Raw genomic sequence first — 288,358 nt, forward strand, 5'->3', positions numbered from 1 at the left:
CAGCACACATCAGGTTTTCCCTCACTCTTCGTGAGGTTTAGCACACCTGAGAAGCTTCAGAGAGGATGCGGGCCTATTGCAAGACAATGAAGTAAAATCAAGGATTGAAATCATGGAATTAAAGGCAAGAGAGCCATAAAGAGAGATATATCATTAATCAAGTCATGCACCTGAAACAAATAAGAGTTTTCCATATGTGTTGGCAGTATACATGTAAGGAGAGAAATGGGAAATCAGATTTACAAACAATAAGGTTTGGGGGATAGCACTGCGGCGTGCTAGGTTAAGCCACCTTTGGGGAATCTGCGTCCCACACGGGAGTGCCAATTTTAAGTCCCAAGCCTATTCCAGTCCCGATCCAGCTCGCTGTTAGTACTATTGTAGTGAATGATGACTCACGGACACGGGTTCGTGTTGCCCATCTGGATGGCTCAGATGGAGCCCTGTGTCCTGGCTTCAGTTTGATACAACCCTGGCTGTTGCTGCCATTTTGAGAGTGAATGAAGGAATGAACCATTTCTCCCTCTATTTCTACCTCTCTCACATTCCCTCTCTTTTCTCTCTGTCATTCAGACTTCCAAATAAACAAATTTAAAAAAAAACAAATATTATATTTAGGTCAAGCCAGGTTGATTCTCAGAAAGCTCGCAGGTATAACAGGACCGATTGAAAATAGAACTTTAAATGGAAGGCTATTCTTCATGTTGCTTATTTGATTATGGATAAGTTTAAATTTCTATTAAGAATGGATTGATGCTTATTTTATCAAAAATAAAGCAGACTGAAGAACAAAAAAGGTGAGCAATCACAGGACATTCATTTTTCTTGGATTTTGTTCACTTGGGGTTTTTAGTTCTAGGTCAACTATAAAATTTGTACTTCAATATTCTTTTGCTCTGGCCAAACTGAAGCTTGACTCCTGAAATTACAAAGGTAATTTAGTCAGACGCAGAGTAATCACCAAGTTAGCATTTGGTGGGAACATTAGGACCAACAACTCAGTCCCCAGGGAAAATCATCCTCAGTTATTTATGGACCTAAGTGCAGGTGCTGTTTTATCTCCTCGGAAAAGCAGCCGGTTCAGCAATTCAGCATCTCTTGCTACCACAGCAGGACGTTGATTAGTTTGATACTGAAAAGGAAAACGCCATCTACGGAATAATCAACTCTATTTCCTTAGTGGTGGGCAGGAAGTATCTGCATCTCGCCCAGCTTCTGAGGCTAGCAAAGGACCAAGCCAGAACTGGTTCTTTGCACTTGCCCTCTTGTCTCACTGTTCTCCCCACTGTGAGTATCAGACAGAACTCTGGGTAAAGCGAAGCGACTAGTTGCCACTGGGAGTGTCTGTTACAGTGCTTGGAAGTGAAGGCCGGTTTGGAGCAGACACTTTAGGGCCAGGCAGTAGCGCCCGAATTTCCTCTTCTACTAACCACCTCTCTCTCTTTCTTTCTTTCTTTCTTTCTTTCTTTCTTTCTTTCTTTCTTTCTTTCTTTCTTTCTTTCTTTCTTTCTAAAAAAGATTTCTTTCATTTTTATTGCAAAATCAGATACACAGAGAGGAGAGACAGAGAGGAAGATCTTCCGTCCAATGATTCACTCCCCAAGTGACCACAACAGCCAGTGCTGTGTCGATCCTAAGCCAGGAGCCAGGAACTTCCTCTAGGTCTCCCACACAGGTGCACAGTCCCAAGGTTTTGGGCCGTCCTCGACTGCTTTCCCAGGCCACAAGCAGGGAGCTGGATGGGAAGTGGAGCTGCTGGGACTAGAACCAGCGCCCATACGGGATCCTGGTGCATTCAAGGCAAGGACTTGAGTCACTAGGCCACCCTTTTCTTAAGGGACATATCTAGTTTACCTTTTTACCCCTCTCAGATCATTTTTGGGGTGGGGATTTACTACATAAAAGCATAAATCTGACCATATCATATTTTAAACTCAGCCATAGGTTTTTGGCTTACTTGGGGATTAAAATTAAAAACAATTAGCATGTTTCAAAAGGTCTGCATGGGGTGGGTGTTGTGACACAGCAAGTTAAGTCGTTACCTGGAATGACAGCAACCCACGTGAGAACTAGTTTAAGTTCCAGTTGCTTCTCTTCCAAACGAACTCAGTGTGCGTGTGCTTGGACAATCAGCAGAGAATGGTCCAGAGCTTGGCCTGCCACGTGTGGATGATCTGAACGGAACTTCAAGCTCCTGACTTCAGTCTGGCCCAGTTCTAATCATTGCAGGTGTTCAGAGAGTAAAACAGTGGATGTGAGATCTCTCTTTCTCTCTCACACTCTTCTCCTTGTAATTCAGCCTTTCAAATAAATTAATTAATAAAAAAATTTGAACATTTATTTTCATTTGAAAGGCATAGTTACATCTTCCATCTGCTGCTATATTACCTCAATTGACCACAACGGCTGAAACTGGCCAGGTCCAAGGCAAGAAGTTTTTTCTGGGGCATACATGGGATACCAGCACTGCAAACAAAGGTTTAACTTGCTATACCACTACACCATATCTTTGCCCGCTACTTTTCTTTGTCTCCTTCCCTCCCCGCTCCCTCCCTGTCCCTCCCCGCTCACTTCCCCTCTCTTCCCCACCCCTCCCCTCCCCTCCCCTCCCTTCTCCTCTCCTCTCCTCTCCTCTCCTCTCCTCTCCTCTCCTCTCCTCTCCTCTCCTCTCCTCTCCTCTTCTTTCCTTTCCTTTCCTATTTTCTCCTCTCCTTTCCTTGCCAAGCCCTGCATGATCCAATTGCTGAGACCCCTTGCAACTTTGCCCCACTTGGATTTTTCTGCTCTGGCCAGGCACTTTCTCAAGGAGCGATTTAACCATCGAACCAATCAATTCTTATCCTCTAAATCTTGGTCTGTTCAAGGAGAATCTTTTATTGGCAAGTTTACATTCTGTTGATCAGCCTTCAGAAATACTCTAGATTTTCTCTCCATGACACTTGGCAAAATTGTTATGACAGAGTTGTTTGGAATGTATAACCTCCATTAGACACAGCATCTGCTTCAACACCACTGTCACTGCAAAGCTCAACATCACACCTAAATAATCATCATAGGCAATGTCCACTATTGGATAAGCACAGGATTCTATTAAATCCTTCCATCTCTTACTAGGACCTAGTAGGGTAGAATTTTGCTAGTGTCCAAACATCCTCTTCAATGGAAGAACTCACTTGCTCAGATCCCATTTCTACTGGCTCCCTATTAGGTCATGTCCTGATAAGATGGAGGAAAGTCATTTAAATGTATTTGTACTCTCCTTTAGCTTATAGAATATGTATAAGGAATGAAAACAATATTACTGTGTAATCATTTCACTGAGGAATTGACCTGATGTTTTTGGTGTTGTTGACATTTTCCTTTTGGCAAAAATGTTGAGTATGAGAACATCTACATGTTGGGAGACTTTTTTGTGCAACTTATGAAGTTTCTTACATCAACTCACACAATTTTGATTTCAACCAAAAAGATAGGAGCAAAAGCTATCCATATTTATTTTGGTTAAAAAAAAAAAAGATGACCTAATTTAAGTGGGATTCTGAGGTATGAGAGCCACTTATTCTTCTTGGAGGATCTAATTGCCAAAGGTCTATGGCCCAGTTTATGCTGAATGACAGCTGGCATCTCCCTGGCCTCTCAGCTGGGGATCCTGGCTTTTTTCTGTGTGGGTCTCTCTTTCTGGCTGCCTGGGCTTCTTCATACACATGTGGTCCAGTTCTAGATATGTATGTTGCAAAAGGCTGAAAGGAAAATCTGCTTGTTTCTGAAAGCATTGGTCTAGTCTGGAAGGTGACAATATGATACTTGTGGTGTGTTTAATCATTCAGTGTGGTCACAAAGTCTGCTAGATCCAAAGGAATGGATATTCTGCACATCCTGGGCTGATTTATGAAAGTATTTATTTAGCTAGATAATCTAGGATCAGTACTTGCTTGCCTTCTAACCTTTAAAGAGGAAGCCAGGGGCAGGCATTTGATCATGCCATTAATTTGCTGCTTGGGAGTCCTGCATCCTAATTTCAGCTTCCTGCTTGTGTTCTGGGACACAGCACTGCTGGGTCAAGTATTTGCATCGTAGCCATCACGTGGTAGAGCTGGATTAAATTCCTGGGTTCCCTAGCCTGGCGGATATTTGTACCAGCAGAAGAAACACTCTCTTTATGTCTTTTCCAATAAAATGAAAATAAAGACGGGAATTATAAGTATAATTGCTAGCACTGCTCTTGTATTACACCTTATGTTTCATTCTTCTCACTGAGGGTTTTAAACAGTCTTTTCAAGTAGTTGGAAAAGGAAAGTTGTCATCAATATAAAAATAGATCCCAATCATAAGTAGTCCATCATTCCTTTACCTCTACATTAATAAAAATTAAATTAAAAGTCAAAACAAAATTATTCTATGTTTTTTCTCTCTTCCAACGTTTTGCCCCAAGTAATACGCATTTAATTTTTAGACTTCTAGAGAAACATGGCAAATAAAAATTTCATCTAATCTGTAGGATTTACCAAATCTGTAGTAAGACTGAAGCTCTGACTTTGAAAGTCACTTATGGCAGTATTTAAATATCGGAAGTAGAATGCAAAGAACAAAAGTTATTCCTGTTGAAAGAAAACAAAACTGAGGAGTCTCGGTCGGATAGCACAGAAGGCTCCTGGAGTAGGTCAGGTTTTGATTAAACCTTTGCCACGACTGAGTTTCGAGGCCAGGACCAGGGCACAGATCATTGTGAATGGAACTGGAAGAGGAGGAAGGTGTCACTTAAGGGCTGCCACAAAGAGAAGCCATACGGAAATGCTACCTCCAGTGTCATGAAACAATTTCAGAGGACAATGAAGCAAGGAGAGGCACAGCAGTGGAATGCCATGTTCATTTGGCCTGATTCAGCTCTGACTTCCCTGGTCAAAGAAAGAGACAGAGGGCTCAAGAAGTGGAGTACTAAAGCTTAGGTTTGGTAACACTGGCTAGTTGTGACTCTTGGTAAGGGGTTTCAGTTTTATGCCCACCGAGTGCCATGCCTGTACAATGTGCATAACAATGTCTGCCTCTGATGTTAGTTGCAAGGATTAAATGAGAGAATGAGTATGGAATGCTTACTGTAGGACAAGCCATATAGAAAACATAAACATCAGACTGCAGTGGGAGCCCTGGGGAAGGGCTCCTTTGGCGTAGAAGGAAACAGACTCATAGGACAACCAGCAAGAACAACTCAGGGTCAAGTGCACACCTTCCAGATGCCACATCCATGGCCTGAACTCTTTAAAATAAAATGACATTTGAATACTTTGAGCTGAGTTTCTGATATCATTTGGGCCTTTTAAATTTTCCCTTCTTGTTTTCCCTGTTTCTTCACTGTTCTCCCTCACTTCCTTCATCTTCTAACTTAAGACACTTTTTATAAAAATGTATTTATCCATTTAAAAGGCAGATTTATCAGGGAGTGGGCTTGGGGGAAGACAGAGAAAGAGAGAGAGAGAGAGAGAGAGAGAGACAGAGACAGAGAGAGAGAGAGATCTTTCATCCTCTAATTCACTCCCTCAAATGGCTGCAGTGGTCAGTTTGCAGGCAGGAGCAAATCATCCAAGTCTCCCACACAGATGGCAGGAGCCCAAATAATCCGGCCATTTTCAGATATTTTTTCCCAGGAACATTAGGAGGGAGCTGTATGGGAAGTGAAGCATCTGGTACTCAAACGGATGCCCATATGGGATGCCAGCATTGCAGGCAGCAGCTTCACACACCATGCCACAATGCCAGCCCCACCTGCTTCTCAAACTTCAGCTGAATCTGTGTATTTCTACAGCATATACGAACATTGTGTCTTCAACAAAAGAGAATTTCAAAAACATCGATGAACACTAGTCCTGTACTAGACTTTCAAAATTTGCAGTTCGTGAATTCAAGATGGTGTTTTTACACCTTACAGTATTATATCTTGGGGGGAAAAAGCCCTCTAGTATTGCAGCACAATGCAGACAGTTGGAAACATAGCTTAACTCCTTCAGGCTTTTCCTAAGACAAGTCTGAAGCCATGGCATAGTTAGGCAGAGTCACCTCACCCTTTTGGACTCAAGTTGTTTCTCCACTGGAAATCTTTTGTTCTGCACCTGTGAATCTCCTTATTCTTTTATTTCTCTGCCAAGTTAGGATTTATGAAGGGCACAGTGTCCCACAGCCTATCAAAGATTTAGATGTATTTATTATACTTTCTTGCGCCACCCTCATCAGCCTTTCTATTTGCAGCATTCTGTTGGAGCACTTCCACTGTTGGGCTTCAGGAAGGTTCTCATACAAGCAGCTCCTGCAATATTTCAGCAAACACAAATCAGATTGTCAACAACACCTAAATTACTTCTTTTCAGTGCTGAATCACTGACATGTTCCAGGGGCTTGTTTATAATAGATTTTAGGCTCCATACTTCAAAAAGAAAAGATTTATTTCAGTATACTACTTCTCTTATTCCTAGCAAAAAAAACCCTACTCTTCAGATATTTGCTCTTAGTCAAGTTGTCCCTTGGCAGTTCTGCTTTCAAGAAAGACTGTGACAAATGTTGATTTACAATAATGTGCAGACAGATAATAAATTCTAAGAAGCAAAATAGCAAAGCACAAATCAATTAACTATTGTGAAAGATTTTTTTTCTCTTCAGGCAAAATATTAGATTTTACTCTCCTATATGGCTCAAAAATCACCCAAACTCATAACAGCTGCCCACTATATCCATCCGCTTGGTCAGCAACCATTAAACAGATTATATACACATCCAGTTCTTTATATCATTGTAGGAATCCAAATACAACTGTTTAATCACAATACGATTTCTGTGAATGTTTTTGTAGGAGCACAGGAACAACTGTGGGCAACCTATTGCACCAAAGAAATAAGTATTTCTGGCTCAGAAACCGAATGAGCCACCTTGTCCAGATGCCTTATTTTAAAAATTGCAAGATAACTGGCTTAGTGAAAGCTACCTAGCCAGTGTATGGGACTTACTCCACGACCCATGTGCCATCCACTGAACTATTGTTAATGCCCGTGGTGTGTCTACACTGAATGTAAAACCGTCTTTCTCTGAGTTAACCACTGTTGCCACCAGCAGCTGGAGTATAGCAGGCTTCTGGTGTGCCTAGTTGGCTCTTCTTTCTTCCTCTGCTGACCAGCTCTTTCTGCTTTTCTTTTAACTGGTGGACAATAGCCCTCTGCATTTACAAATTAATGATTTTGTTCCATGGAGAGACTAGGATTTCTTCAACTCCAGACCCACAAGAAAACAATCAGAATGATCCATCTTGGGTAGAAGATCCACTGAAGAGCCAAGGTAATGACGTCATCCAAATAACAGGAGCACTGCTTCTGGTCAATGAAGGTGAGTTTCAGAAAACAGCAAATGCTCAGTGCGCTAAGTGACTTTGTGAGTCACATGGCAGCCTATCCACGTCTTCCCATCCTCTTTTACTATATAAAAACCTACCTTTCCCAGACTCTCAAGTGTGAATTGATATGTTTCACCCATTTTACCAACTTTCACAATGTCAACTGAGTATTTCTAAATCCCAGTAGTGAGCTGAACTTGAATTCAAGTTTGTACTTTACTGAATAAATTAACCTCCCAATGTGTATTTTAAAAAGCTGAACAATCTATCTAGGAAGCCTCATGCACAATAATGATACACATGCTAACTAACTTGCATGTATATATTCTCAGAAAAGATACCCAAAGCCAATACTGACTGTGTATCAGGTGGTGCAAGCGATCCTTTAACCACACCTTCTGCCTTCTACAAAATCAGCCCTAAGTTTTTTGCCTTTATACCATGCACTGGAGCTCACCCTCATATTCAGATACTTTAAATATTTGGAATTATAAACACTAGCATATCAATATCCACAAATTAATTATATTGCTTGCTCATTTACCGGGAGCAGGGGTGGTGAACAGCACAATGACTTGTTTTCATAGCCTTCACAACAGGAAAAAAGTCATTTATTTCAACATTTAATGATCCATAATAATTGAACTTTCTAATGTTTTATATGAGTAAACCTTTCACCACCAAGAAGGTGCATGTGGGGCTACGCTGCTCCGGGGTATCAGTGCTCTTGCCAGAGGTGCCTGCTCTGACTTTCTGCATCAAGCCAAGTGGCTTTTCCAAGAGAAGAGCAATTTGGAGAGAAACTCATCTCGTTTATTGTAAAACATGAAAATGCAATTATGTAATTTGCAATTAAAATGAGGCTTTCAGTCTTCAAATTTAAATTGCTGAATCCCTTAAGTTGGTGCTTACCCGTTGCCTTATATACTTTGTGTTTGCTGTGATTATATCTCCTCTTTCCTGTGATGGCAGAGACCATGCGTTCGACTTTTGAAAGCTTCCACAGCTATTTTTATGATACCTTATGCATAGTAACATCTATTGCCCATTGACTTAAGCTGGGCGCAAAGCACTTACATTTTAATTGCATTTTTTAGATCAAATTGAACCCCCCCCCCCACTGAACAGTGAAGGGCATAAATATAATCTATTTCCCATTCTTTATTTTGTAGAGAGTCTATTTTGAATTTTGAATGATCTTTAGAAACTGCTCAACTTCCAGCTTTCTACTAAAGCTGAAACATATTAAGTAAAACAGCAAACAAAATGATGTCTTTCCTAAAGTAGAAGCTGCAGTGAGCAGTCTCAGATTCTCTTGCCAGGCTTACCTGAATTTATCTCTTCCTCTGAAATGTATTTCCTTAATCAAAATAATCTTCTAAGAAGATAAGTGGAAGCTCTCACTGTGAGATACTAATCCAAGATTTCTTCTGGGTAAAGCTGTTAAGATAAACCCTTGGTAGAAACGACATTGCTGAAACTCTATTTTGCCTGCTCCAGAAATCCTCCCCTTGGGGCTTTAGTTGTTACAGAGCAACTGAAACCAGGCCAAGAGTCAAAACAGTCAAGACAGTGGCTTTGCTATTGAGTCTTGCACATTGAGGATGTTACTACTGATGCATTGATCTGCCACTTTCTTTTCTTTTGTCTTAGCAGAGGGAAGAATGCCAGGAAGATCTGCTGCTGTTTGGCTAAGCGGTGATGGGAAGGAAGCGATGTCTGACTACTAACGTATCATTTCTGTGAATGTACCCTTGACACTTCAGGGAGATGTCAGGTCAGATAGCTGCCAACTACTTGGACAATTCTCCTGCCTAGGTCATCAGTTGAGATCTCTGACGTTTGCTGCTGCTCCTCATTCGCTTGCCATACTTTCCCCAAATAGCTATGTTTCCTGGTTCATGCTTTCTGTATAAAATCTTTTACTTTGTAAATTTCTACTAATGAATCCGGCCTTCCAGGACCAATAAACATTCCTTGTTTGCCACGGCATTTTCACTAATAGAGAGAATTGCAAGAAGGTCCCTCTGCCCCCCACCCCTACATGCATTCTTATACCAGTTAGGGAGAGTTCCATGTGTATAAATACTATTGCAAATGACATAATAGTATTGACATGCATTTATATCCAGGCCTAATCTCCCCAGGCAAAGTGTAAACTAGTACTGGAAGGGAACCAGGTCTTTGGTGATTTTGTTTTCCTTTTGACATTTTAGAGAGAGTCTGATTATATACCTGGAAATGTTAATTATAATATTATGCACATACTTCACTAAGACTAAGGCAAATTAAAACACCTTGAAGCCATGCATGCATGCATATAAGTGCAGGTTCTTTAAAAATTCCTCTTTGTTATAGGGCACCTGTACAAGTACTGCATCAGTGACAGGCATCAAATTTAGGATTTTTTTTCCAGGATTTTGGTGATAATAACATTTTTAATATAGTGGAAAGATCAAGAAGGGATTTATTTTAAGAAAATTAAAGTATTTCTTTGCAGCATCCTCTGGTGCTCTAAGGAACAGATATCCTTAGAATTCTTGCTCCCATGTCATTCAAATGTACATCATCACTGCTGCTTCCATAAATAGAAAATTCAAAATAGAATGTCCTACACAGAAGAAACGCTTGCTCTGGAAATTTCTTATATAAAGGAAATCCAAAATGTTTATGGATAACGTGTATGATGAAAATATGCATGGATTTCAAAATATTTGGGCTAAAATAAACCCTTAATTCCATGTTTCCTTGAATTTTTTAAAGTAACCTCATATATGGTAAATATTCAAACTATTTTAAAAAGCTCTTAGGATAGAAAAAGCAAAGTGCAATCTAAAATAAACAATCTGACAGCTTAATTTATTTGCCATCACAAGATTGGAGATTTTTTTAAGATTTTTATTTTTACTTTATTGGAAAGTCAGATATACAGAGAGGAGGAGAGACAGAGAGAAAGATCCTCCATCCGATGACTCACTCCCCAAGTGAGTGCAACGACCGTTGCTACGCCGATCCGAAGCCAGGAGCCAGGAACCTCTTCCCAGTCTCCCACATAGGTGCAGGGTCCCAAGGCTTTGGGCCGTCCTCGACTGCTTTCCCAGGCCACAAGCAGGGAGCTGGATGGGAAGTGGAGCTGCCAGGATTAGAACCAGCGTCCATATGGGATCCTGGCACATTTAAGGCAAGGACTTTTGCCGCTAGGCCACAAGATTGGAGATTTAAGCAAATGGGAGAAAAGGGGAACACTGCTTCCTTTTTTATGTCCTTAAATGTATTTCCAATTTATAGGTTTAATTGAACCATTTGAACATTCTATTCTACAGGTGATTCTGGAGTTAAGGTCAAGGAGACGGGCATAGAAGAAAAGGTTAGTCAAGCGATTGAGTCAGCTGAGGGTCCCCGATCTCACTCCACCTGCCTGCTCAGTGGATAGAACTGAAGGAATCGTCCCATTCAATCATTCCTCCTTTCATTTATTTGATGATCATTGCTGGGTATTTATCGAGAGTGACGCTGGTAAAAACTGGGTACATATTACTGAACTCATCATGTTCCCTTGTAGAACTATTCTGTGTTGTGCAGCCAATCAAGCAGTGAAGAAGCCAATGAGCAATGCTAATTGAAAACACGGAGTGTTTCTCTGAGGATATTTATGCTTAAGGCAGCTTGAGGATTCTAATCAAGGTAGTAAGAGAAAATTTTGTAAAGTCAGCATCTGACTTAACGGCTGGTGATCACTGGCAGCAAGAGGGGAGAGGTGTGAGGCCTAAAGCCTCAGACAAGCTCAGCAGATCTGGGAAACGGAAAGACAGCAGTTTTAGGTGCAGGCATTCATGATCTGAGGTCATGATGTGCAGAGGTGCAAGAAGAAAAAAAAATGATTATGTTAGTCTATCATCGTACCTGGCCCAGATGGTCTTTAACATAAGTTTATTGTCTTGCTGAAAACAGTAAGAAGGGAATGGAGGATGCAGAGAGATGTTTTGGAGGCTGCCACATGAATCAAGGCCCAGGGGAAGAAGGGAAGGAGAGGGGAGCCTGGGCATGAGGGTAGTGGAGCTGGAAGGAGCTGCATGGACTAGAGATACATGTGGAAGGTGGAAGGTGGAAGGAATGAGTCAATGATAAGCTCCCTGTGCCTAGTGCCAATGAAGGATGCCTATGCTTCTGGTTGGATAATGATCTCATTCTCTCTCTCTCCACTCTCTCTCTTTCACTCTCTGTTTCCCTCTCTCTCTTTTTACCAAGGCACAGAAAATCAAGCTAGGAAAGAGCAGAAGACTTTTAGTGAGAGTAAACAGCAACATAAAACATAAACGTCTCTTGAAAAATAGGATAAACATTACACAGTCAGAATACATGCAATACACACACTCTGCTCTTTTATGCCTGCAATTTCTCTCTCTCTCTCTCTCTCTCTCTCTCTCTCACACACACACACACACACACACACACACACACACACACCCTGCAGAAACACAACAGATTCTGAACATTAGGAAAACATTTCTTCAGCTTGGGGTAGTTACTGAGTACAGCTATATTCTTGACAGTGTAGGCTTGAAAAGTTTCAATTCATGGTGTCTGCTATGGTTGAATGCTCCCCCAGAATTTATGCATTGAAATCCCAACCCTTAAAATGATGGTATTGAGATGTGGCAAGAAATTAGTTCATGAGGATGGAGCCATCATAAATGGAATCGGTGCTCTTAATAAATAGGTCCAAAAAAGCTTGCACTCCTTTCCACTATGTGAGAAAATAGTAAGAAGATGCCATCTACAAACTAGATGTAGTTCCTCACAACATGGAATTAGCTACAGTTATAGTGCTGTAGGCAATTTGTAAAAGATAACACTATAACTTGATGAAAGAAGGGCAGGATAGACTGTGTCTGAAATCATGAGTGCATGGATTGCTGGTGCTAGAGACCAAGGTCAAACTGTGGGCAATGGTCCGCAAGTGAGCAAAAGTCCAAGAACAAGGTTAAGCCCGTGGACGAGGGTCCAAGGTTCATCAAAGGTCCAAGGCCATGGTAACATATTCTTTAATTTATCCTTGAGATACTCACTGACTTCTGTACTTGGGTCACACTCTCGCTTCCTGAGCATCAAGTACTGGTTACTTAGCATCAACATGGGATCTAGTTATCAACATATGTGCCATATCAACTCCTGGAATTTAATTTCCCAAGCAGTTCAATTTGATTCAGATTGAGGCAGCCAGCATTCTAGGTTGAACTCCTTCCTCAGAGAAGGAGGCTTGCCTCTGTCCACTCATCTTCAGTCTTTATCTTATGTTCATCTCATCCTTTAGTTTCCCAACCTCACATAGCCCCACTCCCCACCCAGCCCTATTCGTGGCACACTGGTGATGGTGGCTAGTATCTTGCTCTTGCCCATTATTTGTTTCAGAATTGTGATAAACAAATTTCTGTTGATGTATTTTATTATAGCAATCCAAACACAGATGTCTCAGTAACTTTCATATGTGTACAGGTACACACACACTGCAAAAAAACACAGCATATTTCATTTCAATTGAAATTATTTGTCAATGTGTTAGACGCCACTTGAATATTTATTTGAAAAAGATGCTAGTCCTTAATAGAAGAGGCTTATGGTGGCACCCAAAACAGAGGGAACTTAAAGTCCTGTTTAAAAATCCCACTTCTGTAAAAGAAGAACTATTTTTCTTGAATTTTTCCTTTCTGTGAGCATTAACATGATCATTCATATCTGTTCATGCTCCAGAACATATTTCCTTAAAACAGTGAAGTATCAAGGGCAATAAGGGAAAAATGAAAAAGTTTTGCAAACATTCTAAGAAATGTACATTACATATAGCAGGAGGCCAAAGGAAGATGAGAATCATGTGAAAAGGAAGGAGGAGTGAAAAAGAAATTGAAGTGAGAAATTAACATAAAACTGTAATACAGAAGCAATAACACATTGATTTCAAATATAAATAGCTGTAAACATTTGCAGAACTTCAAGCAGGCTTATCTTATCTATCTATTTATCTATGTATCTATCTACTCAATTCGATCTTGGCCACATTTTTTATTTCCAAACTGTTGCCAGCAGCTCTCCTATGGATTTTCAAGCTATGTAAGAAAACAGTTGGGTGAATTCCATTTAACAATCTCAGTACTTATGCTGAACTTTTCTTCAGACAGAGAAGTTAAATGTGTGCAGATACTCCGATGGCTCATGATCAGTTCTTTGAGGATGGAGCCTAAACTCCTCCTCTGTGTTGTTTTTAGATACAGATGGTTTCAGAGTGGTCTGCTTATTGGAGAAACGGAGTGAATGGAAAATTTCACTAAGCGGGGCGTATTTCTGATGACTAAGATTAATACATTAGGTCTACTCTTAACTAAGTCAATAATGGATTGTTTTCAGATAAGCACAATAAAATGGGTTCTATGTAACTTAAAGCTGGAATAGCAGGCATAAATTAACTAATTGAATTTATTACCGACCTAGTCCAAAGAAACCAAGAATAAAAACTCCCAGCAGATCCCCAAATTAACCAACAGGGATAGCATGACTTTCATCAACAGATCACATTAAGGTCAGTAATAATTGTAGGAAATGACTAACCCATTCATAGTTTCTGTGGAACAGTAAATAGTACGGAATCTGAATTACATATTGCAGGTTATCTTTCACATTTTCTTTTCTACCACAATCCATGTGAGAAATAGAGCACTCACTATGTGAGAGTAAGTCACACCATAAAGTACGCTGTAAAGCTACAGTAGCTATGCTGGAAAGCACCTTGTGAAAGTGCCACAGCCCTGAAGGATGAAGAAATTTTAAAATCATTGTAAACAATTTTTTTTTCTGTAAAAAATTTGTTAATAAAAAAGGGGGCACTGTTTTAAGAGGGGTATTACAGGATGGGAGTTGAATTTCCAAGCTTCAGAGAAATTGAACTCAAATGGTATTTAACCTGGGACTGAGATCATCCCATAACATGTTCTGTTTTACCTTTTTCCATTGAGCACCTGTATCTGTAGGATCATGCATTCTCTATACATTTAACACTGAAAAAGCATGGCCCATCCCTCAGGAAACTAGTAACTATTGTTTCTTTAAAACCAACTTAACCTAGACAATGTAAGATATCTATTAACAAGAGAAGTGGAGGAAGAAGCTAACTTCTTGGGCTTGATGAAGAAGAGAGACCAGAGGGGAGGCAGGAATGCTCTGCATAGAATTATTGCCACAGAAAATATTAGTGCTGTGGAAATATATTCCTAGGCTACTTCCAAGTTGTGGAAAGAAACCCATTCTCCTGACTGTAAAATAAAGAACAGAGGAAAAGACTTAAAATCCTTGTATTGTGGCTAATGCATCTCTTATATTGTTAATAAAAGCTTGTTCCACATCTCCATGCCTCAACGTTTCAAGTTTGTGAAAGAAGAGGGTGTCTTGTCTACGTCTCCTATGGAACTGAGAAAGACAAGCGAGACAGCACATAAGCTCTGTCAGGTCAAATTTTTAAATGCTTATTTATTATAATATTTTGTTCTGATTCATCTACAAAATTTACTGCTCATTTTTTTGTATTTTGAAGATATACTTTTATAATTTTTTTTCACAACTCAGCAGCAGAGCAAATGTTGCATAAACTCCAACGGAGAGATGAAGTTTCCTCTGACAGGTGCCTGACTCTGCTACTTAATCATGTTCTACCAAACCAACAAAAAATTCAGAGCAGGCAATATCTCTCCATTCATCTTCAGGATCTGCGCTCAGCTCCCATCCCGAATCCATTTGAGATCTTTCCTGAACTCACAAAATATAGACCAGAAAACAAAATTGCACTGCCTTAAAGAGGCTCACAGGTTTTCTTAGGGAAGTCACTTCTCTTCCATCATCTTAGGACTGGAAGAACGTTCAGAAATTAACTAGGCCAGTGGTTCCCAACCTTTCTGTGCAAACCCCTTTTCATCACATGATGTCTTACCCTAAACTCTGATATGTAAGTGGATCTGGAAGTGGCTCTGCTTAGCTGAAACAGGGAAGGAAGAAGCCTACTCATTCAACCTAATCTTTTGAAAGCATCGCCACAGCTTTATGACCACAAATCTCTGTGGAATGCAGTTGGAAAATAACTCACATTCTCTCTCATTGAATAGACAAGGGACATTAAATCACCTTAGTGGTACAAGGAACTGAGTCTGTCTAGAGCTTTTCTATTCCTCTAGTCTTTTCTTCTTCATTATCTTCCAGCCTCTTATTTCCCTGAGCTCAATTAGTGGGACTTCTGATAGTATACTTCCTTGGGGAGAATTGGAGCTTAGGAGAAGATGGAGTTTATGGATAAACTAGAGAAGAAATATGTAATGTGTGCTTTGGAAATAAGATTCAGACACTCAAAGGTAAAACATATTAGGTAGAAAAAGTGTATCAAATGAAAGTAGCAGAAATTCAGGGCAATAGTTCTAAAAGTTTTGATAGGGCATACTCGAAATTATTGAGGGCACAAAAAGACTTGTTTCTCAATGTTTGAACACAGAATAAACAGAACTAAGAAGTTTTAGAAATATTTCTTAATGCATTCATTTAAAAGTCATGTCAAAAGACGATATTGTTATTTATATCAACATAAAATGATGCATTCTAAGAAAAAAGCCGACTTTTCTAAATAAAAGAAAATAAGAAGAATAGCATTGCTTTTTCGATTTGAGGATCTCTTTGATGCGTATGGAATACATAGCTGGATTTTTATATCTGCTTATGTTGCATTATCATGTTGTGTTGCCTCTGGGAAATTCCACAATAGACTTGTAGAGCATGAGAGGGCAAAATTAAACAATCTTTCAATAATACTATGTCTATAATCCTTGTCTCATGGCTAGTCTTCTGAAAGATTCTGAAAGACCCACAATAATCCTGGGCTACACCTCGAGAATTATTGGTGTAGAAGAATAGATACAACATCATGAACATCAACACAAACCATCTATATAGATGACAAAGATAGGGCCTCTGCGTCCATGTTTCCTGCTGTGAAATCCCTTCCTGGAAGCTGATAGAAACAATAAATTGAAGCCTGCAACAAAACCCAAGGTGAGTGGTTGGTGCTGGGAAGGGAAATATCACAGTTGACTCATTTATAATCTACATGCAAAACCCAGGAGAAGACAGCTAGAATGTGAAGGGAAGCCAGCAGTGCCAAGATCGGCAAGGCTTCCAGAGGTGCAACATACGATGGCTAAACACAGGTCCATAAGACAACTGGTCTACTTATGAAAAACTGAAAATTCCATTAGGGTCTTGGTGATTTAGCATAATGTGCTATTTACTCTAAGACTCTAAGACTATTATCTTTCCTTACACAAATGAGGCTCATACACAGCCCACCCACTTTCAGCCTTCTCTTAATGTTCTGTGTACAAGCCACATTGAAATGCTCATATACCTAAGAAGCCGTTGAACTTGACTGGACAATAAGATGCTGGACTCTATGTTTGGTATATGCTTGCAATGGGGGAATCTCAACTGAACTTGAGCTGCGGTTATGCAACAAGGTGGAGGACTCCACCATGGTGGGAGGGTTTGGGGAGGGGTGGGAGAACCCAAGTATCTATGTAACTGTGTCACATAATACAATGTAATTAATGAAGTTAAATAATAAAAAAAAAAAAGAAGAAAAAAAAAAAGAGGGAGGGAGCCACTCAGACCACTATCATTTGGTTCAGAGCAAGTCCTGAATCCAGCTTTTCTTAGAGCCTCAAGATTTGTTGGACTTGATACATATTTGGGTTTGGATTTATAATGATCCTTACTGCTACTCTGGGGCTTGGTGGATAGAGAAGTGTTCTATCTAGAATGTGGCAAGGAATGCATAGAAGAGTTGTCAAAATGATCCCTTCCGATATCTTTGTGGCCCATGCCACAAGTTGTGTAACTGGAGAGTAACCTGATCTAATAAACTACTCTATTCCAAAAGGAAAAAAACAAAAAACAAAAAAAGAAATGCTCAGAGCTCTGTAAATTATGTGCCATTAGCAGAAATTGAGAGATGACTGTAGGGGCACGGTTTATAAACAATCCAACTCAAGAAAGTTTGGCTTATCCTTCAGGTTTGCCGGGTTTGGCCTTAGACAATGCTCTGCTTTGTGGAAGGATGTTTTTGAAAGGCTCATTTGGTTCAAGACAACAATCATAATACATTTTAAGTCTGAGGAAGCCGACTTGTTTTTTTTTTTTTACCCCTGAGCAAGTGACCAACAGAATGATAAAAAGAATAATGCTGTATTAGAAATTCAACTCATGTAAACATAGCTAAGAAAAAATCAATCTTACAAAGCAAAGTCTATTTGTCAACATTGCCTTTTCAATGTACTGCACATAATACATTTCAAAGGACTACAAATAATACACTTTAAGAGGAAAATTGATATCAGTAGTAAAAGGTAATCAGTGAAGGAAACAAGTAGGAGTGAAGACCTGCATAGATAATAACTTCAGATGTGATTGTTTTTCTCACTTCTCTGTATAAAACCCACTTCAAATCATTAGAAAGATGAACACTTTCAAAGTGAAAGAGTATGAGAGATGCATCTCAGATTAACTTTGAGATTTCAATGCTCCCATATTTATGTTTCTGATTCGATTGTTATTGTGATAGACATAACATAAACATTTGCAAAATCTAATAGCAACACTGACAGTAGAATTATACAATTGCCAGCAAATACAGTGTCCCAACCAGAAGAAGTGACATGTGCCAGAGTACTGCTGGCATTGAGAGATCACTGTAATATGGAAAAAGAGTGAGGAAAGTAGGAAATAAATTGGTAGGTGAATGTTTCTTTAAGAAATACTTGTCTGTAAGATTTATATTACCCTTCTCATTTTTTTTCTAAACTAAACATACATAGTGTAATTTTTACTGCAAACAAAAAGTATGCACATTTTTAATAGGAGGAACTAGTTCGCCATGCAACTTGCCCATCAGGGAGCATAAGAAGGAGTGACCAGATATAGAGTTAAAATTACCTCAGTGGAAGCTGACGCAACCCAGAGGTGAGAATTTGCTATGTTCTTCTGTCATTGGTGCCCATTGACCAATTCCAGAGCACCATGCCCCTCCAGGGTTTGAGAAATTGGATCAGAGGGACTTTTCTAAATGGCATTGAAACAACTGAGAAAATGTGCATAAAAATATGTTAAGCTTGATGACTTCAAGGAAGCAGAGAACTTGTGGTCCAAGTCCTGGCTCAATTGCTTCAGCAATGTAGCCTTAGGGAAGCACGCCTATGAGATGTGTGGTAACAATGATAACACACTCTGTAGCATGACTGTAACTCATGGGAATGAAGATCCATCTGGTATTTTCTGGGCATCACTTCAGCAGTATAAGAGTTTTCACAGTTCTAATTGTGTTTTTGATGATGCTAGCATAGTTGATCAGGCTGCAAAGGGTCATGGATCAGGGGGAAGTGGGTAAGACCATTTTTTACACATTTTCTTTGTCTTCTTCCTGTGTCTTGGGGAAAGAAGGATACAATGGGAGAGACCATGCCCAGCCTTTCAACTGCCTCAATATCCAGTGTCATCCCAGGGTCTCCGTTTGTGGAGCATGTTCTGCTCAAGCAGTTTTTAAGAGGCTGTTGGTATCACTGCTCCAAGGATGAGGAAATCCTTCCAAAGTCAATTGGTTGACATAGACCACCTCAGAATCTCAATTTGCCCAGAAGTTTGCTGTCTAGCTTCACTTGGTTTGTTGATCAATTTGTTCTGCCCTCTTTCCTAGGCAAACCAATGTGTGCTGAGGCCCAGCCCAACCCGGCCCACCACAGGATGTGCCCTCATGTACACCAGGAGGAGCTGCAACTCAGTTAGAGCAACTCCCAAAAACTTACTGGACTGGCCTTCAGCTCTGGTTCCTGTGCCTGCCACAATATGCCTTGAACTAGTCCTTTCTGTCCCACATCCCATTCAAATGTCATATACATCATTGGGCACTGAAGCCTAACTCAACCCAACCAACTCCACCCGCCAGCTTACACTCATGCCAGCGGGTGCCACCACCTCTCCAGCCAGGCCCAGTCCCAGTCCTGGTTTTGATGATCACAAGTGATCCATTAGCTCGGAGCTGAATTGAAAGTGGAGCAGCTGGGACTCAAACTAGTCCTCACATGAGGTTCCAGTGCCAAAGGAGGAGGCCTAGCATGCTATGCCACATCAACCCCAGGGCACAGGTTTCTAGTAGAGGTTTTTCAAAGCCTTAACCAAGGAGCTGGCATCATGGTACAGCAAAATAAGCCTTTGCTAACGATGTAAATGCCAACATCTTATAGAATGCTGATCCCAGTCCTGGCTGTTTCACTTCCAAGCCAGCTTCCTACTAATGCTATTTAAGACAGTGGATGATGGTCCAGTTTCCTAGGTCCCTGCTACTTCTGTGTTTGGAATTCTTGGTTCCTAATTTCAGCCTTGACCATACCAGTGACTGCAGCTTTTACATACTGAATCAGTGAAAGAAAGCCCTTTCTCTCTGTCTCTCCCTCTCTCTGTCACTCTACTTATCTACAAATAAATAAATATTTGAAAAGATAGAATCCTTAACCAAGAGTTGTGTTAGGAAAGAAAGTGTATGTTCTTGATAAATATAAAATAAATAGAAGCTCAAATTTAAGATTCTCTACCACACACAAAGGTTTTTCACAAAGCTTCTAGAAAAGTGTGAGTTCTGTAAGCTTTCTCAGAGAATGAATGAAAGTTCTTTGTCTACAGTCATGCAGGCATCACTGGGTCTTAGCATCAAATGTCTTTCTTTCTTTCTTTCTTTGCTCTTTTTGTACATGTCTAACTTCCCTCTGGCTCCAGAGGACTTTTTTGCTTTGTTTATATTTAAATCACCACCCATCTCTTGTTTTTCAATCATTACCTAAGAAAGTTTCTCCTTTTATCCATGAAGGACCTTCAAAATGGGTTTAAAAAAAAGTAGAACTTGGGCCCGGCGGCGTGGCCTAGCAGTTAAAGTCCTCGCCTTGAACGTGCCAGGATCCCATATGGGCACTGGTTCTAAACCAGGCAGCTCCACTTCCCATCCAGCTCCCTGCTTGTGGCCTGGGAAAGGCAGTCGAGGACGGCCCAATGCATTGGGACACTGCACCCGCGTGGGAGACCTGGAAGAGGTTCCTGGTTCCCGGCTTCGGATCGGCGTGTACTGGCCGTTGTGGTTCACTTGGGGAGTGAATCATTGGATGGAAAAATCTTTCTCTCTGTCTCTCCTCCTCTATGTATATCTGACTTTGTAATAAAATAAATAAATCTTTAAAAAAAAGTAGAACTTAAAAACAAGTTTATTTTGGTATCACAAAATTTCAAAATAGATGTAGAGTTTGCTGTTACTACACATTGTCCATGAACTTTTTGAAAACCTTTGCAGTTGCTCAGGTTTTTGCTTTCTGACTGTAGGAAATACTCGGGCCCTACTGGTTCTAGTAGGAACACAAAATTTACCTTCCTTTCGGTTGTACACATGACCATAGATTTAATATTCCACATGCACGAAAATCTGCTCTATGGTGTGCAAATGCTTCTTGAATCTTTCCCCCAGAAAGTTCTTGGCATGGTTGAAGAATCTAAATGATCTAAAGGAAGAAATTTTGTCATTTTTTTTCCCTAGCAAAGTGCCTCTGTGAGAAACAGTTGCTTCTGATTTGATTTGTTTTACACATCCATCCTACGGATCCAAGAGTAGCAGAGGAGCTGCTAGAAGAGTTCATTGAAATTCTTTTTTTCCCTTGTACTTGCCTCCATCTGGGCATTGTTTATGAAATCAGACTGAAATTTTTAAAGCACTGTAAGATTGGATTTGCTTTTAACCCACCATTGAGTTGTACAGAAATAAAAACACAAATGGTGATGAGGCAGCCTTCAAGGAGGCAGTATTTCATTGCTGCAGGTGTAGACTCTGTGAGGTCTACAGACACTAGCTCTGAAACTCCAGGCACCAACAACTCCAAGACTTCAAAGTAACTATTTTCTGTAATTTCATATTCTTAATGAATAAAAACTATAAAAAAATGAAAAATCTTGAAAAGATTAGCCATTACTCCAGGAACAGAAATAAAAAAAACCCACTATGCATCTACTACTACCACCCTTTATGTTTATTTCATAGGCTGGAGAGCAGACTGTATTTGCATGTTTTTAAAAAACTTTAGTCTACCCCACAAATATCTTTCAGTATTCTAGAGAGTCTTTACAACAGTTTCATGTAATAGTTGCAGCTTTTTTATTTTTCCAACTTCAGCAGTAGGATTCTCTTTTATGACAGTATTTCCCTGATTGACAGGGAATTCTGAGTTCTCCCTTCTTCACCTGACACACTAACCGGAGAAGAATTATTGCTTATTCAGCCTGTGTCTTTGATGAGACCTTAGAATTGAAGGTTTAAAAAAAGCTGAGTGCCATAATCTATTTCATTTTTGTGTCTGCTGCCTGGAATGTCTTCCTAATATCTCAAGAAGACAGTCCCCACATGGGCTCACCTGCACCTGCGTGATGGTCACAGTGGCCTGGCCTTTGTGCAAGTGGAAAAAATAATAAGTGCAGTCCAGCCTCATAATTCATAACAAAAACTGAAAATTGTGTGTGGGGGAAGCATCTTGATTGTCTTTCAACTATTGCCTAAATTTGGATCAAGATGCTGACAGTAAATCCCTTCATTAATATTTCTGCACAGTGAATTTCTCCTTTGAGTGGCAGGCTAAATAACAGGAAACCTGGCAAGGTGTCCTACCCAGTATCCAGCCAGTCCAGCTTAAATCACCCTTCATCGGGCTCAGCAGCGTGGCCTGGTGGCTAAGGTCCTTGCCTTGATCCCATATGGTCGCTGGTTCTAATCCCAGCGGCTCCACTTCCTCTCTTTCTCTCCTCCTCTCAGTATATCTGACTTTGTAATAAAAATAAAATAAATCTTAAAAAAAAATCACCCTTCATCATCCATACAGGTTTTTCAGTCTGAACATTTTCCTTTGTAGCAGATGCCGATTCCTCACAGCTCTAGCAAGGTCCCCATCAATTGTAACAGCAATCAAAGAAAATTCAGATATATTGTTAGTAAGAGTTGGTTCTGTTAGTACCTCTGGCAAGTGAGTAACACAGTCTGTAGTCATTATCCCAAGAATTTGCCCTGGATTGAGCCTAGGTGGGACTATTTTCCAATTCTTAATACAATCAAGAATTCCAAGCCTAAAATCACATTTCAAAAAATTTCTTTCCTAGCATCATAAGCCAAAATTAATTTTATATGACTAAAAAGCGTGAAAATAAAATGGTAGTCATTTTAAAAAATCTAAAAGAAAATGTAAACAAATGTACAGCTAGTATTTGGATAGAGAAAGATTTTTCAAGCTTTCTATAAGGGCAAACATTGCAAAAGATTTGACTACATAAATAATCTTCTGTATATTCGTATTCTAAATAAAACTGAAGCTCATTAAAAAGTTGATAAAATACTTGCAATCATTATGACACTGCTAATCACATGTCTAAAAAGGTTGATTTATTTGAAAGACAGCCTGGCAGAGATGTTGTGGGGAGGAGAGAGACAGCTGTTCCAATTCCTTCCATAAATGCTGTGAACAGCTAATACTGGCCCAGGCTGAGAACACGAGTCAGGAACTCCATCTAGGACTCCCCTATGGGTGAAAGGAACCACAACACTTGACCATGGTCTGCTGCCTCCCAGGGCACCCACGAACAGACTCCTGGATGGGAAAAAGAGGCAGGGCTGTATCCTAGATACACCAGTATAGGATGTGGTGACTGCCCCACTATGATACATCTACCTGTTAGTGAGGAATACAATAGTCAATACAATAAAAAAATGATAATGGAGTAGTTAAATATGTAAACATCTTAAACTAAACATTTATGAGAGAATAAAACAAATCTCACCAACATGGGAAGTAGGTGCATTTCTAGTTTTCCTGAAGATAAAATAGATGTGATTCCTTGTGTCTCCATTAAATACAACTGACATTCCTGAACATTGCACTCAAACATACAGAAGAAGTCTATGAAAAAATGGACAGAAGGAAGCAGGTTGACTAAAGACCTGAAGATAAAAAGGACAATACGGTGAATTCCCTGGGTTTGCTCTCTGCTTCAGAAATACTGAACCTTGGACCAGAAGAAACTGGCACAAGTAGTGACAGTAGGTAGAGACAAATGAAGCCCAAACAAAAGTACCCAAAGGACCTGGAAAAGAGCAGCCCAGCAAGTCAGAGAAGTTTTACTAACAAACACTGGAGTCTAGCCATGCATCATACCACAAAGAGCTAACAATGCCTAGACTTCCATTCTGATCCAGCAATTACCCTGTGGTGCTTCCACTGTCTGCTGGGTGGTTCAGAGGTCACCCAATAACAGGGCTTCCATCATGTCCAGTGCTGTTGAGGGACATCCTCCCTCTGTGATGTTAGTGAAGTTTATGTGGGAAGCAGTGATGGGATCGTCCCACTCCCCACAGCCAGCGAAGCAGGGAAGTAACAGGGAAGGCCATCTGGAAGCTGGAGCTACTTTCACATTCAAGAGAAGCCCAGTAGAGAATTCAGAGTTGTACCCAAATCTGACAGTCATAAGGCAATCTCACTGCTTTCACAACCAGAGAGAAGCCGAACAACCTGCAGCTAGAATGTTTTATATGAATCTAGACAATTATACCTAGCACTCAAATTGCCCACATTTCAGTTAAAACTTATTTCTCATACAAGAACTAAGATCTCAAAAAATGAGAAAAGACAGGCCATGGGAGCACTTGGATGACAGAAATGCTATCATTCTCTGACGAACGTTTTAAAGCACCAATCAAGGCAGATGTTGGGCCAGCAGTTAGGAGGGATCTTGGGTTGTCTGCATTACATGGTGGAGTGCCTGGTTTGAGTTCCAGCTCTGTTTCCAAACTAGTTTCCTACTAATTTACACCCTTGGAAGGCAGCAGATGGTGTCTTCCTTGTTTGGGTCCCTATAATATGCAAACTAGATAGTTCATTGGTATCTATATTGTTTCCTACATGGGGACCTGAATGAAGTTTCTGGCTCCTGGCTTGGATGTAGCCCAAGCCCATATATTGCATGCGTTTTAGGAATCAGCTAGAGGACAAAAAGTCTATGTGCTTCTGTTATTTTGCTCTTTATCTTTAAAATGAAATAAAAATAAAGATCAATGATATAAATTTAAAATAATGTCAAAATCATACAATAACTATGAAAACACTTGAAATAAAAAAATGGAAATCCTTTCAATGAAGTAGACTAACAGCAGAGAAAAAGGAAGTGTAAAACAGATAAAAAATGCCATAACCAGAACAAAAATCTTGACAGCAGAATGTAGGGAACAAGGGAAGGAATCAGTGAACTGAGTCATATAACAATAAAAAAGACTCCATATTAACAGTTGGGAAAAAATGGACTAAGATAACAAGAGAATCTTCAAGACCCATGAACAAGAGCTCTCACCTTAATGTCATCGGAATCTCTGAAATGAGGAGGAGGGCAGACTCAGTCGGTCTCAGATATAACAACTTTTGCATGATAGTAACAGCCTCTATGACAAAGCCATCTCTTAAGCTGGTTCAGCTATTTCAAGATGCTTCTTTCTCATATGTTTTAAGATGAGACTTGAACAGTAAGGGAGTAGAATGAGGTCTTCATTTAGGAGGCTGGGAATTGTATTATTTAAATTCCCTGTTAAGTACCCTAGTGAGGAAGTCGAAACATAATGCCACAGTAAAGAGCCGATTGGGGTGGCAGGGAGGTGTGTGGGGAGAATTCCAGATGGCAAGCAAGTCTTAAGAACTTGCTAATGCTGACACTGTGTTCCTGCACAAAATGAGGAGCTGGACATACCCGTGTCTGGCACAGAAAACAGCCCAAGCGGGGATCCAGGAGATGACGCTGACCTCTTCATATTTGATATGCACAAAAATATTGAGTCTCGCTTTGAATTTCAATAAGGCACTAAGCTAAGCATCTGAGCCAATCATATACAAGTTCAAGGTAGCAAACAGACAGTAAACTACTTAGGTTTTTTTCACTACATGTGACACCATACACTTCATGGATCCAAAACATGATCATTTGCTTTAATTCTTTCATATGCACTGGCAAGAGCTCAGGTGTCCTTCCAGTTACTGGAACTATATTGTATCTTTAGCAAAGGTCCTATGTTAACGTGGTTATAAAAACATTATTCTAAGACAACCCTACAGTGTTTCTTCCCAATTCTTTTATAAGTCCACTGTGTGAATTACGTTCCTGTGCAGTTTTAACAACGTAACCATCTGGCAGCTAGTGAGGAGGCACACCTTTGACATTGCAAGATGATGCATCAGTGGTTAAAAATAAAAAGGGGCTCATGTTTGTTGTGATAGAGCAGCATGAAACCCAAGGGTATTAAGTAATTGCTATTCACAACAGGCCTCTCAACCCGAAGCCTACCTTGCCACTGAGGATTATTTTGAGATGAAATATTCAGCAGGTTGCTTGTTTTGACAAAAGCGAAAACAACAAGTGGGCATTAAGCGATCATAAACGCTTGTATTTTATCTGCAATAGGTGTATTAAGAAATGAGGGGTGTGTGTGTGTGTGTGTATTCACGTGATTTTGTTTTTTTCTTGAAATTTTTCAGTGACTGCAGAATAAAGTCAAACTTTTGTCTTGGACATGAGACCTTGTTCAGTCCAGACCTGATTTTTTTTTTTAACTTAATTTGTTCACTTCGCTGCCAGCAGTGGTAAGTATTATCTATGAAGAAACACTGAGCCTAACCCAAGCACTCCAATCCTTCTCTTTCTTGTCTCCCTTTCTCTGTTCATGTGGTTTCTGGTACCTACAAAACATGCTAATTGCAGGGGACCTGAAGATTTCTACTTTGACATTCAAATTTCCCCAAACTCTCAAAATTCACTGAGGAATTCCTTTTTCAAATTCCATGTTCCTGTGGTGCTTACCCATTTTAGGGATCTTGTATATATTATGATTGCCTACACATTTGACTCTTTGTAAGTGATTTATTTATTTTTATTGAAGAGGCAGATTTACAAACAGGAGAGAGCCAAGCAGCCACAATGGCCAGAACTGAGCCAATCTGAAGCCAGGAGCCAGTAGTTCTCTCTGGGTCTCCTGTGCAGGTGCAGGATCCTAAGGCTTTGGGCCATCCTCTACTACTTTCACAGGTCATAAGCATTTTTGAATGTTTACAACAGAGGGAAAATGCTGCAGAACACTGTAAAGTCAGGTGATGGAACAGATTAAAATAGGGGTACAGCTTGGGGTAACAACTCAGTAATGTCAGGAAGCCTCTTTTAGTGTAAGACTAGAGACGGTGGTTATGGAACAAGAACTCAGGGATGGGGTGCCCCTTTTTGGAGGGTAGGATCAATTGCCTCCAAGATGTAGCTAGGGTCATTGAAAAGAAGCAGATTTTGTTGGTGACCCCACCGGAGGGACAAACCGAGGGAGGAATGTCCAGGCTTGCCCTGTCTCTTGTTCTTCAATATCATTTTGGAAGCCAGCTTGTGCAGAGCATGAGAAGTGCAATCTGTAGGTTTAGCGCAGCCAGCAGAGGACCACTGAATGAAACTGAAGTCGAAACACCCAGGACAGAACAATGATGAAAAGAGGTCAAAACAATTTCTCTGCCCTAATAAATAGTATGAACATTTCATTCTTTTTCAGCTCTGTGTTCCTAAGTGCTTATGCATAGTGATGGCATATAACGGATGGCCAATGTACATTCGGATTTGCTTGAATTAATGAAAAGAAACAAACTGTATGCAATCATCTTTATGGTCTCATAGTCCCCTCTGTAACTTTGACATGCTGGCATAGGAGGTAAATCTGCCTCCCTTGGTGTTGGGATCCCACGAATGCTGGTTCTTGTCCTGGAAGCTGCACTTCTGGTTCAGCCTTCTGGTGGTAACCTGAGAACAATAGAAGATGTCCCGAATGTTTGGACTCATTGGGATGAAACTCTCTTGGACTTTCAGGCCCACCAGCAGGCCCTGAGGTCACCAAGGGTGAGAGGACAGTAAGAAACACCGCAGACAAGCTGGTGAGGAATGTCCGTTTATTCAATACAGATCTCAGGGTAATAAAGGTTACTGAAGGAAAGGGCAGGAGGGCGTATTCCAGCAGGCGCCCCGCCCGCCAAAGACACTGTCCTTGGCTACTTGACATTTCTATCTCCCTTGACCATCCAGTCACGTCCCATGTGTATTCCCCTTGATCCTCCAGCCGTATTGGAGGTCACACTCCATGTGTAGGCCTGGGAGTTGCGCCTCAGGCCATGGGCAGGGAGGTTCTGAGCCCTGCCTACCAGGTAGCAGGGCAGGGGCTTGGGCAAATGTCCACAGAACTCCTGGCTCCTGACTTCAGCATGGCCCAGCCATGGCTGTTGAGTCTATTTGGGGAATGATCAGTGCATGTAACATCTTTGTGTGTGTGGTTATCGCCTCCTCTCTCACTGTATCTCTGATTTTTGAGTAAATACATGAATTTTTAAATAAACCATCTGATATACTGCTTCAAAAGAAAACACTTGAGAGTGTGGCTTTACTGACCTGTACCTGGGTGTTTGAGTTCTGGTTAAATACTCCATGTTTTATGGTGCTTTGCCTCAGGTTTCAGGAATCTGCCTCATCTCCAGGCTTTACCTCCCTGAGGCTTATTAATTTCACTGTATTCCAAGGAGTGTGAGTTGTTAAGTTTTAGTTTTCATATTGTTGTGTTTTCCTGAGCGTAGCCCCTCTTGACAACCTTTCCTGTACATGGTGCACTCAAGATTCTTAGAGTACAGCTTTGGGCCTACTTTCTTCAGCCCAGGCATGGGTGAGGTATTGGAACAGAACTGAAGCTGTATGGAGCAGGCATTTCCAAGGTTCTGCTGAACTTGTAGGAAAAATTCCTTAAGTGTTGTGAGTAGCATTTATATTGCCAGCTGTTTCTTTCTTTCCTATGAGAAAGCACCAAGGTCTTTTCCTGGGCCATGATTAATGTCAAAATTAGTTCAGAATCATGCGCAAGGAGCATTTATGAACACCATATACAAAATGATTCCATTGGGCACATGTTTCAACATTATGATGCAGTGCTTGGAATGGTACTGAGCAGATGGTGAGGAATTAAAACTGACAGATCAGTGAAGACTGTGAGGTTGCACTGGGTGGCCCTGGTTCCATCATTCACTGAATATGCGACCTTGGGCAAATACCCATACATCTCTGACTTAGTCTTTGAATGCATAAAATGGGGCTAAAAACAGTGGAAACATTCAAGGCTATTTAAAGTAGCAGGTAGAGTAAGACATATAGAAAAATATGAACAATGCCTTGAATACAGTATTCATCATCATTGTTGTTCTTACTAATAAATACTTGAGAGAATACTGAAGATTGAGGATTGAGGTACCATTACTTTTATATGTACCCAGCACATATCAGAGTGTCCAGGTCATAGTAATACCTGTAATTATACGCATACCTATACCTATACTTAAATTCTTAGTATTTTGATAGAGTGGGGAGAGAGACAGAGAGAGAGAATTTTTCATTTTTTGTTCTACAACTGACCAGGGAAGGGAGGGTCAAACACAAGAGGCAGGAACCCAGTTCAGGTCTCAATGCATGACAGGGACACAAGTAGTTGAGCTATCATCACTGCCTCCAAGTGTCTGTTTTAGCAGAAGCTAAAGCTGGAGTCAGGACCAAGGGGGTGAGTTTCAAAGGCAGTCACTCCTACATGGGAAGCTAGTGTCTTAACTGACAGTCCAAATGCCGAATCCTTCACTTTTTTTTTTAAAGATTTGTTTATTTTTATTGCAAAGTCAGATATACAGAGAGAAGGAGAGTCAGAGAGGAAGATCTTCCATCCGATGATTCACTGCCCAAGTGACCACAACGACTGGTACTACGCCTTCCCAAAGCCGGGAGCCAGGAGCCTCTTTCAGGTCTCCCACACGGGTGCAGGGTCCCAAAGCTATGGGTGGTCCTCAACTGCTTTCCCAGGCCACAAGCAGGGAGCTGGATGGGAAGTGGGGCCGCTGGGATTAGAACCGGCGACCATATGGGATCCTGGCATGTTCAAGGCGAGTACTTTAGCCACTAGGCCACAGTTCCAGGCCCCAATCCTCCACTTTTCATGAAGGGGCTGGAGTGTGGTAAGGCTGCCACACAATGTCAGCATTCCCTAGGAGTTCGGGCACTTGTCCTGCATGCTTCCTTCTGACACAGCTCCCTAATAATGGTCTGGGAAAAGTGGCTAAAGATGGACCAAGTCCTGGAGCCCCTGCAACCCATGAAAAAGAACCACAGGTGCTTCTGACCCCTGGCCTCATTCTGGCTCATTGCTGCCCAGATGGGGAGTGCACCGTTAGATGAACAATCTCTCGTTGCCTCTCATTCTTTCTAATTCTGATTTTCAAATAAATAAATGAAGCTTTCCATCAAATGTCAAATGTGCCTTAACTTCATGTTTGCACTCAGCATGTTGGTTTCTAGGCTGTTTCCTGGTTTTTTTTGTTGTTGTTGTTGTTTCTTTGTTTGTTTTACTGTCCATCCTTATTTGTGTTTCAGAGCGATTGGAGTTGCAGGGTGGAGGGTGTAGGACATAAAGAAGCAGGTGAGAAAGGCAAAATCAAAATGAATGGAGAGGCCACAGTCAAGAAGCAATGGCTAAGCTGTGCTGCCAACATCTAAGTGCCAGTTCGAGCACCGGCTGCTCTACTTGCAATCCAGCTCCCTTCTTATAGCCTGGGAAAGCAGCAGATGGCCCAGTTTCTTGAACCCCAGAATCCACGTAGGAGATCAGAAATTGGTTCCTGCTCCTTTCTTCAGACCAGTCAGCCCAGCCCTGGTTTTTGTGGCCTTGTGGGAGTGAATCAGCAGATGGAAGATCTCTCTCTCTCTCTCTGTCTGTCTCTCTCTTTGTGTAACTCTGCCTTTGTAATGGAAATAAATAAAAGTCTTTTAAAAGCGAAGCAAAGTAGATGGAGAGTGTGCCAAGGACAGATAAATGGAATAAATGAACAGAATATTCTCCTTGCTAATGGTTGAACACTCACAGAGAAGTAGGAATGAATAGGTGAACACAGTTAAAATTTGACTACATACGAGTCTTCCTTAAATGTGATTTTTCATTATCTTAATACTCATTTAACCTGCTACCTTATTTTGCCTAATCAAAAATATTTTTTGAATATTTTGTGCATGCTGAAGTTTGCATAAATCGAAAGTCTTTTCTTCCATTTACCAATGATATCGTACCACATATGAAACTGCAATTTCTATTGTAGATCATATACTCCTTTAAAGCAGGCACTGTAGCTTGAAAGTGAAAAGCGGCTGCTTGAGAACATCTTTCAGCGGCCAGTGCAGCATTTAATCCTCTGCCTACCGTGCCAACATCCCATATGGGAAGCAGTTTGTGTCTCTGCTCTTCCAAATCTGATGCAGCTTTCTGCCTACAGCCTGGGCAAGCAATGAAGGATGGCCCATTGCTTTGGTCCTCTGCTCCTGGCTTTAAATATCCCCAACTCTGGCTGTTGCACCCCCTGGGGGATTGAACCAGTGGATGGAAGATCTTTCTCTCTGCCTGTCTTTATTTCTGTAAATCTGCCTTTTAAATAGAAATAAAATAAATCTCTTTGAAAAAATAAAACGTCTTTCAGAGCCTAGTATCTCTCACGTATTGAAAAAATGTTTTGAATAGATAACTGAAAAATACTTAGAGCTTTCACAGAACCATGGTAGGAACTGTGTGGACATAGTGAACAAGATGAATGGCCTACAGCTAGAGACTTTAGGAATGAAAGTGCCTTGAACAGAAAAAAAATGTGATTATTAAGAAGTCAGTGATGCTATTTTCATGGGATGGGAAAATGTGTTGGGGTATTCTTCTAAACCCTCATTCTCAGAATGACTCAAGCCAACACTGTAAATAAGCACAAATCAGTATCCTTATGAAACTGTTTGTTTACATACCTATTGAAAATTTCACATATTGAAAGAACTGTGCGTTTTCAGATGCTTTCCAAATGTCAGTATTCATTGTCAATATCTTAGCTCTTGTTTAATATGTAGTTTTATTTCACTCTTGACAAATTCAGGACATTTTCCTAGAGTTGATGGCATAAAGATGGTGGACCTGTTATTCAGTGTTGTAGTGTGAAGCTGTATGGTAAACCTTTGTTTCCACCATGAAATCCCCTGGTTGGGGAGAGGCGTACAAAATGTTGAGGAGGTAGACGCATTATGGTGACTTTCAGTTCAAAGACGCAGGACTCTGTCACTTTCTTTAATACTAGCAGACACCTAATATGGTTTTTAGGTGGGCACTTTTGAAAACTAAACACTGGATACTTAACACATAAAATTTATGATATCAAGTGCAACATAACAGGGAGACTACCAGTGGCGGCAGAATACACAGTTTACAAAGGCCTCTTTTCTTCTTTTTCTTTCTTTCTTTTCTTCTTCTTTTTTTTAAATACAAAGAACTACAGGCAGTATTAGCTCTAAGTCAGTGCTGCAGAACTGCAAAGTGTTGCAGGAATTTGGAGCACAGAGATATCTTTTTATGGCCGAGTGATCCAGGAAATATCCATAGACTTAAGGGTACATGAGCTTGACCTTGAATTATGGGTAGCCATGGAAAAGGCTGCAACTCAAGGAAAGATTCCAGATAGTAAACTGCATAAAGCTACACCATTCCAGGGTTACCATATATTAGAACCAGAAAACTGACGAAGCTGTAAGCCTACAACTAAAATGAAATACGTATCCCTAAAGTCAACCAGGAAATACATAAAGAATAAAAGTGTTCCGCATTCCACAGCTGCAAAAATTAAGCTCGATGTCATCAAGGGGTATGTGTAATAAAATTCAGGTTGTTACAATTTATGCCACATTGGAAGAATGCAACTCCTTTGGAAGGAAATTCATTTTCTCATTGATGTGTATTTATAGATGTGCTTAATTCCATCCCTGATTTATTTTTATTGGTAATATTTGTACTATAGCTTAAAGCAGCTCTCTTTGTTGGGTGTCAAGTATTTAATGACATGTAAATGAACTCTAAAATGTGCTGTGGAAGCTCATTATTTAAAGTAATTACTTAGCAAAACAATGATCCTTGGGTTAGGCAAATTACTAGCACTAAATTACACATGTGAAAGTCCCAGTTTTACATTTGATTCTGGGTTCTCAAAATCACCTTCCAGTCCAGGTATTGCTTGGCTTAAAGGTGAAAACAATACACGTGGGAGACAACAGAGAATCAACATTGACAGGCATCTGACAACTCAAACCTTATCCTACCAGAGAGATTTGGAACTCAGGACGACGGTGGTGGTGGTGGTGGTGATAATGATGATGATAACAGTTTGGCCTGTTATATTTGTCCCCTTGATGGATATTTACTTAGATTTGTGAATAAAGTATATGCTATCTGGAAGAGATATCCTAAAGATTTTCATTTTTTAAAGATTTAGTTATTTTTATTTGAAAGGGACATTTATGTAGAGAAGGAAAGAGGGAAAGATTTTCTAGTTTTAATAATATTATACATGTTTGGAAGACGTAATTTGTGCACTGGTATACGTGTGTATCCTACATTGCTAACTTTTAGTAGGGTTTGAAAACAATTTCTGCCTGATTGAATTAGAAGTAGCTGAGGGAATGAAGCAGACAATTCAATAAACCTTTCCAACACTGTTAACCAAGAGGAGTTTGATGGGGTAAGGTTGGTTACTCTGAGAGTTAGAAGTGTTTGGTATAGACTGGAAATGCAAGGAAAGGTTTTACAAGAACTGAAAATAAACTGAGGGACAGAGAATCAGAAGCCGGAGATGGGGAGTAGGACACACATAAAAAGCATGTGAGAGGATGTGCAAAACGATGAGCTTCTCTGAAAAACCGAGTTCTCCGCTGCTGAATTTAAGGATCCTCATACTGAAAACCAGACTGAAGTGAGAAGTAGTCAAGCCAGTAGGACTCCATGTGAGTTCTTAAAAAAAAAAAATATTTATTTTACTTTTATTGGAAAATCAAATATACAGAAAGGAAGAGACTAAAGAAGCAGCCTGACTGGCCAGAGTTGAGCTGATCCAAAGCCAGGAGCCAGAAGCTTCTTCCCGGTCTCCTATGCAGGTACGGGGTCCCAAGACTTTGGGCCGTCCTCAACTGCCTTTCCAGGTCACAAGCAGGGAGCTGGATGGGAAGTGGGTCTGCCAGGATTAGAACTGGTGGCCATGTGAGATCCCGGTGCATGTGAGGCAAGGACTTTAGCTTCTAGGCTACTATGCCAGGCCCGCATGGAAGTTTTCATTGAGGCACTATGAGGTACTGAAGAGTTGTAATCAAAAGTTATACAAAATCAGTTTCTTGGCGTCAATCACCCAAGGACTGTTGATGATTTTTCCATGGCCAATGGCATCCAATGCAGACACCTTTTCCTTCCAAGCTGGGTAGAATAAAATTGCACCTGGCTTTTGTGACAGAGCTCTCAATTTCTCTGATAGAGCTCTTCTAGGCAGCCTGGCCCAGCTCCTCACTGACTCCTTCCTCGCTCTACTGTGTCTTTGCTGTCTTAGCAATCTGGGATATTGACAACAATGAACATCCCATTAAAAAGAGCTGAGGCCCACAAGCCTTGATACTAGATTTGGAGAACAGTAATGTCTTAAGCAAGGTATTTAATTCCACATCTATAAGACATAGGGTACCTGCTAACACATTTCACAATTTTTTTTTTAAAGATTTATTCATTTTATTACAGCCAGATATACACAGAGGAGGAGAGACAGAGAGGAAGATCTTCCGTCCGATGATCCACTCCCCAAGTGAGCCGCAACGGGCCGATGCGCGCCGATCCGAAGCCGGGAACCTGGAACCTCTTCCGGGTCTCCCACGCGGGTGCAGGGTCCCAATGCATTGGGCCGTCCTCAACTGCTTTCCCAGGCCACAAGCAGGGAGCTGGATGGGAAGTGGAGCTGCCGGGATTAGAACCGGCGCCCATATGGGATCCCGGGGCTTTCAAGGCGAGGACTTTTAGCCGCTAGGCCACGCCGCCCGGCCCACATTTCACAATTTTTTTAATGAAGGAAATGTCAGACAACTGACATTAAAGTGTTTTCTAAAGTACTATTTATAATAAATGACACACAAATCTCCCTTTCTCTTGCCCGGGGGGAGATCTCCCTGTGTCTGAAATTCAAGTAAATGTATTTTGATTTTTTAAAATGTGTGTCTTTTTACATGGAAATCATAAGTCATTGCTTTTTGAAATCATGAAAGACTTGGAAGGTAGAAGCAAAAATAGAGCAAAAAAAAAAAAAAAATCCTACAAATTGTCACTGATCCATGACTCTTGTATCCAGTGAAGCAACTTGCTTCCCTTAAAACAAATGAATGAACAAACAAAGCACTGATTTTATTGGGTGAACCAGGGATTACAAAAACAGTGAAGGAGCTAGAAAACGTTTATTAAGTTAATCTAAGTCTTAGAACTGCACTTGGGCCAGAGAAGACAGGTTGGAGTTAAGTCAGTAAAACTAAATCATGAAACAGAAAGAAATTTTAAAAAAGTATGTTTCTTGGGCCCGGCGGCGTGGCCTAGCGGCTAAAGTCCTCTCCTTGAACGCCCCAGGATCCCATATGGGCGCCGGTTCTAATCCCGGCAGCTCCACTTCCCATCCAGCTCCCTGCTTGTGGCCTGGGAGAGCAGTTGAGGACGGCCCAATGCATTGGGACCCTGCACCCTCATGGGAGACCCGGAAGAGGTTCCTGGTTCCCGGCTTCGGATCGGCGCGCACCGGCCCGTTGCGGCTCACTTGGGGAGTGAATCATCGGACGGAAGATCTTCCTCTCTGTCTCTCCTCCTCTGTGTATATCTGGCTGTAATAAAATGAATAAATCTTTTAAAAAAAGTATGTTTCTTAACATAAAAATTGTTAACAATATTTCCAAACATTTTGGCCACAAAAACTTGGCAATTTATTGTGCATCTTAGTGGTTGTATAACCTCTATAGTTTATTATATATTGTGTTGGAATTGGATTTAATTCAGGATTCAGAATGCCATTGGGAGAGCTGTTTTCATTTCAATCAATGCAGAAACACCAGAAAGGTTTGTTGTTTTTGTTTTAGGTTTGCCGAAGTTCTGCAAATTTTAGGTTGGTTTTCACACACATGATAATTTTTCTCTGTTATTTTAGAGTCCTCCCATGGGTGGGAGTCTGCTGAATATTCCATGTCCTACTCAAGCTTTGGATTTCCCAAGGCGATTCTTCCATTGCTGCGATATGGACAATTTGTTGCTGGGATTGACTTTTCCATTCTGCATCCTCGACCCGATTTTCAAAGGTTTTATTTCTTTTCACAATGAGAATGAGGGTCTCACAATTAGGTCAAAGTTTCCTTAGGGACAACACAAAATCCGATACTCTTTAGACTTGTCCTGTCAACAAAGACACTGCACACCTAGGTGGTTCTAGAGTACCTGGAATCAGCTTCGGGAGAAAGAAGTTGCATACTGCATTAAGCATTTCTACTGCAGAGTAAAGGAGGACTCCTACTGAAACTGGTAAATATACTTTGACAATAAGATGTTGGACTTTCTACCATTGTTCATACCTACAGTGTCATGATGGTCTTGTGTCTGTTGCTGAAGGACTCTACTATTGTAATATAGGGGGAAGCAGTAGGGGATGGAGGGGGAAGAAACAGAGGTTTACTTACTAAAGTTTCTTAGTTAATACAGATAGCGTGAGTAAGAGTTTATTATCATGAGAATATAAACTTAGTTCTTCATAAATATTTATTGTAAGAGTATTCGGAGAATCACATTTTTAATGGAAGAATATTTTATCCAGTTAATAAGATCTATGAAAAAATTCTTTTCCACTAACTAATCAAATCAGAAATACTTAGAAAACTCAGGATAGTTCATTTGAAATGCTTCTTTTGCTATAATGTCCAGATGTTAAAAATAGAGCAAATTTGCAACTTATATAAGACTTTTATTTCAATCATAAACTCCTTGGCAGAATTTGAAACAAAATAGCACGCATGTGACCAATTAATTCTATTACAACTATATGGGGAATATTGTAAAAAGCTTTTTTCCTTTCCTCCCCTTTATTTTAAAAGCATTCTTTTTAGATTGGAGGGAGCAAAATCAGTTTTAGTTTGTTAATGACCTTCAAGATGTAGACCCCAGAAGTAAGATTCGTCAAGAGGAGTACCTAAGGCCTCACCGAGTTCTCAAAATAGTGCCCACATATACGGTACTTGTTGAACAAATTCAGATTTATTGAAAGTAAACATTTACATTGGCTACAATGGTGGAACTATTACAAAGCTGGATAAAAGAGGCTTAAGTAGCAATAGAAAGCAAGTGCAATAAAAACTGAGTAGAGAAAATATTTGGCCTCAGTGATCTCTCTTGGCAGTATTTACACTATGTACATATTGTTAAATATTTATAATAACTCTAAGGCACCAAAGGCTAAATAGCAGGTTGCAATACTATTTTCTGCACAAAAGTAAAAAAAAATTATTGTAAAGAAGTCTGTATAGTTAAAGAAACATAGGCATATTTCAATGTTTACATAAAGGAGTGGCTACATTTTTTTTAAATCTCAAATGATACATTAAATATCTGGCGGATTGAAAAAATTATTTTTAAAACATTAAATTATGTTGACTGTGTAAATAAGCACTATTTTTTACTGCCTTGCTGGTAAGTGTGTAATGTAATCTATTCTTCAACACAGCTTTTCACACTCATGGATATGTTTTGTCTAAAAACTACTTGAAATACTTTTGACCTGCAAAAACTTATCCTAATGTTTCATAGTGTGTGCAAAACCTCTAAGAAAAAAAATATTGGGTAATAATATACATCAAACCTACATATAATCCAAGAAAAATTTATCGGGCATTAAAATGCCAACAAAACACTTAAATATTCAGGCTGTCATTCAGGGATAGCAATTAGGCTTTTGATTCTTTAATGCTTCAGAGTGAAAATTTTTACGCTCACATGAATCGACATAAAACTGACCTATTTAGATAAATAATCTTAAAATGAACCAGTTAATTTCAAATTTTTCAACCTGAAAGGCTTTCCCAAAACTTATTGTGTGTTAACTGTGTCATTCATCAGTAGTGTCTGAAATATCTACAACACAGGACTGTTAAGAAGCAACTGACAACATTCATGTCTGAAACATTAACTGTTGAATGATTTGATTACTTCTATTTATAAAATTCTGTCTATTCCTTCCACCGGAAGCCCAATCTGCCTTAATAGTCCCTTATTTGTCTCAAGGCAATGTTAGAATGAAAAAATTCAATGGGACATTAAAATATCCTAATGTTTTTTAAGATGTGTTTCAAACACTGGCACTGAATTTGTATTTGTTTAGGTAGTAGAAGGTCTAAGGTTGAATGGCCCTTATACCAAATTTCTTTCCAATGATGCTCTCCAGGTTTTTAAGAATTATGAGTGTTTCCTTACAATTTCCTCAGACCTCACATGGTCTTAAAAATGTTCCTACTATACAAAATGTTGCTAAGATTCTTTCATAGGCTTATACAGTAAAGAGAAGGAAATCTGAAGAATTTAATCTCCAAATTCTTATTTTGTTCAGATGAAAACATTTAGAGTAGTAACAACAGATTGGGTGAAGTTCTTACACTACATAGCATTTAGGAGTTATTAGGATGCTATACTCTTAAGATCAAATTTTAAATTGGGAAATCACCTTCAAAAGCAAAATTCGACTGAGATATATCAAACAACAAAAATAAAATTTATTCCAACAAATTAAATTTAAGACACTCCAAGTACCTTACCAGAAGGCTTTCGACAGCTTTAGATGTTTCGTGCATTGCTACTTTTTTCTTCTGAAATGTCCATTTTCCTCTTTCTATTTGTGCAATGCAGAGGGAAAGATTATTTGTAATAAAACGTTTACAAAATTGGTAAAGCAAGAGGAGCAACAAGAACTCCTGGAGTTGAGTTTCCCATGCTTCAAGACTGAGTGTCCATGAGTACTTTGGCCCAGTGGCTTAACATCTGGTGGCAAAGTCTATACTGTTAATGTAACTGTTACAAAACATCCAAGGACAGACTTGAAATGATTAAAATACAACATCGAGTGTTTGGCATCAGCAAATAATGATCAAATTGAATAATCAACTGTCTTTATGGTCTGACTGAATCAAGGCATGATGAAAACGCTTTGTACATCTCTAAGTTGTAAAGCCCTATGTGGATTGTGGGGGCAAAATTTTTCTGAAGGAAAACTTCTCAGTGGCATTTACCAGATTCTTTAGAAATAACAAAACGCATCTTCAGTAGCACATGAGAAGTATTAGCAATGTTTTAAAGTTCAAGTCAAAGTTTGAATGTTTGTTTGTAGAAGTTTGGGCATAAATTTTGGAAAGAAAATCTGTCATGAAATGATCATTAGAAGTTATTTTTGTTGTTTTGTTGTTAAAGATGCCAATTGCTCTTATATTGAACAGGCAGAGAAAAATCAACCACTATGCTTGCTTGGGTCGATGAATCTACTTCTATTGCTTATAAAACATTTCATTCTCTTTCAAGTTGGCAGAAGATTTTCTTATGCCAGCTCCCCACCCCTAAACTGTTTCTTTCAAGTCCTGTACGTTGATCCCCCAGTTCAGAGTCTAACACTATATTCCTTACAATCACTCAATTGTTAAATAAAACCATAAGTGATTCAAACACTAGGTTTGAAATCTCACTTGAAGGCTGTCGACAGAGTTTTTGGAGATGCCTTGGTGTTCTCAGCGGCCAAACAGGTAGAGTTTTAAGTCTCCCCGTGCCCAAATCCTGAACTTCAGGTTTATGTTGTGTACAACATATGCAAAAAAAATTGTGTTTGAAAAATAATTTTGTCACTAAAAAGATGCTTCTAAAGACTAGGTAAAATGATTTTGGATACAGGGAAAGTTTCAGTAGGAAGAAGCAAGTGGTTCCAATCTTAACACAAACGTCAAATAAATTGGTCATAAGATACTAAAGTGTCTGCACCTTGCTAGTCTAGCCCTGCATTCAGAAGTACAAGTTAGAACAGATAAATGTTTTAAATAGATACTATCCAAATGATTAATACCCCAACCACTTGAAGCTCATTCTTGCAGAAGTAAGTGGCATATCAATTATTTACAACGTAAGAAAAACAAACCATTAGGAAATCTTTCCTAAATTGCAATTGTTCAACAACGAGTATGACCTTTTCCTCCCCTTTAATGCCAGACAAAGGGAATAAACACTGAAGTTATCACATTATGCTTGTAAAGTACCATACATTTTTACTTTTTCTTCTTACGTAAATTAATGCCAGGTATGAGCCTTGCTTCAGAGTCTGAATACAGTGGCAGGCTCACCGACTCACACTTTTGTGAATGGCCTTATTCCAAAGACATCATGTAGGAAAAACAAACTATCAACTAAAAGTGAAAATTAATAAAAACTCCAGGACTCAAAGAAATAAAAATTACTTTGATGGACACATAACTTTTTTTTAGCATTTTTAAGGAAAATGCTAAGAACTGATGCTCTTCTTTATACACATGTGTAAAAATTCTTTTACTATAAAAAAGGTTCAAAATTTGTCCTCTTTCTCAACATAAAAAAATAATGAATAAATATGGATGAATACATACAAAAATGCTGGCATTTCATTGAAGGAAATCAAAGCTAAATGCTGTCTGGCTTAGTTCCTGAGGGCTTTTGTTTAAACATATGATCATTTGAATGTAGAATTCGTCTACCAGGGGCATCTCTGTTCCCCAAATCATGACTTTTAGGTAATATTTTTAAATATTTTATATTAACCAATGGCACATTTCTTTAAGCAAGTAGAACAATTCTTTGCAAATATCTTCAGTGAATGAGTGATGGCAAATCAGGCTCATATCCAGATTTATTGCTTCCTAAACATTAGGTTCTTTTCACTCACGAAGATAGATTGGTAAAGCTGTGCTCCTCTGTTGTCAAAAAAACACACATGTATGTGCAATCACCTAATAGAGCACAAATCTGTACACACCGACACTATATCCATTTCAGGGAAGCACTGCTACTTACATCTAATGGTGTTTGTGTAAGAAAAAAACAAAATAGGGGACTGGGGAATGTTGCTCTCCACTGAAATTACACTTCACTAATTCTAAAGCATGGCAGAATGGGCAGAGACAATACCAGTAACAGAGCATCTGAGAAGATGTAAACTCCATTATAAAATGTTCTCCTCCACCTAGGCATCCTAAAATGTCACTCCATAATACCAAATGTCCAATGGATGAATTTAATATAAAAATATCGCACAAAACTGCTTTTTCAATATGTTTATTGTGTAGCAACCCAAACTTCAGTTTAAGTGCTATTTGTAATTTTATTACTAGGTTCCATAACCTACAGTTGATAAACTTTAAACCATTTCAGGTATTTAATGAGATACTTAGAAATACTAAGAAAAAAAATCAGTATTCAAAGGATTAATTTTGTTTATAATAACAATAGATAATTTTATCATCTTCTTCAGTTCAAAATCCAGCTTTGAACCCGAGGAAGGCTTTCAAATCATGTGAATTAAGTGATGGTCCTTTAACCAGTAGCAGTTTGATTACCAATTACTCGGAGGATCTCTTTGTGAATGCCTCCTTCTTGCGTGTTAATATTTGCATCTCCCACTTGGCCGTCTTCATAGCTGAAATAAAAAGACAGAGTTATCATTCAAAATGACAGCAGCATTGAAAATGGTTGAAAAATAACATTCCATTCCAAAATAACAGCTTAGACAACCAAAGACGCACAAGATGGTTATTTTTTCAGTGGCATTTAATAATGTGCCACGTGATTCAACAGAGACCAGCCCATCCTTCTGCAGCATAGCTTAATCTTCCTGTTTCTTTTTGTAACTTGTCTGTTCCTGCATAAAGCATCACCTGTGTTACAGGACACACCTCAGTGTGTTGGGCACTGTACGCACTGACCATGGCAGCTGGCAGCCTGCTGTGTCCCGTGCCATAGGTTCTCAACTTCTCAATCCCACTCTTACATTAATCATTACTTTCTTTTCTGGCTGTTGTCACTTACATCCTTCTACTCCTGCCTCATTCCTGGGCCCACCTTCTAGCTATTTCTCAGCCACAGACAGTCAAGGTTGTATGGCTTATTTTATCAGAGGAGCCCTGCTCCACTGAGATGAACTGTAACTTATTCTCATTTATGTTTTTACTTCATAAAAGAATACAAGCCTGCAGGATGCAGCTCGATGGTAGAAATAAAAACTATAAAATTAAAGGACAGCAATTACTATGTTCTTTAGGAAGAAATAATTACATTTTAGATGATAATTCATTTCCTCAAATGAACTTATTTTGACTAAGAATTCTGTGAGGGTGGATTTTGAAACTTTCGTGATAAAATTCAGAGTGGAGTAGGCAATGAATTAATTTTACTATATAAAATGACTTCAAGACAGAAGCTTTAGAGAAGGGGTAATTACTTCAAAATAGATAACAAGGGGTGTGAGCGCACTGTCTCAAAGATTAATGCACACCACTGTCTTTTCCTCACCACACTTACACTTGCTGGAAATAGCACAATGCAGGACAATAAAGGAGATGCCATACAGCAGTGACGACCCAGCTTCTTACATAATCCACTGTTTGAACACCAAGTGATAATTCCATCTGTACCAAGTCCCAACTCTTGGCAAAATGACCCAGGTTTACCAATTTGGTTAATACTTATACAGGTCTGCTATTTTAGAAGTATCTAACGCATCTCAATAAAGCATTACTGGGGGAAAAACAGACTGGGCTCGATGGGATACAGACCACTTCCATTTATATTCTCAGGAGATCACGTAGTAAGAACCCTGTTAAGGATGTGGAACTATTTCACATGACATAATATGATTAAAATTGTTGAAATCTTAACAAGTGTTTGCACTCCACTGCATAAACGTACAGCTTATTGGATAAGTGACATATTTTCCTGAGACCATTGGCCACTTCTCTAGGATTCAGGTTCTGAACAAGTGAAGGGGGCTAGCAACAACACAATGAAGCAGACAGTGGGAATGAAGGGGCAGGTCTAAGGACTTTGATGCTTCTTCAGTTTGAGATTCTCCTGGAGTATACAGACAGATGAAGACAATCAAACAGTAAGGAATGATGCAGTGATGACACAGGCCCAGGGCATCATGGAAGTATCAGGGAGGAGAGGCACTAGGGAGTCAAGGGAACTTTCTGGACACAGTCCCAGTCATTGCAACCATCTGGGGAGCGAACCAGTCGATGGAAGATCTCTCTGTATCTCCCTTTCTCTGTGTAACTTTGATTTTAAACTACATAAATAAGTCTTTAAAAATAATAAAGAAAGAATGGACTCTATCCTGCAGAAAGCACAGGATGCATGCATGAATATTTAAAAGAGGAAGAGAATTAAATGAATAGTTTTGAGGGGATGGAGTGGAAAACAGAACCCAAACTTCATGGAAAAAGTAAGAAGAAAAAGGGTGAAAAAATCATAGTTTCCTGCCCAGGCTGTGAATTGTAATGTGCCTCCAGGTGAAAAATGGTGAGCAAGAGAAAACAGAAGGCCATGAGGCTGGGGACCGAGTCACCCTCACCTTCCAGGGCAATGATTCTGAAGAAGGAGTCCAGGGCTGGGAAGTTTTTTCATTTTAAACTTGGTCATTATCTTTTAGGTAGCAAACAGCTGCTGAAGATTGCTAAGATTTGGATTGTAGAGAAATTGGATTTATTATAGACTAGGAATACAGCAAAATTTCCTGATCATATCATCACTTCGAATGTCACACTGAAATTCCTGCACTGGGAGATGCTGATGATTCTATCCTCTAACTTAAAATAATAATAACAATAATAATAATAATAATATGTTGTTGTTCTCTGATAATGGGACCAATTGAATTGTGTTTATGTTTCATCAAGTCCTGATTAATATTTATGTTAATCTCACTTAACGATCATTATAGAGTTAGAATTTTACACATTTTTCTTGTATTTGTCTCTTTAGATACATTTCAAACTTTGATGTGACCTCAAATAAAAAAGCATACATAATCCAAAATATTTTCCTTTCTGTCTTTGTACATTTATTAAAAATTCACCAAGAAGCGAGTAAGCATTAAATCTTGGGTAAAATGCTGAAGAGAGACAACAGAAGGAGTTGCCTTCAGAAATCCTAAGAATACTACATATGTGAGCTACCGCTAGAAAAATAAAAATAGATCTGGACAGGAATTCTTGACTCAGGTACTTGAACATGGTCTGCCCTGCTTTCTGTAGATGGACTATTCAATTAGCTCCTTTCTCTTTTCAAATTGCCGGTCTTTGGGGAGGAAATACATAGCTTAAATTTATTTAGCAGTGAAAATATGGAAACAATTTACTTATACATATTTCTGCTCTGAATCAATGAATTCCTCATCTTCTGAGCATATAGACTGTCACTTCAAATAAGCAGGATGTTCCAGTCCACTGGTTCTGGATTTCCTTTGGTCCTGAGGCAGCTTGACCCTGAAGAGTGGGTCACCACGGTAGGGAAGCAAGAGGAAGGCCTAGATAATTTTCCTCAACCATTCTGCCAAATCATTAATTGCCTTCTCTCATTTTAGCTTAATTAGAAAAACTGCCAATAGGAAATTGCTGTTTGTAACTAAAATCACTACTCTTCTGCAGGAATGCTGTTGCTCCACATGACCAGAACAGAGTACTCGTGTGTGATTTTTACATCCCACTGCTTCAGAACACTTCTTCTGGGCCTTCTGAAAACACCTTGCTGCTTTGTGCGTGTGCGCATGCCACGGGGCATGTGGAGCAAGGTCCCTGATGGCACCAAATGTCACACAGGGAACACGTGTGAGATCTGTTTATAACATCTGGATTATATTTTGCCTAGATAAGTTAACTTTGAGTTTATTTATTCTGGAACTTTCCAACTTTTCAAATGCTTCTCTCTCTCTCTCTCTCTCTCTCTCTCTCTCTCTCTCTCTCTCTTTGGAAGCCGGCTTTTGCTGCAGAAATAAAGTCACTTCTTCGGATACCTGACTCTCAGAATGACTGCTTCAAGTCCCGACTACTCTGCTTCTGATCCAGTTTCTTGTCAAAGCACACCATGGGAGGTACCAGGGCCTGGCTTAGGCACCTGCCATCCAGTAGGGGGTTGAATTCCAGCTTTCTAGCTGTGGCCTGGCCTGGATCTGCTGGTTACAGGCATTTGGTGAATTAATCACTAGATAGAACCACTATTTTCTCTATTTCAAATACAATGAAAGTAAATTTAAAACATAGTATTAAAAATACGTATTTTTTACTTCCAGTTTCCTCTGAGATACCAGTCTGTTTCCTATATTTGTATCCTTAATGTTTCTCCTTCTGTGTTTATTTTGTTGGAAAGACTGTAATTAGGATATTAAATAACTGTTATTATCTCAATTCTGGAAATCAGACAAGTACAGAAGTTATTTTAATTTTTAATATCTTTATCTCATGTATATAAACCGGAAAAACACATTAATTCTCACTATAGTCGTCAGGCAAAGCTGCTATACAATATCAAGCATTATGTAATCTTAAAAAATTTAAAATTGAAGAAGAACAAAAGTTGAGTTTTCATGCGATCACCCACTTCATTCTCATCAATGTATTCTCCTCCTACACAGGACCCTGAGATTTCATCTCTTTGACAGCAAGAAACTCATGGTTCTAATTTGAAAGGAGTGAATGGCTTCTCCTTTTGATGTGTTTTGAATTTCATCAATTTTACTCTCATCTCTCCTTAGGGTGCACAGAAAAGAATAAAACCTCATTTGTGCTAATAGAAGAGTGGAAATTATTATCTTAAAATAATTTTTCTTTGTATTATCTGAAAAAATCTGAGTATAATAAAAGTATGCTTTTCTATTTTTTTCAAATAATTTTTCATCATTTTTTAAAAAATTTTCTGTTAAAGTGTAAAACAAAAACCTTAAATGAATACAAAGTTAGCTTTCTATTAATCAGAAATCCTTTTATGTACTAAATATCCCTTCACCCCAATATAGGTGTTTTTTACATAATCTCAAATACAACAAAAGAAGGAAATTGGCTCACTAACTATATCAGGTTGCCTGCTTCGTTCACAACGTTTGACTTTGGCAAGATGAACTGATCCACTGACAGGCTAAGGAAAGTAAATTTGGCTTACTTTTCCATCAAAATTTCAGAGTCACATATTGAAAAGTCTGTGAATGGAGATTTTTCTTTGGAAGGCCAGCTTTTTAACAGTAAATACAAGGCAAGATAGTTTCTAAAAAAGGGGGGGAGGGGTAACAGTTACTTGATGCTTCAGGAGACTAAAAATCGACCCTCTTGACAACCTAAGGTGAGGATGCGCAGCCAGCCTCCCTGAGGGCCTCCCAGATTGCATCCTCCCCCTGCCCTTAATCTGCCCTACAGGACTGATCTGCCTGGGCTCCTCGGCTGGCTTCCTCGCCTTCTGACCTCTGCTGGAGTTTTACCAGTGCGGCTTCCTCCTTTATTGCTTCCTCGTCCACTGCTCGGGACCGGAGGACACAGAAGAGCCCTCAGGCTCCTCGATACAAGTTAACACACTAGACCTGTGACTCCCTCAAGACCACACCTTTGTATAGAAATTGGGGATGATAGACATTAGTCGATTTTCATGGGCTGTTTGTTTCTTGTTGTTGATTTACTGATATAGGGTCATGTATACTGTTTTCATTTTACTGATAAAGCTCAGAGGAATTAACACAATTGGTTGATGTCATCTTAGTTATTATCACTGCAGCCAGAATTTGAGGCGTCTGACCAAAAGTGGGGTTCTTTTCATTTTACTCACTGATGAAGCTGCATGTATCAAAAGAAAGTTTTTAGGGGCTGATGTCAAGGCACCACAGGTGATTCCAGCACCCCACGTGGACACCAGTTCATGTCTGGACTGCATTACTTCCTTTTCAAAGGATTTATTTTATTATTATTTTTAAAGGGTAGAGTTACACACACACATACACAGAGATAGAGAGAGAGATCTTCGATAAACTGTTTCACTTCCCAAATAGCCACAATGGCAGGATCTAAGCTGATCTTAAACCAGGAGCCAGGAGCTTTTCCGAGTCATCCACATGGGTGCAGGGGCCCAAGGATTTGAGTCATTCTCTGCTGCTTTCCCAGACCATTAGCAGGGAGCTGGATCAGAAGTGGAGCAGCTGGGACACAGATCGGTACCCATATGGGATACCAGTGCTGTAGGCATTAGCTTATGTTATTAAAACACGAAGCTGGCCCCAGCTTCACTTCTGATCCAGTTCCCTATTAAAGGCCTGAGAAAAGCCTCAGAAGCTGGTCTGGGTATGGGTCCCTGCCTCATACATGTGAGACTTGGAAGAAGCTCTTGGCTCCTGGATTTCACTAGGTCCAGCCATTTCCATGGCAACCATTTGGGGAGTGAACCAGTGCATAGAAGAACTTGTGCTTTCTGATAAGGAAAGAAGATAGTCCAAGCAGTGGCTTAACCTACTGTGCCAAGATGCCTATCACCCACCTACTTTTACATTTTATGCACCTCTTAGGAAACAGCTGTGCCAAAGAAACCACAGTAACAGGCACTGCACTGCTAGAATGTACTGTATGGAATGTGGAGAAGATATCTCGTTATTCTATTCTTTGTTCTCAGCTCCAAAAATATTTTTAAATTCTTTTAATAAAAGTTATACACGTATTTGTATATATATGAAATATATATCTATTGATGTATACATACACACACCAACAGAGCTTTAAAGAGATAGAATAGTTTTCTAAAGAGAATATTTTTTCAATTTGAAACTTAATTGCTTTCTTCAGTTCTAAGTTATCAGTATTTAAACATGGCTAAAAAGTAAAGCTTATTTTTGGAAATACAAAGACTTACTTATTGACATACCCACTTCTATAACTGTCACATTTCAGCAAGTAATGTGATCAAGTGACAATGTGTTCCCTGCTAAGGCATCTGCGGAGAAGACAGTAATATAAACACTGGAGCATTTCACTTACACAAAAAAGAATCGTGTGCACACGTGATCGGTGTTCGGCACAACCCATATCTCTCCATGCTTATGCAGGTCAGGTGAGGTGATCACTGTAAGTGGAAGACAAAATTAGCAACAATGAAAAGCCTTTTCCAAGCAGCTGCATCCCTTCCTGGAAAGCTAAAAAACAAAACGAATAGAGAAGTGAAAATCTGAAAAACGGCTAACCTCATTAGTGATCCAGAAATGAGAATAAAGGCCATGAAAGGCCATGTAACTATTTTACTGTCAGAATAACAACTGGGATCACGGTAGTTAGTGAGTCACCCGAGTGTTATCACAAGCAAATAGATCATGACTTGAGAATTACTGTAGGCTGTCATTCAGTGTCCCCTGTAACTGCACTGAAGGCTTAAGAAACACTTGACAGTGGCTCCTGAAACTCCTAACAGCAGAAGGATAAATGGGTTTCAGCAAAAATCAGATTTTCAGGCAAGAACAAAGCGGGCATGGCTGTGCAATCACCTATACGTTTTTCTATCCTAAGTGCAGAAAGGAGGGAAAGTATCTGGACAGAAAAATTAAAGACAAAACTAAAACCAAAATCAAAACAGAACAAAAACCGATCCAGGTGTCTTCTCACTGCTTGGTTCTCTTTAAAATATTTCAATGTCTCAATAACAACGTTGGGAGATGATAGCGCGTTAGCCACGGAGGTAAGCACCAGATGTAATCTACCACTCTGAAATATCTGCAGGGTTAAAAGTTTGAAATGCCAATTTGACAATCACAGTTTAACCTTCATGATCTTTATTATATTTGTTTTCTGGCTATGCACTTCAAGAAGGAAAGAAGGAAAAATATTTTCACTATTCCCTTGTAAGCACTCTGTAAGTATATTCAGGTTCTTTCTGCAGACATGACAAATAGCACCGTGAGGTCTGTAAACCATCCCACTTACCTTCACATAAGGCGATGCACTTTAGGTTACGGCTTTGCAGAAACTGCGATTGCTGTCCTTTCTTCTGTGACTAAATTTCAAAAGAATTTAAAAATGATAATGAAAATAGTGCAGTAATTAATGAAAAATATCACATATCACTACCAAATAGTAGCTCCTGTAATAACTCCCAAAGGAAAAAAAAGTCTATCTAGACTGACATTAATATCTTTGTATCCTTTTAATACCAATTTCTTTTTGTGGTATTGACTTCTGTATACAACAATTATTGAATGGTTATCAGGTGAACTTAAAAAATGCTAAATAAGAGTTCAATATTTTCTTACTAAAAATAAAAACTCAAAATCATGACACCATTTTTACCAGAAGATTGACATCTTCAACGTAGACAGAATTAATTTGCCATGTTCTTTTCAAATACTAACTTTTATTATTCTTGAAAATCTAAGTATACAAACCAACACTATTTTACAGCATTATTTACTAAGCCACGGAGGTGTTTAGAAATACCTCACATACAAAATACCGAGTGCTTTTATTTTGTCTTTAGCTGTTAAATTAATTACACTCTCTTGTTCAAGTGTAATTACTAGTTATCATCTTGATTTCTAATTTGCCTGGAATATACTTGTCTTCTCTGAAACATGAGATTTCTAATCGTTTCTCTCTACCTGGAATTTTTCCTGAAGTGACACAGGGTTCAAAGATCGTCTCCGTCACCCCTTTAAACAGACTCCTATCTCAGTCATTGCATTTAACCTTCATCACAGTATCTGCATTCATTCTGTATCAATAAACATTCTTTTTCTCTGACTTATTTTTTTCCATAATATTTACCATCATCTTGTATTGTACCTAAAAATACACTTAATTTGCCTATATCCCTTCCATAAACTCTATGATACAATAGGATTAAAATATCTTCTGTTTTGATCCTCACTGTACCCCAGAGTCTCTGGAATTACAGTAGATAATCAGTAAATATCGGTTTGATAATTACTGTATAGATGCAATTCAGTTATACTTGGGGATGATTTTTATTCCTTTATGAGCAATGGCCGCTTAAGATAGATTGCAAAGCACTGAACAGCCTGTGCGTTTATGGAAGTCTTGCTGGCTAACGGGGTTACAGTTCACTAATCCGAGGCCGTCATCTGGATTGCTACAACACCTGTGATGCGCTGCTGCCTTTACTGCTTGAAGCTGGCTCGTCCTTGGCAGACACCTTCTGCTTCTTGTTCATCCCTGAAAACATTAGCAAAATGACAAGTGAGGGACCAGCTTGCACAGTTCAGCTGAAAGCATAATCCATTCTGCAGGACACTCCAGTTCCACTCCAGTCAGGAGTTGGATGGGATTAGGGGGCAGCTCCTCAGGGAGCAAGGTTCATGCCTTCAATACCTGGACTCGGAGCTCAGAGGGCTTTGGGAGACCTAAGTGGGTTAGGAAATGAAAATCTCTGTTTAATTTTCTTCGCAGTGAAACCAAGGATAGAAATCATTTGGCATAATATTAATGTAACTAGAAAATGATTCTTAACATTTGGCTTTATACAGCTTTCGGAACCTAATTTTCATTCTTACCATCTGGTTGGCAGATGGATAAGGGGTTAGAATAAGAACAAATGTCAGAAAATTATATTTCCACTGGAAGTTAACTGTGGAAATTGTTGATGTGTAGTTAAATCTGCGTAGAATTTACAGGCCTTCTAAGAAATTAAGCATTTTTGGCCTGTGATAATCACAAGTTTTAATGGTGCTATTGCCATTATTCCTTTTTAAAATTATTTGTTTGAAAGGCATATATATTTGTTTATACCTACAGTGCCATGATGCACTTGAACAGCAGAATGTTAGACTTATAGCTGTTACTAAAAGATTATATTATTATTATAATATGAGGCAAAATGGTGGGAGGGGCTTAAGGGAAGGAGAAAAGGGATCAAATGGGGGAAATCCCTATACCTACAGAATGGTATCATGGAAAATAATAACAAAAATTTAAAAAGTTGTTCATCTGCTATCACACCAATTGTTGAGCTATGTGCTGCTTTTTTGTCATTGCAATACATGGCTTAATAATGAGGGATAAAGCCTGTTTATTAATGTTTTTTTAAATCCTTTAAAAGTCTTGACATTGGGTCTGGCACAGTAGCCTAGTGGCTAAAGTCCTCACCTCATACGTAGTGGGATACCATGTGGGTACCGGTTTACATGCCGGCTGCTCTACTTCCCATCCAACTCCCTGCTTGTGGCCTGGGAAATCAGTAGAAGACGGCTCAAAGCCTTGGGACCCTGCACCCATGTGGGAGACCTAGAAGAGGCTCCTGGCACTTGGCTATGGCTTAGCTCAGCTCCAGTCTTTGCAGCCACTAGCCACTTGGGGAGTAAACCAGCGGACAGATCTTTCATTCTGTCTCTCCTTCTCTCTGTTAATCCAACTTTCCAATGAAAAAAAAAAATCTTAAAAAAAAAAAAAGGTATAGGCATTGCCAAAAACGTACACAGAGCTGGATGCCCATGAACAGGCCAAGGATTTCTGAAATCCTAGGCATCATATTCAGGGGTGGATACTCAGCTTTCAGTCTCTAAACCAGTTATGGAGACACCTTTCCTAGTGTTGGGGACTTCACAGTCTGTTTAGAACAAGAGCCAGCCCTTCAGGAACAGGATGAAAGCTACAAATTCTCCCCAGATCAATGCACATCCACAAAGATACAATTTTACATCTACTCACACAGCTTGTAATTCTCCTAAGTCCTTTCCCACCTAAAGCGTCTGCACAACCAGCAACATTCTGCCCTTTTTCTGCAGAAAATCACAGTGTTTGCTGCTGGGTTGTGTTTCCCTGCTCATCCATACTGAGGAGCTATTTAAACTGGCTTTTAATCGTATTTATTTAGTGTCATTTTCGTAAGATTTATACTCTAATTTTAAGTGCTGCTTCCTTCGAGCTATGTTATTTTATTTCTTATCTTGTTCATATTCCTTCTACAGTGTTAGTTTGGATGTGTGCACTCTCAAGGTCACAGTAGTGGTAGTTTGCAACCAGTATGAACTGTTACACTGTGACTTGCCTCATTCACTAAGAGACGAAGTTTAACCCTATGTATTCCATATGGAAAGCTTTATGACTGCCGTGTCATTTAACTTCTCAATCTGGGTTAGAAAATGTCGGACCAAATGCATCTGACGCTTTTAGCACACTGGAAAGATTAAGGCAAGAAATCCAGCTTCTTCGGGTTCAGCACATAGCACAGGGCACCTACAGGAGGCTGGTTGATCAGTTCAATTCCTTGGTACCTGGCCTGTGAGGCAGGTTGTCTAACACTTGGCAGTGTCGTCCTGCCACCAAGCTAGAATCATTGCATGGGCTCCTGAAAGGTAAAGGAACCATTTATCCAGGAAATATCCCGGATTCCTGACCCACACAATCTATACATATGTTCAAGTAAGGTTAGGGCAGTTGGTTATACAGCAGTAGCTACTTTAATAATCCTCAGAAAAAGTGCTCTTGGAACTTTTCATTATGTATTTTCCATTGTAATTTTTCCTGACTATAACCTATAAACCTTCTAATTAGGAAGATTATCAGCATTTGGTTGTAGTTTTTTCATTGTTATTTTCTTTTGGCAGCATACCAGTTTTACTTTTCCATCACTGTATAACCATTAGCTCTGGTACAAAGAGCATCAGCATTGGAGAACAGGTTGACTGGAAGGCCGACCTCATGCTTATCTGTTTTTAGACCTCTGAGAGTATTTTATTTTATACTGAATTTGTGATCATAGGACCACAGAAGCACAAACACACACATAAACATGAGGATTTGTGCGAAAACAATAACACATGCAGGCATGTAAATATAAACACACTTAAAAGTGTGAAGAAGGTGGACAGAATCAATCTCTCTTCCTCTCTCTTTCTCTCTAATCCATTCAAAATAAAAGTAAAGTGTGAAGAACAGTGCAGTAAACCTGGGACTCCAGCAAAACACATAAACTTTCCATTGGCTTCTCTTGAAAGTCTGTGTTAAAAAAAAACTTTTTGCAATGAACATAATCACTCTATATTTAGACGAAGAGGTTGATTGTTAGACAAATCAAAATGGTCCTTGCAAAATATTCCAAAAATGTGAAAAGTTATAAGGAACAAAGCATTGCAAGTTCTACCACCCATGGCTAATGAATCCCACTTGGCGACCACTCTTTTGATATCCTGACATGCTTTTATTTACACCAAGATGTTGTTTCCCACCTCCTTACCAAAATACAAACACAGAGTTGTCAATAAGATGGATCCTTTAGAAAGATTCCTCTAATTATCCATAAGTTCAAACTTTTCAATAGATCCAAGAATCCAAAGGTAACTTCTTACCTGACTAGATCTGAATTACCCTGATTACATAGAGTTATGTGTTCTCAGATACTGTGCACAATTCTATATTCTTAGTACTTACTTGTGGAACAATGAATGCAGACATTTTAAAATAAGTTAATTTTATTTGGCAAAATACATTTCATCTTACATGCTAAGGGAATTATTGTAAAATGTGTCTAGGCATTTGAGCTTTGTTTTTGCTTTTGACATGAAGCAAACTAATTCGATACGGAACATCTAATACATTTCAGGCACTTTACAAAAAAACTGTCTAGAGTAGCGAGCAACAACAACAAATAAATTTGATGCTGTAAATGAAATACAGGATTACCTGAGTAACCAAATGATATGCTTGACATTGGACTAAGATAGATTCCACTTCCATACATTGCACCATGGAGCTAAAATGGGAACGCGTGGGAAATGAGAGGTCAGACAGTGGTTTAAATGTTAATATTTTACAGCAGAAGATAATTAGTTTCATGTTGGAACATTAAGTCTCAGAAAAATGAAAGTGTTCCTCTTCCAAGGCCTACTTTGAAAATAGTACTAATATCCTTGCACTTAAAATTCAGAGGATGCTGATCTATGAAAAATGATAGCTGGGGCAAGAAGGATTCTTGACAAATGTTTTCCACCCTACCAGAGACAAAGAGAGTCACTTATTACAACTTACTCTAGTTGATTTTCATCTTAATGAACTTAAAATTCTAAACACAAAACTGGCCAAGACATAAATGGCTTTTTTTTTAATCTACAAGCTTATACACAGGTGTTTTTCTCAGAGTTTCTTCATATAATATGTCTCTAAATTTTTCAAGTGACAAGGAATTTTGCTAAGTAAACCTCTTTAACCAATAATATTCAGAACAACTAGACTTCTAATTAGCCTCTGTGTTCTAGGGCCCTCCCGTCTTATGTGTGTGAATTGAATACTGATGTATTGAAAAACTAAGGAGTATTTAATTTAATTCTGTCACTTGTGAAGCCTCTGTGTTGTGACATTTAGCACAAGTAGATGATTGGGCTGAGTATGTCATTTCTGGATGTCGTTACACTGTCAAGTAAAGATTCGGCTATGTGAGTGGAGTGTGCAAGCGAAGGGCATCAACGTGTACCTATTTGCCCATAGTGACTGCAAATGAGCAGCTACAGCGTTGCTTGTTAGTATTCAACCTCTGCTTTGAAAATGATCATATTTTCTTTTCTGAAAGCATTCATACTGACGTGCAGCGCCCAAGAAATGTACTTTGGACCAAACTGAATGCCTACGAATTTTTATTTGTGCTTGCAAATGTTCAGCTACTTAGGTTTGAAGTGTGGTTTTAACCACTTATTTATAAGGAACTCAACTTCCTGTTTTTCATGTGTAATAATTTCTGAGCATAGCTGCACAACAATTCTACCACATTTATTTTGTGGAGGAAAACTAGTGAGGCTTCTTGAAAAGTGCTGAATATCTTAAAGTTCACGTGCTTCTCCGCTTGCATGTAAACACGTAACACCAGGTATTCTTGGTGAGTCTCAGGACTGAAGAATAATGAGATCTTTTTAAAGCATTGAGAACATTTACCTGCAGTCGTGTGTTAGAAGCAACTACCAGACCATTCCTCAGGATTGAGTGCCAGTTTTCAATGTGTGAGCCACTGAAAAAAGTACAAGAGAAAGGAACAGGCAAGTCAGTGCAGAGCTGTCCAAGGGTGCCAAGTGGTGACGCCTTCCGCAGGCTCTGTTTCCAAACCCTGTGACAAACAGCAGACTAGCAAACACCACTGACCAATTACCCAAAGAGAGTGTTTTCTTCCCACACGTTTCTGGAAGACTGGGTAGAGCATACCCCCCCTGAACAGTAAGTTATACTCACTGAAATGCGAAGGTGCTGCCAAAGAGTTTTTTAGCAGCTCTGAAATTGGATTCTTTGGCTGGTGGACTGCTAAGGAGAAGGAATTGATGTGGAGTATGCATGAACTTGAGTTGCTGTCAAAAGAAAAGGTGTCAGATGTAACAGATGATCAGGCTGATGACAATTCCTAATTTCACTGGCTTAAGACATATATTGTATATACATATATATATATTTTCTTCTTTTTAAGACTTTTGTTACTAAATTACCTAAGTATACAATACCCATTCAATGGAGGGAACACGATGAAGTTTGCCAAGCAGTAATAGAGTTGGCTAAGATTTAAAATTGTAAACATTATCATTATACTTTTCTATCATCCATTTGTAACATTAGAAACTGACTATATTTAAGTATAGTTTTCCCCTTTTGCCATAGAAAGAAATTAAAACTGAACTTTTTGAATTACTTGTTTGACAAATCTTATTGTTTATCTTTGACCTGGGAATATGCTTCTACAGGAATATAATTTAATATTGCATTGTACCTAAGAATCTCAGAAAAACATTTTAGGTGCTCTAGGGACATGATTAAAACAAAATTTTGAATCCACTGCTTTCTTATTTTTTTAAGTTTATGATTATCATAGTCTGTCATGAGACATTTTCTTTTCAGATATTGAAAAACATAGAAATGTGTCATCATTGAATCTGACAACTGAAAAGCCCACTAATTTGTGGTCAACCTTTAGATAGGTTTCTTTCTATTACTTGTGGAATGACTAAATTTTCATATTTTTTATATTTGATTTACCTCAAAGTCCAAGGCAGCAACCTGAATTTGAATTTGACATTTTTGAAAGGCCTAGAGCTGGTACACAAATGGCAATTTCCAATTGAAGCCTTAGACTTAAACTAGATTTATTTCAATTCTTGGAGAGGCTACCCAAATATCACAGGAGTCAGTCAGTTCTTCCAAATGCTAAGTCAGCCTCCTACTTCTAAACGTATACGGGACAAAAGCAACTCACCCTGTTCACTGGTAGTTTCACAATATGTGACCTATTACTTGAAATCACCCTGAAATTAAAGTGATCCATCAGTTAAACATATAATCCAAACACATCTGACGTTTTTCTTGTGAATTGTCAAATGACTGAAACTTCTCTTTCTTGAAATTAAATTCAGTGGTAATTTCTTTTTTAATTAACCAAATGTGTATTCCAAATTTTTGACTAAGTTAAAAAGGTAGTCAGAATCTTCAGGAAGCCAAACTGTTTTTCCTGTTTACATGTTTTTTTAAACATTTTCTCACAACAGCATGCTATATAGCTTCAATCAGATCAATCTCTTAAAATCCTTTTTTTTTATTCCTGTCCAACAACAATGGTACATTCCATAATCTTTGAGTTCTCAGTCACTTCAAGGACACAAGTACAGAACCCTTCCTTGCCATGTTAAGTAGATGCCATTGCTTCCATTCTGCGAACAGGACACAGGCCTCAGAACGAACTGAGTTTCCAAACCACTTCTTCCAGTTATGGTCGAACTTTCGTTTTAGAATCCAGGCTGGAATACTGCTATTTCGCTCATCAGGCCCACAATGAAAAAGCACAAAATCTGCGGAACTAATTAGATACATTGTATGTGCTATAGAAGCAAAATACACAAAGCATATTTTAGGAAGATTTTCAGGTATAATGGACGAAATAGTGACTTTGCATCACTTGGCCTTCACTGAATTAGAAAATCCAATGAACTAAAATGCCTTCAGCACTTAATCTAGTTAATCACATCTTTCAGAACTGTGGACAAACTGCTGTGAAATGCGCTGCATGTCCCCGCTAGTGCTATGACAGCATTTTCTTTCCCTTATGATGTACGAGTTTTAATTAGAGGGAGACTCATTAAGGACTCTTGGATTGTACAATCACCAGTTATCGCAGTCTCATGGAGCTGTAGCACTGCAGGGCTTGTAAAATAGTCCTTTTCTCTTTTCTTTTTTCTTTCTTTAAGATAGGCAATGGAAAAATATGTTGTTCTCACTAGGAGGAAAACTGAAATTATGTACCATTGCAATAGGGGATGTGCAAGGGGGTCTTGTTTATCCATCTGCTTCTTGATTTCCAGATATGGTGCCTGAAAAAAAAAACAATCATCATATACTCGGATTTTTCCTAAAATTCATTTTTCTTTTTCTACAAAAGGAACATCAGATGAAGTGGTATGCCTGATCTGCACTCAACGTGTGCTTTTCATGAAAAGAGTTAATAGCAAGATTAAGTGGTGGCCAACAGGCTAACAGGAACTGTGGATGGTCATGTGGCACAATGGACTGGATTGAATATTACAGACTCGACCAAATGCTAGCTTGGCTTCCAATCTCACCAGATCCTGTCACTAAAAGTGAGCCCTCCCTCCCCACAAGCCTGTGTGCAGGTTCCCAGGTGAGATGTTGTTCAAAAAAAATGCAAGGCTGCCTAGCCACAGTACATACATTTTGCCAATCCATCTTGCTAAATCATTTTCAATAATTCTGCACTTAATCTCTTCTGTACTTATCCATTTGCACATACCTGCCTATGTCCCCTCTTATTCATCCCCCTTTTCTATTTCTGATGGCCCTTTTTGGTTCCTTTTGCCCGGTTTTAGGAACCACAGACCCTCTGTCTTAGCTGGAGTTGAACTTAGCTTGTTGCAGCATCTCTCCCTTACTGCAGCAGTTTGAAAACCTTTGGCAAGTGTCCTGGGCATGTGTGACAGTGACCATTTTCAATTTTTAACTAATAACACAGAACCTATGATAACTACCACCCACGCTCATGGCTAAAGAGGCCAATTTACATCTAAGAAAAGCAAACATCATTTATGTTAAAAAAAAAAAAAAAAGAACATCTAACGGAATTATAGAGCAAAGATCACACTCCCTGTGCCAATTTAGGACTGTGTATATGGCAGTACCTGTCAGAAAATAAGACAGTATGACCTCATTTACTTGCAGAAGTTCAAAAACTCTGATGCAATGCAACCTGACAGCATGCTCGGGGATTACACACTGGGAAAGGGTGCAGTGTTACTATTTCCACCTTATCCATGAAGACGCTGAGACAACAGGCCATAAACAACTTGTCTAAGGTCACAGGCCATAGCATTGACAAGCAACTTACATAACTTCGGCCCCTAATTTCCTAGGTTGCCTCTCGGCCATCTACATTGCTTCCCTATTAAAACAGCTTATACACGATGCAGAATAAGGGCAGCAATTTTTAGCATATGGCTGATTTCAGATTCAGGGTTTACAGTTATTTCTAAACTCAAGAATGACCTGGGTCTAGGGTATAGCATAAATATGCTACACCTGATGACAGAAATATGTTTATCTTCATGAAAGATATTGCAGTAAATGTTTTAATTTTTCCTTCCACATTAAAACTATATATATATATATACATATATATTGCTTTCATTCTTACTACAAATAAGAAATGCTTGTTTGAAAAATAATTCACATCACACAGAGAGGGTTCAGGCCCCCAAAAAAAACCAGCTAGAAGGGAGGGTGATTTTTGAGCAAACCACATCATTAAATTGAAGAATATCTTACAGACCATAGTTTGACACATTTTATTTGCTGAATAAATGAATATATATTCAATTGCATGAGTGAATAATGACCATAAGACTCAAGAACCAAAACTAGAAGTGGAAAATGTTCTTACGGAATACTCTCTTCACATAGGGAAGCTGGGGTGACTCTGGGAGAGTGGGGGGGCGGAGCCGCACAGTTTGGTGGGAAAAAAAAAATCTATCCTTTCAGTGGCAAAAGCCAGTGACTGAGGGTTCTATTGATCCTCACACTTCAAGCGTTTCTGCGGTGGTGCACATCTTGAAATCACTGAAGACAAGCTGTGCAGATCCCGTGTGCTGCTGTTGTGTATTGACGATTGTTAATTTCTCCGTATAATGATGAGGCTTAAACAGCTTTCCACAACTTGGACAGTGTAAAGCCTTCGTGATTCAACAGAATAAGAACATACTGCACTTTGGCACAGGAATGTGGTAGATTTTTGTAACAAACTTTGATCCATGCTCATCAAACTTTTTTTATCAAAGCCCACTTAACAACTCAAGGAACAAACTGATGCTTTCAGAGTTTGGTGTCTTGCAAAGTGGTTTTGAGATCTTGTGTTGTTTCTCAAACATTTAAACAAACATAGCATTGCAAAGGATATCTAATTTTTAATATAAAAATAATGTGTTTAAATTACTGTTGTTAATTAAAATTAATACTCCAAGAAGGTGGTACCAAATTTAACCACCACCTTAAAATACCTGATACACCCACCTGTGTTCAGGGTCCCTGCTCCAGTTTGAGAGTAAAATATTACTACTGCAAATATGCAGTTATCCTTCCAACTGCTGGCCTGTCAAGGTATTTGTGTAATCTAATTGAAACATCCTAATAAACTATAATGTTTTCATGATTATAATTATACCCTTGCATAACGGAAAAAATCTAGATTTCACTACATGACTAATCCTCTCAGTTTTACAATACGACTTTGTTCAAGCAAAATCGAACTGCCACAGTTCATAAGACTGACATACTTACCTGTGTCATTTCTCTGATGGATGTTATACTGTCCAGTGCTTTCATTACTCGATCATAATTCTTCTTCTATTTAATGAAAAAAATGCAAAGCAATGTTCAGTTACAGTCTTTGAAAATCTATACCACTAGAGAAACATGTTATTTCTTACATGAATTTTCTATTCAGTTCAATCTAAAAGTAATGACTGTTTAATGTACACGAAGGAAAAGACTGTAGTAAGCTCTCAATCATATAGAATTTAAAACTTGAATTAACAACAGAAGGAAACAATTCTGGTTCTTATACAAGCACATAAAATCATGTTTAGCTTGTTGGAGAAAGATCTAGAAATACATAGTTCCTGATTCAGGCCCCTACCACTAAAATGTCAGCCATAATGAATATAATGATAGAATTCTTCTAAAGTAGGAAAAAAAAAACTTTCTTTTTTTCTACTTCCAAAATTTTATTTTCTTCTTATTAGAAATTGTCACCAAAAGGGTATGACAACCAACAAATAACAACATGTACTCAACTGACAATTCATTTTTTAGCACACACAGGTGGCCCTGTTGCCACATCATGAAGAAAAAGTCTTACTAGGAAATTTGGTATACCTATGGCTATACATAATTTCTCACTAGGTTAGAAACTAAGGTCATTGGATGTGTCTTGCCTTCTTAAAGATGCGAGTCCGTTACTAGCAAGAATCCAACTCTGATGAATTTCAGATAGTTGGCGAGGGAGAAGAGGACAGGGATGGAGCGAAAATAAATAGTAAAAGGAAGATGTATCCCTCTACACAGGATTCTTAAAGTTAGAAGGTGGTAAGTCAGAATCCCCAAAAATATATAGTAAGCTTAGAATAATCCCGGGTGTGTTTAATGAGACAGAGATTAAAAGAGAAAGAAGGAAACCAATGAGGCTAAAATTGCCATCACGGTGCAAAGGAAGCTTTTTGATTGGTGTGGGATAACTACTTACCCTGGGGTTGAACGCCAACATCTGAGGATCATTTGGATCCACCACAGAAGGATATGGCTCAAAAATGACAACTTTTCTAGGAGATTCCAACGCAGACCTACACATGGATACTAGTAGATCTACCACCTTGAAATATACACATAAGGTAGTTACTATTCTTCAGCGTTTACCAAGAGCTTTGCCATGGGAAGCTACCTAGTATTATATCAACCTAGCCTACTGTTATGATGCTAATTTTCTTTCTAATACTTTACTGTTTCTAGGCTTTCATTGTTTTATGTCTAGGAAAATTAACATTCAGGTAGATGCACAGATTTTAAGTGTACTACTTGAATACTTTTTAAATAACATTATATATACACGTACAGACATAGACATGTAACAGACATGTATGTATATTCAGACACACATGCACAACCTTGGCATATACCTTTTCTTTTCAAAGCAACATTATTTCCAAGGGAATGAGAAAAATTTTTCACTAAGAAGCAAGAAAAAAGAAAAGCAAAGAAAATGCTCTGTGGTCAGATACTAGTTAGAAGCCCTCTTAAGTACAGACTATTTTTTCAGTTTTGAGTATTTGTCAAAGACTTTAACATGCAAATGTGTGCATGTTTCCTGTAGGAGCAGTATCAAACTGTCTTTTTATTTGTTTTTTCTTTAAAATTCATTGTTTCAAAAATGTTGTCCTTGGGGAAGGCACGGTGAAACAGGCGGTGGTGTTATTTCATCGTGCCTACATCCCATATTGCAGGCACTAGGCTTGAGTCCTATCTCCACCTGTGCTTCAACTTCCAACTCACTTGCCATCAAGGTGGTAGCAGATGACAGCACAAGTACTTGAGTTCCTGCAACTCACTAGTGACACAGAGACTGACTCCTCAACTCCCAGCTTAGGTCTGGTCCAGCCTCAGCTTTTATGAGCGTTTGTGGAGTGACCCAAAGGGTAGACCCCCGGCCCCCTCAGTATCTCCAGCACTCTATGTTTCACATAAATAATTAAATGCAAATAAATATTATCCTTAAAAACTTTCAAGTAAATAAATCATATGAGCTAGTTCATTAATATAACTGGAATAAGAGACATACAATATGTATTAATTAACTGTGTATTAGTTAACTGTTATACCTTTATCAAGTGCAATGCCTGCTTTACAACAGGTTATACTTTTGAAGGAATGACACTTTTGTGTTGCAAGATCGCTCTCCCCACCTATCTTTGTGAATTTTATAACTGAAAGACCAGTCATTTTTTCTCTGATTGACTTTATTCAAGTTAAGTATTTCCTGTATTTCTTTACAAAAGGTGCATTGGCTTTCTTTATCGGTTGTGGTTTTCATGTCTTCCAGTTTTTTGAACTTCTATATAGTTATGTTTGTAGTACCAGAAGATTTTTCACACTTCACACTTCATGTTAATTGTTTTTCCAGGTAAAATCTGTCAAGAGTACATAAACTCCAATCCGGTGAAATTCCTGGTTATGATTTCTAGTAGCTGAATGTTTTCTATTCATGCTCAATTTCATTCTCCCCTAGTTTGAAGGTAATTTCGTAAAAACTGTTTTTAAGTCATTTGTAGGCTTTGTACAGAGTGCAAAGAATTAGACTGAGTGTCCTCCGCACCTTGCCCCCATGTTTAGGGCTTTTGTTCGTACCACATTTATCAAATAATTACACAGTGAGTACTGAGAATGTACTGCTTCCTACAGAACATGGTGCGTTTCTTCATGATATACTCCATCCTGGCATTTTTATGTTTTACTTGTTTAAGAAAAGATTGATTTATTTACTCATTTATTTGAAAGTCAGTTCCAGGGGTGGAGGGAGGGATTGAATAAGAAAGAGAGAGAAAAAGAGAGGAGGGGGGGAAGCGAGAGAGAGCAACATCTTCCATCTTCTGGTTCACTCTGCAAAGGCTAGAGCTGGGCTGGGTCAGGAAGAAGCCAGGAGCATGAAACTCCATCCAGGTATCCCATGATGGTGTCAAAGTCTAAAGCACATCTCTGCTGCTTTCTTAGGCACATTGGCAGAGAACTGAATTGGAAGTGGAATGGCCAGGACTCAAAACTTGTGCTTACCTGGGATGCCACTACTGTAGGCAGAGCTTAACCTCTGTGCCACAATGCTGAACTGTAGAATTTACTTTTACTTTCCTAGAAACATGGAATGCTTCTCTACTTTCAAGCCATTTCTTTGTTTTTATCTTTTCTTCATATCTCGATAACAGTATTGTAAAACTGAATGCAGTCTTTATAGCATCTGCTTATTATATTTTCACCTATATTTAAAAAGTAAATTGGCTTCCATTTTATGGCATTATAACTTTACCAAGTTTTACATGATGCATGTTACAGGGTTTTAATATGTCAACTTCATGATAAAAGAAAGAAGCTATCAAAACTTTTCCTGGAAAAACAGCAGGTTGAAGGTAACCCCTGCACTGGAACAAAATATTCAAAGTAAGAAATAATGAGTAGCCTGTGACATTACCTGAGCTCCGGTTGCTATTTCATCAGCAGCTTCATTCATTACTCCCAGGGTTTGAAAAGCAAATACACAGAGTTCTCGTTCGCACACGGTAGGCTGCAAAGACAGAAGGTTGGGAAGAGGAGGTGGGGTAGATGTAATTACAGAATTTTTCCATCTCTTAATTTCCAAGTTAAACTTATGACACATAGAAATAGCAAATGAAAAGTTCTAGTTTTTTTCCAAGAAAATAAAAGCTTTCTACATTTTTTAATAAAAAGTAATTTCCTGAAGTTATATAATAATGAATAGAGAGTAATGAGTAATATAGCAGCAAATATAAAGAATTATCCATTTCACCTATTTTAGGCACTTGCATACAAAACAGCTTAGCAATAGGTGAAAAATATCCCTGAACAGGATAAGCTTGCAATTTAAAAGTAAAACTAAGGTTAAATACAAATATTGCATAAAACAAATTCTCAAAGGAAAATTCCCCATTTTCCTAAGAACACTGTGTCCAGAAAAAAATGGACATGACTCTGCTTCTTGGCTACCCAGTTCTTGAAAGATTGGTTTTGTTGCAAAGACTTTTGACTTCAATAACCTCCCGAAGTCAACAGCACTGAAATATATACTCTGCAATTACTTTGGAAGAGCGCTCATCTTTCAAGTCTAATATAGTGTCAACTCTCTGATTTATCTTATCTCCCACGTTACATTGCATTAGGTAGCTGATGAAGCCTAACACGATGCAATCCATGGAGCCTCTGCACAGCAGACAAAAGCCATTTGTTAGTGCTGCTGCTCCTATGCACGCTTCCTTCAGAGGACAACCTGGTTCCCCGCTTAGCCGACAGGGATCAACAACCTCTTTCTGAACATCTAGTTTATGATCAGAATGAGCCCAAATGTGAGGCTTGATGGCTTGAAAGCCAGACTGATCACATTTCTGACTGACTTCCCCCTAAACAGAATTCTAGGGGGAAAAAAAAGTTGATACTTATCCTTTGTTGGCCTTAAAAGCACTGTCTAGTGCCACTGTAGAAACACTAGGACTGTAGGAGGAAATTAGTTGGAGAAAGTTCTACACCCAGACTCAAACTATTGACACTGCTGTCTGTACTTTGATACACATAGAACAGACTGTTCAATTTCCACTACCGTTTCTTCTACGGGAGTATTTAGCTCATTCTTAACCTTTCATTTTTGTGTGTTATATATGTGTATTCTCATTCAACTGTTTCTTTTGTTCACTTTCTGGGACATAGAACATGAGACGGTCTGAAACAAGAGACACAGCCACTGTTCCACGTTCACAATAGCACCAGATGCCATACTGGTGTCTGAATATAATCCCAACAAGAATCCAGGCAGAACACAAGCCTTGGAAATCACAAAGCGTCCAGGAATTTATTCATGGGTCAGCTACCCGAAGTTCCCCCAGGCAGTAAACCATGACACAGAAAAGGCATTTTACTTTTTAACAATACTCTTGGCAAATTAACCATCACTGTGTGATGACTGAAATAAATCAACTTGAACGTTGAAAAATAGGATAAGGCTTACTGATGAACATGAGTAATAATTAGTTTTATTTGAACTCATTGATTTTCTGTCTTCCTATATATTTATCTATCCATCTATTTTCAGGGACCTAGAGTAACAGAAAACATCTATCAGTACAAAATTATGCTTCCAAATGGAAATAAAATGAAATAAATGTCTCACTATCCTAAGAGTTCAATTTAAAAAATCACAATACAGAAAAATTTCCAAGGGATAATGGGAGAATATGAGAGACACAAAGTAATTCTTCCATGTCTCTCTCAGCACACTTTCTCACCAAACCCAAAGTCTTCATGTATTCTCGCATTGCTTTAACAGCCATTTCAATTTTTTTTTTTAGCAATTTCACCCAAACCACCTGCTTCCCTATCTTGCATAACAAGTAATGTCTCAGACTTTGACAATTTCTGTTTCATCTCCCTCACACACTTTAAGTTATAAACCTCAGGCACATGCCATTTATCATGTGGTTTTAAACAATAAAATAATATTTGATGCTGAAATTGTGACTAGAATACTGCCTTATATTTACATATATTCTTTTGTGTATGTTTTTGGTAGAAAAAATAATGTTTTTCCATACTTAAATATATTCGGCTAAATTCTAGTAATCTGCTATCACAACAGTGTTAAGAAGCAAATCAGGTAGAAATTGCCTATACTTGAGAACTTTGATTTTGGGAAATTAAAACAAAACAAATCAAGCTTTTTTTTTTGGTCTTCCTACTGAAAAGTAGATGTAAAAGCACACATTAAATCCATAATAATCTGTGTCTTCCTTTTTTACTTTAACGTAGCAATCACAGAGAGACAGTGATGTAATCAGTTCATATACCACACATATCAAGTAATTGCTAGTAGGAGTTTCAAATAATAAGTGTTACATTTCACTCATTTTTATCACAAATTTTGAGAAATGCTGAAAATACAAGTGAGTTTAATTTTGAGATATGCTTTTAATAATGTGTTTTTGTAGGTTACTCATGTTTTCTCATCTGTTCAGATTGTATTCCTGGAAAGTTCCAGATATCATCACAAGGTGGCGCACTGAAAGAGCCTCAGATTAGTTTATCAAGATGAGCTGTCTCTGAAAACACCCACCCTATCCAACCATCAGAGAGGGAATCAGTTCCTGAACCAAACATAGATATGTTTTCACTCAACTCCCTTCCTGACAAATTCTACTATTACGGTGCTACTTACACAGAACATGCACAGAAAACAGCACATTTAGTAGCTATTGCCAGAGGAGTGTAATAATGTGGTTTATTGGACTTGCTTTAGCGCGATATATGGATGCCTAAATATAAGCAACAGCTTTATTATTTATCAATTAATTTTTTCTTTATATAAACATTAAATTCAAAAAATATCACTATTTTTTATATTATGATTCTATCACTTTGAGGAAGTTTATCTACATTATTAAGACTGTAAGGTCATGGAAAATCCATCTATTATCAACAGAACCATAATATTCACTGTAAAATATTCATTATGAACCATTTAATAGCATATGAAACTTTCATGTGTACTAAAATGAAAGTCTTTTTAATTTATTTGAATCAAAACAATTGAGATGTGAACACAAAAATGTGTTTCCAAAAACTATTTCATTCCATTAAAGGTATTTTAGAACTTAAGCATAATTTAGAAGATTTGAGTTTTCAATATCTTTAAATTACCCTTTATCAAACATACAAATGATACATTCTAGGTCTTTTTGTTCTAGCAAAATATTGATAGAAACCACAACAAAAAACTGATAAATCTATAGGTTATTCCAGTTGGAACCCATCCTGTACTGGGACTGCTTTGTAAAAGAGCACCCTGAGAGAGCCTGCGATGGTTGAAATGGTTGGGTTCCTGACACACTTGTGGACAACCCAGCCTGTGGCTTTGCGACGGCCCACACGGCTGGTGTATGCGAGTGTGGAAGTGTGAAAGTGCTATCTCCCCGTTTCTAGCTTTCAAATGAAATGAGTGAATGAATAGTTTTTGAATAGATTCCCAGGAATCACAATTGAGTCTGGCGCCATTATGAGTATATATTTTCACTCAAGTAGGGTGCAGACCTTTGTAAACATCTGAGAACCAGTGGACCAGAATCTTACACCTGGCGAAATCACTCAGGGCACGTAAACCTTTTGATACAGAGGAGAAGAAAATATCATAATCTGCTAATGTGGGAAACGTGACCATCTGCCAGTATTACACGTATATAATGACCACAAATATCAGACAGAGGTCTAACTATAAAGACATTAGTCGGTGTAGCCATTTGGTTTGTTCTAGCTAAGTACAGGAACTTCACAGTCCAAAGAAGACAACTGCACTGACCCAGGACTGGGATGTTTGAGTTGAACACAACAAACAGACATGAGCATGGAAGCTGGCACAAGTGTCATTTCTGGCACTAGTCCCTGGTTTAGCTGATGTTGTTGTTTTCCAAATCAGCACTGATGAAAACACAATCAACATTTAAAACAGTCTGGTGCCTGAATACTTGTATTGACTCCAAATCATAGGAAACCATTAAATTGTTTTTAGTTTGGGTTTCTGGTAATCATCCAAACTGTACTTCCAAGTTAAAAAATGCAGGATTTTGAACCATTCTTCTGGTGTAAACAGGAGTGACATTTAGACACAAACTTAAGCGTTAGGAATGACATTTAGAGACAGAGGTGTTTCTAAATAAGTACGTAGTTGAGTTCCATATGATGCAGAAAGTGTGATGTCTTCGCCTAGACACCTAGGTAGAGTGAGAGGATTGCAAGTTGTGATTAAAATCTTCTTTAACACTGCTGAGGAATAGGGGTTCAAGGGAGATACGTGATTTAAAAAATAATCAGGCTTGAAATAAAGAGGAAAAAGTAAGAGAAAGAATGTATGTGGAAAGACAAGAACTTAAAAGTTCATTGTCGTTAGATACATATTTTTAAACAAGTTCAATTTTACTATCTCCTGTTTAATCTCCAACTGAGTTACAACTATACTCTTCATACCTTTGGGTTTAGTACAGATGCAATGTGCCATATCAGCTGAATAAGTGGTCAGTGTATCAATTTGTTGGTCAATTGCACATAAAAATAAATTCCTATTTTCAACATTTTAGCTCAAATTTAGAGCTGAACATGTTGCTGAATAAGTTCAGGAGAGATCTAGAAAAAGTGAGTGAGCCCAACTTGGGTTTAAAAATCTATTGAAATTAATCTGTCTTTTTCCCTTTGAGCATAAAATTTCCTAGGCTTTAAGTTCTTCATCAGATTTAAGATGTCACTTCTAATATTACTGTTGAAAACACAGTAAAGTTTTGCTTTTCTTAGATGATACTCTGAATCAGAGCAACATTAAACCATGTGATAACTATCCAAAATATATTCATCCCAAAGATATTTTCTTTGATGCTCCCAAAGATTTTTTACTTCTAGAAAAAAATCAAATCTTATTGATACAGACATAGATCAAGTCAAAATTTGGAGTAAGGCACAGGAATATGAAAGAACTTAATGTGTGACAGGCAAGGAATTAAAAGATAAATTTATTTTTAAATAAACATTATTTGAAATCCATGGAAATACAGAAACTACAAAAAGCTCACAGAAATGTGTCTTGTGAAAAAATAATTTTTGTTCCACAAACCAAGATGATCTTTTCTTTCCATATTCCATCTACTTTGTGAAATCCTCTCATATCAATAGCCACTACAATCTTTAACACTTCCCACAGAAACAAATCATCAGCCATTGAAGTACAAAGCCTAACCTCCCTCCACCCTGCTGTTCATCCAAGCTCATGAGCTGGTGGCACAATGCCAAGGAAAGGTATTATTTTTACTGCTTATAGTAAACCGACACTCTACAAACTTCTGCTTTCCTCATGTGCAGAGAAACTAAGACCCACCTTTCAGAACACTAAATTTCGTAATGCAAATAAATCTCTATGAACATATGTTCACTTAAAGAAAGTGTTCATCAAGGGTTTGCTATTGATACCACTACTATTATTCTCTGAAGTGGAAGTGATATGACCAGGATTCAAGCAATGGACCAAAATCAATGGATGTGTACTGACGATGCTACAATGTAGTTCTAATGGGGCAGGCTGAGATGATCCAAAAATTATTCTTAATATAGGTAAGCATTTCCTCGTGTCAAGCAGAAATAACAAAATTGCACATTCATTAACAAAGATGATGATTTAATCAATCATGGATTTAGAATGGTGCTTTATCTTTGAGAGAATAGATGACTGATAGCATAGATTAATAATCAATTACTTTCATTATTAAATCCAGAATAAGTTATTGTTTCATGAATTTCATTTTTTGAAATAGCTGAGTAGTGTTCCATGGAGTAGATGAACCCATAGTTTTCTCATTCAGTCTTCTGTTGATGAGCATTTCGGTTGGTATATTTCATGAATCAGGGGTGTTGCAAGGCATATTAATTTTACATTTTTCCTGCATTGCTTCCTCCTCTTCTGGCATGTCCATTATCTATATGTTACATATCTGATGGTGTTTCATGAATATCTTACGCTTTGTTCATATACAGCTTAATTTGTGGCTTTCTAGGATAGATAATCTTGATTTACCTGTCTTCAAGTTCGAAATTCATTTATCCTTTTTTCTGCTTTCTTAACCTAGCCCTTAAAGTCCTTGATTGATTTTTTTTACATTTCAGTTGTATTTTTCAGCCTTGGCATTTCTCTTTGGTTCATTTTTATGAATTCTATCTGCTGATATTTTTCTTTCATTGTTTCCTTAGCCATTTGGATGTGATTTCCTGTACCTTTTTGAACTTTAAAAGGAAACTGGTGATTGAAAGTCCTTGTCTATTCATTCCAATATCTTGTGCTTTCCCCGAACCTCTTTCTGTTGACTCCTTTTAACATGAATGGATCTTGCTTTCTTATCTCTTTGCATGCTTTATAATTTTTTTTTTGCTGAAAAATGGTCTTTTTGAGCATAATAAGGTGTCACTTTGGAAATCAGCAACTGGTCCTCCTTGGTATTAACTTTCTTATTGCATATGGTAACTTATTTTGTAATTTTCTAAACTGTTTCTGTTGCAACTGTGTTCAGTGTCTTATTTGATCTCGGGTTTTCTTCAGTTAAGGGTCAGTTAATTATTGAAACTGAGGCTTTTGTGTGTCTGTTGGAGCACGCCTTCAAATTTGAGCCAGAGTTCATAGTTCTTTACCCTTAACTTCCTGCTTGTATAGAGTCTTAAGTTCAGCCAGAGCTGACCTGTAAGATATTCTGAAGTATATCTTGAGCATGCTCAGTGTCAAGGACAAGCACATGACCTTCCAGAGTCACAAGAAATGTGTGCATTTTTCGTAGTCATTTTAGGTAACTCATTCCTTGTTTCTAAGATTTTTTTTTGTTCAGTATTTTGTGCATCTCATTGTTGTCCAGACTCTCATAACAATAACTGAATTATTTGTTCTACATCTTATCACTCTCTAGTTCTTGGTGAGTGCCCAGTCATGTGGAAATAGGGAAGTGTTTTTAGCTTGTCATTCAGAGATGCAATAACAGTTCTTTGTGATTGATGGCCATTCTGCTTCCTCTAGTACCAGGAATGTAGCTTACAATTTTCAACAGTGCCATTGAAATGGGAAATGAGATTAGAATAAGTTTAAGCATACAAATTTTGTATTTCTTACAAAATTCAACCATTTCTTTTGAATAAGTGTTGCTGGAGTTGCTACAAGCTTTCAGTTAATTTCCATAACACACAAAGAGTTGATTCAGGCCATTTTTGCCAGACTATTAAAAAAGATTTTTAAAGAGAAGGGAAAACTTGGGTTCTTTACTCAGCCAGAAACAAATAAAAAAGTGCCAAGAAACGATAATACAAACATTGAGCTAATATCTGTTAAACAGGAGAAAGGTGATGGTAGGTTTCTGTGTATCAGACATTACATGCATATATTTTGCATAATGCTTCTTTATTTGATTTTCATGAAACTCTTTCGGCTTAGGTGGTTTTGCTCCTGCAGCACAAATAATAAAGATTAGGGTTTACAGAAGTAAAGCAATTTGTTCAACACCATGCAAATAATATGGACAAAAGCTGAATTCTGCCTGACTTCAAAACTTTGCATCTTGAGTGGTTATTTAAGGCACAATGCTACATTTTGTTTTAAACTCTTAAACACAATTTCATTCTGGTCTTGGAATTATATTCGTGAAAAGATAAAGAATAATTTAAAAGTCCAGAGAGTGATAATTTTGTTAACATTTTTTGTATTTCAGGAAATGTTTAAAAACTCCTTTCATAGCTATTTTATAAACATAAATGTCATGTTTGTAATACATATTTGAATTTATTTAAGCAGAATACTCATGAAACAATATCTTATTCTGGATTTAATAATGAAATTAACTGATAATTGATCTTTACTATCTGTCATCTATTCTCTCAAAGATAAAGCACCATTCTGAATCCGTGATTGATTGAATCATCGCTTTTTGTTAAATGATTGTGCAATTTTGTTATTTCTGCTTGACACGAGGAAATGCTTACTTATATTAAGAATAATTTTTGGATCATCTCAGCCTGCCCCATTAGAGCTACATCGCAGCATCATCAGTGAGCATCCATTGCTGGTAAAAATGCATAATAGTACAAACGTAGTTGAAAAGTTTAGTCCTTCCTCAAAAATTGAAAAGAGGTAATATATGCCCCAGAAGTTCCATACAATGGAATATTATTTCATCATAAAAAGGAATAAAGTAATGACAATGCTACAATGATGAACTTTGAAAACAGTCAAAGAAGCCAGAAACACAAGACCATAACTTGTATGGTCTCATCTATATCAAATGTCCTGTTGTCAGGAAATCCAAACAGACAGAAAATAGATACTAATCATCAGAGGATGAGGGGAAAGGAGAAATTGGAAGAGACTTAACAGCTATGAGACTTCATTCCAGAAAACACCCTAGAGTTAGATAGTGAACATGGATAAACAACACTGAATGTACTAAAAATCATTGAAATTTTCCACTTAAGGTAATGATGTATGGGTTATTTGAATAGTTAACAACTTAACACCACAAGAGACATGTGAAATGAAGTAATCCTTCCCAAATGAATGTATCCACATACACTGCTCCTTCCACTGGCATTCTTCCTGGATGATGTGCTGCAGGTGTCAGCAAGCTGACCATTCTGGAAATCTTTTGCCTGAGCTGCTGGGCAGCTCTCCTAACCGGCGAAGAGACTATACCGTTGTCACTATATTAAGCATCTTAGATCATGTGGCTTTGAAGAAGCACTGTGTAAGCACCTTTCTTATGTAACTCTGTAAAAGGTGTTCCTTCAAAACCCTGCAGGTTAGGGTGCTTACTGCTGATACGTTGATGAATAGAGAGATGCCAGTTCGAAATATCCAAGAATCACAGTAAGAATGGTGTTCCTAAAAGCGAACTACTTGCTGTTTCACAGGCTCTCTTAAAAGTGACACTACAGTTCATTTTGTCAAAAGTGTACCGCTTGATATGTTAAATCATTTGTTCAATTGAGACTATTCATTTTAATTTGTACTTCTTTACTAATGTGTTTCATATTTTCACCTTTTCATTCAAAAATGACACTAAGTTCTCCAAATAAGAACTACTTACCCGAAGCATGGGGCCATTTTGAAACACATGTGGCTCATCGCAAACCACACAGTATTCATTCAATACAGGGATCCGCTGCTCAGCAAACTCAATTGTCTGAAAAGAACAATAAAGGGTAAAAACCCAAGTCCAGTTCAGAAATGTTTGGGAAAACCCAGAATTAACTAAAATATTTCTAATATGCATGGATTCTCTGCTCCTACCTGCACTAGAAAGCCACGGTCCCGTATTGGAATGCATTTTGCACCATTTGGCTATAAAAATTAAGGGAAAAGAACAAATCAATGGTTCAGTTGAGAAAACATAAAAATTAGAGCCTTTTACTTTTTAGTAGCGAATACAGAAGTGATGTTTCTTAAAAAAACTACGAAATATTTAACTCATTGATTATATCAATATTTCAGAATTAATTTATTACTCTATGAACCATTCTGCCATTTTGCTTAAACTAAATATCATCCTTGACTTTCTGACCTTCTAGTGAAATTACGGCATCTTTAGATCACTACAAACTTTGTTTACTCTTTTGCTTATCATCAAAGGCTCCATGTCCTCTTCTCAGTGAATATATTTCAATTCTAATTTACAAGCACATAGTTATTCCTCCAGGGAAATTTAGACAGCTGCAAGGAATGGTAGATTGGCAAATCACAGATTATGCTTGACCACATGGAAAGACACGAAGACATTTTCTTTTATAAAATATCTGAAACTATCTTTCTTGAGTGATATTACCATAACAAAAATTCTGTGAGGTCATTGCTCAACATGGCTTTTTCCATATCCTTTATCATTGAATAGAAATAGGCTTAATTTAGGACACTCACATAAAATTACCAATCTTGTGTCATTATTGAAGACTTAATTTTGGAAACAAATCTATAAGTGCGTAAGAATAGTGTTATTTCATGAAAACATTATCTAACTTTTCATACTACTTTTCAATTTCGCCTATTTTCTGATGTGTCCAATATAAGGTCAGATGTAAATAAGCACTCCTAACTCACAGACATATGTACATGAAGAGTAAACAAAACTTTTTAATCAATCATTTTGATTATACAAAGAATCACATAAGTCTATTTCTGTATCTGAAATAAGTGACTCCAGAGATAAATTTTGTATAAGACTGCTTCTCAAAACACATCATCCAAAGCACTTAGACAGTCACCTTCTGGACTCAAATCCCCTCAACTCAGTGTTAGTGAAAGTGACTTCAGCGTAAAGCTTAGATGAAGTTCTGGGACACAATTGTAAATGCTGCTTCTCTTCATCAGTAAAATTGTTTATGTAAAATTGTTTATGTTCGAAGTTTATGTAAAATTGTTTATGTTCGAAGTTCTTCTCTCACATTTAACTAGAAGGAGGTTATTGAGTTGTAAGACGAACATGGTTCTCCATTACCCACGTGAGAAAACCAGAAATTAGGTAAGTCAACTTTAAAAATAAGTATAAATGTATGTTTGTGTGAAAGGAAAGACTTGGTTTTCCTTGCATTTTTACTGTCATTCATTACTGTGACAGCAATTGGGACAGGAATGTAAATCAACCAACCACCATTTATTGGGTTAGGATGAAAAGTAACGTTTCACTGCCAGTGTACAAAACCATATCCTCAAGTTGAAAACAGAATTAAAAATAAATAAGAAAAAACAAACAAAATCTTACTTCTTTCCAACACCAGACCTTTCTTACCCCAAAACTAAGCCAACATTTAAAAGAAAATATTTACGCACAGCAGACTGGGAAGATGAAGATGAAGATGGTGTTAAGATACCAATAAGCCCTGAGGTAAGAGAGAGCCTCCTGCTCTCTGCATTGGGTTCCTTGAAAATCTCGGTTTTGGATGACTTGGGGGCACTGGAATAAGACTTGCTGAGCAATTTGTGATTTTTCAGACCGTATAATTCTTCCATTCGGAGACTACTGGAGTAAGACCTGCTTAACAGTTTGTGGGGTTTCAAGTTGGTATTGTGCTCACATCGCGGGTCCCCAGGACAAGAAGGAGTCAATAGTTTATGTGACTTGAGAGTGAAGCAGTCCTCTTGTTTAACGGCTGTGGAGCACGGGCGGGTCAAGAGTTTGTGTGATTTAATTGTTGTCACTGCCTGCTCAGCCCTGGGGTCGCTGGACAGGGAGCGACCAAAGGTCCTGTGTGATTTGGCCGGGCACATGTCGTCAGTCTTGACTGTGCTGGAACAAGTCCTCCTCAACAGCTTATGTGTTTTGGAGATTCCATCTTGTTCAGATTTCAACTTGGATTTGCTTTTACCGCAACCAGGGGGAGGGTAACTTGGCGACCTTCGAAATTGAACAACAGTTAATCACAGGACAGATCGAGACTCTGACAGAGCCTGGAGAACAATGTCACGCTCAAGCTCAACTGAATGTCAAACTGTATCAATATAGACTAGCGTGTCAATATTGAAATCAAAGGGACGTACAGGATGACCACAAGACTTGAAACAATTTTCCTGGATGGAAAAAATACTTGCAACAATTTTTTTTTGTTCTTATGCATACCAAATCTTATACAGAACTAACTACAATAGCAACTCCATAACTTTCTTCTTCTTTTTTTTTTTTTTTTTTGAAGTCATAAAGAAAATACACAGGTGCTGAGAACATCACAGGCTTAGCGTTAAGACAATGATGGCATTATCAGATACCTACCTGCGCAAGGTGGAAAATAAATGCAGGGGGGATTTCACTTTTTTCTCTGATAACTTTTTGTTATGTAGGCAATTGGATTTTTCTTTGCTTTGTTTCCATTGCTGGGTAACAAAGGTCTGCATAATTCTGTCAATCCAAAGGCAATTCTGTTATCACAATTTCAAGGTCATTTACGTGAATAACTCTGCATTTGCTAGGCATAGCATGCACTTATCAAAGAAAAATAATTTTGCATTCATCAGTAAGAACATAGTACCAAATCATGGACAATTTTTCACATGTAGGAAAACATGTTAGCACTCAAATTGTGTCTTTGACTACTTATGTCAAAGTAAATAGTAATAATTACTAATCATTAAAATAACAAATTATGATAGTATAATGATATTGTTAATAATCCAGTGGAAGAACAGCTGACCTAATCACAGGGAATAAAAAGAACAACACTGAGATCAGCAGCTTAAGCTGTAGTGGCAAAAAAGAAAAATCTTGAATTATTTTGTCGGTACTGGAGATATAACTGAAAACAAAATTGTTTACTACCAATATAGCTTTATTTGTTAAGATTCAGGTAAAGCCAGTTTATTTCCATTTTATGAAAAGGAAAATACTAAAACTACAAGATGCATTAATTACGCCTCTGCATTTTAAACAAATAAAGTAAATCAAAATGCAAAGTCGTATCAAAAGACATGATATTGGCTCTATGTAGAAATCCATGCTCAATGCACTGAATGTTTAAAAGCAGAGCAAACTCATCATTGGATATGGTTGGTTCAAAATTTGAAGAATTCTTAGACATTATAGTTACTATCATAGGGCAGGTAATTTGGTTCATTCCTAATTTCAGTTATTTTCTGTGTTAAGAACAGTTCACCAGCGTCTAAAGACTTGCCACAGCACTGTGGCAGGCTAGGAGTGTGTCTATCTCCATCTTCTAGGTGGCTGTGGAGGAAAGGCCGTTTAACAGTGGTAGTAAGGTTGACAAGTCATTTTAAAATTAAGTATTGGATCTGCAATACAGTGCACATCCCGAGTTTCGTTAAAAATATAATACAGCACTGCCTGCTTTTCATGGTCTTCCAGTTCTTTCTGACACCAACTGCTTTGGGAACAGGAGAATAACACCAGCATTTCTTTACCACTTGCAATTGCCAGGGAGTAAAACAGGCACTTTACATCCCTCGGCCCATTGAATTCCCATGAAGTCCCTGGAAACGGAGTGTGTTCAGGATAGCTGGGATTATAGTGTCGGAGCTGCAATACATACACTAGCAAATTAGAGTGGACACAGGTATAACGCTGGCTATTCAAGGACAAATGTGACTTTTAGCAAAGGGCCAATTACTAAATTCCTCAATGTTATTTGGGGCTTACCCTAACTCCCACTGCCAGAGAGAATACCAATTAGGTTTACAATCCCAACTGCTGTTCTACTGGGTTTGAACAGCTCAGAGGAAGACATTTTTGGTCCTTTAATGTGCAGACATGGTGAGGCAGCAGGGGTGAAAAAGCAATGACTGACATCATGATTCCAAATTCACAGAGCTCAGGATCAGAGAATCTATTCTACACTTCATATCTGAAGATCTTTTTCCATCCTGGATTTCAGTAGGACTTAAGTGTTGCAGTAATATTAGGATCAAAATTTTTTCCCACCCCTAATCTGAGATCCTCCTGACACCATCCTTTGTACCCAACCAGGTCAGGATTTCCTTGCTTCCCATGAAACTTTTCTATTTCCATGCACTTCTCCCTTAGAATACCCACAAATGCTAGCCTAATCTTAATAAACAAACTGAGGAAAAACTAACAGGTTACAATGACTAACAACTTCCCCGATTTTAAATAATGTTAACATAAATGTTAGAGTGCATGGCTCAAAAATGTCCAACTGGAGTCAAATTCCAGCTCTGCTCTTCTTTCTACTAAATTCTTTCAATTTTTTTTTAATTTTAAAAATTGCCCATAACTGCCAGGTCTGGACCCAGAATTCAACCTGGATTTCCTATGTGAGTGGCAAGAACCTATGTACTTGCACCATCACTTGCCCCCTCTGTGGGTGTGCACCAGCAGGAAGCTGGAATCAGAAACAACACAGAAACTTGGATCCAGTGCCTCAATTGCTGTGTCAAACAAACCACCTTCTACTACCTCCTTTCTGTATGACCTTAGTCCGGTTCGTTAATCTCTGGGTTTTAGTTACATTCCTGTGATGGCAGTAGTATCTGTACTTGGTAACGGTTGTTGGATTTGCTAAATATAAAGTCCATGACACAAGAAGCATTCTATTAACATCTGCTGCTACCGCTGTTTTTGAATGGCTGTGCTGGTGTCAACACAGTAGGACAAAGATACAAAAACAAGTTTAATGAAAGTCTCCTCTTCACGGAAAACAAACTTTGGCAGGCACACACAGCCTAGATTCTCAACCTGCATTCCTAACTTATTGTGTGTTTCTTGGAAAATAACCTGCTTACATTTTCGTTTCTTCCCATGAGATCAGATTTTTTCTTACGTTATACAATTTTAGAGTAGAAGGGAAGTTAAGGACAACAGTTTACCCAGTTATTTATAATTAAGGAAATATAAACAGATATCAGACTTCAGTTTATCAAGAATCATAACTTCTAGTTCACAATAATGATCACACGGCTAAAACTGAGTCACAAAAGCATGTAAACTCTCAGAAATCTTAATTTTGATTGAGATATTAAAATATTCAATACTCTAGGTATTTAAACAAGTACAGACATATCTTTCCTTAGTTTATTGAAATTGAAATATTATGTACGTAGTTTTTTCTGAGCTTATGAGATGTATTCAAATGCCACTAAAGATAGAAAATCATTATTGTACATCTGTGCTTTTGTGATCATTGCCTTATTTTTATCAAACCGATCAAACATTTAAAAAATTATTATGTAACTCACAAATGTGCATTACATAGAATAACATGAAAATAAAGGACACTAAGTGAGATGAAAACTCACACAAAATCAGGAATGGGACAGGGTGAGGTGGTACTCAAGTTGAATGGCAGGTTCCATGATTGTCGCCACGATGTGTAAGATATGGGATCAATTCAGGGAAGAAAATCCAAAGTAAAATAAAAAAAATCTATAACCAGGTACCACAGGAAAATATGCCTTGTGTTGGCAGGCGAAACTAAGAAAATTTCTCCTGTCAATCATCGACAATGAATATAGCATAATATGACATCCCAAGTATACTCTGTTAGTTGAATCTGACTTTAGACACAAATCTTAACATGGTGGATGCATAGTCTAGTTTGATATTTGTATATATTTATACCTAACATTGAGATTGATAGGCATGTTTCATCCTTTTAAATATGACCCATGTGTAACATTAATTCTCTTTCAATTTAAGGACATAAAAACTTGAGACAATTCAAGGTTTCTGTAATACGTTCCTGACATTAATAGGAGGCAAAGTGACCTCAGAAAGCATTTAGTAAATGAGATAGTTTCAAAGTGTTTTCTCTCAGAATATGGCTCATTAATGGCCAACATATGTGAAAACATGAATTACAGCATCATGATTACTATGCGTGTCTTTAAGTAGAAGAATTATCTAATGATCTCTTAGATTTCAGTTAAACTTGCAGATTCACAAGGAAAAAATAATTCGTTAGGAATTTCCATTTATGGGAAATTCCTACAGCTGATCATTTGACAATTACAGGATTTATGACTTACATTCTGAGCATGGTTAATTGAGGTATGTGCCTGCATTTCACATGTCATTTCTTGAAAAATGCAGAGAGAATGAATGTTAAGTGCCCTCACCACAGAAATGATAAGGATGTGAGGGAATGCATTTTGCTGATTAGCTGGATTTAATCATCTCACAGTGTAAACACACTTCTAAACACCACCCTGACAAGTTGAACATATGTAGTGTTATCTGTCAATTAGAAAATTTAAGAATTGATTGAAATAAATGAAACCAAAGCCAACTGGCAAGAAGCAATTTCAGGCCCTTTTATGGAAGGCTGGAGCCCCTCTAGGTACTGCTGCAGAGAAAGCCTCATTGCTCTGTGTGGAAGGTGGCCAAACGTGAATGCAGGGGTCTCTTTTCTTCCAGGAAAACCGCAAGCCCTCTTAATCCACACCAAACACGGATCAACTGGCCTCAAACGACTGTGCCCCAAATCACCCCAGTGATCATCTAACTTGAAAAAGCTAAAATAAATTTTTGTGTCCAGAATTTATCAGCGTTTAAGCCCTATGATGCAATTTCTTCCCACTGTCATTGTGTCTGGATCTATCAATGTTTTCTTATGTGACTTTCAAAAATCAGTTTTTATATGAAATGGATGTAAAGATCAGAACACAACGCAAGTTAGGTTTGAACAATGGAAAAATGATCAGTAAACCTCTGGGAAATGTTTGCAATATGCAAAAGCTTCCTTCATCCCTTCCTGAAACTCAAAACCCATTATCATTCATTTCTCCCTTGAGTCTCTTAAAAATGCCAAATGTGCCAGAGCCCTAGTGACTGCATAAACACGATTCCAAAGGTGCTAATTATGAGAGATTAAAAATGTATCTGCCTTTCTTCCTGTTTCACCTTCCACCCTCCCCCAAAGGTCCATGGCTCACAGTATAGGGAAGAGTCCGCGATTTCCCACCACCACCTGAGGATTCTAGAAGCAACTCTCGCCACAGAAGAGGACCAAGAACTGCAGAGAGAAATATCTGGATCAAAGACCTCAGTGGTTGATGCTGAGAGGAAATCAGGCCTGCAAATGGTCCAGGCACTGGGTGACATTTTCTTTGCACTTGGAGGAGTGCATCCTAGAAAACTGTGTTACATGATCGTGATGAACCTGGAAGAGTGATTCTGTGATCACACTGAAGCCCAACCTTCAGGAAACATAATAAGCGAACACATTCAGATTCAAGGTGTCTTTCCAATTATTGAACTGTCTCACAGAAAGGTGAATGTGCTTACAAACATCTGCCAACATGAGCTTGACAAGACTGAGGCTAGCTGAAAGAATAAAGGATCAAAAAGCAAGCCAACATGATTGCACACTGTAGGCCCTTATGCAGGAAATAAGGAGGACCAGCCTTTCATATGTTCTCTTTAAAACTATCACTGCCTGCCGTGATAGCGTAGTGGTTAAAGTCCTTGCCTTGCACGCGCCAGGATCCCATATGGGTGCTGGTTCTAATCCCAGTGGCACTGCTTCCCATCCAGCTCCCTGCTTGTGGCCTGGGAAAGCAGTCAAGGATGGCCTAAAGCTTTGGGACCCTGCATTCGTGGGAGACCCGGAAGAGCTCCTGGCTTCTGGCTTCAGATTGGCTCAGCTCCAATCGTTGTGGCTCGCTTGGGGAGTGGACCATCGGATGGAAGATCTTTCTCTCTGTCTCTCCTCCTCTCTGTACATCTGCCTTTCCAATAAAAATAAAATCATTTAAAAAAACTGTACAGAGCACATTGTTCGAAGTGTGTGATTATATCATGCTACGCTCTTTCCAAAGGTGTGCTTCTAACCCTTGACCCCTTCACTACAATGATGGAATTCCAGAAAAATCTTCCCATCTCCTCCAATAAGTTACCTTTTTAACTAAAATACAACTAAAACAAGCAACTGTTCTCAGATCATTTACATACATACCATAGTTATGAAGAGAACAGTGATTTATAAGAGATAAATTACTGAGTCACAGAATTATTGCAAGTCAAAACTAGAAATAGAGATAATAGAAATAACTGGTAACCTCAAGACCCCAGCACGCACAATACACACACACGTCCCACTCACAGAACTCCTAAAGAGAAAAGGTCACACCAAGGCCCCAGCCCACAGCAGCACAGGAAGCCAAGACTGAAGGAAGGTCAACTCAATCAGACCTCACGGGCTAGAAAATCATGACCAGAAACACTACTGTGTTAGCCTCTCTCCTTTCTCTGCCGCCCGCATCCCAGACACAGGAGCCTCGAGTTTGGGGAGAGAGAGCACATGAGTAGCAGGACTGGAAGCCAGCATTTCCGCCTCAACAGCAACACGGCCTCTCCAGAGGCAGTGCTTTGTGAAAGCTCTCACTGAATGTGAATGAAAAATAAATGAACAAAATGAAAACTCGGTTCTCCTAAACGGAATTTATGTTTTTAGCCTTCAGCAAACTTACTTTTTCAGCTGATGTCCTAATCCAAACCGCTCTTTTGTGGAAATCTGAAAGACATCCACAGTGGGCACTGGAAAGGACAAAATAATTACAGTTAAATGTCGCTGAAACTCAACCACACGCCCTGGAAAAAAAAAGAGGGTAGCAGTGTAGACATATGTAGGTGCAGAAACTCAAGAAGACTGCACATAGAGCCCAAGATGGCATAAGTTACATTACATGCATGAAGTCATTTGTCCTTATATACTAATGCATATCACCTATGTATGTTATATATCATAATGATGACGAACAATGATCTCCAAGCTAAGCAACACCTGGAATAGACTTATGTAGGACACTCAGTGCACTATTGGCAAGTGGCGGAGACACATCTTTGTACATAAACCATTTTAAATAAAACAGTAAGGCATAGGAGACTTACATTTCAGCATCTACTCTGTTGTGTGGAGCACGTTTTTGCCAGACACACATTATTGCTTTAAATCACTAACCACAATGTTGGCAAATTTAATAGCCACATTCCCAAATGGCACGCATCACGTATTAGTCACTGTTTTCAATTTAGTGTGTAAAAACATGGACACGCACACACATAAATATCCCTGCTTCTAGGCAGCCTGCCTTCTGGTGGAGGAGATGGGTGAAACACAAGTTCCAGGCTAAATTAGGACGTTAAAGGTACTCAAAGGCACTGGGATCACAAGTAGCAAGGATGGGAGCAGGTTCCAAAATTACATAAGAACAGACAGGAAGGTCCGTGTCTCAGTCACGGGAAATACTCAAGGCAACCTTCCCAAAGAAGAAACATGATTGGGACAGTTGGGGACCAGCAGGGAGAGAAGTGAGCAGGTATTAGGAGATGAGAACAGAGAACGACCACAGAAAAGGCTGCATAGTTTCTCTCTTGGTCAGAGGGAGAAACAGCAAGATTAGTCAGAAACTAATTGAAACTGAAGTCAAGAGATGCAGTGGCTTAGGTCAGCCAACATGACCTTTTCTTGCCTCCTATTTTCTGGGACAGCTGAGGGGTTTCAGCGATAGATTTGAAGTTGAAGAGGAGATTACAGTGTGAATGCAAGAATTGGCGTGTGGTCGATCGGAGAGAGGGTTGTGATGATGTTCTCACTCCTGAAATGTTGCAGGAGGAGCATTTCTGGAGAGCTTGAGATGACCGGTCAGTTGACTGTAAATATTTCAAATTTGAGATGCTTATTTTATACTCAAACAGAAAAGTCTAAGTAGACAAATGGGTAGAGAAAGTCAAATTTTAAAGGTTCAGGTTAAAGGAATGTACTAAAATACCTATGTGAATTAGCCAGAGAACATATGTATTTAAAGGCACAAAGCTGAATGAGGCAAATTACTGTTAATGTACAAGGAGGACATTCTGTGAGATAGTAGCCTGCAACTGTCAGTGTTCAGTGAGAAAGCTGTCCAACAGGGATGGCCAGGAGGAAGGGAAGTTCCAGGTCCGAGACAGACCACGATGGAAGGCTGCTCTGAATACAAAATAACAACCTTTGTTCAAGGAAGAGGCAAACTGTTACCAAATGCTGACAGCTCAGCCAAGATACAGACTCAAACTCGGGCTCAGGGTCTCTTAGCAATACTGACATTTCTGGTGACACTGACAAGAGCAGGGTTTATGAAATGATGGGAATAAAACCTGACTAAGTGAACTCAAAGACAGAAAAAGAGGAAAGAAAATGAGGTAAGCTAATAGTGACAACTGTAGTGAAGAAATTTAACAGTTCAGAGAAGCAGGAATTTGAGATCAAGTTCTTTTTTGTTTTGCTTTCATTTTTCCTTAAGGTAAGAAAACTTGCTGACTAATTGGGTTCTTTATACAAAAAAAAAAAAAAAAAAAAAAGAAAGAAAGAAAGAAAGAAAGAAAGAAAAAAGAAAACCACACAGACACACACACACACACAAAGAGGAAGTTAAAGGTAGGAGAGGAAAGATTGCAGGAGTGGTGTTATACATAGATGGAAGAGGATGAAAACCAGGGAAACATTATACAGAGAGTGTGAACCTCAGCATCAGCTGGGATAGGCAGTTCATTAGAGCAAGGGCTGTCTTTCCAGCAGAACATTCGTGGACCATGCATGTCCCACACTGGTCAAAACAATCTTCCCCTATCGGCCTTCACTCTAGAATATAAAGAATCCATTGATAAAGGATGTGTTGTTAGTCCAGACAAAAATCAGTTCCTTGTGGAGCAATAGTCTTATCTTTACTCGGGGAGCAAAGAACAGAACAGGCATTGTGCTGGCTCCTCTTGAACCCAAGGCTCCTGAAATTTAAAAATTGGGGGGATATTTCTCACACTCTGAAAAGTCAGTGAGATGATTTTTCTAAGAAAAAGATGACACAATGAGAACATAACGTGCTTTGTCTAAGAAGACAAAAGACACGATCTTTTTACAAACACCAAAAGTGATCGGGGAGAAGACAGCTGAGACACCAAACTAATCTGGCAGGGGAGAAATAAAGGCAGGATAATCCACAGTCCACTAGGAGAGTGAAACTAAAACTACAGAGCTGGAAAGAAGAGTTAAAGTGGATGCAAGTGTTTATCCAGAGTATGCGAATTGTTTTTATAAGTCCATTTTTAAAAAGCTCAACTGAATCATGGCATGCATGACTAGGAAATGTGTTACTATTTGTCAAAATAATGTATTTCTGAGGGAAACATACATTATAAGCATTGACTCAATTAGCAGCATAAAACCTAACAAAGCATGTATTCTAGAGGATCTCACAAAAGGCTACTTTGAAAAAATGTTCCAAAATTCAAGTAAAAAAAAACCACATATTGCTACCGAAATTAAAGCAAGTAATTGTATTTAAGGTATTAAAGTGAGATGTTAATATCCAGACTAAAAGTGGAATATTTGTGAATTTTGTGATATCTGCAGTTTTTTCTGCATACAAACACTTTTATTTTTAAAAAATGGTTTTAAAAATTGATAGCTTCCAGACAACTAGTAGTAATGAGGTAGAAATTTTAAAAAGCTCATTTCAGCCAGAAATAAACTCTGTTAAGTAACCTAAACTAATATTACTAACAGAGGAAAATTCTACTAATATGTAAAACAAAAAGTCACAAATATTCTTTCATACTCAAAATAAATATAGAAATAGCTATTTTAATCAAATATAATTACAAGTTTGCCTCAAACATAATCAAATTGTCTGCAGTGTTCATGGGGATAAGGGCAAGGAAATGAGGAGGCACTCAACAACGTAGTAGAAAATATTCATGTTTTCAAGAAGTGAAAGCCACTTTCTTCATCTTTGATATAATTTTAGTTGGAAAGGGAAGGCTGCGAAAGATAGGTGTAAATTATTCTAACACTCAGCTCATCTAAATGTAGATAACAACAGACACTATTCACAGTAAAACATTTTAAAATAATGTTAGTTGCTCATCCTTTTCCACAAAACAATGGCCTTGTCCTTGAGATGAGAAACTGGATTCACAGGTCGCTAATTCTGAAAAATATGTATGTCAACATCAGGACCAAACTCTAACATGATTTTGTTCAAATCATGCTTCTCTAAGCACAATAAAATTATCCCTTAGCTATAATTTCAAAGTACCCGAGGAGGCATTGGACCACCTCCTGTCATCACTGTTCAGGCATGGATATATTGTCGAATGAGCCTTCGCCAAAAAATTGTTAGTTCACTACAGTTGTTCATAGAAGAAGGCTTCAAAAAAATTCATGGAACATGAAATTACATGATATTTTTAGTTTGATGCAATAAACTAAAATTCACATGAAATTTTTTGTAACATGTTTTTCGCAAAATTGTTGAAGATCTCTAAAACCTTCCAAAACACAGAAACTGGTGATTTGCACAAAGAGTTGTTACACAGGTCAGTCTAAATTTTGGATTTGTCAGTTACATTTTGCCAGTTCATTTCACTATAAATTTTGAGACCTTCAAAAACACATTGGAAAATACTCATTATGAAACATTTTTCTTCATCTTTTTTTATATGCTTGCAATAGCCTAAATTATAAAACTAGGATAGTAACCTAACTATTTTTTGCTGGAATCGTAATTCCTATATTTTTCACTCTAGTCATACATCACACATGACCTTAAATCATGTTTTTTTCCCTCCAGGATGAAAAGAAAAACTCTGGGGAAATTACTAGTGATACAGTAATGTTAAACTACACAAATAGGAGAAAGCCAGGAAATGGACCAGACCCTTAGGAAGATAACATCCCTGTGAGAGAAATGTCCATGTTTTGCTATAAATGGATCTGATATAGAAACAGTCTTAACGTCCACACAGGACTGGTTCTTTCGTGAGAGTATAGGAAGACAAAGGCCAACCACCACCAACACATCTTGGGATGCGGAGGCAACACGTCTATTCCAGGGCAGTCTTCTCCAGGACCAGCAGTCTAGGAATCTAGACCTTGTCTAGGCTGGATTCCCTCCTTTGCTTTCAAATGCTGACCCATTTTTCTTGAGCTCTGACTTCTGGATTTAGTTCAATTTCTTTGAGAAGCAGACCGTGAGTGAAGATTTAGATACAAAGAATGAATTGCTCTCGGGGGAACAGAATGTAGGGGTGTGAGGAGAGTGAGCAGGATAGACACAGGAAAAAGCCAAGGGTAGAAATTTAGGTAAAGTCCCAGCTTCTTCCCTAAATCCTGCAGGAAACACTCAGAGATTAAATCATACTCCTATGTTGAGGCTAAGTGGCTAAGCCACAATGCTCCTTCATCAGTCATACCCAGAGGGCAGAGGCTGGGAGTGGTGGATGATGGAGAGCACACCCAAATGCTTACCTGGCTCACCCCAGAAAAGAGAAATACCTGCCCCTCTAAGGACCATCAACAAAAATTCCAAAGGTCAGCAACTTGTGGCAAAGTGTGGGAATGGGTGCACAGAGCAGGGACAACAGGCTCTGAGACACCGACACAGTTCCCAGCCTTCCCAACTCTTACTCTTAGACTTCATCTGCTGAATCTGAAGCACAGTCAACATGGAATTCTTATTTATTTGCCTTAATATAAGCGTTTACAAACAAATTTCCCACTAATCTTTGAAAGTGTAGCATTTTAACTCTGTTTGAATATAATGAGGCAAGCAAAACCCCATCTACGGAAGTAAAATAGTTTTGCATAGCATAATTACTGGTTGTTGTTCACAACAAACATCAACATGATACTAATGAAATAAAATGAAGCCAGTTGATGATAAAAGAGGAATAATATGGAAATGATGAGGAGTGTGCCCAAACTAAAAACAAAATGGGAACATTAAATCCAAGACTCAACCCTGGGCTGAAGGTTGTGGCTCAGTAGTTCAAGTCATCTCTTGGCAAGCCCATATCCCATGTTAAAGTGCCAGTTCAAGTCCCATACACTGTTTCTAATTCAGTTTCCTGAGCACCTGCCTGGATGGACAGCAGATGATTCTTCAAGTACCTGGATCCCTGCCACACATGCTGGAAGCCAGATGGAGTTCCTGGCTTCTCCCTTGAGCCTGGTCCATCGCTGGTCAGTAAGCAAGCAGATAGAAAATCTCTCTATCCCTCCCTCTCTCTTTCCTCTTTCTCTCTGTCTCTCCCTTTCTGTGTCTCAAACACATTTTAAAGATCATAAAAAATGAAGAGGTGCTGAACAATAAGATCATCTAAACTTCAGTTTAAATGATGGTTACAATATTTGTAGAACCATGTACACATGTAAAAATGTACAGATACACTGTAAAGGAAGATCTGAAATTATATAAAAATACATATCAGTGGTAAGATTAGATAAAAGCAAGCTGCATTATCAAGTCACACAGATGAGTTTGACTGAGTAGAGACAACATGACTCAGTTATATTCCTAACCTTAGACATTAAAAAAAAAAAACAGAAATTGAAAGTTCACACAATGTTGGCTTCTTTATATTTTCACCATCATCAGGATAAAATCAAATGAGCACATTTCAAATGACCAGGCTGAGAAGTCAGCCTAAGGGTAGACTTTATGAGGAAACAACCAGGTGCACACATTTGTACAACAGAAGATAGTTCAGTTATCACTAGTCCTTCCTTTATAGATTATTCAGGGGCTTGTGACATAACACAAAGGTGTATTATTGATCCAATTCAATGCCAAAAATAAAAGTGAACACAGAAAGCAAACACCACCAACATGCAGTTTTCTCAGTATGATCACACTTTTTCTTCATGTTTCTGCAATGATATTCCCATCATCTTCCATGTGTCTCAGTCAGAATGAAAATATGTAACATCTATTTGTTGTCTAATGGCATTGACTGATCATTCAGCTCAAATACAACGCATTACTTTAATACAGAAAAGAGGTGATTAACTTTCAAGATGTGTTTCATAAAACTGAAAAGACAATACTTATGTGAAATAAAGGCAACCTGTGTTCCCTAACAGGCTCAAGTAACCTGTGCCGACATCATGAAAACACATTTGGGAACTCTGAGAGCTGTTATCTATATCCCTGCCTATTGCTGCTGGTTGGGCTCACTGACTGCATTAGTAATAGGATGCAATGGAAGATTCACTGTGTCTTTCTTGAGCAGTTCCACCACGCTGTCTCTTTGGAATCCCAATCACCATGGCATCAGAAGCATGACCACAGGAAGAACCCTGCAAGGAGGGTACTCCAGCTGGTAGCTTCAGCCGATCACACAGATGACACTTGCATCAATTGCTCACGATTTTAAAATCTTGCATTTTGGGCATCCAACCTAATGAGGCCTTATCTGAGCCCGGACACACCAACTACCTGACTGCAAGGTTATGAGAGGCTGCAAGCAAAAACCAAACAGTTCAGCCCCGAAATAATAGCATTTACATTTATGTAAAATACGTAAATATATGAAATGATAGCCATTACATTTTCAGGTGGTTTGCAATGCATTAACAAACAATAGGAACAGTATGAGAAGATGTAATTGTATGTGTGCTCATGTGCAGGCACAAAAAAAGCACCCACAACAGAAGGCAAAGGAAAACATCGTAACCTTGTTTGGAAAACACATAATAGGATCCTTTCTTGTAAACAGTTATAAATTGAGCTGCAACATTATTCAACTAACAAAAACATTATGATCTGTACTTTCAAAAAAAAAAGGACTCAACTTAGGCTAAATTCAACAGTAATCAAGGGTGAGATAAACAGGGATCTGAGAATCAGAGAAATAATATGTCTAAAGTCCATCCAAATAATGCTTGCTGATTTCCTTTCATAATCGAAGTATTCCTTTAGGTTTTATTGTGTTTGCTTCACAGATTTCTGTTAATTTTCAAAAACATACTTAACTAAATGTTACATGTTTCCAATTCCCTAAATTATACTGGTGATAATCCACAGTTCATTGAATGTAATTTTGAAATATCATGATCAAAATATGCAGTACAGTTAATTAATCTTTTTTTAAAAAAGATAAATAAAACTCACCTGGGCCATTTAAATACTGTGTAAGTGAACAGTGTAGTCTGACGATTATAGGTTCTGTTCGAATTACCTCCCAAGCCACAGCAATCTCCTCCTGTACACATTCATTTGAAAGATGAATTAGTCATTCTTTTAGAATTAAAATTTAGATTAAAAAAACTTAAAAACAGATGTCAAAAAATGCATAGCTCATCTCATGAAGGTCTATGAATTATCTCAGAGCCCACAGTTGTGTGAAGAGAAAGTTATGGTTTTATGTATGAAAAGTTAAAATGGAAACTATAGAAATACTACATAAGCACCTAAAAGCATATCTAAATAATAAAGGTGAAGGAAACAAAATATGTTTTCTCTGCCTTCTTGATCAGTCACAGCATTTGTTCAATGAGTCAGTTCAACAAAGTCAACCTACTGATAACACGATCCAGAACTACATTTCCAACTGGAATAAAAACGCATGTATCTAAAATATCTCAAACTCAACAAATTGATACTTACATCAAGAAAGCTAACATCAATATGCAGATCAATATCTACATCATCAATGGCTCCATATTCCCTGAAAGTAAAGATGGACATGAAGTTTTATCATTTTTTTAAAAAGAGAATTGCTGGGTTATTTGCTTTAGAAATTAAACCACTAATTCAGATGTCTTGCTTTCACTGATAGTTCAGAACTGAAGTCTGGACTTAGTAAATTAGCCATCATCACTCAGTAGCAGAGCTGGGACCTATGTGCATGTATGCCAGCTTTTGAGGTAAACAGTTCATGAGATTAGTATTCAGGAATCCATCAGTTTGTGTTGGAAATAAGTTTGAAGGTTGATGACCTTAACATGAATTTATCAGAGCCCTGACATATGGTCACTATTTCTGCATTCATTTTGAAGACAGGGAAATTAGGATTCGATGTTACCAAATGGAAAATACAAAGAAGCCAGCAGTAAAGCCAGGCACCGAACCCACTTCCAACTTCAACATTGTGTCAAATACAGTATCTTGTACAGAGTTAGCACTCTATAAAAAGTCTTGTTTTCAGTGCCTAAAAAGATCTATTTGAAAGAGTGATATAGGGGGTAAGAAAGATAGATTGAGCTCTTCTATCTGCTGGAACACTTCCAAGGTACAGCCAGAAGAGGTATCAGATGATGAAGGGCAGCCAGGACTCCACACAGGATTCCATCTCTGTTTAAGTGGTGGCCTAATCTTTACCACAACACTGGCCTCCTTAATACATACTTGCAACTACACACAGTAATTGTTCGTGGTTGTAGTAAAGTGTGCAATAGCAATACATATACATACTATGTAATGGTCAGACCAATGTAACTGACACGCATCACCTAGATATACATCATTTCTTTGTGTGGAGCACTTTCAAATTCCTGTTAGCTATTTTGAAAGAGACAATTAATTATTTTAAAGCATACTTACCCTACCATATCATGTAGTATAAAAGCCGCTCTTCTCCCTCTTTACCCCATACACAATTCTCTCTCCACCCCACACCTGCCCTGTTCATGCCAAACTCTGGTAACCACTGCTCTGCACTCTGGCTCTTTGAGATCAACTTCATCATCCATAGTAAGAACATGTGGGATTTGTCTTTCTGCTTCCGATTTGCTTCACTTAATGTCTTCTAGTTCTATGCACATTGTCACAGATTACTGAGTAGTGTTCTTTTTTATGCTGAGTTATAATTCATGGAAATAAAGAGGCAGCACACTAGAATAAAATAATTTAGACTCTATTTTGTGTATTTGTGTGTGTGTGTGTGAATGTAGCACTGGGCAAGGCATATTTTTTATTCCCTGTGACATTATATTTTATATGGTAATGTTTTGAAAAATTAAATAGACAAAAATAAAATCTATTTACAGAGGAATTAATTCTTTAAAATTATTCAAACATCACAATATCAGTATTTTTTGATAAAAGATAAGATGCAGTGACACATGTGGAATGACACAGAAAACAAATCACGAATAAAGACCAAACAAATGAACCACTTCATCTATGCCTCTACTTCAGAGCACAGCAAACATTTTTTGTAGCGTTCAAGCTAGAAAACATCTATGTTTTAGGCTACATACAGTCTCTGACAGATATTGTTTGCTTTTGGTAGCACTTCTTTTTTGTTGTACAACCCTTAAAAAAAGCAAGAACAATTTACATCTCCCATTCCAAATAGGCCACACAGTCCAGAGTTCATAAATTCATGACCCTGAGCAGGGGCAGATGAGCTACCCTCACAACAGATTCAAGAGCAAGTGTCAGGCACAAAGAAAAGTGCCGCTCGATGCAATGACGAGAGATGATGAATGGCATTCAAGAGAATTTCCAGACATGTGCAAAAGTCTTCAGTATAGCCATCCACATACAGGAGCTAAACCTCAGAAAGTAATAACAAATACATGCACACATTTTCTAGGTTGTGTTATATTAGAACAGAAATTGGACACAAAATGGTTATCAAATGATAAAGGAATGTTTAAGTGAACTATCTTACATTCACATAATGGGAAAAAAAACTTTACCCATTACTTTAAAAGTTTATTGAAAAAACATTTAACATACTAGGAGAAATGTCACAAAATACTAGTTACTAAAAAAAAACATGAAACGTTTTTAAAAATAAAATAGGGAGAATAAACTAAAACTGCAATGAGTATATATTAACTATAACTTACGACCATAAAATTTCATTTTTAAAGATTATATGTGTTCTAATCGCAAATACCTACTTCCATTTTTTGCATTTTTTTTGCTTTTTGATTTTATGGTGTAATTCCATAGGGTCTGGGATTTCTCTATCCCTTCCCTAATTTCGCACCCCAACTGATTTTCTCCATATTATTACAATGGTATAGAACTTCATAAGCAGCCGTAAGTCAAATACCTACTTCTTCCAGTTATAAAGACAATACAGACGACATAAAATGCACCGAAAATGTTGTATTGCCACCAACCAGAAATAATTATTTTTGTTTATATCTCCCGTGTATACATGCTTCATGATAAAGATTTTTATCCTGTTATTTCTTCTATGATCAGTATTTTCTCATATTACAGAATATTCTTCAAAACCACACATTCAAATTGTTGCATTTACATAAATGCAACTGTATAACAAGACATTTGGCTGCTCTTTAGGATTTTACACTGTCAATATTGACAAATAGACCTCTAAACAAAATCTGTACACATCTGTCTTGTCACAGAATCATTTCTTCAATCACTGGTGAAATGGTGTCACTATTTTGGGGATTCCTTGTAAGTGTAATTTGATTGCTATTTTAAAGCTTCACAACCAATTGCAATTACCCCAGTCAGGTGGTTTGAGGGATCAGTTTCTTCATCCTCACCATCAGTAGGCATTTTTTTACCCCTCCCAACTTGGCTGATTTCATTTGAAACGAAAGTTTTGACGACTTTACTAAGAATGGCAGCTTTCTGGCACGCTTAGAACCACAGAAGAGATTGGTGGTAACAAGATCAGTGAGAATCTTGTCTGAGAGGGTTTTCTACGTAAACAGTTTTTCAGACCACTGCAACAGAATTTCCCATTACGCTGGGAGAAGAACAAGCCTGCTTTGAAAACCTTTTCAAATGTGAATTTTAAAGTATTCAGTGTCTGATTTTTAAAAAATCTTGGGTAAAAGTTGCTGTAGTCTCATTTCTAACATGAATTTCTTTCCATCAAAGATGAGATAAAGAGAATTACCAGCGTTCCTCCTCTCCACAGCAGAGCATGAACACAGTTTTAAAGAGGCAGAGCCCCTGAAGGTTTGTAATTAACTGGATTCTGCAGGTGTATATCTGTAAATAGTTCCTTTTCTCATTTTTTTTTACCACACTTCAAAGAATTCACAAACGCTGCTCTATATATGCATACCCATTTCCGTTGAGATGCCCTTTTTATCTAATGCCAGTAATTTCATGTTTCCCACTGACAGATTACAAAGCATGATTACAGTTTGTCCAGATGCAGCGACCCAGTCATCAGGATTGCTTCTCTATCTAAATAACTTTCAGTAGCCCAGGCTCTCATGAATAGCAAATGCAGAACCAAGCTGTTCTGTTTGAAAGATGAATACAACATGAATTTTTGAAGCTAAACGTATTATTGTACCCTGAATGCAGTACTGAGTTTCTAATAACTAACAATAATTTGGAGCACTACCTATATTTAGTTTTGGTGAAAAGATCGCATTAAATTGAACTCAATTTTTAGTTTTAAGATGAAGGAAACAATTCAGAGATGATGTGATACAAATGTTTCTTCTAGAACTCAGGGGCTTCAATGAACTGTTCCACATGTACTAACACTTCCAATTCTGGGAGTATTTTTCTTTGTAACTCCAGATCCTGAAATCTGACCATCTGATTTTGCATATTCACTCACTGTGATCTGATTTATTTAAGAGCCTATTATGAAACACCAGCTTTCGAAAAGCACGTGCTTTTGAGAATAACCTGTGATACAAGTTGTAGCATTTCACTCTCTTATTCCTATTTCTACGACACGAATCAAGACAGCATGATTATCAAGGAGACGTGAACACACATATTCACAGAATGTTAGATCCTGGTCCTCTTTTCTCTGTATGCCTGAAGTTTATTCATTTTGCTGTCATAATCTTCATAATCTTTCATAATGCAAACTGATCAAAACCAACAGTGATCACACGGTGTGAGGTTTTTAGCCTTCCCTTACCTGTCAGAATAAATTCTATGTAGTACATACACAATACACACTCAAAGTCTACCACTGACTCTTTGGGATATAGACCTCTATTGCTGTTTCATTATTTCTGCGTTTCACATAATGGACAGGCATTTTGAGAAGAGGGGTGTTTTGTGAAGAAGTAACCATCTCTCTACGACATCTGAAACTCAGCAGCTGGCCTGTCGATCTCGGCAGGCCTACTCAATGTGTGGGGGAAACGTTTGTGACTGGGCCAAGAAATATGCAAACTCAGTTATCAGAAAAAGAATCTTGTCTAGATTTACACAAGACTGTATCCACGGTAGCTATAAATGTCTCTAAAGAGGCAACAGGGCTGAAAAGAATTTAAAAATTAGATCTGGTTGAAAAAAGAAGCCCATGTAAAAATAATAGTACTTGAAACACAGAGTAAAAACAGTTGCTAACAACTTCGCAATCAGCTTAAAAACTCTTGGTTTTGCTTGAAGAAAACACAGGCTTTGGGATGACTCTCTGGAATCTGACTGAAGCTAGCAGCTACAATACATTCCGGGGTTTCTGAAAATACCACCCCCTTGGTTTCTTTTCTCTGTGAGCCTCCTCCTGTCCTCACTCCAATTTTCAGGGACACACTGTTTTATTCCTTGGCTCAGAGGCAGAGGTTGGAAAAGAATATGCTGGAAGGGATATTGCCAAGATCCAATTCAAGATCTCATTTTGACAAAGGGCACACTTCTGTGTAGGCTAAGCTATGCTGAGATCACAAATACTCTCAAAAATTTCAGTAGCTTTAACATACAAAGGAAGATTCGTATCTTCACTTGCACTATAGGATTCATCCAGAATTAAGGATGAAGGTCACAACTTACTGTGATGACTTAAGGGAGCACCGTGGCAATTCAGGGGGACATGGCAACTCATACCCTGGCATTTAGGCTCACATTGAACAGATTAAAACATTACACGCCCACAATGTTTCTTCACTTTACAGGAAGCAGTGAAGTACAATCCTACGATACAAGAAGGAATTCTAAGCAATGCCATTAACTCATCAACAGGAAAATTTAGAAATCAAGAGAAACTATAAATTCATTCTTGCTAATGGGTAGATAGGTCCCTCAAATCACCAAAAAATTCTCAGGAGACTTCACCTCTCCAAAACAGCCATTGGAAAAGGCCCTGTTACACTTGGCCACCAACAAAAGGTGACTGAAACGCATGGCTACAACCTTGGGAGCTTCCAGCTTGCCTGAGACATTAGTCACAATCAAAAGGTTGGATTACTCATATGGCTGCCAACTTTCGAATGAAATACAGCATGAACATAAAGCAAAGGGTGTTTTGTAAGGGATGGAAGTTTTCAATTTCACAAGGAAATTCTTCACTCCATTGCTTTCCTTAAAGAGTAAGAATTTTCTGTGCTGCATTTAACCACCTTCCTCAAGCTATTAACTTCCTCTTATTTCCAGGTGACTCTGATCAACACTATCGTTGTCAATACATGAGTATGGCGGTATATTTACAATCAAAATAATGTAATGTAATATAAAATAATTTTATTTCGTGACTCGAAGTGAGACACATTCAATCTAATCACAGGTTCTGTTCCTGAGAGGCCTAGCTCATTTCCTTTATAGGAGACTGTAAACGCACACTATCATTAAAGCTTATGAATATAGTTCAAACACAGCCAGCACGGATGGCAAGGCAGAGCTGCCAATATCTAACATCATTCACTTTCTCTGTGTGTCTCAAAGAGGGTGTCGTTTTAAATCTAGGCAACCTTGGTTACTTAGTTATATCCCTCTCTTATAGAGAGATGTGGATAGCTGCCTTTCTCATTAGATGTAGCATGAAAAAAAAATGACAGCAAATTACCTATTGTGCATACTGAGGTACTTTTGTTCTTCAAACTCCATTAAGTTCCTATAAGCGCCAATTTAGTCAAAGAACAGCTAATTAGAACAGTCTGTTTTCAACAGACTTGGAACTTCATAAGCAAGATGATTCCAAGACCTTATCCCTAACTACCCCTTTTCCCATGTGATTAAGTCTCAGCATTGGAAATCAGATGGTAAATTCATTCTTACTTAAGTAAATCAAACTAGCTCTGCTGTGATTCATCTTTATAACACAAGGCCTCTGGGAGGTTCTCTCTTCTGGAAATATCCTGTCTAGCTAGAGAAAATCAAGAGCAGGAGAGAACATAACTTGCGTTAAGATTTAAATTGGATCCAAATTCTTATTCGTGAAACGGGCAAACAAGAACAACCCAAACGATTTATGACTTTAGGCATTTCATCTCACCAAAATTCAAAATACAGGATTACTAATTTTTGGTAGTTTTAAATTGTTGTTATTCTTCATGGTACAGTTTTGTATTATATGGAGTCCTCCCTCCCCATTCTCTCTTTTCAAAAGTTTCCCCCGTATTATTACAAAAGTATAGTCCTTCAGCAACAGTTCCAAGCCTAACAATCTCGATTTAAATGCATCACAGCAGTGTAGGTATAGACAACAGCACAAACTCTAGCATCGTATTGTCAAGGTATTCACTGGGAGTCCTCCTTTTATTCAGGAGTAGAAATGTATGTTGGAATTTCAAAAGTTAATAATTGTTAATACCTATAGGAATAAAAGAAAATATTAATACATTTCATATAGGTGTTTGAGGACTGCTTTTTGAAGAAACAAAAAATTTTCATACTCACATCACAATATAACTGGGGTCTAAATAATATAAATTATGTTTTAGGAAAAACTGTTTCTAGAATCAGTAAATATTTGCTAAGTTTATCTTGTAAACAAAGGATATTTCTGGGCCCGGGAAAGCAGCTTTGTGGCTAAACTCCTCATCTTGAACGCACCAGGATTCCTGTTCTAATCCCGACAGCCCTGCTTCCCATCCAGCTCCCTGCTTGTGACCTGGGAAAGCAGTCGGAGATGGCCCAAGGCCTTGGGACCCTGCACCCGTGTGGGGGACGAGAAGAGTCTCTGGGCCCCTTGCTCAGATCAGCTCAGCTTAGCTCCGGCCATTGTGGCCACTTGGGGAATGAATCAGAGGACAGAAAATCTTTTTCTTTGTTTCTCCTCCTCTTGTATATATCTGACTCCAATAAAAATAAAATAAATCTTTTTTTTTTAAAAAGTACATTTCTATTTCTAATGAAAAAACAAAACCTCAGTGTGATAGTGTTATTGTTTATTTTCTCCACAATTACTGTTAAAAATACCATCATTGTTTTGGCTATTTATGACCCTTATTGCCTTCTTTATACATTTATTCTACAAGCATTTATTAAATATCAGTAGAACCTATGCGGGCATCACAACAGACAACAGGGAAGTCAAGACAGCTACTTTTCACATTTTCACTTTTGCGAAGTTCTGCTTTACCACATACAATAATCCTAGTTACTCTCTCAACTGTAACCCAATATGTCATGTCAGCTAAAAAAAAAAAAACAGCTCCCCATCTCGCTACACAGAGTTGAGAATTAAGAGAGTAAGAACATAAATTTCGGCCTTATGCCCTTGGGATCATATGGAGAATCTACCACCAAAGACTCCTCCACTGCAATTGAAAAGGCCAGGCGAACCTGCCCCTCAGCCATCTCTGCATTTCCGTGCCCCAACATCCCCTCAGACAGCAGAACCTACCAAGGCTGAAATACCCAGGAAAAGGTGGTCCTTTGCCCCCACCATACCTCCATTTTCTTTGTAATCCCCAACCCCTAGCTATGAAAAGCCACGTGGTCACTTCATCCATGTCCAGGAAAGAGGGCACAATCTGAATTTACCTTGAATAAATTCAATCTGCCTATGAGAAAAAAAAAACATTCTACAAACTTATCACCAAACAATGCATTAGGTAACTGCATAATAAAATAATCATTCAAGGAAACACTGAGCTAATCTATGGGTTTTTTTGTTTTGTTCTGGTGGTTGTTTTATTCAGGAACTAGGTCACAGTGTGATTTGGACACCAGTGTTATATATTATTTTCTTTGTTCACAGGATATTACGTCCAGCTAGCCAAAAAATATTATAGGAATTAATTGTGACCTGAATTAACGTTGATATTCAAAGCAACACTCCAAAATAACAAATGTTTAATACAATTAAAGCAATCTTAAACCACGTGTACCTCCCCACCAAAAACAAAAGCAAGTTAGCCTATTAGTAGAAATGCAATACTATTTCTCTCAAATACTTTAAACTAAAATAATTTTAAAACCTGCTTTAAATTATTCTGGTCGAAAACCTCAATGACTTACCTAGTAAGTTTAATTTTCGCTCACCAAAGGTACTGATTTACCTGAGAGAAACTGCATGTGGCCCATATATCTCCCTTACTGCTGACAAATCTGCCTCCAGCTGCGGATGTTTGTGCAATTCCCCATCATAGTTCACCTGATGGAGAGGAGGGAAGCAGAGGTGAACTCAGGGTACAGACTCAAAAAGACCAGCACCATCTTTTGCACGGGTCACCTTGTGCACTCTGCAATGGAAATGATCGGCTTCATTACAGACCCATACAATTCCCAAGTATATTCATTCACTCAAGTTGTTATGTGCACTTATGGCTAGAATAATTGATGGTGTTGACAAATTGAAATGCCACTGTTTGATATAAGGAAAATGCATATGTTAAAAAGGGGCAGATTATCTGAAAAAAAAAAAAGATGTAGAATTACAGTAGAAACTACGGGCTTCCTTTCTTTAAGAATTCCATTAAAAACTTCCTTTGAATAATGATAAAGTGCTACACTGCTGAAAAATCACTTCCTTAGGAAAACTAACTCAATGTACAAAGTCGTTGCCAGAACAAAAGATGCTGGTTTCATTTTGTCCATATCTCTACTGCCTTTTTTATGCCTGGCTGATATAACCACAGTCGTGATTCTGAGTGAATATATTTACTTGCACTCTTTTACATAACAACTCTGGCTTTTCTTGCTCTGTTTAACATGCCTTCACATACACTATCCAAGTGGCAAAGTAGTTTTGACTGAGAAATTCACGTAAGCAAATCAGTTTACAATATACCCAAACCCTACAACTATTCAATGTCAAATTATAACATTTTCCTTGAAAAAAATTCATGTATTCTTTCAAATATATAGTCAGGCTATTCTCATATATTTCAGCATTTCTTCCTAGAATCTTTTCAACATAGTGAACAAAAATGAAGCATGACAATGGGCTATATCAAGGTTAACCATTGACGATCGTAAAGTTAACAACCAACGCTTTGGCTAGAAGTGTCATCATTTCACAATGCTGATTGAGCACAATAGGTTTAAGAAATATAAAAGTCAAAGCATAAGAAAATACTGTTTATAAAAATCTCACTGATGAATATAATAGGATTACAGTTAAAAGATTTGCAAATGTACCTTTAGTTTCTAATGATAGGATGAAAATAAGAAATGAAAAAATCTACATTGACTTCCAAGCATGCAGAATTCTGAATAGCACACAGGTTTCTTAACTCTCAGGCACAGAATTCCAATGAGGGTCTGCACAGGTATGGCTATTCTAGCCCTGAGACTGGATTTGGAAAGATTGATTTTACTTACCTGTCCTCCATAATAGAATTCCTCAGAATCATTATCACCTTCGGAATCTTCTTCCACTGTACTATTCTGCCTTGATTCCTTAAAAAAATATTAGAGTAAGACAAATTTTAACAGTCAAACTAAGTTGCCTCTTTCTGAAAATGAAGTAGAAAGTTGCCAAAATATGTAGGTCATCTTATGCATGTTACATGGATTTTATACATAAAGTATTCTGGATTCAGTAAAAACCCGAAACAACAGGCGACACAAGGGAAATGGTTCCTGTGTCCATTCAGCTCAGTTTAAGGTACATCTTTCTGTGTGACTTAATATTTGATTGATAATAAAAACATAGATCTCACCTTTTTACCATAATTAACTATGTAAAGATTGTCAACAATAAATTAAAAAAAAACTTAGATCTCATCAATTACACCTTCAGGGTTCCTCTGATAATACACTTGGCATACTCATACTGACACAATTTTTATTCAAAAAAGTAACTCAGCTTTATTAAACCAAACTGTTCTGACATTCATTGCCATGTAGGTGGCCAGGACTCTTACTAGAACCATCAGCCACTACCTTTGCAGGAACATTACCAGGAAGCTAGAATGAAAGCGAAGCAGTGACAGATCAAATCAGAACTCAGGCAGCTGGTAGTCTGTTGCACAATGCCTATCCCAGAAATTTTGTTTAGAATTCATTAGCAATTATTGCAGTTCATGTTTTAACTCCAATCGAGTTTCTTATTAACTGAGTGTGTCTGAAGTATAAGCAGTGTATGGTACTCCCTCTTACGGAGACCATTAAATTGGGGAGGACAAAGGCAGTTTGTTTGGGACACAGTTATAAAGCTGTTACTGTTTCATAATCATCTCTAGGTTTCACATTACAGAAGAAAATGAAATGTTGAAGTGGGAATCTGGGTTTCAGGAAATTTTAAATTTGGGGTTTAGTAACAGTTTTTTTCAAGCAATGATTTCTTAGTGTAAACATAGGAAGCACAAATGATAACAACATTAACTGGAAGATAAAGTTATGTCAAGTACATCCTGAGTTTTAGAAACAAAATTTTAAGGTATCAATCAAAGTTATATAATCAGATATGGTTATAGTACATTACACGAGTGTTCTTCAGTCAACTACACTATTTGATAAACGAATACAGAACATGTTAAATTCTGTGTTCATTATATTTAGATTTAAACCTTTCTACTTCTTTCTAGTATTCTAAAAGGGAACTTCTTAGGGTTAACTTTAACCCATTGACCTTGTCACACCAAAGGTCCCTTGGCCATGAGCTTGAGTTTTACTCACCATGGACAATGTAATTCCAAAACAATAATGACGGCATCAAGTATACACAGAGTGTAAAAGGATGCAACATACATACCTCCCCATTTTCCTTTTGCAATTTGGATTTTATGGATAAGCAGCAGTTAATGTCATTTGTTTTCCTTAATTCTGAAAAAAGCCATAATTAAAAATTATTTGTGTTTTCAATAGACCATATACCCAACACTTATGAGTTTCTGTATGAAAATACTTTGATTATTCCTTTTTCTTTACATAATAAGAGATATTCTCAAATGATATGATATTGTATAGTTTTAAACACTATGGTTTTTACTTATGCATAAAATGTGTTCAGAATAAAGTCCTGGTATACAGACTCCTTAGCTTTCATTATACAGTTCATAGCATCTTCATTGCTATAAATGTAGGACTCAGATATTCACTTTGTATAGCAATATCACTAAAGAAGGAAATATTTTCATAAGAGCAATTTCAACAAATGTAAAATATCATAAACGTACATTTAAGAAAATATAAAATAATCTGATATATTTTAGATTGAAAACTTACATAGAGAATCAGATTTTTGTAGATACTAAGAATAAAGAATGGTCACAGTATTAACCAAACAAAAAAAGCCCTCCATAGAATTAAGGAAAACGAACCTAGAATTTAAGTAACAAAACAAAAAAAAATGTTGTATTGCTATTACCTGTTGCTATTCTATGAAAAATTACTGGAATTGGCTCTGTAGTAACTAGCACATCTTCATCATTTGCTGAGCTTGACACATATGTATTATCTGAAAGAAGTACAAATAATTAAAAACAACAGCCTAAAAATGGCACAATTCCTTATTGGATAATAATTCAGATTACACTCACATCATATTGATTCCATGAAGCACACACTGCTATTCTGGTTAAATTCAGGAAAAAAATGATGAAGTAAATTTCAGATTTATATGTGAATTGCAAAGGTCTCTTTAAAGATTTTTACATCTGCTTGAGAAATACAGACATCGGATAGAAGCTGTCCAAATACATCCCAAATATGGCAACAAATCATTTAGAGGCAACTGACTGCCACCACTCACCAAACAGGGTCATTTTCATTTCCATACCTCCTGCAGTGAGTAAGCAAGAAAGCTAAAGAGCAAGTTGCATTAATATTCAGTATCAAGAAGTTTTTTGAAATATGTGCTGAAAATTTTATTGAAATCATACCCATCATATTGTTCTCATATGTATCTCAAAATTGATTGAAAGGGTCTGGATGTGATGGCTCTATTGAATATCCTTCTCTTGCAAGTGCTGAGACCCCATTTGGGTGCCAGTTCGTGTTGCAGCTGCCCTGCTTCCCATACAGTTTCCTGTTTATGCCCTGGGAAAGCAGTGCAGGATTACTCAAAGCCTTGGGACACTACACTCATGTGGAAGATCCAGAAAAAGTTCCTGGCTCCTGGCTTCAGACTGGCTCAGCTATGGCCATTGTAGTATTTGGGGAGTGAACCAACAGATGGAGGATCTTTTGTTCTGTCTCTCCTTCTCTCTGCAAATCTGTCTTTCCAATAAAAATATATCTTTTTTGTGAAAGAAAAAACTGGCAAAAGCCTCAGAATTGTCAGCAAATTAGCCTTATCAACATGTACAAGCTGAGTGCCAGAAGATTAAATTGTACCATGAAATCCTTAGTTTCCTTAAGAAACACTATGTGTGTCTAATGGACAAAAAGTAGCATTTTTCTAAGCTTAACACTTATTTTTTTGCTAAGTATGGATTTTCATATGGTAATATGATACCAGGGGATTATTTTACTTTGAAATTAATGACTTGGGCCTGGCGGCGTGGCCTAGCGGCTAAAGTCCTCACCTTGAAAGCCCCGGGATCCCATATGGGCGCCGGTTCTAATCCCGGCAGCTCCACTTCCCATCCAGCTCCCTGCTTGTGGCCTGGGAAAGCAGTCGAGGACGGCCCAAAGCTTTGGGACCCTGCACCCGCATGGGAGACCAGGAAGAGGTTCCTGGTCCCGGCATCGGATTGGCGCGTACCGGCCCGTTGTGGCTCACTTGGGGAGTGAATCATCGGATGGAAGATCTTCCTCTCTGTCTCTCCTCCTCTGTGTATATCCGGCTTTCCAATAATAATAAGAAAAAAAAAAAGAAATTAATGACTGTAGGGCATCTGTGAGACTGTTATTTAAAAAAACCGCTCCATTAATTTATTAATTATGGCTCTATAATGAACCCATGATTGACCTACTAAATAATTCAAAGAAATACTCACAAATAATGGGTGCAAGGATCGATGTCAGCTAAAGGCAATCAGTGTTCAGATGCTTGGATGAATATGCATTAAAAAATCTTTTTGGGCCAAGGTTTTATATTATGTCAGTACAGTCAGCCACGATTTTTAATTGATAGACATATAAAGCATTACTTTGTTTTAAAGAAAAACATCTGTACTTTTCTAAGAGTGTAAGTAATGAGAAAATGATAGGTTATACTTTGTAGAAGTGAGCTGTAAGACATTCTCAACAACCATAAGTCTTTAACAGCCAGACAGGAAGGTGGCAGGGGTGAGTATGGATTACATTTGAAACAAATAATTTTGCATTATGTAGTTTAAATCACCATCAAGGAAGATATGTTATATTCATGTTCACCAAGAGGCATAACTGATGAAGAAACACTTAGAATATAAATTCAGTTTAACTGTGGCTTTAGCCTGTTGGTGAAGACTTTGGTCATTATGTAGTTTCTCTTCTGTCAGTTACCTGATACTTTTGGTAACCATGAAAAAACTTTTCTATCAGAGCGAGATTTTACTTCCTTAAATCTTCACAAAAAGTCTTCTGGATTTGTACTTTTTTGTTACTTATCTATCTAATGCCATGTTTTCTCTTTGCACAATAGTTCTTTGAAGCAAACATGAGAAGAGAGTTTTAAAAGGGAATATTAGGGCAGAAGTAAAAGCTGACGACCATCCACAAACTTGAAAAGCCCAACAACCTGGTACTGCATTATGTTACGTCCCCAGAGTGACAGAAGAATAAAGGTTTTCCTACCGCTTCAAGAGGCAAGAATATTAAGATATCATATTTAGAAAAACAGGGAATAACACATCAAGTAACTCAATTTAAGTGATTTTCCTTCAGGAAAAGTGGTAAGATTTAGCGTCTATAACGCTGAAAATCAAAATTATGTATCACAACATATCATTTTCCAAGAGTCTCTGCTGGTTTGGTTTGTATTTTGATCAGTACTTAGCCATTATTCCGGCTTCCTGCTCCCTTATCAAAATGTTCTTAATTTTCATATTATCAATGAAGTCATATCTATGTAATAAGACAAATCACGTCACAGAGCTATACCCAACTGTAGTGGTACATGGAAAAGACTGAGGAAAGCATGCTAAGTCTAGATACTGGTTCCGTTTGTAGGAAGTTTGAGAAGAATTATTATTAATTCTTGCTTCATTTTTAAAGATTTATTTATTTATTTGAAAGAAGGAAGAGGAAGAAAAAAAAGAGAGAGAGTGATGTTTCATCTGGCATTTCACTCCCCAAATGGTTACAGCAGTTGGCGCAGGACCAGATCAAAGTCAGGAGTAAGGAAGTTCTTCCAGATGTTTGTGGTTTCAGGAGCCCAAGCACTTGGGTCATCTGCTGCTGCTCTTCCCAGACACTCTAGCTGGGAGTTGACGTGGGAGTAAGGTAGCTGGGTCTAGAATAGGCACCCGTATAGGATAACAGCACCTTATCTGCTACACCACCGTGCTGCCCCCCACCTGGGATACCCAGAACAGGCTCCAGGCTCCTGGTTTTGGATCGGCTCAGCTCTGGCCACTGTGGCTGCTTGGAGAGTGAATCATTGGATGGAAGAGCTTTCTCTGTCTCTTCTGCTCTCTATATCTGACTTTCCAAGAAAAAAAAAAATAAATCTTAAAAAAAAAATAAAAAAGCTCAATCAAAACACTAATGCTACATCTGCCCCTAAAGCAAAGAATTGAGTTATAGGCCATTTCACTTGCAAGGAATACATCCTTGAGAAATATTTTCATATCTCAGCACATTTCTTAAAGCATGAATGTCATGCTTACCATTTTGCCTATGATCCAGACTGGCATTTAGAACCAAGTGAAATCAATGCACGTAGAAACTCTTTGCAAACTCCGTTCTGTACAGTGTGCACTTAGCTTATGGCGTCCATCATTAAACCTCAGGTCTGCCCCAATATTTTACTGGAAGACACATTTCCCTCGGCCATCCTGTTTCTGGGCAGGATAACTGAACCTAATTTAATCAAGTAGATCACAGATACTTACTCTTCTTTACTTTTTAACTGTGTAACAGTGGAAAATCACACGCACACAAAATTTGCCCCAAGAAGGGATTTCAGTAAAATCAGCACAAATGAAAAGACTAATGCTCTATTTTAGATGTTCAGTGTTTGAAACTGGTAGTTCCAAGATGGGCTCCCAAAGAGCGGTGAAAATACATGAATAATATCTACAAGCCACAAGAGGGAGCTAAGTCTTTGAGCCACATGGTTTACCAAAGGCGTCTTCTACTACAGTATATCCTGTGCCTCAGGATAATTCATTTCCATATTTAGGATGAGCTCTGATGAATAGAATTGCTTCCAGCCCCTTACTAAGCTTGATCACTGTTAATACTCGCAGACATTCCACACCAAAAATGCAATATACCTTAACAAGAGAGGAATTCATTGCCATCTAACAGAAAAACAAAAGCAAAAACTTTTCTAATACGCATTTCTTGTTTTGCTTTTTCCAATGATACTTACCTAGAAAATGTTTAATATTACTAATTTTTAAAAATCTGAGTGTCCTGAATAATTAATCTACTACATCACTGGATGCTCTTTCTTAAGACATTGTGCTTGGAATTGGAATATATAGAAGCCATAGAAAAATAATTGTGAGAAGGTTTATAACTTAAGACATTTTTAAAAATATAACCTTTAAAATTATAGCGGGATTAAATGCTTGGTGAAAACTGCTATGGAGAGCATTAAAATGCCAAGGAAAAGTTTTACAATAACTCTAAACCAAAGTATGGATAATGTCTTGAGCACATGTGTGCTCAGAATGATACAAATGAAAAATAAATTATTGAAACAAGCGTTAGCTATAATTTCTTTGTTGTGAAAGCAGGTGATGTTCCAAAATTAACAGCCACTCTGGTTTACAGAATCTTTGCCTTGGTGGTAATGATAGTAAGACTTACAGGTGGGGGTTGTCACATGTACCATACAAATGACCACCCACTGGGAAGCCACTTTGACTTTGGGCTGCATTACATACAAAGTATGGCCCTCATGGGCTGTCAACAGAACTGTTCTATAGTTTGAAGACATCTCACTCCAATGTTACACTCATATATATTTTTACATCTCCACATGAAAAAAAATACCCAAAGGAGTCATAACATGGGTATCCACAATACAAAGAAAAAACATACCTGGGTAATCTTCAGATACATGAACTGAGTAAGATACACTGTTAAGACAAAAAGAGAAAAACAGAAGCTCCAATTACTGCCAAGGTACATAGACTTTCTGAAAAATCACTTCTCATTTTCCCATTTGCATATATATACATTTATGTATATATATTATGTAATATATATAGGGATAGCATATATATGTATATATATGTATGTGTGTGTATATATATGTATATATAATCCCAAAATGGATTAAAAAGTCTTTGATAACTGACCAAAGGCATCTCAATGAATATTCCTAGAAAGGTTTGGAAATCCTTCTTCCAACACTGATACGTTTTTTAGTATACATAGGTATTTTTATCTCAGCAAGGTTTAATATCCACACACTTAGGGTCATTTGCTTGGTCTGCTCATGTGCTATCAAATCATGCTTTCTTGCCAAAAAAAAAAGGACAAGACAAAAATAAACAAACACAAAACCCTGTAACTATTACAAAATATTTTCTTTCTAAGATTTATTTTTATTTCAATTGGACAGAGAGAGAAAAAGAGAGACAGGGTAGGTGAGGGAAGAAGAGAGAAATCTTTCATCCCAATAACAAAATGAAAGGTTAAAAATGACCATAGACAATCAAAAGATCCTTAGATGTCATGCAATGCAATCTATTTTCAAATTTAAATAATTTTTAAAAATTAAGAATATTTAAAATATACTATATAGAGAATAATCAATCCAAATGCAAGACCATACATATACACGCATAAAAAACTTAAATATCCAACAGATAAATTAAAGTGGAATTCTGAAAACGATTTTGGAAGAATTAACCCCAAAAAAAGACATTTAAGGAAGCATAAAGAATAAAAAGTTGAAAGAATAACCCGAAGGTAGGAAATGAAACCTGAATCCAACAATATAAATAATGACATTGAATGCTAATAGACTACACAGTGAATAAAAGAAAAAAAGAGTAAGAATGACTAAAAAGCAATATCCAATTCTGTTGAATTTCTTAAGTAAAACCACACTAACTAAAGCACCAGAGATATACTTAAAGGATGCAGGTGCAAACCACACTAATTGTGAGCATCAAGACGAAGACACAAAGAGATTATTCAGAATGGTACAGGTCACCAGGAAGGCTTGCCCATCATAACTGTGAATGTTTCTAATAGCAGAGCTTCCAGATATGTGCAGAAAGCCAGGCAGAATTACACACAGCGTTACCGTCACAACTTGAGTAACCAGCAAAACTGATTTTCCCTCCCAACCTCCCCACCTGCGAAAAGAAGAAAAAAAATTCTAAGCACAGAAGATCTGATATTTATTTTCACAAAATCTAACTGTGGGATGTTGAGGTATGTCATAAACTGAGCCGTTAGATTAACCTCAAAACCTCTGAATGGGTGGATGGAGATGGTTCTCCCCAGCTAAAACACCAGGTTTTGTTAGCTCATGTTGGACCTGTGATACAAAGTCTTTAAATTTCAGTCACCGCCTTTTAGAGTCTGAGGCTAGATTCAGGACTTTGCAATTGTGCCACAACACAACCCTCCCAGGCAAGTCCAAGATCATACCACAGAGTCCAACAGATTCCTGGCATTCTATTTGGTTCTGAGAAAGAGATTCAACAGACTTAATAATTTTGTATAAATAGATGAGTTGCAAAGAAGGAAAGTTGATTAGAAAACCAAATATTGAAATTCCATTCTCACATAAAGAGTATTTAATTGTTCAAAGTATTAATTCAGAGCACTCTTAAAAAAAAGAAAACAAAACCTAGTCTAAGTCACGCACTGGGTTAACAGCACGTAAAATTTAAGTAGAAAAAAAAAAACCAGAAGCAGTCAACTGAAGGTCAGCACAAAAGGAAACAGAGAAGATGAAGCACAATGACAATGAATGCAATAAATACAGGAACATGGAAATTTTAAAAAATACATGAATTTTTTTCTTTCTCTACATTTAGGTAACAGTTAATCACATAAAATCACAGATGATGGAAATCTCCAGTGTCTTCTACTCCATTCCCCCCCAATGCCTGCATATTGTCGTCTTCAGTGGAATACCAAAAACAGGAATGGTGCTAAGGAGAAAAGTAAATTTCTGTGTAATTCTATGTCACTTAATCACTCACGCATCGGCTCCCCATTATGCAAATCAAGATGCAATATTATTCAATCACCCAATGATTTCCCTCATGGTAGCCTTTATAGAGTCACATCTGCCTCCCTTCACCCGAACATCTTCAATCTCAGGCATTTGTTAATAAAGTCTCTGTCTCTGTAATTCTGTTATTTGGCAAATGGTATGTGAATGGAATCATGACACATAGAGTAAAACAGTGTATTGAGGCAAAATCAGTAGCATTTTGAAAAACTTAAACACAAGAGTGATCAAGTTAGAAGCTGCTGTAGCAGTCAAACATGAGCCAGTAGCAGTGGGAAGCGCACAAGGCTAAAAGAAGGCAGTGACAAATGGCAGATGACGGGCCACAGCCAAGAGACCAGCTGTGGGATTCATGGTCCTACATCAAACGCCAAGTGTAAGATCAACTCTCACTGTGCCTCACACAAGCTAAGGGGGCTAGCTAACGTAACTAGGAATTTGTTTTCCCATGATTCACTCTTACCCTTTGAAGTTTTACCATGTAAAATGAAATTTCTGATGATTGGGGTACCCCTACCGCTCTGGCAATACTATGTGACAGAAACCTGGCACAGCGGCAGAGATTTTGTTCAGTCCCAAACTGAATTAATTCTCAAAAGCCTACCATCTCCACCAATGGCAGCAAGCTCATTTTTCATGTAAACTAATGCTAAAATCCAAAATGAATCCTGAATTCATTCTTTTGTCTACTTCCAATGAGGAAGCCCGCTGTGGTTTCTGTCACACAAACGAGATTCAAATTCCAGTTTTCCCGAACACTAGCTGGGGGTGTAGCAAAAGCTACCTGACAAGGCTACATGTCAATCGCATCAATAATATGGGAAAAATCCATACTTCCACTGTAAGAACCAGCTGTGATGATTTAATGGCCTGACAGGTGCAAGGCCCCCAGGACAATGGGACACACCCAGCGGCAGGTGCTGAGTAATTTTAGACAGCTTGCAGTATGAGCAATCACAATTTACAGAAGTGAAATTTTACATGAATGAATGTTCTCTGCGGAACTCTATTTGCTAAAAACAAGCACAGTGTGTTATATTTACCAGAGATCAAAGCTAACCTGATGACTTCACTTGATTGTTTTGTCTTGTTGACATTAAGAGATATTCCCTTGCTTCTGGCCATACCTAATTTTTCAAACACAAAATAGGAACCGCAAGCCCTGCAAAATGATTCATCAGCTCTTTGGGCTACAAGGTTTTCTTGATTGAATACCAGAAGGAAAATCACCAGGACTGTAAAATCCCAATCAGTTTCACTTTGTGGCTTACAGGGATCTAAAGGAAACAATTTACTACAAACAGACATGGGTGATGAAGCTGAAGGACCTAACAGGTACTGCCAAAAAAACCGCAAGGGACAACATTTAGGTGGATTTAAGAGTAGGTTAGTATCACTGTGCATAATATATACTATAAAAATATTGTGGGAAAATGAAAGGAAGCAAAATCAATATGAGAAGAAAAAAAAAATCAGCATCAAGCTCCAATTTTCTCTTCAGGGGAAAATGCCTTCAGAATTTTAGAGTGAGTGAAGCTACAATTGCACTTAGGTGTTTTCGAGAAAAACCCACGTTAGTCTGTGTTTCAGATGCACTCTCTGTATGTTCTTAGAATCACATGCTTTAAACTAAAATCTATAAGTTATTTTTTGTTCCTCAGCAAATTTTAAACAAAATGAACATTTTTTCACCTCTTATTTTGCTGAACGAATCAAGCCCAAGACATCTTGATAGCTAGGTGAGCCTGAAGGAATGACTTGGCAGTCATTAGATGTTCAATATTTATCTAATAATCTATTTTCTTTATGTATTTGTTTACTGCTCCAATTGAAATCATACATAAGGTCATTTCTGTATTTAAACTCAATGCTCACCCCATATCATCATTTTCCTTTCTGAAATGTCTCAACCCAAGACCAAGAGCAAAGTGGTCTTGGTTCCCAAGTACAGGCATATCAGAAAATTACTCAGAAACAATGGGAGCTAAACAAAGAGGATTGTTTTCCAATAAGAATTTCAGAAGATTGTTCAGTTCTTCTGTATTGCACAAGTGGGACCTAAAATGCTGTGATGTCTGTTGTTTGTAAAATGAGATTCCTGGATCTCCAGCTCATATTCTTTCTTCCAACCACATGTAAAAGTTTGCAACAACTAAGCAGAAGCCAGTGTTATATCTCATAACAACTTGCTTCAACTTATCCTCCAAAGTCTAAAACACTTTCTTCTATAGATTGCACATCCCTGTATCTCCTATCAGACTTTTAAAATTTACAGAGAAAGTTGGGCCCAGCGTGATAGCGTAGTGGTTAAAATCCTCGCCTTGCATGCCCCGGGATCCCATGTGAGTGCCGGTTCTAATCCCGGAAGCTCCAGTTCCCATCTGGCTCCCTGCTTGTGGCCTGGGAAAGCAGTTGAGGATGGCTCAAAGCCTTGGGACCCTGTACCCGCGTGGGAGACCCAGAAGCTCCTGGCTCCTGGCTTCAGATTGGCTCAGCTCCAGCCATTGCGGCCACTTGGAGAGTGAATCACTGGACAGAAGATCTTCCTCTCTGTCTCTCCTTCTCTCTGTATATCTGACTTTCCAATAAAAATAAATAAATCTTTTTTAAAAATTTACAGAAAAAAAATCAAAATATTTTAACGAATGACAAGCAGTCCTCCACCCCAGCTGAGATGCTCAGGAGTTCACTTCTCAATTTTCTTTGCTCAGCTACAAGTCAGGAGCTGAAACCTGAGAATAGATTATTCTACCCTTCACCCTCAGATACGTATGGGCTTGCCAGAAGTACTCTGTAGCACACAGAATTTTGTTTTCCGACTCTTCAGTGCTATAGGTTGAAAAATAAACTGCCCTACTAGGCACCTCTAGACCCAACTCCGGTGTTTCTTTTTTAGAGAGATTCATTTATTTTTTTCTTGAAAGGCACGGACATAGAAAAGGAAAGCCGCACAGGGAGAGCTCATCCATCCACTGTTTCACAACCAAAATGACTGCAGACTGGACCAGTCCAGAGCCAGAGCTTCCTCCTGGTTTCCAATGTGAGTACAGCATCCCAAGGACTGGGGCCCTCCTCCAGTGTACTTTGCCAAGTATATTAGCGGGGAACTTGATTGGAAACAGAGCAGCTGGGACTCGAACAAGCACCTGTGTTGGATGGTGGTCCCACAGTCAAAGGTTAAACCTACTATACCTCGATGCTGGCCCCTCCAGCATTTCAAAACTAGAAAATGATTCAAAACACTAAATCTCACATTTGCTATTTAAAAAAAGGATTTTATTTATTTGAAAGGCAGAGTTACAGATTGAGAAAGACACACAGAGAGAGATAAAGAGAAGCAGAGAGATGTCTCCCCTCCACTGGCAATGGCCAGAACCCTGGCACAGGGAAGGAGCTAGGAGATTCTTCTGGGTTTATCATGTGGTTGCAGGGATGCAACAGGTGGGCCATTTTCCAGTGCTTTCCCAGGAGCATTAGCAGGCAGCTGGATCAGAAGTGCTATTTTGCTGTCATTCAATTCCCAAAACATCTTCATATTCATCAACACTTTCTTTAGATATTGTAGATATCTATTTCAATATTCTTCAGATTTTCTAATGAACCTAACAGGACGCCCTTTATTATAGTAAGCTATATTGAACTGAATTTTGTGGACATCGTTTTTGAAAAGATTTGAGTCCTTTCTTTTTATTTAGTCTAGCTACAGAATTGCTGATTTATTTTTATACAAAGCACACTATTGGGGAAGCATTTGGTCTATGACTTGAGATCATTTTGGATGCCTGCATCTTGTGTCAGATTGCCTGGGTTGCAGTCCCAGCTCTGGTTCTGACTCCAGATTTCTGCTAATGTACATCCTGGAAGGCATTCTGGTGGCTCGAGAGGGTGGGTCCCTGTCACTCACGTGAAACACCTGGACTATGTTCCTGGCTCAAGGCTTTGGAATAGCTCAGCCCCAAACCATCACAGATAGCAAGACAGCGTACTAATGGATGGCAGATCTCTGTTTGTCTTGATCTCCCCTGTCTCTAAATGAATAACAAAATCATTATAGATTCATAATTTCCTTGAACTTTCCTATTGATTCTATAACCTCTATTTCATTCATTTCTCTGGTCTTCACTACTTCCTTTCTTCTAGACAAGAATCACACGGACTCTGGAAGCCTCAACCAGACAAGAATTTATCTGCTTATTAAAAGTGAAACACATGGAGAAACATTTCTTATGTAGAGAATCAGATAACAGAAGCTTTTGAAAGTACAGTTCAGAATTTCAAATGAAAATTTTGAAAGATAAGTTTAGTTGATCTCTTTACTGAATAGATGTGCAGCAGTTCATGGCTCCAGATATACAGCTACCTCGCCATGTACATCTTAGGCAGAAGAAAAAGCATTTTACATTTTATCAAAGATCAGCAATCTAAATCCAATTAACATACGCTTGTAAGTCTAATTTTAGGAGAGATGAATAGAACTTGTCTTTCAATCACAAGAGCAGGTTTTGACATATGTAATATTTTAAGGGATACAACTTGACCTATTATGTATCTGCATGAAACAAGGATTGTAATGGCATTTCACTATGCTGTGTAATGTGAAATGAGAACAAAGAAGTCACACTGTTTATACATTATGTGCAGAGGGTTCAAGTGCATTCATCTATAATTCAATTTGAACCAAACCATGAAAATATTATACTTAATAATTTGTAACAACGATTATAAAATTGGAAAAAAGATCCACAAAGACTCCTTCAAAGTCTTGGAATACTGATATTTCAGGCCAAGCAAATGGGCATAAAGTAAATTACAGTATATATTCTGTTTGGGTAGCTACCCAGAAGCCAGACAAATGAATACTAGGATCTTACTGCAGCACTGCCACAGGGAGAAGCAACCATCAATTGGTCTATAGGCATGCTCTTTAGTGACTATGCAGTCTTTTGTCCTTGATGGATTTTCATTACAGCAATACATTACAGTGACACTAATGATATTGAGGCCCTAGAATATAGTTTTGTCTGGCACTTGAATCTGCGCATGTTAATCTTGTTTGGTCAGGTTTGAATTTCCAGGTGGATATCAACAGCATGCTGCCTCTGATTCCCTTTCTGTGCAATGCATGCTTGAATTGTAAATCCATGACTTGGCATTCTCAATTTTAGCACAATAAATTCACTGAATAACCTGAGAAAACTCCAACACCCATGGAAAAGTAGTACTCTATTACCACAGCTCTACATAAGTCAACAAGGACTTTTCTCAGGGTGTAGAATGCAGAGAAAAGGAGAAAGCAAAATTAATCTGTTCAAAATGCGGTGCTATTCACACACACACACACACACACACACACACACACACATTCATTCATTCATTTCCCAGGCAGGTAATATTTGCTCCAGGAATATTTACAACTTAGGTAATGGGAAATGAGACCCAAGCAGTAAATGCATTGCCAACAAACTGATCTGTTTGCAATAATTACGCAGTTCTCAGCAAATCATTCACCTCCATATTGAACTGCATCAGCATGGATTCTGCATAGGTTTAATCCTCCAGTAACAACCTCAAATGAAGCAATGGTCTTTCTATCCCTGCACCATCATTGAAGCCTTCTTTTCTCCCAATTTTTCTTTCCTTTTTTTTTTTTTTAAGAACCAGTAAGCCGGGCTTGGCGGCATGGCCTAGTGGCTAAGGTCCTCGCCTTGATCCCATATGGCCACTGGTTCTAATCCCGGCGGCTCCACTTCCTCTCTATCTCTCCTCCTCTCAGTATATCTGACTTTGTAATGAAAATAAAAATAAATCTTTAAAAAAAAAAAAAAAAGAACCAGTAAGCCATTAGGAAAACGTAAGAGGGAAAATTTTCTTCATGAAATTTCCCAACCCTCATTCTAACCTACACAAGAGATCCTTCAAAAAAAATTATAATTCCACATGTACTAGTTAAAACGGATAGTTAACCCACTCCACTCCCTGAACATGCCCCAGGTGCATCTGCAATCTCCTCATCTTTCAGATAAACTTGGAAAAAAAAAACAACACAGACTTCCAAACGGGATTTAAAAGAACAAGCTCCATAAAAAAGACAGATGGAACTCAATGTTAAAAGCTTTTCTATAATCTGTATTTAATATGATTACACCAGAGATTCTGTTACTGAATGAATTCAAAAGTATTTTCCATGATAAAACACATCCCTCAAATTACTGTTCAGAGCCTGAGGAATGTGAATAAATACAATGAGGAGGATCAGGCCACAGAGGGAAAGCTTTTAGAGAGGAGTGCAGCATTTCTGAACACAAGAGAAACTTGTGATGTCACAGATCTGAGCTCAAGTACGGGTGGAGACCTAATCAGTCAGGAACTGTACGGAACAGGATCTGTTAGAAACATGAGCAACCATACTGACTGTTAACATAAGCCTTGCATGCTATGGAGTCTCGTAACAAGGGCATTACAGTCGGGCTACAGATATTGACAAAGTGCCCTTTTAGATACAACAAATTGTGAGGCTGTGTGTCAATAATTGATGAGCCATTTTCTAAATTATTCAATAACCACTATTTCTGTCCCTGTGTGGTTTACTTGAAATCTACACTGAAATACTGCATTCCACAGCTCCATATAATCTTTGTTAAATCATTTAAGGATTTAAACTGCTTTATTCAGAATTTTTAAATATAAAAAATGTTAAAGATATCTATTTCTCAAAAAGTATAGAGATGACGAATTTGAATCTTTACCCCTTTCACTAAAAATCAAGTCGCCCATCACAGTCTGACAATCCCCGTCTGTTATGTAAAAAACAAATTTCAATTCCGTTTTAGATCAGTCCTCTATGACCATAGATCAGAAATGTAAAAAGCACTGTTTTGCAAAATCTATTCAGTTTCATTTCCTATAGTTAAAACAGATCCAATCTGCTGAGTCAAAGCTATCTGCATTTGCCATTTTACTACTTTGTTTTCAAAGCCAAGTCACTCCATGAACTAAGGAATGTCGCCAAAGCAGTGTTTTAATTAATGTTTTATGTTAATGTTGGTCTACATACTACTATTTCTATTCAGAAGTTCTTCCAAGCATTTGTAGTGAAACTGAACTAAATAGTGCTTGCCTTCACAGCTTAACGAAAAAACCCGATTTTAAAAATGACAAGTAATATGCATCAATATCTATGAATATGTACTCTCTCATGCTTTACTTTTATCAAGATTCTCCGTCTCACTTTTTGTGGTTGATTATTCCAAAATCTCATTCAATCTTTGTAAGCATCAATCTACAAAATACTATTTGTTCTGTTTCATTTCCTCTACCAGCAACTGTAAGGAACTAATGTTTTTTTATGTTCATTCACTAATCCTCTAGGAAAATCAATAATGATAAGGGAGATTATAAGGCTCTCTTATTTATCATCAGTCTCTGACCCAAAACCCCAATCTGGCCAGATGAGTTTTGAAATTCAAAACTTTTCCTATTTGAGAAGAAACAGAGTGTATATTTTACACAAAATTCTCAGTGAGAAGCTTTTGCATTAAAAAAAATGTTCTACAGGGAGATATTCATTATAAGCAATCCTCTGTCAATTCCCATTAGCTTGCTACTGAATATTTTTCAGATAAATTTTCAAAATAATTTTGTTTCATTTTTCAAAACTTTTTGGATTCAGAAATACCAAATAAAAAGTGTCTGATCTATATACTGAAAGTTTAGTATCCAAAAGAATTTTTCATTAGGCTAACTTTTGTTATTAGGCAAATGCTAAACTAAGTGTAGTAAGAAAATCTGCAAATTTTAGTAGGAATCCTATATGGTGATTTTCTGTAATGACTATCTGGGAAGACAAGAAGGAAGGAAGGAAAGAAGAAAAGTCAGCCAGACTTCCCAGAGTCACACAAGCCAGATAAAGCACATGCTGTGAATTTACTTGACTCAAATTTAATAGAACAATATATTCTTTTGAAGAGAAGAGCAAATAAAAAAGTTAACTGACAAAAAGAAATCCAAGAGAGAGAGACTGGTTTTGATTTGTCTCTGGAAGCCAAACGGTAAGAGGAAACAGGAAAGAAACAAAATTCTTGATTCCAGAGTTTTCAGTTGGAAAACTCTGAGTTTTCAGTTGGAATCAAGTCATATATATTCCAGTGCGTCACCTCTGGCTTTACTGATGAAGAAGGTTTTAAGACATTCATTCAATTCCATGTGGAATCAGTGGCAGTCTGGTTTTCTGGTGGTTTCCCTCTAAGTTACTTGGCCTTTTGTGATTTTTTTTTTTTTTTTTTTTGCATCAAGCTTATACACAGCCAAACATGTCTGATCAATCTATCAGGGTTTTCACTCTATCTGATCTGATTTCTCTTGCTCTATATAGTTCTGGAAATCGATTCAATGGAGTAAAAAGTTACTGCCTTATGTGAGCCCAACTCCAGTGGTACCACTCCCTCCATATATTACATTAGAATGTCTATGTTTAGCAAATAATTTCTTAACCAATATTGCTTCACCTTCAATTAGTGTTAACAAAAGAACATATTCATATTCTTTAAGTTTAAAGTGTTCTCAAAAGAAGTCACTGAAAATGTAGCAAATGTACCTCTGTTTTTGCCAAGAAACTACTTGTTTATCAACATAACAGTTCTTTACAACAAGCTGTTTTCAAGAAATAAGGATCATCTGACGTTTATAAAATCACCTAGAATAACAAAACAATGACTACAGACAACCAAAATTCAGTTAAGTTCTTCAGTCTCCACTGATGACTTTAAATTTCACATTTTTCAAAACTGTAGTTCAATTTCGACAAAAAGACGAGAACAGTTGCTCATTCTAATTCATAATATAAAAACAAAATATGTATTTTTGAAAACGGAATTACTTTATTTTTCTGGGTGCTCACTTTAAGAAAGTATATTAGATATTTCTTGGGTGATGTTTCCACTGTAAAACATATCTTACTTCTCTCTGCATTTTGAAACAAATCCTATTCTGGCAATGGGCATTCAATAAAAGATAGGAAGTGTTCCAAGGCCAGGCTTCACCGCCTTAATGCATACTATTTTTTTTTCTTTTAAGACCAATGAGTATTTTTATGCTTAAAGTCGCTAAGATGACAGGAATAATACTGAGGTTGTCGCCAGCATTAAGAAGGAGGACAAATTTATTGGTAAGAAATGGAATGAAAAACATTTCAGACAGCTAATCTGGAAGAGATGGATGAAAGATGCCTGGAGGAGATATTCATATGTAACTGAAAAGAAATAACTCAAAAAGAGTAAGCTTTCTGAACTGCAAGGAAGAAGAAAATTTACTCCCACAACACCCATAGAATTATAGCTATAAAACAGACCATTGATCTGTGTCTTTTACCTTGCAGGCTAGGGAGGGAAGGGCCAATAGAGGTCTCCAGCTAGCCACACGTTTCACAGTACCTGGTTGACTGCTTTGGTCTCTTCCTGTCCAGACGCCTTACGTTCTATCTTAGCAGATCCACAATTTAACTAAATTTTTCGAGCATATGTTCTAATAGATGTAGGTGGCAGAATACCAGCTAACGCTTCAACTCAGAAATCAGTTGAAACTTAAAACAAACTACATTTAAAAGCCAAATGTGAGAAATAATGGTTCTGTCTTCTGTAAATGGATTCCTTACCAAAGCAACGTCTGTGAAAAGAGACCCAACAACTTAGCAACAATTCTGCAAACTGATTGCTTATTAAAAGAGAGGCCCTATAACAAGATGGCTTAACCTTAGCTCATGGTTGCCAAAGCAATAGGAGAGCAAATTATCTAATTTTATTGCAATGAGATTTTCACTTCAGAAAATGAGCAATACTCAACATGGTACATTCACACGTGTGCAAGACTGGACCATAAAATTGTCATGTATTAATGCACATTTATGGAATAAAGTTCACCTCTCAGTTTCAATAATTGTGGGGTAATGTGGTCTTTTTCTGCATTAATGAAGAACCCCAATTTGGCTCATGGCAATAATAAACGTTTTTCAAAGTTAACTCCTAGGTATCTGCAATACAGAATGATGTGGAAGAAGTCAGAAATCTATAGTATAAGATACATGTGAAGATTGATGCTCAAATCATATATCAAAAAATAAGGAACATTTTAAACGTTGGTGGTTAAGCTAATTAATTCAAATATGTTTAACTCCCTTGGTAACAAGGTATTTTAAATAATCAGTTTCACTTTCTCTTTGGGAAGTATTTCCTTATCAGGCAGTCCCCAGTGCAGGCAACCACTAGTTCCAACAGAGGAGGGACTCTCACTTGACTGCCGGGAAAGTCTACGTAATTCTTTAGCAACTGAGCAGACTGTGGGATCTTACTTTTCAAAGTCTGATTTCTAAGAAAATTCCAAAAGGATCAAAATAAAAATGGGTAGAAGCTGCAAAAGTGAAGCTGACATAGTCATCAATTCAAATGCAGTCAGAACATCCACAGAGAATTATCTAAATTTTAAAGCACTATATTAAAGTCTCCAGTATAAAAAAAGTTTCTCAGAACCCACAGCATTAAGATCACCAGACTCATTCTTATGATTTAATTCACTGTGAAGCTCTAATTTTATTCATGCAAGTTAGCCTGGTTTCAATGGCATCCATTCTTAACCTCTAGAAGCTCTGATACCTAGCTCAATAAAGCTTCTGCCCTGGATGCTTTTCATTTAGTGCAGCAAACAGGACAACCGCCGAAAAATACTCATTGGATTGAAAAGGAAAATACTTATGGCATCATTTAATTCCTCCCAGAGACTGGCACACAATTAGTCAATGCTGGCCTTGTTCCCGTCAGCCCAGCTCCAGTTCCACAATTTCTTTCAAAGAAGTATTGTTTCCACACATCTCAACAACCAAAAACATGACCCTCGGGAGGTCACTCAGCCTGTTTATCATCCCCTAATGACTAAAAATTCAACCAAAGAAAAGAAGAACATCTAAAGAAAATGTGATGTGCTTTATAAACATAACATGATACCCTTGAGGGAAATGCCATTGACATTCAAAGGGAGAAGCAGTAAAGAGGGTGAATTCAGTAAATCATTCTCGCCAGTCATTAATAGCTGGAACTCACATATTCCTCTCAGATCCTCATGAGGAAAATATATTTCTGAGGTTAACCGTCTGCAGCAACAAAGCTAAAGAACTCAGTAAGTTTCTAATCTGGGGAGGGAAAACTTAAAAACATTACACAAGTAAGTGGGAATCAGAGTCGTGATAAATGTTCTAAGAAAAGAGTAGCATAAACCAGAGCATCAAATAAGGACATACTGACTTGTACAGTACAGACATTGATGATTACACAAATATCAATGGATTGAAAAGGAATTGGGGTGTGGGAAGCTTGGTGCTGGTGCTAACACAGTGCTTCAAACTACCGTAGAGGAGTGCCTAAGTTAGAGTGCAGGCTCCACTTTCAGTCTCAGCTTTCAATTAATGCAGACATTGTCATGCAACAGATGGTGGCTCAAGCAAAAGAATCCCTAGCATCCACCAGGGAACCTGGCTCTTTTTTGTCCTGGACCAACCCCTGCTACTGCAGGTACTAAGGGGGTGATCCAATGGATGGAAGGCTTTTCTCTGTCTATCTCTGTTTGTCTCTCTTGCCACTCAAATAAATGTAAGCAAATGAAGAGGATTGAGGGAATTTGAATATATAATTCTCAGTCTTCATGATTTTCATTTTTCAACCTTCTGGTCCAAGTCAAACGTTCAATATTGTGTTATTTTTAGGTTATTGTTTGGTTTATCTAGCCCCTGACACAGTGGGAATTTCAGACCATAAAAGACCTTAGATCATTTGTTGAAATCAAATGAAAACAAGTCTACAAGAGATGTAGATTGCCTGAAGATTTTCACTTTTGGAAAAATACAATCCCTAACTAAACTGGTTAAAAGTCATACCAAAGAACTAACTTAGTATCTGAACAAGGAAGAGGGACAAAATCCCAGGGGCATAAGTGTTTTTCTTGTGGAAAGGAAGCCAAGACGTGGTGGGAAGCAAGAGCAGGCATGGCACTGGACACACTTCAACAACAGAAGGAGCGTTTGGCATGCAGGAGACAGGCCTGACTCACAACGTGCCCAAATATGTTTGTCCCTCTTGTTACGAGGAAGTGCCTCAAGTGTGCATCGTAAAAAAAGGAGGGTGGTGGGTCAGAAAAACACATCAATCCTTTGGGTAGCAGGAGCTGAGGATAAAATAAACGGTTGATGAAAATTACTCTGAGCACTGTGTGCTGTCACAGAACCCTACTGCATAGGCATCATAGATGCGCTCATCGCACAGGCTTCAAAGGCCCTGAGAAACCTCAGACAGGTGTGACTTTAAACTATAAATATCATCCATACCGTGTAGTACGGAGTTAATTTCATTCTTTACAAAGAGGGCAGTGTTTATGGCTTTCTTTTTTAGTTATTTCCATAAAAACAAACAATGGAGACAAAGGGGGAGCCGCATTACTCTAAAATGCAGCTTCCTTCTGCCGTATTTGCACCCTTTTCTGCAATTGAAGTCTTGCCTTTTGGACAGCAGAGGGAACTGGCATCTACCCCTCAGCAATGGCAGAGAGGAGCTGCAACACACCACTGACACCTTTCACTGTGACCGACTGGCACAGTTCTTGCTGGTTCTACACATCACACAACATAATTAATGGACAGCAAGGTCTGCACAAGATCAGTGTACCAGTCAGCTCCCTTGCGGATTCTCCCACATGGCGGAGGGATAACTTTTCCACTCACGACTGAGTGCAACCAACTTAGTTAAACAGAGCTTTGTTCCCAGTGGACTTTCTCATCACATACCACTGGCAATGTAAGATATGTGTTATGGTGTTTAGTGATGCTAATTAGTGTGGATGAACAAGAAAATGTTGCAACCCAGGCCTCAGAATATGAGATGAAATATGCAATGTTCACAGCATTCCAAACATGTTCATCAAATAGAAAAATAACCAAATCTTGGAAATAGCTAATCAACAGATGACACATATCTCTTTCATTCCACAGCTTTTTTTTTTTACTGAACATATTTTGTGCACCAAGTCGTTAGCTTTGTCATTTCATGTGTCACTGCAAATTCACTCTTACTGTGCATTCAAGAAAACAAAATATCCAGCGTAGAAACATCCCAAGGTCACTGTGCTGCTATAGGAATTCAAAGTTTCAAAGTCAAGTCTGTCCAATATACAATTAACTAAAAGATAACTAAATAAAAAATCAAGCAAGCAAACAAACAAACAAAAGCATTGACAGGACAATCTGTGGCACCTACAACGTAGCTGCAGAGTCACAGCATCAAAAGCAATCAAATGGTCAGCTTCCAGAAACGAGGCATCAGGTACCACGAATAACTCGTACTCAGAAGGCTGCTTCCCCAGCTGTGATAAGAAGGAACAGGTGCAAGAGTAGAACGCACAAGAGTAGAAAAACTTCGTAGGCTGTTTAAAAAGCTCTGCGTACAGACCGAGACAGGAAACCAACAGTTTTTGTGCTATGAAAAGTGGCTTAAGACCTGGTAGATTTTCAGTGCTATTGTCGTGGACCTAAGCTGAAGACACTTGTCTGGGTGCTGTGTTGTACACTGTATAAAGAATGAAAAACGTGTTGATGGGGGAAACAGCTAGTAAATCAGTAAATGACACTTTAACACAAGTTACTTAACACGATATTTGGTTCTAACAGCCACAATGTAGCAAAAAACACAAAATTATGATTGACTCTCACAAATACATCCTGGTTGAACAAAAACTCATATAGGAAATAATTTTAATGGATATTCCTCTTGTTAAAAAGACAAACAGACAGTAATTCACCATTTGTTTTTACTTGAGATATTAACCAGTCTTTAATTATAGCTAATCTATACACAAACATTATACAATATCTATGAAGAATAATTAAATGTACTTAACCTTTATAAACTATGACATCAAAAAATGTTAAAATGTTTTAAAATTAATTGTAATAATGGAAGTATTGCAAGAAAATTATACTGTAATGCTTCATAAAGTCAAAATTATAACAGGTGTTGTTTTTATCAAAAGGGATTTAACACTGATAACACAGTTACAATATTTTCCACTAACAAAGGAATAAGCTGTAGACAAATGTGCAGAAAAGATAAAAATTATATTTCAACCATTTATGATGAGCACTCATTTCCAACAAATTGTAATTCTTGCTTACCTACACATCAGTTCACGCAAATTCTTGGAACCAATCAACTTTCATTTTCAGTAACTGCATTGATTAGTTTTCTTTGTTATGCTAGTTGTACAGTGTGGCATTTAAAAGCAAATAAGGCCACACATTTGATTGACTGTAATTTCTTTTAAAGGCATCTGGTAAAAAGTTAGCAATCTGCATGCTTCATGAAGTAGGTAAAAGTAAAGAATCAGTTTCCACACATTCACTACCATTTCACTGAGCTCTATTTGTTCATTCCAAAAGCAGAAAGGGAAGGCATGCAATGTGAATAGACAACCATATTTTCAAGAATTTCTACAGTTGGTCCTGAAGCATATTTTAGGCGTGCTACCGAACAGATGGAGATTGGCCCAGAAAGAGTCATTTTTCTGGAAGATTTCAAATTCTTACTTTTTTTTAAAAAAAAGAAAAGGTTACCCTTTGGCCTAATGGTTGAACTACCCTCAAGCAGTCTGTTCCCCACGTTGGAATGCTTAGATTCAAGCCCTTCTGTTAATGTCACCCTTCTGCTAATGTGCAGCCTGAAAGACAGTAAGCAAGGTCAAGAACTCGGAACACTGTCCCCTCGTTGGAGACCAGGATTGACTGAGCTCCCGGATCCTGACTTCTGCCATTCCCAGCCACGGCCCCAGCTGCTACGGGCCTCTGAGAAACGGACAAGTGGAGGGAGGAACAGTGCCGCCGCTGCTGTCCCTCTTGGCTTTTCAAATGGCCTACTAAGCAACTTACACATTGCATAAATAAGTAAATAAAATTCAGAGGAGAGCTGCATGGCCATTTGGCACAATGGTTCAAATACCGGTGGAAACACCTGTGTTTGATGTTGTACTGCCTGGATTCTATTCCCAGCTACACTCCCAAACCCAGATTCGTACTATTGTGTACCCTGTGAGGTAGGGTTCATTGATTCAAGTATTTGAATCCGACACTGAGTTATTTACTTCCCGGTTCAACTTGGCTCAATCTCGGCCATTAAAGCTATTTAGGGAGCGGACCAGCAAGTAACAGTGTTTTCTCACTCCGAATCTCAAATTTATTAAAAAGAAAAAGAAGGAGGAGAAAAATAATAAGAAGAAAGTTAACATCAAAAAGTTTATCACAAGTAAATTTTAGGGAATATTAAAATATATCAAATATATACTTTAAAAAAAACGAATTAACCTCTGTATCTCCTCACACATATATGATTTTTCCATTTTTTAAAATGTATTTGGTGATATGTAAAGCAAAACTATTCTTACATTCCCCCCACTTTTCCTACTCGGCTTCACTTTCCACTTCTCTTTCTTAATATTTTATTCAAAAATATCCTCCTTCTCACTGTGGGTTCATTATCACCAATGAGAAAGGTACTACCCAGTACTAGTAAATCAGGGCCCAGTGTGGTAGCCTAGCAGCTAAAGTCCTCAACTTAGCACGTGCCAGGACCCCATGTGGGCACCAGTTCTGTCCCTGGCAGCCCCATTTCCAATGCAGCTCCCTGCTTGTGGCCTGGGAAAACAGTTGAGGAAGGCCCAAAGCCTTGGGACCCTGCACCCACGTGGGAGACTCAGTGGAGGCTCAGGGCTCCTGGCTTCTGTTCGGTGCAGCTCTGGCCATTGCAGCTACATGGGGAGTGGATCAGTGGATGGGAGATCTTCCTCTCTGTCTCTCCTCCTCTATACATATCTGACTTTCCAATAAAAAAAAAAAATCTTTAAAAAAAAAGTAAAACAAAAATTCAATACATCATATGCTATTCTAGAAAATCACTTTATAGGCATCAATGAACAAGAAACCATAGCAAAGCCAAGAGGTTGACTGGATAATGCAAGTGAGAAAAGTACAGAACCAGCAACAGAATTTATTGTTTATCCACAATCAAGACTACCTAAATGAAAATAAATACAAAGAGAAAAAGAAAGTAAATGCCAAGAAAAATAAAATAGCCACAACTCTTTCTATTACAAAAGAACAGCTTCCTCTGGCTCTTCATACGCAAACACCCTCTCAAACAGCATCAGCCTCATGATTCTCCAAGGGTTGAGAAGGCCATTGACTGATACAGAAACCAAGAAGAATCAATCTGTACCCAGCAGAGAATTTCCTGAAGGAAACATGAAGAAAAACGATAAAACCCCATGCTTCTTAATAGTGTCTCTGAAGTGAGTTTTTTAAAACATCAGACTTACCAACAATCCAAAGGCAATTTACAAAATCCATTAAACAGTTGATTTTCAATGCAATGAATTTTTTAGCCTATTACTAATATTTGCATGTGAAGTAAAACCATTACCATATTGAAGAGGCATAAATACACTTTAACATTCAAGTGAAAAGCCTGAGCAAGAATTAATAACTCTTATCTTTAACCAGTAAATTATTTCAAATGGCATCTGATAACCGTTCATTGCTTGCCAAACTACATTACAGATCATCCCAGTAAGCTGGCTATAAAACAATGCAATTACCGAAGTTAATTTTCTGCTGCAGGAATATTCATGAATTAGAGTGAACTCAAATGCCTTGCAGAGGCTGAACTCTCCCAAACCTCCCTGGTGAATGCACAACTCCCATCAGACTGTGCAACCAAAGAAATAGCTAGGATATTATCAGGTGCGTAGAGCCAATATAAATCTCCATTTGAAGTACTCATCTCTCTCAGAGCTAATACTCTGTATTCACCAAGTCCCATTCCCAGTTTCTCCAGAGGACATGGCTGGATTCCATAGTTCCAAAACAGAAGAGGGAACAAATACTTTTTGGTTCTAACAGGATAGGTGAAAATTCATAATGTTGGATTTCAGTATTTGACACAACTGAAACTGATTTTGCATCCACATAACAGCATCTGGAGAAGAGGGGAAGATTTACGTTCAGCTATCTGCAGAAAACAGCACCCCGGCCACATCAAGAATGAGGACAATTCACTTCTGAGTCCACTGCACAGAACCTGGGTGCTTGATCAGATCTAATGACTTCAACAGAAGAGGAAGCAAACCGGCTGTGTGCCCAAGGAGAGAGGAAGATGGGGAACAGACACTTGTATCACAGGTTTTACCTTTAGGAATGCATTTGGTTTAATATAATATTTAATTATCTCAGAAATGCTTTCCATAACTACATTGAGTTCAGTTTTTAACACCAGTACCATGAATTAAAAATTAATGGCAGAATCAGACCCAGCGCGGTAGCTTAGTGGCTAAAGTCCTCACCTTGCACGCGTCAGGATTCCATAGGGCACCAGTTCTAACCCCAGAGGCCCTGCTTCCCATCCCGCTCCCTGCCTGCAGCCAGGGAAAGCAGTAAAGGATGGCCCAAGGCCTTGGGACCCTGCACCTGTGAGGGAAACCAGGAAGAAGCTCCTGGCTCCTGGCTTTGAATCAGCTCAGCTCTGGCCATTGTGGTCACATGATGAGTGAATCATCATATGGAAGATCTTCCTCTCTGTATCCCCTCCTCTCTGTATATCTGACTTTCCAATAAATAAATCTTTAAAAAAAATTAATGGCAGAATCAATGTACACAGGAGCTCAATCAACTGAGCCCTCTCCATTGCTTTCCATTGCTTCCCAGTGTCTGCGTTGGTAGGAAACTGGAGTTAGGAGCCTACGATAGCACTCAGACACTCATGGGAGCCCTGAGCATCTTAGTAACTAGACTGTTTTCTTTTTGCTTTTACATAGTTCTTGCAAAGTACTCTCTGTTCTTCCTTGTATATTTTATGTTGACTGTGACCATATCCTGCTCCCAAAAAATTTTGCTGCTTTGTAATTGTATTAAGAAATATGACTAAGTAGGTGAATCAAATTCTGTTTTTCATGTTCAAGCTGTTTCCTTTTTCTTTGTGTCTAATTAAAATGTTACAGTTTTCTCAGTAACTGTTTCAGGGTAACATTTGAAGGATAGGGGGGCAGTTGGATGGAACAGCTGTTTCTGAGAACATCTGTTTGATTACCGGGTCTGATACAGGAGTCTCTCTTGAAGTTTATCTCCTTTTTTTCTGCGTTAATTTACTTATTATTATTATTGATTTTTAAAGTTTATTACAAAGGGGAGACAATTATAGCCCCATGTGGTCCATAGATAGGGATGGAGTTGGTCTGGGGGTGGGGCAAAAGGTGGATGAGAGAAATGTTTCTGTCCTTCCTCCTGTGCCTGTAGAAGGGTGGCGTGAGGGATGAAGAGAGGGTGTCGTGCTCCTTGCTATCAGACTACACATGTGCCCTGGAATGAGAATTGTCTCATGACACCAGCTCCAGGACCTCAGTGTAGGGGAAAGTGTACCCAAGGTGTTACTTGAATGGTATGTGGGTACAATTTAGATATCATGACAGAGGTACGCCTTCCAACTTGCGACCCTATATTAGCTGCCTAATTGTGTTCATTTTGTTTCTCATCATCCATTGGGTCCGTCTCGCCAGCTGGAGACTTTGCCCTCAGTGGCTATGTCCCCTGCATCATCCTGATTGTTCTGAGAAGTTGTTGCCTTCGGCAGACAAGAGGTGTCAAACTCCATCTGTCCCCACCACAGTCTCTTCAGTGTTGTCTGTGTATAATCCTAAGACCTGTTGGCTGTTTGTGACTACCTCAGACTGTCCACAGGCTTGGGTGTTTGCTTTAGAACTTGGCCTGATGAGCTATTCAGTTTGCTTATCTTTCCAGCCTTGGAACAGATACTCAATGTCTTCTGCTGGATAAACAGAGCAGGGTGTCTTATCTTCTGTGTATGCCTGGTTATGTTCTTCACTCTTGCTTGGGAATCAGCACAGAGGTGGCTCAGCCATGCAACATGTGCTGAGGCCAGACCATGCATCGATGGGCTATGTTCCCTGAGACTGGGCATCATGTTGCTCACTCCTGGCCAGGACCTCTTTTCTATCTGCCCCAAGCCCCAGGTCTCGTGTGTACCAGTGGGTGCAGCACGCTGGTTGGGAACATTCTCCAGAACCCCTACCAAGCCAGCTCCCAGCCCCAGCTCTGGTATAAACTGACGGAGCTCAGGTTTGCCACTTGGGAATCCTGGAATGAATTTCTGACACCCAGCTTCAGTTCTGCTCAGCCCTGGACTCACTGGCAAAACTATAGCATTCTCACTCTCCTTCTCCCCACTTTCCCTTCCTTACTCTCAAATAATTAAAAAAGAATAGTTTCTAATCATACATTTTATATTGAATATAAGAATAATTCCATTATTTCTTACACACTAATAACTGTTTTAATGACTTCATTATTGGCTATAAATTTATCTTCATGCTAAACAGAATGATAGTGAGTCCAGACACATAAAAAGCTGCAAGAGAGGCAGACACATTCAGCTTTAGAACATTCTCAAATCTCTTTTCCTTATTAGTACAGGCTGTGTGTAGCAACCAGATGGTAACCACTTAAATGAGTCAGCCATAGGCTACACAAAGCATAGAAAAATACGACCACTTATTTAAGATGTCACAGGTAATTGATTTTTGCAATTAAGAAAAAAATGAAAAGGGCAGTAGTCCCTGACTTGAATACTCTCTCTTAATTCAGGTTGATCTTACATGCTATAACAAATTGTAAGATACCCAGGCTGTGTTAGTGCTTGTTAAAAAGCTGGGCAATTATCAATAAGCCATCTTATAGAAACAGGTACATTAAAAATGTTACCCTTACCTGTGCAATGGAAAAAAATAAAAATAAAACAACGTGAGAGTCTTCTGAACTCATCAATGGCGAAACAGAGCATTTCCCAAAACACAGGATGCATTCTCTGTATAACCACTTGATAAAAGCCACACTTAGCAGGCATGCAGCCATTGCAAAGTTTTACACAGAAGAGTATCGTAAGAATGGAAAGGTTTTATACAAATCAAAAACACTTCAGATTAAAAACTTAGGGAAATGTCTAATGATGAGTTTCTTTACCTAGACCCCACAAGAGCAGAGATAAGAGCAGGCAACATCCTAGAGCAGGGAAACGCAACCACTTTATCTAGCTGTACAATCGGCACATTGCGTCAGGACTCCAGGCTGCAACCTCTCACCTACTTTCTGCTCAGCAAGCCTTGCAGCCCAGTGCAGCTTTAACTGCAAAAAGAGCTGTCGTTTTTTATATTTCTAAAGATTTCACATCAAATAGTTGTTAAGGTGAGAGGAAGGGACAGAGGAAGGATAACCGTAAGAGTCAAACGTTAAGTCATGGAGATGCAGAAATCGGGGTCTAGGATATGGCTCCTAATCCTCAATATCAAGTTGCATCGTTTCCATAGATGTTCTGTTTGGAACGTGGCTGGGCTGAACCAAAACTCTGTTTTCCAGACTGTCCTGCTCCAGGGAATAATGATATAATCAAGTGCCAGTCAACATGGTATACGCAAAAGCCTCCTGCCACAGGTTCTCAGATCCCTTTCGGGAAGCAGTGGGCAGACTTCTTTTGCAACCTTCTTCCTCCATTCTTCCTTCTTATGGTAAATGAACTACCACGTGGACCATAAGGAAGAGATTGAGCTAGAAGAGCATGGCTCCCTGAGCAGTGATTACCCCAACCCCGACAGACCTCCATCAGAAGGAAAGCTTCTCATCAACACCAATTATAAGCTTTCTGTGCAGCCAAGTTGCAGAATGATGATGCTGCAGGTGGAGAACACAGGCACATTAGATAAGAAGCCCAAATGCACAGCTTCCCTCCACAGATGGCCCAAATCCAGCCTGAATGCAAACTGTTGCCTGCCTTGGACCTAGACTGTGAGACTTGAAACATCTCTTTGTATGTGAGCAATGCACAGAACAGAAGGCTGCTCATCTCATAGAAGGAGCGATAACTCTAAGGAAGATTCTGATATATTGTAACTTCTGTGGGAGGTTCTCCACTAGGAATACCCACACATTCCATTCGGCGGGACTCAAAATGAGGGTGGAAATGCATCTGATATTCGCAGGCAGCTCTCCTTGAGAGTTTTAAGCTGTGTAACAGTTCTGTGCTTCACAAGACACCACAGGCTCTGTGAAGTCTGTTACAACTTAAATTGCAAGTGCAAAGCTGATCTGGAAGACTCTGACGTTTGCAAATGAAAATCATTTCTGAGGATGCGTTTCATGCTTTGTTCCAAGGGATAGCCTTTCTCTGGGGAAGCTGCTAAGACATTTCTTTTTATAACTTCTCTCTTTATCCTTTCAGATTACAATTGCTAGGAGGAAAAGAGAGCCCAGCTTTTAAGACGACTCTTAAAACCTACAACAGAGGAGCCAAAAATACCAACAATATTCCTTCTCCAAATTCCTGTTGGCACACCTTCAGAGAACCAAAACTATTCACCATCATTTTAAAATGTTTCTATTTATTCAATAAAATATGTATAATTTTTAATCAAAAAGTCATTATGCAGGATTCCTTATTTAAAAGAATGAAGCAGGGAGCAGAGCTGAGGTATAGCAGCCAAAGATGCCGTTTGCAGCACCAGCACCCTGAGGGCTTTGGTTTGTGTCCCAACTGCTCTACTTGCAATTTCCACCTCTTTCAAATGAACAAAGAATCCTTTTTAAAAAATGAAATTATAAGATCAATTTACCTACATCACATTCAAAATGTCATGTGCAAAGATTCATTAAATTTTACACAAATTTTGTACCTGGCATCAAATTCCCAGAAGCTCATATGAAGCTTCAACTAGTCACAACTGAGTAATTCCTTGATGATTGTGCACTAATATTCCCCATTTCAACTGTGATAGTAAGCTGTCATTCCTATATTTTCTTCCTACCTCTTAAATTATTTCCAAAGAAAAAACATATTCCATGCAAACATGTTCTACCAAAAAGTATTTCTTGGAAGAGCTGTCTATACTCATCATTTTTATCTTTTTAGTTCCCATTCTCTCTTTAACCCAAAGTAAGTGAAATAAGCCCAGTTGTTAATGTAATCAACAATCCTAAATCCAATGATGTCTTCTCCCCCTGTCAGAAACTGAACTCATAATAGCACTAGACTTGTAATGAAGTTCCCTTTTTCTGAAACCCCTTCTCTTGAAGTTTTCTCTGTTGGATTTCTTTGCCTTTACTTAGTGACACCTTTTCAAATGACTTCTACATTATGGAAACTGTGTAGGGCTTGGTTGGGCATAGGACTGTCTCTTCCCTCTCATTACGTAAGTTATGGCTTCTAGTTCCAGACTTTCTGTGTTAACTCTATTCTAGTTTAGCCCAAATCTACTCTTACCTTCAGCATTCCAGGAGACTATGATCTATTGAGATCCTACTGTCATTCCTCAAATCTGTTCTTCTCTGGAATTTTCTTCTTTACCAAAAAGAACTGAATCATGACTGATTCCTTTCTAGCCTTCATTTCCTGAATCTGTCCATCTTAGTGACACAACTTCTTGCGTCACTGAGTCCCCGAGTTTCCTCCAGTCCAGGCCACCATGATCTTTCTCCTCGACTATTTTAATAGTTTACTCTCTGTCAGTTTGCTCTTTGCTTCTCTAGGTACAGTGACGTCCTGTCTAACATTTCACGCAGCAGATCATATTCGCAAAGTGCCCACCCCAAAATAACAGAGCTCACAAATTCCTGTCACTTGGCACACTTTCCACCATGCCTTTTCTAAGTTTACACGCACAATGTCTAAGGCACAAAATACACAAATACATCATGCAGGTTTTTAGTCCAGGATCAATCGTCTATAACAATCAGATCATGCAATAGACTGCACCTGATCCATGATGTTTGCACAACAATGGTTTCATCTAATAATGGCTTCTTGGGACGTATCTTCATTGTTAATGCAGAGAAGGCAGCGTAGTCTACTCACAATTAAATAGCTTATCACATATTTATAAATTATGTACCTTTTCTGCTTAAAATCCTCCTTGTAGTTAGAATAAAACCCAAATTATTTACTATGCACAACATGGTGCTCCCTACTCACTTGCCATGTTCACTTAGTATCAGCACAGCATTGGGAAGAAGGGCTAACACAGAGTAGAGCTGTAACCAATATTTGTTGGCTAAACTAATGACCAGAACTATAGTAGCTTAAGCTTCCACTGGTACCACTACATCTCTTTTGGGTGTCACATCCTGTCCTAGCTGCTCCACTGTCAATGCAGCACACTGTCTATGGCCTATGAAAGCAGTAGAGGATGGTTCGAGCAACTGGACCCCAACACCCATGTGGGAGACCCAAGAAATGCTCCTGGTTCCTGGGTTTGAATACACTTTGGGAGTGAAACATCAAAAGACCTCTCTCTGTGTCTTTCCTTCTCTCTGTAACTTCTTTTAAAATAAAATAAAAATAAATATTTAAACATTTTTAAAAACTGCAGACTGTACAGAATTTTCAATGAAAACACAGCTTGCAGATACTAGTAGCGAGACGCTAAATATGTTACCATGCTCCTTTAATCTGAGAATCTCAATAATATGCAGCCATCAGGTCATTTCCTTGAATCCTTTGGTGAACAGGTAATAAGATGATATTCCCTGTACTGTCAGAGGTATGACATCGTGTGACACAAAACTTAGGAGAGACCATTGTTCTGGATTGAGCTCCAGCACTAAGCGCAAAAGACAAGACCAAACCAGAACAGGAGTCACTCATATAAAGTGCCATGTAATCAAACGCTGTTCTAGGAGTCAGGAGATTGCACAGCAGCCAAGTGAAAGGGCGTGGACCACCAGCGCCAGTAGGACACCAACGTTGCCTCTGCTTTAACCTTGTAGAGAAGTCAGTTTGAAACAGACAAATTTATTCTTACTTCAGCCTTTCCATTCCACAGGTGGGAAGCCGTCCAACGAAAGCCAATCAAATCATTATACTCAGTTGACTGGATTTTCATTTTCTGAAGATTATCTGAGCTACCCTATATCATAGTTACTGTCTCACTTGTACATGAGCCGGCCATGCATTTTCCTTTTATTTCCGAAGGAAGGACCAACCAAGCTACGCAGAAATCTGATGGATCAGTTCAAAACCGATAAAATGTTGGAAAGAAGAGTCCATTTTAATAACGCAAAAAAAATGTTGATCAATTTGTCTTAAACGTGTAACAGGTTTCACATTCTTGCTCCAACATTAACTTCAGGCATTGAGATGTCCCTTTTGAGAAATGGAGTCACAGCCGAAAAGCTCGAGATTGAGCCCTTGAAACAAGCACCCCACACAGTGGATGTGCACTCGGATGGAGAAAGGAGAACGCAAGAGCTGGTGAAGGATGTGCGAGTTATCCATGTGCACAGAGTCAGAACGAGGAGAAAACTCTCCACATGTCTGTAAAGATTCAATTCTGCAATTCCCTACTCCATATAAGCTAGTAGAAAAATTTCATAAATAATCTTCCATACAATTAAAATTGTATGAAATACAATTAAATTGTATGAAAGAACATAAATTAAAAGGTACACAGGTAAAAGGTGCAATGTAGTTTAAACACTTTAAATTCTCACAATATTTGCATATTCCTTTTGTTACTATTGTTTCTGATGGAGAAATCTGAAAAATAACTGCTTAAAAATATGCTTTAAAATTCTGGTTATTCACACTCCATCTATTCCTTAGTGAGTGTCTGAACCTTTCATGCTTTACTTGCAGTAATTACAAGTTTATGCAGTCTTTAATTAAAACAATGAGACTATGGTACACACACACACACACACACACAATCCCCAAATATGCATGCATTGCAATTTCCTTTCTCTCCTCAAACATGCAGGAGAATTTCGTGAGAGGAAAGAATTCCCGGAAGTCTCGTGAAATTACAGGTGAATCACAGGAATTTATCCAAAAGACGAAGGTCATCATTTCACAGACTATGGTGGCGTGTCTAGAAACAGTCTACCTCCACCTTTTCAATCTACCTTGAGGTTGTGCGGAAAGGTTGCTGAAGGGAACCAAAACTGAGTTTCAGCAGGAAGCCAGTGTGAGGTATGTTTTCACTGTCGCAACCTGAGTTGAATTTATGCTACCACTTGCAGTCTTCTGAAAGCACTTAATTGAGAGAAAATACAGCCTTGGGTCAAAAATCCAAATGTTGTTTGAGTCGACAAGCCCTCAGCTCACTGTGAATGTACTCTTGCTAAAAATCAGGTATGGGGCCCAGTGCGGTAGCCTAGCAGCTTAAGTGCTCACCTTGAACATACCAGGATCCCATATGGGTGCTGATTGTAATACCGGCGGTCCCACTTTCCATCCAGCTCCCTGCTTGTGACCTGGGAAAGCAGTCCAGGACGGCCCAAAGCCTTGGGACCCTGCACCCACGTGGGAGACGCAGAGGAGGCTCCTGGCTCCTGGCTTCTGTTCGGCTCAGTTCTGGCCATTGTGGCCACTTTGAGTGTGAATCAACGGATGGAAGATCTTCCTCTCTGCCTCTCCTCCTCTATACCTGACTTTGCAATAAAAATATCTAAGTCTTTCTAAAAAAAATAAGAGTAGGGAGCCAGTACTATGGTGCAGGGAGCTAAAGCCACCACCTGCAGTGCCAGCATCCTGTATGTGCAGCAGTTCGAGTCCCAGCTGGTCAACTTCTGATCCAGCTCCCAGTTAACATACTTGAGGAAGCAGTGGAAATGGAGCGAGTCCTTGGAACCCTGCGCCAATGGGGGAAACCTTCAGGAACCTCCTGGCTCCTTGGCTTCAGACAGGCCTAAGAGAGTAAACCAGCAGATAAATGGATAAAAGACTAATCTTTTTCTGAAAGCCAAAACACATAATCTTTAAAAATTAAATAAAAATGCAGAAGAAAAGCAAAATTTCACAAAAATGGGAAGGACAGAAGAGTAATCTATGGGAAAACAAATTTTATTAAAACCATGGACACGGAGCCCAACAGCTGAAGCCTAGTGGCTGAAGTGCGCACCTTGCTTGGGCTGGGATCCCATATGTGTGCTCATTCATGTCCCCGCTGCCCCCCTGCTTCCATCCAACTCCTTGGTTGTGGCCTGGAAAAGCAGCTGAGGATGGTGCAAAGCCTTGGGAGCCTGAACCCACACAGGAGACCTGGAAGAGGCTCCTGGCTCCTGGCTTCAGATTGGCTCAGTTACACCACTGCAACCACATGGGAATGAACCAGCATTTGGAGGATCTTTCCCTCTGTCTCTCCTCCTCTCTGTAAATTTTAAAATAAAGATAAATACATCTTTAAAAAAAAAAAACTCCATGGAAACAGAGTTGCTAGAAAAGTGTTACGCGACTTAACAGAGTGTGAAACTTAAGGGCAGACTTCTGCAGGAAGCAAGGAAATCTGCCTCCACAAAGCCTTGGAGAGGCTAAGGAAGCATCGAGAATCTCAGAGGAGGGGCGAGAGTCAGCAGTTAGCCAAGGAGTTGCACATCAGCCTGTGAGGGCTGCAAGTCCCTCGCATCAGCGCCTAAGCCAAGTGCCTCCTGCTCTGTTCTCAATAACCTTGGCAGTAACTTAGCCTCCCAGAGCTCATTTCTCTGCTGTAAAACAGGAATGACACCCAACCTGAATATGTTTTGTATCGCAAAGTCTGTTTTATCTTGTGAAGAGTGGCTTTAATGACACAAAATTGTCTTAAAATTCTGGAGGGAAAACAACTAGATAGATAGATAGATAGATAGATAGATAGATAGATAGATAGATAGAAAGATCAAAATGGATTTGGCCTTCATCAAGGTGTCAGCATAGCCTCATTTCTCCCAGAGGCTCCAAGTTAAAATCCATCTCCTAGTATTTCCACTTCCTGAAACTGCATACCTGCAGCGGCCGATGGCGCCTCTCTCATCCTTGTGGGTGATAACACAGCATTTCCCATCTGGGTGTCTTTCCCTCTATTGTTAAGCACCTCTCCGGCTCCGACCCTCCTGCCTCTGAGGATCCTTGTGCTTACAGTAGGCTCGCAGGGACTATCTAGGGTAATCTCCCCATCTCAAAGTCTGCATCCGATCACAAAGTCACAGGTTCCAGGATCCAGGATGCGGGCATCTCGATGGCCACTGTTCACCTCCTGCACTATCTTATACTGGAAGAGGAAATGAAGTGATCTGGGTAAAGGCAACAGCTAATGTTTGCTCAGCACGCATGAGCACTCTTCAAGTCACTTAGAAAATTAACTCCATGAGAACTCACTGCAATTCTACAGCCACAGACCACTCTCACCCTCATTTTACAGTTGAGGCCAACACAGCACCATCAATATGCCTGACTCAAATCCCACAGCAAGCATTTTAGGCAACTGAGTTAATAAGAAGCCATTTGGCTCCATCCTCTCCCTGGTACTCACCGTGGTAAACACTGAATACATTTTAGTGTAATAGCCGCATCCTCTCACTGAGTTTGTTACATTACTCCAGTCTCACCAACAGAAAGAACACGATCCGGGGCCAGTATTGGGAAGCAGAGGGTTATTTTGCCCCCTGAATGTCAGGATCTCATACTGACGTGGCGGTTCTAGTCCCAACTGCTCCTCTTCTGACTCTGCTCATTGCTACTGTGTTTGGGGAAGGCAGTGGAAAATGTCCTAAGCGTCCAAGCCCCTGCAATCCGTGCAGGAGACCAGAATGGAGTGGACTCCTGGCTTCCGCCCAGCCCAATCCCGTCATTTGGAGGATCTTTCTCTCTCTGTTTCTCCCTCTGTCTCTATCATGCTGTTTTTCGAATAATTAAATGTGTTTTCAAAAAGATATTAAAATCTCTTAACCAATCAATATTTGGGACTTGTTAAATCAAACCCCATATATTAAAAGCGTAACTTAAAAAGAAAACATTATGTTCTTCTCACATTCTATTTTTAAAAACCTTAAGTCAGAATACTTTTCTTCTTCTTCCGATCATGTTTGTACTTGGTTCCCATCCTATGTGCTCCCATAACTCCCTGCATTGTCAGCTATAACATTATAATATAGGATAAAGATTGCCTCGTTGTCTTATTCCTGGTCAAGTGTGTTCAAGTGGACTTGTCTACATTGCAAGTGTCTCTGCTTACTGAATGAGTGAAAAATTACTATTAAAACCTGGTAAAGATGTTTTGCCAAGAATCTTCACATGATTACTGTTTCATACATTCCCACAAGAAAATAGTATCTGATAATTCCCAAACAATATCAACATGAAGTCGAACAGATTCTATAATATTTAATTTTATTTTTGCAATCAATAGTATAAAAGCACGAAAAATTCACACTGTTGCTTTATAGATGTTCAAAAAATGTGTGTATGCACTGTGGATAAATAAAAAATCCTTTACAAAGTTTTTTTTTAATAAGATGCCAATATCTCTTTTCAAATACATTTTTCTGGTGCAAGCATCTTTAATACCCAAGCCAACACATCCTATTCTGATGATTTTGGGCATCACATCATCTAGCTTTTGACATTCCTATTTCAAATCATCTTGAATATACCAGAGATGAATAAAACTTATTCCCGTTAAAATTGGCGGTTGATACTGCAAATACAAATCTGTCAGGGATGGCAGGTGTGATGAGATGCTGAGATGTTCTCTGAAGGTTATAATTTTGCCAAAATGTTAGACACAAAACTTGTTTATGGTTTACCCAATGGGAAATTTAAGAGCCACAAGAGGGCTAACAATTGTTACTGATCACTCTGGAAAGCAGGAAGAACTGAGAGCGGTAGTGCATTTCAGCAATGACATTTTGGGTTTCAACTGTCAAAAACTCAAACTGAATTAACTTTAAAAATAAGAAATTTGGGGCAGGTGCTGTGAGGCAGGAAGTTCAGCCACCGCTTGAGACACTCGGAACCCACATTTCAGTGCCTGGGAATGAGTTCTGTCTACAAACTAGCTCCTTACTACTGTGCGTCCTGGGAGGCATCGCTGGGGGCTCAAGCAGCTGAGTAACTGCCACCCACGTGGAAGACCACACTGAGCTCCAGGCTTTTGGCTTTGGCTTGACCTAGCCCCTGCTGTGGCAGATATAAAGTGAAACAGTGGGTGGAACAGCTAGCTCCCTTTCTGGTTCCTCCCCTCTGCCACTCTGCTTGGCAAATAAATAAATACTTTAAAAGGAATAACGGCTCTGATTTTCTTACAAAAATACAGACATGTACTTTCGACTGCGGGAGGAAGGTGTCCTGAGACTCACCCTCGCCCACATCCTCCTGAGACACAAGAATGTATAAAACAAAACAGACTTCCTACATTTCTTCTTCTTAACATTGCATCAGTCTCAGCAGCTCCAAAGCAAACGCTGTGCATTGAAGAGACCAATATGTGTCCCACCGTGAGATCTGAATTAATCAGGATGAGGCAAGCAAAAGTGGGAAAAAATGCACATGGATGGTTTAAACTGGTAAGCTATTATCGCTTTAAGTGAACAGAGCTCTTCTCTTTGTGTGGAAAAAGCCAGGAACGAACGGATGATCAGCCACAATACTTGAAATACGGACGTGTCGGAGGAGTCCGCTCCACAGAAGCTGAGATAAGATGCTGTTATAAGACAGGAGGATGTGTATCAGACTTGGAGAGAGTATGATTCAGACTTTAGGAAAAAGGAGAGTTTCAACAGGCTTCTATTATGGGGAGGAGCAGAGACAGATGTGTCATTTACAATGTGTTTGATGTGCTTGACCATTTGGGAACATTTCTGAAAGCTGTAGCGTATCTTGCAATGATTGGGGATGAAAACAAAAATTGATACATGGTAAAATGAAAGCTTGTAGAAAAAATCATAAGCCATCTTTAACAAAATTTAAATTGTATGAAAAATATATAGGGTGATGCTGTTGACATCATCAATATTTATAATATGGGATGGTGAGAGATGGGGATGGGCAGAGAAGATGTAGGAAAGAAAGACACTCACTATTATAATTAATATAACGCACTAATGTAATTCAGTTCAGTATAAACTGTATAGAATTTGGCCTGCCATGATAGCCTAGCAGCTGAAGTCCTCACCTTGCAAGTGCTGGGATCCCATATGAGCACCAGTTCTAATCCCGGCAGCCCCGCTTCCCATCCAATTCCCTGCCTATGGCCTGGGAAAGCATTCCAGGACAGCCCAAAGCCTTGGGACCCTGCACCCACGTGGGAGATCCAGAAGAAGCTCCTGACTCCTGGCTTTGGGTTAGCTTAGCTTCAGCTATTGCAGCCACTTGGGGAGTAGATCAGTGGATGTAAGATCTTCCTCTCTGTCTCTCCTCTTCTCTGTATATCTGCCTTTCCAATAAAAAAATAAATCTTTAAATATATATAGATATATATTTGATGCAATTGATGCAAGCAAAGAGTAATTTAAGCATTCTATTTTGAAACAGTGAATATGAGCCTCTTAATACTATCTGGTTTGTGACCATACTGTGTATATTTGCATACAAATAAATATAGACTTTTAGAAAAAGCAAACACCTTGCAAAAATGTAACAGAGCAAACAGAAGTGTGGTGATACTGACATTTATTCACATCCCAAAGAAGCAGTCAACCTTTCCAGTTATCAAAGGATACCCTTGACAAGCAGCAGGGTCTCCGTGCTGTATAGCAGTTGACTAAAAAGAGACAAGGCGCATCTTCTGGACCGTCTCTCCTTCTCTGCACACGTGTGGGACCATGGGGGTTAGCGTGTTTGTCTTCTACTGTGTACACTTTCAAATCATCAAATCATTACATCCACATTTTCAAAAGATACGTTCCAATGACTTAGGGATTTAAACCAAACCTCCTTAACAATTTACCTTACTTTGAGAAGGTTATGCATTTTAGGATTCTAGGGAGTTGTTCAGTCTGTTTAACTGATACTGGAAAATAGGTAAAAATAAAAGAAACTTAAAACAATTACAAAGGAGCACACTAGTGGCATAGCAAATTAAGTCAACACTTGCAATGCCTGCATTCCATCAAAGAGTACCTAGGACTGCATCTCATCTTATCTCCTAACCAACTTCTTGCTGATGCACTTGGGTCGGAAGCAGCAGCTGCTGGCTGAGTCCCTGCCACATGGGAGACCTTCAGCCTAATCTACCCCTGGCTCTCACAGGCCTTTGGGATTTAAACAGTGAACCAGGGATAGAAGATTTTTCTCTCCCATGCTAACTCTCCACGTTGCTCTGCCTTTCACATCAACAAAAATAAACTCAAAAGCAATCTACAGAATGGAGAAACGCTCTAGGAGAGAATGGCAAATGAACAACAAGTATGTTTTCTATGTATCCAAGAAAGTCTTCCTACCAGAGGAGGACTTTGGGAGATAATCTAATGATTGCTTATCTGTTGGTGGTAATTGATGATGAATTATGTACCCTGTCTAAAGAACTATGCTTATATTATTTATGAAATAATTTATACTGATTCATGTCTGACAAGCATCTGATTTATCCAATCAATAAATGCTCTTATAAATGTGCATGAAAAGATTTTACATCAGTTTGCAAAGAACATATTGATTTAGTGAGCTACATCAAGATATGCAAATCTAACACTCACCCAAAAAAGTATTTTTATAGATTTCTGTGTAAATTATGAAACCCTTGAGTAGTGATTTTACAGCCAAGATATCTTTGCATCAGTGTATGAAAACTGCATAAATTGATCATGGTATGCTAGCATCGTAATGCACTGTTAAATTCTGAATTAGGTAATGCTCAAATTAACCAGATTTCACTTAGGTAAAGGCATTCTGAAAACCAAGGGATTTGATGCAGTGAACACAATTAACAGTTACTCTTTTTCTTATTACTACTATTTTGACTTACCGTAGATGCATTTCCAAAATCTACAGCATCTGAAAAGTGAGTTTATGTGTGTGCTTTGGCATTGTATTACTTCTAGTTCAAAATCAGGAAGTGACCACCCAAGTTCATGAAGAATTTGGATTCAAAAGACCTTCTGAATTTTTAAGGTATTTATATCAACTGTAACTGTGTTAAGTAGGCTTGTTTCTAACACTAACCACCACAAGTTGACTAATGAAGGCTTCTGGGGATGGATGTGTGGCACAGTGGTTAAGCCAGAGTTAGGAACATGCCTGTGCCATACAGCAGTGCTGGTCTTGAGTCCTACCCCCTCCACTTCCAGCTTAAAATCCTGTGAATGCATCCTGAGGGACAACAGATCAAGTGCTTTGGATTCTGCCCCTCACATGGGAGATCCAGACGGAGTTCCAGGCTCCCTGCTTCACCCATCACAGCCGCGACTGTGGCAGGCAGGCAGTTGGGGAGTGACCAGCAGCCGAAATCTCTCAATCTCTTTCTCTTTGTGTGTGTATGTCAATATGACTCTCAGGTAGAGAAAATCAAGAAAAAGTAAATATAAATGTGGAAATACTATTTTTCAATGAATTATATTTCTGTAGCTTAAATGTAATCGTTAAGTATTTTTAAAATACAACATAGTCTATCAAAGAAATTCAGTTACAAAATTAATGCCTATCGTAACTTGAAACAACTGTCTAGGTAATAGGGGAAGATGTTAATTCTAACACCATGAAAAACGGCATTAGGGTATCTAACGGTTTTCAAGTACTTATAAACCATGCTATATGGATGATATATGTTTCTGGTATGCTAAACCCAAAATACGTGTTTAAACTGGGTCATCCAGGGTTTTCAGCAGGCTGCCTGGGCTGGGCCACAGCACTCTTCAATTCGATTGAGATTTGGGGCTGGGCAGAACAGACCAGGCGGCTGTATCCACTGGTTTGTGCATTGGCTGGTGCAGGTGGCAGATGGAACCACACAAGTGTCAAGCCTGAGGTCACCCCAGGCAAGGTTTCTTTGGGGACTCCCCGATCAGGCTGCTGGACTCAGACCCCTAGCCACCTTGGAAATTCACAAGATGTGTGGTCCAACACTGGGGTTTATGTATCATGACTGGGCTTGCTCAGTTGCTCATGTCTGTAGGATGGACAGCATGTCCAGATGCGCACAGAAGGTATGACAGCCAACTTGTCTAGGCTAGCAGAAATTTGAGTTCCTTGTCAGAAGATGGAAAGCAGAACAAGTTGGACTACTGTCCCGGCCATGCTTTGCAACATGTTCCTGGGCATGTAGATGTGCTAAGGGGGACTTGGTCAGCCAGTAAGACCTTGGAAAGATTTTCTCAACCCTAGTGTAACAAAACCAACAACATCTCATGACTAACAAACCACTCAAGTAACACCCTTGGCAAACTGTTTTGCACATAAGTATCTAAGGCATCCTCAATGACCATCCCCTTCCCCAGGTGCTGATGTAGTTAGACAGCCAGGAAGGAGTGGTCTCATCCACCCTTCCTCTGTGGACACAGAAAAAAAAAAAAGACTAAAACATTTGTCTCACCCAACTTCCTCCCCACCCCAATCACTGTAGCACAAGGACATGCGTCCCTTTCATGTAAATAATACTAAAAATAAATTTTTAAAAAACCCCTGAGTCCTTTTTTTGAATATAAAATGATTCAATGATGTTTCTTCAAATAGCACACACTAGTACTTTGAAACACAGCTGGTATTGTTAAAGAGTTCTTCTATGTATATTCAGCAAAGCAGCAAAGATTCTTAGTTTTCCTGTCTTGTTAAACCTTGGGGACTTGGAATTACCAAAAACCTTGCATCTAAACTACAAGTCAGGACGTTGAAGGTTAAAATTTTGTCTCTGGCTCAAAGACTTAAAATTCAGGAAATCTGAGAAATTTTAACATTCCAAAAATATTCTACTCCTACCACTTCCCCCTCAATTTTTTTTCAGGACTTTATGATGTATTTTTACATCACCCCAAAAATGCAGGCTCTTCAGTCCTCATTGCTTTTGTAAATATTATGTCTCCTGAAATAGTTTAGCCAACCTTCCTGATCACACCTACTCACTTCATCTTTCCACACCTTTCTCCTTTGAAAATTTTCCCAGATTTCCTCGCCTCCCTTGCTTATTAGAGCTCTTCTTTTTATGTCGATTTCCATTGCTCTGTTTCAGGATTTATTACTCCCAATGGCTGCTGCACACTTGTGTGTGTGTATTCTTTCACTACACCATAATTTCACTAAAAGTAAAGACACTTAGAAAATTCATCCTTACATCATGACTACTCAAAGTTACACTTAGCAGACACAAAACATTAATTGGATAGATGCACTGACTGCATGTGAACTGGGGGAAAAATGAAAACATTATCTCCAGAGAGTTTAATCATGTTAGTAATTGCAACTGTAAATGTAAGTTCATTTAGACAGTTTTGTACTTGGATAGTAGGTTGGTTTTATTATTGTTATCATTACTTCCATACTACTACAATCTGTGCAGCTCAAATCCAAACAGCTAAAATCCGAATGTACCAAAATACACAATTTTCTGAGCACCAATGTGACAACAAAAGTAGGAAACTCTACAACATTAAATTTTCTTTCATGTACAAATGTTTTAAAGCATTTTACAAAATTATCTTCAGGCTATATATATATGTATATGGTACATTATAGAATGTAAGTGAATTTCATTTTCAAAGCTGGGTTCCATTTATAAGATAATTTATTATATAAATTCAAATATTTGAAATCTGAAAAAAAATACAAAATCTGAATCACTACATGTCCCAATCATTTCAACCTCAACTAATGTTTTTGATTAACATTATGCTACGGTTTTAGTGAAATTACTCCACTTTCACTTGAAATTGACATGGGGTCTCTGAAAGCAAACTGGCCAATGCTATGATGCTCATCCCTCAAAAATCACTCTCCCTGAGGCTGACCAATGTCATAGAGTCCCAAGGTGCCAATCATATAGTAGCAATTGTACAGTCGGTTATAAGCAAGACTGACAGTTCAAACACCTGTCTACAGCTTCCTATCTATGTCACTTCTGACAGGGCATTTAGTCTATGTCCAACTTTTCTAAAATGTCTTACTCTGTCTCTCAAATATTTTTTTTAAGAAGGGTAGGGCAGGGCAGAGCAGGGAAGAGAAGGGAAGAAAAAGCAAAGAGAAATGGCCACAAATCGAATGGCATCTCCAGTTTATAAAGAAAATCAGTCCTAGCCCAGGCCCATCAACTCCTTTTAAACTTTTCAATCTTTACTTCTTTTTCTGTTTATCTCCACATGGGTTCTATTTTTTTTTATGTTACCATCTACTCTTTTCATTGGATATGTAGGCAAACAGACTTTGAACTGATTTGCAGCTTTATGCCTTGAAAGAATACACTTAAATCCCCGTTTCTTAACACATCAATTTTTGTCAATAACTTAACTCTCCTTTACCCTTTCAAAGCTGAGCCAGACATAACAAAGCGGTCCCTGGACACTGGACCAAAAGGCAGCACCATCTCCTCCTGCTCATCTTTTATCTCTAAAGTTACATTCTCCTGAGCCATGCTGCCTAGACTGTAACAACCGCTGTGATCAGTAAACTGTTTCTCAAAGTGAGAAAATGACTTGGTTTTTTTTTTTTTTTTTTTTGCAAACTTTATTTTCCTACCTTTCTCACAGAAATATGTCTTCCATTTCTATATCCTTCATGGCAGCCTTTTGATTTTAAAAATGACAGACACAGTTGGCTGAAAATCAGATCTTAATCGCACTAACAACCTTTCTTTTTCCTCCTGTGTGATGCACTAAGGAATGGAAATTCAAAGGCAGCAGGCTAATGAGTTGTCATGACTACTCACCTGTCACCAAGAGTGGCCCTGAAAACTCACTAGCAGAAAAATCTCCTAATGGATTTCGCTGTCTGGATCACAATATTGTACATACTGAAAAACAAACCCAAGTACAGGGCCATTCATGCCAAATATCCAAGTCTTAAAGTATTAGTTTCTAAGACTACAATTTTCACCCATTTCCCATTGTTTACTGTGCTCTCACTGAATATGGAAACAAGACCCACTGGTCTCCAGATGACAGTCGAATTCTCCCATAATTCATGTTTAAGTATGAAACTCAAGATTTGAAGAATGGATATGTGATATGTTTATATGCAGTATTAAAACTTTCACAAGCTTCATAAGAAGCAGATTTCTGACCATGAAGTATTTCTAAATTTACACATTGCACTACTGTAAAATAACCTTTCCAGTCTGCCAATAGATCAACGAAACCAAAGCTTCCAAAACCATTTTTAGATACTCTGTATGTATTCCCCTTCTAGAGCAGCTCTGCTCAAAAGGAACATTTTGTAAGCCACAGCTGCCATTTTAAATTATCATGTTAAAAACACATTGATAAAAAGAACTTAAGTAACACACTTTTATTTAGTTCAATATACCCCAAATATTATCATGCCAGTATACAACCAATATACAAATTTCTGGGATATTTCATCCTTTTATTTTATTGAGTCTATGATAGCCAGTGTGTTCTGTATAGCGTATCTCAGCTCAGCATATTTCAAGTGCTCAACAGTCAAGTTTACCGGTGGCTCCTATATGGAGAGTGGCAGATTAAAGGAGTAATAATTAGAAATGAAATATGAAATTTTTTCCTGCAAGTAATAGAGGTGGGTAGATAGGGAGTGAAGATACAAACACAGTGAATGACCAGGGATTATTGGTCAAAACATTTTATCAAAGACAGCAGAAGAATAAGCAGCGGTTTCTGATTATAGCCTGAAAGGTAAGTGGCATTTCAAACATTAGGTTTGTGCCTGGACCTATAGATACCAGTAGGCTATCTACGTTGAAGAATTGGCCCTGCAAAAACCAATAAATATGAGATCTCCAGCCACTGTGATGAAGTCTGTGATGCGCCTCCAGTCTCAAAGGTTAAAGTAAGACTGCTTTTCCAAGCTAAGAGGATCTGGCAATCTCTCTTTATATCTCCCAAGCCAGACAATCTTCTAAGTGTAGGGAAAGCTCCAAGGTGATGTAAGAAAGCTAAACATATGCTGAAAATTACAGCCAAGATTAACAATCAACATGGTAAAATTAATCATTCCAATATGTACTCCAATACATTTAGAAAACAAGAAGGCTGTGTGAATGCCATATTATTCAGTGTTTAGATTTTCATAGATACTATCTTCATTAGATATGCCATCTCCATTTCAATTTACCATTTTCGTCACTTTATATTTTTTACTGTCATGCGATCTTGCTAAATAAAACTTTAGCTAAAGCTAAGTCTTGCTTTATACAGCAGGTACCTACTCCAATAATTCACATTTATATGAAATAGTATTGCTTCAATAATGGATGCTGAGACTGGTATGCAACTGAAGCACTGAGAAGAGACGCATCGAACATAGAACCTTTCCTACAAGAGAAATCACAATCCTAAACTATTCAGGCACTGACCATGAACACTAGCAAATTTATCACAGTTACCCTGGCTTCTTGTTCTTCTGGGAGCTGCACCTCCAGTGCTGTGTTAAAGGGCTGTAATTCAACAGAAAACACTTAAGTATTTCCACCTTTGGCTCACACATTGATACCCTATAGATCGTATTCTCATCAACATCTCTGCAGCCTTCTCAGTTTGTAAGAGCTGATTCTGCGTTCAACCACAGTAAAATCACCCAAATGCACATCGCTCCAATGCGACCCACTACAAAGGCAGCCCACTGTTAGGCTAATCGTGATGATAAAATACAGAAATATTATTAGGTACAGGTTTTTCTTGGGCATCTTGTTTTTAATGTGATACAGTGTGTGACTGCTCAAAAGCATCAGAAATTGAAGAAAAGACATACTTCTACATATGAATGAAATGATGAATGCGGATGAAGGACTGTTTAAAAGGCTTGCCAAGTTTCATGAGAAATTAAGGCAACTGAAAGTTAAAAATCACACTTAACATTTGCAATTTTATTAAGTCCCTGTCTTCAACTAGTTTCAAAAATCAGAGATTATCTCTATTTGGGGTTTTTGTTTTGTTTACAATAAGTTCTTTCTTTCATTTAAAGGTGGGATATATATATATATCCTGTGAGTAGTAAAATGTGGCTTGTGACTTCACACATCATGTTGGGCACTGTGTGACGAGGGAAGCTAAATGACCTAAGGAAAATCTTGTCTCTCCCAAGTTCATGTTCCTCCTGCATTACATAAAGATTACTCAGCTCTTATGTTGAACTCAGGATACCTCTGTCTTTCACGTAAACCTGGCTTGAAAGATGCCCTCTTAGAACCCTCATGCCTGGCCAGGTTCCAGTTACTCCACAACAGGATCCAACCCCTTGTTAACGCACCTAAGACGCAGCAGGAGAGGACCTGCCACCCACAGGACAGACCTGCATGGAATTACCAGATCCTGCTTTGAGCATGCACCACGACAGGCTGTTGCAAACATCTGGAGAGTGAACCAACAGATGTCACATCTCTCTCTCTCTTCCCCTCTCTGCCAGCCTTTTAAATAAATAAGTCTTTTAGAATCGGAATAATTTCTGTTTATAAAGTAAAATTATTTTCTCTTTGCAGCTATTAACTTCTTTTTTTTTTTTTAAGATTTATTCATTTTATTACAGCCAGATATACACAGAGGAGGAGAGACAGAGAGGAAGATCTTCCGTCCGATGATTCACTCCCCAAGTGAGCCGCAACAAGCCGATGCGCGCCGATCCGATGCTGGGAACCAGGAACCTCTTCCGGGTCTCCCACGCGGGTGCAGTGTCCCAATGCATTGGGCCGTCCTCAACTGCTTTCCCAGGCCACAAGCAGGGAGCTGGATGGGAAGTGGAGCTGCCGGGATTAGAACCGGAGCCCATATGGGATCCCGGGGCTTCCAAGGCGAGGACTTTAGCCGCTAGGCCACGCCGCCGGGCCCAGCTATTAACTTCTAATCTCATACTGATTATAAGTTCCTATAACATGAATTGTTGCTGTTGATATCATGCATTTTCCTATTATCTCAAGTCAACTGATTTCAATCTTTTTTAAATGATAAACCATTCCCTGCAAAGTTTAAGTATTTGACAACAGAGTTTCTACTTATTTATTTATTTTTTATGTAAGTTAAATTTCAAGAGCTGAAATGTCACCTGAATGCATGTGAGTGTGAGTTTGGGGCAGTGGGGGTGGGGGTTTTGCATGCATACCTGACCACCTGGAAAATCCACGTGTCCAGTAGGTGTGGGCAAGGCCACTGGCACGTGCCTAAAGCTTCTTTGAATTACATTCATCTTTAAAATTCTAGTTCATGAAAAAGGCTTCCTTTCTTCTTACTTTGACAGGACATGTAATAATAACACACAACATTCACGTTACTCCAGTTGTACTTCTTCACTAAACTCAATTTTATGAATGCCACTCCACTGCAGTTTCCTGAAGAACAAGGTTCATATAACAATTGTCACATTTTCTACAACAGGACTGGCAATGTTTTATTGAACACTGCCTGATTGCATAATGAAACCAAACACACGGTGAGTGTGCCTGTCGATGCATGCCAGCAAGGGGCCTGCCACGCAGTCCGCACATACATGCGTCTAGAAACAGTACATCCAAAGTGTAGTCCATTGCCGGACTTTTCTGGGTTCTTTTCTAGCAAATTGCCAGATGGCATTTATTTTTTTTTTAATTTCAAAAACAATCTAAATAAAAAGAAATATCAGCCCTGGGTTTCCAGAGCACTTTAAAAGCTCAAAGCCTACGGGTCCAATTTGATAGCCTAGTGGCTAAAGCCCTTGCCTTGTATGCTCTGAGATCCCATATGAGTGCCAGTTCATGTCCCAGATGCTCCATTTCCCATCCAGCTCCCTGTTTGTTGTCTGCAAGCCATCGAGGATACCCCAAAGCCTTGGGACCCTGCACCCGTGTGGGAGACCTGGAAGAAGCCCCTGACTTCTGGCTTCGGTTGGGCTCAGCTCTGGCCGTGGCAACCACTTGGGGAGTGAATGAGCAGATAGAAGATCCTTCTCTCTGTTTCTCCTTCTCTCTGTAAATATGACCTTCCAATAAAGATAAATCTTAAAAAAATATAAAATCAAAATAAATTGTAAAAAGCTCAAGCCCTAAAGCAAAAGAAATTTTAAACAGGAAAAGCAAACAGACAGGCTGGAAAGCAACATAAACTAATTAAGCAAATGGAAAAATGAAAATTAAGCATAATGAATGGCCTCCACATTTGATAGTAAAACCTGAACAGCAAAGTCATAAGGTCTCCAGATGAGCCCCTTGAATGAGACAGTGTTCCAAGAAAATGGTTTGTTCAAACAGCAATGCCTGCAATAAAAACTGCCTCAGAGGTCTACGGCGAGCGCAGGTATGCAGCCTAGCAGAGTTTTTTTAAAGATTTATTTTATTTTCATTGAAAAAGTAGATTTATAGAGAGGAGAGTAAGAAAAACAAAGGATCATCCACCTGCTGGTTCACCGCCCAAATGACCACAATGGCCAAAGCTAAGGCAATCCAAACCCAGCAGCCAGGAGCCTCCTCTTGGTCTCTCACATGGGTGCAGGTTTCCAAGGCTTGTAGCAATCTTCCATTGTTTTCTCAGGCCACAAGCATGGAGCTGGATGGGAAGTGGGGCAACCAGGACACAAACTGGCATCCATACAGCATCCTGGTGCTCATGACGGAAGAAGTAACCAACTGAGCCACCCTGCCATGCCGAATCCTAGCAGGTTAAGATGCTGATAGCACACTCAAATCCATACCCAGAATCTCTGTTTCCTAAATGCACCAAACTCATGACTCCAGCTTTCTGTGAATGCTTCCCCCGACTTCCTGCATTTCACATTGGAGGCCTGGAATGTGGTTCCCAACCCGATCCAGCCACAGTCATTGCAGGCATCTTTCTGTCTTTCTATAATCTCACTCACATACAAATAAATAAAAATAGGTGTATATTTTTAGTATTTGGCTGTCCCGTGACCGATTCCATTAAAGTTACATTCAGGGATATAAAAAGAAAATGGCCTGCAACTGAATCAGTGGACCTGAACATTCATGCTATTTATTAACCCCTCACCTGGGAAGAGCATTGCTCCAAGTGCGCAAAAACCACTACCACAGACGCAAGACAGGTAAGACAGCTTCCAGTATCAGGGTGGGAAAACCTCACGACAAAGTGTTTGCCAAATGATTCAGAGTTTTCCAGCCTTTCCTACTGTCCAATAAAGACCAGAAAATTAGCAAACATCATCTCATCAACAATTGAACAGACTCTCATTATTTGTCATGATTATGATATATTCTTCACAACAGCCACTGATTCCTCCCATGAGCATCGTTTTACACTCTGGATGTGATCCTAAGGTGGGGAAAGACTGAACAATATACAAGGTCTGAAAGTTAGGGAAAAAAACAGAATTTGCAGTTTTTAACTTCAGTATCATGGTTTGACTGTGCATCCCAAAAGTTCATATATTGGAAAATTAAAAACCCAAATTCAGGTTCCTGGTATCCAGAGATTGGACGTGGTAGAGATGATCAGGATTGAATAACGTCACCAGGTTGAGTTCCCATGATGCTGTCAGAGTCCTACTACCAGAAAGAAACCCAAGCTGGAGCACTTGCTCCGTCTCAGTAGTCCATGTCCTGCAGCACTTAGGATGGTTCCGAAAAGTCCTCACCCAAAGTAGACCTATTATGTAGATGAGAGTGATATATTCTTAGATTTCCCAGCCTGCTGAAGCATGTATAAATCAATTTCTATTCTTCAGAAATTACAAGATCTCAAGTATTTTATGACGGCAACAGAAGAACAGACTGGGACACCTTGCCTGAGTAGTTCCAAATCTCACTTTCCAACCCTCTCTCTGTTTTGCTTTCTTAAATGGATAAAGTGTGCAAATGTAAAGTGGATTTTTCAGGGTGTACCATTCCAACATCTCATATTTCAGATAAATGGAGCAGATTTTGTTATTACTTTCTCCCTTCAACGTGGATTTTATCAAAGAGTGGAGAACACATGGCAATCAAGAGACTTGACAGTTCTGTTGACCTTAATGAGAAGATGGGTGGAAATAAAACAGGTTTTCAATAAATACTGATGGGATGATCGCTAAGATGTAACAGTGATACTACAAAAAATCTTTACAAGAGACAAATCAAACTTCAAGTAGACTTCCAAGAAGTGAATTGAGTGGGGCATCTCAAATACCATCCTATCATTCACATGGAAAAAAAAATCATGAACACAAATACAGCATTTCCTTAATTAGAAAGAACATTTTCAGGAGTGGACGCTTATCCTAGAGGGTAAGATGCCAACATTCCACATTAGAGTGTCTGGTCTCAATTCCTAGTTCCAAACTCACTTCCAAAGTAATACAGACCCTAGAACATGGTGATGGTTCAATCCACTGGGTTCCCACCACCCACATGGGAGACTTAGATCCAGCCTAGCCTTAGGTGGAAAGTGAAGCAGCAGATGGGACTTCCTCAGCTTCACAAATCAATACAGTTTATAAAATGTATCACTTCCCAGTGATTCCTGTATCATCCTGTCAAGCTGCTTCTCTAACATTCTGTCATCTCTATCTGCTTTATTTGTTAGCGTATTTGTCTATCACTTAGTGGATAAGATCCATACGGGCAGGGTCCAGACCAGCCTTGTCACAAGCCTAGCTACTGGTCTGGCACAGAGAAAACTCTCAGGGAACAACGAGGGAGTGGAAGACAAATATTTCCTTTTCTGCTTCTGCTTCTGTGTCATTGATGTGTTCACCTAAACCTTGTTTCTGCACCTGATGGTATTTGGTACCTCAATAACCTGCAGGAGAACATCAAAGCAGTCTGATGTTCTATTAAAGTAATAACCTTTGCTGAAGAAAAGAGAGAAACAGAGTCAGGAATCTGGGATTCTGGATTGGTAACACATTCACGCAGAGACAAGCATGATTCTTTTCAGATGAATTTCAAATGCCTTCAGCAAATATTTTAGAAAATCAAATAATGAAATGAGAAGCTCTGAAAATCATCATTTCCAATTACTTTCACTTCTCCAGGCGGACGTGAGTTTTGCTGGTGGTACTGCTGAATGGCCACCAGTGACACAGAAATAAACTTAGCTAATCGAATCACTGTTGTATGTTCATGCTTTATCAGTAGTCACAGATCAAGTTACTTACCATCACACAAGAAACAGGTCTAATGAATTCTATTACCCACTGTCTGATCTCTTTTAGAAAACTGTGGTCTTTAAATAGCATTTAGATGTCATCTTTTGAAAATTAAAGAAGGAAGTTTTTTTTTTTTAGAATGAAGATATTTTTAAAAGGATCTAACTTAAGACATATAACCTGTACAGCTAACAATGGATATACTTTTATCAGGTTCCAAATTACATATTCTGCAAATTGACCTAAAAATGCATAAAAACTGCATGCAGTTTTTATTTAAAAAGGTCAGTTGTCAAAACTACAAGTACGCATTAGTGAGTGTGTCCTAGCTGAAACCATCACAACTGTGCAATTATGCCCACGATTTTCATGAGTCAGAACTGTCAGAACAAGGTCAAACTCTCTAATTATGTTTTAAATAAAATGATGACATAAAATGTTCTAAATAAGAAGATTTAAATGCTTGTACATAATCATGCTACCTACCATTAAAAAAAAAATCAGCATCGCACTGAGCTCTCCCCAGGAGAGGGCTGGTACTACGCAGAAGAATAAAGTTTATTCTGGAGTCATTAGTCAACTTTTTCTTTTTTTTCTTTTTTTCTTTTTCTTTTTTTTTTTTTTTTTTTTTGGTCTTTTGAAGCTATCTTTATCTTATAACAACTTCCAGAATTTTTCAGAGTTTAAAAGAAACAACCTTTATACAGAAGTCCAATAGAAAGCATATTTTTTTTTTTGCAAGAAGAATTGAAGACGTTATTCCCTGGTAACCAACTTCACAATGCTTTGAGTTTTGTTTTAATGTCTCACCATGATCCATATTTCCCACATCCAAGCAACACAGAGTCCTGCTAATTCTGCATTAAGCATTTCCTCAGTGCTGCTTATTTCTCTCCTTATAGCCATGAACACAATAGCTTCCTAGTCATCTAATAGAACTATGACACTTTCTTTTTATCATTTTTCTAATTTAAAAATGGAGGGCGGTTGGGACAACAATATTGTCTGTCCAATCTTGAATTTTGGTGTGAATTCAAAACCTAAAAATGTGAAACATGAATTTACAGTAGGCAGTAAAAATAAATGATGGGAAATACATTTAAAATTAGAAGAGAGTATTAAAATAATGGAAGACTTGAACACAAATTCTAGTACAAAAATTTTCCTTAGCATGTTCACTGGGGAATTTCCACTGTGTCATAGATTTGAAGCTTCAAAAACGCACATAGCATTGCAGAGTGTTTTAATGGATACTCAAATGAATCTGAAGAGATGTGTGTGGGATTATCTAGGAACTACTTCAAGTAAGAGAGTGAGGATTATTCAATGTAATGATTATCCTGAGAGAAGGCTTTTGTCAGATTAAAAAAGACATGGAAATTTAAGAAACAGCTAAACCAGCATTACTGCATTAATTTAATCTTTAATATTGTATTCATGAGGGGAAAATCACAATTTTGAAAAATGAGGCCTTGACACAAACATTCAGTTGTTAATATAAGCAACAGTTAAGACGGCAAACACAGTTAAATTACAAGAAAATCAAACATATATTCTAATCCTTACTAATTTAACTACTTGCCTTAAAGCACTTTCCTTTTTTTAAAACTAAATTTAGAGAGCAGAAAGTTTTTTCCTGGCAGTTGATCAAATTAAGTCTCCAATTTCACTGCATTACAGAAAAACCAAGCAAAAAATCTACATCGGGAAGCCACAGGCTTTTCAAGGAAAAATGGTTTTATGTGCAAACTTATTATCTTGTCTCTCAACTGTGAATGGAGTTATCTGCAGAATAATCAATTGTTAGATGAAACTTGATTTTCTCTGGGAAGTTTTATTCACATAGAATTTTAAAAAGAAAGCTGCACACAGTTCCCGTTTCAGCATATGGGCTACAGACAGAAGGTATTTGCTTTTTTCACCACTAAACCAATAGAATGCCGTCTCCCAGGAGCTGAGTCTAACACATCCAGCCTTCAGTACGGCACGAAGAGGATGAATGATGAGGGAAGACATGAGGCCCTCTCTTTCCTTGAGCTTAAACCACTGTACCTAGCTCACAGCCTCACTTCCTACAGTTGTTAGACTTTTAGAAATGGATGTGCATTTTTGTCTGGTATATTTTCCTAATTTTCAACAAAAGCAGAGCCCATGAGTCATGCTGTCTGTTCTTTTGGGTGTTAGTGGAACTTTCACTCATGTAATCAATGATGCTATCCTACCACAAATGTATCAGCCAAAAGAAGACCATGAACTGCAAACAAAAACCTCACATATTCCAGAAACATGATACTACTGCAAATACAACCCAAAACCCAGGTGCATCAGCTCACCTAGACCTTATTGAAACTAAGTCCATATCATTTTTGTTCCTCCCAGGTACATCTAATCTGAGTGTGCAACTCAACAGAGAAGTCAGATGACATTCCAATGTGAGACTGAGTACATACCACACTGCAGTTTCAGCACAGCCAGTAATTTGGGTCTTTGGGCCGGCATGTGGTAGGGGTTCTGAGCAAGCAACAACATCTTGATGAAGAATGCCAGGCCAAGTATATCCGTGGCTTTTTGTTTGCTGGATTTGGTTTGGTTTTTTAGCTCACCGCCTCTGTTGCATCGATCTGCTCAAGCTGAACAAGAAACTACGGAAGGCAGCCATGGGAAGGAGGTTCTAAGGAGAATTTTTGTAGGAACACAATGAAAATGGTGAAGTCTTAAATAGCTGCTTGCACTGTGTGTATTCCTGCAGCTCACAGTTTACAAACAGACTCTTTTTCTTTGAATGAGGTACTGAGCAAGGTTAGAATCCAAAGCTCTCCAGCTCTCCACACTCCAATATTCCCATGTTTGGCTGAATGAGGTGGCCAGTCTCTGAGCAGCACCTGTATCGAGCCATGTTAGGATTAACGCTGGGTCAGCAGGGAGTAGGGCAGATACAACCAGCTCAAGTGGAACTGACAGGTTCACAGCTCCCGGACAGCCATCACCCTCTTCCAACCGATCCCTTGAGATCACTAACACCACCGTGTCCTCATTTTAGAACAAAGAGTTGTGGAAATACAGCTTAGCCTGGCCTTCTTTGTCTGTGAAACATTGCAAAAATCCTACCCTAACTCTATTCCAAGGTAAGGGAAACAAGTCTTGAATACAAGTAGCTGATCCAACTTGAACTTACTAATTAGAAGTTAGAACTCATCTTGGTTAGTATATATTAGAAAACATCCAGTTTTCTAGTTCATTTTTTTTCCTAAACCCATTCAGGGAATCCTGACTGCATAGTTTCTTTTTGAGAGTTTCTATTTGTGATTTGTCTTTTTATCCCTCCATTTCATTCCATTCAGAAAAAGGATAAACAGAGCTTGTATCAGAATGAAAGACTGATCATTCTTTGAGTAACTGCCCTTGGCTTTTTGCCTTCTCTCCATTGTGCTCTTGAGAGAAAAAAAATTATATATATACATCTATCTATAGATATATAGATATATATGTATGTATATATAACTATTTCAACTGAGATTCTGCCATATATAAAATGCTCAATTATCATTTCTGCCTTTCTTTACAGCAAAGGGTCAATTTATCACAATAATAAGAAAGAAAAGATGATACAGAATAAGAAGGGGATATGAAAAATCTGCCTGGAAAGAGTTCATTTGAGGATATCTCAGTAACATCAGCCTCAGATGTTCTAGGATGCTCAAGAAACCCTAAAACCGAAAAGAGAAGCATTAGAACAACACAGAAAATTCAAGGGTAAGGATCTGCTGGACTAGAAGACAGAGCAAATCAATTAGGAAATACTTTACATACTTTCAGTCTCGAGCTTTTCTTGTAAACATAAGCCTCCAATTTATACATGATGTACCAACATACTCATTTTGTTTGCATGCTGTCAGTTAAGAAACATTCTTTGAGCACCTTCATGTGCTGTAAATCCTCAAGAAATGTCACAACAAGCAAGGAAATGAAACTGTAATCCAAGAGTCACATCTAACCATGTTAACCTGCAATTGCAATGTAGATGCCCCCAACAGGGCAGTGTAACAGAATCGCCAGTACAGAGAAAGCTTTCCTGACCAACATCTAACAGTAACCTTCTATTGGAAAAATGAAAAGATGGAAAAGATAGTAATGCCATGCGTTATCCCAGTAGTTATCTCCAATACAAAACTGAGTAAACCAATTCATAAGCCATATGCTCAAATGTATTACTGATGACAAATGAGAATATCACCTACTTAAAAAGTATAGCTTTGAATGCGCCTGTCTATCACCACCAATAGTACAGTCTATCAAGAAAATGATACCATGAATCTTGGAGTTTTGTTGAAATGAATGAAGCCTTTTTAAAAATTTTATTGACATCTCAATGCAAGTACTAATTTACTTTTTAAAAAATACTGTCAAAAACCAAGATTTGAAATACATAAGAGCAACACAATTTCTAATAATTTTATGACATACTGTTCAACAAATTTTCCCCAAAAGCATACAATTTTGACTAGGAAGGATTTGAAGGTATTTGTTTTTCTCATTCATTCCGCCTCAAGTGCCAGCTGAGAAACATTGGCCAAGGCAAGACGGCGTCTCACTCACCAAGGAGCAGGGAACAGAGATAAGGTGAAAGTTCCTGGAGCTGACAGCAAGGACATTCCAAAGGACACAGCCAACTAAGGAAGGGGAACTAGATCAAGGGGCAAAGAACACGAAGTACAATTGGAGACAGCAAATCCTGGGAAGTGATGAGTGATGGGAAGAGGAGGGAAAAACAAAATCCTAAGTGAGAGATGTTAAGAAAGTCAAGGAGGAAAAAAAGAAAAAAAAAAAGGACTTCAAAATGCAGACACAAAGTAGATAAGCAATTCGAGTGGTAAGGGCAGAGACAGGACTTTTACAGCTGGCCTGAGAAACGGAAGGCACCGTTACATAGCCAGATCTACCTTCTTCATAGACAAGTGAATCATGGCTGTCTGACAGTATCCCTGCTCTTACATGTGAAGGTTATCAGCTGATAACTCAGAAATGTTAACACATGTTTCTGCACATCTTAAAATGTGGCACCTCGTCTACTGAATCAATTTTAAAATTCTAAACAATTTTTCAGTGACTCGAGCTTAATTTTAACTTTCACCCGGGGAAGAGCTTTAATGAATTCTTCAATTTCTTTTTTGTTATGTGTGTGAGAGGGGCCTACGCAGTCTGTTTTCTCCTTCCTGTAACTGAAAACACTTAAAGCCTCGGGGACACTTAGGACAGTCCCGGACCCTTGTGGACCACCGTGCAATGCTTCTGGCCAGGCATGATTGCCCATCAATCCCGTGTACCAGCTGCTGGAGCCCAGGGACCTGAGCAGTTCCCCAACGAGTGGCTCCTGAGCCAGCACGGGCCCTGGTCTTCTTCTCACCAATTACAAAAGGGGAGCAGGGAGCCTTGGGGCCAGCACCTTGGCAGACCAGGCCGAGAAATGCCTTCTGGCATCAAGTCTTGGGTGTCACTTGGAGGGAGCCTTCCAGATCTGTGCTCTCACTTCTGCCTCCCCTCTCTTCGTCTGCCCATCCCCACCCCCAATCCAAGGACCATGCCTTTTCATTCACTACATGCCCCACGCAGGACCACTCTACTCTGGCTCAGGTCACCGCCCCTAGGATGTAGTCTTGGGTAGTGCCGCCAGCCAACAGGCCCTATTCACGTAGAGCTGCCCAAGACTCTCACCCTGCACTGACCAGCATTAAACAGGACAGAAATGAGAACAATATCCTCTCCCTCCTGCCCTTTTTGGGGGGTTGGGAGTGTTAGGTCCTTTGAGGACCCAGGAGCATCCAGGATTCCATCGTTTGGTTTAAGACGTTCCAGAGTAAAGCTTCAGGTAAGCGATGCCCTTTAGGGCTTCTGGGTCCTTCTACTGCCTTTCTTAAAACCTGAGGAGTCGTGGAGTGCAGTGGCCTAGTCGTCCTGCGGGTATGGGCTTGGGGAGTGGAAGTGGGGGCGAGGTTGTGGATAGAAACCTTCATGCCTTGTTTATTTCCGTTGGTAAAGGCGTTTCTCAGCACACAGCCCGTCCTCCCTGGAGACACCACCCTGCCCCTCCAGGCGGCACTGAGATGTGAGCTGGTGCCTGGGTCCCTGCATGCTGCTCCTCTGCATGTGGGACCTTATGTTAAAGGGATCCCGGGTGGCTCCCAACACGCCTGGTGTCTGTGTCGTCAGGGAGAGGTCGGGGAAAATGCTCTAGCCCCTTTGGCTCCCCAGTTTGTGGCATCCATCAATTAGCATCACTACCGAAGCATACCCAAGAGCTATAGTTAGAAATACTTTATTCTCTTCTTGAATAAAAACGCACCAGTCTTCTAAAAACATAAAAGCAATCCATGGAAAATAATAAAGAATAAAAGTTGACACAGCACCATCACACTGAACTCAACTGTTAAAAACTAACTGCATAATAACAATGAATAAAGATAATTTTAAAGTAATAAAAAAATAAAGCGACTATTAACTAATAAAAGATAAATTAACCCTGAGAAGGAGCTATGGTATAATCTTACCTTCCTTGATACTCACTTCCAGTATATATTTGAAATTAACTGGGTGTGCTTATCGTCCCTCATTAAAATGTTTGCTATTTTTTACACATATTAAATTATGTCCTTGGAAGTGCTGTTGTACAGGTAAATCTTGTAAGATTTACATGTCTGAACAATACCATACATATATTTCTCTCTTAAATCATGCTTTTGTTTTAAAAAGTAAACAGTCACCCCAATTGAAATACATCAAGTTAATGCCAGGGCACAGACTGGTTTTGAACTCACCCAAGTGAAAATTTCTGAAATGTATAGTTCCCAGGGTAGCTCTGATTCATAAAAGTGTTTGCACATACACTGAAGCTTAATTTTGCATATTCAAAAGTAAATCAAATTGTAGAGCTCCAGGGCATAGTAACTCCATATCTGTGGAGGGTTTTTTTTTTTTTACTCAAAATAATTTATTATTAAGTAAAGACTTTTTAAAAAATCATTATTTAATTATAGAATAAAGAAAGGACATAAAAATCAAAAAGAATGAACTTGCACAAAAACTAAAGAAAATAATTCACCAAATTAATTTTTTTAGAAAGTCATAAACAATTAGCTCACACATATGTTTTGCTCTTTTATTGACTATAGTAATTAAGTAATTACAACACATTGTTAGTGCAAACTACAAAGACCACTCATTTACTTTTATGAAGTATGAGTAATAAATATTTAGTTAGCTAAGCTGGTCAGACTCCAACAACCATTTACAACCTACTTCACAACTTCAGGAAAGCTAAATAAGCGTGGACACACGCTGGACTGGCACTTCTGTCATTTTCTAAGCACTGAGGGTGCTTTAGCAGGTCGCGTGACACCTAAGATTCAATCTTCCATTAGCAGTGTCAGAGCACTGGCTGCGACATAATATTCTCAACTCCATCCCAATACCTGGGAGCTCTGTAATTCGTAGATTCTTCATAGCACAGAACCATAAAACATGGGTTCTAGTTTCTAGGAGGAAAATACCTCAAGAGACAGGTTCATGATGAAAAACAAGGCTCTTGGCACCACCCTAGAGAAATGTTTCCAGGGCAGTCAAAGCACATAAGCAGGGTTGAACCCCTCGTACAAGCGACATGATCCCTGGTACTGTTCAGCTTCCTGCCACGATGATGAAATACCGAAGACAACTAATGCTAAATGGAGAAAAGATTTATTTAGTTCACAATTTTGGATGTTGAAGTTCAAGATCAAGAGCCCCCCTTCCCCCCATGGCATGGCCTGAGGATGGCTAGAGCGTGTGGAGCAGATACATAGGAAAGACCAAACAGCCAGAAAACAGAGAGACTGCGCCCAAAGTCCCCTCATGAGACTCAAGAGGTTACACCACAAACACCTTCCAAGGACATGCCTCCAGGGACCAAAGGATCTTCTACGGGTCCCACCTCCTACAAGTCTCATCACCTCTCTGCAATGTCACCCTGAGGATGCACGGGCCACTGGGTGACATTCACACTAGTATCCTAACCACAGCAACACCTAAAGGGGATTCTGATCAAATCTGAGACAACAATGTACACATGAAAGCACACTCCGATTAAATAAGTGAATATATGTAAATAGAAATTAAAATGGTGGTGAGTTTCAGCAGGATATCCATAGGATTCACAAGAATCAGGCATTCTAATATCCTACACGAGCTAAGTCATGAGAATGCCAGCAGGAATGTAAATGTCGCTTCCCAGAGGTTAATTTCACAACACATGTCACGAGACTTGTAACTTTCATTTCAAGGAATACATTATGAATAAGCAGGTCAGTGCAAACATGTGAATACCAGGAACCTGTTCATTACAGTTTACTTGAAGAAAAAAAAAGAATACAAAGAGATATTTAAACTTAAAGTGAGTTACATAAACAGGTTGTAGACAGTTGCTGCTACAGGTGGAAAAAAAAAGACTACTTGCAAAATACTACTTAGAGAAATTTAGGATAATCCTCCTTTAGACACAAAACATAAATATAGGAATAAGAGCAAGACAAAGAACAAGATGTGTGTGTATCTGTGTTTAAAGGAAAAAAAACAGCACTGAAACGTTACACATCAAACTGTTAGCACATTATCCTTCATCCTGATAACATAAGCAATTTTACCATATCTTCAAGTTCCCTCTGCACTGTCAAGATTTTTCAAGTGTTTATAACTCTAAAATCGCAGGCAATGCAGACAGAAATAAATAACAACAACAACAAACCCTCAGAACCACTCTGTTGCATTAGCCTAGACTCTGAGTATGTTCTCCTATCCTGATATGAGGCGTGACATCTGAAGACAAGGGAGCCAATCGGTAACGCCTGGATAGATTTAATCTCCTAATGGCCTCAGTAAAAGGTTTAAACTCAAAATACTGACTAAACATACTTCATCCAATTCCTGAGCATGCTTTGAACTGTAGGGCTAAAGGAAGTGATAAACAATGCGAAAAACTGTCCCACGGTAGCTGCTTCTCATGTTTATTCAAATATTTGAGACAGGACATTTTAAAAACTCAGCAGGAAAATCCATACTGTGTTGGTATAAATAATTAAAGCCACAAAAAGCAGCTGAGATGCTTCCTTCTTTTATTAGTGTGTAAGTTGGCCTAAAAGCTACCTGTGGCATTTTAGCTTGCTAAACAGATTGAGAATTCTGTTAGTTTATATAAAGAATTCCAAAGGGCTGTGGTCCAACATCCTTATAGTAAAAATGCTGAGCCTAGCACGGTAGCCTAGTGGCTAAAATCTCACCTTGGACGCACCAGGATTCCATATGGGTGCTGGTTCTAATCCCAGCAGCTGCACTTCCCATCCAGCTCCCTGCTTGTGGCCTGGGAAAGCAGTCGAGGATGGCCCAAAGCCTTGATCGGCTCAGCTTTAGCTGTTGCGGCCACTTGGGGAGTGAACCAACAGACAGAAGATCTTCCTGTCTGTCTCTTCTCCTCTCTGTATAACTGCCTTTGTAATAAAAATAAATTTTGAAAAAATAAAATGTTGAGGGTTGTTCTTTTCCTGAGTTAGTCGTTTACAAATAGCGATAAGAACAACATTGGCTGTTTCAAAGAATTTAAGGTGGGATATCCAGTCATCACCAATACTTTTTAAAATGCTGTGACAGATGAGATGTGCTGAGAGAGACAGTCCATGCCTCTTAGGGCAATGACTGGCCAGCTGCGATGACGCAAGCAGCATTTTCAAGCAGAGAAAAAGTTAGACTAACGGACCAGAGAAGGAAAGGTTACATTTTTTCTAGTCCCTCTGGTGGCACTCTAACAGAACACCTCAGAGTGCGTCACTCATAAACAACGGAAGTATTTGGCTCACAGATGCGGAGATGGACAAATCCAAGAACACGGTGCTCATATCTGCCCAGGGCAACAGATTAAGGCATAGCAGATAAATAAGTACAAAAGCAGATGTGAAAACGAGGAGATCTATTTAGAGAGGAAGAAAGAATGGCGTCAGTAAATTCAAGGAGGGAAATGACTTGCAGAATGAAAGCACATCCCTGCTGCTGTGTGGATTAACTTTTCAACAATGGACTTGGGAAGAAACATCTAACTCATCTCAGGAACACAAAAGACAGTCCCTCAAATAATGTGATAATGATCATCACATGACTAAGTCTTAGAGGTACAGTAGTATCCAGGAGCAAAGTTTAATTAATATTAGGGATCCCGGGAAGACTTTTGAAAAGGAAATGGCATCTACATCAACATAAGCAGGGTAAACTCCCAGAGCATCGGTGAAGATCAAAGCTTAGAGAAACACTGTCGGGAATTGGTACGCTAAGGCTGGGAAGGTCAAAAGATGAGAGCTTGGAACTGCCTCTATGGCACGGTGCGCTAAGACGTCCCTTACTCCTATTCATGCATGCTGGTTTGAATCTCAGCTACTCCACTTCCAGGCCAGCATCTTTGTTAATCTGCCTGGTATTTTAGAGGAAGTACCCTGCTACCACGTGGGAAACCTAGCTGGAGTCGTTGTCTCCTGACTTCAGCCTGGACCAAATTTGGGTATTGTGGTCATTTCATTAAGGCATCATCCAACAAATGAAAAATACTCTGTGTGTGGGTGTGCCTTCCCTTCTCTGTGCAGCTCTGCCTTTACAATCAACCAGCCAACAAATAAATCTTGGTACCTGACAAGCGTGGATTGACTAGAAAAAAGGAAAGACTAGCCAGTTTCCAGTTTCAAAGGTCCCATTCTTGGAGAACATGCTCCTAGCAACCAACGAATAAAGGAAATCTCTTCCCCCAGAAAACCAGAAGATCCAAAGATCAATGCAAGATCCTAAGGAACAATGGATTACATCTCCCCTGGAGAAGTCATCAAAAAATCATACATATTTAAAACTTCTCACACCCCATATCACCCTCTGGAAAAAACAAGAATTAATTCTGGGTGGTGATATTTGCTTAAGGTTAAGTATACCCAAGCCATAATTTTCTTGTCAGTTTGCTTTGGACCACAGCTTTTCAGTAATCTGTCACAACATTCTTAGTTTCCTTAAATGACCAAGATATACAAAAGGAATGAAATGTACACAACCATCCATTAGACACAACTGGCCTTCTTTTACAAAGTGTGAATGTTAGTGAAAGGGTCAAACTACTAATACTTTCTAGGCATAATATAAACAATTATGAATTGTCTTGTATTAATGCATACTTTATGCCATACTGTGGATTTGAAACCTACACCAAAATTATTCGTAAATTCCAAATAAATTCAATATTATCCAAAAAATACTTTTATATACTTGTCCCCATCACATGCAATGGAAAGGAATGTTTACCATGATCCATTATCTGATACACTTTTCAACTGATGCACTTTAAACTCTTTTGAAGGACCCTTAAAGTTCATGGCAGGTAGTGATGGTGATCAGAGGTCTGCCCTGAGCACCCTCAAACAGGGAGCTGTACTTTGTGTTACAGATGCTGTATCAAAGTGAACTATACTCACATAATGCAGTGTATTTATTTGCCAAATACAAGTCTGATGGTTCCCGAGATTTTCTGAGACTAAGTTGAAAAATAAATTGTGAAATAAGTACAGAACAACCCTGTCTCTTGTGGACTTTGGCTCTAACACCAACATCTACTCTTCAGAAATGTTTTCTTAAAAATTTCTTGGCTGTTCATTGCCATGTCATGGCTTCTCGGGGATAACTAATATGGGGATAGGTCATTTTATTCCTGATTCCTGACTCTAAGGATGAAACATGAAAGTTGGGCCTCAAATAACCAGCGTTAGAAAAGCCCGCTTCCTTCCCACCATCACCGCCAGGTATGGGAGAGGAAGAACCACTGGAGTTCTGTGCAGCTATCTTGCCATCCCATGGGGAAAAGATGCTTGACTGATGGTTTGATTTTTAACGTAAAAGTCAAGAGTTAATTCTGAGTTTGACTGATTTATTTATTTATTTATTTATTTATTTGAAAGGTAGGAAGAGAGAGAGAGAGAGAGAGAAACAGAGACAGAGCTCACACATCAGCTGGATTCACTCACCAAATGCTAATAGCCAGGACTACTCGAGGCTAAAGGCAGGAGATAGAAACTCAATCCAGGTCTTCCTCATGGGTAGAAAAGACCTAACTTATTTAAGGAGCCATCACGTGCTGCCTCCCAGGTCACAGGTTAGCATGATTCTGGAATCAGGAATGGAGCCAGAACTCCACTCTAGGCACTCAGATATAACACATGGACATCCCAAGCAACATCTTAACTGCTGGAAAAAAGGTTCACCAAAAGACCCAACTTTTGAGAAAAAAAAAAAGCCAAATCCTTGAAATCAGTAAGCCTTCAAGCCGCCACCTGAGAAAGCCAACTCAGAGTAAGATAACAAGAAGATGCTCTCTTCGTGAAGCCAACCTGCGTTGTTCTCTGTCATCAGCTAATGAAAGCATCTTGCCACAGAGAAACATCAAGACACAAGCTCTGCCAGGTTTTTCATGTATAGGGGCAATAATCTGATACTCCAGAAATCCTTATTCTCAATCTCTAGCCAATTACAAAAAAGTACTGTTAAAGAACATGCAAAAGGAATAAATAGAAATCACAAAATCTGCGTTTCTGAAAAGGGGCTTATGTCTAAGCAGTCTGGCACAAGCAGGACGGCTGAAGCAACAGAGGTGGCAGATGACTTGACAATCTTCACTTGACAAACTCTGGCACAAGCTGAAGTCCCTGAAGGTCCTGCCAATACACAACAGTGACTGTGGACTCCCATACGGCATGCCTCATACAGACAAAAAACCCACAGTCAGACATGCAAACACATGCTACCCGCCATGACACCTGCCAAACACCTGCTCAAAGAGACCACGCTGACGACACTCATTTCTAGGCATCCATGCTGGAAATAAGCAAGTAAATCTGGGTCTTGAAAATCAGACCAGACTTAGGTTCCCACATAACTTTATTTTATCATAAAATAATGTCTTATGTTCTCTCTACATCATGAGATCTAAGCAGAAATTGGATACTGATGTTCAGTAAAGGCTAGATTTCGGCATTCTATCACTGTTGTGACAATGCGTAAGTTGAGGAATAACAGACTATGTGAATAAATATAAAAACTTGGTTGTCACTACTGTTTTCAATCTAGAATTTTCTCAGACCATAATCTTTATGCTATTTCCATATTCTTATTTGCATTTTAGATCTATTTTACTGAAGTCCACATGCCTAATCATCATTTAATACAATCATCCCCCCAAAATCAACATGTCTAGCTTATTTTACAGTGACAGACTATTGATTCGGTGTCATTATTTTCCTTTCCCAACAGCAGATTCAAAATGAGAAACGCATCAAGGAGATGAATTTTCCTACATTCCATCAGTTCAGGAGTAAAGTATTTTAAACCAAAAAAAAAAAAAAAATACACACAATATCTATTTACTCAGACTGAAAGAGCAGTCAAACACTGCACACTCAAATACTCATATAATCAAGTCCAAGAAATAGCAAAAAAAAAAAAATCACCTTAGCAGAAAATTTTCACCAATTTTCATAGAAAAATATTTACATAATTTTGCTGGCTTACGAGTGCATATGGAAAATAACTAAGTTCTTTTTCTTGCTGGTCAACACTTTTAATTCTATGTGTCTATTAAGGCATGCTCTCTCTCTGTTTATTTATTTATTTGTTCCTGCCTTCACCCGGCTCAATCCTAGCAGCTGTAGGCATTGGGGAATAGAGCAGCACACAAACAGATCTTCCTCTGTTTCTCCTTTTCTGTTACTCTAAGGCATGCTCTCTTAATACTAAGATGTGACATCAGAGACTTTTTAAAATTTTGTTTCCTAATGATTTTTTTCCCAACAAATACTAGATTAAAATTCTTCTAAGCGTGCCATAAGAAATAAAACCAGGAGAGTGTCTGGCCTAGCGCTTAAGCCTGGTTGGGATGCCTGCACCTGTGCTACTATATCCGGATTTGAGTTCTGGGTCTTCTCAGTGTTTCAGAGTTCTGTTGGTGTTTACTCCAGGAGGTGATGGGTCACACAGCTGGGTCCCTGTCACCCACGTGGGAGACGTGGTTTGAGTTCCTGGCTCCCACATCCACTCTGGGACAAGTCTCAACCACAGGCATGTGGGGAGCCAACCAACAGATGGGAGAACTGTCTTCCTCTGCTTCTCAGATAAACAACTAAATTGAAAATAAGTATAGATGTCTGTTAGATGTAACACATTAGGAGCTTATTGCAGTTTGCTATTACAACTAGGGTTTAGTATTTCAGTAAATTCATTTAGCACTGATAGCAATAAAAAAAAATTATTCTGTGCTACTCTTAAGGATGAAAGGAAACTAACCATACATTAGAAAAGAAACACGAATATGCAAAGTGAAAATGCTTGTAAGTGATCTGCCTAAAGGTGAACTCACAGCTGACAGTGGCAGTATTATATCCTTATACAATTACTCAGATCACCATAAGAAATGTAAAAAGTATATGAAGACATCAGTGAGTGAGGGCAGAAGTCACCCTAATCATTCCTACTGATATTCTCAATTGGGCTCCTGGAATATTGTTTGCCTGAAAACCAGTATTCAACAAATGTTGGTAAAGTAAATGAATTAGGAATGAATCCTGAGAAAAATGACGAATAGCTTCTCTCTTCTACTAGGACTTCACTGCATCATTTTCTCTTAAATTTAATTAATCTTCAATGTCCTTGTACAACAGCCAAAGGGAAATGTATTTACATTACTCTGGCATTGATGGAATCTGAGAGAAGGGTTAAACAACTTCCTCAAAATAAGGCTGGCATTCACAATCCAGCCAGAATCAGAGAATGTAGAATCGCATCCTCACTGGGGCTTTCAACCTGCACTTCCAACGCAGGAGCCATAAGCAGGCACGGCAGTCTTCCAGGGAGGCGCGATGGGGCTGGCGTGGGGCTGGCGTGGGGCTGGCGTGGGGCTGGCGTGGGGCTGGCGTGGGGCTGGCGTGGGGCTGGCGTGGGGCTGGCGTGGAGCTGGCGTGGGGCTGGTGTGGGGCTGGCGTGGAGCTGGCGTGGGGATGCACCCTCTGTCATTCCCCTGCTTTGAAAGTTCCCTGCCAGCATTTTCCCCTCCTAATCTGCAAACACAGACACCAAAGCCTTTCCAGGTCAGTCCTGATTTGAAGTGTTTTCTCTTGCCCTCCCCAAATATACTCACACTTATTAGACCATATGTTCCAGTATTAGTTCAGGAAGGAGGGAAAAAAAAAAAGGTCATTGTACTCGTAGCAAGAGATCACAGAAAAAACAACTTACTAGCAAGTGAAAATGCCGCCAGCACCCTGTGGTCGCCTCTGGTACATGGCGGGACAATCGCACGTAAATCTAGAAACAATTAGGATATAAATCTGTACCCTGTGCTCCCTGTGAGAAAGACACCACGTATGAACTGCAGGTCTGACACAACATTTATGTGACCTAATTTTGAAGATGTAAAACCATATAAGGATAAGGCCTTTAACCTTAAGGTTATAGGGGACAGTCGAAAAGGAGACAAAAGCCAGGACAGTGCATCAATGTGCTGTGGGACACTAGCGACCTTTTATTATTATTATTATTGTTATTTAAAATACAAAACTTTTACCTTTCTGCAGTAACAAGGTAGTGTTTGTACTGAATACCATTTCTTTCTCCCAGCAAGTCAAATTAATATTTACGCATGAAATGAAAATGTTAAGTGCCCGTTAAAAAAACCCAAATTATCTCATTAGAATATAGCTTAGTAAAATGCTGGTTTCACATTCTGCATAGAGATTCTTTTATTCTCACATTCAAATGAAATGAATAACTTACAAGAACAGCAAGTTGTGCCAATGTTGGACATCCACCACCTTGACCTTGTAACTGCCTAGGTCATTCACACTCTCTGATGAGTTCTGAGTTTGTCCACTAAAGAAAAGGAGACCATGGACCCACACTTGCAAAAACAAGTTTCAGATGACATGGTCTTGATCACAGAGCAAAGCTCTAACCATCTACACATTGCTATCCACTCTTACAACAAATGGTAACCTGTACAATTTTACACTGCTTAGTTAACTAAACCAAATGATATCTACAACTGAAACACAGAAGAAAACAAAACAAGGGCCCGGAGGCGTGGCCTAGCGGCTAAAGTCCTCGCCTTGAAAGCCCCGGGATCCCATATGGGCGCCGGTTCTAATCCCGGCAGCTCCACTTCCCATCCAGCTCCCTGCTTGTGGCCTGGGAAAGCAGTTGAGGACGGCCCAATGCATTGGGACCCTGCACCCGCGTGGGAGACCCGGAAGAGGTTCCAGGTTCCCGGCTTCGGATCGGCGCGCATCGGCCCGTTGCGGCTCACTTGGGGAGTGAATCATCGGACGGAAGATCTTCCTCTCTGTCTCTCCTCCTCTGTGTATATCTGGCTGTAATAAAATGAATAAATCTTTAAAAAAAAAAAAAAAAGAAAACAAAACAAATAAAAATGTTTCAGATCACCCCCCCCCCATAAAAAATGTCGAAAAGTCATATCCTTCAACAAAGTCTGCGTCATTTTGGCCACAATTTCATCATCATCATCATCATCATCATCATTAGTGGAGATCCATTAACTAATTAATTTGAAAGGCAGAATGATGGGGAGGGAGATACAAAGCCGAACACAGACAGTGAAAGTGAGAGAGTGAGAGTGGAGTGGGCAAGATCTTCCACCTGATTTTCTATCCCCTGATTCTGGCTGGACTGGATTTCTCTGGAGGAAGTTCTTTAACCCTTCTCTCAGATTCCATGGTTCACTGCTCAAATGGCCACACCAGCTGGGGTTACACAGCAGGGCAAGCACAGGCACCTGGACTCCATCTGGCTATCACCTGCGGGTTGCAGGGGCATTGCTTCTCGGACCTTCCCTTACTGTTCGCCCAGGTGACTGAGCAGGAAGCTGGGCAGGAAAGGAAGTCCGTGGGTGCATGTACTACAGACATCAGATACAGCCTAACTCACTGCGCCACAGCGCCATCCCCACTTTCAGCGTGCTTTCTCACACGCGTGATTCAACGGCTTCTGTTGGCAGCAGATTGCAAAAGCAACATGTCCACGAAGTAGAATATGTGGTGGGGGAGGGAGTGCAAGGAGACAAAAGGACAGAGAATTGGGAAAGTTAGGAGTGTCCCTTAACCAGCCGACACCAAACACAGGATACCCTCCCCTTCATCACACTAATAGTGTGTTTCTTCACTTAGCTCTTCAACTCACCGCAGCTTAAACAGCTCCCTTTGAAAGAAAGCCTGCTCTGACTCTTGAGTCTCTTCTACAACTTCAAAGACTTGAATTTTATTTTTGACCAGCTCTTTAGTCAAAACAGGCATTAAATTCTACATGAAACCCTTTAATGATTCAAAACTGAAAGCAAAATAAACCACATGTAAGCTTGCTGCTGGTGATATTAAAAACTCTAGTTTACCACCCCTCCTTGTTAACTTCCTGATGCTGTTCTGTTCTTTAAAGTCACTAACACATCATGGGTGATGAAGTGATATGTACCTCACAGAATGGTGACCTGCCAGACATTCCAGAAAGAAGCAAATGGACCCCAAACCAAATTTCCTTCATTTTAAATCAAAATTAAAAGATTATAAATATTGAGAAAAAAAAGCTCAACTTGCTTGGTTGTAGTTTATTTAAATAATTTTTTAATGGAACATATTTAAGACCATCCATTTCTTGCAAAAATTGTAAGAAAAAAGCACTGTTTTGTAATAGGATCAGAATACCTACAATTCTATCCATGGTAATATGTATTATTTTCAAGTGAAACAAAAACCGATTTATGGTCTAGTATAAGGTAAATGATACATGCAAAATAGTTGGTAAGATACAAAAATCTGTCTTTTGAACTCATGGGCATTTTATAACACTTCACATGGCTTCCCCTATCGCTCACAGACCACCATTCTAAATGGGGAATCTTGGGGCCGATGTTGTAGCACAACAGGTAAAATGGCTATGTAGGGCAGCAGCAGCCTGTGTGGGCAACTGTTTGGGTACCGAATACTCTACTTCCAATCCAACTTCCTCATCATGCTCTAGGAAAATGACCCATAGGTTTGGAACCATGCCACACAGACCCAGAGTGTCTACGGCCTCCCAGCTATTGCAGCCCTCTGGGAAGTAAACCAGTGCATGGAAGTCATTTCATTCTTCATAACTTTGATGTTCAAGTGAATGAGCAAATCTTTTAAAAGGCAGGGCTGGGAGGAAGCGGGGAGAGGGTTGTCACTGACATGTAGAAGGCTTAGGAAAATGAAACATATTTAATGAGTCAATAAGCATTTTTGTTTACCAGAATAACAGAATGACTGTATTAAAGCAAACTTCCAGGAAGGGGGCTAGAAAAACCAACATTCATTTGCTCATTGGTACTTCCGTTAAAAAATAATCAAGTTTTAACTGTGACAGTTGCTCTACAAACTTGGAGGTTTCTGTGCATTTTTTTAACATGGTAAAGACACATACAGGGATAGATTGAAGGAAGCAGCACTAAACTGACTAATGACGTCTACGCTCATGTGATCTTCCTGCTTCCCACCTGTGGGAGCCACCAGGAGAAAAGAAAAAACCTGGAAGCTTATAAAGGATGTGCAAATGGCCTGGAGCGGTAGCCTAGCAGCTGAAGTCCTTGCCTTGAATGCGCCAGGATCTCATATGGGTGCCAGTTCTAATCCTGTCCATCCTGCTTCCCACCCAACTCCCCGCTTGTGGCCGGGGAAAGCAGTTGAGGATGGCTCAAAGCCTTGGGCACTGTTCCCGTGTGGGAAACTCAGAGGAGGCTCCAGGCTCCTTGCTTCGAATCCACTCAGCTCCAGTCATTGTGGCCAATTGAGGAGTGAATCAACGGACGGAAGATCTTCCTCTTTATCTCTCCTCCTCTATATATATCTGACTTTGCAATAAAAATAAATAAATATTTAAAAAAAAACAGAATGTGCAAGGTCTATGTACATAGAAGTATTGAAGGGGGAGGAAGTGGTCAATTTAACAGCAGCTGATACAGTCCCCCAACCCCTTCTACCACAGACGTGACACAGCTTTCTCATTCTGACACTGCTTGATATTCATTTGTCAAACAGAAACTTCAATGTAAATGTTTCAACAGTTCAGAGCGTCAGTACCTGCAAGGCTACGCCACTCATCCTTCCCTTCTAACAACTTCTCCACGAAAGATTCCATGAGAAATTTACTGGGGACCATTAGAGGATCATTCAGCAATATTTACACCTCCTTTGCTCTCCCCTTATCAGCTGCTCAAGTAAGCATTTTTCTTATAAAATTCGTGGTGTCTACATGAGTCTTTAAAACCACGCTACAGGAGGAAGTTGGGATACTATCTGCATTGTCAACAAAAAAATGAGAACTCAGTCCTTAACACATAATTCACTCCACACGACTGTCACCCCTGTGTCACCTGCACTGCAGCCACCACTTATCTGTTTCATAAAGCTGTGATGCAGCTCTGAAATACATCTTTATTCCCCTATGGGCACAGCTGTTACCTTCCAGGCAATGCAAATAATAATAATAATAATCAATAAATAAAAGAAGAAGAAGCCAGTACAAACTGTCAAAGGTACCAGAACAAACACTCCTTAAAGACAGGGGAGGCTGGTACACTTGAAGGGACCTGCTAAGTAAAGGACTATTGTGATGATCCGAAAATAGATTTGGCTTGACTTTAGATTTAGTCAAGAAACTTTCTCGGTGACATTCAATGTGAATCAAGAAGCTGTATGGGGCTAAACAAGCAGGAAACATGGACCTAAATCCAGAATTTTTCAAACTTAGAATAAAAAAATCTATTCCACAGCTGCTACGAGAGGTGAGCAGGAGGATCCCAGAACATGGACGTAAATACATCCCTGGAGTGCTGAGCTGATTCGAGAATGGCCAAGAGCAAGTGCAGTGAATCTTTAAAGACACTCTCTTGGGCTTGGATCGTGTGACCCTCTAGATAAAGAATGCACGGAATTGCCTAAAAGGACATATGCTAGTTATCATATTGTTTCTTTTTTCTACTTTCGCATTCATTTAGTGTAAGCTTTAATTAGAATTTGCTATTTGATGGTACATCTTTTTTTAAAGTACAAATCAACATTGTTTTACATTGAGAAAATTTTGCATTTCTCAGTCAGGATGGTTACAAAAGAGCTTTTTTTTTTTCTTGTCATGCACGGTCACCAGGAACTAGAATTGAACGGGTGTTATGAAGTGAACAGTATTGCCTTCCCTCTTCCTGAGTTAGGCAGTTGTCAGCACACGTGCAGGAAACGGTTAACTCGGCAGGTTCTGGTGTTGACTTTAGGAGGGCTCTTGCGTGCAACCGGAAAACCAACTCTTGACTAAAGTCTGAAGTCTGTATATCTGAAGTCGTGGGCCTTACAGTATCAGCTTGATCATAAACACTTTATGCTAACAAAGTTTATTTACTAAGATGCACAGTTTTTCCTTGCAAGGCTGGGATCTGAGTAGCCCTGGTCAGTCACATAGATGCTGTATACACCTATCCCTCAGTCAACAGCGTGGACACCACAGTTCAGGCGAACTTCCCTGGAGGACCTCATCTTCATGTGTGTTCACACACAGTCAGTGGGAAAACTACAGAGCATCTGTGTGAATAGTGAGAGGACACCCGAGAGCCCAAAAATCTGTCCTTAAACCAAAGAGCCGGAGGGTGGTCCTAGAAACACCCTCATCTAGCGCAAAATTTGAAGTTCCTGTAAAATCACTGCCATTTCAGAGATGACAAAATCAAGACTCAGCGGGACTAGGTAATTCAATTAGTTAGAAGAAATGCAAATCAGTATAGTCATCTTCTCACATAATGTTATATTACAAATGATAAGGAACTTGTTTGTAAAGTTGAACCAAAACATTTACTACCTTTCTTTTTGAAAATTTACCATATAATTTGTGAAACCTGAAAATGTTTTGGCTATGATTGATCTACAACATCAGTCCAATTTACATGTGTTAAGAATTTGGGTATGTCCGTGGTGGTAAAGTGGTATCAAATGTGCTGAAATCTTGTATGGGTCCCTCGGCTTTGTAAAAAACAAAACAGCGCCTATCAGCATTTTCCAACTTTGAGATCTCGAGTCTCCCTCCCCTTTCAGATACCCATCCGTACATCTGCATCTACTTATCATAAGCCATGTACGCATCCACATGCCAATTGCTACATATAGTATGTCATTTTGTGTATGTTTGTATGTACAGATAGATATTCATATGTACAGAGAAAAATACGTCTTCAATGTCTGAACATGTAGCTAACAATGCTGTCTTTGCTGTTCAGCGCGGAAAGTCTGAGATGCACACTAACCTGCTTTGTATTTCTGCTCAGTACCGAGAAATGTTTGGTAGCATTTCTTAATTGCAGTTTAGAGCACACCAGTGTCAGAAGGATTGTATTTCTATGGTGGTTAGAAAATTAACAGGCATAGAATCTTTGTAATAGTTATTAATATTTCTTGTAAAAGTAGATAATTTATGACTTAGTTTATAATCAACAAGAATGAACAGAAAGGCTTTCATTACTATAAAATTTGATTTGCTTTTGTGAAATGAACTGCATATGAAAACAGCAATGTCAATTATCCATTTCAGTTTTAATGTTAAGGTACAAAAACTGGCCCATTTTCTATTTGTCTTCTTCAAATGTATATGCTTGTATAACAGAAAAATATAAGTTCTCCATAGATCAGGATCTTCATCTACAAAACAGAAAATTGCTGCTGTTTAATATTTGAAATTCACATTTCCCACAAGGCACCTGAGAGTCTGAAAAAGAAATTGTTCAGTTTTCAAAAAACCCTCTATGAAACTACTGTCACGGCTAGGTTTCTGTCTGCCAATTACTTGCAGCTAGAAAAGAGTTTGTGCATAACAGAAAGCAAGAATTGAGTGTACCAGGAATGTTAAATTCATGGCATAGAAAGGCAACACACACACACATAAAACTCATATTAAATCAAACTAGTATGACTCCAAAAAACTAAGTTTAAATTTTTTATTGGCTGAAGTGTCATCACTTTGAAGCCACATTCCACTAAGCGTATTCAGTTTCCTTGAAATCACCTGATTGGTACTCCCTAACGTCACCAGCCTAGCCTGATTTTCTCAGAAGGATGTACTGCTCCAAGAAAGAAGAGATGATTTGGCTTATAGGGACTTATTCAAACTTTTTCCTTAGCTCACTAAAAATACATTTGAGCTTGCAGTACAGGAATCGTTTCAAATTCTGTGGTGATAATAAAGTAATGACTGCTTTTCAGCTGGAGGCCCCTTTCCTCCACACTCTAACCAGGGTGCATTCTAATGAGAAATGATGACTGCATCACCTTTTATCCGTGAACAGACTTTAGCATGCAGCCCCTGTCTCCCAGTCAGTATCTAAGACTCCATTCTTAAGAGGATCAATGACATGGACACCTAATGACTGACAATACTTATCACAATCAAGAATTCACGCCGTCAAGTTTGTGCACACTGACTCCAGAACTTACTGGCTTCTGCCAACACGCTTGTGAAGGTCCAAGCGTGCCCTGGATCACAATCTGTGAATCAGGCATCCAGGAAAATACCTACTGTGCGCACGAAGCATGTAAAATCCACACCTCGTCCCATGTCCACAAGAGTGTGTTCAGAGCACCATCTTCCTTGTCCACTCACATGTCGCCAACACTGATGTCTGGCTTTCTCAAGCTCCATCACTGCCAACACTCACCAAAGGGGAATGTGCATCCTAACTCAGAAAAATCCGTAAGTGCTTTAAAATGCTTTACTGCATTTCTCATATGGTCACTAGGGGCGATGATTTTCCAAATGGGTATCTTCATTGATTTTTTTAAGTGTAATTTATCAAAGAAATGAAATTAGATAAATCCCAATTGCAGATTTCACCTCGCCATGAACTCCGAAAGTATTTTCCATCACAGGCTGTTCACTACGAAGCTCCACTGCAGTCAGAATGTCAGAATTAAAGGGGACATAATCAGTCCTTCGACTATACAACATCATCATCTATCGCAAATACTTCCTTATGAGACTGACTTCCAACCATGAACCAAAGAGGACTCGGCAAACTTCAAGACCTCGATGAGTAATAGCTGAGAAGCCTTCTCAGCAATGGATTCAACACAGCCAAAGAGAGTGAGTGAATGGACCAGAAAAATAAACTCTCGTGTAGGAAAGTTAGTGGCATGAATGCCAAATGCATTTTTACCAGTGTTTTCCTGGTCATAATACAACTTCCAAAAAACTTGCTGAAAATAAATTTCTGAAGCCTGCATGTGAATCAGTTATTTCCATGTCTATCACATTGCTGTTTGCCCCCCACAGAAAAATTATTTTTAATGATGAATACTCGAAGTTTGCCAAAGTGCTTTCAACAAAACTCTCTTGAGATGTTCCAGATCTGCAACCAAGTAAGTTTGAAAAACCCTGAATACTTCATTCACCTCTTGGATATGCATAACATATAAAGGCTCTGAAAAACAAAACTAACCATTAAAACTGCTTAAGCATTTCCAAGTCATACTTGGTTTCATACCCAACATCATATTAAACACTCTGGGAAATACTAACACACAACATGGGAATATTATTGCCCCATTATTTAAGGAATATTGGAAAATATTCACTATTTTCTAGTTACTTTGATAGACATTAGAGTTCTCGCCCCTAATCCCTAATTCTGTACTTACTCCTGCATGATCATTTTTAACTTGACTTACGAACATTTTTAGGCAGCTCTGTGCTTAACAATATTTTTGTTTTCTATTTTGTCTGTTCTTCATTCTTCATAGATCAGAGAGGCAACAAATGCAGCTATGTTAATCTCTGTCTTAGTTAGATATTTCAAATGCGGCTAGTGTTCAGGTAGTGATTCTTGGATAACCAAAGCGTGTACTTCCTAAAGCAGTAAAATCATGATGAAAATAACAATGAAAGCACTTATGATTCTCAATCTACACAACAATGTTCAGAAACAGTCCGACTTTGAGGGAAATCAACTAGCAACTAACATTCTGCAAATTCCACTACAGGGAAAAATGGCCTGACTGAACAAAGGTTCGAGCAGGCGTTTCCCTTGTAAATTGAATATTCAACAATGTGTCACCCTCTGTTTAATTCCAAGGCTATATCAGCCAAAAATTACTCATGAAGATCGCTCATATGAAAATAAATAACATTCAAGGCATTTAGTATTGGTGTTAATCAACAATAAATGTGAATAAACTTTACATTCTCATTCTGTTCCCATCAAATTTCATTCCTCATTTTGTTCTGCCCAGGCTCTCACACGATCCTCTGTTGCATAAATATGTCATATATCCTAGTGAACAGAGAAATCCTTTGTGGGCACAGATAAGATTAAATGGACTAGTCTCTGCGATAATAAAAACCATAATGCTGATATTCAAACCAACTGTTCTATGCAGCACAGACACTATCAATCTATAAATCTAAGCAGCTATATTGTAAAGTAATGCAAACAACTGCAAATGGAGAGAGGGGCTGAGCCAGCAAACAGGAGCAAGACAGTGAATGAAAGCCTGAGAGACATACAGGGATGAGCAGGAAGAAAAACGCTTCTTCTGATCCAAGAAGGGTAACTGAAGATTGTATGAAGAAAACCACAGTTTCATTTGGAAGCTTCCGAACAGACAGATATGAGTAAATTGATGACTAAAGAGGACAAGCATAAATGAGCCAGATGAGTCAGAGGCCAATACTGAAAACTTTTCAAAACCACTGGGTCAAGTGATTAATCTAAGGCCAACAGAACTCGGATTAAACGTTGACACGAGATGAAATGCAAATTCTGTCAATGACTGCAAAGTGGAGGTAGGCGGAGCTTCTAGAATGGAGACTAGGAAGTTGGGCTATGTGAAATTCTAGACTGCAGTTCACACTTAAGTCTCCTAAAATAGACTACTGACCGGACAAAGACTGCAGAGAAGCTTCTCTCAAAGGAGAAACCAGGAACTGCTGTGTTGAAGCGAAGATGAAAAATATGCAGGTGAAAGCGTCCATCTTTAGTGACATAATAGGAATCCTACAGCTTGTCACAGTGAAACTGGGATAAAAAGTCACTTGTCCATCAAAAAAAAAAGTGTATCACACTTGTCTTTCCTGGAGAACACAGAAGGTGTGATTTCAAAAATTTACAAAACGAAAATAAATAAAACTTGAAAAAAATTGGAGAATGGGTAAGAGAAAGATGGCATTCATCAATAACTTGACTAAAAACTAAAATGATTAGACTAAACCAGTAGCTAAACTCACAAAGCAACATATATTCACAAAGGCAAGAGCTACTGAAAAGCAAATGTAGCAGAGAATTACAGCATGTTTTTAGGATTGATGAAGGAATTCAAATGTCGACACAAGGGTTCCACAGGCAATGCACACAATGTTCCAACCAGCATGCTTTTCACTGGCCTCAGGCACATCCCTTGCCATCCAGTAGATCTTCAGCACTGTATCTGGAAGACTTTCATTAGCAATCTTTCCCCATTCCCAAACATTCCCCACTACTCAAGTCATGCTAGTTTAGCCAACACCCCTTATATTCTAAACAAACATTGACTTAAACTGAAATCTATTTCTGCTTTGCCTCTAACTAATACTGTAAGGCAACTAAATTCCCCAAGCCTGTTTCTTTACTGATATAATGTACAATAGCTGGTAAAATAGCCTAGGTGTTGCAAATACAGGGATGACATAAGGCAGACAAAGACTACCACAGACTATGCTCAGTAAACCTCATTAGTAGTATTGTCTCAATCCATGAAATATATGGAGCTGCTTTTTTTTTTTAATGCATAACCTTCAACAAAGTTATACCTCTGCTAAATTGGTGGTTACTTTAGGTCAGTGGCTTTAAAATTCATTCACCAATGAAATCGTGATCAGAATAATTTTTATACTGAAAAGAACAATCCTAATTTAAAAAGGGACCCCACAGCCCAGATTCTCACTGATTCAGCTTTTTTCATCCCACTCCTCAGTCGCCCAACTCCAGCTTTAAAGTGTCTTTCAAGGATCTAAGGAACATTTTTTTTTAAATCTATATTCTGTATGTATATATATATATATATATATATATTTATACTGGTATGGCATAAAATCATGGTGAATCCTCACTGCAAAGAGGAACATGCTAATTTTGTACTTTAAGAAATGATCACTCTTTTTATTCTGACGCCTTGAAGAACACTTGATGGTGTCGACACAACCACATATTACAGGATTTCTACAATGAGCACTTTCCCCCATCCTTCACATTGAAAGCCGAGAAATCTTATTAGAATGATGCTACAGTTTTGGTTTTTTTTCACCCTCCCTACTCTTCGTCTGTGCCCACTCTGACATCTCTGCTTAGAATGCCCAAAGAAAACGAATGGTCTTTCACAAGAAAGCTTTGGGTCTCGCTTCATGATCTCCTCCTGAATTATGTATGGAGTTACACCTGGGCGGTCCCAAGGTGGGTAAGGCCCCTAGAAAGTTGGCTTGAGGCCGGCATTGTAGTAAAATGGGTTAAGCTTCTGCCTGTAATAATGGTATCCCATATGTATACAAGTTCAAGTCCCAGCTGTGTCACTTCCAATCTAGCTCCCTGTTAATGCACAAGTGAAAATATCTGAAGATGGCCCAAGTACTTGGGCCCCTCTATCAATGTGGGGGACACCTGGGAAGTTCCAGGCCTCTGGCTTTGGCCTGGCACAGCCCTAACAATTGTGGCCATCTGGGGACATGAACCAGAAAATTAAAACTCTGTGTGTGTGTGCATGTGTGTGTGTGGACTCAGCCTTTCAAGTAAGTAAAAGCAACTTGTTAAAATATTTGATTATCAAAGTGCTATTTACTTTTTACGTTTAGAGCTCAAACAGTCCGGTAGGCCACAGTGCTCTTAATTTCCTATTGCCCTCAGCAATTCCATTATCTGACCTCCCTTCTAAAGCACTAAACTCGTTACCCAAAGCACAGGACTCATAATCTGGACGGCCAGCCTCTGTCACTCTGGATTATCTTAAATTTTCACTACTAGTGCCATCACCATACTGGGGTTTTTGAAGTTTGAATATTGCCATAACCAGTCGCTGAGGCTACAGAATTTCTTTTTGCTTGCCACAATAAGGTTTAGCATTTTGTTTTGGACCTCGTTAAACATTTACGTATTAATAGCAGTGACAGGGAACAGCAATGAGTCTGTCAGAGATAGTTCTTCAAGAGGCTCACAAAGAAAAGTGAGTAGTCATTTCCAATGCAGATGGTTCCCAGCCTATAACGGTTCCATTTAGGATGCCTAAACTTTACACCGCTTCAAAAGCCATATGCATTCAGTAGAAAGCATACTGAAATTTTTCATTTTGTCTCTTCTGCTAGACTTTCAATGTATGCTAGGGCACTTTCTCATACTTTCCTAAGAGTAAACAATCCACACTTCAATATACTGTGTTTCAAAGGTGAAGTGTTTTAAGTGCATTTTCAACTGATGATATTTTCAACTTACCATAAGTTAACCAGAGGAGTATCTGAATAGGGTGACAACGTGGTTACAGAAACACCTAACGGAATCATATCAGAAGCATTTGCCGGCAAAGCCTTAGAGAGTAATCTGGCTTAGCAAGATCTCAACAGTCAGGGCTGGCTAGAGATAAGATGGGAAAGGATGCAGAGAGATATTTCAGAAAGCATGCATGAAGATAGGCCAGGCCAGAAAAAAAACCAGCATGTTCTCTGGAGGAATGTTGCAGTATTATTAGTTGCCAAAAAAAACAACAATCATCTGGACAGAAATTCTACAATAAGGAGGATACACTTCACCAGGTGCCCATCTACCCATGACCACGTCGAAGAGCGTCTGTTCGGACAATACAGAGTACACTCGGGCAGCCAACTCCAAACATGCTGCCAAACACTGCATTTCTAATCTTGTAATAATTCTTCACATAAATATTAGAATTCTTGCCATGCACAGTCATATTCCTTCACTGGGAAACTCCCAGTTTTAAAACAATTGCCTTCTTCTCATATCTTTTCTTTTCAAAAGCATTAATGTTATATTTCTGTGCAAACATAATGAAGTTTCAAATATAATAGTTGGATGCATATATTTCATATGCAAATGGTCATATAAAAAGTCCAGGGGTGACTTCTACTGTACTAATAGATTACAGAGCACATCGTATATTCTATTTTCTTCTTTTTGGTATATCACTTCTTATTTTTATATAATAAATGATTTCTTGTGTATTTTGAAAATTCCAGAGTTCTAGTTTCACAATACCTTCTTGCCTAAAACTCACACTCAGGGACTGGCAGGGCAGGTGTGACCAGGCCCGGAGGGCTCCAGACTCACACCTTGTCTTTGGAATCTATCAGCCCCAGGGATTCAGCCTGCTTCCCTCCTCCCTCCGTCACCATCCCTATACATCTCATCCTTTTGTTTTTTTCCCACCAAACCAGATTACAAATGAGATGAGGAATTGGTCTCAAATCCTTTGGGTTACAATTGAGTTTACTACTCATCATCCTGCAAGAATAATTAGGGAGGAGATCACAAACACAACAGAATATATGCAACTGAGGCTTTTGGTTCAACGTTCTGGTCACACTGCTGAAACTACGAGGCGACACTGGCTAGGAGTCCATGTCAGGCTCCAAGACCACTGATGGTTACAGAGTTTGCTCAGGAGTCTGGAAAGCAGGGATATTCTAAGGATCAGTGCTAGAATGAAGTATCTGACTGAATATACACTACACAATTTTCAAGCATGCGTTCACGTTGCTAATAATCAAATTCGTGATAATTAGAACTTTCTTTCTCCATCAGCAGATACTAAAAATTACAACTCCCAATGAAGTGTCTATATAATTTTTCATTGCCAGAGTGTCTTCCTGCTCAAAATCATCGGGCACTTTAAAGTGAAAGAAGGCACAAGGTCCCAGAAGTGTGACAGCGCAAGATTTACAGCGCACTCCACCATGACTCAGAGTGAATTTGACTTGGCGTTTTCTACATTCAAAGATGAGAGTACCAACCACCTGAACCTCCCAGCATAGAAAGCCAGACAAGCTCATTGTCTGAGCTGACCATTTCCTCCCCCACTTCCCACCTACAGTCCACCAACAGTTATTAACAGGCACTTTGTCCCTCTAAGGATCACCAAATAAAAGGTCAATGTATTAGGCTAGGGCCAACCTGATGTAATCACCTCTTGGCATTTCCTTTTATCCACAGAAATATTAAAAAGGTACATTACAAAAATTCTCAATATTAACATGCAAGATCAACCTTTGTTTATAATTTTAATATGCAGCTTATTTTAGGAGAACATCAAGAGAGGAAACGAAATGTTACATTTTATCTACAAAGTGAATGAAAAATTATTGAAATATCTCAATGGTTTAAATGAAAAAGGTAGTTAAACAACATTCAATATAATCATATTGGTTTTCTCCATAAAATACTCACTGCCTTCAGAGATGAAATAGGTCGCATTTACTCAAAAGGACACTGCTGATTTAAACTCATGAACTGATAAGCACATTAAATCAAAATAGAATGTATTTATTTTAATTTTGAATGTTCAACTGAAATGTCAGGATGGGAACAATAATACATATAGGACTTTATGTAAGTAATAAAAACAAATTTTCTATCATTTGCCATTAGGGACAAACCATAAAGAGATTATTTATGGCACTGCACTAAAACAACTTGTTTCTCATACTGCCACATGAGCTTTTCAGAAGAAAAGGCAATTATCTCGGGAGTTATGCCAGTTGTCTTCCTCTTTAACAGGCAGTGCCACATTAGCTAGACAATTTCTAAGTAACAACGGACCAAAGAAATTATTCCCCCTTAAATTGGGTTATACAGAAAGAAGGCAGCACTGACCTTAACCATGGTACTTGTACCTTGGGGAAAATCTGTATTATTTTAATTCACTAACACCCTGGCCTTGCTCCTCCGAAACATTCACATCTTCCCTTCCTCTAATCTGATAACACTCAATCAAAAATGTTGATAAAGAATCTGAACTATGGCATCTAACAGATCTTAGACATGAAGTGTGCTATTTACTCCCCTCCCTGTACTGAGAAGCAAAGCATGGCCAAAAGCAGAGTAGTACTTTACGGAAATTTAGAAAACTAGTTAGTTGAATAGTCTTACCAAGGACTTTCCTGACCAGATATCTCACTGAAAGATACAGCAACACGCAAAAACAGTCACCGGCAAATACTCACCTAATCGCATGGGAATGTTTTAATAGACTGCTGAGCTAATTTAACTATTAAAATCACTTCCAAAGGATGGCAGTCCTATACCATCAGACCTCTGGATCTGCAGCATGGGCACAGCATCGATTTCATCAAATCTCTAACTCACCTCACCTGCACTTTCAATTGCAAAGACAGTACAACAGGATCACACACTGAGAAACACTATGTGTTAGCTTTTCACTGCGGAAGCAAGATAACAAAGGCAAAAGTATGGAAAGAAAAAAGTTTAGTGACTTTCTACTTTGAAGGCTGAAAGTCCAAAAGGCATGATGCAGGCTCCGGTGATGGCTCCACACTCGAACAGCAGAGTGCATGGGGAAGAAAGATCATGTGGCTTACCAGGAAGTTCAAGTGTGTGAAACCAAAAGCAGGCTTTTGCTAACAGCCTGGAAATACCTTTCTAAGGCCACACTGTCTAGAATGTAAAGAACTCCCACTAGCCCTTGGGTACCAGGCCTTTAACACATGGGCTTTTGAGGAAGAGCGGGGAGAGGGCAGTTCAACTTCAAAATCATAACAGACTGTAATTGACTTCTCTCCCACAAAATACACATTGAAGTTTAGTAATTCATGGTTATATTTTCCACTCGGATGCTAGTATACCAATTCTGGGGCTTAGGCATGCTGTACGGATGAGAAATCTGACAGCTGACTTAGAGCTTTACTGAGGTGTAGAAGGCATCACAGAACCTCAGTGTTATAAAGGTTCATATTAACACCAAGCTTTCTGAAGAGACTCACAGCAGAAAGCGTCTTTTGCAAAAATCTATGTTCCAAAGTGTCCATCAGCTCAGAGATCCTTTGGAATGTGGTCAACTAATATTAAATGCCAAATCCTGACAGCAAGGCGCTTCTGGGGCGTCCACCAAGATGTTATCCCTGACAATTCTCATACGTGGCCACTGCACCTTTATTCTACTGTGTTTCTGAAGGGCTGAAAGCAGAAAATACTTGCAAGTGAAGACAGCAAGGAATATTTTTAAGTGCTACCTGGCTACCTGGCTACCTTTGTTTTGGCTTCTACCCTTGCCTTAAAAAACCAGATTTGGGCTTGCTTCACGCTGTTGACCATTCGCCATTAAAATGTGTATGTCTCCTGTCTCCCCAAAAGAAAGAAGTCATTCACTCCAGCTTCATATAACTGCTACTTCTTGCCCAAAATTAGATGTGAAAGCCAAACTAGCATTCCTTGCAAATAAAAAAAAAATAAACACTGTATGAAGAACTGGCAGGCGGTATGTTTATCCTAACCTTCGAAAAACATGGCAACATACAGCACCAACTCACCAGGAAAACCACCACTTGTGAGCAAACTATAGTGTGCCATTGTCCTCTCCGGCACTGCACCCGCACTCAGTATTACAGTTCACACACGCTTGACTCTCATGAACCCCTACACGCCTTGAGCAATCTGTCAAAGTCTGAACGCCCAAGGTCCTGCTCACCGCCTGCAGCCTGGCCTCTGACACACTTCCATCAAACATATTTCTTTTCCCTCTTGGGACGTGGCTAAAGCACAGCAACAAGATTTAAGCCAAGCAGGCAAGCAAGCAAATAAAATATCCGAACAAGGAACACTCTTCAGAACAAAGGAAACACAGGAGTGTGGACAGGAAATGAAGCAACTCCACACACATAAATACCTTTTAGGGCCGCCAATGTAGGTGAAAGTAAAGGTGGAGTCAGAGTATCTGAAATCTGAAACAGAAAGTCCTGTTAAAACAGAAACTACCCATGCAATGGATTTCTGTTCCTTTTGATCCCAAACCGGGATTTGGGGCCCCAGTTACGGTAAGTTGAAGGCAGGCCTGGTCCGGTGCTTTGGTAAGCACCGTCTCCCCTCGGCGCCTTAGGGGATGCTCTGCACCCGAAGCCCGGGAGGCCGCCCCCTGCAACAAGTGCCAAGTGCCATAGCAACGGCGGGAATTTCCCCGATTGGAGCGGCCGGAAGCTACCCCCCATCGCGCTTGCTCCCTTTCCCAAGGGAGAAAAATGGACGCCTGGCGACCCCCAGACAGGGGCGCTGGGTGCCTCAAGAACCCTGGAAATTTCACTCTTCTTTCCGGGGCAGGATACTGCCAGTCGGAGGGGAATCCAGGGAACCCAAGAGACTGATGATGCGCCCAGCGCTGCCCCTCCGGGGTCCCGGCCGTCAGGCGCAGCAGCTGAGCGCAACGCAGCGCAGCGCAGCAGCTCGGCTCCCGGAGCCGCCGCTCAGCCCATTGCGCAAAGCAGGCGAGTCCAACCGCGGGCTCGGCCGCTGCCGCTGGAGCTGGGGGGCTGGCTTGGACGCTTCGGACATCGACCCGGGACCAGAAACACCATCCATAGCCGGTCCACCCTAACCTCTCCCCCGCCTCGCCCCGGGCTCTGGCCACCGGGGATCCGCCTTCAAAACTGGTGGCTGCCCCAGACCTGGGGGAGGGGAAGGGGAGAGGCCAGCGCCCCCTCCCCCTTTGGGTTCCCGCTTTCTTTGCAGACGCCGTGGCCGACGAACCGGGGACTGGGGACGTGCAACCCACCCTCCCCCCCCCCCACCAACCCCAGCCACACACGTCGCGGTCAGAACCCCGGGCAGCGGGGGGAGCGGGCGGGCGGAGGAAGCCGGCGCTGGGTCCGAGGCTCGGAGCTGGCGAGAACCCACCTGCAAACAGGCAGTCCTTTTCGGCTCTGGACTTCTGGATCACGACGTCGATATCCTTCTGAATTCGTTCTTGCCTTGAACACATCCCCATGAAATAAATCCCTGGAAAAGAAGCAGCCGCTGTTTCCACCCCTACCCCCACCCCCCTCGCACGCTTCCAGCTTTCGCAAATATTCAGTGAAAAATGAAACCTCTGGCCGAGGCAGGGGCTGAAAGCGAAGTGGTTTCGGAAGTGATCCCGGGTGTGAGAGGAGGTGGTGGTGGAGGAGGAGGGGAGGGGGGGGAGGTCGGCTTTGCATTCCCAGATGTGACCGCCCAGCTGCTGCCGCTCGCCCGCTGCTGGATTCCAATTTTTTCCTCCCCTTCTGACAATGGATGGTGATGACACCGAGTCTCACTTTCTCCCTCCGCCCCCCGCGCCCGGACCAACGCTCCTTGGGGAGGGAGGGGGCCTAGGGTGCTGGGAACGGCCGGCGGGCGCCGGCGAGGGGCGAGCCCCGCTCCGACTCACGCGCGCACACCCCTCGCGGCCCGCACGCCGGCCTTCCTTCCACACCCGCGCACACTCGCGCCCGCGGGCGGCGGCGGCGGTGGCCGTGCCCAGGCTGCTGCAGCGCCGCCCGCCAAGCCGCAGACCCTCCCGCTACCGCCCGCCCAAGTCAGCCGGCCTGGCCGCGGGCAGCCGGGGCTTTCATAGTATCCGCCATCCCCGGCTCAAGCTGCGTTTCCACACCCCCGCCCTCCCCTCGCGCCGGGAGCCGAGCGAAAAGGTAGGTAAGTGAAGACTCCCTGGGGCGCACAGCCTTCCCTGCGCACACCCCCACCGCCAACCACTTTTATGAATTCGACTCCACTTTTCAAAAGGAATTATGAGTCATATGGAAAGCCCAAACCGGAGTGGTTGAGAGGAGAGAGAGAGAGAGAAAAAAAATCTATAGAAATTAAATAAATAAATAAAGCGAACAAATCTTCCCTTGTTGCCCCAGCAGGCAAGATGGAAAAAACCTCCAGACACGCACCCTTCCAGTTCTCTTTAACGCCTAAGGTTTTTCTATCCTCCAGATTGAATTAGCTGAGCGCCTCCGGGGCACACTTCCCGAGGCGCCCGAGTTATTAGCTCCTAGGTATTTCTGTTCATTAAAAAATTGGCAGAGCCGGCTGGAGCGTCTCGCCAAACGATGGACATCTGTTCGGCTTGTTTTTAAAAGTCACCTCTTTTGCCATTGGGCCAAAGGCAAACGCCTACAATCTTAATCAGAAACGTGATGCTGCATAGAGCGTCACTTTCTGTTCTACTCATGTCTTGGGGGCAGACCCCACCTTTGTTAACCGCCAGTACTGTGGCTAGGCCTCTGGTGGGGCGCGTTGCTGGTGGCTTGGCTGTCCACAGAGAAGGCTCCGCTGGTAGACCACGTCTCATTGTGTATTGCGTGCCCGGTGTCTTGTGCCCTGTCTGGAGGGTGGCTGCCTGCGTGAAAAGGACCCTCCTGACACTTGGTTTCAATGAGCTTCCTTCGGACTGCTTCAAACCCTGATCCAGTCCAGGGTCCCTGTACTATTTAGGAGTGTAGAAACAGCTGTCATCCTGGATGGAGTCTAAAGATTCAAATAGTCAATGGAAATGATGTATCATCGTTCTTACTCCTTCATCTGGCAGAAAAGAAAACATTGTGAAGTGATGTGGACAGCCGTAGTTGCTGCGAGTTATCAAGGAGCCAGAGCTCTGCATGCCCAGGCCCAGTTCTTGCTTTTCTGGCAGTCGCGGTCACCATGGGCTGCCTCAGTTGCCCAGTGCTCCCTGGACCTGCTTGCTAGCCAGCATCTGTTAGGCTTCCTGGTCTGTTGTATTGGACAGTCCCCTTGGCTACCACAAGCGCTTTGTTCTTTTGCAAGTGACCACTGGGTATCACATATTCCTCGTGGCAGATTCTAATAGCTCCAATAGACCTAAAATCCATTAACCTTCCAAAAATTTTTTTTATAATTATCCCTAAAAAGAGGCCTTCCTGTCAATCAATGATTTGAAACAGCTTAAAAGCCACCAGGATGTTTTTTGTATGGCGCACTGGTACTTTGCTCAGGCCACACGAAAGGCTTTCCCGTGAATTGCCCCATATTTGACGAATTTTTTTTTCAAGCTCCACAACTGCCCTGTTTTTATTAAGCAAAGCTAACCTCGCTCTTTTCATGCCCTTAAGGTATGATATATTTAAATATTTTTACATGTTAAGGAGTAAGATAAGAAGTAAGTAACTAACCTCTTTATCCTACTTGCATTTCTGCAAGTTTCTCCAGTAAAGTTCATGCCAAGACATCAGTGTGCTAGGCTAGATCCTTATGGGATAATTCTTTGAAACTGTGCCTACAGCCAGTGTCCCCTCTTAACCATGCTCCTTGGTGTGTGTCAGATAGTCACCGTACACCTAATTATTTAAGGGTGACTTTTTATTAAAAATTATATCCACTTTAAGAGGGTTCTACCATAGATACACAAAGCACACACACACACATTCAATAACACCAATATAACAGGTCCATCATCTCTTTGTTAAGTTAATGAAATTCAGCATTGACAATGAGGAAGTGCTCAGATTATATCATATGGTAAATTGAAGATAATCATTTATATCTTGGCTGATGTTGTCTGGTCAAACAGTTTAGAAAAATGATACCAAGGCAACAGAGAGGATTTATTCAAGCAAAAATGCCAATGTCTTGCCTATGCTGAAGGAGCTCTACCTGTGGACGTAGAAGGTAATGGACATGTGGTCCTAAGTGCAGCAGTGTGATGTGAATGTTAACTGATCTCTCCCATTTATCCAGATCTTACAGGATGCCAGCTCCTACTCTGGGAGCTTTACATATGATCACTCGTTTAATATTCACAGCTACTCATCTAGATAAGCATAGCTGTTATCATTCTGCACCCTTTTCAAAATAAAATAACTTAAGAACAAAAAGAAACAGTAACACCTCTACTGTGGGACATGGATTACAATGAACTTCTTCCTTTCTCTAAACCTTTGGAGCAGTTGGACTGAAGTTTAAGGAAGATAAGTGCTCAAAAGTCTCCATGGGAAATAAACTGGCTGTGCCAATGGCTGCAGGCCAAGAAGGAAGCCACCAAGAAACCCTATAATGGATTTTAAGGGAAGCCTGAGACCTACTGGTTCTCAAAATAGCCTCAGCTGGTGGGGGTTATAGTTCCCTTTCATGTATTGAACTTCCTTATCCAAAGGGTCCAGTTCTTAAGGAAGCCTTAACAAATGTACATGCCTGGTTACTCATACTCCAAGGGATTAAGAAAGGATGAAGGAAAGCTAGATTAGCAGAAAAGGCAAGCTTTCCCTACCCTGCCAAGTCTATGAGTAGCATACACTCATGGGAAAGCCAGACAGCCTTGCTGGACCATTGTGACAGCCCTGGGACACTTTGCCTGTGCAGCAAAAGTAATGAAGAATGGGTAGAGTGGATATTTCTCCAGCAGGTCACCTTGGGATAAAAGGGTCTTTAAACCAAGGCAAGGTAATGGGATTTTATCTGAAAGAAATGGGAAACCATTGAAGGGAAGGTGAGCTCAAAATTTTATTTTAACTATTCAATTTATAGAACTTCTTGCTATCTTTCTAGACTTAAAAAAATCTATAAAATTTTAAATGCCGGCAGGGTTCCCATTGGTTTCTTTTAAGTACAGTAGAATTGGAAAACTATTGAAAGAAACTAGTCCTGCTCTTTTGATCTCTACTGGTTGGTCTGTCAATCAAATATGAATATGAGGAAGCCAGAATCAACCCTGCATAAACTCACAGTCTAGAAGGAAGTATTATGCAGCTTGATGAAATTTTTTTCAATGTGGTCGTGAGTTTAAGATCTGCCTGGCACTTTATTGAATCTAATACCAAAGTAGCGTGATTCCTAATTTCTTCTTTCTAGTTTTGTTTAATTTAGTTCATTTTGTCATTATTTTCTCATTAAATTTCAATTAGGCTTTCTACCCTAGAAGCACCCTACTCCCGGCTTAGATCAGATGCTTCAACATTCCATAAAAACAAACTCATTTTGAGTTTGCGCTCACTCCTGTTAATTCCTTATTTTGAATACTTCTCCTTTGTTTTTCATGGTACATAAACTGCTACATGAATATACTCTCAGGTTAAATGATTTGAAACAGGTGTTAGGGATTGGCCTAGTAGCACAGACGTTAAATCAACACTCGGGCAGTTCACATCCCATGTCGGAAGCTGCTTCAAGTCCCAGCTACCCTGCTTTGAATCTAACTTCCTACTAACATGTGCTGCTAGGCAGCAAGTGATGGTCCAATGCCTGCACAGCCCTGCCACCACATGGAAGACTCATATGGAACTCGTCCCCTGGCTTCTGTCTGGCCTGGCCCTGGCTCTTGTTGGCATTTGTGGTGGGAAACAATGGATTAAATATTCTCTCTGCCTGTTTGCCTTCTTTTCAAATAGATGAGAGTAAGTAAACTTAAAAATGTGAAAGTCCTTACTCATCCAAACAGCTCATTTCATTGTTCATCTTCATCCCAGCAATATTATTAGAAATTATTTGGGAAGTCGTCCATTCTTGCATTCATGGATCTGCACACACACACACACACACACTCCATGTTAAATAAAACCCCATAATATCTTGTCCTACAAATTCAGTTTTTAGACTTTTTTTTAGTGCTTTGTACATCATCAGTGCAAGGAGATCAAGCTCCTTTGTTTTGATTCCTACAAAAGGACTATTTTACATGGATGTGCTGGGATATGTTCTAAGAATCCCTCTGCAGTCACAATGGCTTTTTTTTTTTTCAAAATTATTTGTGATTGCTAAAACGTGCAATACGCGCACATTTGTATGCAAAGTCTTAGCAATTACTTTGGTATCTAGAAGTAGACTGACTGGATTTCAGGGAGAGAGTTTAAAGTCTTGGAAGAACGTAGTGATTTGATGTAGCCGTTAAGACACGGCTTGGAACACCTGCTAGTCCTGGCTCCTCCCCTTCAGACCTTGCTCCCTGCAAACCTGTACCCCAAGGGACAGCAGGTATTGGCTCAAGAATATGTGTCCCCACCACCCCTGTGGGAGCCCTGGACTGTGGGCTGTGCTCCTGGATTTCGCGTGATCCAGTTTTGGCTGCTGTGGGCATTTGAGGAGTGAACCAGCAGATGAAAGATCTATCTGATTTCTCTCTGTCTCTCTCTATCCTTCTTATGCCATACTTTTCAAATAAAAACTTAAAACAAATGAATAAAAAATGAAATAATTATTCTGACAGAAATGGGCACATTGTCATCCAGACTGCTGTATCATTTCATGCTGCAATATTTGTGAGAATACCTAATTCGCTAAGGCATCCAAACTATCAGCATCTTCATATTTTTTTTTCAAATCAGCATGATGAAAATGTTCATCCCATTTTAAATGTCTAAGTTCTTGATATTAATGAGGTGGAACATGTTTTTCAAATGTTTATTGGCAATTTACATAGTCTCTTTGGGATTACCTGGCAATTTTTTTTTCCTATTCTGTGCCCTTTCCTATTGGATATTGAGTTTTAAAACATCTATTGTAAACCCTAGAGATATTTTTTTTCTACTTTGGTGCAGCTATCAAGAGCATTCCTCTCCGCATCAGGGTCTGTAAGGGGTCACCAAGTGACCACCGCTACCAGTGGAGTTTGACAACCAGTTTTTTTGACAACAAGGAACTTCGCATTCCTCCTTACTCGTCTCCCCACCCCAAAACCTGGGAAAAAGAAGAAGAAAAAAGAACTGAAGCATTTATTTCACCCATCTTGTGATATACCTCTACCATCCCACCCTAATCAGAGGCGTATAGGTGCATGAATCCATCTTAACAATGTAAACAATATTAAAATAAGTAAAAATAATAAGAACACATATACAGATATCTATTTTGGAGCCTGTGTTATGGCATTCAGGGTTAAGCTGCCACCTGCCAGGCAAGCATCCCATGTAAGCACCTGACCAGTTCCACTGCTCCGCTTCTGATCCAGCTCCCTGCTTAAAATCTGGGAAAGCAGCAGCAAATAGTACAAGCAATTGGGCCCCTGCCCCTGTATGGGAGCATCAGATGGCGCCTCAGGCTCCTGGCTTCAGCCTGGCACAGCTCAAGCCCTTGTGGCCATTTGTGAAGTGAATGGAAGCTCTCTCTCTCTCTCTCTCTCTCTCTCTCTCTCACTCTTTAAGTCGGCCTTATAAATCAATGAATCTTTTAAATATGCACATACATATATCTATATTCTAGATAGCAAGCTGTTTTATGCTATAGATACATGAAACTCTTTTATCAATATTTATTTTTTAAAAAAAGTGTTAGAGCTAACTCCAGACCAAGTACTCCATAGCAACCTATCGCACAACAGTTCAGTGGCTATTTATTGAGTTGCTGTGAAGCCTAAATGTAGTGGGCTAATGAGTTGATTAACACTCGTTAAGCGGAGCACTCAGGAATTGGGCCTGCTGCTGTAACACCTGGTCTAATCAGACTCATTGGCGCCTTAGTGGCACCCTAATAGGCTGGGGGGGAAAGAGTATAAAAGGGGTAATAAAGAGAGGCTTGAGGGAGACTTCTCCCACCATCACTGGTCTCAGTGTGTCGGGACCTTCGCCTGACCCCCGGACCCTCGCCTGACCCCCGGACGTTCGCCTGACCCCCGGACCTTCGCCTGACCCCCGGACCCTCGCCTGACCCCCGGAACCTCGCCTGACCCCCGGACCCTCGCCTGACCCCCGGACCCTCGCCTGACCCCCGGACCTTCGCCTGACACCCGGACCCTCGCCTGACCCCCGGATCCTCGCCTGACCCCTGGACCCTCGCCTGACCCCCGGACCCTCGCCTGACCCCCGGACCTTCGCTGTGTCCATGTTACCGACTCAGCTGGCCGCGACACCTAAAGTATTATTTTTTATTTCTTTTGTCTTAAATTTTGTGAGATTTAAATTGAATGATTATGTGTTCTTTGTTTCTGCTGCGTCTAACTCGCCCTGGGAGCAAGCTGAAGTCCATTGGACGTTCACAGTACATATTCATTGGTTTATTATTTGATTTCATTTTGTCCTATCCTGAAACATTTCCTACAGTTTTACTGAAGATAAGCAATCCTTCCAAAGTTTTGTATGAAATATTAACCTCATTGTATATAATGAGGTTTTCCCCCAAAAATGGGTCCTATACTGGAAGAAAATGAACAATAATTGATTTCTCTGTGAATAATTTTGAGCCCAATGTGGCTGTTTTTCAAAACATTTTAGATGACTCAATGTTTGAGTGAGTTTGATTTTGGCAATGCCTTACTGAAGAATTATGCTTATTTAATTTCAGTAAAATACTTACTCAGTTCAGGTAAAATAACACCATTTTTCCTCTTTGTGTACAATTGTGAAACAATTTTAACACTTATCTCAAAAAAGGCTATGGTGACTGACTTCTGAAATAAAACAGTCTCCACTTCAGTGTTGGCAACCCACTAGATATGAACACTTGTTCCATAAATCTCATTTTCTCATTGTTTAAAATGGCAGAAGAAGGGCTCTACCTCTCACTAATTGTACAGGGGAATTGCAACAAACAAATACTAAGAACAATGTCCAAGTCGTTTAATAAGAATTAATTATTAGTGAGCCGCTTTTATTCTCTCACGCTTAGTCCCCCACTTCACTTCCACTTATCCTGTAGGTTTCTGTGATATTTCCTATAAGTGTTTGCTACAAGTTGTGAGTCTTACCATAGGGTTGTCTTCTGGAGTTTTGCAAACTTCATGTACGTGGTGCATGGAATCCAGAGTTGAGACAGAGAGAAAAGCTGACATAACTGTAGAACAGGTACCTCCCAGATGCATGACAGAATTATAATTCAAACCAACAAAGACAGGGCATTTTTTTTCCTAGAAGTGAAAATCCTACTTGGGTGACCTAGCAGACTGAAGCAAGACCGAGAAAAACAGGGTGCTTTGGGACACGCACTGGGGGGACTTAATCCAATCAGAATGTTCTCTCTTCATTTTCATTCCTATTTCTCATTTTTTTTCAAATAATGGGAAAACTGTTCCTCTAATAATCCCAAACCTACAACACTCCATTTTAATAAACCTGGTGGAGAAAGAAAAACTTCTCCTCCAGAATCCAAATATTTATTTGGGGATAAAAATAATGGAATTACTTGCCCAATTAGGATTGAATATCTTTTTTTTTTTTCAAAGATCATTACCAACTGGATGAAGAGCAATGAGCAAATACTCACTCTTCTGCTCACAGCGTCTGGGACAGGGTGAAGGCAGTCTCTGACTATTCTGGTAAGAAAGCCGTTTGCTAAACTACTTCACTGCATTTCTCTCAGCTGGATCCAGGATAGTCACTCATGTGTTTGGGTGGTGAATCTTATCAAGAAAAGGATGATTTTGTTCTTCACACCTTAGATTTCTTTTGATTGCCTTCTCACAGTGCACCAGTTACAGTTGCAGCCTATGCTCTTTATGGGCACACCACAACTGTGTCAAGGCGCAAAATAGAAACACACGTGAGAGGCATGAGTCTGAGACTGCTGGGGATGCAGGGCGGAAGGTGTCAGTGAGACTGAGTATGGAAGGAAGGGTAGGAGTGAAGCAAGGGAAGGCCATGGGTGCTGTGGGAAGGCTTACGTGCCGGAGCTGCCTCACATAGACTTGCAACAATAACTGAACACTACTTTTCCCAACTCTACAGTCAGTGATTTTACCAGAGTAATTAAAATTAGCCATAGTAGGATTGTTTACTCCCCGGAAACTGGAATCACTACCAAGAGAGATTTTGGCTTTGTTTTGTTTTATTGTTGCTGTTGTTGTTGTTTGTTTTATTTTAACCAGGGAGTCAGCTGTTGAACATTTATAATGCCACTGTATGTAGGCATGAAACCATAGACATTTGCTGCTACTGATGAGGCTGGGGAAGAGTTCAGAGGAAGTGGCCTTTTAACCTAATGGATATCTGCTTCTTACATTGGAGTACCTGGGTTCAATTCCTGATTTTGACTCATTATTCTTAGATTTCTGCTGATACAATTCTGGGAGACAGCAGGGATGGCTCAAGTGGCTGGGATTTGGTCTCCCACGTAGGAGGCCTGGGTCCCTTTGCTCATGGCCTCAGTCTCAGCATAGACTTGGCCATCGTGGGCACTCGTGAAATGAACTAGCAGATACACTCTGTCTTTCTCTCAAATATATTTTATTGTTAAAGCAGCATTAAATGAAGACACTTGAAAATCAAATCATGAAAGAAATTGTATGTTAAACACAAATACCTGAATTTCTTAGCCAACTGACAAGATTTTGAAATGAAAAACACATGACGTAATCTGCTCAGTGTCTTCTGGCCAGCCTCCTACAACAACAGTTTTTCACGGCAAACTTGGCAGCAAGTGGCATAAGTAGTTACCCTATAACAAATGCTTACAGTCCCAAGGAAGTTGCTGCCTATTTTACAAATCATTCTTAGCCTAAAGTTTAGTCTAGGACTATGCCAGTCCCAGCCTGAGTTTGACTGAATCAGGATCCGGTGCAGCCAAAACAGTATTGCTACATTAAATCAGAGCCAGTAGATTATAAATCTCATATAAAGAGAATCTGTTTCCTCATGCCATCTGGCACACCCATGTCCTAAAATGTTGACATTAGCAAGCTTCCAACAGAAAGGTTGCCAAAACAGGACATACTATTTTATTTTCAGTGGGATGTTGCCTAATACTAGAGCTATGATCTAAATGTGTTTTGCACATTGCTTTCAAATCTGTGAATATATAGAATGTATGGGTGTGAACGTTTAGTAAATAAAAGATGGAGAGATAAAAATATGGACAGTTGGATGGATGGATGAATGAATGAAACGGTGCTGTGAAAAGTCTCGCTCTTTGAAGAGAAAACAAACAACTTCAAAGAAAGAATGAGATGGATGATTATACTGCTTCTTCACAGTAATCAGCCCACCAAGTTGAAATGCTTCCTGTGAGGACTTGCATTAAGTCATTCTTTTAAAAATCACACGTTTTTTTTCCTTTATAAAACCTCTTACTTGACATCACAGCAGTCACAGTACCTTCTTCACCGTTTCTTGGTTTCTGAATCCTAAAAAGCAACCCACAAAGCCCATGTTTCCCTCCATATTGTCTGAATTTGCTTGTGGTCTTTGATCTTTCTACAGCCCTTGTAGGGAATGCTTTGCATTGAAAATAATTGCTTAGGCCAGGTGCGATAGCCTAGTGCTAAATCCTTGCCTTGCATGCACCAGGATCCCTTACGGGTGCTGGTTCGCATCCCTGCTACTCCACTTTCCCTTCTAGCACCCTGCTTGTGTCCTGGCAAGGCAGTAGAGAATGGCCCAAAGCCTTGGGACCCTGCATCTGCATGGGAGACCTGGCAGAAGCTCCAGGCTGCTTGCTTTGGATCAGCTCAGCTCTGGCAATTCTGGCCACTCGAGGAGTGAAACAGCATACAGAAAATCTTTCTCTCCCTCTCTGTCTCTCTGTATATCTGCTTTTCCAATAAAAATAAAGCTTCAAAAAAAAAAAAAAGGAAAATGATTGCTCTGTTCAAACAGCTTATAGATACAAAAGATAATTTGTAACAGAACCAGGAATTAGAATGTTCCTAATTACTGTACTAATGACTCTCATGGAAAAATAACTGCACAACTTTGGGAGGATAAACCCAATAAAGACCAGGTTTGTTTGTTTGTTTGTTTTTTTACCACCTTATGAAAGTAAGCCATTCATGAGCAAGGCTGACATGGGACAACATCTTACAATACATTGATAATATACAATTACTTCAGGAATCCACAAAGCAAATATGATACGTAATGTTGGTACTGAAATGTCTTTCATTACATCATTCCTCAAAAATGAATCTCTCGCAACAACTGTCATGGGGGATTCATGCCTTTGTTGGATATGAGACCATTTGGTGTCATGCAGAGCTGGGTGGCTGTCCCTTAACTTGGACCTTTCCCATTGGTTTGTTTTGAACCAAGAGTTTGTTGGCAGATACGAAGTAAGCAGGGACTTGCAATGCGCTTGTGTGGTTAGGCTTTCTCTCTAGCATTTCTACCTTTATAAGAGAAAAATTGAGTGTAGGCAGTCTTTCAGTTTCCAGAAGAATGAAGGCCGTGAATGACAGAGCAAGATGGAATTTCAGCTTGGAATCACTCAGGCTACATAGCCTAGATCAAGCTTCAATGCATGAAACCATTGCGTGTGGAGTGATTTGTTATTTAGCACCATGTTGGTGACTGTTGAATGACACAAACAGTAAGCACAAAAGAAATGAATAAAAAAAAAGTCGACAAGAGTATTGTTAATATGCTGGAAAGTTGTTTTTGTAGAAAAAAAAACCTACTATGACAATACCAACTATATGCATGTAAAGGTGTATTCATGGTGGCTTCCATATTTTGAATTATATATATTTTATATATATATATATATATATATATATATATATATATATATATATATATAAATTTTAGATGGTGTTAGCATAATTGACCAGGGTGGGCATATTTTGAATGTTTTTTTTTAAAGATTTATTTATTTTTATTACAAAGCCAGATATACAGAGAAGAGGAGAGACAGAGAGGAAGATCTTCCATCTGATGATTCACTCCCGAAGTAAGTGCAATGGCCGGTGCTGTGCCGATCTGAAGCCAGAAGCCAGAAACTTCTTCCAGGTCTCCCACATGGGTGCAGGATCCCAAGGCTTTGGGCCATCCTCACCTGCCTTCCCAGGCCACAAGCAGGGAGCTGGATGGGAAGTGGAGTTGCTGAGATTAGAACCAGTTCCCATATGGGATCCTGGAGCGTTCAAGGCGAGGACTTTAGCAGCTAGGTCATGGCTCCGGGCCCCATATTTTGAATTATTTAGCCAAGTTTTGCAAGCTGAACCAAGCATCTAAAAATCCAATTTTAAAGATTTATTTATTTTTAGCTGTGGGGAAGATTTACAGAGAAACAAGGACAGAAAGAGAGAGAGAGAGAGAGAGAGAGAGAGAGAGAGATCTTCTATCTGCTGGTTTACTCATCAAATGGCCACAATAGCCAGAGCTGAGACAGGTCAGGAACAAGAAGCTTCTTCCAGGTCCCTGATGTGTGGGCAGGGCCCCACGCATCTGAGCCGTCAGCTGCTGATTTCCCTGCCTGCATTGTCAGGGAGCAGGACAGGAAGCGGAGCAACTAGGACTAGAACTGGTGCTCATATTGGAGGTCAGTGTCACAGTTCAAGGGTTACTTTGTTAGGCCTCTGTGCTTTGTCCCAAGAAAATAACATTTTTTGAAAAGCAAATTACTAAATTCTGAATTATTATTTTTCATGGTGTCCTAGAAACCATACCAAAATATTAAAGATTTTTTCTGAATAGCCATATTACAGTTTTTAAAATTTCTTCTTTTTTGCATGTTCAAAAAATATTTGGATCACTGACAAAGATTTTTAAATATTCTAGTTTATATTAAAATTAAAAATTAGCCTGATTTTCAAATAGCAGATTTCTATAAAAAAAAGATTGCTGATTTTTCCATGCTGAAAATTTCAAGAGCGAAAAAACACTGGAAAACGAATCCTGCTATACCACCATAAGTTAAATTCTCATTTCACTTTGACTGTTTTTGTCAACTTAAAAAAAAAAAGGAAAATATTTGTTTTTTTCTGAAATGAACTTCTGCAAAAACTCATTTCTAGGGAAACATCAGACATTGTTTATCTAATGTTAGTGGAAAGAGCTGTAAAACATAGGAGTATGTTTTATCAGGGCTCAAGAGCAGAGATTCAATTTCTCTTCCATTTAAAACTCCACAACACTTTTCCAAGTGGCATTTTAGAGATGTCATTTTCCACCCGTTTGGGCAATAACAGGGGTCACCAGTAATCCTCAGGTGCAGTGCTACCTGCTGCTCAAGGTAATGTGCACAGGTCGCAGAGGGGAAGTTCAGTGAGACTCACCCCTGTGGTTAGGCAACGTGCTGGCTTATGCAAGAGCAGGCTGTGGGTGCTGACTCAGGCTCAGCCCGCCTGGGTCCCCAACAAGCCCTCCTGCTGCCTGTCCTTGCAGCCTCCCATTCCTGTAAGAGTGGCTCTTTAGTCATGGCTCCCACACTCAAGCTGGGATAAGTTTTCCCTACATTATCTTCCCTTATCTCTTTTCTACTTTAAGTCCAAAGGGTTTGGGATTTTTGAAAATTTGTTCATAGAATACGTTAGGAAGAGAAATCTTCGAAATACCTTAAGTCTGGGATTCTTTCTATTTCCTTAAGAGCTTAAGACTTTGAAAGTAAAACCAAAACTCCGTTTTTCTTTATCTTTTCAAATGCCTCTGTACATAATGAACAGAGCGATTTAGAAAATACTTGAGGGTCTATGGAACTGTATCATAAAATAAAAAATTTTTTAAAAAAAAGAAGAAGAAAGCTTGAAGGGCTGAGGCATTGGCTTAGCTGGCTAATCCTCCACCTCCAAGCATCCCACATGGGCATTCCATTTCCAATCCAGCTCCCTGCTTGTGGTCTGGGGAAGCAGTAGAGGATGGCCCAGAGCTTTGGAACCCTGCACTCATATGGAAGACCCAGGAAAGGCTCCTGGTCTCAGCTCAGCTCAGCTCCAGCTGTTTGGGGAGTGAAACGGTGGATGGATGATCTTTCTCTGTGTCTCTTCTCTATAATGTCTACCTTTTCAATAAAATATGTAAATCTCTTCGAAAAATACTTGAAAGGTTTTGGTGGGAAAAAAAGTAAAATTCAGTGACATCACAGAGAGGTGGCTGAATAGACATAAAACTAGAGGGATTCTTATTCCATCACGATTATTTTCCTGTCTTGGTTTTTAAAGTCGGTATCCAGCTTTTCTTTTCAAGAAAGACCTAAACTTCAGCCAATCACTTGCTGTTTCCCTGACTGGAAAGTACCAAGGGCTGCTGGAAAGAACTCTTTTTGGAAAATGTGCGATCAAAAACTTCCATTAGAAGATACCTGCCCCCAATCCCACCTTTTTCTCACCTTTCCAGAGAAGCAAATACATCATTTCAGGAACTTTCAGCAAACCCCACAGGACTGCCCTTTCGCTGCAGCTGCAAATAATCAGCGCGTCTCCTGTCTGTGTACTGTCACTCTCCACTGGAAGTTGTCTCTTCCAGATCTTACTCCAACTCCAGTTTTCTGGCCAGTGGGTCACATGGCTTCTGCAGAACCTAAAATTTCTCTCTATGCCAAGCCTTTTCTATTCCCAGCTGCTTTCAGATGCACATCGTTGAACATGCATCTGGCGAGCCTGGTTTCTCGGAGTCGTTCTTTTCATAGAAAGTAACTTTCAATTTCCAGAGTAAATTATTATGATGGTGTCAGATGCTCTGAAGAAGTGTATTTATTCTAGTCATGACCCTGTCCGTAATTCTTTGCAAATAGAGTTTAACAAGAATGTAAGACACACTTATTTGTAAACTTTCCACACACATTTCTTCCCATTTCTCTTTCTCAGCACTGGATTGAAAGAAATGAGCTTTCTCCTCTTTTGTTTGCTTGCTGTGGTTTTATTTCACAAGCCATGAAGTGAGCAAAACAGGTAACATTTCTGGGTAGTTTTATATAAGTGGATCTGTTAAGTGTAGGAGGAGCTCCCAGTAAGGTTTGAGCTGCTAGCTCCTGTTAAGGACATTCTCCTGAGTTTATGCAGATTCCCCAACTAAGCATGACTATCTTATGAAGAAATGTGTCAACAAAATAAATGCCATGAGGTCAAACATTAGCCAAGTTAACTTAGCCCTGTTCGTCATGCTTGGTAGGAAGGCAATGATTTACAGAAGAGATGATTCTGGACTTCAGTAAGTAAAAGAAGTGCATGGTACCATGCCATACATATACATAAGAGGGAATAGAAACCAAGAATTGAAGTGAAAGAGATGCTTACCCTTAGGATAGTGAGTGACTGCTTTGGAGAGAATGAGGATATGTGACCTGAGCTTTAAAGAACACTTCACTTTACCTATCTGAAAAGACCTAGGCATGAAAATGTTAACCACAGAGGGGCAGGCATTATTAAGTTGCCACTGGCAATACCCACATGGCACTTTGAAGTCCCAACTAGAGATCCAGCATCTCTGATTTCTATCCAGCATCCTGTCCTTCAGTGCATCCTGGGAGGCAGCGGAAAATAGTACTAGTGCTTGGGCACCTACTAAGAGTTATGGGCTTCCAATCCAGCCTAGTCTCCTTTCTCTCATTCTGTCTTTGAAGTAGATGAAAATAAATACATATGACCATGTAGTACCTTCCCTTTCTTTTAACTTAAAACAATGATTTTGGAAAATAATTTCAAATTTATAAAGAAATTGGAAAATTTTTAAAATAAGAAATATGCGCGAGTAATACCCATATACCATTTACTTAGGTTTGCCTGTATTGTTTTTCTTAAATCTTGGTTACTCTTTGCTCTCTCTCTCTCCTTCTGTTTCTCCCTCTCTGCCTCCTCTAACTCTCCCTCATTGTATACCCCAACCTAGTTATTAGCCCTTAGATCCAGCTCTTTAGCAATCAGAATATCCACTGCACTGGAACAATACCTAACTTTGCACCTCGAGGGGAAGTAAACAGTACCCTTATCACAACCAAGTTAGGTATTTAAAAACATATTTCAGAGACAGAAGCTGATAGAGCCCCCTCCCTAGTCTGTCAACTCCTTGAATGCCTACAATAACCTGGTCTGAACCAGGTTGATGCCAGCAGCTGGGACTCATGACCGGTCCTGCCACGAGAGAGGCAGGAGCCCAGGAACTCGAGAGATCTGCCGCCTCCCAGGGTCTGAATCACTAGGGATATGGAGTTGGAGTCAGAGACAAGTAGTAAAATATGTTTAAGGTTTCTTTATCATATTTTACCTCTTATTCCATGATATTAAATATCCCAAGTATCAACAGCTCATTGTAAACAAGAAGCCATTATTTCATAATTTCAGTAATCATTACAATAATGATTACAATAATATGTTACAATAATGCTACAATAACAGTGTGACTTTGAATTCTGCTTACTTTGGCAATATTGCTTTTTTATCTATTTGTGAAAGAAAGGCTTCTGTAATCCAAAAACAGCTAAAGGAGTGAAATTTAATTCCCCCCTTCTGTAATTTAGAGAAGCAGAGTGCATGTATATATGTATGTATCTATTGATATACATATATATGAATAACTGTATATCAGGTATTAATTTCCTAAAACTACCATAACAATTACCACAATCTGGGCCCTCCACAATTCTTTCAAAGAATTGAATAGATCTTTGAAAAGAAGTCCAGGGCCCAGCACCATGGCCTAGCAGCCAAAGTCCTTGCCTTGCAAGCCCCAGGATCCCATATGGGCACTGGTTCTAATCCCGGCAGCTCTACTTCCCATCCAGCTCCCTGCTTGTGGCCTGGAAAAGCAGTGGAGGATAGCCCAAAGCCTTGGGACCCTGCATCTGCGTGGGAGACCTGGAGGAAGTTCCTGGCTCCTGGCTTCGGATCTGTGCAGTACCGGCCGTTGCATTCACTTGGGGAGTAAATCATCGGACAGAAGATCTTCCTCTCTGTCTTTCCTTCTACCTGTATCTTTGACTTTGCAATACAACTATATAAAGCTTAAAAAAAAAAGTAAAGAAGTCCAAATGTCTTTCTGCTCCAAAGGCCTGATGGTACACTTCTGAAGTGTCTTTGAGGAGCATTTCCTCTGGGTAGTCTATGGAAAAGTAGAGGATTTCAAATCTGTAAATTATAATGGTAAAAGAAAAAAAATGGTTTAGACAGAATAGTTTTAAAATCTTTCAAAATAGGAAGATATTTCATTATCATCATTGTTAAAAGGAACAAATTGTGAAAACTTTGAAGCAAATAAAAAGGAAAAATTTTACTTGAAAATTATTAAGAAGACAATGAAGAAATACGTTGTCAGAAAAGCAGACGATGTGAACAAATATTACATAGGAAGAAAACCAAAGAATGAGAAACGAAATGCCGATGGTTGTAAGAAAGGATGCCCTATGCTACCGGCAGTTCAAACTCAAATAACATTGAGATGCCCCTTTTTAATGAATATTTTGTCAACATTTATCTTTGCATAAAATCTAGTGTTGTTGACAGAAAAAGAATTGGGCTTATATACCCATGGAGTATATGTATATTGACAAAATCTTTTCAGGGTGGCACGGTTTAGTTTTGTTTGTCAAAATCAACAGTGTATCATTCTTCAAGCAACTGTTACACTGTATTTGAAGTAAAACATATATAAGGATATCCATCACAGTTCCTTCAAAGGTAAATTGGAAATAATCTAAACTACTCATCAGTAAGAGACAGGGGAAGTGATAGTGGGCCTGTAAAATGCTCTGGTAGTGTGGGACAAAGATATATGATTTGATGAGAAGAGTACCAAGGCATAACAAGTGATAAGAGCAAACTTCATGACTATGTATATTAGTGCAGTATAGTTCTTTTAAAAGATGTGAGACATAAAGAGGAATAAGTTCTTAATAGCAGCTACCTCCAAATAATACAATTATAGGCGGTGGAGGGGAAGATAGTTTTTCCTTAAAACCCAATCAGTTGTTTATATATAATGTTGTTATATTTATTATTTTTATAGTACAATAATTAAGGACGACAATGAAATATAATTTTAAATGGTTGCAATATAAATTGTAAATGCAATGTAATGTTAGAAACGGTGTATTTCACTTTCCCGGTTCTTTATGAAAATAAAGTTTTCTCTGCTGCTTAAGCCATTCTTGATTCTTTTCATGCGCTGAAATTGGCAGTACCAAATACGTAAACGGTTGACTCTTTTAACAGGTCAATCCTTCCTCTTTAAAAAATTGTTTCTTTTTATTTCAAAATATTTACATTTTTGTTCATATTCAGTTCTTTCTTGTCTTGTTTGTCTCTATTCTCTTGGAATAGTTACTCCAGATGTCTCTCTCCAAGTTTCTGTCAGTTTGCTTGCACTTTGCTTTTGACTTATGATCTGTGATAGAACTGTGATTTGCTCTGCCTTAGAAAAGCTCAATGGAAATTGCCACAAGTTGAGTAGGATATTAATTAAAAGTATAAATCTTGTAGAGCTCCAATATGGAGAGAATCGCTAACATGAAGACGCGGCCAATAGTGGAAGTGTCCATTCATTCCTTAAAAACCTGCTGTTTTTCTTTTGAATTGCACTACCTTTAATTCTGTAAATTGGATGTTACATAGCACCAGGCAAACTGCTGTGAGTAATTATAATCCTCATTGCTGAGTGATGTGACTTCTTCCTCAAAGCCTGGCTATTTCTTAGGGAAATTGCTTTATCAGGTCTCTAGGTAGTTGAGATCATTCAGGGAATCATGGTAGCTCTCCAGGGAACTAATGCATCTTTAATTATTTACAGATTCACATGAGACCCCTTGCAGATATGAGCACATTAGCTTAGTAGCTAAGGGAACATTTAAAAACAGTAACATGAAATGTGTTAGACATAAAAGAAAGAAGCAGAACCTAGCAAAAGTTAATGCAGACACAGGAGTGGCCAGCTTTCTGTAATATCCCGTGAGTCTCAGATTTGGTTTGTAGCTATGGACCTTTGAGTATGACTCCAGTTGCACCTGTCAGTCCATTCCGACTTTAAAATCTTTTGAGAGCTTGACATGCAAATTAAATGCAAGATATTCTTTGGTATCTTATTGTTGACAGCCAAGATTATTGACACTATCTGTTTTAAAGTAGAACAGAGAGGCAGGCTTTGTAGTGCGGTGGGTTAAGCCTCTGCTTGGAGCTCTGCACCTGTATCAGAGTGCAGGTTTTATAGGTCAAACGTTCTTCTGATCCAGCTTCCTGCTAGTGTATTTGGGAAAGTAGCAGTGGATGATGGCTAGAGTATTTGAGTTCCTGCCATCCAGGTGGGAAACACGCATGGAATTCCTGACCCTTAGTCCCGGGCTGCAGCCTGTTGCAAGCCTGACTGTTTCAGCCATTTGGAGAACAAGCCAGGAGATAGAAAATATTGATATACCTGTAACGTAAGTTAGTTTTATATAAATCCTGTAAATATACCTAAAGTGCTTATTTCAACCCTTTGTATTCATATGAGGAGTGAATATTTGGGTGTGTGTATGTATGTTAATATGTATACATATCCTACACATCTTGTGTATGCTACACACATCAATAAACACAGAGGAGAGTCTAAAAACCTTTACACTGAACTAGGGAACGTAAGCATATGTGAAATTCAAAGCTGTCCAGTTAAAGAATCCTTTTTTATTTACTTATTTTTGAAGTCAGCCCAAACTGGGAGATCCAAGTTGCACTCCTCTGAGTTCGTTCTAGGAGCCTCTTTTATTTTCCTGTCCTAAGTCTTTGCCATTGTTCAAAAACTTTTATCAAATTAGAGCTTTGTTGACTTAGTTGGTCTTCTGTTACTTGCAGATTATCCTAATACATTAGTGCTACTATGTAAGAACATAATTGACCTCTGTTTTTTTTTTTTTTTTGAAGAAAGTTTAGGGCAATATTTAATTGCTAATTTCAGAGTAGATAAAATACTCCAAAATTGTATTCATTTGGAAAATACTAAGCATTTTACATTTTCATAAATTCAAAACAGACATCACATATTAAATTCCTCAAGGAGGAAACACTCTTAATTACGATTATACCCAATATCTGCATATTTATTAATCATTTATTCCTTTTCCCCACATAATAGCTATTGAAAAACCAGTAAGAGATTATTTCCAAAGGTTGACAAATACAGTTCAAGAGTTTCAGTTCATTGTCATGCTCCATTTTTTCCATAAATACTGAATATTTTAAACCATAATAGTTGATTCTAAACACTCTAGACCTTTTAGAATATTAATATATTACATGTTTTATACCCAAATTGTTTTCTACTTGGTTGGAAACCTAAGGTCTATTCAATTACATATACTATATGTTATAATATAGTTATTTATATAAAATAAATGTCTATAAAATTATATTGTAGATATGGTTTAAAATATATGATATTATGTATTAGATATATTTTTACGATTTATTTTACTTTTCTTGGAAATGCAGATTTACAGAGAGGAGAGACAGAGGCAAAGAACTGTCCACGGGTTCACTCCGCAAGCAGCCACAAGTATTGGAGCTTTAGACTGAGCTCAATAAAGCCAGGATCCAGGAGCATCTTCCTGATCTCCCACATGGGTACAGGGTCCCAAAGCTTTGGGCCACTCTCCACTGCTTTCCCAGACCTCAGGCAAGGAGTCAGAGACAAAGTGGAGCAGGCAGGAGATGAACCGGTGCCCATACGAGAGCTTGGCATGTGCAGGGCAATTTTCTAGCCACTAAGCTATGGTGCCAGGTCCTATTCAATTATATTTTTAAGACAAGCTAGACTTAATACAACTTTAATCTTTACCTCAATTACTTGCTGAGATTGGTCTATTCTATCCAATGTGACATAGATTATACCTTAATTCAAAAAGACAAATGTTTGCTTATATATGCTATACTTGTATGTCTTTGACCTTCAAAATTATAAATTAGAGAATATTACTACAGCCTATTTTACAACACACAAATTTATCAGAGAAATACTGGAGAGGTTGTTGCAACAGCTGCCAAGCCAAACTCAAAGCTTCACAACCAGTTGATACGCCCTCTGCCAGGTTGTACACTGGTCCAAGGAGGAAACAACTGGGGCCACCAGCATGCACGAACACTGCAGCTTGCACAGAGGAGTAAGCACCAGTTGCTCCATCCTAGTCCAACTGTGAAACCACCACTTCCTCTCCCACCTGTTCATTAGATAACAGATACTTCAGCAGCTGCTTCATTGCCTTCATTGGGGCACAGAAAGCTTGACTGAATCTGTTTCTTCTTTGTTAACTTCCTAAGTGAAAAGTCAGCAGAAGCGAACAGATGGACAGAACCTAAATCACAGGCTTGCATCCTATCTGCAAAGCAGGCTGAGAAAGCAAGCATTTGGCATTATCATTTCTAAAGCAGTTTGTGGCTTCTCGATCCCTTCAAAATAGATGGGCAGGGGAAATTCTCAAACAGAACATGAAAGAACAATAAATATGTTTGCATTTGCTCAACGTCAATGTGGGCTTTTCCTTTTAAGTTTAAACACAAAAGATCTAATATCCTCTTGATAGGATACATTTCTCCAAACGTTTCATGCACACCTGTAGTTCTTCAGCAATGGAATAATCATATATATATGATATAGAGAGTCATAGATTCTACTCTCCAAGATTTCCGGGTGATTTTTCTTCCTCTTCTAACATTATCACTTTACTATTTACTTTTCATTGTTTGAAGATACTGATTGATCAGTCAAAAGGTGTGAACAGAGAGAGAACTCCTCTCCACTGCCTCACATCTCTCTCATCTGCAATGCAGTTTATACAAGTTGCTTGAATGAAAACAACATAGGATTCTGTGGCAACATTTAGGAAACTGAACATAATCAGGGGAGGAGGTGATCAGAGAAGCCCAGTGTCACTTAGAGAAAACATAAGCCAGCACTAAAGGTCTTTCAGTTACAGGATTCCTTGTTCCAATTATGATAGAGGAATTCAAGTGTAATCAATAAACCAGACACAAGATAAGTGTTTCTTTCACCCCAGGCATGCTGTTACATTTTTGAACTTGGCCTATGCTGTTTGTGTGTTGGACACCCAACAGTCTGCACAGACACACTGGCTTTGGTAAGACGTGTTGTGTGTTATTGAGCCAATGCATATTTTCCACTGCCATCACCAAGTTGTCTTTGTTCATTACCGTTATTGAGCAAGCAAGATTGTGAGGTCTTTCCAAAACTACATATCTGATTTATGACTTCCTGATAGTAGTTTGGTGAGTATTCATATGAAGCAGGAATGTCTTTATACTCTGGTACACTCTTATTAGTTAATTCATGTATTTCTTCACCAGCTCATTGTCATCAATCCTGCAGTTTTGTTTCTTCCAAGCCCCTAATTACCTAGCCAAATGATTAGATATCATGTAAGTCAACAATTTTCTAAGCATAGTGGATATCCATATGTATATTTATATTGTGTGTGTGTGTGTGTGTGTGTGTGTGTGTATTTCCTGGAGTTCTCTCTTAAGCTTGCTTTCCAGTAGGCTGTAAAACTAAATCAATCTATATTTTGGCTGGTGCTGTGTGTTTTCACACAGTGACTTCTGCAAATCAGAATGAATTTTCCCCTCATTAATCAGCTGACATATGTAATTTTCTGTAAAGACAAGTGTGAATTACAGTATATTATTCCCACCTTCTGATGGAGTAGGCTAGATAATTGGATAACACTTTATGTGATGCATGACTCACATTGTCATGTTTTGTTCCATTGATAGGGCTTTTGTTTCTACAAAAGCTGAGGGTCAAATTAGGATTTGTTTCCTAAAGGAAAAAAAAAGGAATATTTTGCCAGAGAAAGAATTTTCCTTCTGAATCCTAAGAACAACTCTATTGGTTTGTCATTGGTTGCAAATGGAGTAAAGAATTCAAGAGGGTGAGCATTCGGCATAATGGTTACTATACCTACTGAGCTGTTTGCATCACAGGTAGGAGAGACTGGCTGGAGACCTAGCTCCACTTTGAATTCCAGTTTACTGCTAATACATACCCCATGAAGAGGACTATGGCCCAAGTACTTAGGTCCCTGCCACCCAAGTGGGAAACTCAGATTGAATCTGGTGAACAGCTATGGCCTGGCTCAGCCCTGGATGCTGTAGACATTTGAAGTGTTGAGGAGTAGATGAAAATTACTTCTGTCTCTCTGTGTGTCTCTGTCTCTTTGTCTTTCAGATAAAGCAAAACTAAATAGATACATTTTTTTAAATAACTAAAGAACATATAATCAAAAGCACCTAAAATTCACTCTCTTGATCTTTGTCCCATCAAAAAGTGGAAACACTACATGTTGTTAAGTAAAGGGGGGGTGGAGCATTCTTAACCCATTCTAAGTAGAGTTTATTCATCTAACTGCTAATTTTAGCTTCTGTAATAAGTGCTTAATTTGCTGTATAGAGAACCAGGTAATGTCATAACAGACTTGAGACCAGCCTAGGCCTAAATTTCAGTTTCCTGGTACTGGCACACCCTTCCCTCAAGTGATAACACCACCCTGCCTAGATGAAACCCACCTATCAGAAGGAACCGGAAAAGTCCCTGTCTCAAGTGGTCACGGGCTATAGGGGTCAGCCAATCACAGTCCTACCTATGTCTGTTCGTGAAATTTATGGCCTACTTTTGGAATTTAGTGTTATATAACCAAACCCCTATATATACTGTGCAAGATATGTGGGCAGCATCTTTGTCACGACACTATGTTGGATGAGACGTTGACCCTAGCTCGAGCTAGCAATAAAGTTTCTTTGCTTTTGCATTGTTGCATGCGGAAATTGATTGTCCGCGGCTGGAGATCAATTTGGACCTAACAGTGAAAGTACTGGGTGAAAACATGAAATCTCCAGCCCTCCCCTCCAAAGAATCCAAAGCATCTTGCTTTCTCAGGCTGTAGGTAGGGTGCTGGATCGGAAGTGGAGCAGCTGGAACTCAAACTAGCACCCATATGGGAAGCTGGCACTGGAGCTGAAGGATTAGACAACTAAGCTATGGTGCACACCCCAGGTTGTCTCAAATCTTAAGCATAAGGACTTTGTTTTATTTGTAATTCAAAACAGTTTGTTTTCCTGAGAAGATTACATTATACAAGCAAACGCAAACAGAACATATTAAATAAATGGGAATATTTAAAATGTAATAATAAAAATCAATATAATTATAATCCAAGTAAAGAGTAATTATTTAATATGGAACTATTCTAATAAGAGAATTATTGAATATCAGAGACAAGTTGATTTTTTTTAATATTTGTGGAATCTTTAAAGTTAATCTTATTTTTTGAGATGTCATATTTTAAATTGCATTATTGTCCAAGGCTCACTATTCTGAAAGAGTTTAATAAAGAAAGAAATAAAAACATGATAGTTCAGCAGGAAAACAGGTTATAAGCAATAACAAAATGAAAACAGATGCTCAACCTCACTCATATAAAGTTGAACTTAAAACAGTTACAAAATTATTAAAACTATAGTAGCATATAATCAGAATCAAGTTGACAAATGGATACTTCATATAAAAGCATGTCAGGTAATTGTAGTTAGGATGAACTTGGTTAGAAGTATTAACAAATTAGCTTAGCAACATTTGGTTTGTATATATTAAAATGTATGAAAGTCCTAGGGTGATGTGATGACTTAGTGGTATCTTCCAATAATTTCTTTCCATCCTTTTACTTTGCCTATTTTGAGCTGCTGATTTTTTTTCAAGAAACTCATTATCTCATGGTTGTAAATAGAACCCATATTTATTTGAAACTCAGAAGTCGGGGAGAGAAGGTCTTCTAAGTTTTTTCATTATGGATAAAATCTTTCATGGATAAAAGCCCTCAAAATGTCTCAGCAAGTTTCCTATTGTATCTCAAACCTCAAAATTGTTCACAATGAGAAAGATAAAAGCGTTGCATGTCTGGCTCCCTCTCCTTTATGATTCATGCATTTAGACCGTGGAAGTTTGGGAAATCCCTGTTTAACAATCAGTTAAAAATTCTACCTTCATTACACTCTCTCTCTCTCTTTTTTGGATTCAGTAGAACAGAGAAGTAAATTCTGTTCTCAGCCTCGGCAAACTAATGATTTTGATGTTAAGATCTGAAATAATTTCACTAGAAGATTTTCTAAGGATTGAAATGATTGAAGATAGATTTATCATTAATATAGCCACTATGGATTACTTCATTAGTTACCCCCTACATTGTTCAGAGATGAGCAAAGGACAAATATCAACTGAACAGGCAGTCACATGTCTAAGAAAAAATAAAATAAATGGTCATGATAGACACCTCTGTCCATTTCTGGTCTCTGATCTGATAATAACCGCATACATAAACCAAACACCACACATAGAGAAAACTGCAAGAGTTAAGGGTACAGTTAAAACTAATTTGTATTAATATCCAGTGAAAACTCTAAATTTTTGTAATATATCTAACAAAGCACCCTAAAATTCTGATTCCTGAAAGCTTTGGACCAGTTAATTATACTAATCATATCTTGAATTGTATGATATCTGGTTTGTGAAAAGAATGACGTTAAACACCGTTTTCTGGCATTTTTAAAAATATCTGTTTTACTTAAAGGCATATTGTGCTACATATGTTCATTGTGAAATATAAATGGGTTTCAGAGGTTACAGAAGTCAAGAGCAAAAATGGGCCAGAATATGACGGAACAGATCAGACCAATTACAGACCTTGCTGCTTTAGCAGGCAGAGTAAGAAGAGAGATACCCCATCCCCTGCTTCACTGCTCCCCAAATGCTCCCAGGCTTGGCTGAACCCAGAAGCTTAGAACTCACCTGGATCGCTCACATTTTTTTGCAGGGACCCAAACACTTTGACCATCTTCTGATGCTCTCCCAGGCACATTGGAGAGCTGATATTGGGAGCGGAGCATCCAGGCTTTGAACTAATGCTCACTCATATGAGATGCCAGCATTGGAGGCCACATCAACAGCTCCCAATTTTGTTTAGAAGAACTACTTACTGTCTTTAAAATACAAAGTCAAAAGGCTGGTGTTGTAATGCAGTGGGTTAGGTGCTGCTTGCAGCAGTGGCACTGTAAGTTGGAGAGCCAGCTCAAGTTCTTGCTGTTATGCTTCCAATCCAGCTCCATAGGAACGAGCCTGGGAAAGTGATGGATGGTGGCCCAGATGCGTGTGTTTCTGGCATTCCCATGGGAGACTCACTTAGAGGGAGTTCATGGCCTCTAACTTTGGCCTGCCAAACTCTGGCTCCATGTGACCATTTGCAGTATGACCCGGTGGGTGGGAGCTTAGTTCTCTCTCTCTCTCTCTCTCTCTCTCTTTGCCTCTCTGTCCTCGCTGTCCCCATTGTTCTATCTTTCAAATGAATAAATCAATTTTTGAAAAACATACAGATACACATTTCATATATATCACAATGAACATGTATTAATTATTCAACTTTTATGCAAGAGTAAAGCTCTAGAACTAGTAAATACAATATAACCCACATGTCCCTAATTTGTGCAGTATTAAAATAGGGATACTGGATTGAATTGCTTTTTTTCCCAATAGACTTTATTTGGTGTTTTGGAAAACAAGTGTTTTATGTGGTCAAGCTTATTATGTCCATGAACATGTAAATATCCCATTAATCACCTTAAGTGTGTTTTGTGATGCAAGAAGATAATATATTCAATTTGAAAGTTTGAAATTGTAGGATCACAACATTTATTTCCCAGGACATGCATAAATTCAAAATCCCATTTTATTAAGTTAATAGGATAAAATGTTATTCAGAAGAAAGCCTGCTAGCCAAAGATAAAGTACTAGTTTTATGTATTGCTAACCAGATTTTAACAAAACCAGGAACAAACAATTGTAAGCAGTACTCTGTAAAACTTCTGAAATAAAATGACTGCTTTTTAAATATATAATTAGGAGAATTGGGTTTTTAAAATAATATTAACTGGTTCTGTTTAATGCCTTCCAAAGGGAAAAAAACGGAGAAATTAGGGAGTTGGATAGCAGATTTTGCTAGCAGGCTTCTAGTTTGTTGAGTTCTTTGAGCCAATTGTTTCTTGCCTTTACCTTAAAAAGGAAGAAAGGAGAGACCTACACGCAGTTGCCCGAAGCAGTTTTCACTCAGAAAATGTAACTGCGTGAACAGTGAGTCTCAAATGAAAAATTCTGGTCTTACTCTCTTGCATCTCTATTTTTCCCCTGGAATTGAAGAACCTGTTTTGCAACTCAGAATAACACCCAGTGCTTCCTCCTTCTCATTAAGGAACATCTTGTTTTTGTGTGGTTGCTAATGTCACTTGCAGCTCCTGTGGAGCAGGGAGCAGCGCTTTCCGGTCTGCCAGAGCTGGGCTTGCAAACTGAACTGCACATATGAAATCATGTGCGATTGCTAATAAGCTGCTGGTTGTGATTCAGTGGGTCTGGGTGTGTCTGGAATCCTATTTTTAGGTAATCTCTACAACGAAAGCTGATGGTATAGGGCCCAGAAACTCCTACCCTTAGATTCACTTTTTTTTTGTAGCAGCTAAGTCTTTAAAAGTAAAATAACTAGGCAAGTAGTGAAGGATCTGAGTGCATCAGTGAGCAAGGAAGCTTGTTATCAGGCAAGAACACCTGGATTTGTGCCTAACCTTGGACTACCAAGCAGCAGACCGAGTCCTCCTGCTCTCTCTCCTTCCTGACTCCCCCCTGGTTAAAGATAACAAAACAAAGTGTCCCTAGCCTCAATACTATCTTCTCTTCTTGCTTTGCTTGAGTTGTAAACAACTGATCAAAAGATTCCACCACGCTGTCTTCATGTCTTCTCCCTTATTTTTTCGTTTTAATTAATCTAAGACAAACTATTCTAAGCACAGCTAGCTTCACACAAGATAAGGATTAAAGAGCTTTGTATGACATTTGGATTCTTTCGGATATAAAAGGCCGTGTATTCTTAGACAAAGGGCATCATCCTAACCATGTGGATGGTGGCTGCAGTGTAGATTAATAATATCATTTGTCCGTTAAGCACTTCGTTGTTCTTGGTTCGATCAATCCTGACAAGTCGTACCAGGCCATCTGCCTTCCACATCTGAGTGCCTGAGTCCTAGATCAGTTTCTAGGACTCAGTTCCAGTTACCCACAATGCACACCTTTGAAGGCAGTAGGTGAAGAGTTGGGTGCTTTACACTGGCCACACACGTGGGAGACCCAGGTGGAGGGTTAGGCTTCCTGCTTTGGCCGGGCTGAGCCCCACCTATGCTGGGATGAGGATCTCCTGACTGACTCTCTGCCTTTCAACTATAGTAAATAAATAAATAAATAAATATACACAAAATGAAAACAATAAATTATATTAGAGAAATTGAAAGCACAAGTTTTAAAAGCAATATGTATGTGTGTGTCTGTGCGTGCTTCAGATATCTTTCTAAAAGATTTTTTATTATTACTTTTTTGCTTGTCATGAAGAAGGAAAGACAGAGAGAGAAGGAGAGACAGAAAGAGCAATCCCTTGCACCTGCTGGTTCACTCCCCAAATGGCTGCAATGACCAGAACTAGGCTGAACCAAAGCCAGGAAGCAGAAGCCTTCTTCTGGCTCTCTCACATGGGTATTTGGGTTCAAAGACTTCAACCATCCTCTACTGCTTTTCCAAGCCATAAACAGGGAGCTGAGTCAGAGGCAGAGCAGCCGGAACTTGAAGGGACACCCATATGGGCTACCTCCTTCACTGGAGGACGCTTAGCATACTCTATCATGATGCCTGCACAAGGTTCAATTTTATAGGAGAGGTGGAGTCAGAGAGATCCATCTTTAGTGGTTTACTCCTCAAATATCTGCAATAACCAGTGCTGCCACTCCAAAGGCAGGAGATAGGAGCTCCATGTAGATTTCCCAGCATTGACGTGAAAGGAATCCAAGGACCTGGGCCACCATTGCTGCCTCTCAGCTGCATTAAAATAGCCAGATGAACTGCTTTAAACACAGTGTAGTGGTATGCCAAGCAACAGCTTAACATGCTGTGCCACAGTACTCATCCTGAAAAACAGTAGTTTTAATCTGTGTAGAATGCAAACCTTAACAGCCTGGAAATGTATAGCTCTGCTCTAGTTGTGAGGCGTGTGATCCGGAGCTCCCCAGTTCCTTACCTGTGCACTAGTTTGCTCATTTTCAAAATGATATAATCGTTGCCTTCCAAGAAACTGAGAATATTGAGTGAGGGCAAATAAGGCTGACAGCTGTTACTTGGAGAAAGGTGTTAAAACACAAAAAGCTGGAAAAGGTTATATTACAGGGGAAATGATGAATGAGAGTAAGAAAGATTAATTTGAAATAAAAAATTGAGTCAATAGGGATATGGGCTGTTAAACGTTTGATGAGATTTCTCAGGCATTGACATGCTGGTAACTTGAAATAAGATTAGGACAAAGGGTCAACTGGAATCTTTAAGATGTGGCAGGAGGCTGAGAATAAGAAATACCATTTAATAGAATCTGGGATTAAAGTTTTATTTATTGTAAGTAAAAAGCAAGAGCAACAGATCCCAAGTAGCAGGAAACGGAAGAAGAAAGTTGATCTGCAATAATTAAAACCAGAAACAATCCTATAAAGCTATTTAAAGGAAGATTGATGAAACCCACAGTTCTAGAGAGAATATCCTAATAATTTGATTATGTATGATCAACTGTTCATAATTAATGTATATGTCTGACAGGTTTTGTAGGATACCAAAATAAAGGAAGAAAATTAACACAAAATGTATGAATAGAACAATGCATAATGTTGCTGAGGAAAACAGTTTCTGATAAATAAAGTAATGTTATAAACACAGGAAAAAAGTGTTTCATGCTGTATTTGAGGCACTTGACAAAATGCTGAATAACTTAGTGCTTTGACAAATAAGAAATATAATATGAAATAATGGGATGCCTTCTAAAACTGTTCACAGACTCAAAGTATGAAAACAGTTGTACAGGCTGCTTTGTGGTGTGGCAAGATAAACCACTACCTGCAGAAGTGGCGTGTCATCTTGGAGGGCTGCTTCCAGTGCTAATGCATCCGCGAAGGCAGTGGACGATTGCCCAAGTATCTGGCCCTTGTCATCCACTTGGAGAATTCCAGTGAAGTTCCCAGCTATGGTTTTAGCCTGGCTCAACCCTGATTGTGTGGACCGATTTGCAGAGTAAAACAGTGGATGAAAGATCTTTCTGTCTCTCCTTCTCTCGGTATATTTGCTTTTCTTTCTGGTCTCCCAAGAAGGTGTGTGCAGGGTCCCAAAGCTTTGGACCATCCACTAATGCTTTTCTAGGCCAACAGCAGGGAGATGAAAGGGAAGTGGAACTGTGAGAACAGAAACTGGTGCCCGCCTGGGATCCCTTTGCTTGCAAGGCAAGGATTTAGCCATTGAGCCATCGTGGTAGGCCCCCAAATTTTTCTAACCCATCAAAGAATTCTACTTAGAAGTCCAGTATTCTGACTACTAAAGATAATGAAGGGGCCCAGATAATGTTACTGGTTCATTCTACAAAATGTTTCAAAGAATGAATTATTTTCATCTTAGAAAAATTGTTTTAGACCTGCAACATGAAGGAATACTTGTTCATTCATTTTACAAGCTGAAAGATTTTTCTTACAATCTTACATAGAAATGTACAAGAAAGGGAAATAATAGAGCAACCTCACACACAAATCAGTGGGAAAAAAAATCTACTGAGCCCAATGCAATGGCTCAATGGCTAAATCCTCACCTTTCAGGCACCGGGATCCCATATGGGCATTAGTTCATCTCCCAGTTGCTCCACTTCCGATCCTGCTCCCTGCTTGTGGCTTGGGAAAGTAGTAGAGCATGGCATGTCCTGCATGTCATGGGAGACCCAGAGGAAGCTCCAGGCTCTTGGCTTTGGGTCAGCTCAGTTCTAGCCATTGTGACAATTTCTGGGGTGAACCAGTGGATAGAAGATTTATTTCTCTTTCTCTCCTTCTCTCTGCAAATCTGACCTGCCTTTCCAATTTAAAAAAAAGTCTACCTTAGCAACCAGCAAACCAAGTTTAGTGATCTACTTAAAAAGATAAGCAGGATAAAAATTGACTTGTTCTACAATTGGAAAAGATTTTTCACAATAGAAAAAAATCTAGCACATTAAGTTAAATGAAGGAAAAACAAATCATTTCATGGCATGTGGGATGCAGATTCAATAAAATTAAATAATGAAGTATGATAAATCTTAGAACACTCGAAATAGGAGAGCTTTTAATGTCCACTTAAAAATCAGAAACTATTCTGGGTCTTTCAAGCAAAATTGATTTAATAAAGGTAATTGATTATACAGATGATGGAAATCAAATGAGGCATGATGAATCAGTAACACAATAGAGAGAAGTCACTACTGCTCCCAGGACTGGGAGGCAGTGCCCTTAGAAACGCAAGGCTGGAGTCTGAGGCAGGTGTGAGAGCTCAGGTCATTATTGCCTTGTAGGAAAAAAGGTTCATGAAGGGAACTGCCACCTGGCAGAAGCTGACCCACAAAAGAGGCAGGCTTTAGTGGAAATCCTAAAGGTGACAAGAAAAGTATTCTTCTGCCATTTCCCACTGGCTAGCCTTCAGATTAGTTGGAGAAGTATATGCATTTGTCCTGCAAAACAAGACAGGAGAGTGATTGAGAAGGGATATTAAGGTTGTCGGACCCAGGGAAGGACAGAAGTAAGAAAGGCAAAGATGCTGGTCATAAAAAGTGGAACTCACACGTATTTTATGTTCTAGGTTTAAAACTTAGAGGTGGATACATAATTTTTTCTTAATGACTAGATCGTGCATATAATTCATAGATGTCATTTCATATATATTAAAAATGATCATAGTTCAAAAGAGTAGCATACAAATGTGTATGCACAGTGGGATTCCATTATTATTTTTGTTTTATTATATATGGCACATATAAAAAGACGTATTTTGAACCTAGGTGAGAGGAATTTAATATGAGGCCAAGAGAAACCCCTCAAATTATAGAGAGAATACAAGAACCGGATTTCTTAAAGATTTAAGTTTTTTTTTTTTTTGCCTTTTTGTTTGTTTACTTGAGAGTCAGAGTTACAGAGAGAGAGGGAAAGATTCCATCTGCTGATCTACTCCCCAAATGACTGCAAAGGCCATAGCTGGGTTGGTTTAAGCTGGGAGCCAGGAACTTCTGTGTCTTCCATGTTGGTGTAGCGGCCCAAGGACTTAAACCGTCTTCTGCCACTTTCCCAGGGCATTAGCAGGAGGCTTGATTGGGAGTGGAGCAACCAGGAGGCAAATTGGAGTGCATGTGGAATACCAGCAGCACAGGCAGAGGATTAGGCTGCTATACCATTATGCTGGCCTAAAGAATTGAATTTAAAAAGGAAGAAGCAAATTGCAAGAGATGACATCAGCTTTCTTTAGCAATGATCAACATCCAACTGCTACAAATGTAATGAAGTAGAACTAGATTGCAGAGGAACCCAAAAAGCTTAGATGTTAATAGTCGTATTTGTTGTGTATGAAGAATCGTTGTCCTATTAGAACGTGATTAATCAGTGTAGATTCTGCGAAATGAAGCTTGGGTTGACAGAATTGAGCTGTATGTTTGTACAATACTGTTTAGAGATAAAGTGCATTGGCTGTGCCAAAGTGAATTCCTGATATTTTCTCTTAGTATGAATAGGTTTTCATACAGGGACTGGCATTGTGGCATAGCATGTAAAGCTGCTGCCCGTGGTTCAAGCATCCCATATGGGTCTACGTTTGAGAAATGACTGCTACACTTCTGATCCAGTTCCTTGTCAACGCACCTGAGAAAGCAGCAGAAAATAAACCAAGTGCTTTGGCCCCCTACACCCATGTGGGAGATGTAGAAGCAATTCGAGGTCCCAGCTGTTGCAACAATTTTGGGAGTGACCCAGTGAACGAAAGCACTCTCTCTCACTCAGTGTGTTTGTGTGTGTATGTGTGTTTTATTCCCTCTGTATAATTCTGACTTCCAAATAAATTAGGCTTAAAAATAGGTATCCATATAAATAAGAAAAAATTTTAAATTAGGTGGCCAATCTGCCATTTTTTCCCAGGAATGAGAGATTTCCTGAATGAGGCATTTTTATTGCTAATGTCAGTAATGTAACAGACGTACTAGGACTATAGAAAACTTCTACAGAAACTCATTTTCTGGGCCAATGTTGTGGTATAGTAGGTAAGTCACTGCCTGTGACAGGGCCTTGGTTGCTTGATTTTCACTCACCTGTTCATGGGCCTGGGAAAGTAGCGGAAGATGGCCAAGTTTTGGGGTCCCTATGCCCATGGGTGAGTTCCTGGCTCCTGGTTTTGGCTTCCCCCAAACCAGCCTAACCCTCAGTCATTGTGACTTTCTGAGAAGTGAATCAGTGAATCAGTGAAAGAAAGATCACTTTCTCTCTCTTTTCCTTCTCTGTCTGTAACTAATCATTTATGAAAAAAAAAAACCAATTGTCAACTAATTATCTGAGAGTAAAGCCCTTAAAAAGATTGTGATCTGGAGAAATGAATGGATATTAGTAAAGAAACTGAGAGGATTTGAAAACAAAAAAGGGGGAAATTGGATTAAGAAACTGAGAAAGAGCCATGGAAAATTTCCCCATCTCATTTTTCTTAGAACTGACTCTATGCAGAGGAGTGAAAATATGTTTTCTGGAGACAGAGATCTGGAAATGAACTCTATACTAGGTCTCACCAAAGTAGAGTTCAGAAATAGAAAAACATGTTCACACATAATATTTTTGCTTTGTTTCTATTTTATCTGTTAGTATCCTTCTTCTAGGTGTCTTGTGAAATCTCTTTCTGAAGGTAGATGCTGTAATCAGTAAGACAGGACCTGAATTTTAAGTGCCTTGGCCCCACAGAGTGGTTCTTAGCTGTGGTTGACATTAACGTCACCAGAGAAAAAATGTAAATACTGCTGCCCAGGTATAACCTAGATATCAAGTATGAGACAATAATAATAATTGATCTTAGAGCACTTCAAATCCTAAAAAGAATATGAGTGTTGTACCTAAGTTTGCTAGAATCCTGTAATCATTTGGGAAAGATTGGTTTATAGAAATCTGCGAGTTTCAAAGACTTGCACTAAATGAAAGAGGAATATATTTGAGATAAAAGAAATGATTGATTCTCTATTCAGGCTAGGATAGATGGGGCACAACAGAAGAATGTGGGGAGTTATACAAATGTCCTGGATCTACTTTGTGTCACTTACATGAGTATCTTGTGTCATGAGAACAGGTATAAAGAAATCCTGATTGGGATTCACAGCTAATGGACTGGTTTGGTGACGAGTCACTGTGTGAAAAGTTGCTGTAGAGGACACTCATCCCATGCTGCCAATTCTGCAGAAGACACAAGAAAAGCTACAAAAGGGTCAAGCCAAAGGGCTGGATGTGCTCCTACACATTTATTGCTTAAAATAAGTCTGTTAGCTACAGCAAAATCTTAAATAAATTCCAATGAGCCACATGAAATGAGATTATATCCTTGCATAGAAACCATATCATGCTATTTGAATGATTTGAGAGCGACTGGAAATATTAGAGATCATGCATATCGATTTGCTCAATGGAAAAAGATTTTGTTTTAGTCTATTTACCTAACATGAAATGTTTGGCCACCTGGAGTAGTGCCTGAAAGTGACTGTAAAATGGAAAGTGTAGTAGTCAGCGAGACCAATTAATAACCGCAGACAGAAAAATAGGCCAAGTGGAAAAACTTATTCATGTAATTGCATTGTTTTGCTGATTGCAAAAGAATTTGTTTTGGAAGGTATTTCAGCCATTTAACTCAGTGGACTTACAGATCAGAGAAAGGTCTTAGAAAGGGTAGTGCCTATCGTTGTTCCTAATATGAAATTAGTGTGAGCCAAAAAAGAGAGAGAGAATGCATGCCACATTTTTGTTTGCGTCCACCTTTTAAGACATTTGTCTTGAGATGATAATGATTGTAGAACTTGAGTGCATCTGTCAGAGCCGGACCTCCTCAGTGGCTTAGACAGAGCAGTAGACAGCATATCCAGGTGCACATGGAGGACATGGCAGTTTATTGGAGTCTGCAGAGGACACCTGGTACCACAACAGAGGACGAAGGACAGAACAAATGAATCAATTCCCCCAGCCAAATGTTGGCAGTGAATAACTGGGCAAATGGAGACTTTAAGATGGACTATGTCAGCCAGTGGATTCTGGAGAGATTTCTTCGCACTTGGAGTGGTGAGATTGGCAGTAATTCAGAACTGTTGAACTATCAAAACTTCATGAACAGGAGCCTCGGCGCATGCTCCACGTCGGGGACCCTGGGATGGTATCAGGTGACTGTCCTCCATCCCAGGGTTTAGAGGCATTTGGGAGGCTGCATGTGGCTTTTTCCTTTATCCTCCCTTGCCCCAGATACAGGAAGGAAAAAAAGAGAATGTGGAAATGGTGATCTCACCCACTTTCCTGTAGCCCTTGACCCTAATCACCCTAACCAATTATGTAAAAATCATCAAAATTAAAATAAATAATAATTTTAAAAAGTGTCATTGTGAAACAAAATAGGAAGATAGCAGAGGATTTTTCTGAAAGTTACGGACTCCAAGTATCAAATGTTAAGAAGGTAAACCTTATACATTCAAAAACAAATCGGGAAACAAACTGGCTCCTAATTTCATTTGCCTGGTAACTCACCCTGACATATAATACAATTCCCTCACCTCCAAAAATTCAATAATAAATGAAGGTAAAATTGAAATACAAAATTCACCTTGTGCCAGTCTCCCAACTGACAAACACATTAAATCATCCTTGAAGATAGTAATAGCCGACTACTTCTTGAATATTTTTCTCAAATTATTTTTATACACATTTCTGTGTATAGAATAAATATCTAAAATAAGCGATCAAATGTAATTTTGTATTTTTAAAACTTATTTATCACTCTATCTTTTCTGAGATAGTGGCAGACAGAGAGAACTCCCATTCACTGATGTACTCCACACATCCCTATAAAAGCTGAGGCTGAAACTGGGATCCAGGAAAGTTGTCCAAGTCCTCAGACTGGGTGGCAGGGACTCAGCTATGGGAGCCATCACTTCCGTAATTCATTACCAGGGGCTGCATTATCAGGGAGCTGAAATGGTGGACGGAGCTAGGACTGGACCCAGGTACTCTTTTTGGGCATGTGGGCCAAACATTTGCCCTAATTTTATATTTTATGTGGCACAAAGGGATGCCCAGAAATCAGTTTTAGTGTTTCTGTTAAATAGTTAATCTTCACAATATTCTTAATTTTGAGAAATGCCTTGTGTAAATGTGCTTCTAAAGAATATGCTTCTAAAGAACTGTCCCAATTTGCACTCCGGCCAACACCTTACAATACATCCCTGCTACTATCAGCTAGTAATACATTTTTTATTAAAAATTCACTCATTTGATTGGGCTTTTGTTGAACATATTTATTACCACTTTTGTACCTCTTTTTCTAGGTATGTCTTGTTTTTTATTTATCATTCTATTGAGTTACTTGCCCTTAAAGCTTCATTGACTGGCAAAGATGAACATGATTTTCAGTAATAAAGATGGAGAAAAAGAAAAATACTATATCATACAATATTTTGGAGGTCAGTTTGACCCTGAATCTTGAAATTTAAGCTGCCTTTCATCTTTGACCCAGAAATTCTGTTGGTAGTAATTTTTCCTGCACAAATAATAATAAAAACATCTTTACAGATGTTATTGTGATAATGTTTGTAGTACAAAATATACAAATAACATTTAAGGGTCTAGGTTAACACCATATGATACAACCATATAGTGGAACGTATCTTGCTGCTGGAAAGAATTCATTCTTCTTCTTATAAAAAGACATTTATTTTATGATGTTATCTAATTAGAGAAATATACAATACAAATTTATTTTTTTTTTCTGAAATTAAGAATCTTTACTAGAGTCTGGCGTTGCGGCATATTGGGTTAAGCTTGTGCCTGCAACCCTGACATCCCATATGAATGCGGGTTCCAGTCCCAGTGACCTTGCCTGTAATCTAGTTTCTTGCTAATGGGCTTGGGAAAGCAGCAGAGAAGAGGTCCCAAATCCTTGGGACCCTGCCACCCACCTGGGAGACCTGGTTGAAGCTCCTGATGTCTCACGTCTGCCTGGCCCAGCCTTGGTTTTGTGGCCCGCTGGGGACTGAAACAGACAATGGAAGATCTCTCTGTCTCTCCCTCTTTCTGTAACTCTGCCTTTCAAATACATTAAGTTAAAAATTGTTCATGGAAAAATGAGTATTTGCAAATGATAATGGTGGTTATCTCTGGGATGGACACTCTGTTTCTTTTTGACACTTTTATGCTGGGCAAATTAATCTTACTACTTTCTTTCTTTCTTTTTTTTTTTTTTTAAAGATTTTATTGTTATTGGAAAGCCGGATATACAGAGAGGAGGAGAGACAGAGAGGAAGATCTTCCATCCGATAATTCACTCCCCAAGTGAGCCGCAATGGGCCGATACGCGCCAATCCGATGCCGGGACCAGGAACTTCTTCCAGGTCTCCCACGCGGGTGCAGGGTCCCAAGGCTTTGGGCCGTCCTCGACTGCTTTCCCAGGCCAAAGGCAGGGAGCTGGATGGGAAGTGGAGCTGCCGGGATTAGAACCGGCGCCCATATGGGATCCCAGGGCTTCCAAGGCGAGGACTTTTAGCCGCTAGGCCACGCCGCCGGGCCCAATCTTACTACTTTCATAATCAAATATACAATGCAGTTACCCTCATTAAAAAATACTTCCAATTGAAACATTCATGCCTATATCTGAACCACACTTCAGGATTTCAACCTTTGTTTTAAGGTGGTATTGTTAGGTGTTGTCAGCCTCAGCCTCAACCTTAGAGTTAAATATAAGCTGGCCATATACTTCTCTCCTTGTCGCTCCCTCTCTCTTTGTGACTCAAAATAAATAAATGATTCTTAATAAAAAAATATTTTTGCCCTCGCATCTCCACTTTTTGGGAGTTGAGTTTATGAAAATTAAAGCAACAATGCACAAGATTATAGATTCCAGAATGTGAGAGGTTTGATTTCTGCTTTGTTTGTAGCAGAAAAACAACAACAACAACAACACACACAAAAAACTAGTGCCATAATGAAGCTCCCCCACCTGGAAAATTGTAGCATTAGTGTTATACACACACACACACACACACACACACATATACTACACTTCTCCCCTGAATCAACAAAAATCCTCTTGCACATAGAAATTGTGCAATACATTGATGATATTTTTAAATTTTTGCTTAATGATTTGGAAAAAATGTTAGCACTATGTCAACACATAATAAAATTAATTGGATTATTTGAGGTGACATGCTAAAGTTAAATTGCAGGTTTTACAGAAAGCAGCATTTTTAACATGAATTCCTTGAACATTTTTAGCAAAGCATGATGAATCACTTTGTATTACTTGTTTTGATGGTTTCAGGAACATTGATAGTAATGTATCTTTGATTATTCTACTAAAAAGAATTAGTCTGAAATGAGGTATGAAGGACTTGTGAACATCAATCCTTAATCTTTTAAAAGATTTATTTTATTATTTTTATTGGAAAGTCAGATATTCAGAGAGGAGGAGAGACAGAGAGGAAGATCTTCCATCTGTTGGTTCACTCCCCAAATGGCCACAATGGCCAGAGCTGCGCTGATCTGAAGCCAGGAGCCAGGAGCCTCTTCCCAAGGCTTTGGGCCGTCCTCGACTGCTTTTCCAGGTCACAAGCAGTGAGCTGTATGGGAAACGGGCTGCTGGAATTAGAACCAGTAGCCATATGGGATGCCAGAGTGTGTAAGGCAGGGACTTAAGCCACTAGGCGACTGTGCTGTGCCCACATTAATTCTTATTTTATACTAGAAGAAAAAAAGGTTAGAAAATTATGTATTCCTCACTCTGAAATTCTCAAAAATCTCAGAGAAGTAGGTATAAAAATCATATTGTTTTATTATTTTCATGTCTTCCTATGAGAAACAGAAATTCCAGTTTGGAGGGGTGGGGGTAGAAAAGAGGACACAGAAAACTGAAAAAATATCCATGAGACACTGTAGTCAGGAAAGAATGGACTGGGCTCAGATACAAACATGTGGCATTAATTAAACCTAAATAGTCCAGATATTTGGATGTATTTGTGCTCAAAAATCTCATTGGATATTTGTCAGGCCACTTCTTTTTTGAAAGAAATATTTTGCGAGAAGCCCAACATTCCTTGAAAGACCAATGCAGTGATGGTTAAAAGAGGATCGAGAAGTTGGGCCTTATGCGAGAGTTGGGAAAAGAAAAACATGTTGCTTTCTTTGTAGCTGGGAGTCAGTGAATCCCAGGCTTTTGAGGATGGAGATATTTCTGTCCCCTGTGGTTATAAGGAGGCAATTTCCTGCATGCGGCTTTCTTGGGAGCAAGGCAGAGAGAGGGAATTCTTTCTCACAATCCCTCTGTTTGGCATTCCAGAGGGCTGATGGGGGCCGGAGTACTTGAGCCATCTGTTGCTACTCTCCCAGCTTACGTCAGTGGGAACTGGATGGGAAGAAGGCTAACAAGGACTTGCGAATGGGATGTTGGTCTTCTAAGGTGCTGACCCACAAAATTGAATTTTGAAATATACATTTGAGGGGATATTCTAATTCTGCAGATATCTGAAGGAAATAAATTTGAAGTTTCTAGTACCTTCCTATGATGACTTTAAGCGAGCATGATAAAATTTGTAAGCTTTTGGTTAAAGTTGACTCCGTTTTCATGATTTACACATAAAACGAAAGGACTTTCTGAGTTTGCTTGCACAATTAACTTTTTGAGTCTTTTTGTATAATTTATCAAGTCGTTGGTTGTCTTAGTTCATTTTCATTGCTAATAACATAATACTACAGATTGGGAACACAATAAAGACATGGTGTTTCCTTCAGCTCATTGTTGTGACCCAAGTCCTAGACATTGCATCTGGTAATGGCCTTCCTTTAGACACAGTTTCAAAGCAGGGCAGGACATCTCAGGTGAGACACAGGAGTGCATGCGATATTCACCTGGGTGTTAGGAGTTACTCTGGATATAATCCAATGAACTCAGTAATCCAGCAATTTATCTAATCTATTATCTAATCCATAAGGAGGATTGGAACCTGAGCAGCTCTTCAAGACCACACCAGGTCTCATTTAATTCTTTGTTAATAAAAAAGAGAGAACTTCTCCCAAATCTTATTTATTTAATGTTCATTGTATTTGAGAGGCAGAGAGATGGAGACAGTTGGAGATGGGTCTATCATCAGTCCACTCCCCAGATTGCACCAACAGCCAGGGCAGGCCAGGCTGAAGTCAGGAACCCAGGTCTCAAGGTGAAGCTTCCAGATGGGCACAGGGACTCAAACATTTGAGCCATTGCGTGCTGTCTGCCTAGTGTGGAACAGAAGGAAGCTGAGTATGAAGCAGAAGAGCCAGGAAGAGCCAGGTACTTGGATTTGGAATATGGGTGTTTCAAGGGTGATGTAACTGCATTCATTTCCTACCCTGGTTTCACTTGATTGTCTCATAATGGGGATTAAATTTAACCATTAGTTTCAGAGGAAACAAAGTACAACATTGTCTTAAAAAGGATGATAACCATTTTTAAAACAAACTGATAACTATTCTATTCTAGTCTTCTAAGCTTCTACTTTGATTTCAAGTGTTCATCATAGTGACCTGTCAGTTCAGAAAAAAATCATCTTTAGACTAAACTTTTTCATCTTGGGAAACAGAAACTTTTGGTATTCCTAGAAACTCTTTAAAGTATCCATGGCAAATATTTAGACACCATTTTTTTTTGTGATAGAATAGTCAAGTTCCATATAAGTTCACTGTACAAGAAGGTTAGACCACATTTAATACTTGATCATTTTCCTCTGATGTCATCGTTGACCATTCTATAAAGCAGTTTATCAAAGCTTTAATAACTGGACCCAGCTAAAGTCCTCCCCTTGCATGCACTAGGATCCCATATGGGCACCAGTTCTAATCTCAGCGGCTTTTCTTCCCATCCAGCTCCCTGCTTGTGGCGTTGGAAAGCAGTTTAGTATGGCCCAAAGCCTTGGGACCCTGTACCCATGAGGAAGACCCAGAAGCTCCTGGCTCCTGACTTTGGATTGGCTCAGCTCTGGCATTGTGGCCAGTTGGGGAGTGAATCAACAGAGAAAAAATCTTTCTCTCTTTCTCTCCTCCTTTCTGTATATTCAACTTTCCAATAAAAATAAAATACATCTTTAAAAAAAGCTTAAATAACTCTTGTGTTTGGGGAGAATTAAGCAATTGATTAAGTATTGCAGTTAATATGGATATAGAAAAGTTTACTGTAGTCACCATAGTTCTCCCTAACGATTTCTATCTTAATTATGTGTATTGTGAATTTTCTGTCATTGACTAGAAAATAGAAAGAATATGCAGGACATAAAATTACTTTCCATGTTCTAAAACAATCAATAAAATATTTTAATTGACTGTGATCGCTAATTTGAGAGTTAACTTATGAAAGTTGGAGACTCTGCACTATATTATGTTACATAATGAAAACCTTTCTCTTGCAGTGCATAATTCTCTGAAGTTTCTTGGTTTTGTTTCTCACAGCAAGTAATTTCATTTTTTGGTTATGTTGAGGAATTGAAATCTGGTGCAGCTCTTATAATAGAAAACAAATAGGATCCAGTTTCTGCAGCAAATCCTTAGAGTCAGGTCTTTGATGTGAATAAGATACCTTCTGACTGCTTCTGAGCTGTAACTTACAAAGAACCATGGGAGTTACAGTCAAAACACCTGCAAACTCTACAGGGACAAAAGAAGCAGCTCTAGGTTTCAGAAATACTTGTGATAATTAGAGTTCACAGTTCTCTACTGGTCCCTGTCTATATGAAAACTTTTTTTTTTTTTGTCTCTCCAGCAAGTCCACCACCTGCTGTCTGTCTCCAGGAGACCTGCAGATCAGAACACCTATCGTAAAGCCAGGGCACATTTACCTGAAACTTCAAAATGATGGAAAGGACTAGAGACACAAGAGTTATTGGATGATATAGGCCACTAGCCTTGACGGGGACACCTGGGTCACTTAACACGCAAAAAGTAAAAATGTAATTGGTTAATTTTATTCCTCACGGAGAAGCTCCTAACTTCCCTCAGTGATCATGAGCTACAGCATTACACTCTACTGCTCAGAATCAAGGGAAGGGGGTGCAGGACAACATGGCTGAGGTGTAAACGGCAGGTGTGAGCCGTGTGGAGCTCAGATTACCGTCCGAGATGAAGATGTTCTTTCCCAGAAAGTTACTTACTGCAGCCGATAACCTGGGCTACTTTACAAAGGCCAGAGACTATCCAGGACCCCTAACGGCAGGTCCCCTCACACCAGTAGCCCCTATTGCTCACATTTATTTTGACATTACTTTCCATAATTGAGCCTTGAAGCTCCAAATTATGAAGCTATTAAAACATCTTTTATGAACACAAGATCTTTGAGTTTCCCAAATATCCATAGGGAAAACACCAGTTACCTCTTTCCCAGAGGTAATAAGATGCACAAAAAAATTTAGTTGATGCCCAGTATGATAACCTAGGAGCTTAAGTCCTCACATTGCACACACCAGGATCCCATTTGGGCACCAGTTCTAATCCCAGCAATCCTGCTTCCCATCCAGCTCCCTGTGGTCTGGGAAAGCAATCAAGGATGACCCAAAGCCTTGGGACCCTGCCCCTGCATGGGAAACCCGGAAGAGGCTCTGATCTCCTGGCTGCAGATCAGTGCAGTTCTGGTTGTTGTGCCCACTTGAGGAGTGAATCGATGCATGGAAGATCTTCCTCTCTGTCTCTCCTCCTCTCTGTGTATCTGACTTTCTAATAAAAATACAGACCTTTTTTTAAAAAAAGAAATTTAGTTGATATATTTATTAGATATTTAATTATTTGTTATGTTTTTCAACCCACTTGGAGAGAAACCAGCAAGTAACTATCTTAGATCAATGAAATGCAATAGTCCCATATGGCTACTATGACTATTGAAATCATCATGTACTCTTCAGGTTATGCTGAGGCACATTTATGGTCCTGTTGGAAGACTGACACAATAAATGTTAGCAAGTTGACCTTTAAAATCATACTCAACAACTGATGACAAGAGTGATACTGTCCTTATGGGGTAAATAAACACCCTAGATAGGTGTTAGAATACTGCCACTGTCTTGACATGTTCTTTCTATGACGGTAATTACTAATTAACAATTTATTAGATGAATGAGTATTACGCCTTACTAGACAATTCCATTCTCCCCTTTTGTGATGTTGCTTGTTACTACAAAATTTAATCAGACTATTTAGTCTTATTATGAACACATATTTAAACATACAGAAAAAATAATCTCTGCGTGAGACTGCTCAGAACTTGAATCATCTGCAAGAAATATCAAAAGAGGTTTAGTAAAAATTGCACCTGACATTGTGGATACTGTTGATACCATAGGAAATTGACTCATGGGTATAAGGCTTCCAAAATAAGGTGACCTTGTCCACTTGCAACTATACCAAGTGGATGAGTCAGGATTTCTTGGTGGAGATGATGAATTAATGAAAATAGACTGCTCAACTGGAGACCAGCAAAACAGGAGATAATAACCTAGAGCTAACGATTTAATAGGAATTAGCTAAATCTTATATTGGATTACCATAAAAGAAACACTTTTTCTTTCTTCTCAATCTATCTTCAGCTCCCCAAGTTATAGGTTAGACTTGTTAATGCTAAATGAATTTGAATCTGGGTTGAGAAAAAAAAAACAGTAGTTTGTGGAAATCAAGTTAAGAAAAGCCTGGAAAAACATAGACAGTACTATTTTGTGAGAAAAAAAAAACCCAAAGTGACATTGTATTAGTTGTGTCTCTTAAAACTTTCTTAGCTATGTTGATTAAAAATTATACAAAATTATTTTTGATAAGTTTTACTTTTTATGGTCATGTGATTGCTTGTATTATTAGAATAAGATTTTTGTTTTCCTTTCACTTGAATATAATTGGAATAATACAGCGATTAACATGGTTGTTTCAGATTCTATTTAATTAGCTATGGAAAGTCTAATCAATCATAAGTTTTGCTTGTAAAAGTGATGCCTACCCTAACTCTTTCAGGAAACTGTTGTGGTTGGTGCTCAATGGACCAGAAACTTCAGCCTTCGATGTTAGAAATAACATCTCTTCTCAACAGGACAGGGACATTGAGAAATTCAGCTTTTAAAAGCACACCTTTAAAACAGTAAGTATTACGGATGAGAGCTGGTAGAGGCGAAATGAATCATTTGATCCGCTGTCTATTACCTGATAAGCACATCAAGGTCAATTGGTTAAACAGTGGGATGCAGAGGCAGCACCCTCATTGCAAACAAAATGTTGAATGTTTCCTTTATGCTACTAACTCTTCAGTGAAAATGACTTTACCCCCGACTTTGACAATGCTCCCATGAAGTGACTAATGCAATTTGACAGTCTTCATAAGTTTTTTTGTTGTTTTTAAAAATAGCTGTCCTATATTTTTAATTTGTTGGGACAGTTCCCCTGAAGTAAGCGTTCTCGTGTTTCTCTGCCAACCAAATGCTGTCTTTTGCTTTTTGCTGTGTGCTTTTGTTTCTGAGCCTTCTTTTTATGGCCCATACACAAAAATCAGTAGGAGATGTTACCTGCAGCTATATTTGGCGGTTATTGCTTCACTGTGCACTTTCAATGGGAAAGATTATTTCTGGTTTGGTTTAACAAAGGACCTGAAATTCACCCTGAACTAAAGAGCTGTCCTCTATATTTGTCATCTGCAAGACACATTTAATTATTTGTACCTTAGAATTTTAAGACTAAGGATGATTTCATCCTTGTTTTTAATAATGACCTAATCTATGTTCTTGTGTTGTTTTATGTACTTAGGATTTACTTGATGACTTGATAATAGAGTTTAATTCTTATTAATATAGGCAATGTGCTATGCTTACTGTTTCTTAGCTATTTTCCTTCAATAGTTTTTGCATGACACCCCTGCTTGCCTTTGCTCCTGCTCAACAGACCCAATCTATTTACCCACAAAGATCCCCAAATTGATTCATCTATTTGTTGAGAGACCAGGCTTTAGGAAGTACACTGACAGGTTTCTGGGTTCACCAACTGTTGTTGGCTGCTGAAGGCTTCAGAATCTAGAAGCATCATCTACAGTTTATAGTACTTCAAGTCAGGCTTTTTTTCCAGCACCTGCTATACTAGTCCATTTTCTATTGCTGTAATAAAATGCTTGAATCTGAAGTATTCATAAAGAAAACTACTTTGTGCCATAGTTCTAAAGCTTCATGGGCATGGTACCAATATCTGTCTGACTCTGCTGAGGAACATGTGTTAAAGAATATCACAGTGTTAGGAGAATGCACAATGGTGATGAGAAGCACTTCTAGGAGACAAATTTAGGGGAAGTGGCAGACTCTCTTGAATGAATCCATTCTTAGAGACAACAATTCCCTCCAAAAGACTATGACCTAACTACTTTGCCTAGAACCCACCTCTTGAAGATTCCACCACTTATCATCAGCGCCCCAATGGCCTAGCATCCATCAGAGGAACATTTCAAGGACAAATCATATCTAACATATTGCAGCTGCCTTAGAGGACTACTTTCGAAGCTCCAACTTCTACCCCTCTATTGCATTTCATGACAATTAGAGAGGTTGTACATTAACAAATGGCAAATGGTTAGTTAGCCAAGGAAAATATGATTTTAGAGTAAGCTCAGGGAAAGCTTTTTGTGGAAGAGTCAGCCAAGATAGGTTATGATGTTAAGCCTATAGATCATGTGGAAGTGGTAATCAGAATGGATGGATTCAGTGGATAGAAGTAAGGTGAGGAAAAGCATCAAGTCAGGAAAAGAGATGTCACTGACAAAGCGCAGGAAAATAATTCGGATTATTTTAATCATTTGTGCTGGGGGGAATCAGTGGTTAATCAGAGTGCAAGTAATGTTGGGAAAGGGAAACAGGCTGGGTGAGCCATGACCTAGATGATTGGCCAGTAAGAAGAGTGACCTTTTGATTATAAACATGTCTGAAGGCCACTAATCAGGTAAAACCTTGTTGAAATTATATTAATATTTTGCGACTTTCAGGGAAACCCAGGTGGATGGCCTGGTGGAGAGAGAAGTTTGAGGGGCATCAGGGCAAGTCTGTGTGAATTAATTCAATGAAAAGGTTTCGGTTAGATCCAGGAATTTGCTGGTTCTAACTGTTGTTGAAGGTCTAGGTTCAACATTGTTTGAATCGTAAATGTGGTTATAGTAAACGAGTGGGGGCATTCAGGCAGAAGCAACAAGCAAGCTATTACGAGCATAAAGATGTTCTATATTTGGTCCTGTCCTTCCATCAAGCTTCTGCAATTTTTAATATATAGCCCTATCTGACTTCCCTCTGTAAACCTGTCATCTGCCTAATTAAGCTTGTTCCGTTTGGTAAATCAGTTTTTCTCATAGTGGTCATTTGATTATGTGGTTCTTAAGCTTATTCTTCCAATTTGTTGAGAAATAATACTTTCAGCTAGTAGTGTTTACACATAAAATATGTAGATTAAAGAAAAATAAAAACAGGGCCCAGCACTGTGGCCTAGCGGTTAAAGTCCTTACCTTGAACGCTCCAGGATCCCACCCATATGGGCACCAGTTCTAATCCCGGTAGCCTTGATTCCCATCCAGCCCCTGCTTGTGGCCTGGGAAAGCAGTCGAGGATGCCCAAAACCTTAGGACCCTGCACCCATGTGGGAGACCCGGAGGAGGATCTGGGGTCCTGGCTTAGGATCGACACAACACTTGCTGTTTCGGTCATTTGGGGAGTGAGTCATCGGACGGAAGGTATTTCTCTCTGTCTCTTCTCCTTTCTCTATATATTTGACTTTGCAATAAAAATAAATAAATCTTTAAAAGTTAAAAAAACAAAAAATGCGTAGAATTTTCATACCAGAGGATTAGTGAAGAATATCATAGAAGCCTGAAGAAATTACAACTACATCACAAATGGCTATATAATGTAGACTAATGATTATGTCTTTGAGTCAATTCAGTGAATTGCTTAATTTTTCTCACACGAGTGGTAGTGGTCCTTAAAGAAGATTTTCAATTTGTATCACAGGGAGAAAGGAGCCCAGCATAGACTGTGGAAAGCCAATAGCAATGATTTCTAGATTCAGGTTCTATTTTCTGTAAATTAACCTTCATTTTTGTAAACATCTTTTTAATGTCTTTGTAAAAGCATTTTTAATCCTACGTGCCTGACTATTGTGTCAAATAAAATAGCCAATTCCACTGGGGAAGGATTAGGAGCTCATAAGTGAGAATCAATATTTTGTTTGGATAATGGCTGAGAGAATCTCAATTGTCAAACTAAAGGCGAGATTAAAGCCATGATAATGATTTAGAAGATAAGGTGAGGCAGAAGTATGAACTATAGGAAATGACTCAACACATTCAGCGACATAAAACCGTGGCCCAAACTCATACTGACAGTTGTTGGGCTACCTCCTGCTGCACAAGAAAACTAAGTCTATAAACAAAACTCACGAGGGGGACCAGGAGGACCTATGGTTAAATGCTGCCTAGCAGTCTCACAGACGATGTTTATTATCCCCACTGATCTAGTCATATGAAACAGTGTGACTTAAATGAATGGAACCCTGAGCCCTGAGCCAGAGATTTGAGATCTGGTTCAGGATTTGTCACATCGCTATTCACGATTTTAGGTAAATGACGTAATCTCTCTCTTTCTTGACTTCTTCATTTGTAACCCTCCTTTCCTTTCCCCTGTGGGGCTTATACTAAAATGTCAGTATTTTAGAAGTCAAAAGCATTTTGATCCAAATGGATTTAACCACAACTAAACTGTTATATAACTTGTAAAAGTAAAGCAATGCATTGTAGAGGCAGGTGGGCTACACAAGAGAGAGAGTGAGCTGCTAAGATCTGTTCAAGATCTTGCATTTTGCTACAGTCTATCCCCCGGAATGTAAGTGGATTCCTTGGTGTGCTGAAAGTATTTAGGGGAAAAACAAATATTGCTGCTGCATTCACTGAAGATTTAAGAAACGGAGCTGCAGAAGTTTGGCTCCCACTACAATATTGTAGCTCCCATGTCTTTAAACTGGCAGGAAAAATGAAAAAAATAAATAAATAAAAAGTATCTAATTAGAAAATGTGTATTTATTTGAGAGGCATAAAGATTCAGGGAGAGAGTTCATCATTGGAGAACCAGTGATCATCTCACTGCTCAAATACTCACAACACTTGGGTCTGAGGTTGACCTGCTCTTGATGTGGGAGTGGGGATGAGCCAATGATGCAACACTGGTCTTTCATGTGGGATGCAGGAGGCCAGCTGTTGGAACCATCACGTCCACTTCCCCCAAGTGCAATATCAAGAAGTTAGGGCTGGGAGTGGAGCCAGGTTTTGAACCTAGGCACTCCAAAGAAGAACACAGGATTCCTGACGTATCATATGGTGAAGCTGTATATCCAATCTAGGTTTCATTTTTGGAAGAAAAGGACACAATTTCTAGATAAAAAGGATATGAAAGAGATAAAACTGTATGAAAAAGTTTACAAAACACTAGAGTTGTAAGAAAGGCAAATGTGAGATTATATAAGGAATGCTTAGACAACTCCTGGCCAATGCTGTTATGCAAAAGCTGTGTCTGGATTATAAAATATTTTATACTCAAATAAATGCATTAAAATTCCATTTCTATGATTTAGTTGATGTGCTTTTTGTACCTCGGTTACTCACATTGTTGTCATAATCCTTTTTAAGATTTTTTATGGGCTTGTTTAGGAAAAAATATGTTCTTTTTTTCCATTTAACTACTTCTTACCCCGTGAAGCTTTTTAAAATAACATGTTTTTTAAAAGATTTATTTATTTTTATTGGAAAGTCAGATATACACAGAGGAGGAGAGACACAGAGGAAGATCTTCCATCCAATGATTCACTCCCCAAGTGGCGCAATGGCCGGTGCTGCGCCAATCTGAAGCCAGGAGCCAGGAACTTCTTTCCGAGTCTCCAATATGGGTGCAGGGTCCCAATATGGGTGCAGTTCTGAGCTGTCCTTGACTGCGTTCCCAGGCCACAAGCAGGGAGCTGGATGGGAAGTGGAGCTGCCGGGATTAGAACTGGCGCCCATATGGGATCCTGTCGTGTTCAAGGATCACATTGCTAGGCCATGGCACCAAGGCCCTTAAATTAATATTTTATAAAGATATACATTATGCACATTTTCAATACCTCCACTCAGGACTGTAGGCAAATATTAGCATATTAATGATGTCAATAAGATAGTGAGAAAGGACTGGAAAGGACAGGGCAGATTCTCAAGATCCGAAAAGGCAAGAACCATATCTGTTCATCAGCCCTTTGCAAAGCCAGCGGTGTTCAATATCATTTAGAAACATATATGCTGAGGCAGGCATGTGGTTAGTGGGTTAAACCTCACTCAGCGTGGGACACCTAATCCCATGTTAGAAAGATGCTACGTTTGTACTTCTAATCCATCTTCCTGCTAATGTGTCTGGCAAGCAATTGATAATGGCTATGTGGGAAACAGAATTCCTGACTCCTGTCTTTAGTCTGGCCCAAACCTGACTGTGCGGGACATTTAAGGAAAGAAGCCACAGGTCAAAAATCTGTCTCTTTTTCTCTTCTCTCTGTCTCTCCCTCTTTGTCACTATGCCTTGTAAACAAATAATAATCTTTTAAAAAATAATTTAAAATATATAACAAATCAACATGTGACAAAGGAGTTTCAGTATCAGCTCAGAAATCAGAAAGCATGGGCTTGTTATTTTTCACCATCCTCCCTGAGGGGTTTGATTCACAATTCCAAATGTACTTCATTGTGCAAAAGTGAGAGAGACCCAGAGAGGCCAATTTCAGATTAGGAACTAAAATGAAAAATGAAATAACTAAATGGGTGAAGAAACTTTTTTTAAAAAGATTAATTTATTTTTATTGGAAAGGTAGATATATAGAGAGGAGAGACAGACAGGAAGATCTTTTGTCCAATGATTCACTTCCCGAGTGACCGCAACAGCTAGAGCTGAGCCAATTTGAAGCCAGGAGCCAGCAGCCTCTTACGCGTCATAAGACTTTGGGCCATCATCAACTGCTTACCCAGGCCACAAGCAGGGAGCTGGATGGGAAGCAGGGCCGCAGAGATTAGAACTGGTACCCGTATGGGATCTTGGCGTGTTCAAGGCAAGGACTTTAGCTTCTATGCTGTTCTGCTGGGCCCTATGAAACTTTTTATTGTAGAGGTTAGGACTATTGTTCTAATGAATTCCCCACATCCTAAATTCGTCTGATTGCTTTCCTGTGGTGTCAGTTAACTTAATCTGTTCCCCATCACCCACAATTACTTAGAATTCATTGAAAATTCACATCTCATATATAAATAATTTATAATATGCATGTTATGCTTATAAAAATAAGATGTAGTGACTATATATTTTGCAATTTGCCTATAAATATTATTTACAATTATATATACATATATTTATAACTATACCTCATATATCATATATGGAAAAAGGAAGGTAATGCGGAGAGGAAGGCATTGATCCTTGTTCTAGAATTGCATGGAAGACTGAAATAATTCAGGGTATAATAAAAATTTTCATAGAAAAAAAAGTATTCCCCAAACTAAAAATCAGTCAAGTCAGTCAACTTTCAGAATTATGGAATACAACTAAACTATAAAAGAAATAACAAGATGGGTGAACATCAAATGTGGGAAATAAGGAATTGCAAGGAGGTAGAAAAGCATCACATCAGAGTAGAAGACATTAGAAGTGTGAGTACCTTGTGGCAAAACCATCTGGCTACCCAAAAGACAACTGTCTTGGTTTCCTTAAGACGTGTTACATTGATTTCTCATGCACTTAACTCCCCACTTTGGTGAAGTAAGTTTAAGTAGTGATGGAACTAGAAAGGGAAGTTCCATGAACTCCTGCTGCCCAGTATTGCTGAGCTATTCCCATTTCTAACCTTCTGGTATATTTATTTGTGAAATACATATTGTAAGAAGTTTCTCCCTCAGTGGCAGTATCTGAGGGGAAAAAAGAAAAGTTAAGTGTTTAGGATTGATTTAACTGAAACGGCCAAAAAAATTTATGGAATTAACTTTTTAGAATGTGGACAAAGCACAATTTGAAACTGCTATTAAAGAAATAACAGTGTTTGGTAGGGACTGTGGAGCCACTGGTTAGAACACTCTTATTCCATATTTGAGTTCCTGGATCTATTCTGCCTCCACTCCTGGTCTAACTCCCCAAGTTCGCATCCTGCGAGACAGGAGATGCTGGCTCAAGTGTGAAGGCGCGGATGCATCCTCAGGTTCCCAGGTTCCCCTAGCACTACCCTGGCTGTTGGCATTTGGAAAGTCAATTGCTAAAAGGAAAATCTCTCTCTCTCTCTTTCTCCCTCTTCCTCTCCTCTCTCAATAGTTCTGCCTTTTTAAATAACAACAAACAAATGAATAACAACAATAAAAGAAATAATATGCCGTTAGCTAATGTGTGGCATATATGTATGCAGACAACATATTAAGTTCAAGAAAAAGATGAAGCATTCTTATCTACCAAATCGGTTCTATTTAATGTCAAGGGAACGTAATTAAAATGAATGTATTATGTAATGCATTATGTCTGGGAAAGCAGCAGGTGAGGTCCAAATATTTGAGCCCCTGATACCCCTGTGAGAGACCAGGATAGATTTCCTGACTTTGTGAACTTGAAATTACAGTGGGTGGCATCTATCTTTTCCCCTCTCTCCCTCTCTTTCTGATACTCTCTGCCTTTTAAGTAAGTAAACCTCGCGAGTGGGAGACTCTTTGCCTTCCCAGCTGAAAGCAGGGAGCTGAATCAGAAGTGGAGCAGATGGGACACAAATATAAAGTATCAAATCTGAATATTATTATTAATATTAGGTATACAATATTTGAGTCAAGAAATTGGAAATTTACGTAAATCAATTGGTGGATAGTTTGTATTGCTGAGTGTTTTAGCATTGACTTAACACAATGATATGCAAATGGTATCCTTATTTCAGGAGGAACAATTTTCATTGATGTTCTATGATCAATCATTTCTTGAAAATACAATAATTTAGCATTGATTAGTTCAATAAGCACGGAAGAAAAACAGAATACAAGAGGAACCATTTTCCAGATGGCTTAAAACACATTTTCCTTTGTGTATTATCACTCTGTAAGTGTCATAGGTTTCCTTACAACCTTTTTTATTTGCTACGCAGCAGGTCTTTTTATAGACCGATTCTGATATGACATTTGAATATTAATGATCTATTAAGAAAACATGTCTCTGGAATTGATCGTGAGAATGAAGACTTTATGCATATATATCTGAAAAGAACAGCGGCGGTGGCGTCTCGGGGACCGTGAGCTTTTCCTCCGGAGCGGCTAAACAGCATTTCCGAGCGTATCCCAGAGGCTTCCTTGGCAAGCAGACATTTCCCAGGAGAGCACAATGTGAAGAAAGACCTTTTGGCTTGGAAAGTGACAAAAATGTCTTACAGAGTTTGGAGAACTCAGCTTAAATTAAACAACAGTCCTTCTGCCCTATAAACTGTGGTTGTGTTGCTGAAGAGAAACCAGCAGGAGGGATTCCAGACATTGCACATAAAGCAAAATACACACACACACACAGAGAGAGCTCAATCTCCTTCCTCCCAATTTTCATTGTCATTACAAATAACTAAGTACTCCATGTGCTTTTATTTTTACATTAATATTCTTCTGCTTGTCACGGGGTTCAGGTTAAACTAGACTGATGATGAGATTACTACCCCCATTTTTGTTTTCTTCACTCCATTCTGGCACCAAAGCTGGCCACCAACAGGAGAAAGCGGGCCAAATTCACCCACTATGAATGAGCACCAAGAAAAACAAATTTTGTTTGAGTATCTCTTGTTTTTGAAGTATTTAGCCATATGCTTTCTCATTTCTCCAACTCCCTCGAAGCAACTGTCCTTCTGATTTGTGGGGAAACTGAGTCCCAGAGGAGTGGGATGAGCTCAAAATCAAAGGTGTTAGGTTCCAGGTCTCAGGTTCTGAATCACCGGCCTCCAGCCTCTGAGACCTGCAATGGCAAGAGTTGACATAGAAACTCTGTGTCTTAAACTTTATTTTCTTTATTTGAGGCACACACACCTCTGATCCTATTAGTTCACCTAGTAAATTCCCACACAGCAGGATGCGATAAGCACTGCAATGGGGAGCCAGGAATTCAATCTAGGTCATTCTCACGGTTGACAGGAACCCGCTGACTTGAGCCATCACTGTTGTGGACCCAGGTCCACAATCACAGGAAGTCGGAACCTGGGATCGAACCCAGGTACCGCAAAATGGGATGTCGGCATCGTAACCAGTGACTCAACTTCCTGGCCAAAGAGCTGCCTCCTACAAATTCTTCATTAAATGTATCACAAAGGCAAGTCATTACCCTGCATTCAATATAAAACAAAGACTTAGCTGGAAACTTGGAAAAACTCAGAGACTTTGTGGGAGACAGAGTGTGAAGAAGCTGCAATGCAGAAACACCTGTCTCTGATCTTCTCTCACAGTCTTTTGTGCAAACCAGAGAAACAACTGTTTCTCAATCAAACAAAACGAAATGATTTTGCGCAGGAATTATTTCAGACAGACTTTGGAGACTTAGCTGAAATGAGAACTTCAAATAAGCAGCTGCTAGCTGAGTAAATATCCTTGGCTGAATTATAGCCCCTGATTCTGTAACTTCCAGATTTGTCTCTTGGGAGCTCTCTGGCTTCCAGGCCTTGAAACCTTGCTAAGATTCCCTCTGGCTGAACCATTGCTGTAGGTTTAAAAAATATGTTTGTTATTGTGCTGTTCCCAGGGATAAGAGAAGGGACGTTTTCTGTCTTGGAGTAGTGCATGATCTAAAGTCACTGCTTTAAATCTTGACATTTAAAAAGATACTCACATCAGGGTCTCACTCCAGAGTGCTCATTTAATTGGACCCAAGCAGTAATGAGCTCTAAGCCCCCAAGTGAGTCTAATGTGTAGCTAAGGCTGAGAAACATGACTATTCCCCAGAAATCATACTAGCTGTACTTTAGAGAAGTTCCAAAACCATGATCAGAATGTACTGCAGCACTATGTACGTTGCAACTTTTAAAGAACACAGAGGAAAAAACCATAAATGGTATTAAAATGCTGATTGTGAAACAGAGTCAAGGTTATAATTCATATGTTATGATCATTAACGAACTTAAGATTTTAATTGGGTGATTCAATTGTTATATTCAAGATGAGAGAGAGAGGAAAGAGAGAGAGAGACTGAGACTTGGAGCTGATTGTTTAACATAATGGTTAAGATGTCTGCTTTGTATCAGAATGACTGGGTTCCATTGCAGCCTCTGGCTCCTGGTGCCAACTTACTACACCTGCAGGTCCTCAGAGGGAGTGAAGATGAGTCAGCCAGGCTCCCTCCGCTCCTACGGCAGCCCTGAACTGTGTCTGCGCTGCACCGTCACCCTGAGTTAGCCCCAGTCACAGTAGGCGACTGGGGGAGTGAGGCTAGATGTAAGTTTTTTTCTTTAATTCTCTCAAACACATAGAATTTAATAAAAGTAAAACAAAAAAAAATTAAATAACTTCTAAAATTTTGCTTTGAGGTAAGGGACTTAGTTGTGACAGAATAGAGGCAGACCAGAGAATCTTAAAAGAGACATACTTGTGAGAAAGAAAATTATCTGATTTCTAAATGTCAATGAAACTAAAAATATAAACAAAAGAGGAATTGGGACTATGTGAGAAAATGGAGAACTCTGGCCTTTCGCGTCTCTGCACAGTACCACAGCATCTGGCAAGAACAAATGCTGAACAAAAAGTGGCAAAAGGAGAAAAAGAATAAAGTAATATATCAGTTATCAAAGTAAGATTGATGCAATCTGAAAGCACCCACTTTGTTCAATGCAAGGATATTGAGAAAATGCTGGTTGAGAAGACTCCAAGGGTCACAAATGCCTCCAACAGCTTTGAGGACTGAGTGTTGGAAGTGAGTCTTGCTGATTTTCAGTTCTGAGTTTGTTCTTCGAGAATTCACTCTAATTACTGAGGAGGTTTGGGACAACAGCTGCCTGCCTAAATTCCATGGCATGAATCTTATCCATGACAAAATGCGTGCCATGGTCAAAACAGGCAGACTGATTGAACTTCATGCTGGCATTCACTCCATCTGTTGTTTGTCAGTTTTATTCTTTAAACAGCAGCGATCAGGTATGTTAAACTTTTTCTGCTTAGCATCAATAGGAAAATAGTCTTAGGAATCTTGACATTATAGGATCAAACAAAAAACTTTAAAGAAACAGTCAAGGGCCCGGCGGCGTGGCCTGGCGGCTAAAGTCTTCACCTTGAACGCCCCGGGATCCCATATGGGCTCTGGTTCTAATCCCAGCAGCTCCACCTCCCATCCAGCTCCCTGCTTGTGGTCTGGGAAGGCAGGCGAGGACTGCCCAAGGCTTTGGGACAGTGCACCCGCGTGGGAGACCAGGAAGAGGTTCCTGGTTCCCGGCATCAGATCGGCGCGCACCGGCCCGTTGCGGCTCACTTGGGGAGTGTAACATCAGATGGAAGATCTTCCTCTCTGTCTCTCCTCCTTTCTGTATATCTGGCTTTCCAATAATAATAAAATCTTTAAAAAAAAAAAAAAAGAAAGAAACAGTCAATAATTTGATTCCAGATAGCATAGGGAAAGACATGCAAAAAGTCAGCCAATCTGTTAATTCTCTAAATGATTTCATCATTAGAAAATTTAAAATGCCGAAGAGGCCAAAATTCTGGAAAAAAAAATTATAGGACTTACTGGTGAAGGTAGTGTTGTGGAAAAGTTATTGCAGATAAGACAGGTGCAGAAATTGAAATGAACTACCAACTAACAGATATGAACCACTGATCCCCAAAATCTGTTTAACCGTTAGATCTTAAGATTGTCAGGTTTAAAAAAAAAAGAAAATCCTATTTGATGAAGATCTCATATATCAAGAGAATATTTTTACAATTACTCCATCGCCTTTCAATGATTTTGCTCACTTATTATTTATTTGTTTGAGAGGCAAAGAAATATACACAAAGAAAAAAATGAACAGAAAAAGAACTTCCATGTGCTGCTCCACTCCAGGTGACCACAATGGCCTGGGATGGGACTGGGAGCAGCCAGGAAGCAGAAGGAGAAGACCAGTCTCCCAAGTGAATGGCAGAGACCCAGCTACTAGAACCGTAACAGCCACCTCTGAGGGTCTCCATCGGCAGAAAGCTAGAAACAGGAGCTGAAACCAAACTTTGAATCCAGGTACGGTAGCATAGGCTAAAGGCATCCCTGCCACTACAACCATCATCTATGTTCTATAATATTTCAGATTACAGTTTTTCAAGATGAGATAATAGCTTTCTCTTTTCCAATTTGGTCTTAGAAAAGGAAGAACAAAATCGTTATTAATTTAATTGCTTTTTCCTAGATCACTTGCAATGCTTGGCAGCAGTACATGGTAGGAATAATAAGCACTTGGGATTCAATTGGACTTGAAATCATATCCTGATTCAGGCCATTTATTGGAGTGAGAAAGGATCTTGAAAGCCTGAGTTATATGCATCATATTTTTCTTTTTAAAGATTAATTGTATTATTGTTATTTATTATTTTTATGTATTTATGTGAAAGGCAGTGTTAGAAAAGGAGAGAGAGAAAGTGAAAGATCTTCCAACTGCTGGTTGACTCTCAGAATGACTGCAATGGCCAAAATGGAGCTGATCTGAAGCCAACACCCTGGATCCTCTTCCAGACCTCCCATATGGGTACAGTGGTCCAAGGAACTAAGCCACCCTTTGCTCCTTTCCCAGGCTATAGCAGGGGGCTGGATCAGAAGCACAGCAGCTTGGACATGAACCCAGTGACCCTATGGGATGCCAATGCTGCAGGTGGAAGCTTAGCCAGCCATAACACAGTGATGGCTCCATGTGCATCTCTTGTAGGTAGCTCCAAGAGTATTCTCCCCATAAGGAGAGGCACCTGCATTCCTTGGGAATATTAGAGCAGAGAGATAAAGAGAAAGGACAGCCAACTGTAGTGCTTTAACTTTTAATACAGACTTTTGAGAGCAAGAATAGAATGTTGTCAGGGGAGCAGATCACAGGATATCTGCATAATCCTCTCCCTCTTCCCAAGGGGAGGTTCCAGAAACTTGGTAGTGTACAGGAGTAGGAGAAACCAGGAAGGAAGAGAGCTGGAGGTAGAGGGTTGAGGAGATGGGGGTAGAGTGGAGGGGGGAGCTCTGTAAGGGTCCTGGGAGAAGAAATGGGACCAGCAGTGGCATGCCTTCTCCATGAAGAGCTTCTGAGAAGACATGCTGGGACTGTTCCGCAGAGATTGCATTGGCATCTAAAATGAGTTGTGAACGTGCGAGAGTCTCCCAGGTGGCTTTGATATGCAGCCAACATAATGCAAAGCACAGGAGATGTCTTCAAAGAACTGTAAAACGTGTGTTATGAAACAGCTATGCAGGGATTTGTAAAAAAAAAACTTGCAACAAAATAACTTATTTTTTCCCCAAACATGTTCAAATACCCTTGTGATGTTTGAGAGCATAGGCACTTAATAACCCTAGGCCTGTCACTTGCCTCTTCTCCATTACTTCCACCATTAGTCTCATGCCCTCATCAGGTCAAATGTAAGTAACTACAAAAGCTTCCTCACTATGTCAGACTGATTTTCAGGATAAAAATGTTGCTTTTTGTCATCACCATGACTGGAATCAACTGATGAGTTAAGCTCTACTTTTGAAGTGCCACGTCTCTAGAATTAAATGTTTTCAATAAATGTGTGCTGTTCTTTCCTAGCAATCTCTTCTGATTTTCTGCCTTTATGTAAATTTAGTTGCTTAAGAAAAATATATTAAATCGTGCCCTTTGTCTATCCAATTGATTTTTTTTGTGCCTGTCACTGTGTATGTGTGTTAATTTACCAGTCTTCAAAGCCATTCCTACAACACATGAAAAGAGTGTTAGTTTATCCGTTTACATTTGGTGAAGTTTTAAAATAAACAGTTTTGACACAGGCTTTTAAAATCCCTGCTCCTCCTCCAAGTATGATCTGGACAAGCAACATCAATATCACCCTTGCAGCTTCAGAAACTGGGGCTCGGTTGTAGATTCGGTGGATCTGAAACTCAGAAAGGGAAATGTAGTGATATACTTGGGAGATTAATTTGCACATGGCAGCCAAACACGTCATGCAAGTTTAAGTACTAAGTTAACCTAACATGCATCGTATAGGAGGTTCTCAGTCAACTGTTGATTGAAGACAAATACTAATTATGCCAGAAAGAACTAGAACTAGAACTGGAAAGCCAAAGCCAAAGCGAAAGCCAGGAGCCTTGAACTCCATCAAGTCTCCTACAAGTGTGGTGGGGGCTGAGGCCTTGGGCCATTATCTCCTGCTTTACCAGGTGCGTAAGCAGGGCGGGGAGCTGAGTCAAGCAAAATATCCCTGATTCAAGCCAGCACTCTTATGTGGGATACAGCAACACTATAACACTGTCCCACATAGAACCAGTATTATACTGATTGTTGCTAACTTGAGGAAAGGTTGAATTGCAAAATGCAAAGGGAAAATTTTCTTAGTAACTCATTATTATTGCTTGGAGACTACTGAAAAACAGTCTCATCAAACAACCTCATCAAACAGCAGTGATAACCTCACAATAAAAGTGTTTAGTGCAGCTTTTAATGTGATCTTCAACGATGAACATGTTTAATAACATAACAATTCACTCTGTAGTGTTGTCTATAGCATGTTTTTAAAAACATAATGATTAGATCCCTACTTCTGTTCTTGTATAAATATTACTCAAAATGGATTAAGTCTAAATGTAAGACTTGAGACTATGAGGTAGCTGGAGGAAAATATAGTAGAAGCATTTCAAGACATTGGTGTAGGTGAGGACTTCTTGGCTAAATCCTTCAGAGTTCAGGCAAAAAAGCAAAATCAGACAATGGGATTATGTCAAAAGCAGACGTTTTTGCAAATATACTCATCAGTAGAGTAAAGAGACACTGGCAGAATGGGAAGAAATACGTGCAAGCTACTTTTCAGACAAGGATTAAGGTCCAAAATATACTAGCAAATAAAAACTCAATGATACTACTACTACTACTACTAATAATAATAATAATAACTCCAATGAAGAAAATGGGGAAAGCCCCAACAGACAGTTTCCAAAACAAGAAACACAAGTGGGGCCCAGCGTAGTAGCCTAGTGGCTGAAGTCCTCTCGTTGCATGCACCGGGATCCCATATGGGCACCAGTTTTAATCCTGGCAGCCCTGCTTCCTGTCCAGCTCCCTGCTCGTGGCCTGGGAAAGCAGTCAAGGACAGCCCATATCCTTGGGACCCTGCACCCACGTGGGAGACCAGAAGAGGCTCTGATCTCCTAGCTTCGGATCGGTGTAGCTCCATCCGTTGTGGCCATTTGGGGAGTGAATCAGCAAATGGAATATCTTCTTCTCTGTCTCCCCTCCTCTCTGTGTATCTGACTTTCTAATAAAAGTAAATTAATTAATTAAATAAATGTTTAAGAAAAAATAAAAGAAGAAACACATAAGGCTAACACATATGTAAAAACTGCATAACATGTTTTCCTGGAAAAAATGCAAATCAAATTCACAAAGAAATCCTTCATTCCTATCAGAATGGCTGTTATACAGTAACAAATACTGGCCAGAATGTGGAGAGAAGAGGGATCATCATTTGGTCCAGCAATCCTACAGTGGGTACATACCCAATAGATACATTATATCAGGCTTATCAGCACCACTGTTTATAGCCACACTATTTACAGTGCCCAAAACATGAAATCCAACCAAGGTGTTCATCATCAGAAGAATGAATAAAGATGTTATATCTATATATACACACAATACACACAACACACACAACATGTTTTCTTGGGAGCTAAAATTACAAAAGAAAACAAGGTATATAAAAGAAAGAAATGCCTGTGTATTTCAATAATATTGCAACAAATATAGATTTGTCAAAGTTTGTTTATATCTCTGTCAAACAAATGACTAAACATTATTTAAAAAATGATCATGGAGCTGGCTCAGCAGGATATCAGATTCATCTTCTGCCAGCATCCCATGCGGGTTATTGATTCCGGTTCCAGCTGCTTCGCTTATGACCCAGCTCTCTGCTGATGTCCTAGGAGTAGAGTAAAGAAGATGATGGTGCCAAGTCCTTGGGCTCTGGCACCCACGTGGGAGACCCAGAAGAAGCTCCTGGCTCCTGGTTTTGGATCAGCTCATCTGTGGCTGTTGCGGCCACTTGGGAGTGAACCAGCTGATATAAGATCTTTCGCTTTATCCCTCCTTTTCTCTGTAAATCCAATCTACCTTTTCAATAAAAACAAATAAATCTTGAAAAAATAAATAATAGTGTTCCTTCTTTAAATAGTAATATTCATGAAAAGTTTTTGCGGATAGAGATTTTAAATATCTTAGTCTTGATTCTATGACTATTTGATGTCCAACTCAGAAATGGAACTTATTCTGTGGCCATTTTATTTTATTTTATTTTATTTTATTTTAGATTTATTTTATTTATTTTTATTGGAAAGGCAGATTTACAGAGAGAAGAAAAAACAGAGCAGAAGATCTTCTGCCCGCTGGTTCGTTCCCCAAGTGGCTACAACAACAAGATCTGAGCCAATCAGAAGCTACGAGCTTCTTCCAGGTCTCCCAAGCAGGTTCAGGGTCTGAAAGCTTTGGGCCATTCTCTACTGCTTTCCCAGGCCACAAACAGGGAGCTGGACAGGAAGTGGACCAGCCGGGGCATAACCTAGAGCCCAAATGGGATCTTGGTACTTAAAAGGTGAGGATTTAACCATTGAGCCATCGCACAGGGCCCTAACACTTTCTCGGTTATCAAAATAATTTATTTTCACCATATATTATGAGCCGAATGTTTCTGCGTTCCCAAAATTCATTTGTGAAATTCCAACACCCAACGTGATTGTATTTGGAGGTAGAGCCTCAGAGGAAGCAAGGAAGGTCAAGTGGGGTGGCCTAGGTGAAGCCCTGATTGATAGGGTTAGTTTTCTTGTAAGAGCCATGGTGCTCTCTCTTGCTGCCCTGGGAGGACACAGCAGGAAGGCAGGCAGAATTTTGCAAGCCCGAACAGCTTCCTTCCTAGCTCTGCCTTGATCACCGAGTCCCAGCCTGCAGAACTATGAGAAAATCAACGTGGCTGTTTGAGTCACTCAGGCTATGGTGGGTTATGATGCAGCCTGAGCCTTAGTTATCAAGTTTCTCTTCTGCTAATATCATAAAGAGGATGGAGGTAGTTTCATTTTGGCTGAGCTGTGACTTTGCAACTATGTGAACCCAAAGTTCTCTTCAGGTGTCTAAGAAGTTGCCGACAGTCTCTGCAGATGACTAAGAATTTACAGAAACATATTTCAGAGCCTCACTTATCCGGTGTGCAATTTTTGACACTCTTAATTACCAAATGTCACCTTTTCCATGGAGAAGATTAAAAGCCCCTTATGCCCCGTCCCCCTACCCCATAACACAAGAGAAAGACAGGGTCTGGGCGTGATAGCGTAGTGGTTAAAGTCCTCACCTTCAATGTGCCAGGATCCCATATGGTCGCCAGTTCTAATCCCGGAGGCCCTGTTTCCCATCCAGCTCCCAGCTTGTGGCCTGGGAAAGCAGTCGAGGACGTCCCAAAGCCTAGGGACCCTGCACCCGTGTGGGAGACCTGGAAGAGGTTCCTGGTTCCTGGCTTCGGATTGTCTCAGCTCTAGCTGTTGGGGAGCTGCTTGGGTACTGAACCATCGGACGGAAGATCTTCCCCTCTGTCTCTCCTCCTCTCTGTATATCCACCTTTTCAATTAAAAAAAAATCTTTTTTTTTTTTTAAAGAAAGACATTAGAAATCTGGTAAGTTTGTATACCCTTGCTGTTGTAGGATCTGACTGACTTCAATAGGAGTGAGAGGCATAAAACCTAAAATAAGGTTTATAAATTGTATTTTATTATAGTATAAATGTATTCAAGAAAGCCCTATTTAATATAAGTTCAAAATATAGTGAAAGTTACAATTACAGTATGAGATTAAGAAATTATGCTGAAATAAATTTTAGTTAATTGGCAGATATTCACAAAAATCATTAAGACAATATAGAGGAGTATGAATTCTTTTTGATTGAAAGTAGCAAACATGAAATGCTTTTATTAATCATAATCCCCTTTAACATCATGAAAAAGTCTGTAAGGACCTACTACTCCATGTTCTCAGTTGTGACACAAGGTTAGCTCAGTAGCTGGCAAACACGGTTGGCATATTTTGAATTTATATTTATAGAATGAATAATTAAACAAATAGTACAGCACCTTGAGGCTGTGAGCCTTAGCTATTTGGGAAATTTACTTACGCCTGAAGAGATTATCACTTCTTGATGGTTTAATTGCATTTCCAAAAGGAGTCGTTTGCTTTTTCAATGCTAACAGTGAAAAATTGGCTCATATATAGATTATTATTTTCACTTTTTTCATTTATTGGACTTACAAAGTATAATTGCACACAGTATAAAATTCTGTTGTTTCTTCAATAAAATTCCTTAACCATTCTGTGCTTTTCCTAGTGGAAAACACAACTCTGCTTCTTTTTCATTCTTTCCTAACTACAATTGAATGCAAGTAAAACTTAATCTTAATTCAATTCATTATTGTTTAGTGAATGTTTCCCCCCAAAAAGCAGGTGTTCTTTTTTATGAGATGAATTTGTTGTAATTAGAATAATTTGCTTCTCTCAGATGAAATACTGTCCAATATTCAGTGATCCGGAAGTATTCTTTGAATATTAAAGAAAAACTGTATTGTTGTTTTTTATTACTCCCTGATGAAATTGGACTTGGCAGGAGCAGCATCTGGGATAACGCCAAGTTTATTCTCAGAGTTTGCAATCAGAGAGCATGCTGTACCAGCAACCAAGGAAGTAATGTGCATAATTTGGGCCAGAGATGGACATTACGAGGGCCAGGGCAGGAGAGAAACTAACATGTATCCATTCTTGGCCATCAGTACAGTGAATTATAAAGATTCCTCAACTGTGCTTCTAGAAACCGGACAGAGTTCTCTGACTTCTTAACAAGCTGCTTTACCTCAGGAAGTTGCCTTTGCTCCTCTAGGAAATGTTTCCTTACATATAAAACAACATTTTGAAAATATATTGTAAAATTAATACTCTTTAGTGTTTCATAGGCTAGGGATAAGTTGAATAGAAATCACAAATACTCTTCATTGACTACAAAATGTTATAGACGTTAAAATCTTACCATTGTGTAGAGATTTTAAAATTTTAATCTGTATGAAGCTAGAGGCCACATCACACACTTAGCTTCAGTTTATCCTGCAAGATATTTAGAAGTCTCAGTTTAGCCTCCTAGGATTTTTGGACCTAAGCTTTTATCAAAACAGGCAGGTTGGATGTGTATGTAGTATTGTTTTGCCCTTTCCCCACATGTTTAAACTTTAGGCAGTTCTAAGTGTATGTACCTAAAGATGCGGATTTCTTAGCAGAGATGGGTGACCATTTTCTACAACTGTGAAAACAGTCGATTGAAAATTGTGTCAGACAAACCTGAGATCACAGGTTGTTTTAGCTAATTTTATCTAAACCTCAGTTTCTTCACATACAAGTGTAATGAATAACACTGTATTTGAGCTGATATTAAGACTAGATGAAACATTTAAAATCTTCATCTCACTAACTGCATATAAAAATGGATTCTTGTTAAATGTGTTATAACAATGAGTTTTATAGATCAGATGATTCTCTGTAATTCAGTTCCATTAAGATGATCTTGGCTTTCATTTGGATGAGAAAGTGTTGGAAACATCATAGGTTTGCATTGACATTGTTCTTTTATTTCATTACCTAAAAATGACGGCTTCATTATGATAACATTCATATACCATGACACACTCATTTAAGGCGTTCAATTCGATGATTTTTATTATATTCTCAGAGTTGTTCAAGTTGTTCAAACATCACCACACTCAATTTTAGAACATCCTTTTAGAAAGGGAAAAGAAATGTCATGCCTTTTAGCAGGTACTCTGCTTTTGTTCATTTTGTCTGTGAAAGTGAGCTAAAGCTCATTGTCTCACCTAGCCTGTTCTTGGAATACATGAATGCTGAATACATGGGCACTGCATGAGCGGACATCATAGCATGCAAATAATCTTGGTATCAATACTCAAATGTTTTAACAAAATGAATAAAATCAAACTCAGTCCTCTTTTAAAGTTTATAGTGTAACAAGCTATGAAGATAGGAACGTAGTTTTTTGTAAGCAATATCACTACCATATTATCCCCTCATATTCACACTTGGCATAAACCATTATTACTCTTGACTTAGTCTTCTGGAGAAATGGTGGTCCTGAAAAAATATTTCAAATTGGCAAACATTTTTGCAAGAATTTTTAAGGATGTAGAAGGTCATGAAACCTTCCTTCTCTCCTAACCAAAATTCATACTTTAAAAAAAACGCTTTGTAAAAAACACCTGCTTGATAAGTACACATAAATCTAAAGGACTGGATTATCCAAGAAGGATGAACTCTCAGCTGATGAGAGGTAAGAGAGGACCACTGGAAACTGCTGCTCTTGTTGAGATCCGAGTATATTAGTTTGGGGAGCAAAATTTCAGAGCAACGACACCCTCTGTTCATCAAAACAGAAGGCTGGTAAATATATAAGCTTATATATTTATGATATGTAATATATATATATTATATATATATATATATATATATATATATATATACTATGTAAAATATAAATATAAAAGAAATTAGCAGCTGGGAGTCAGTCAGGGTTGCCAGCAGGGGCAGGGAACTCTGTACCTCAGTCATTGCTTGCCTCTGTACTAATAGGTCTCTGGAATGAAGAACAGAATCACGATTTTAGCCCAGGTCCAGCACAGTGGCCTAGCAACTTGCACATGCCAGGATCCCATATGGGCACTGGTTCTAATTCCTGTACACCCACTTCCCATCCACGTCCCTGCTTGTGACCTGGGAAAGCAGTCGAGGAGAGCTTGAAGCCTTGGAACTCTGGACCCATGTGGGAGACTCAGAGGAGGCTCCTGGCTCCTGGCTTTGGATTTGCTCAGCTTTGACAGTTGCAGTCACTTGGGGAGTAAACCATCAGACAGAAGATCTTCTTCTCTGTCTCTCCTCCTCTCTGTATATCTGACTTTCCAATAAAAATAAATAAATTAAAAAGATTTTAGCCCAGACATTCCAACATAAGTTTATGTGTCACCAATGATGTCTTAATCACTGTGACAAGCGTTCACCCTAATTCTTTGAAATTCTTTAAATTTTAAATTCTTCAAAATTCTTTTAAAAAGCAAAGTGAATGAGCAGGCATTTTTCATAAGAAAAAATTCAAATGGCTAATAGACATAAGAAAAAATGCTCAGGCTCCCTAATTATCAGGGAAATACAAACAAAAACTATATTGAGATTTTACCTAACTCCAGTGAGACTGACCTACATTCAGAATTGTTCTATCAAGTCCTGTTGATGTGGATGTGGGGAGAAAGGTACTCTACTTCATTGTTGGTAGGAATATAAGCTAGTACAACCACTACGGAAGTCAGTATGGAGAATGTTAAGACAGGTGAACATTGATCTGCCATTTGAGCCAGCTATTCACTCCTGGGAATTTATCCAAAGGACAGTAAAATACGCATATGAGAAAGTGAGCTCTAATTCTATATTTGTAGCAGCACAATCTGCAATAGCAAAGACAGGGAAAAAACACAGATGCCCATCAAAAGAAGAATGGATAAAGAAACTGTCATATCTACTCTATGGAATTCCACTCAGCCATTAAAAAGAATGAAATTCTACCATTCACAACACGGTCCCAATTAGAGACAATTTCGCTTAGTGAAATAAGCCAATCCAGAAAGGACAAATATTATATGCTCTCTACGACATAAGGCAGCTTTCATGTAAAATAAAAGATCAGTAGATATATAGGCAAACATGGATATGCATATATTCATCTAGAGGAACTGTCTAATAGAGACTAGCATATCGAAAATGGAAGATACAATGCAGTACATATCTCCACTCCTCAATAAAAGATGGATCCCCAGTGAAAGTGTTAAATATATCTTGACAACAGTAACAGTACACCTACAGTGTCATAATACACTTAGAAGAGTGACGGGCTTATCTGTTATTGAAGAACTAACTATTGTAATAATATGGGGAACACAATGGGGGGAAGGTAACTGGAAAGCGGGGAAGGGACATTCCTGAGCCTATGGAACAGTGTCCTGCAAAAAATTTAAATAATGAAAGTATAGTAAACATAAGCTATGCTATTTTGATAATTGTAAATAATAACCTTAAAGTGATCGTTGTGGTACTTTACAATGATGGACTATCTGACCATGTCCATGCCTACATTGCTGGGAAATACTTCCACAACATCAGGAAGGATATCCATTGTGAAACTAAAGGGGGAATCAGGGTGGGGAAGGGGGAAGGACCTCGAGGAAGGGCACAGGAACCCCAGAGCCCATGGAACCACATCATAAAACAAAATAAAATATGTTTTAAAAAGTCCTAATCCGTCATATTGATATAACAACCCGAAAATTTGATGAGAAAGTAAAACATTTTTTAATTCTGAGTTTCTGTAGTTGTTAATCGGTAATTTTTTGTTTGTGTGTGAATGATCTATTTTATCTTTAGTTCAGATTATATTATGTACAGTTCTGCAAACTGTTACTTGGAAATAAGTGTTAAACAAAGTTTGGCCTAATAGATTTTTTTTTTCAAATTGCATGGTCACAATGGTAGTGCACAATGTGCTTTTATTTAATTAGGTTTCTTCTGTTTTACATAGTTATAACAGTTTTCTAAACAACACAGATGTAGGTCTTGGCACTGTGTAACATACAGACATAAGAGTGTTTTATGAGAAATGTAGTTGGATAGATTCCCAGCATTTTCCAAATGATTCCTGTAGGACAGTATAAAGGTAGCTAGATTGTAATAATTTTTTTCCATATCCTGAAAATGACTATAATATTTAACTGCTGTGAAATGATACCAAGAATTATAATGTAAATGGCAAAGGAAGAAAGAAAATCTGTCAAAACACTTTCAAAGTTGTTAAAGATATAAGTGGATGTGTCTGGATAAACCAGATTTAGAACTCTTAAATCTTACTTAGTTTCACAAAGAAAGAGCTTTAATTTTCACATCTAAATAGGGTAAAAGAAAGCAAACAGGCATTAATTAAACCAGCCTCTCTTCTTTTGCTATTTGGAACATGTATCAATATTCTTTATCTAAACAAATTATTAAAATTTTTGATAGGAAGAAAGTACTTTTACTGAGAGGAAAATAAATTTTACTAGCAGGACATTAAACTCAAGAGACTCAATAAATAAATTCTTTATTGGACTATTATAATTAGCAATGATAATAGCAATGCATAAAGCACATTAAGAGAGTAAAGTAATTTTTCTTCTTGCTAGGCTATAAAAAGTGTTTTAATGGCACGTGAGTGCTATTCCTGTCTTAATGTAAGCTTGGGCATCAGCCCAGACATGCCTTCTAAGAGCAGTCAGCATTTGAAGTCTTTTCCATGGTTCAGTGGTATTGCCCACTGCTTGAAGGAATCTGCATTTTGAGGACGGGACCAAAGTGTCATTAGTGCCTTTACAGGGCACTTTTGTGTTACTGTCACAGGAGGGAAATGAGAACAGTCACTAAATTGATCAAGAAAATTAATTACAAGTGAAAGAAATGCATTTGTAATAAATGTAGTAAATGTAATGGAAATGACCATTTTTGAAAGTTTATTTCTCAAAGAGTAGATTGACTTCAAGACCAGATCACAGAGGAATACATATTAAAATCTACCTTCCTGCATACATTTTGTTACTGATTCTGTGTGTATTACATGTAAGTACGCTCGTTTGCATCTTTGTGCTAAATACACAGATATCTTTCTGTTGACCACTTTCCCTGTGGACCTATCCATCCGTAAGTGGTGGTGATTGGCTTTCTTAGATTATTTTTTTTTTTAAGAATTATTTATTGGAAAGTCAGATATATACAGAGGAGGAGAGACAGAGAAGATCTTCCATCCAATGATTCACTCCCCAAGTGGCCGCAACGGCTGGTGCTGCGTCAATCCAAAGCCAGGAGCCAGGAGCTCTTTCTGGGTCTCCCACATGGGTGCAGGGTCCCAAGGCTTCAAGCTCTCCTCGACTGCTTTCCCGGGCCACAAGCAGGGAGCTGGATGGGAAGCAGGGCTGTTGGGATTAGAACCAGTGCCCATAAGGGATCCTGGCACAGGCAAGGCAAGGACTTTAACCGCTACGCTATCGCACCAGCCCCCTCAGAGTCCTTTACACCAATCAAGTCATAGAGATAGAAACAGGGATGGTAAATCAAAATTTATTAAAGTATGCTCCAAAAGAGAAATAATTGATCGAGAGGAAACGTGGCTACTTGTAGGGATAGTAAGATGAAATCTATTTCAAGGACCTGGCCAATTGAGATAGTAAGTGGTAGCCTTTCTTCCTCATTCACAGCATTTATTCTTAAAGTATAAGAAACGTTCCTAGTGACGTGCTTGCGATGCTTGTGACTGGCACTTCTGGTTGGCTCCTTTGAGACTTCATTGAATGTCACCATAAAATAGACTTTTCTGATTTGGCTGAGCATTTCAGGATAACTGAATCAAATCTGAACTGCCAAGGTGGGTACTGGGTGAACAGGGTCCTTGGTTTCATTCTTGAAGGAGGGCTTTGTGGCCCCTCCTCTAGTCACTCATGTCTGTCTACTTGACATTCTGTCTTTCTCTCTCCCAAAGTCACAACAAAAAACAAAAGCATTTAGGTGTCCTGCTGCCAGAGAAGGAAGTTACAGTGATCAGAAAGATTTTGAATCCATCACACCTATGTAGGCTTATCACTCAGAAAATCCACAGTGGCTACGGCGTCAGCACTTGCGTCACGAGAGAAGTGAAATATTTAAGCCCCACAAACAATGCAGCTTTCAAACCCCACTGTTGGTGAAGCCGGAAATGGAAAGCATAAAAACTGACAAAGGGTAATACTTCATACTGATAAATGAACGACCGACTATAATATAATACATAAATGTGTGTGCATGGAAAGAAACAGAGCTTTGTGATATACAAACACTAAAATAATTTTGGGAGTAAAACCCCAAGTATGTAATGTTTTTGAGATACTTTAAACCAATGCTTAAAAATTTGGTAGATTAAGTAGACAAACGATAGACATAAAAATCCCAAAACTTACTATTTTGGTAAATGTGTTAGCAAACTATGTCTCTAACAAAAAGCGAATAACTTTTAACCACACATTTTGAACCATCATAAAATTTCACTGTTAACTTGAACAAAAGACATGCAAAATTAAAAAATAATAATACCTCTTTCAAAGCTTCATTTCTTTCATTAGTTGTCTATTTTTAAATTAGTGACAAGGAGAGAGAGAGCAAGAGTGAGAGAGTAGGAGCAAGAGAGAGCTTCCATCTGCTGGCTCACTCCTGAAATGCCTGCAGCAGTCAGAGCTGGGCTAGGCTGGGATCATCAGCCCAGGGCTCAATGGGGCCTCGCAGGTGGTGGCAGGAATCCAAGCACTTGAACCATCATCTGCTTGCTGCCTCTCACACTGTGCTTTGAGAAGAAGCTGGCTCAGATGTGGAGGCAAGACTTGAACTCAGATGCTTTGGTATGGGATGTGGCAACCCAAACAAGGGCTCTGCCATGATGCCCGCCCCTCAAATACTCCAAATAAATGAAGTTTGAAACCCACAGGCAAGGTTGAGTGTAACTGAACCTTGAATGTTTGTATTAGTAACGCCAGGTCTCAGTCTACAAGCTTCGCTCTTGACTTTTAATTTTCTGCCCCATTTTCCACTTGCAAATCTGTCTCTTACTAAAATTAACTCACTGCTTTGAGGGAGTGGTACAGCTGCCGCTGTTCTCATGAAGTCATTTCTTCCTTCAATAATGAAGATCTTCATACTCAGTATTGACTCAGTGGCTTTGTTGGGAATCCCAGGCTCTGGGATTGGGGGTGGGGAGGAAGTAACCACTCCCCACCCCAGGCTGGCTGAGGTTCATGCTTCCATCATAAATAACACAGCATCACGGACCAATCAAGGTTGGTAGATAAAGAAGAGCAAAAAGCAATATTTGTAATGAAAACATGGACCTAACCCGAATCTACATTAGATATTTGAAAAATTGTATGAACGCAGTACCATACATATATACACATATGTAAACAAATTTCAAAGTATAAATGAAATTAAAAATCTTTTCAGAATTAAATTTCATTAATCAAATCAAAAGAAAAGGGAAACAAAAACTAAAGTCATGTGTAGAAAGCCTGTATACCCTCAAAAGGAAGAATGGAGGCAACAATTAGAGGAAAAAGAATTTATTTAAGCATTGATATAACAGTGGAGAAACAAGTTGAAAAAAGTTCAAACAACATACTTGTGTAACTTACCACTCAGGGTGTCTGGGGCTCTGTTCCACGGGGGACTCCTGAGAGTGGTGCACTCCTATATCCTACCTCAGAGGAATGGAGATAGTTAGCCACAAACTGTGTGCTCTGTTGAGGGTTTCTTCTGGGAAGTTTGTTCCCTTGAACTTGTGGCTTGCTCTGCACCAGAGGCATAGAGCATTCTTAGCCAAAGAATTCCAGGCAGTGCAGAAAGCAGCGGTTGGTCTGCGGAGGGCAGGGAACTAATGTGTGGAGCACCAGAAACCCCTGTGAAAGCACCTCTTTGTCATCTCTGACACATGTCTCTGCCGGTGGCAGAGGGAGGCTGGCAGTGGGAACCCTTCACCACGAGGTGTCCACCTCAGGAAGCAGCTGACTCTGTGGGACTGAGACCTCTCTCTCTCTCCCTCCCGTTTTCATTTACTGTTAAGATTGAGGACAGCATTCTGCACAGTGTGCAAAGCTGCCCGCCTGAAATGCCTATCTAAGACATAGGCAGTAAAGGCTCAATGGCTAAATGTTCGCCTTGCACACGCTGGGATCCCATATGGTCACAGGTTCGTGTACTGGCTGCTCCACTTCCCATCCAGCTCCGTGCTTGTGGTTCTGGGAAAGCAGCAGAGGATGGCCTAAAGCCTTGGCAACTTTCTTCAGCATGGGAGACTTGGACGATGCTCAGCCAAAAGCTGCAATCTTTGCAGCCACTTGGGGAGTAAACCAACAGACAGATGTTCTTTTTCTCTCCATCTCCTTGTTTCTTTAAATTTGCCTTTCCAATAAAAATAAATAAATCTACCAAAACAAAACAAACACAATAGGCTGAGATTGGAGATCTGGCTATTCTAGCTCTGACTCAGTCTCCTACTAATGTGCATGGGAAAGCAGTAGAAGATGGCCCAACTGCTTGGACCCCTAAACTGAAGTGCAGGACCCAGAGGAAGCTCCCAACTCCTGGTTTCATCCTGACTCAGCCCTAGCTGTTGCAGCAGCCATTTCAGGAAGTGAACCAGCTGATTGATCAAAGATCTCTCTCTCTCTGTCTCTTTCTCATCTCCCTTCCCTCTCCCCTGTAATAGCATTTCAAATAAGTAGATCATTCTTTTCCTTATAAAAACGTTAAGGTTAAGAGATAAAAACAAATAACTTTACAATAACCAGGACAATGCTTACTTTGTTATTTACAAGTAGGGAACATTTCCTGTGTTGGCAAAAAATGAGGAAATGAGGAGGCTATTCTGACTAAAGAAGAATGGTTTTCATAAAACAGGCCAAGAATGAAGATGTGAAAGCCTAACCCAGGTTCTTATGAGTATTCCAAGCTGAATGGAAAAGGAGATTGGATTGTGTCTATGATACTACCTGCAGCAAGACATTTCAGTGGAGGATAATATACGATCATTTGAACTACTAGTTAATATAATTAACATTGCTAGTTGTTTTCAATAAGGAAGTAATAAGGAAAATGGTGTTTTAGGAAGTTAAATCTTTCAGTAAAGTCAAAAAGTGATTTTTAGGGCAAAGAGTATTTCATTTATAAAGGAATGTGAATAACCCTAACAATAAAGTTTTCTATTTGAATTAACTCTGGTGGGGAACAGAAAGAACGGGACAAACATGAAGAGAACCAAATAGCAGTTCAGAATGGAAATATCTTTTATTGTGCTATCCACTTCCTGCACCAGCTTAAACATCAAGCAACTGATGCAGAAAGGGGAAGTGGAAGTGTCTCGTTGATGTCACAGGACTAGTTGCTAGGTATGACAAGAATAGAGCTTGATAACCTGACTGCAGGCAAGGGTTATTTTTAAGTTCATGGCTCCTTCTTCCAAAGATAAGCAAATAATTGAAGTGTGGTTATTACATTTAGGATTTCTCTTCCCCTTTCAGGTTTGAAAGGAAATAAGAAATAACTGCCAATTCCTAATCTCATCAGAAAAAAAATGGTTAGAATACAACTGGTTAGACATAAGATTTAATACAAAATAATGACATAAATATTGATTTTTAAAACCCGATGATTAAGAAGATTAAACTGCTGTGGCAAAGACAAAGCCTAAAGCTGGTTGAGCTTAGAGTAATAATACATACAAGCACTCATGGGCAGCCTGCAAATAGAGCTTACAGCCAGGACTTGAGGTGCCTCTGCATAGAGGTGCTGATTTTAGTCACACATGTACTAAATCTAGATGTGATTTTTGAAGCTACTTTATTTAGCAAAAACTCTTTCCCCATCCTGAAATACTCAGAATTGAATAGCAGCATTCTAGCTTTTCTAACTGTTGGCAGTGTTGTAAATTTCAAAGGTGTAATTACTGGATACTAACACCTGCAACAGATTTATACTTTTATAGTTAGACAGAAGTATTCATTTTAAATATCTAGTTGTTTGTTTGAAGGAAAGAGTTGCAGAAATAGAGGAGAAGACACACACAGAGAAATCTTCCATCCGCTGGTGTGTTGGCAATGGCCAGGGTTGAACCAGGTCAAAGCCAGAACCAGGAGCTCAAATGTAATACTGGCATTTGCAGTTGGTGGCTTAGCCCACTGTGTCACAGTGCTAGCCCCAAGAAAAGTATCTTTCAAAAGAAAATTTCACAGAGTAGTATTTGAATATTCAAAAATACATATTGATACATTTAATTCCACAAATCCATGATATATATTAGCTAATTGTCAACCATAAATTGTGTAACCTTATTCTTTGAGAAATTATAGAGTAAAATCGTTATTTTTTCCAAGTTTATCTGAATATTTGCTCTAGAAAGTCTACTATGCAAAGAATTTATCTTTGACTTATTCTTTTCTCCTTTGTTCTTTTATTCCTAATTAGATTTGTCTTTTATTTATTGCTGCAGTTTCCAGTTTATATAATTACTAAATTAAGCTTTTATTATAATCAGCAATATTTATTAAGAGTATACTTTGGGAGGGGAATACAATATGCATTGAGGGCATGCTTGCTCTATAATACATATAACCAGTGGTTCAAGACTTAAGACACTATAAATTAAAGCTTGTAATATACTACCAGGAACTCTACTGGTATTTTTAGATCAGAAAATGATGTATTATCTGCAAGTTATTATCTGTACCATAAAAATAAGGAAGAAAAATTAACAGATTAATTAGCTTGCTAGTGTTTGCATAACTACCAAGTAACAGAGTCCACAAGCCACTTCGGGTCTTAACTCATTTGTCTATTCATGCATGAAGAGTTTGGGGAAAAAAAAAGCTGATCTTCTATTTCATGACATTTGATTTGATCCTCATGAAGTTATCTAACACTTCCTGTATTCTTTTCTGGGCATGCCGTAATAACTTTACTAGTCCCTCAGGGAACCCAATGATAGACCATGGAAAACTTTGTTTATTTCAATAATCTCTCCAGTACAGTTCCCAGGGTTGTAAACTTCTAAAAATTTCAACATCAAAATGTGATTCCAAAAACCCACAAAGGACTTATTTTTCTGTATGTGGCTCCTTGTCTTTCCTCAGTTGCAAGCTGTCAAGTGCTTTAGGTAAGCTACTAAACTCTTCTATTAACACACTAGAAGACAATTAAACAGACAGAAAGAGGCAGATAGATACACACAAGCATGTGTATGCAAGTACATGCACATTTAATAATAATTCTATTCATACAAAATTTTAGAATAAATGAATCTTATTCGTAATTCTCCCTGATTATTCTTTCATCAGAAAATTCATACTTACAACTTTTCTAAGGCGAGGTCATTCTGCCACAGTGAGTTTAGCTGCTGCTTGGGAGGTTGAGATTGTATAACGGAGAGCTGGTCTGACTTGCAGTTGTGCTGTTCCAATCCTGCTTCCCACTAACATGTTGAAGACTCAAGTACTTGGGCCTGGTAGCCAAGTGGCTAACGTCTTCACCTTGTGTGCACCAGGATCCCATATAAGTGCTAGTTCATGTCCTGCCCTCTCCACTTCCCTACCAGCTTCGTGTTTGTGGTCTGGGAAGATAGCAGAGGACAGCCCAAAGCCTTGGGACCCTTCACCCACGTGGGAGACGCGGAAGAAGCTCCTCACTCATGGCTTTGGATCGGCTCAGCTCTGGCCATTGTGGTCACCTGGGGAGTGCACGAGTGGATGGAAGATTTTCTGTCTCTCCTTTCTGTAAATCTTCTTTTCTAATAAAAATCAATAAATCTTAAAAAATATTAAGCACTAAAGTATCATTTCCTTAAAGTTTAACACAAACATAGAATCACTACATCAAACATAATAAATTGAACAAAATGAAGACATCCTATACTGGACAAAACTAGACTCAGGGACAAAAAAATGACAGATGATACCAGTTGTTTACCGGGGCTAAGAGTGTGCAAAAGTCGTGCAAGAGGTCCTGAAGGAACCATCTGGTGTGATACAAATATTCTACATTTTCACTGAGATGGCAGCTGTATGGGTGCGCATATTTGTCAGTCCTCATTTGAAGGTACCCTTACAAATAATGCTTCCATAAAATTAACTTGAAAGCAAAAACAGTGCATGGAGTTGTCTTTATTGAGCCTTATTACTGTTCATATGATCTGTTTCACATAGTAAACAAAATATTTGTATCTTCAAAAATGTTTTTAAGGATTCATTTTTATGTGAATAAAAGGAATTTATTATTTAAAAAAAGACAGAATTATATATAGAGGAGAGACAGAAAGAGGGTGCTTGCATCCACTGGGTCACTCCCCAAATAACTGCAATGGCTGGAGTTAGGCCAATTGGAAGTCAGAAATCAGGGGTCTCCATGAGACATTTGGATCCCATATTGGAGTCACACATCTCAGCTCTTCCCGCCATTCCAGCTTTCAATGAGCGTTCACCTTAAGAGACGACAGACAGACGATGGATCAAGTAGCTGGGTCCCTGTCACCCACATGAGAGGCATGGATTGAGCTCCAGACTTCTGGGTTTAACCTTTTTCAGCTCTGGCTTTTGGTGGCATTGGGAAATGAATAAGCATCTCTCTCTCTCTCTCTCTCTCTCTCTCTCTCTCTCTCCTATTCAAATAAATGAATAAAAGTCTTTAAAAAGTTATGATAATGTTTAGGGCCTGGTGCGATAGTGTAGTGGTTAAAGTCCTCGCCTTGCATGCACCAGCATCCCATATGGTTGCCGGTTCTAATCCCAACAGCCCCGCTTCCCATCCAGCTCCCTGCTGTGGCCTAGAAAAGCAGTCAAGGACGGCCCAAAGCCTTGGAACCCTGCACCCGGGTGGGAGACCCGGAAGATCTCCTGGCTCCTGACTTAGGATTGGCTCAGCTCCAGCCGTTGCACTCACTTGGGGAGTGAATCACTGGACGGAAGATCTTCCTCTCTGTCTCTCCTCCTCTCTGTTTATTTGACTTTGCAATAAAAATAAATAAATCTTTTTTTAAAAAGATATTGGCAAATAGAGAAAGAGAGTGCTTGGATTTATCTATATTCTCTGCTATACAACTTTTTCATTGTGTGGATTTATCACTGTTTAATTCCAAATTGATAAATGGTTTGTATTTGCTGTTATAAAAAATGGCTTAGCACATCAGCCTGGCTCACAGTACTGAAATGGATGAATTCTATTTTACCTTTTGTCTCATGACCATGTCACATGCACCAAAATTGTTTTTTTTTTATTTCCTGAAGTTTCATCTTTCCAATTACTTCTATAAAGGTCATGAAACCTCTGGCCTGATTGCTTTTGATGCTCCTTTCCTTGTCTGGGTTGTTTAATCTCTTCCATCCCACTGCCCTTGGGATGAATCACTATCAGGGCAGCCATGTTTCTGCCTTCATGCATTCGGTAAGTGTTTATGCTGGTACGTATGATTCATACTCTTTCTGATTTACCTTTCTTTTCACACTTCTGAGTGCCTAATCTTCCCATTATCTTTGTTCCATCTCATTCATGACACTGTGTTTTTTTGCTTTTTGATCAGTTTTCAGTGAGTCCCCTGCTTTTTATAAGAGAATACTCATGGCAGGGTCTGGAAGCATACTTTGGCATTAACTTTACTGGGTGCTCGAATGGTAATCATTGTCTTGGATACTACAGTATGCATGTTGCTAAAATGAACAGTTAAAGTGAACCTCAAAAGCCAGCACTTCAGTTCAATTAGCTAATCCTCCACCTTCAAGCTGGGCATGCTATATGGGCCCCAGTTCCTGTCCCAGCTGCTCCACTTCCCATCCAGCTTCCTGCATATGGCCTGGGAAAGCAGAGGAGGATGGCCCAAGTCCTTGGAACCCTGCAGCTGCATGGGAGTCCTGGAAGAGGCTCCTGTCTCTTGGCTTTGGATTGATTCAGCTCTGGTCACTGTGGCCCTTTGGGGAGTGAACCAGCTCTGGTCACTGTGGCCCTTTGGGGAGTGAACCAGCAAATGGAAGATCTTTGCCTTTCTTCCTCATTCTGCACATCTGCTTATCCAATGTAAAAATGCACTGCAAGTGTATGACAGCCATAGAAATTGTGGAATGAGTTTATTTTCCCTACATGGCATCTTGGCTGGAATAATTTTCCTTGATATTTCCCAAGACATCGGGGGATTTTTAAATTGCCGTTATTCACCAACTATATAGATGCTTGAGGGTCCCTGCTTAATTCGTGTCTTTAAATTCTAATTTTCTGCCAGGCAAAGGCTCCTAGGAACAGCCTCTGTCTCATAATGGGAAAAGAACTGGAATCCATAAAATACTAAAATGAAAACTACATCACAGGACAGCCTCAGGGGCCGTTCACATGCTTAACCTTTGTTTTTCAGTTTCCATTTTATTTTTGGTGCATACAAATCTCTTCCTTTGTGAAAAACTTAGCCAAGCATTTCTGATAAGCATTGTTACATTTTAACTGATCCTATCTAAGTTTACCAGTTTGTAGCTCTCTTAATCAACCACCCTGTTAGGGATAGAAATTGTATTTTTTGCTTCTTTAACTTGAGGGAGAATTATTTGAAAATATATTTTCCTCATTTTAGGGAATAACAACGATTTATATGCTCATTTTTCCTAAATTAAGTCCTCTTTTCTGTATACTGCTGAAGTGTAGCATTTTAAATATAAATACTTCTTTTTTTTTTTTTAAAGATTTATTTATTTTAGGGTCCGGCGGTATGGCCTAGCTGCTAAAGTCCTCGCCTTGAATGCCCCAGGATCCCATATGGGCACCGGTTCTAATCCCAGCAGCCTCACTTCCCATCCAGTTCCCTGCCTGTAACCTGGAAAAGCAGTCGAGGACCCTACACACACTTGGCAGACCTGGAAGAAGTTCCTGGCTCCTGGCTTCAGATCAGCTTGGCTCTGGCTGTTTCCAACAAAAATAAATAAATCTTTAAAAAAAAATTTATGTTAGTATTATATATTTTTCCACAACTAGTAAACAAGAAAATATATCATTAGGCTGAATTAAATTTTCTGGTAACACACTTGACTTAATCTGGTAAATTGTTCCTTCCTTCCTTTTTCCTTCTCTCTCTCTCTGTCTCTCATCTCTCAGATGTTTAAATTTAAATGTCATACCTTTAGAAAGAATATCCATTTCTGTATTCTGGTGGAAAATATGTTACTTTTGGCTTTTGGGTCAGTTTCATTTTGAAGTGTATTGATTTTGCAGAAATCTTGTGACATAGTGTATGTCCCACTCGCAGCCCACATCCTGACCCCAGCTCACTCCCCGCTTTTGTTCAGCTTGTTTGGTCCTTCCTCGCTGGCATTTCACATCTGTACACTCCTCCAGTGCAACTTTGTCTTCCCTTTTTATTTTTTAAGATTTGATTATTTGGAGCCCAGCATGGTAACCTAGTGGCTAAAGTTCTTGCCTTGCATGCACAGTAAATTCACAGATGAACAATAATATGTGTTAGTCACAAAAGAGCTGTGGCTGGTGTGAGCCTTTGGTTTAATGGTTCAGATGCTAACTCCTCCCTTCCCGACTGCCTCATTATTGGAGGTCGTACTGCAGCGTCAGACACAGCAATGCCTGCCTTACTGAGACGTTGTTGTTGTTGTTTGGTTTTTTTAGAAGATACAAACATCAACAGAGCTGACTTCTTACGTCTTCATGGGTGCAGGGTCCCAAGGCTTTGGGCCATCCTCGACTGCTTTCCCAGGCCACAAGCAGGGAGCTGGATGGGAAGAAGGGCAGCCAGTATTAGAACTGGAGCCCATATGGGATCCTGGTGAGTTCAAGACGAGGACTTTAGCCCTAGGCCACCAGGCCAGGTCCCTCAGAGATGGTTTAACCAGATCCCACAGGCCCAGCTCCTTGAAATACATTATTTATGAATGTTCTAGTGGTATTGTTTCTCTGGTTGAACTCAGATTGGATCAATTACTGTACATGTAAGCTTTTTTATTTCAAATTTAATTTTGAAGTAAGTCACACATCCATTGATATTTGCCATTTGAAAAATAGATGATTACTGAAGTGGGTGGTTCCAGTGTCTTTTTTCTGCCATCCACTATGGCACTTGTATTTCTCCATGTGCTCCGCTCGCTCATGGGTAACCACTGTTCTGAATTTATATTTAGCATCTTTTTTTTCTTAAGGTTTTCCTATATGTCTCTTAGTTTCATAGTTAAGCAGGTGATATGATTTCAGAAGGTCACACAACGATGATAGCTCACAAACATTATTTACTTAAACCTGGAATCTTTGACTAAAAATGTTTTCAAGATAAATGTCTTCCCTCCAGAACCATAATTTTTCTTAATTCAATTTTATTGCATTGATTTTTGTATCATCAATCTAGGCTGTTGACAGTAGTGGGAAGCTTGCTTCCATCCTGTAATACACTCGATCTCCCACCTGCAACTTTGCTTTCCCTTAAATTTTGCCAGGAATATATCCTAGGTTTTCATTTCAATGCTAACAGTATTAACAGGCAGTTCAAGGACAGGGTGCAGACACAGGTTACTATTAACTTCATCATACAAAGGCCTTCTTTTTCAATTTATACATTGTGCTGCTATGTTACTAAAATATTCTCAACAGAATCCTTATCAGGCATTGCTGTAATTGTTTGTTTACTTATCATTCTCGGCAGCTAGTCTTTTTCCTAGTGAATGAACAAAGTCTAATTTCATTTTATGTTTTCTCTGCAATCACAATTCTCACTTCTAAATAAGCATTCATTACTAAATGTACAAGCTTAATTTGAAAGGAGACATAGAAATTCAAGATGAATTAGCTAGAACAGGGTGTTTCAGGCATTTGAAGTATGAAAGAGAAATGTAAATTGGACAAAATCAGAAATAAGACCAGCGCTGCTAAACTTTCCTTAAAGTCAGGGTAGGTGAATAAATGGCTATGTTGTACCTTCACTACAAGTTTCTCTGGATATCTCAATGTAGCACCCGAAGAACTGACCATGAGTTACCTGAAAGCCGAGAGAACTTGATTTTGATTGAAGCAGCCCAGAACCCTCTTCGCAGGGTCTGATGACATTGGAATAACAGCCAGGAGGCCCGGGAGGTCATCAGAAATAGAATTGTAAATTTCCTTCTGGAGTCAGCAGAGGAGCTTTCTCTGGTCCTTACTTAGATCCAACTTTGGCTCCCATCCTCTCTTGCAAAGACCATCAGGGTCGCTCCGGAGTCCCACAATTAGCTCAGATAGAAAGAGACTAATACAGAATGATTTGACCAGACAGGAAAAAGTCAGCTGGCCTATACTTGCTCAGCCTGTACCTTACTGGTCAGGCTCCCTACTTGGCTTTTCATAGACCTCACTAGGTAAGATTCAGAGTTCAGTTACTCCTCACTAGGTAAATTTTTGGAGATTTCTCTGTGCACCCATCTAAGAGTGTTCTACTCCTCAATTGTTAATATATGGCTTGTTTTGATTATCCTAAAATGCACAAAGTTCTGTAAAATCTCGCTTGAACACTATAAACTGCTAAGATATATAAATATATAAATATATAAATATATAAATATATAAATATATAAATACATAAAAGATTTAAAATAAGACTCATATGTCTGCTTACAACTGCTTCAGGATTATTTAATGTAACCCTAAAATGAGCTGGTAAGTCATCACAATTCTCATCTGAAAAAGATGGGTAGAAGGTAAAAGGAGGACAGGAAGTAAGGAAAAAGAAAAGGAACGTTTTCATTGGTTATCTTCTCAAGGATTCTGATCCAGTAGATCTGAATTAGACTGTACTTTAAAACTACTAAAAGGCAATTCCAGAAGTGACATTGATGTACAGCTGTGTTATTTCTTTTGAAAAATTATTTATTTATTAGAAAGGCTGAGTGACAGGGGTGTGGGGAGAGACACCCATTCACCTACTGCTGCTCTCCCAAGTGTCCACAACCAATCCAGAAACATGAACTCCATCTGGGTATCTCAAGTCAGCGGTAAGAGATCCAAGCATCTTCTGCTGCCTTTTCAGGGATATTAGCCGGAGCTGGATCAGCAGAACAGCTGCCAGTTCCGTTCATGTTTGGGATGCTGGCATTACAGGTGGCAGCGGAATCCTGCTGCAGCACAACAGTGGCCCTGCAACTGGATGTAGGAATCTTCTTCTAATGCACACAGTCATGAAATGGTAGACAAATGAACACACAACTGTAAGAGGTTATCTGTAACATGGATCTAGTATAAGCTTATAATTGGCTATTTGATTATCAGTGCTAGCTGTACTTGCATTTTCTAGACTAGATTATTGGTGAACGCTTGTGAGGCAATCCTCTCCACATCCTCTCTGCCCTGCTTCTTCATGAAAGGGGCCGGAATTCCCTACATGCTTTTTGCCAAGCACCACGAGGACACTGGGGTTCCTCTCTTGGCTAAGGGATCCTCTGAGCCTGCAGCAGATGGAAGATACCCGGAAGACATTGAGATCCAGCATCATTGGCTCCGCACCTGCTTCCTCCATGGACATGATCTGAATGCACCTGCTTCCTCCATGGACATCATCTGAATTTCATTTTCCAGGCTGTCTCTGCGGCCATGACTTTGTTGATGGTTCTATCACTTTTTATTACTAGTTTATGCAAGATCTTATTATAGAAGCCATGGCTGAGATCTATGGTGTTCAGATTCTGGTAAAGAAATTGGCAAAAAAAAAAAAATGTAATACCCTACTTCATTATCCAAGATTTTAAGACTAGACTAAATTAAATTAAATTGCTCCAACTGTCTCCATCCTACTCCCTCTTTTCCCCCCACAGACTATTCATATTTTCTGTAGCATTTTTAGTGCTCTTCAGTATTAAAAAAATATTAATTCTTTGCTGAATTGCACATTTCATATACTTCTCCCAGTCTACATTTTATTTTTACTGCATAACATGTTATATCATATATAGGTTTTAAAAATATTTTGCGTGGTAAAATTTAAAATTTTTTTGAAGAATTTATTTTTATTGGAAAGACAGATACATACAAAGAGGAGGAGAGACAGAGAAGATCTTCCATCCGATGGTTCATTCCCCAACCAGCCACAATGGCCAGAGCTGAACCAGTCTGAAGTCAAAAGCCCTGAGCCTCTTCCGGGGCTCCCACATGGTGCGAGGTCCTAAGTTTTGGGCCGTTTTCACTGCTTTCCCAGGCCACAAGCAGCGAGCTGGATGGGAAACTGAGCCACGGGATTAAAATTGGTACCTGTATGAGATCCCGGCGAATCCCAAGGACTTCAGCTGCTAGGCTATCATGCCAGGCCCTTAAATATTTTTATCATTAAATTGCAAGCATGTTTTTCTCTGCCCTCCAAGGGACTCAACATTGTTTTTCTTAGCATTTTTCACCACTTTTATAGGTTTGTCTTCAAACATCCAATGATTTTGGAATGTTAAGGTTTATTTTTTCTTTTTTATTGAAAAACCAGCCTTACAGAAAGGAGACAGAGGTCTTACACCTGTTGGTTCACTTCCCAAGCGGCCACAACAGTTGGAGCTGAGCTGATCTGAAACCAGGAACCAGGAGCTTCTTCTGGGTCTTCCATGCAGGTGCAGGGTCTCTGGGCTTTGAGTCATCCCCCACTGTTTTCCCAGGCCACAGGAAGGGAGCTGGATGGAAAGTAGAGCACCCAGGACACAAACTGATGCCTATATGGGATCCTGGGGCTTGCAAGGTGAAGGTTTAGTCATTGAGCTGTTTCACTGGGTATTGCAATTTTTTATTTTTTAAATTTAATGCGGTATGTGAAATAGGATCCAGAGCCTGCTGTGATCCTGGCTTTATATTGATTCAGCTGGGACTGGCACAATAGCCTAGCAGCTAAAGTCCCCACCTTGAATGTGCCAGGATCCTATATGGTCACAGGTTCTAGTCCCAGCAGCCTCACTTTCCATGCAGCTCCCTGCTTGTGGCCTGGGAAAGCAGTTTAGTATGGCCCAAAGCTTTGGGACCCTGCACCTGCATGGGAGACCCAGAAGAGGCTCCTGGCTCCTGGCTTTGGGTTGACTCAGCTCCAGCCATTGCAGCCACTTGGGAGTAAATCATCAGACGGAAGATCTTCCTCAGTATCTCTCCTCATCTCTATATATCTACTTTTCCAATAAAAAAATTAAATCTTTAGATTGATTCATTTTGGCCACTTGAGGAGTGAATCAGTGGACGGAAGATCTTCCTCTCTGTCTCTCTTTCTGCAAATCTGCCTTTCCAATAAAAATTAGATGAACATTGTAAAAAAATAGGATCAAAATCCATCTGCCAAAATGGAAAGCTACATAATAGAGAGAAAGCCATTTGTTAGATAATATGCATAATATGTATAATATGTATAATATGTATAATATGTATAATACGTATAATATGTATAATATGTATAATATGTATACCAAGTTGTATATGTGTGTTGACTTTCATTAGACTATTAACATTTTCCTCTTCTAGTGTTACATGTTGAAACTGTAACTTTTTAGTTTTTTATGACATCCAGAGCAATAGATTCTCCTATAATCTTAAAGCTTTTCTTGGTTATTATTTTGATTTACAATTTATGCTGCTTTTGAATGAACTATTCTTATTAAATAAAAAAAGCCTCTTGGGATTTAAATAGAAATGTACTGAATTTTAGACTAGTTTTGGAAGACTTTGCTTCTTTACAATATTGAGTTATTTTTATTTTATAGTAATCTATGTTTTAATGGGACTTAGAAGATATTATTTCCTCTGTGTTGGTTTTATTCATTTTTTGTTAAATATATTCATAACTATGCCATTAATTTTGCCTTTGTTCAAGCTATCTTCATGTTATTTGTTATCACTATAATCAAAATCTTTTAGCTTATATACATTAAAACTGGGCATTAAAAATTATTCCAAGTCCTGGCATGATGACCTAGTGGCTAAAGTCCTCGCCTTGAACAATCCAGGATCCCATATGGGCACCAGTTATAATCCCGATGGCCCCACTTGCCATTCAATTCTCTGCTTGTGGCCTGGGAAAGCAGTCAAGGACAGCCCAAAGCCTTGGGATCCTGCACTCGCGTGGGAGACCTGGAAGAGATCCTGGCTCCTGGCTTCGGATTGGCTCAGCTCCAGCCATTGTGGTCACTTGGGGAGTGAACCATCGGACGGAAGATCTTCCTCTCTGTCTCTCCTCCTCTCTGTATATCTGACGTTGCAATAAAAAAAAAATCTTTAAAAAAATTTAAAAATATTCCATCATTATAATAGTTTCTCTACTGATTTTCCATAATGTCTATACAGAAAAAAATATAAGACGTATTTTTGTTTCTCCCTTTTTAATATTTATCTATCTTATTTAATTGCTTGTGTTCTATCATTCTCATTAATGATAATGATACTTAATTTCAAACAACAGAGTGATCCAGACTCTGATCACTCTGGCAAAAGAATAAATAAAATAGAGAGAGAATGGTTTCAGAGTAAGCTCGAAAAGCACATTTGGAAGGCAGGTAGACTAAGCAGCCAAAGTCAAACGCAAAGTAAACCTCATCTGGTGAAACACAGAACTGGTGCTGCTGCTGACTAGTGGAACCACGGTTTGCGCAAGATGAACCTTGTACCTGGCACATCGCGCTGGGCCTTATCGTGACAATTCTAACAGTGATAGATGTGATAGTATGATTGACTTTACTCTCAATGGAACTCTTCAACAGAGCAAATGTGTAAGACAGTCTCACACCCTGGCAGAGAAACAAGTAACATCTCCACTTTTGCTACTGTTCCTCATTGAGCCAAGTTCATCTTCCAGCCTTTCCCATATGGAGAAACATTCCTGAAGACACAATGCACCAGTTTATTAACTAAGCACTTGCCTTAACAAATGTAAATCTGCCAGAATGCTGACAAAGCTGCTTTGTAGCAGAGTCTAGACCACAGTTACCATTTGTTTATTTTGTTACATTCTTCAAAAAGACATTTATAGGCGATATGTTCTTAAACTTAAAATAGAGTACTATATATATTTTCCTGTGACAGTTAATGAAAGAGAAATGAGAATATCACGACGGCCAGTTACCTGGGTGTGGAGAGGAATACATTTTACCTAACTTTTAAATTACACTCAGCTTTTCCCAAGACATTTCAAAATGCCACTGGAAATAATGTATTGGCGTCACTTTGAAATAAATCTTTGCATAAACATTCAAATCAAAATATAGACTTTTAAATCACTTTTGTGGAAATGTTGTCTTCTCTCCTCCCACCTCCACTGAAAAGGATGAAAACATTTCTGGCGTAAAGACCCTGACATCCGTGAATTTCTCCTGCAATTTTTTTTTTCTCTAAAAAGTGAGTATTGAGTTGAATCTCATGAGAGTCCGTATGGTTGTAAAATATTGACTTCCATTAGACTAGCTATTCGTATAATCTGATTTTCCTTTCCCAGTCCTATTTCCTTCCCTGCAATCAACATGGAACACCTAGATAGAGTTCTGATATCTTGGCCTCAGGCTAGCCCAGACAAGACTGTTGAGGCCATCTTGGGAGGGAACAATTGGTTAAAAGATCCCCTCTCAGGTTCTGCATGATAGCCTACTGACCCAAATCCTTGCCTTGCACGCACCTGGATCCCAGCAGCCCTGCTTCCCATCCAGCTCCCTGCTTGTGACCTGGGAAAGCAGCCAAGGACAGCCCAAATCCGTGGGAGCCTACACCCGCATGGGAGATATGGAAGAGGCTCCAGGCTCCTGGCTTAGGATCAGCTCAATTCTGGCCATTGTGGCCACTTGGGGAGTGAACCGATTGACAGAAGATCTTCCTCTCTGTCTCTCCTACTTTCTGCATATTTGATTTTCCAATAAAAATCAAATAAATCCTTAGAAGATCCCCTCACTCCCAGCGCAACAGCCTAGTAGCTGAAGTCCTTGCCTTACACACCAGGATCCCATATGGGCTCCAGTTCTTGTCTTAGAGGCCTTGCTTCCTGTCCAGCTCTCTGCTTGTGACCTGGGAAAGCAGTAGAGGATGGCTCAGAGCCTTGGGACCCTGCATGCACATGGGAGACTCGCAACAGTACTTCCACCTGACACTGTGCCTGGCTAACAGAAATGTCTGTCTCTCTGGACCCTCCAATGAAGTTAACGGTCAGGAAACACAGGAAATTGTATCTCAGGGCAGACTTGTTACCTGCTGAAAAGCAGGATGAATGTAGCATTTTGACTTCTAGAGTTGTTTACAAAGGAAATCCTAGTAGAGTAGTAAAAAGAGACTGGGGACAAGAGCCCATGGCTCTTGCTGTATGCTGGCGAGCAGGCCATGGTGGGGTCTGTTAGCCAAGAGCACAGTGGGCCATGTGCCTACGGCCTCCCACAGGGACCAGGCGGGCGGAGATCCACGGGAGATCTCACACACACCAGCACTTGAAATGTCATCTACTGTCTCCCAGGATGTGTATTATCAGGAAGATGGAAACGGAAGCAGAAGAGGGGCTTGGATCCATGCACTAGGATATGGTAATGATTTGTTTATTTGAAAAGAAGAGAATTATGGATGAAGAGACTCAAACACACACAGAGAGAGAGACCTGCAATCGGCTGTGTCTTCCCAAATGATCACAACATCTGAGCCTACATATGGCTGAAGAAAGAAGAACTCTGTTAGGGTCTCCCCCGGTAGGTAGCAACCTAAGAACCTGAACCACCTTGTGCTGCTTTTCAGGTGCATTTACTGAGCATTGGATCCAGAGTGGAGCGGAAGGGACTTGAGCTGGTGCTCACACCGAATGTGAGCATCCCAGGTGGCAGCTCAAGTTGTTGTGCTACAACATTGGTTCCCCAAGCATCATTTTATCATCTACTATGGATTTTTAAATTTCTGTTCAACAAAGTAGAAGCTGTTTAGAAAATGTACCAGCTAATCTAATAACAGCGTATTTTTTTACTGTAATAAACTCTGAAAGACAAAGGTCATACTGGGAATAGTTTTGAAGAACTTTTTTTTTGGGGGGGGGAGCAGGCCATGTCCACTATGTGAGCTATGACTTTCTACCCAATCAGGACAGAAGCATGTTATCTAACCTCTGCCAATCATACAAACACCTATTTGACATGTTGACTTGAAAATCAACCGAAACACGGGCGCTGTGCAAATCCTTCACTTTTGCTAAGGCGGGTGGTACTAGAGGAAGCAGACTTTTATGAGCTGCAATTATTTCAAGGTGCTTGCTGTAGGATAACTGTAAATGTTTTGAATTCCTAAAATCTAACAGTTCCTAAAACCTGTGAAGACAGTGGGTGCCGTGCTATTGCCCTCCTCATGTCTGTGATGTAGCTTGACCAGATCACTGTTGGCTGCATTGACCTGAGATTTTATGCTCCATCCCACATGGTAACTTTTTCTGGTTAAACTAAACTGGCCCGGAGGTTTTGTTTGCTACTCAGAATCGCAACTGACAGGATAATGTTTAAGGAGTTGAAAGAAAAGGATCTACAAAAAATGGAAATGTGGGCTAATTCTAGAAGCCTGGTGGGAATTCCACAATAAAGAGAAAGGCTAGGGGAATATGGCTGATGTTAAAAGGAAAGGACTATTGTACTTGACAGCATGTGGAGATTAAGTAACTCACAGAATTATCTAGAATGAAATGCTTGGGGGCAGGTGTTTGGTGCAGTGGTGAAGATACTGGGAGTTGCCCAGTTGAGTTGGGCCTGAGTCCCTGCTCTGCTGACCCGCTTTCCTGCTAATATGTAACCCGAAAGGCAGCACGTGATGGGACCGAGTTAAATTTTGGGTGACTGGCTTTAGCTTGGCCCAGTCCCAGATGCTGTATCTGAAAATGAGACGGCGTTTGCAAGATCTCTCTCTGTGTCTGTCTCTCTCTCCTTCTGACACTTCACCCTTTGAATAATAAATATTACAAGTACAACATAAGAAGAGCTCAAGTATCAAGTGCTACTGGCAGGCCATGGAAGTTAAGACTGTCAGTATCGACAGGTGTTAGGCTTGAGAGTCTAGACTGCTGGATTATCTTCTCGATCCAGTTGTGCTGGAAAAGCAGAAGAGAATGATCAATTCCACCTCCTGAAATCTTGGCCCAAGTTACTAGCAGAGAAACAGAAAGTTTCCATCCATTATTAAACAATGCCTGATGATCTGCAGTCACTTATTAAAAAGGCTATAGTCATACGAAAAGATTCAATATTTGAGTAGCTGGATCCCAGTGATTTAAATTTAGATACTTGATACATTTCTTATGTAAATTGAAGGTATTTGCTGGGAGAGAATGGGCTATGAGGATTGAAGTGGAGAGACGGGAGAGATGCAGATGAGTCAGAGGCTCTGAAATCCTTTATGAACAAGGTTTTGCTTTATCAGCAGGAAAAGGTTCCTTTTTTTTTTCTTAGAAGCATAATCTTACTTGCAAAAAGTGTAGGAGCAAAGTTGCCTGGACTCAGTGACTACCTTTAACCCTTTCTCATTCTGTGTCCGTAAGTATAATTCAGCATGACATGGAGGGCTCAGGGGTTGCAAATATTTTTTCTCTCATCCCCTCTACACACAAATCCAAGAATGGAATCATGTACACAAATATAACACGGCAATAATCTTGGGAATGGTCTCTGAAGGTACAATCATTTGGATAATTGTCAGATGTTACCTTAGCTTGCTATATTAATTACGTTATGCTGATAGAAAACAGTAAGCTGAAGCAGCAAGTACTCTAGATGCTGTCGTAGATACTCATAGCAGAGGCTAGGTGATAACCAATCCCCCCCCCAACCCAGCAGAGTCACGAGTTCAAGGTCAGTCACAGTCTGAGTATCTTGGAATTTCTTCACCAAAATGAAAAAAAAAAAAGCCCATTCTGCTTGTATTGCTCTTGGACAAGGCAAAAAACTAAGCTCACTTGGCTTCTCTTGGTTTAGTTGGCAGCATGTGGAGAGAGGAGTGTTCACCGACAGCAGCCACAAGTGAGGTGGGGCTCTTCATCAACAGTCACACAGCAGTTTGTAAAGTCCAACATGTTCAACAGAAACCTTCATGAATTAGATGTAAAAGATGTATGCTTAAACTTGAGCTCCAAAGAGCTCAGTGTATCCACAGAGGTACATATGGAGGCGGGGGCGGGTTCTGATGTTTCTTGATTGAAGATGGAAACTGGGAGAATATAAATTTGGATAAAATTAAAAGTTTTGAATAGGAGTCTTCAGGTCCCAAGAGAAAAAATCACCACGATGTGAAAAACTCAAGGAGACAGTGCAATTCACTTTAGGATGGTCCTACGAAGCATGGAAAGAACACTACCCTAGGCCTGAACATGTCTGATGATAAAAGAAAGAATAAAGACTCAGCAGTCTGGGTGTGTTAGGATCAAACATAGGGGGCCAGAAAATGCACGATTCTATTATGGTCTTTGGGAAGGCGCAAAGAATACAGCCTCCTACAGCCTCACAGAAGCAATAAAATCATGATGGGAGAGGGAGAGAGAGAGAATGAAATCAACATGAATAAAATGTTCACAGCGTGTCTCCTCCCTATGGAAGTTATCAGTGATGGTCACAGAGCTGGATTCACTGAAATGATAGAGGCTAGGCGATTGATACAATGTATCCACCAGAGGAAGCGAAATGACAGAATTATCATAAAGAATACAAATACTGGGGAGCAACCAAGAGTCTGGACCAGCAGGAATCAGAGGTTGTGGTCAGGAGGCTCTCTGAATAGAAATATTGTCCAAGTGAAATCTTAGTCCAAGCTTGTCTCATGGTGGGGCCAATGGATCTGGAGACCCCTTTGGGAGTCATTCAGTTTCTGAATTCAAATCTGGAATAAATATATTTGGTTTTGATGTAATTCCCATTAGAGTCTTTGATTCTGGAAAAATAAGGAAGACCAAATAGAAGCCTCGTAAAATTCCCTTAGCTCCAGCCAATATAGTGAATTAAGCTGCGTTATTTTTCAGGGAAACATGAAGTTGCTGTCAATCTGAAAAACATAAAGCTTGAGTCAGTGGTTATCAACACTCTTAAAAGTCTGTATCATGAAACAATGTCGCAGATCTCTCTGCACCCCAGAGAAATGTTCTCTAAAGAAAAGGCAAAACAGCAACAACAACAAACAAGACAAACAAAAAACCCACCTGTGGTTCCTGAACGAACTATCAAAATTTAGCTAAGTAGCAATCCAATTGCAGTTGCTGTGTCAGATGCGGTACCCCTGTTAGAACACATCAGCGTGGTCTTAGGAATCAAAATATGTTTTCTTAGCGTTCTAGACTTTCCGTAACAGATTGAGTGGCTTAAATATTAGAGCTCTCCTTTTACCGGTCTGGAAATTTCAAATCCTAAACCAGTTAACAGCAGCTTTGGTGTCTCCTGAAATGTGCTACCTTGGCCAGCAGATGGCGACCTTCTCTGTGTCTTCACCCAGCATTTTCTCTGCGTTCATTTCATTGGTATGGTTTCTTATAAGGACTCCAGTCTTATTTTATTAGGCCCATGCCTTATGAATTCATTGAGCCTTAGTTACTTTTTAAAGATTCCATCTCTAAATACAGTCACATTCGGCTGTGCCAGGAATTTAATTCATAACACCAGAATTTAGCGGAGCCATTCTTTCTCTCTGCTTCCGTCCCACAATTCTCAAATCAGAAGTATACTCTATACAAATGTCATCCTGAGAAGCAGGTTGGACAAGCAAGAGGTGGTTAGTGTATTAAATACGTGGTGTTGAGAACTTTTGGACTTCAAAGGATGAGATAGGAACTCTATGAAGATTCAGGGACGAATCATTTCATTTTAGTGCTTAGATTTGCACTGGTGTGGGGTCTGTGCAATATATTCTCTAAAATACTGGAGGACTTATACAATTTTTATGTTATTTTGTGTTCAACGTTTGTGCAAGCTATCAGGTTTGAGCAGAGCAAAATAAAATGCTTTTCTGATACATTCACCGAGTGACATGAATGTTATCCAAAATAAGAAAGATCTTTGCAGAGTATGGTTGGACCATTCAAGCCGGCTGGTCAGCGATTGTAGAGATATCATTGATAGGAAAGTTTATAATACATGAGTTAGGGTAACTCTAAATTAGGGAATCCCAAAGCAGAACCTTTGGGAACTAGAGGAATGTCATGCTATCTATACCACGGGGCTACATATCCCCCAACAAAGAACTTTTTTGAGCAGTAACACTCTGGATGATGGATAGTAAGTGACTATGAGGCAAGAATAATCCATTGGTCCTGTCACACCTACAAAGTACAAAAGTCGTGCAGAATCAATGAGAAAGATGGAAATGATACAGCCAGGACAGAGCATGATCAGAGACAGAGGTTATGGGAGTTAAGACATGTTAGCAATCAGGGCTCCTATCACCTTTCACCCACACCTTGACCAGGTCTCACCATGGCTGCACTGAGCATTCCAGAAGACTGGCTGATAGATGGAAAATGCTGAAAATTTCAGAAAAAAAAAAAAAAGATATCTGGAGAAAATGTTGGGATGGACCCTGGGGCATGGGGGCACACATGCATTGATGTGAGTGTCCACACGGTCAGCTGGCATCCTGTAGGGTCAGGGTTGAGATAATGGTCAGTGGAATCGAGGACCTGGTGGCCGAGAGGGAAGCTAGAGCTAATACCAACTGCGTATATTCCTACTTTTCAAGTAAATCAGTTTCCCAAGTCTATGAGATCCTCCACAACACAGTGGTTAAAAATGGATGACTCCGAAGGTCGAAATGCCTTGTCTCCCAGTTCTGGAGGCCAGAAACACAGTCCAGGTGTGGCTGAGCATGTCTCCTGGAAAGGTTACATAGAAGAATCTGTTCCTTGCTTCTCTCACCCTTGATACTGAACAGTATCAGGTGTTTCTTAGCTTGCAGATGACATGCTCTCTGAATTTTCATGTTTTCCCTCTGTGGATTCCTCTATCTTTTCATATACCATTTGTTATTGTTTGGATAACAATCCTATTGGATTCAGACTGCCATATTCCAGTATGCCCTCATCTTAATCAGGTACAACAACGCTACATTTAATTAAGAACGTATTCTAAGGGTAGGATTTCAGTGTAAAAATTACTGGTGGGGGGACATTCAATCTAACCTCCAATGCTAAGAATTATTAATACTGAATTTAAGACCCACTAATAGCTGAGACAGCCACTCTATTTCTGATGCAGCATTACTAAGTGAAGGAGCCATCTTCCTTGATTAATTGTTCCCTTCAGCCCTTGTAAGAGGAACTGACTCCTTCAAACAGAAATAGACAATCATTTTGGTATGAGTTCATCTTTCCATTTCATAGGATCTCAGTCTGCCGCTCTTCCTCCCGGCTTACTAAATATTTGATCCACTGGCCCAGAATCCCCAGCAACTTTGTGGTTGACTAAGAAATTTGGTTTCCGGCAAAAAAAAAAAAAAAAGTGAAGGAAAAACTGCTGCCCACCAGACCTATGGGGCACGGTGTTCACTTTAAATTATCAAAGTTCTGGGCCTGGTGCAATAGCCTAATGACAAAAACTCATATTACATGAGCCAGGATCCCATTTGGGCACTGGTTTGTATCCCAGCTGCTCCAGTTCCCATGCAGCTCCTTGCTTGTGGCCAGGGAAAACAGCAGAGGATGGCTCAAAGCTTTGGGACCTAGAAGAAACTCCTGGCTCCAGGCTTCAGATCGGCTCAGTTCCAGCAGTTGCGGCCACTTGGGAAGTGAACCAGTGGATGGAAGATCTTTCTCCCTGTCTCTCTCCTACTCTCTGTAAATCTGCCTTTCCAGTAAAAAATAAAGAAATCTTTTTTTTTTTTTAAGTCATCAAGTTCTTAGGGGCCCTGACACTAACCAGAGGAAATTAGGGAGCTTGCATTTTGTACCTGTGCAACGCCAGTGGTTCTAAATACTCAGTTCTCAAAGAAGAAACTCTTTCACTGAACATAACAGAGTTTCATTCATTACAAAACGTCACTGCCATCCGAAAGCTTTGTTGTTATCATGACAAAGAATCATGAGGCGACATAAAATGTCAACATCTTGGCAGGATTGGCACTCAAGTCACCCACTCATGGTAAATGGACAGGAAAGGCCTGAGGTCCTGGTAAGGCTTAGGGGCCAGAATCCCAGAACACTCTCAGAAAAGGTATTCAACTTAGAGACTGAAACCGGAAGAGCTGCTAGCTGTTGTTCAGAGCAACCTGATTGCACACTGGGCCTGCAGCGTAGCAAGCACCAAATGTGCTCCCGCCACGCCAGCTGCCGTGTGGCAGGCAGTCTAGTTTTCTCTTGTAACCCTCTCGCTTTTCCCTTAATGCATTCTATACCACACAGTCACCACTACAAGACAGAAACAAGTGCAGCACAACTGTAATTGAATGTGCTGTGTTGTACAATACATCTGACAGCACGCTCTTCAGTTCTGACTAAATGCTGGCAAGAGTTGAAATATTTTTAATTTTCTAAAAAAGTTGTTTTAATATTGTTATGATAGTTGAGAAGGAAGCACACCCGAGTGGGCCTCCAATTAAGATAGGGAAAAGTCGAGGTTTGGTGGAAAGTGGATGGGACAAAAGTTTCAACACTTTTTTTTTTTTTTTTCCTACATCCACAAAGGGTGGAGAGAAGGGGAAGGAGTGTTTGAGGGTGTTACTTGACTAACTGTGATAGTTCTGTGACATTTTTTGTCGGCTTCCTTGCTCCAGTGTTAAGAAAAGCTTTCCAAGGTCTATTGGCTGATGAAGTCTACCTTAGCACATCCACAGGTCCAAGAAGATACTTTCAAGCTTGGCCAGGAGAGTTGTACAACCTGTTCTGCTTTTCAACTTTTGATGAGGAACTCAGTGTCCTCTGCTAGCCTAGATAAGTTGGCTGTCACGTGCCCTGTGTGCTTCTGGGCATGCTATTCACTGCACAGGCATCAGCAATGAAGGAGGGCCAGTCCTGACACGTACACTCCAAGATCAGACCACAGATATTGTGATTTTTCCCGTGGCTGGGGTTTGCGTCCAACGATCTAGTTGGGGATTCTCCAAGAAACCTGGGATGGAGTGACCTCAGACTTGACTGTGGCATGCACCAGTGACTTCAAGGTCAGTTTTGGCCTGTCAAATGCACATCAATGCAAATACCAGTTGATGCAGCTGCCTGGTCAGTTCCACCCCTAGCCACATCTCTCATGTAAACCAATAAATGCTACAGCCTAGCCCAGCCCCCACCACCACAGTCCCGGTCCTCACGCACACCACTGGGTGCCACAGCCCAATTGACACGACCTTCAATACTCCCCAACAGGCCCACCCCCTGCCCCAGTTCCCACATGTGTCAGCATGTGCTGCAACTCAGCCTAACCTAGCCCACATCCCAGCTGAGTCTCGGGCACATTCGTGGGTCCTGCAGCCTAGATCAGGCAGACCCACTCCTGGATCAGGCTCACACATATGCCCGCAGGTGCTGCTGTCTTGTCTAACCTGGCCTGCCCTCAACCCTAGCTCTCATGCTCACCAGCAGGACCTTCAGCCTAGCAGAAATGCCCACAGTTCCCCCTACTAGGTCTGCTCCCAACCCTGGATTATGTACTTGCCAAAGTGGCACAATAGTCCAGCCTGACATGACTTGTACCTAGTCCCAAAACTTGCTAACAGGTGTGTTACAAACTCGCCTGGTTGGCCCACACCTGTTCTGGTTCTATTGCATGCCAGCAGGTGTGGGAGCCTAGCCCAGGCTGGCCTGCCCCCAACTCAGCCCACGTGCTGGCTCAGAGCTAAGCAGTTTCTACCTGGACTGTCTGCATCCAGTCCGAACTCTCATGCTGTTCCGGTGAAAGCAGAGGCCTAGCAGGGGAGAAATATTCTTTTAAATTTAACTGATCTGTGATTGGGATATGTTCCCAGACCAGTTCCTGGGTCCATATATTTATAATCTGCTGTCTCCTACATTCCATAAACTAATGCTCGTGCCAAGTTACAGTATCAGGTGAATGACAGAAGATAAACTAAGTATGCCTCGGAGTTGTTTCTGTCCTGGAGTGGCTAGCAACAATTTGCTGCTCTATAGAAGTGCTTTCCAAATACCAATTATCTTATAAATCTCTACTAACTATATCCTTACTTCAACTTTCTCTTAGCATGTCATCTGACATGTGTGAATGTATGATGAATAAGAAGTTGGACTCAAAGTAAATGGTATTATTAAATAATTTCAATTCAAATAGCTTGTTTTAGCAATTTTAGCTGAAACATATGGGAAAGAATATACTATTAGTTCTTCCCAGGATCTGAGAATACACCTCCACAAGTCATGGATCTATATCCTTACTATTGATGAGACATCCCCCATCCTGGCATTTTTGCGCTAGAAATGAATGCAATGAGTGTGTAATACAGGGGAGAACACTTAGTTTTGTTTAAAAGGTTAAATAATAAGAATCACTGTTTGCTCTCAGCGACAAGTGTTGGAGATGACGTGACACATTCAAGAATCCCTATCATATGTTGCAAAGCTTTTATTTCAGAACATTCTTTCATTTTGAATCCTGCCTTCCCCGATTCAGGTCAGAGCTCCAACACCCAGTTTCCCTTGTAGCTAGTATTCAGGCATTGACCTAGATGTTCAGTCACAGACACACCTGAGCGACTGAGTTAGCGATAACAGAGCAGGGCTCTCTTGCTGATGGTGCGGGCGGCAGTGGGAGTTAAAGGGCAAGCACCAATCCAACACCCTTTGGCATATGAAGGGCACTGAGACCCTGCAATTTCATGTTTGGTGTAGTAGCATCCCTTCAGGTCAATTTGCTGCATAAATTTCAGGTGTTTCTGGAAGTTCATCCTTGAGTCTTATTTTGTCAGCAATCTCAAGTGGTACTGAATTACCTTGAAGAGATTACATTTTAGGATGAGCTAGCCAGACTGGATTATAAACATACATAAAGTACCCTCTTCCAGGAGGACTAGGGGTGGTGGTATAGCAGGCTGATCCTCTGGTTCGTGTCCCAGCTACTTCACTTCTGAGCCAGGCCCCCACTTATTACCTGGAAAGATAGCACAGAATGTCCCAAGGCTTTGGGTCCCTACATCCATGTGTGAGACTTGAACAAGGCTCTGGACTCCCAGCTTTAGATCAGCATAGCTCATTCAATTGTGACCATTTGGGGAGTGTATCAACAGATGGAAGATCTCTGTCTTTCTCTCTGTGCTTCTGATTTTCAGATAAAGTAAATAAATTCTTTCTTTTTTCAAAAGCACTCACTTTGACTCCACAATAAAATAGATACACATTAAACTATGTATCGTGACTTTTTACCCATCATATCGAGGACTCAAAATTTGATCTATAGGGCCCGGCGGCGTGGCCTAGTGGCTAAAGTCCTCGCCTTGAATGCATCAGGATCCCATATGGGCGCCGGTTCTAATCCCGGCAGCTCCACTTCCCATCCAGCTCCCTGCTTGTGGCCTGGGAAAGCAGTCAAGGACGGCCCAAAGCCTTGGGACCCTGCATCTGCGTGGGAGACTTGGAAGAGGTTCCTGGTTCTCGGCTTTGGATCGGTACAGCACCGGCCGTTGTGGTCACTTGGGGAGTGAATCATCAGATGGAAGATCTTCCTCTCTGTCTCTCCTCCTGTCTGTATATCCGGCTTTGTAATAAAAATAAATAAATCTTTAAAAAAATTTTGATCTGTAGGGATCGATTGGAATTGGTTTGTGATACAGATTTTATTGTTGGTGAAAATGCAAACTCATACATTGTTGAAGGAGGATAATGTGGCAATATTCATCAAAATTTAAAATTAAATAATTAGACCTAGGAATATAACTTCTGTGATTATATTCCAGATATAAAGAAGAACTACTAAAGACATGTATAATGACATTAATTTTTCGCATTATTTGTAAATGGAAAAAGTAAAACTGCTGTGATGCAGTTTATTGGAAATAGTAAATTCAGTTACACCTGCAGTGGGATACATCCCGAAAAACACATTGTAAGTTAAAGACGTTGTTGAAATGTATGTTGAAAATGTATTTAATCATCTAACCTAGGAAATATCATAGCTCATACTGTTCTATTTAAAACATATTCCCAGCACATAATAGCTTGCAGCTAGATAAAATAATTTAATATAAAGCCTCTTTTATACTAAAGAACTATCTCATGTAGTGAAAATTGTACTATAAGTGAAAAACAATGATTTTATAGATGTAGTTGCCCATGACTGTTGAAATATCAGAACTGAGAAATTCAAAGTGAATACCGTCTGAAGGAGTGAGGTTTAGTTGCTTAGTAGAGAAGCTAATTGCTTGTGGATGATGGATAGGCACAGAGAAGTATTCGAATGCCCTTGAACTGTCTCCGGACAAAGGCAGCGACTTTCCTTGGGGTGGCGGTGGTTCTGGGTGGGGAAACTCCTGGTAACGCTTACTTTTTCAAGTACGCCTGATAGTAGGTTTGAATAACATTCATTTGTACAACAAATAACCATGGAATGATGACTGTTGGATACCATGCCTCATGGGGTGTAGAGGTTAAACCAGATATGCTTTCAGTATCTAGGAAGCTAACACCGATGATTATAGCACGGCATATTGGGATAAGGATACACACAAAATGATGTGGCGGCCAAAGAAGATTTTGAAGAGGGATTTTCAGAGAATCTTTCTGGAAGAAAGAGCATTAAGAAACTGAACTGAGAATTAGCAACACAGTAGGCAAAGCTAGTTCAAACATTTAAAAACGGAGAGAGAAAATAACCAGAAAGTGAGGCACAGGCGATAGCTGACTCAAAGGGGGAGATGCTGAAAGGGAAACTAGAATTGTCTAACACCTGCAGCATGAAAGGCCTTAGGTATTGGATATTACCCTCAAAGCAAAGGTGAGTTATTAAATGTAAAAGGCAGTGGGTGGGGATTACTGCGTGGAGATTTAGACTGAATATTCTAAAAGTCAGAGTACAAGATTTATTACTCAAACTAAGGCAAGCCACAGAAAATATTGAAATAAGATGAAATGTATTTAGCCGCCATTAACTAAAAATAAATAAGCACCAGTGAATATCTAGTAAGCTATTACTATTACCAGGATTTTACATAGGATCCAGAAGTGGGCTTGTGAGTTAGTGTGATAGCTCAATGATGCCATCAAGGAAACCGGGTTTCCTTTCTCTTTTTTTGTTTCCTATACTTTGAAAAGCTGTTTGTCCCCATAGAAAGGCAAATTAGAATCCTGGCATGGGGAAGAGGTCAAGGGGAAGAACAATGAGATTTCTCCACCTGAGACTTCTTATTCCTCAATAGTGAAAAAAAATCCTTTACAACACATTGACTTTTATACATCATTAGCTATGCATTCCCTAGTCTCACCTGCAGATGTACCTCTTCTAAGAGGAATGGGATTACACTCACTGGTTTAGAACAGTTAGGATTTATCATCTGAGAGGCGGTAGGAGATATTCATCCTGAGATCAAGGACTCCCCACGTAGTGTATACAGATAATTTAGGCTACATTAACTTAGGCTCCCTTATTGGATAAGAACAAGTGACTCTTGGCTTATCACAGGTCCCCATTTCGAAATGATTCAATCTGTGAGCTCTAGAACTTTTCATTAATTTTTCTAAAGTTGTATTTAGTTTTCTTAGAAAATCAGATATGCAGAGAAGAGAAGAGGCACAGAGGAAGATCTTCTGTCTGCTGATTCACTCCCCAAGTGGCTACAATGGCCGGAGCTAAGTCAATCCAAAGCCAAGAGCCTCTTACAGGTCTCCCAGGTGGGTGCAGGGACCCAAGAACTTGGGCCATTCTGCACTGCTTTTCCAGGCCATAAGCAGGGAGCTGGATGGGAATAAAAGCAGCTAGGACACAATCCCGGCAACTGGATGTATAGGATTAGCCAGTTGAGGCAATGCACCAGCTCTTACTAGTTTTTTAAGCAATTTTTTTTTTTTTTTAACCATCAAGAACACATTCTCCTGCCCAGCGTGGTGGCCTAGCAGTTAAAGTCCTTGCCTTGAACGCACCGGGATCCTGTATGGGTGCTGGTTCTAATCCCAGCAGCCCAGCTTCCCATCCAGCTCCCTGCTTGTGGCCTAGGAAAGCAACCGAGGAAGGCACAAAGCCTTGCGACCCTGCACCCTCATGGGAGACCTGGAGGAGCTCCTGGCTCCTGTCTTCAGATTGGAGCAACTCTGGTTGTTGTGGTCACTTGGGGGAGTGAACCATCGGACGGAAGACCTTCCTCTCTGTCTCTCCTCCTCTCTGTATATCTGACTTTGCAATTAAAAAACGCTTTTTTTTTTTAAAAGAATACAGTCTCATGTTTATAACTGTCTCTGTAACTTTCTTTCTTATTTACTGGTTCCTTTGATTCACACTGCAATCCCAATACCTCTAAAACGAAAAACATCTCAAAAGAACATGTGGAATTTTAACCCATAGTTATTTAAAGCAATTCTGAATTTTGAAATTGTCCAAGCTTTTTTTTAAATCCTGGGAAAAAATTAATATTTTTTACTTAATTATACTTTACCAAAATATTGTCATTCTAGAGTCTCAGGGAACTATTTTAGCTGGAAGCACAGTATCAACAAGGCTCTGTTTAAAGACCTAATCTTTTTTAACAACCACGTTGTGGATGGCAAAAAATTTAAACCACTCCCCATTTATAGTAACTCAGTAGTTGATAACATCTTGAGAAATATAGTAAGATTTCACATGTCTTATACATGTTAAACAATACATGATAAACAATCAAAGCGCTCTCCAGGTTAACAAGGCAAATATTGATGAATGAACATCAGAGAAACCTTAAGTTGTGGGCAGAGAAGCTTCATAATTTAGGAAATGAGGAAATATGAATTAACCGCCCATGAAGTACACAGTCATGAACTGGAAAGTTTTGTCTTTGTTTACAATACTTCTAGATCCAATGTTCACTCATGGCAGTGTTCACTCTAAGCAACTCTTCCTCTGCTGGTCCCTGATCTGTTGCTATTTATTGTTGCCCACAGTAGAATGAACAGGGTTAGAGAGAGAGGAGGCACGTAGTTGAGAAAATCAGAAATGAGACAGACACAAGATAAGCATTTTACAAGAAGGGCAACCAGAGGGAAGCCTCACTTCTCTGAGGAAGGGAGGGCCATTCAGAAGGCTCCCTGCTTCAAACCTTCATCGAGCTGCTTGGGAGATCAAGTGACAAAAATCGAGGTGGCACAAACTTTGATGGCTATGTCCTGTATGGCTTGACGACCAGGAGGTAACAGCGTGGCCCATGTGCAGAAGCCAGGATGTGACTGTCTCAAGGGCTATTTTTCAGGCACACAGTTCTGTGGACCTGGACCATTGCCCAGCAGTGGACTTTTGCTCACAGGCCTTGACCTTGCTGTCAGAGTTTTGCCCACCTGCAGACCACTCTCTGCAGAGTTTGACCTTGGTCTCTGGCATCAACAGTCTGTGAACTCAAGATCTGACACACAGTCTGTCCTGTTCTTTATCAAGTCATGCTGTTATTTTTTACAAACTGCCAGTGGCATCATGCCTTTCTGTAATCATTTTTAAATTAAATATTTATAATGTACAATACCCACACCTGCAATTCCGCTGCAATATCCATGTCTTTCCTAGGTCCTTGTCATACACTTTCCACTTACTGACAATTTGTATAATAAAGTGGAGAAAAGATTACATTATTTTTGCAAACTATTTTTAGCAAAAGGGTAGAGTATCTTTCCTATATTAAAAAACAAACCAAAAAAATGTTACTGATAGAACTATTTGGAAGAGTTTAAATAATTATAATCTTATTAGGAAAGAAAATATAATCGCAGAACAAGAGAGGGAGCAGAGAAGGAGACAGGAAAACTGATTCGTTCTCAAACGTCCATAGTAGTTGGAGCTGGGACAAACTGAAGATGGGATTCTAGACCAAACCCATGTGGAGGGTTGGGAGAAGGCAGGGAGTGAAGGCTTTGAGGCTTCAATTGCTGTCTTACAAAATGCACATCCGTAGGAAGCAAGATTGGAAGTGTGGCTGGGACTTTACCTGAGATTCCCCAATACAGACTGTGGGTAACTGAAGCAGGGAAACAATCACTGTGCCACTCCTCACTTGAATATTTTAAATTATTGTAACTCCTAAGCCAAGTGCTTCTTGCTTTTGATTTGAACTCTCCTAGCTTCTGTATATGCAATAAACATATTTCTTCATTTACTTGACTTGACTTTAATTTCGACAATTTCTGGTGTCAGAAGTGAGATTGAAAGAAGACATCTGATGAGTCCCTAAGCTGGAGAGTAACCAGAACAAATCCACTGAGTTTCTTGTGCTCAATACTTTCTTGTTGATTCCCAAGTTTCAGGGTAAGTTTCTCTCTACTCTCTGCATATTTAATTCTCTTCACTTTTGCCTGTCTGTTCTTGAAGCTTCTTGCTGGTCATCTTTCTGTCTACAAGGGGAAAAAAAACAAAAAAACAAAAAAACAAAAAAACATTCTTCTCTGGGTTTCTGGTCTGTAATAGGATTGCCTGTTTCCCTATATGCATGTGCAAATGACCATTTGAAAACACATAATCGTACCAGTTATTGCCTTTTAGTCTTCATTGCCTGGTTTTTCTGAACCCGTCATGTGATTGATCGTTCTTTACCTGTACCAATTTATACACATCATACGCTTGAAACAGACTAGGAAAAGCTGTCTGGGGTGATTAAACCACATGTCTAGAAGATCTCCAAAATGGGAAGAGAAGGTGCAGAGAAATAGATCATCAATTATTAGAAGCCATCCCTGAAATAATCCAGGGCAATAGATTGTGCCATAATCAAATCTTGAAAGCAAAGAAACAAACCAAACAGATCTGTTGTGGGCTATGGCTCTATCCAACTTGCAAACAATATTGCAGTCTTAAAGACTGGCATAATAAATTTGCTTAATAAATCAATTTTGTTAATGAACTATATACAGAAAGAAGTAATTCCTGAATTTGAAAGAGAGATAATACCTCCAACAGAACTATCTAGTAAAACATTTTGAAAGAAAATCACATCACTGAAGGAACCATCATCAGTTAAAAAAAAAACGATGAGCTTATGGTTACAACAGTTTTTGCATTCTGGATCTAACTTAAAAACACAGAATACATAAAACAATCCTGCTTCCTGCACTGGTGTGGTGGTGCAATGGCTGAAGTTGCTGTTGTTGATGTCGTCAACCCAAAGGGAGTGCTGGTCAGAGCCTCAGCAACTGAAGTAGCTTCCTGCTACTGTGTCTGGGAAGTTGTGGAAAATTGTACAATCACTAGGGCCTTTGCCACCCATACAGCCTTGGCATGACCCAGTTCTGGCTGCTGTGATCATTACAGTGAAACAGTAGTATGCAACTACTCTCCCCACTTCTTTTTTAGCACTCTAATGTTCAGATAAAAACCTACTACCAACTTTGATAGAGATGTGCGGGCTTAATGTGAATAGAAAGATCATTGGAAAAAGATTGTCTTACTATGTAAGAGGAAAACACCACAACAGCCCTTTAACAATTGTCAATGAATTTTCTGATCGGCCATCTCCAGTATTCTTTAAATCAACAAGGGGAAACTACATTTAAAATCAATGGAAAAATTCATACCATGCTTACAAAATTTCCCACAGTAAATCTACTTCAGTCCCTACTTCCAGAATTCCTTAGTGTAATGAAATATCCAGTGGTAGAAATTCAAAGGGTACCTTTATGGGAAGTCATAACTGTCACCTTTGGGAACTTTTCTAAAAATCGTATCTTCTTATTATGTGATCATGCCCCCAATGACTCTCCCACATAGAGATTCACTTTTATGTTTTATTTCCAATTGTTTAATTTAATTTTATTTTTAATGTTGTTTACTTAGCTGAGAGGGATTTATGCCCATGTGGGTGTCCAATTAGGGTGGGGAGGGTACAGGCATGGAGCAAGGTGTGTGGGACAAATGTTTCCATTCTTTTTGCGTTCACAGGGGTGGAGAGAAGGGGAAAGGGGCCGATCCTTGCTGTCAAACTGCGTGAGCACACAGAGATGAGTGAGCTCTCATTCAGCAGATATGGGAAAGATTAGAAGTACAGGGACCATTAACCTTCTGATTGGCTCTTTACTTCCAAGTTTTAAACACTATGGGAACTCAGACACTCAAGCTGATAATGGAAGAATTAATAAATGAGGGACTAATTATTCCTCTAGTTATTTCTTAATCCTATATTACTCTTATTACAGTTGTCAAGAAATCCTGTAGACAGGAATAAAGATTTTGTAGGTCCTTAAAAACTGTAAATTAAATTACAATTCCAAAATTCCAGTGGTACAAATTAATCATTTTGCTGGAAAAGATATCAACTGAATGTGACTGGTTCACAGTAGAATAATACTTCTTTACTTGTGGGGATTTTTGTGGGGGCTTTTCTGTAGGGAAAGTTTAATAATTGTTTTATTTAGAAAAACGCAGACAATATTGTTAGATCATGATGCACTAGGAATTAACTGTGACTCCCTCATATTCTTCACAAGTTCTAATCAGGATTTCAACAACTGCTATTTTCCAGAAATTCTGTTTTGAGTCCATCCGTGGATGTTGCACTTCTTTGCTCATCATGTAAGGAGCAGCCTAAAAGGGACACAGTATATTTGTTTTAATGAGGACCTATATAAGGGCTGTACGCCTGTAAAGATAAGCTTTGGTCCTCACAAGGCCTGGTACATTATCTACGTCATGGTTTATCTGCAAAAGCAGTCTTTCTGTCTTCAGAAAACAAAACAAAAAAAGAGCTATCCAAAATTATCCCAGGCCTGTAACTAAAAGGCAGGTCAGAGGATTCCTGATTCTTCTGAAATATTGTTGGTATTAGGTCCCTAATGTTCAAGATTTATTTTGTTTTTAATATGCCCCACAGTGAGAGAGGAGAGAAAGATCTTGTGTTTGCTGGTTCCCACCTCAGATGGTTATGATTGCTAAGACTGAGCCAGGCCAAATCCAGGAGCTTTCTCTAGATGTGCCACGTGGGTGATATGGACCCAAACACTTGGGTCAACTTCTACTGACTTTCTGAGAATATTAGTAGAGTTAGACCAAAACTGGAGCAACCAAGACATGAACTGGCACCCTTAATGTATGCCATTGTTACAAATGGCAACCTTACCTGCTATGTCACATGGCTGGTCCCCTAGTTTTTCTTAACTTGTCTCTCCAGTTCACACATTCATTAAAAATAGCATCCATAGATCCTCTCTTTGGTAAACAAACCCTGTGATTATTCTCCGTGCTGTTTGTGAAAGAACAATCAGCCTCTTGGAGTCATCAAAATCTTAGCTGACAGATCCGATCAAGTTCAGTATGGCTAAATCATATCTGGTTAAATGGAGGCAGCCTGAAGACTCTGGCTTCGGAATATTTTTCAAATTTTTGTTGCGGTTTCCTGTTTATCTTGTGTCTTGTCTTCTCTCCAGAGCCCTTTGATGTTGGTCAGCAGTCGGCAGTCACTGATTCATCAGATGATCTCCATGAGGGTTGAGCACGATGGCATGACTCTGAATCACCGGGAGAACCTGCTCAAGGCTATTTGTGATCTTTACGTGACCATGAAAACAAGAAGAAGCGACATGTAACTAAAGCTAAGGCTTAACAGCTGCTCTGTTCTAGACTGTGATCAAATCGGAGACAGAATGGTTATCATAAAAAAAGGAGGCCACAGGTTGGCTGTACCACTACAACAACCAACCCACAGCCAGGTGATAATATCTAAAGTTATCCTGATTTTCCTCAATTGTTCCCATAAAGAACACTTAAGTTTGGGGGTAAGCATTTTGTCTAGGCATTGGGACTGTGATCCGGGTGCCCACATATCATGTCAGAATGCTTTAGGTTGGTTCTCAATTCCAGCCTCTTGCTAATGTGCGTTTCCAGAGGATGATGGCTCCAAAGGTTTCAGTAAAATGGGGTGACACACATTTGGTTTTAGGATCTTCGTGTTCATCACATTTTGGGTGTGAACCAGGCAATCGGAGTACTTTCTTTGCCTCTATATCCGCCTTTTAAGCAAGCAAGCAAAAATTAAAAAAAAAAAAAAGTAAATAAATAAATAAATAAAAGCCTTTCTTTCTTTTTTTTTTTTATTAATTTCATT

The 288,358-nt window shown here is 39.3% G+C and overlaps 1 protein-coding gene across 2 annotated transcripts; it reads right to left on the reverse strand.

The window, feature by feature from the left end:
* Window positions 1-40,780: 40,780 nt before the first annotated feature.
* Window positions 40,781-183,979, reverse strand: PARP8 (poly(ADP-ribose) polymerase family member 8). Of its 2 annotated transcripts, XM_058680117.1 has the most exons (27): window positions 183,705-183,978; window positions 183,514-183,615; window positions 182,513-182,567; window positions 105,267-105,304; window positions 100,495-100,584; window positions 99,880-99,950; window positions 98,505-98,582; window positions 97,241-97,335; window positions 88,713-88,773; window positions 88,218-88,308; window positions 80,760-80,826; window positions 74,596-74,721; window positions 73,659-74,223; window positions 72,126-72,176; window positions 71,923-72,018; window positions 62,742-62,834; window positions 60,252-60,377; window positions 59,288-59,353; window positions 56,747-56,814; window positions 55,707-55,755; window positions 54,698-54,810; window positions 54,407-54,479; window positions 53,165-53,234; window positions 49,626-49,699; window positions 48,455-48,524; window positions 47,519-47,603; window positions 40,781-41,154 (listed from the first exon to the last, which is right to left on the reverse strand). In XM_058680117.1, exons 2-27 carry the CDS (start codon window positions 183,602-183,604, stop codon window positions 41,052-41,054), a joined length of 2,565 nt encoding a protein of 854 aa, XP_058536100.1. In that variant the 5' UTR covers window positions 183,605-183,615; window positions 183,705-183,978; the 3' UTR covers window positions 40,781-41,051. The 2 variants fall into 2 exon arrangements, with proteins under 2 accessions (XP_058536100.1, XP_058536101.1); XM_058680118.1 differs by lacking the exon at window positions 60,252-60,377 and having other exon boundaries at window positions 183,705-183,979.
* Window positions 183,980-288,358: the final 104,379 nt, after the last annotated feature.

Source organism: Ochotona princeps, chromosome 23 (genome assembly GCF_030435755.1).
Source record: "Ochotona princeps isolate mOchPri1 chromosome 23, mOchPri1.hap1, whole genome shotgun sequence".
In the NCBI taxonomy this organism is placed as follows: domain Eukaryota; kingdom Metazoa; phylum Chordata; class Mammalia; order Lagomorpha; family Ochotonidae; genus Ochotona; species Ochotona princeps.

Bases quoted from the DNA above. Each gene is read 5' to 3' on its own strand.
- PARP8 (XM_058680117.1), bottom strand. From the start codon at position 183,604: ATGGGGATGTGTTCAAGGCAAGAACGAATTCAGAAGGATATCGACGTC. The intron at 54,811-55,706 runs GTGAGTTGCTTT...TTCTTTTGACAG, and splicing joins TGAAACTACCAGTGAACAGG to CAACTCAAGTTCATGCATAC. The intron at 53,235-54,406 runs GTAAATGTTCTC...TTCCCATTTTAG, and splicing joins CTTCTAACACACGACTGCAG to CTCCATGGTGCAATGTATGG.